Source organism: Homo sapiens, chromosome 7, assembly GCF_000001405.40.
Source record: "Homo sapiens chromosome 7, GRCh38.p14 Primary Assembly".
Lineage (NCBI taxonomy): Eukaryota > Metazoa > Chordata > Mammalia > Primates > Hominidae > Homo > Homo sapiens.
The window spans coordinates 139,006,028-139,214,966 of NC_000007.14; the positions used below are offsets into that span (position 1 = coordinate 139,006,028).

At 41.7% G+C, this 208,939-nt stretch overlaps 3 protein-coding genes, 2 long non-coding RNA genes, 1 other non-coding gene and 3 pseudogenes across 18 annotated transcripts, besides 19 other annotated features; 3 read left to right on the forward strand and 6 right to left on the reverse strand.

Moving 5' to 3' along the window:
* Positions 1–15,470: 15,470 nt before the first annotated feature.
* On the reverse strand, positions 15,471–30,015 carry ZC3HAV1L (ZC3HAV1 like). Of its 3 annotated transcripts, none has more exons than XM_011516688.4 (5): positions 29,626–30,015; positions 28,516–28,651; positions 22,675–22,933; positions 20,681–20,806; positions 15,471–17,140 (listed from the first exon to the last, which is right to left on the reverse strand). In XM_011516688.4, exons 1-5 carry the CDS (start codon positions 29,988–29,990, stop codon positions 17,061–17,063), a joined length of 966 nt encoding a protein of 321 aa, XP_011514990.1. In that variant the 5' UTR covers positions 29,991–30,015; the 3' UTR covers positions 15,471–17,060. The 3 variants fall into 3 exon arrangements, with proteins under 3 accessions (XP_011514990.1, NP_542391.2, XP_006716239.1); NM_080660.4 differs by lacking the exon at positions 15,471–17,140 and adding an exon at positions 19,679–20,533; XM_006716176.4 differs by lacking the exon at positions 15,471–17,140 and having other exon boundaries at positions 20,717–20,806; positions 22,588–22,933.
* Positions 29,328–29,847: a silencer, noted in NCBI's record as "silent region_18691". NCBI's record gives its function as "represses an Ori minimal core promoter by ATAC-STARR-seq in GM12878 lymphoblastoid cells {active_cell/tissue: GM12878}" and the evidence as "EXISTENCE:reporter gene assay evidence [ECO:0000049][PMID:35858748]".
* Positions 29,328–30,341: a biological region, named in NCBI's record as "H3K27ac-H3K4me1 hESC enhancer GRCh37_chr7:138720195-138721114".
* Positions 29,422–30,341: an enhancer, noted in NCBI's record as "H3K27ac-H3K4me1 hESC enhancer chr7:138720195-138721114 (GRCh37/hg19 assembly coordinates)". NCBI's record gives its function as "activates a minimal SCP1, AML or CMV promoter by ChIP-STARR-seq in naive H9 embryonic stem cells {active_cell/tissue: H9 hESC(naive)}" and the evidence as "EXISTENCE:reporter gene assay evidence [ECO:0000049][PMID:30033119]".
* Positions 30,098–30,307: a silencer, noted in NCBI's record as "silent region_18692". NCBI's record gives its function as "represses an Ori minimal core promoter by ATAC-STARR-seq in GM12878 lymphoblastoid cells {active_cell/tissue: GM12878}" and the evidence as "EXISTENCE:reporter gene assay evidence [ECO:0000049][PMID:35858748]".
* Positions 30,156–30,923, forward strand: LOC107986852 (uncharacterized). The gene is made up of 2 exons (XR_007060557.1): positions 30,156–30,344; positions 30,626–30,923. It is a non-coding gene; the product is annotated as an uncharacterized LOC107986852 (long non-coding RNA).
* On the reverse strand, positions 37,488–103,693 carry ZC3HAV1 (zinc finger CCCH-type containing, antiviral 1). 3 transcript variants are annotated; one of them, NM_020119.4, is made up of 13 exons: positions 102,997–103,693; positions 83,597–83,732; positions 77,753–78,005; positions 73,443–74,216; positions 72,525–72,626; positions 70,259–70,382; positions 67,829–68,003; positions 58,852–58,972; positions 55,009–55,111; positions 49,178–49,268; positions 47,938–48,068; positions 47,424–47,554; positions 37,488–41,826 (listed from the first exon to the last, which is right to left on the reverse strand). In NM_020119.4, exons 1-13 carry the CDS (start codon positions 103,302–103,304, stop codon positions 41,567–41,569), a joined length of 2,709 nt encoding a protein of 902 aa, NP_064504.2. In that variant the 5' UTR covers positions 103,305–103,693; the 3' UTR covers positions 37,488–41,566. The 3 variants fall into 3 exon arrangements, with proteins under 3 accessions (NP_064504.2, NP_001350420.1, NP_078901.3); NM_001363491.2 differs by having other exon boundaries at positions 73,077–74,216; NM_024625.4 differs by lacking the exons at positions 37,488–41,826; positions 47,424–47,554; positions 47,938–48,068; positions 49,178–49,268 and having other exon boundaries at positions 54,313–55,111.
* MIR10399 (microRNA 10399) lies at positions 38,073–38,130 on the reverse strand. The gene has a single exon (NR_162108.1). It is a non-coding gene; the product is annotated as a microRNA 10399 (primary transcript).
* Positions 43,429–43,979, reverse strand: RPL17P28 (ribosomal protein L17 pseudogene 28; annotated as a pseudogene).
* Positions 95,748–96,319: an enhancer, noted in NCBI's record as "NANOG-H3K27ac hESC enhancer chr7:138786521-138787092 (GRCh37/hg19 assembly coordinates)". NCBI's record gives its function as "activates a minimal SCP1, AML or CMV promoter by ChIP-STARR-seq in primed H9 embryonic stem cells {active_cell/tissue: H9 hESC(primed)}" and the evidence as "EXISTENCE:reporter gene assay evidence [ECO:0000049][PMID:30033119]".
* Positions 102,592–102,721: an enhancer, noted in NCBI's record as "active region_26746". NCBI's record gives its function as "activates an Ori minimal core promoter by ATAC-STARR-seq in GM12878 lymphoblastoid cells {active_cell/tissue: GM12878}" and the evidence as "EXISTENCE:reporter gene assay evidence [ECO:0000049][PMID:35858748]".
* Positions 103,302–103,401: an enhancer, noted in NCBI's record as "active region_26747". NCBI's record gives its function as "activates an Ori minimal core promoter by ATAC-STARR-seq in GM12878 lymphoblastoid cells {active_cell/tissue: GM12878}" and the evidence as "EXISTENCE:reporter gene assay evidence [ECO:0000049][PMID:35858748]".
* Positions 103,302–103,849: a biological region, named in NCBI's record as "H3K27ac hESC enhancer GRCh37_chr7:138794119-138794622".
* Positions 103,346–103,849: an enhancer, noted in NCBI's record as "H3K27ac hESC enhancer chr7:138794119-138794622 (GRCh37/hg19 assembly coordinates)". NCBI's record gives its function as "activates a minimal SCP1, AML or CMV promoter by ChIP-STARR-seq in naive H9 embryonic stem cells {active_cell/tissue: H9 hESC(naive)}" and the evidence as "EXISTENCE:reporter gene assay evidence [ECO:0000049][PMID:30033119]".
* Positions 103,642–103,801: an enhancer, noted in NCBI's record as "active region_26748". NCBI's record gives its function as "activates an Ori minimal core promoter by ATAC-STARR-seq in GM12878 lymphoblastoid cells {active_cell/tissue: GM12878}" and the evidence as "EXISTENCE:reporter gene assay evidence [ECO:0000049][PMID:35858748]".
* Positions 112,134–112,193: an enhancer, noted in NCBI's record as "active region_26749". NCBI's record gives its function as "activates an Ori minimal core promoter by ATAC-STARR-seq in GM12878 lymphoblastoid cells {active_cell/tissue: GM12878}" and the evidence as "EXISTENCE:reporter gene assay evidence [ECO:0000049][PMID:35858748]".
* Positions 112,264–112,593: an enhancer, noted in NCBI's record as "active region_26750". NCBI's record gives its function as "activates an Ori minimal core promoter by ATAC-STARR-seq in GM12878 lymphoblastoid cells {active_cell/tissue: GM12878}" and the evidence as "EXISTENCE:reporter gene assay evidence [ECO:0000049][PMID:35858748]".
* Positions 112,734–112,823: an enhancer, noted in NCBI's record as "active region_26751". NCBI's record gives its function as "activates an Ori minimal core promoter by ATAC-STARR-seq in GM12878 lymphoblastoid cells {active_cell/tissue: GM12878}" and the evidence as "EXISTENCE:reporter gene assay evidence [ECO:0000049][PMID:35858748]".
* Positions 118,996–119,290: a silencer, noted in NCBI's record as "tiled region #4033; K562 Repressive DNase matched - State 2:TssF". NCBI's record gives its function as "represses a minimal TATA promoter and a strong SV40 promoter by Sharpr-MPRA in K562 cells {active_cell/tissue: K562}" and the evidence as "EXISTENCE:reporter gene assay evidence [ECO:0000049][PMID:27701403]".
* Positions 127,576–127,870: an enhancer, noted in NCBI's record as "tiled region #8039; HepG2 Activating DNase unmatched - State 1:Tss, and K562 Activating DNase unmatched - State 1:Tss". NCBI's record gives its function as "activates a minimal TATA promoter and a strong SV40 promoter by Sharpr-MPRA in HepG2 and K562 cells {active_cell/tissue: HepG2 | K562}" and the evidence as "EXISTENCE:reporter gene assay evidence [ECO:0000049][PMID:27701403]".
* Positions 127,588–127,767: an enhancer, noted in NCBI's record as "active region_26752". NCBI's record gives its function as "activates an Ori minimal core promoter by ATAC-STARR-seq in GM12878 lymphoblastoid cells {active_cell/tissue: GM12878}" and the evidence as "EXISTENCE:reporter gene assay evidence [ECO:0000049][PMID:35858748]".
* IFT56 (intraflagellar transport 56) lies at positions 127,751–185,959 on the forward strand. Of its 9 annotated transcripts, none has more exons than NM_001318333.2 (18): positions 127,751–127,833; positions 128,628–128,765; positions 131,820–131,912; positions 133,863–133,977; positions 136,229–136,278; positions 140,957–141,263; positions 142,179–142,350; positions 154,921–154,995; positions 159,105–159,207; positions 160,813–160,868; positions 162,317–162,370; positions 163,262–163,325; positions 172,187–172,275; positions 172,488–172,571; positions 173,547–173,616; positions 175,065–175,171; positions 181,379–181,512; positions 183,294–185,959. In NM_001318333.2, the coding sequence occupies exons 6-18, from the start codon at positions 141,139–141,141 to the stop codon at positions 183,403–183,405; spliced, it is 1,245 nt and encodes a 414-aa protein (NP_001305262.1). In that variant the 5' UTR covers positions 127,751–127,833; positions 128,628–128,765; positions 131,820–131,912; positions 133,863–133,977; positions 136,229–136,278; positions 140,957–141,138; the 3' UTR covers positions 183,406–185,959. The 9 variants fall into 9 exon arrangements, with proteins under 9 accessions (NP_001305262.1, NP_001308669.1, NP_079202.2 ...); NM_001321740.2 differs by lacking the exon at positions 172,187–172,275 and adding an exon at positions 166,890–166,948 and having other exon boundaries at positions 141,118–141,263; NM_024926.4 differs by having other exon boundaries at positions 141,118–141,263.
* MSL3P2 (MSL3 pseudogene 2) lies at positions 165,789–168,419 on the reverse strand (annotated as a pseudogene).
* Positions 168,622–169,458: an enhancer, noted in NCBI's record as "H3K4me1 hESC enhancer chr7:138859395-138860231 (GRCh37/hg19 assembly coordinates)". NCBI's record gives its function as "activates a minimal SCP1, AML or CMV promoter by ChIP-STARR-seq in naive H9 embryonic stem cells {active_cell/tissue: H9 hESC(naive)}" and the evidence as "EXISTENCE:reporter gene assay evidence [ECO:0000049][PMID:30033119]".
* Positions 176,758–177,357: an enhancer, noted in NCBI's record as "NANOG hESC enhancer chr7:138867531-138868130 (GRCh37/hg19 assembly coordinates)". NCBI's record gives its function as "activates a minimal SCP1, AML or CMV promoter by ChIP-STARR-seq in naive H9 embryonic stem cells {active_cell/tissue: H9 hESC(naive)}" and the evidence as "EXISTENCE:reporter gene assay evidence [ECO:0000049][PMID:30033119]".
* Positions 177,896–178,190: an enhancer, noted in NCBI's record as "tiled region #12471; K562 Activating DNase matched - State 5:Enh". NCBI's record gives its function as "activates a minimal TATA promoter and a strong SV40 promoter by Sharpr-MPRA in K562 cells {active_cell/tissue: K562}" and the evidence as "EXISTENCE:reporter gene assay evidence [ECO:0000049][PMID:27701403]".
* On the reverse strand, positions 192,413–193,153 carry FCF1P11 (FCF1 pseudogene 11; annotated as a pseudogene).
* LOC124901756 (uncharacterized) lies at positions 194,392–195,377 on the forward strand. Its single transcript, XR_007060558.1, has 2 exons — positions 194,392–194,819; positions 195,144–195,377. It is a non-coding gene; the product is annotated as an uncharacterized LOC124901756 (long non-coding RNA).
* Positions 195,378–208,939: the final 13,562 nt, after the last annotated feature.

Consider the following 208,939-nt stretch of genomic DNA (forward strand, 5'->3'; position numbering starts at 1 on the left):
ACAACAACAGAAAGTTACCCTATACGGTCTAAAAAGGGGGAGGCATGAATAATCCACCCCTTGTTTACCATATAATTAAGAAATAACCTTTAAAATGGGAAACCAGCAGCCCTCAGGGGGCTGCTCTCTCTGTGGAGTAGCCATTCTTTTATTCCTCTACTTTCTTAATAAATTGCCTTCACTTTACTCTATGAACTCACCCTGATTTCTTTCTTGCGTGAGATCCAAGAATCCTCTCTTGGGATCTGGATTGGGACCCAGTGGATCTTCATTCCTCTGCAACCCTTAGGATTAAGGGTTCTCTTATAAAAGGGAGGGGAGAAATGTCAGAGGTGTGTGAACCAGAGCAACTCCATCTTTTTTTTTTTTTTGAGACTGAGTCTTGCTCTGTCTCCCAGGCTGGAGTGCAGTGGCGCGATCTCTGCTCACTGCAAACTCCGCCTCCTGGGTTCTTGCCATTCTCCTGCCTCAGCCTCCCGAGTAGCTGGGACTATAGGCACCCGCCACCACGCCCGGCTAATTTTTTTGTATTTTTTTGTAGAGACGGGGTTTCACCGTGTTAGCCAGGATGGTCTCGATCTCCTGACCTCGTGATCCACCCGCCTTGGCCTCCCAAAGTGCTGGGATTACAGGCGTGAGCCACCGCGCCCGGCCTGCAACTCCATCTTGAATAGGAGCTGGGTAAAATGAGGGTGAGACCTACTGGGCTGCATTCCCAGACTGTTAAGGCATTCTAAGTCACAGGATGAGGTAGGAGGTCGGGACAAAATACAGGTCATAAAGACCTTACTGATAAAGCAGGTGGTAGTAAAGAAGCCTGCCAAACCCACCAAAACCAAGATGGCCACAAGAGTGACCTCTGGTCATCCTCACTGCTACACTCCCACCAGGGCCATGACAGTGTACAAATGCCATGGCAATGTCAGGAAGTTCCCCTATATGGTCTAAAAAGGGGAGGCATGAATAATCCACCCCTTGTTTATCATGTAATCAAGAAATAACCATAAAAAAGGGCAACCAGCAGCCCTCGGGGCTGCTCTATGGAGTAGCCATTCTTTTGTTCCTTTACTTTCTTAATAAACTTGCTTTCACTTTACTCTATGGACTCACCCTGAATTCTTTCTTGCATGAGATCCAAGAACCCTCTCTAGGGGTCTGGATCAGGACCCCTTTCCTGTACAATAGTAAAGGATTATAACCATTGAATAAGGAATCCATGAGTCCACACTGATATTTAATAAATAAAAAGGGAAAATTATTCTCTTATAGTAGAAAGCCAACCAATAAAAGTAGAATAAAGTATGGAATTGGAAAATTACCAGTTGGTAGCCATCATCATAATAACTGATTCTGGCAGGAATCATCAATAGATGCTGAAACTAATGGGTGACAGTTTGAAGAGTAACAGAATTTTTATAATGTCTTACTTTAAAACTTAAAGTATTGCACCAGAAGAGACTTTTTAATGTATACTTGAACTATCTGATTCTCTGAAAAAGGAATATGGAAATCTCTAGAAGGTGCTATGGACTGGGTCAGATGGGTAATGATACTAACAGACTTATCTTGGGACTAGGTACTTGGCATAGGGTAGACAGGCAAAGAAATAGGATTAGAGCCTGCTGAGAGTGACTTAGGCCTCATTGGCAATAGGGGAATGGCAGAAAAAGACAGTAGTGAAGAAAGCAGGCACTGAAGTTAGATTTCTGTGTTCAAAGCCCATCTCTATCACACATGAGGTATGTGGCCTTGTATGTACTATAAACATAAAAAAAAAATTTTAAGCACCCCCCTCCACAACCGACTGAATGAACCCCTTCTATCAGCCAAGGGGATTCCAAAGTAAACCTGAAAAATCAGTTCATGCCATGATGGTAAGTAAGGTGAGTGGGGGATCAGACATCCCTCAGTATACCCTCCTCCCTTTGGAACTCAGGCACAACTGACCAGCATTAACTTGAAAACAGAGATTTTAAGACTGACAAAACAGACTCTTTGTAGCAATAAGATACCAAATTCCAACTTGACTCTACTATAATCATATGACAGACAGACAGCAGGCCCTGAAAAGAATTTTTTTACCTCAAAACATTTTACATATATATATATATATATATATATATATATATATATATATATACACACACACACATATATATATTTTGTTTTTTGAGATGGAGTCTCGCTCTGTTGCCCAGTGTGGAGTGTAGTGCCATGATCTCAGCTCACTGCAACCTCCATCTCCCGGGTTCAGGCAATTCTCGTGCAGCCTCCCCAGTAGCTAGGATTACAGGTGTGCACCACCACACCCGGCTAATTTTTGTATTTTTAGTAGAGCGGGGCTTCACCATGTTGGCCAGCTGGTCTTGAACTCCTGACCTCAAGTGATCTGCCCGCTTCAGCTTCCCAAGCTGCTGGGATTACACGTGTGAGCCACTGTGCCCAGCCTCCAAAATATATTTCTTTGATTATTTTGAAATGGCTTTGCACAGCTGTCTCTTCCAGGGGAAATTTACATTCTGTAGAGAATCCCCTTCCCTCTCCAGGTCTTTTCTGATATTGAAGAGATAAGCTGAGAGTCTAGCACTTTTTAAAGATCTGAATAGGAAACATTTGCCATCTATTCATTGCCCTTAAGGGTGACCACCTATGAGACTTTATCTACATAATAAGACCTTGGTCGCCACAGCCCCTTATCTTAACCTAGACATTGCTTTCTACTGACTCCAGTATTTTAAATAATAACTCTATCAACCAATTGCCAATCAGGGCCAGATATGGTGGCTCACATCTGTAATCTCAGCACTTTGGGAGGCCATGGCAGGAGGATCACTTGAGCCCAGGAGTTTGAGACAATCCCGGGCAACATAACGAGATCTCATCTCTACTTAAAAAAGAAAAAGGAAAAGAAAAAAGAAAAATCAGCCAGGCATAGTGGCACACACCTGTAGTCCCAGCTACTCCAGTGGAGGAGGTGGGAGGATCACTCGAGCCCAGGAGTTAGAGGCTGCAGTGAGTTATGATTGCACCACTGCACTCCACCCTAGTCACCAGAGCGAGACCTATCCCCCCCGCGAAAAAACATTGCCAATCTGAAAATCTTTAGAGCCACCTGTGACCCAGAAGCCCCTCCCAACCCTTTGAGTTGTCCCACCTTTCCAGAACAAACCAATGTACACCTTAAGTGTATTAGTTGATGTCTGTCTGTAACTTCTGTCCTCCTAAAATGTATAAAATTAAGCTGAAACACAACCACCTTGGGCACATGTTCCCAGGACCTCCTGAAGCTGTGTCATGAGTCATGATCGTCACATTTGGCTCAGAATAAATCTCTTCAAGTATTTTACAGAGTTTGACTTTTTGTCAACAGTACCCTGTGCCTCAGTGTTCTTATTTGTAAAATGGGGATAATGCTAATAGTACCTATTATACCAGGTGGGTTCTCATGTTTAAATGAGATATATATATAGTATCAGTTAGCTTTTGCTGTGTAACAAACCACCCCAAAACTCAGTGGCTTAAATCAATTAATATTTATCCTTGCTCACAAAGCTACAGGTCAACCGGGCAGTTCTTTTGCTCTTGGATGGGCTTGTTCATGCACAAAATGGTCAATTGCAGGCTGAGTAGGCAACTCTGGTAATTTTGGCTGCTCTCTCTCATGTTAGGGGGACAACAGGCAAGAGGCTGGTATAGGATGGCCTCCCCTGGGACAACTGGACTCTCCTCCATGGGATTGTTACTGGAGCGGGGTCCCAATCCAGAACCCAAGAGAGGGTTCTTGGATCTTGTGCAAGAAAGAATTCAAAGCAAGTCCATAAAGTGAAAGCAAGTTTATTGAGAAAGTAGAGGAATAAAAGAATGGCTACTCCATAGACAGAGCGGCCCCAAGGGCTGTTGGTTGCCCATTTTTATGGCCTCCCCTTTTTAGACCATATAGGGTAACTTCCTGAAGTTGCCATGGCATTTGTGAACTGTCATGATGCTGGTGGGAGTGTAGCAGTGAGGACAACCAGAAGTCACTCTGGTCGCCATCTTGGTTTTGGTGGGTGGGTTTTGGCCGGCTTCTTTACTGCAAGCTGTTTTATCAGCAAGGTCTTTATGACCTGTATCTTGTGCCGACCTCCTATCTCATCCTGTGATTTAGAATGCCTTCACTGTCTGGGAATGCAGCCCCATAGTTCTCAGCCTCATTTTACCCAGCCCCTATTCAAGATGGAGTTGTTCTGGCTCAAATGCTTCTGACAGGATCTCATATCCCACAACAGGCTAGTCTGGGTTTCTTCATATGGGATTCAAGAGAATGACTGGAAGTGTGCAAAGATTTTCAGAGGGGCTGAGAACTGGTATACCTTCACTTCCCCTGCATTTAATTTGTCAAAAGAAGTCACGTGGCCAGCCCAGATTCAACGAGTGAGGAGAGAGACTCTGTCTTTTGATGGGAGGAGCTGCAAAGTCACATTGCAAAGGATGTGGATATGGGGAGAGGTATTGAGCCATTTTTGCAACCAATCTGCTATTATTACAGGTGTCTCATACAAAAGGATGGCCAGGCAGCAAATCCACAGCCAAGCGACCACCAGCATATCACCTGGTACTGGATTTGAGCAGATAGCTAATGCTAAGCCCTGCCCAGGAAGGACTGAGGTATTTAAAACATTGTATTAACTAAGTGTCTTATTGGTTTCTGTGGCCAGGCACGGTAGCTCACACCTGTAATCCCAACACTTTGGGAGGCCAAGGCAGGCGGATACCTGAGGTCAGGAGTTCAAGACCAGCCTGGCCCACATGGTGAAACCCCGTCTCTACTAAAAACACAAAAATTGGCCAGGTGCGGTGGCTCACGCCTGTAATCCCAACACTTTGGGAGGCCAAGGTGGGCGGATCATGAGGTCAGGAGATCAAGACCATCCTGGCTAACACGGTGAAACCCCATCTCTACTTAAAATACAAAAAATTAGCCAGGTGTGGTGGCGGGCGCCTGTAGTCCCAGCTACTTGGGAGGTTGAGGCAGGAGAATGGCGTGAACCCGAGAGGCGGAGCTTGCAGTAAGCAGAGATTGTGCCACTGCACTCCAGCCTGGGTGACAGAGCAAGACTCCGTCTCAAAAAAAAAACAACAAAAAAACACAAAAATTAGTTGGGCGTGGTGGTAGGCACCTATAATCCCAGCTACTCAGGAGGCTAGGGCACAAGAATCGCTTGAACCTGAGAAGTGGAGGTTGCAGTGAGCCAAGATCATACAATTGCACTCCAGCCTGGGCAATAAGAGCGAAACTCCATCTCAAAAAAAAAAAAAAAAAAAAGTTTCTGTACCTAAAGTTTTATCATTGAGGCCGTGTTGACTAGAAAAGGACGGCCCCTCTCAGGGTTATTGGATTCCTAGTGATAGAAAATGACTCCTTCAAAAGCACCTTTCATCAGACTAACCAATCTTTCCAGCCCCCAGCTCCTTCCAGTCACATTATTGGGCTCTTATACTGCAGGACACTATTCCCCTGCCCTAATCATCCCAAAGCAAGCAACAGACAGCTTGAAGCAGATGCTATACCACAGAGCCCACAGTTGTTATTCAAACTAGTGAGGACTAAGCTTTGGTTGTTTCATCTAGTCCAAATTCCTATATAAGGGGTCTGGGGAGTCATGCTCTACAGACCGTAAGTTCTCATCAGATGGGTTTTATTTAACCTGTATTAGTCTGTTTTCACACGGCTGATAAAGACATACCTAAGACTGGGAAGAAAAAGAGGTTTAATTGGACTTACAGTTCCACATGTCTGGGGAGGCCTCAGAATCATGGCAGGAAGTGAAAGGCATTTCTTACATGGTGGTGGCAAGAGAAAAATGAGGAGGAAGCAAAAGCAGAAACTCCTGATAAACCCATCAGATCTCATGAGACTTACACACTATCATGAGAATAGCACGGGAAATACCACCCGCATAATCCAATTACCTCCCCTTGGGTCCCTCCCACAACATGTGGGAATTCTGGGAGATACAATTCAAGTTGAGATTTGGATGGGGACACAGCCAAACCATATCAGATGGGTTTTATTTAACCCTATATATCGTGACTTACTTTCCAATCTGACTCTGGCATAACATTACAAGACAAGGAAGAAAATCAAAATATTTTACCCCAAAACATGTTTCTCTGCCATATCTTGAAATGGCCCTGCAAAGCTGTCCTTTGTGGGGGAAAATTTGCATCTGTAAAGAATCTCTATTAACATAGCTAGATCTTTTTCTTCCAGGCCCTCCCAATTCTAAAGAGATTAACTAAAGTCTAGCACCTTTCTAGCACCTTTCTAGACTTTAGTTAATCTCTTTAGAATTGGGAGGGCCTGGAAGAAAAAGATCTGAATAGGAAACACTTGTCATCTATTGTCTCTAAGGGCAGCCACTATAAGACTTCAAAGGGACCAGGCTCGGTAGCTCATACTTGTAATCCCAGCACTTTGGGAGGCCAAGGCAGGCAGATCACCTGAGGTCAGGAGTTCGTAGACCAGCCTGGCCAAGATGGCAAAACCCCATCTCTACTAAAAAAATACAAAAATTAGCCAGGCGAGGTGGCAGGCGCCTGTAATCCCAACTACTCTGGAGCCTGAGGCAGGAGAATCACTTGAACCTGGGAGGTAGAGCTTGCGGTGACCCAAGATCATGCCCTTGCACTCCAGCCTGGGTGACAAGAGCAAAACTCTGTCTCAAAACAACAACTTCAAAGGAACTTTGGTCTCCACAGTCTTCTATCTTGACCTGAACATTTCCTTTCTATCAATCCCAGGTCTTTAGACAAACTCAACCAATTGTCAACCAGAAAATGTTAAAATTTACTTATAGCCTGGAAGCTGGAAGCCCACTGCCTGCCCCCGCTCTTTGAATTATCCCTCCTTTCTGGACCAAACCAATGCATTTCTTTTTCTTTTTTTTTTTTTTTTTTTTTTTTTTTTGAGACGGAGTCTCGCTGTTGCCCAGGCTGGAGTGCAGTGGCGCAATCTCGGCTCACCGCAAGCTCTGCCTCCTGGGTTCATGCCATTCTCCCACCTCAGCCTCCCCAGTAGCTGGGACTACAGGCGCCCGCCACCATGCCCGGCTAATTTTTTGTATTTTTAGTAGAGACGGGGTTTCACTGTGTTAGCCAGGATGGTCTCGATCTCCTGACCTCGTGATGTGCCTGCCTCGGCCTCCCAAAGTGCTGGGATTACAGGCATGAGCCACCACGCCCGGCCACCAATGTATTTCTTAAATGTATTTGATGGAGGTCTCGTGCCTCCCTATACTGTGCCCCATCCACCTTGGGCACATGTTCTGAGGATCTCCCGAGGGCTGTGCCACTGGCCATGGTCATTCATACTTGGCTCAGAATAAATCTCTTTGAATATTTTAAAGAGTTTGACTCTTTTCGCTAAAACTAGCCAATCCTAAACTTGCCTAGCCTGCTTACCCTGACTCACCCATTTCTTCTCTCTCTCTCTGTCTCTCTCATGCCTGTGACCTTAGTGTTCCCTTGTGTGACCTTGCACAGCATGACATGCTCCCCTCCTCTTGGGAGCTGTAATAAACTATCTTTTCCGTGGCAATCATCTCCTAATCTTTTGGCCTCACCAACTCTGAATAAAAACAAAACCTACATCTACATGTTAAAACAAATACTGCTTGCCTTGTACGCAGGAAGAGTTATAGGGCTGGTTAGGTCTTCAGGTGGGCAGGCCAATGAGTAGACTTCAGTTGTGGATAACGGAAAGAGACGGTCACTTCTGATAGAATAAGGGCTGAGCACAGAAGGCAAACAGGGTCAAGTTTGATCCGCCGGCAGACTCAAGACTGACACAAGGAACCACGGACAGGATTAAACCAGTAGTCACTAGTTTGAATAAAAGTCATCCAAAGCCAAAAGTCAGGAATGAAGCTTAGGCTGGAGAAGCAGAGTACTGTACAGCATCAGGGGGCAGTGACATGGTTTTCGCTGTAGAGTAATTTAACTTATTCTTGTGAGTTGCTTCCTTCTCCCTTGAGGCTTAAAATTGGGTATGGCTATCAGCAACTTGTACTGTGATGCCAAAGCTGTCAGAATTAGAGCAGAATGGCCAACATGGACTGAAGCAAAAAATATAAGGAGGGAGTTCACAGGTAAGCAAAACTGGGGGCAGATATTTTTAGCATATTAGTGGAATCAAGATAATCCAGAGGGGAGACAGGGAGGAAGATGAGCAGCATATATGTGCATCTATACTTCCAACTCCCAAAATAGGTAATTCAGGTTATGACTGCTCCCATTACAGAAAAATTCATAACACGGTTCCACCAATGATGAGAACCTTCAAGGCTCTTATGTATTTATCGATCACTAGCTGCTTGACAGGGAGGCCATGGGACACAGGAAATTAAAACGAATATGTTCAACACACACTAATCCCAAAGATCAGATAAAAATAAAAATAGAACATTTCCGAATAGGGGGAAATGGAGTTTGATTGTCTTAACACCCAGCATATACAAAGTGTATACAGTTATTTTGTAATGTAGAGTTATCATGAGGAAGGTGCAGAGAGGAGGTTCTGAACAATCTCTGATTGCTACATGGGTAAAATACTCAGATGTTTATAAGACATATAATCTCTCTGTTTTGTTTTTTTCCTCACTTGTAGTAGAAGTTTTGGTAGCAAACATAAGCCTTTCATCTGTCAAATGTACAGATTTCTTAGGGCAAACATAAACTTCTGCCTCTTTCCAGAGACAAAAAAAAAAGGGAACACTACGGGTAAATTGATGATTTAGCTCCAACCTCTCCCAGCCATATGTATGGGATGCTCCTGGTGTATCAGCCACCGTGGTTGGAATCCACCCCTCAGGGAGGCTGACCTTGCTTGGTGTAACTCACAGGGCTGGAACAACTATCTTCATCCAAGTTGATAGGAGAGGCAGCAGCAAACATGTTCTCAACGGAAGAAGTGCCAGATTTTGCTATTTACAAACTCCAATGTGGAGCAGTGGGAGATGGACAAAGCAACTCTCTTATGTAGAGATCATGTAGCAGCAGCAGTTCACCTCTAAAATTCAGCTAATATTTTCCTTCTTGCCATAGAACAGTGGGCAGGGCCAGGTGGACCAGCACCATAGTCAGTGACGCGGTGGCTAGGAAGTCCTTGGAAGTGCAAACCTTCTCAAAAAAGTAGACGGCAGTGGCTGGCGCACATGGAGGTTCAGGACAAGATGGAAGAGAATGCTTATCACAAAGCTGGTGACAGAGCAGGGGCTGGGGAGGGGCCGCTGCACAGGTCCATGATGAAGTCTTTTTGATGTTGAACCATTGGCATTCAGCAGTGATGAAGAAGACGGTGTCTCAAGAAGCTCTGGATCTTGACCCGCCATCTGCCAGCGTCCCTGCCCTACTTTCTTACTCAGAAATGGAAACATAAGCCCTATAGTGAGCCATAATATGGGATCAATGCCACCTCTTCCATGTGGGTGGCATTGACCGTCCCTCATATTATGGTTCCTTATAGGACTCTGTTCTTTATAGGACATCCTGCAGTGATTTAAAGGTGGCTCATGCCTGTAATTCCAGCACTTTGGGAGGCCGAGACGGGCAGATCATGAGGTCAGGAGATCAAGACCATCCTGGCTAACACGGTGAAACCTCGTCTCTACTAAAAACACAAAAAATTAGCCGGGTGTGGTGGCGTGCGCCTGTAATCCCAGCTACTCGGGAGGCTGAGGCAGGAGAATTGCTTGAACCTGGGAGGTTTCAACCCGCCACTGCATTCCAACCTAGGCAACAGAGTAAGACTCTATCTCAAAAAAAAAAAAAGCATCTATTTCTTCATTATCTCATTATCCTCATCACATGAATAAGTAATATCCATTCCCACAGGAGGTGGATGGCATCTTTCCTGAGAAGTGGGCACTAGAAAATAGATCAGCCATGCAGTGGACTCTTAGGATGGGATCATCCCCAGCAGGGCATTGGAGGCATTGGAGGCATTGATTTCAACAAGGTAAGGCCAAGTTGGATTGACGCATACCAGGAAAAGGACATGATTTCTGTTTATGTTTTGAGCATCTTCTCTTTTGAATGGTTTTCCTGCTAAAAATAACACATGCTCATTGCAGAAAATCTAGAAGGTTCAGAAGGGTGTGAAGAGACACCCCATCCAGAAATAAACACTGTTAATATTTTTCCTATTCAATTATTATTTGAAGTCATATTGAAGATATGATTTATTTTGGTTTTCTTTGCCCCATTTAAAAATATCCTAAGAGGCTGGGTGCAGTGGCTCATGCCTGTAATCCCAGCACTTTGGGAGGCTGAGGCGGGTGGATCACCTGAGGTCAGGAGTTCAAGACCAGCCTGGCCAACATGGTGAAACCCCGTCTCTACTAAAAATACAAAAATTAGCCAGGCCTGGTGGTGCGTGCTTGTTGTCCCAGCTACTCGGGAGGCTGAGGCGGGAGAATCGCTTGAACCTGAGAGGTGGAGGTTGTGGTGAGCTGAGATCACACCATTGCACTCTAGCCTGGAGAACAAGAGCGAAACTCCATCTCAAAAACAAAAAAAGCATTCTTTTTTTTTTTTTGAGACGGAGTCTTGCTCTATTGCCTGGAGTGCAGCGGCGCAATCTCGGCTCACTGCAACATCCACCTCCCGGGTTCAAGCAATTCCCCTGCCTCAGCCTCCCGAGTAGCTGGGACTACAGGTGCACACCACCACGCTCGGCTAATTCTTTGTATTTTAGTAGAGACGAGGTTTCAGCATCTTGGCCAGGAGATTGGTCTCAATCTCTTGACCTTGGATCTGCCCACCTCAGCCTCCCAAAGTGCTGGGATTACAGGCGTGAGCCATCACGCCTGGCCAAAAACAAAAAAGAAAATCTAAGAGTGTTTAGAAAACCCCTACTTCTTTTTTAAAGTAAGAATGGGAAAAGTGTGTATGAAGATGTTGGCATGCCAAAGCAATGAAACGGCATAGGCATTTGTCATTGTAAATCCTCATGTGTTGAGTAAGTTCACCTCCTCTGAAGTGGAGCCCATCTCCCACTACAGAAGCTGGAAATTCCAGAGACTTTCTCATCTTTCCTCGCAGCTGGGGCAGAGTGACATGATATAGATTCTACCCCTCAATGCTGTACGCCACAATGCTGTACCCCAAACAGCCTCACTTTGAAATCAGAAGCTGATAATCCAGAGAAACAAAGACTGTACAGAATCATTTGGACACTGGGTGGCAGCAGTTCAGCTTTCAGGATGTAACATCCCTGTTGCTGGCAATGCTGCCTGCAGCATCCCGTTGGGTGTCTTAATGGACTGGTTCTTAAGCACAACTTGGTTCCAGCAGCACGGCCTCCGAGCTTTCCTCTACTGCTCTTCAGAGTCTATAAGCCACCCAATATTCTTTTAACAAATTCCTTGACTTGCTTAAACCAGAATTGCTTTCTACAGCCTGCAACTACAACCATTGACCGAGAAAGTATATGATTGGCATGTTTAGCCCTATTTCTGTTACTTTGTTTTGGATGCTCCATTTTGTTGTTGTTGTTGTTTGCTTGCTTATTCTTTTTGTGATTTATTAGACAAATTGTATTTGATTTTCTATAATCATTTAGGCAGTGGCACCCTGTTTTTAATTGTCCTTAAGGTCATCAAGTATATTCTGAAACACATTATTTCTAGTTATCGGAGCTAAATGAACATTTAAAAAATTCTTCTCTGGCTGGGCATGGTAGCTCATGCCTGTAATCCCAGCACTTTGGGAGGCTGAGGCAGACGGATCACTTGAGGTCAGGAGTTCAAGGCCAGCCTGGCCAACATGGAAAAACCCCATCTCTACTAAAAATAAAAAAATTAACTGAGTGTGGTGGCACATGCCTGTAATCCCAGCTACCAGGGAAACGAAGGCACAAGAATCTCTTGAACCCGGGAGGTGGAGGTTGCAGTGAGCCATGATCGTGCCATTGCACTCCAGCCTGGGTGACAGAACGAGACTCTGTCTCAAGAAAAAAAAAAAAAAATTAAACATCAAATCAAATAAAAATTATTCCCTAAATACAATGAAAAAATGAAAATGAAAAATGAGTTTCTCCCTGGGAAGGCAGAGGCTGCAGTGAGCCAAGATCGTGCCACTGCACTCCAGCCTGGGTGACAGAGCGAGACTGCATCTCAAAAAAAAAAAAAAGAGCTTTTCCTTTTCCAACACACCACACACACACACACACACACACACACACACACACACACACACCACTTCCCAGGCTTTGCTAATTCAGTCAGGGATTATAAATGTTTGCCACAGTGCATCAGCTCACCTCTTCAACTCTGCTTCAAAGGAAGTCTGCATTACTGCAGAAACGAGGCAGCACAAAGAATGCCTCAGCTGTGCCCCATACTGTCCCAGGAACCCCCCTCCGTCCTGGGCATACGGGGATAGTTGGTCACCCTGGCCTAAGCCATACCCCAGTCTGAAGGATTGTCGGCTCTGCCCCTCACCCATGCTGTTCTTAAATTAGGAGCTTAGTGCTGGTCTGGGTCCCTCTGGCCAGAAACCAGAACTCTGTGCTGTCTTGGTTGACCTCTGTTGTCAACACATTGGCAATGTTTGCCGCTTTTTGGTTGAGACAATAAAAGTTTACCATCAGAAATTCTACAGCAACCTTAAAGGGAACTCTGCCTCCCCAAGGCAGCAGCACAAGAAAGGCCACCTGCCTGAGCTTCCTCCTTGGTGACTGCATTATGTTGAAAATATTCACTGTCCCTTCCTGAGGACGTATTATTGTCCTTGTCAATTGACATTAAACTTGGTCATGTAACCTGCAGTGCCCCTCCATGTAAGATTACACATCCCCACCCTGTCGAACACAGGGTAGCCATACAACTTTCTTTGGCCAATGCAGTGAGAATAGAAGTTGAAGAGCCAGCTGTAGTCTTCCCCTGGCAGGACACCAGCACTGGTCCCAGTGGGGGATGCTCAACCTGCGTCTTAAGTGAAAATGACATGGAACAAAGCTGAAATTGACTATAATGAACACAAGTAAGAAATAAATCTTTGTTGTTGTAAGCCACGAGACTTGGGAGTTGCTCATTGCTGCAAATAACCTAACCTATCTTGACCTTTACACTCTGTGTGAGCCCTTATTGTCCCTGTATCTTTGACTTAGAAAGGCGTGGACAATCAGGGGACTCTTTTGAGTCTTAAGTGGAGAAGACAGAGAGAATGGCAGGCTATACTGTCAGAGGAGCTGTGATGGGGACTCTCCTCTAGTCTCCATTACCCAAACAAGTAACAGAACAATCCACTCATGTTTTCTGGTTTGTTTTCATGAACCTGTAGAAAAGTTTGAGCCAAAGGAAGGTTTTATCTGAGGCTTTTCCAAGTTTATCTTTTTTTTTTTTTTTTTTTTTTTTTTGAGACGGAGTCTCACTGTCTCCCAGGCTGGAGTGTAGTGGAGCGATCTCGGCTCACTGCAAGCTCCGCCCCCCTGGTTCACGCCATTCTCCTGCCTCAGCCTCCCGAGTAGCTGGGACTACAGGCTCCTGCCACCACGCCAGGCTAATTTTTGTTTGTTGTTATTTTTAGTAGAGACGGGGTTTCACCGTGTTCGCCAGGATGGTCTCGATCTCCTGACCTCATGATCCGCCCGCCTCGGCCTCCCAAAGTGCTGGGATTACAGGCGTGAGCCACCGCGCCCAGTCCCCAAGTTTATCTTCAAAGTAGGTAGAGTCAACTCAAGTTAGCAGACATTCATTCCTTCATTAAACTGAGAGCTTGCTATATATGCCAGACGAGGCAGCATCTCTTCTGAGTAAACTGAAAATGTATCTAGGAGATAAATATCTGGAGTGAGCACCTATGAGGCACCATGAGAATAAAATATTACTTTTAGAAGGCTAATGTGTGATCAGTTCACCAAAAAAAAGTGACAATGCAAACACAAATCCAAAAGGAAATCTCAGTAAAGACAAAACATCAGAAAATGTACATAATTTAATCATGTTATTGTATAATAAACATTAAATTATAGCTGTGGTTGGGTAAGTCAAAATCAATACTAATGTATTTTTCTAAATATCTGTCCAGAAGAACCCCTTAGGAAACAAAATATATTCTGTGCCTTTCCTGGGAATGTGCTTTCTAACACAGGCTATCGAGTGTACTGAGAGAGGCAATTCCTATGCTGACGATGAGTGTAATATGGTGCAGCTATTCTGGAAGAGAGTTTTGAAATTCTTTTTGAGTCTTTATCCTATTCCTATCTTCTGGCACAGTATAATCGCATCTAAAAAATTGTTCTAAAAAATAATCAGAAATTGGCTGGGCGTGGTGGTGCACACCTGTAATCCCAGCACTTTGGGAGGCTAAGGCAGGCGGACCACCTGCGGTCAGGAGTTTGAGACCATCCTGACTAACATGGTGAAACTGTCTCTACTAAATACAAAAAATTAGCTGGGTGTGGTGGTGCATGCCGTAATCCCAGCTACTCGGGAGGCTGAGGCAGGAGAATCGCTTAAACCCGGGAGGTGGAGGTTGCAGTGAGCCAAGATTGCAGCAGTACACTCCAGCCTCGGCGACAAGAGCAAAACTCCAACTCAAAAAAAAAAAAATCAGAAATTCAGACAAAGATTTTTGTACCATTAATGTTACAAACAATAAATATCCAACGATAGAACTATTATTAAATAATACTTTAAAAATATAATGAAACCATCATGTGTAATTGTAAATACTTTCAATTACAAAGGGAAATGCTTACACAATAATATCAATCCCAAATGGCATAAAATTGTCTGTATAGCATACCTTCGATATTTAAGGAAATATGCATAAAAAAGACTGAAAAAAGCCTGGGCCTGGCAGCTCACACCTGCAGCCCCAGCACTTTGGGAAGCCAGGACTCCACCTCGGAGGCAGGTGGATTGCTTAAGTCCTGGAATTTAAGACCAGCCTGGGCAACATGACAAAACCCTGTCTCCCCAAAAAAAAAAAAAAAAAAAAAAAAATTAGCTGGGCGCGATGGCCCATGCATGCATGCAGTCCCAGCTACTCAGGAGGCTGAAGTGAGATGATCACTTGAGCCCAGGACGCAGAGGCTGCAGAGGCTGCAGTGAGCTGTGATTGCACCACTGCACTCCATCCTGGGTGACACAGAGAAACCCTGTCTCAAGAAAAAAAAAAGAAAGAAAGAAAAAAATACAGTATTAAGAGCGATTATACAGTGGTATTATGAGATGATTAATATGACCTCCTTCATACATTCCTGTACTCTCCAAAATTTCCACAATGATATATTTTCAAAAAATAATTTTGGGAAAATATTCCTAAATAATAACAGGGTAATTAAAAATACAATAATACATTATTTTTTAAATAAAAATGGCATTACAAACCAATTTACAAAAGCTCCAGACAGTATTTAGAAAAAGATTTATAGTTTGGCCATATGCCAGTAAAAATAAAAAGGAAATTACTACACACACACATAAAATATAAATGAATTTTATTTATGAATGTATAGATGTACAGCAAATAGGAAAGATAATACATTAAAAGAACATATACTATAACCAGGTAGAGTTTTATCTCAGGAATTTAAGGATGTTTTAATATTACAAAAACCCTTATTATAATCATATTAGGCAATTTAAGTGATAAAAATTTGATTGTATCAAAAGACACCAATTCCTTTTATCAAGCTTTTAGCTTCCAACAAACAAGAATAGAAGATGTTATTTCTGTTATCCTAACAAAGAACATTTGTTTAAAACCAACAATTAACTTCATATGTAATGAAAAAATATCAAAAAAACTTATTACAATTTTATGAAACACAAAAACAAAATAGAAATACCTATGATTTTATATTTAGAAAGAGCAAACAGGCCATCTAAAACTGTTAGAACAAAGAAAATCACCAAAAGATACATATTTTAAAAGTTAATAGCTTTCTAATAATAGAGATTCCCATGCTGACAGCAACATAGATATAAAACAGCCAAGAAAGAATTAATTAAGGTATATATAAAACCTAGACAAAAAGAAGAACCAAGTATAATGAAAAAAATCAAGAAACATGACAATAATGGAGACTAAATCCCTCGATGGAAAGAATTATAATCATAAATGTAAGCCTTAAAGAGTTAACTTTAGATGTAGACAAGTCAAACTGAAGCACTAAAAACATGTTGACCTTATATAACACATTCCTTAGGGGGAAAAAAAGATTTTTTAATATTGGAAAAAATATGGTTAGGCATAGTGGCTCATGCCTGTAATCCCAGCACATTCAGAGGCCAAGGCGGGAGGACTGCTTGAGCTTAGGAGTTCAAGACCAGCCTGGGCAACATAGTGAGACCTTGTCTCTACTAAAAACCTAAAAAGATTAGCTGAGTATGGTGGCATGCACCTATAGTCCCGGCTACTAGGGAAGCTGAGGCAAGAGGATGGCTTGAGCCTGAGAAATCAAGGCTGCAGGGAGCTGTAATTGTGCCCTGCACTCCAGCCTGGGCAACAGAGTGAGACCCTGTCTCAAAAAAACGTCGGAGAAGGAGGAAAAACAATGAAGACCAATATGCTACTGATTCACATGGATTCAAATACAAAGTATAATCCATTATATGGCAAAAAATATGTCTTCACTACCAAGTGTTACAATTACCAAGAATAAATAATGTTTTGCTCAGAGCTAGTGAGTAAAAAAACACAGCATTGCACACAGCATTGCAACATAAAGTAAGTGCTATGTTAGGCCTGTAAGAATGCTACAAGAGTCACCTCTTTTGGAGTCAAGAAAGGCCAACCTGGCGTTTTGAAGAATCCAATTTTGCTAGGTTGTGAGGTAGGAAGAAGGAATGGCACTTATAAAAGAGGGAACATCAGGCTGAGTGCAGTGGCTCACGCCTATAATACTAACACTTTGGGAGGGCGAGGTGGGTGGATCACTTGAGGTGAGGAGTTCAAGACCAGCCTGGCCAACATGGTGAAACCCCATCTCTACTAAAAATACAAAAATTAGCCAGGCATGGTGGTACATGCCTATAATCCCAGCTACTCGGGAGGCTGAGGCAGGAGAATCACTTGAACCTGGGAGACGGAGGTTGCAGTGAGCTGAGATCATGCCACTGTACTCCAGCCTGGGCGACAGAGACTCCATCTCAAAGGAAAAAAGAAAAAAAAAAAAAAAAAAAACAGGGAATATCATTTACAGAGAATCACAAGACAAAATAGCACATTCCAGAAATTCCAAGTAGGTCAAGTACATACAATGTTGGTCTGCATTTTAAAAACTCGACTAAAGTCAATATTCAATCAGAACATTTCTCATAACAATCTGAATTTCTGGCTTCTTTTTAAAAAACTGGGCACTATGACAAAGTGGGCCCACATTCCCACGTGGATACAAGAGGCAGGCGTCCCTTTTAGATGGGACAGTTTGCCACAGCACTTCTCCCTTCTCCCACTGCTCTTGCATCCAGTTCACTTCATCCATTTAACTCACCTTTCTAGTCCCTGCAGGCGTTTTGAGTTTACAAATACCACCCTACATGATGAGGACCAAGGAAGGTTTCAGCAGGAAAAAAGCCATATGATTAGCTTTGTTTTCAAAATGTCAGGCAGCCAGATGGAAGGCAGGAGAAGTGAAGAGTGGTAAGGAGACCAGTGAAATCCACAAACGCTTATTCTATTAAAGATTAAAACAGGGCTACCATCACTGCAGTGGGAACAGGGCACCTTTTACCAAAAACTCCCATAACAGATGACTTGAAAACCACTGAGTTTATGCATCTGTAGGATATATGCAGGAAGATGATGAGGGTTTGAAACAAGGCAGTATGTACAGGGTGGAAAGAAAGGGGCAGAGAAGGATAAATATTTGAAAGGTTTTTGAGGGGAAGAAACTCTCCAACACTGGGTAACCAATTTGACAAAGGGAACAAGGAGAAAAAAAAGTATAGGACAATTTACAGCTTTTTGTCTATGTCATTAGGTAGATAGTGGTGACATTCAAAAATAAGGAAATAAAAGCAGGAACAAGACTAAAGGAAAATTCATAATTCAATTTAGAATACATTGAATTTGTAGAGTCTACAGACATGCGACTTGACATCAAAAACCCCGATAAATTACCAAAGAAAACTCTTTTCCAACTATAATGCGATAACTTTCTAACAGCTTAATCATGAGTGAAAATCAGAGAAAGGCATGGTTATATAAAATATTTTACAGAATGAATACCAACAAAACTAAGATTAAAGTAGACTATTATAGAATTGAATAAAATACTGCAACAAAGATGACAGAGGACCAATAACATCACATATAAAAGCATAATGATAAGATATAAAAACAGAACATAAACAAGTAAAGGTCCAGCAAGTCTCTCAATGTAAAGGAAATGCATTTATACCCTACACTGTTTCCATTAAAGATTTAAGATAGCTTACTACAAAAATATACATAGTAAAATGGTAAGTGTAAATAATAGTAATAATTAAATGTAAAAATTTTTTTAATTATCACCAGGAGAAATCTGGACTAGAAAAAAAGAAACAAAATATGCAGAGCATAAGGGCTTTCAGAAATATCGTTGACAATGAAAGTAAAAAGCTCAACACAAGTGGCATGACTCTTATTATCCATTAGGAGAAAACACAGCCATTTCTCACTTTAAAAAGGACATTTTTGCTTTTTCCCTCAATTGAAAAGATAGCATTTCATGATAAAAATTTCTCTACATTAATTTAGCTTTATGAAAACTTATTACATTGTCTCTGTTTCTCAAATGTTATGTTACTGCAGGACAGTTGAATTTAAAAACAACAACAACACTTTACACAGTGACATTTGAGGATGACTACAATAAACAGAACAAAAAAATTAATTGCATAAAGCTGCTTCTTGTGGTACCCCTTGATGAAAATAAACCACAAAATACTGAAATGTAACTCAATGAACACAGCTGGGTAGGTGGAGAGCAGGGAGGAAGGGAGAAGGGAGAAAGGGGAAAGGGAACATGAAGTGGGTGAGGTATACAGACTTCTGATGGTCCATCCTGAGCCACAGGAAGAATGGATACAATTTAAAGGAGTGGATATACTGCTCATCCTTCAAACTATTGTGACTGGGCTTTGGTAAAAGCTCAGCAAGAAATGAAGAGTAGACAGAGTCTCACACCTGTAATCCCAGCAGTTTGGGAGGCCGAGGCAGGCAGATCACCTGAGGTCAGGAGTTTGAGACCAGCCTGGCCAACATGGTGAAACCCCGTCTCTACTAAAAATACATAATTAACTGGGCGTGGTGGCTCATGCCTGTAACCTCAGCTACTTGGGAGGCTGAGGCAGGAGAACCACTTGAACCCAGGAGGCGGAGGTTATGGTGAGATGAGATCGCGCCATTGCACTCCGGCCTGGGCAACAAGAGTGAAACTCTGTCTCCAAAAAAAAAAAAAAGAGTAGACAGAGTGAGGTAGAAGTCTCTGGAGAGAACCCAAAGGTTATATACTCTGTACTACTGGCTGAGGATGGACCTACAAAAATTGAATATCATCCAAGCACAGTATTGCTGAGGTCCTTTCATGAAAATTTGAGGCCTCGTTAAAGGCTGTCCCACATCAGCATAGATGAGGGCCCCATTAATAAAAGGCCAAATATAAAATGAAAAAATAAGAACAATCAGAAAGCAGACACCAGAAAACTATTCACTCATACATATATTTTTAAAAATGCAAATGACAGTATCCTTTAGCATCTATAAGCTAAGCAAAAGTAAAAAATAGCTGGAAAAATTCAATATTCTGCAGATTTTAAGACAGGAGTTATATTCAAAATTTGTTAAGAGGCTGGGTGCAGTGGCTCATGCCTGTAATCCTAGCACTCTGGGAGGCTGAAGCAGGCAGATCGCTTGAGCCCAGGAGTTCAAGACTAGCCTGGGCAACATGGCAAAATACCCTCTCTACAAAAAAAAAATACAAAAAATTAGCTGGTCGTGGTGCATACCTGTAGTCCCAGCTACTCAGGAGGCTGAGGTGGGATGATCACTTGAGCCCAGGAAGTCAAGGCTGCAGTGAGCCGAGATCACGTCACTGCACTCCAGCCTGGGCAACAGAGCAAGACCATCTCAAAAAAAAAAACTGTTAGAAAAAGCCAAGTAGTTAAACAAACTATGATAATATTAATGTATCTGTGCAAAAACATGATTATGTACGATGTGAACAAATATAGAAAGATGCTTATGAGACAATATTAAGTGAAAAAAAAAAATGAGTGCAAAGTACTCTAGGATTGCCACAATATAAATTGATAGAAAAACAATGGTGGACCACAGAAGTCAGCAGAGCTCCATCTACCCAGCCTGAGGAAAGCACCTAGGAGCTGCAGATAGCAGCTGCCATCTTCAGCACTTGCCCTGGACTAGCCCCATCTGCACTCAATTTTAGCCTCTCTTTGCCTGTTCAATGTCCCACCCCATCCCCAACCACCCATGCCCAAATGTATTCTTCCAAAAGGACATTTTCTCCTTTTCCATCTTCTTTACTTCTCGCAAGACACTGTGAGGTAGATATTATTATGACCATTACAAATCTATCATTAAATGAATGAATGGTTACAAATTAAAGCTAAACAGAAGGCTTGTTTTCAGATCTTCCAAGCTGGACAAGCTTCTTCTTAGTTCACTGACCCCCTTTAAGGTTTACCTGGGCAGGGCTTCTTGGCCGACTGAGCAGGGACAGAAGCCAGAGGACCAGCTTCTGCAGCTCCAGCTGCGTGCACTCCTTGCTTCTCAAGGCCTTGTGAATGCTCAGTCGAAGGTGATGAATTATCTACAAAGAGGAAAGGGATAAGTTTTCCTACGATACCCCAAGTTTCATTTTACGTTGGGAGCAACAGCCCAGCTAACCAGCCATCAGACAAGACTCCCAACACATGGATTTGGAGAGTTCATGTCTTCTGGATTTTAAAAAATTGTATGTGTGTGTGTATAAAAAATAGAGAGAGAGAGAGCAAGCGGAAAGTCACTATGTCACAGGAGAGACTCACCAAACGAAACCAGATGAAGACAATGACAGGCCCTAGACACAGCATAGGGTAGAAGGTACCTGCCACCATTCACAGTTCCCTAAACAGCCCGACACTGGTATATGCAGAGCCCTCCCTGTCTGCACTCACTACGTCTGACACTAACATCCCAACACATGAAAACTCGATGGTGAAAGCTTAGCAACTCCGCCTTTGGTGATTTACCTTTCCCAACAGCAATTCTCCTAAGCCTACCACCCACTGATTTCTAGGTACCAGCAAATGTAACAGAATAAGTAACTGAATGCATTAGAATTAAAAGAACACCAAACCACACTTTGTAGACTAAAAAACTACTAAAGGCCAGGTGCAGTGGCTCACGCCTGTCATCCCAACACTTTGGGAGGCCAGGGCTGGAGGACTGCTTGAGCCCAGGAGTTCAAAACCAGCCTGGTCAACATAGCAAAACCTTGTCCCTACAAAAGAAAAATTTTAAAAAATAGCTGGACATGGTGGCATGTGCCTGCAGTCCCAGCTACCAGGGAGGCTGAGCAGAAAGATCACTTGAGCCCAGGAGTTCGAGGCTGCAGTGAGTCATGACTGTGCCACTGTACTCCAGCCTAGGCAACAGAGCAAGATCCTGTCTTCAAAAACAACAATAAAAATTACTGAAAGACTATGGGAATATATTTATAATGGGAATATGCAATATTCCTAGCAATATGGGAAAATATGATGTTGTATAAAGTAGAAATTTAAGATATTAAATTAACATATACTTTGAGCACAATTGGATTCGTGTTTGTATATAACAGAACTGAAGGGCCTATAATAAAATTGTAACAAGTATAGTAGATTAGAGTGAGCAAAATCATATACAATTTTCATTTCCAGTTGCTATTTTCCAAATTGTTCTGTAATGTCATTAAAATTACTTAAAAATTAACAAAGCCAAAAATTATATTTATGACAAGAAAGCCATCCCTACATTAATCTTACTTTTCCACTCACCGGCCCATCTCCTTCCTCTTTTTCCTAACTATGCCATTAAAACTGTTCTACTAGGCCGGGCGTGTGGCTCATGCCTGAAATCCCAGCACTTTGGGAGGCCAAGGCAGGCAGATCATGAGGTCAAGAGATTGAGACCATCCTGGCCAACATGGTGAAACCCCGCCTCGACTAAGAATACAAAAATTAGCTGGGCATGGTGGCGCATGCCTGTAGTCTCAGCTACTCGGGAGGCTGAGGCAGAAGAATCGCTTGAACCCGGGAGGCAGAGGATGCAGTGAGCCCCGATCGCGCCACTGCACTCTAGCCTGGGCGACAGACTGAGACTCTGTCTCAAAAAAAAAAACAAAAACAAAACCTGTTCTACCTACTTCCTGACATCCAATTTACCAACAAGCTACTGTTCAATCACTTGGGTAGATTCTAGTAGCTAGCAGTGACAGTGCTAAAGATAAACTCCATCCCTTCTCTCCTTTGGTTAGGATCACCGTTCTATACAATACAATGTTGCCTGTTCTAAACTTTCCCAAGAACAAAGATGAAATTAACATAGGAACTGCTTTGCCCCCAGACTCACTTTCATGTCACTGTTCTTACTTCTTCACAGTGAAGCATCGCAAAACCATATCGCTGATACTTCTCTGTCCTTCTTGGATATTCCTACCTGTATTTTCAAGCATCTTGTGCAGCTTCATATGCTTGTAGGTGGAGATTATCTGAAAATTAACAACACTTGGAATATTCAGTCCTTGGTCCTGTAGCAGCTTCAAAGATGCAGCATGGATAAGCTGATGGGACCGTTTGCAGGTCTGAAGTTTGCATTCTCCTTTCACAAAGGATTTGCACACATGAAACTTGTTGCATTTATCCTTGAGGTTGCAGTAGCCATACAGGGCTTCCCCTTTGTTGTAGAGCAAACAGACCTGGTACAGAAATGAGGGAACACCTGAAATATTAGTTTTTCTTTTTTTTTTGGCAGCGGGGAGATGGAGTCTCGCTCTGTCACCCAGGCTGGAGTACAGTGGCACCATCTTGGCTCACTGCAACCTCCATCTCCCGCGTTCAAGCAATTCTCCTGCCTCAGCCTCCCGAGTAGCTGAGAATACAGGCGTTCACCACCACAGCCAGCTAATTTTTGTATTTTTAGAAGAGACGGGGTTTCACCATGTTGGCCAGGCTGGTCTCCAACTCCTCACCTCAGGTGATCTGCCCACCTCAGCCTCTCAAAAGTGCTGGGATTACAGGTGTGAGCCACCACACCCGGCCAATATTAGTTTTCACTCTATCTTTTAAGCCAAAAGACTATAGCTTCTCTAGCTAAACTGAAGACTAAATGACATCTTCTGATCACCAGTGGCTGTTAAAATCTTTGGGGGAAAGCCTGATGATAGTGTAGTGGTGCTAACCATACTCCCGCTGCTGTGGGCACTGGCTGCTTGTGACTCACAGCTGCCCCCTCTTACTTTACACTCTCAGCTGAACTGCCCTCTGTCCCCAAAGCCTGTAGCCAATGAATGACTTAGATAAAGCTAAAAAAATGCTAGAGTGCCTCAAAGCTAGACTCAACGTGATCTTTGTTCCACAGCTCCCCATGAATGAAGTCAAGGCCAGACCTTATGTGCTTGTAGCTTTTCCTTCCTTAGACCCTGCTTCCCTCTCTCCCACACTGGGTTTTCCTGAAAAGCCCGCCCTCAAAAAAATCACACATACCTGGGTCTCTATCTCAGGCTCTGCTTCCAGGGAAACCAGTTTCAACGGGTGGCACAAAGATCTAATTTATGATCCAGACGAGGGCATTTTTAGGCTGCAAGGGAGCACTATTAATAATCACACTGGGACAACTAATATAAACTGGGTCTATCCCAGACACACCAAGACCACATTGATAGGGAACTTTATAATGATGGGATCAGGCTGTTGACCCTGAAACCACGCATCAGTCTTGGCCGCTCACACAAAGATGACATTATATGCCTCCTGATGTGATGCAACAGAAATAGAACTGTCCAGGTTTTACTATGAAAGTCTGACATCCCCGGCAACCCCTCAGTCCCAGGCAAATGGGCTGCTGAGTCACCCTAACAATGCTGCACACGTAAAAAAACTCTTGCTATAAAATAAATCCTGGCTGGGCGCGGTGCCTCACACCTGTAATCCCAGCACTTTGGGAGGCCAAGGCAGAAGGATCACCTGAGGTCAGGAGTTCATAACAGCCTGGCCAACACGGTGAAACCCTGACTCTATTAAAAATACAAAAGTTAGCCAGGCATGATGGCACACGCCTGTAATTCCAGCTACTGGGGAGGCTGAGGCAGAAGAATTACATGAACCGGGGAGGTGGAGGTTGCAGTGAGCCAAGATTGTGCCATTGCACTCCAGCCTGGGCAACACAGCGAGACTCCGTCTTAAAAATAAAATAAAATAGAGGCGGAGGTTGCAGTGAGCTGAGATTGCGCCACTGCACTCCAGCCTGGGCGACAGAGCGAGACTCCATTTCAAAAATAAATAAGGCCCGGTGTGGTGGCTCACACCTGTAATCCTAGCACTTTGGGAGGCCAAGGTGGGTGGATCAAAAGGTCAGGAGTTCAAGACCAGCCTGGCCAATATGGTGAAACCCCGTCTCTACCAAAAATACAAAAATTAGCCAGTCATGGTGGCACCTGTAATCCCAGCTGCTTGGGAGGCTGAGGCAGAATTGCTTAACCTGGGTGGCAGAGGTTGCAGTGAGCCGAGATCACGCCACTGCACTCCAGGCTGGACGACAGAGTGAGTCTCCATCTCAAAAAATAATAATAATTAATTAATTAATTAATTAATTAAATAAAGTGAAATAAATCCTAAATCTGATCAAAATTTGAGGGATACAGGAACATGTTCAATAGTACTACAGGAATGTAATCAGTCAAATCTAAAATATGGGAAATCCTACAAGACACAGATGACCTGGTTTAAAATGAAATAGCATCCTATTTATAATTGTGATGCCAATTTTCTAAAATAAATTCGTAACTTTAATGCAATTTCTACCCTTCTCAAAGAATTCCTTTAAAATAGTTTTAGGAATTTAAGTGATTCTAAAGCTTATCTGGAAAAGGAGACATGAACTGATTAAACAAACAAACAAAATTAGACAGGCACAGTGGCTCATGGCTGTACTCCTAGCACTTTGGGAGACCAAGGATGGCAAATTGCTTGAGCCAAGGAGTTCAAGACCAGCCTAGGCAACACAGCAAGACTCTGTCTCTACAGAAAAATTTAAAAAGTGGACTGGGCACAGTGGCTCATGCCTGTAATCCTAACACTGTGGGAGGCCAAGGCAGGCGGATTGCCTGAGCTCAGGAGTTTGAGATCAGCCTGAGCAACATGGTGAAACCCTGTCTCTACTAAAAACACAACGAATTAACTAGGCATGGTGGCACTTGCTTGCAGTCCCAGCTACTAGGGAGGCTGAGGCACGAGAATTGCTTGAACCTGGGAGGCAGAGGTGGCAATGAGCTAAGATCACGCCACTGCACTCCAGTCTGGGCGACAGAGCAAGACTCTGTCTACAAAACAAACAAACAAAAACAAAAAAAAGTATCTGGGGGCCAGGCGCTATGGCTCACGCCTGTTATCCCAGCACTTTGGGAGGCCAAGGTGGGCGGATCACTTGAGGTCAAGAGTTCAAGGCCAGCCTGGCCAAAATGACAAACCCCATCTCTACTCAAAATACAAAAAACTAGCTGGGTATGGTGGCAAGCGCCTGCAATCCCAGCTACTTGGGAGGCTGAGGCAGGAGAATCGCTTGAACCAGGGAGGTGGAGATTGCAGTGAGCTGAGATCACACCACTGCACTCCAGCCTGGGCGATAGAGCAAGATTCCATCTCAAAAAAACAAAACAAAAAAAAGTAGCTGGGTGCGGTGGTGTACACCTGCAGTCCCAGCTACTCGAGAGGCTGAAGTGCGAGGATTGCTTGAGCCCAGGAGATCGAGGTTGCAGTGAGCTATGACCAGCCTGGGCAACATGGCAAAACCCTGTCTCTGCACTCCAGCCTGGGTGACACAGCGAGACCATGTCTCTAAAAGAGTAAATAAACTTTAAAAATGAAAGATAAACTACTTTAATTAGTATGATAGTGGTTCAAGAATTGGAGATCATGGAAAATAGATCCTACACCTACTCCAAATATAAGGAACAGCCTGTTCCTTATAGATTTGTTAAAATTAAGGAGAATAGGGATATGTAGGTCGAAGGGAACAAAGTTTCAATTAAACAGGATGAATTTCTGGAAATCCACTGTACGGCAAGGTGACTGTAGTTAATAATAACATAATGGCCAGGCACAGTGGCTCACACCTATAATCCCAGCACTCTGGGAGGCTGAGGTGGGCGGATCACGAGGTCAGGAGATCGAGACCATCCTGGCTAACAAGGTGAAACCCCATCTCTACTAAACAAAATACAAAAAATTAGCTGGGCATCATGGTGGGCGCCTGTCGGGAGGCTGAGGCAGAAGAATGGCATGAACCCGGGAGCAGAGCTTGCAGTGAGCCGAGACCTCACCACTGCACTCCAGCCTGGGTGATAGAGTGAGACTCCATCTCAAAAAAAAAGAAATAAATAAAATAAAATAAAAATAAAAATAAAATAAAATAAATAAAAAATAAAATAAAATTTAAAAAAATAACATACTGTATACCTGAAAATTGCTGTCCTTACCACACCCAAAAAATAATAGCCATGTAAAGTAATGGTATGCTAATTAGCTTAATCATTGCAATCAATTCACAATGTAAATATATTAAAACACCACATTGTACACTGTAAATATAAAATTTTTATTTGTCAACTACACTTCAATAAAGACAAAAATTTGATAGAATTCAACTATGAAACTATATAAGCCTGGCCAGGCGCAGTGGCTCACGCCTGTAATCCCAGCACTTTAGGAGGCTGAGGCAGAGGGATCACTTGAGGTCAGGCATATAAGACCAGCCCGGCCAACATGGTGAAACGCTATCTCTACCAAAAAGTACAAAAATTAGCTGGGCATGGTGGCACGTGCCTGTAGTCCCAACTATTCAGGAGACTGAGGTGGGAGAATCACTTGAACTCAGGAGGCAGAGGCTACAGTGAGCCGAGGTACTTCCAGCCTGTGTGAGAGAGTAAGACCCTGTCTCAAAAAAAAAAAAACTATATAAGTCTGATGTTTTCTTGTGCAAGCCTTCTAACTAATGCTTTGAGGTTTGTTTAATGCTTTTATTTTAAAAATTTTTATGACACTATTTTGGCTTTCCGTTTCTTCTTGAATCCATTTTGACAAGCTGTATTTTTCTAGAAATTTGTCCATCAATGCACCAGCATGAAACTTTACCTGTCTATTGTCTTTTTTATTGAGAGAGTGGTAAAAGCAATCATCAGGCATTTCATACAAGAGATGTGAGGCACCATTCTTGCCTCATGCACTGTGTTTTTCCACAGTCCCTGCTGCCCACATGATCACGTTTTGTGCCACATGTCACCTACTTCCAGTCCCAGGTGATGGGGACAAGTGGAGGCACAGGGGAGGCTCCTGTTGTAAGTGCAGCCAACCCATCAGCTGCTCACAAAACACTGAAGTAGTCTAATATGACAAGGTGAGGCTGGGCCCAAGATACATCCTAAAAAAGGGCATACCAAAAAAACATTCGATAGATTTGACAAAATAAAAACACTAAACTTCTATAAATCAAAAAGTACTATAAAATTAAAAGGCAAATAGCAGCGGCACCACGCCTTCTCTCTGAGACAGGAAGGACTGGACCCAGCCTCATAGGTGCAGCCACCCTCCTCTCCCTTCCTGCCAATAACCTGCTTCAGCTACTGCTTGCATCTACTTTGGGCAACATGGTTGGTTGGAATGCCTCTGGCTCACAACCGTGACATACCAGACTTGGCTTCAGTGCTCGAAGAAATGAAACAGGTTATGCATGTCAGGAAGAAACCTGCTTGTTCCTGAGATCAACTCCAGGACTGCCTTCTGGGTACAGATTCTGCTGCCTTGAGAGCAGCCTCTGCCACCTGCACCAAAGGCTCCAGCTCCTACCTCTAGTCTTGTGGCTATCTTCCTTTCTAGACGCTGAAATGCATTAGAGTTAAAATCAGGCCACAATTATGAACTATCCTCTGTTTTCTCAACATCTCCCCTTCTTCCCATCCCTCTTCTGGCCAAGTGGAGGTGTCTATGATAGCATCACTGTGCTAGATTAGAAAATCTTGCTTTTAATTGGTGGTCTTAATTGATGTTCCAATTTTCTCTTGGGATTTGTACTATTTTGTTTTTAAAACTTCTTTGTGTATGGCTAAACTGAAACAAACGTACTATTTCGCCATGATAGCAATTATAAAGGGTACCTTTAAAGCATTTGAAACTGAATCATGTTGCTTCGAAGGCAATTAAAATTAATATGTAAAGCCAAAAGAAAAATAAATGGGGAAAGTACTTGTAGCAAATGTGACATGAGGGTGACTCCTTGGTGACTCACCTCTGGTAAAAGACAGGGGTCATTCTGCAAAAGCAGGATCCGAAGCTGGTTTTCATTGAGACCAAAAAGTCCATGGCTTTTCAGGACCTGCATGTTGACAGGTGTGTGGATATCATGGGAAAGGGTACAGGTAGACCTAAAAGAACAAAGCCCTCGGTCAGATGCCCAGGTGAAGAAGGACCAGTCTGTCCAATTCCTTGCCTTGAGCAGCTTTCAATGTATTTAATACATGTGAAGTTGAGTAATTTTCATGAAACCGGGGATAGTATGGCCTAATAAGCACTGATGGAAAATAAGAAAATTGGGTTGAAGGAACTCCTCTCCCAGGGTCATTTGAATTTTCAGTAGGGATGCTTTGAAGCCAAGGGTCGCCCACCTCGCCTGAGGATGCACATCTGTTCCGTAGGCGACTGCACCTGGCCTTCTCCCCGGCAACAGCTGCCACAGTCCACCAACGTTAAAAAGAAAGCGCCCCTATCCCCAGCACCGCTTTGGCGGGGTGTGTGGCTAGAGACAACCAAGGAAAATTCGGGGCTGTGAAGCACAGCCTGGGGTCAGGAGGCAGCCCCGAACCCCAGCTCTGGCAGTCAGGAACCACAGGGCCTCACCCAAGCCATCCAGCCCTGTTTCCTGGGGTGAGACTGGCTCAGCGCTGTTAAACCTAGAGGGCGCAGACCCGCTTCTGCACAAGTGTGTGGATATGGGGGAGCAGCGATTTCCGGCTAAAGGGTCCAGGGATCTCATGGGATCCTCAGACGCCCCACGCCCCCCACCTCCCGCCAAATATCACCAGAATAAGTGAGCTCCGAAGTCCCAGTCCGGATTTAACCCGGCCGCGTCGCGCAGGATCCGGGGGGGCGGGCGGGGGCAGCAACTTTTCTGGCGTGGGCGGTTGAGACGTCTCCATGGAGAGGACCTTCGCGCCTTTCCGCCCAGCTGCTGGAAGCGCGGGGGAGGACGCCCAGGAAAGGCCTGCGGGAGGGGGTCGTCCAGCCCCGCGTCCCCGGCCCGGGGCAGGACGAAGCCCCCCTTCCCGTCGCTCCCGCTTCCAGCAGGACGGCCAGGCCCGCGGCCAGCGCCCACAGTCCCCGCCCGCCGCCGCCTTCTCACCAGCAGTCCCGGTTGGGGCACTTGCCCAGCATGTGCCGGCGGCAGAAGTGCAGCTGGTCGCAGGCCTGGCACTCGCCGCGCTGGTAGCGGGCGCAGAGGCGCACAGAGGACACGGCCACCACCCTCCAGGCGGAGGTGCCGCCACCGCCCACCGCGCCGGCCGCCGCCTCGGCCTCCGCGTCCCCGAGGCCCTCCTGCGTCTCCACCTCCTGCAGCAGGAAACGCTCGGGCCCGGCGCGCTGCAGCACGTCCCGGAGCCTGGCCTCCGACAGCTCCACGTGGCCGCGCAGGTCCTTCAGGAACATGCGGCCGCCGTGGGCGCACAGCACCTTGGTGAGGAAGGAGCACACTGTGGGCTCCGCCATGGTCGCTGGCGCGGGCCCTGTGCGCGCGGCGCAGCGAGCCGGGGCGGGCAGGCTCCTCCCAGTCACGTCCACGATTTCCAGCGAACAGCCCGGGGATGGGCCTGGGCCTGGCGAGGGGTGGGCCTGCGGGAGGCCGGGCGAGGGGCGGCCCCGGCGCGTGGAAGCAGGGTACGGCGCCTGCGGATCCCCTGGACGTGGACTCAGGCGGGGACAGCGTTGATGGAGCGTCTGCTCCGCCCAGGCACCGTTCAGGGCGAAGCCTGGCCTTGAGGGGCTTGTATAGTGGGAGTCACAAAGGACTCGCCAACAAGACAACTGGTAGTGCTAGGGAGGCCTGCGGAGAAGGAGAAATAGGTAAAAGGTGGTAGGAGGTGAGTGGCCGGGCTGCTTCGCGGGAGGTGGCCACTAGCCACATGTGGCTGCTGAGCACTTCTGGGATTTTTTGTTGTTGTTGTATTTTTATTTTTGGAGACAAGGCCTCACGTTATCGCCCAGGCTGGAGTGCAGTGGCGCTATCGTAGTTCGCTGCAGCCTGGAACTCCTGGGCTCAAGCGATCCTCCCACCTCAGCCTCCTGAGTAGCTGAGACCGAAGGTTCGCATCACTAATTTTTTTGGTTTTTGTTTTGCTTTGTAGAAACGGGGTCTCCTCATGTTGCCCAGGCTGGTCTCGAACTCCTCAAGCGATCCACCTGCCTCAGCCTCCCAGAGCACTGGAATTACAGGCGTGAGCCACCCCGCGGGGCCTGCTGAGCTTTATTGGAAAGTGGCTAGTCCGAATTGAGATGTGATATAAGTGTGAAATACACACACTAGATTTTGAGGACTGAGAATGAGAAAAAGAATGTAAAATATCTCACTAACTTTATATGAATCACATGTTAAACATAATATTTTGGATATATTTGGATAAATAAAATGTTATGACAACTTCATGTGTTGCTTCTACTTTCCTAATGTAGCTATGAGGAAATTTTACATTGCAAATGTGGATTACCTTATTTTTGTTGAGCAGCACCAGTCTAGACCTGCCTTAAGCATCCATGCTTTTTGTCCAACACCTTGCTTGTTTCATGAACGTTTGTTGAGCCAACTACTAACGCAGTGACAGTACAAAGATGAATCAGACCATCAGAGAACTCAGCCAGCCTAGCTGCTATTTTGCAAGGTGCTCGTGAGGATTAAATGCATTAATGTCATGTAATGTAAAGAAGCTAGAGAGGAAGACAACTGGCCAGATGCCAGAAGACCTTCTCTGCCATGCTGTGAAATTTGGACTTATATCCCGAGAACTTTGGGAAGTCACTAAAGGATTTTCATCTGGGAAGTGTGGATGTCTCCTGAGTGCCACTCAAGGTGTGTCATTCAGCTCTGAGCTTTAATGTCTTCTCTTCAGCAAAACCTTTCCTGACCTCTCAAATCTAAAGTAGCTCCCCAGTCTGCATGGAACTTACCACTGATATTTTTCTTCTTTATTGTGTATTTATATATTTAGCTATAGAATTCAGGCTCATGAAAGCAGGAACCTTGTTTTGTTCATTGCTGTATCCCTACCACCTAAAATAGTACCTGGCCATATTGTAGGATAGGTGTTTTAGAAAGACCCCTGGCAGCAATGAGAAGAATGGATTTCTAGAAAAGCAAGACGAGGTGGGGAATAACAGAAAATAAACAGGATTTGAGGGACTATAACCCCAGTGTTATTTATGTTGAGAGTTTGCAGTGGACAACCCAAGGTAAGACGCTCAACAGGCAGGTGTATTCTGTATACAGGTCTAGACCTTGAGGGACATGAGAAGGGAAGGGATGTAGATTTGCGTGACATCAGAGCATTAGGTAACTGAGAGTTGATAAGATCACCTGGCAAAAATGAAGAGTGTGAAAAGGTGGGGGACGGGGGGAAAGAAGCTTGGCGAATACCCACATTAAATAAGCAAGTGGGGGAAGAGAAAAATAGGCAGTAGCCTACGTCCCCTTGGCACTCAGCATTTGTTCCTGAACTCTCTGCCTAAGCTTTTTCCAACAGAAGGAGGAAGCAGCCAGCAGGAAAGGCAGGCTGGAATTACCAAGGAGCCAACACCTCCAGGAAGAGCCTTCATCCAGGGATGTTGGGGAATTGGTGGTTTGAGGATGCACTCTCAACCCTAAAATTGGCATGAGGATTATTTTAAACTAAAGACATGTAAGATTCAATAGAGGCAAAAAGAAGCCTTCTTGAAGCTTCCTTTATTTCAGTAAAAGCAGAATCTTCTGGGAGTGAGGTTGCCATTCATCCCCTCTCCAGGGGTTTATGGACATGAAATAGAAAACCACGTGCACCTGCATAAACAACTTCCCTATGAACACAAACTTCCTTATCTCCTGTTTGTTCCCTAGAAACCCCTTTGTTCTTCCCATAGGAGCCTTTTTGCCCCCCTCTCTCCCCTATTAAGTTAGGTAAATAAATCATCATCACTTCTTTTGTGCAGTGCCATATGCATATATGTTTTTTCTCTTGTCAGTTAAATTTGCAGCCCCTCAGAACTGAACATAAGAGAGTGCAGGAAAAGTTTTTCCTCCCCAACAATGGATCAAACAGCCCAACTCATTCCTCGTGTGGAACCACTTGGAGGTGTACATTCCATGGTCTCCCAATGTTTCCTCAATGGAACTGAACCCCAGTTGCCCACAGCCACACCTGCTCATTAGCACTCCCCATACAGTCTTCCTTCCTTTCCTTGCCCTACCTCCCCATTCCCCTGCCAGTGTTTCTTAGGATCACCTCCCAAGTAAACTGTGTGCATTCAATCCTTGTCAGATTGCTCCTGAGAGAACATAGCCTAACATATAAACTGATAAGGAGAGGTTAGAGAAAAATGAGAGTCATTCATGGACACGCAGAGGAGAGAGTTTCAAGGAGAAAGTGATCAGCATGGTGAGATACTACAGGGAGGAGCTTTCCTACAAGGGAAAGCTTGTAGACAGTGATAACCTAGGCAGGTTTATTTCAGAGGAATAATGAGAAAAGGTAGATTTCTGTAGGTTAAAAAAAGAAGAATAGAAAAACCGAGGACTTTACTTCTAAAAGTAAGTAAGGTAATGATAATAAGAGGAAGACACAAGACTGAGAAAGGTATTTTATTATAGGAGAGACAAGCATAGTTACATGCTGAGTAGAAAGAGCCAGTAAGACCGGGCGCGGTGGCTCACGCCTGTAATCCCAGCACTTTGGGAGGCCGAGGCGGGCAGACCACGAGGTCAGGAGTTCGAGACCATCCTGGCTAACATGGTGAAACCCCATCTCTACTAAAAGTACAAAAAATTAGCCAGGCGTGGTGGCGGGCGCCTGTAGTCCCAGCTACCCGGGAGGCAGAGACAGGAGAATGGAGTGAACCCAGGAGGCGGAGCTTGCAGTGAGCCAAGATCGTGCCACTGTACTCCAGCCTGGAGAACAGAGTGAAACTCCGTCTCAAAAACAAAACAAAGAGAAAAGAAAGAGCTAGTAAGAATGGAAAGTTGAAAATAAAGGAGGCCAGGTGCGGTGACTCATGCCTGCAGTCCCAGCATTTTGGGAGGCTGAGGCAGGAGAATCACTTGAGTCCAGGAGTTTGAGATCAGCCTGGGCAACATGGTAGAACCCTGTCTCTACTAAAAATGCAAAAATTAGCTAGGCATGGTGGCATGTGCCTGTAGTCTCAGCTACTCAGGAGGCTGAGGTGGGAGGATTGCTTGAGTCTAAGAGGTCAGAGGCTGCAGTGAGCCAAGATCGTGCTACTGCACTCCAGCCTGGGCGACAGAAAAAGGTAGGAAGGAAGGGAAAGGAAAGAAAAGGAAGGAGAGAGAGAAGAAAAAAAGAAAGAATATAAAGGAAAGGGGAATTGTAATCAGCGGGGGATGTCCATAGGCAGTGAGATAGAATGGGAGACGTCAGAGGAACTAACCTCCGACAGGAGGGGAGATGCTTCTTCCATTCACACAACAGGAAAGGAGACAAGGATTAGAGCATCTAAAGACAAGTTTGTAGGCTTTGTTTTGTTTTGTTTTTTTAAGTTTAAGGCAAAACCAAGAATGGATGGTGGAGAGTCACTTCAGGAGACCATAAAGGCTTGACAAAGCTGACTTGTGGAGAGGGGAGAAGGCTGACAGGTAGGACCAGTGGGCATGGGCAGGGCCTTACCAAGGCCACAAATTCGTAGTGGCATTGATCCAAACAGTGCTGCAATTCTCCTAAAAGCTCTCAAGGTGTAAGAACAGAATTTGATTGATTCACTTTTAGGTTTTGCCAGTGGGTGAGACTTAAGGTCAAAGGTTCTAGATGATTGAGGTATGAATTGAAAGAGTGATCAGGGGGCTGGGTGCAGTGGCTCATGCCTGTAATCCCGCCACTTTGGGAGGCTGAGGCAGGTGGATCACCTGAGGTCGGGGATTCAAAACCAGCCTTAGCAAAGTGGTGAAACCCTGTCTCTACCCAAAATTACAAAAATTAGCCAGGTGTGGTGGCACACGCCTGTAATCCTAGCACTTTGGAAGGCCGAGGCAGGAGGATCACTTGAGGTCAGGAGTTCGAGACCAGCCTGGCCAACATATTGAAACCCCATCTCTACTAAAAATTAGCCAGGATGGCAGTGGGTACCTGTAATCTCAGCTACTCAGGAGGCTCAGGTGGGAGAATCACTTGAACCTGGGAAGCGGAGGCTGCAGTGAGTTGAGATCACACCACTGCACTCCAGCCTAGGAGACAGAGTGAGGCGCCGTTTCAAAAAAAAAAAAAAGAAGAAAAGAAAGAGTGGTCAGGGGCTGAACAATGGGCTGGAGACTAGGTAAGGGAGGAGTGAAGACAGCAAGGGGCTATATGTGAGCAGAGAAAGACGACGTACGAAATGTAGGAGGGCCAGAGAGCTCAAAAGCAGGCTGGGGTCAGAGGTAGAATATAGAGGTTTGGGATTTCAGAAACAGCAGTTCTAGGCCATTTGCAGTGATTCGTGCCTGTAATCCCAGCACTTTGGGAGGCTGAGGCAGGAGGATCAGTTGAGGTCAGGAATTCAAGACCAGCCTGGCCAACATGTCGAAACCCAATCTCTACTAAAAATTAGCCGAGCGTGGTGGCAGGCGCCTGTAATCTCAGCTACTTGGGTGGCTGAGGCAGGAGAATCGCTCGAACCCTGGAGGCAGAGGTTGCAGTGAGCTGAGATCACGCCATTGCTCTCCAGCCTGGGCGGCAGAGCGAGACTCCATCTCAAAAAAAAAAAAAGCAGTTCTAGAGTAATTCTGACTGATGACAGTGGGGTGATGGATATTGGTACCCCGAATAGTGAGGACAGTGAAGACAGGTGTTAATGACATCTAAGGCTAGGGGTGTTGCATGGGTTGACCACAGTGAACACTGAAGGAAAAGGGAGGATTTTGAGTGGAGAGGAAGACTATGAGGCAGAGTGTGGAGAAGACTCCAAGAGCAAATGCAGGAGTTAATGGGGGAAGGGTGGGGAGGTGAGAGGGAAGAGGTAGAGACTGTTCCTACAGATACACACTTAACCTGCAGACTCTGCACCTGAACTTCCGGGTTTAGAATCTTGGTTCTCTTACTCAGTAGCCGTGACACTGCACAGCTTATCTGACTCCTCAGCAGAGGTATAGATCCTGGATTCAGAGTGTGTGACACTTGGATCTGGGAATAAATAAGACCATTCATGGGGAAGTGCATAGAGGGGTAAAAAGGAAAGATCCCAGAGCAGACTGTTTATTGAAGCATGTGGATTTTTCAGGAAGAAGAGGGTGACATTAGATGCCGGGCAGGTTCACAAGGGAATGAAAAAGAGAAAACAGGAGGTTGAGGTTGGGGGTGGTATTTTAGGATTGGAGCTTTTAAGGCTTAAGCACTTCCTGGAACGTTCTGATGTCTCCTGCCACTCTGATTCTGAAGCTCATTCTCAAGCTTATGGTCACTCAGGCACACATCTGTAGCACGAGCTTTGGAGCAAGTCACTCTGGGGACATGCACTGATATCACTGTTATAAATTCATCCGCTCTGGTCTTAACCTTCTAAATGAAACCTGCCTGTTATCCCCTGAACTCTTTCCAAGACATGTCTCAGAACATGGCCCCATGGCCCCAGACACACATGCTTAGCACTCAACTAAGTATTGCGTTTCATGGCAGTTCTCTTTATAGTAGCTAAGGTATGAGGGTATGAGTGGAAAGTGGTTGTTATTTAGCTTCATTTCTTTTTTCTTTTTTTTTTTCTTTTTGAGACAGAGTCTTGCTCTGTCACCCAGGCTGGAGTGCAGTGGCGCAGTCTTGACTCACTGCAGCCTCCACCTACCCGGTTCAAGCGATTCTCCTGCCTCAGCCTCCCAAGTACCTGGGACTACAGGTGTGTACCACCATGCCCAGCTAATTTTTGTCTTTTTAGTAGAGACGGGGTTTCACCATGTTGGCCAGGATGGTCTCGATCTCTTGACCTCGTGATCCACCCGCCTCAGCCTCCCAAAGTGCTGGGATTACAGGCGTGAGCCACTGCACCCGGCCATAGCTTCATTTCTACCAAATGCTGGACTGAGGAGTCCACCGGAAACTAGCGCACTATGACAACGTAAACAAACTCATAAAAAAAATAAATAAAAAAACTCCAGGATCTGCTCATGCTTGGTTTGATAGCATTTTTGTGTGTTTCAATCCAGGTGCTTTGACAGCAATGACTTTGCTACACCTTGCTTTATTTATATTGAGGTCCAAGTCAAATGGTAGTTTTACCTTCACTTTATCAAATCTCTGCTGCCATAGAACTTGCTCTCCCTCTCCATTTCCCTCCTCCCTGCTCCCTCTCCACTGAAAGCTTTGTGATTAAAAAAGATAATGAGGCCGGGTGAGATGCTCACACCTGTAATCCCAGCACTTTGGGAGGCCAAGGCAGGTGTATCACCTTAGGTCAGGAATTCAAGACCAGCCTGGCCAACATGGTGAAACCCCACCTATACTAAAAATACAAAAACTAGCCGGGTATGGTGGCGGGCGCCTATAATCCCAGCTACTCAGGAGGCTGAGGCAGGAGAATTGCTTGAACTCAGGAGGCAGAGGTTGCATCGAGCTGAGATTGCGCCACTGCACTCCAGCCTGGGTGACAGAGTGAGACTCCATCTCAAAAAAAAAAAAAAAAAAAAGAGAAGAAAATAATGAGTAGAGAAGGGCTTTTGGAGAAGGAATGGCTGATAGGGTAATTCTGCTTATCACCATTTATATTTTTAACTTTTGTGTCTCAGCCTGGCCCTGTTCACACCCCCGAGACTAAAGGAAGAAAGGTGTGTTAGCAGCTTTCAACCCTTCCCTCTCTAAATCCCCAGACAAAAGATGTGGGGGCCATCACCACCACTGTGCCTTGCCCAGGTGACTTGGTCATCGAACCCTGGAATGATAAAGCTGGAAGGGGCAAAACACATCATCTCTCTCCCATTGAATAACTGGTGTCTGCAGTTGATGATGTTTTGGGAGATACCTAGAAATAGATCAAATAAAGGCAGTAGAACCAAATTAATTACTTCTTTTTATTAGACAGTTCAAATTAAGCTTGAAGAACAGGAAGCAATACAACTCAACTATTGAAATACAAATAGTTGAGCTTAATTTATTCAACAAAATTTACCCAATATATCAGTGTACAAAGCATGCTGCTGGGCTGGGCATCAGGCGTGGCACAGCAAACAAGACAGACTGACTCAACCCTCAGGGGGCTTACATTCTAATGCAGAAAGCAGATAATTTCAGTTTGGATACATAATACAAATTATCAAAGCAAGGCGCAAAGTATTTTAAAAATAAGGGGTTTGGGAGGCCAAGATCTGACCTATTCTGTAGAAGGACTCCTTAGGAAAGTAACAGTTGAGCCAATCTAAGGATGCTAGATATTCAGTAGGTCAGTGGAAAAAATCAGTGGTTCTCACTGTGGTCAGTGGGTTATTGGTGGTTTCATAATAACTGGGGACTACTCCCAGCACTGAGTGGATGCAGCCAGGGAGAACGATGTCCTGCAGTGTGTGGGTTAGTGCCACACAACGAAGAATTATTCTGTACCCTGTACGACTGTCTAATGTCCTGCTGGACATTTAGGTAGGACCTACAGCTTGTCCGAGAGAGTAACTCATTTGTTTTCTCTGAGACAATCTGTAATTTGTCTTGTCCTATTATCCTTAAGTAAGGTAATTTCGCTCTTTCTTTTCCCATATACAGATTATGTACATAGTCTGTTTTGTCTTTACCCTAACACTGGTTTTCATTCTAGTGTCCCCCACCCGTCTAGTTTCATTTTCCTGTACTTGTTTACAGGAAGTAGCCTCTAATCGGCTCTTAAATCCAAACCTACTCATTACAAGGAAGAGTAAACATCTGTCTGTTTCAAACAGCGTAGTCATGCCTGAGCGTTTACATAATGAAATTCATCTTCTTTTCATTATAAATTTCTTCTTTTCTATTTCTCCTTAATAAGAGAGTTAGGGCATTAAATTGATTTTTTTAAGAAATTCATGTGTGTAAGTAGATTGTATTATCTATGAGTCATTTCAGGTCAGCAAAGAGAATGTTACAAAATATCTGCTCTGAAAAAGGTGAATAGATCTGATAGGGTTTGTGGTTGTCACCGTGACTGGGCGTGGGGGTGGGGGCGCTACTAGCATTTAGTATGTGAGAGCCAAGTATGCAGAACATCTTGCAATACATTGGACAGTTCCTCACAATAAGAAATTACTCTGCACCCTATACGAATTTTGAATGTCTCACTAGACATTCATGTATGACCTATAGCTCGTCTGCAAGAATATATCCTCATTTTCTCCACTTCGACAACTGTACATTTTCTTGCATAGTATCTTTATTTCAATAAAGGTTATTTCGTTCTTTCTCTTATATACAAATAAGTATTGTCATATGCAAAGAAGTTATTGTATCCCTAGTTTTTATTCTAATGCCCACTGATATCCCTGCTTTTACATTTTCCCACATATGATCTGATCTCCTACCTTCTAAGTTCAAATTGATGCATTATAAATAGTTGTAAGCATCTGACTACTTCATTAGGTCTTCAGTTACAGCTGTGCCCAAGTTAGGTACCTTTTATTTCCTCTTTATGTTCATATTAGTTTTATTTAATTTTTAATTTATTTCTAAAATTGTGTGTAGGTGGAGCATATTACCTCTGAATTGGATTTGGAGGATAATAAAGAAGATGTATTTCTATTTGTCGTTTAGAAAAAAAAAGGCAGAAATGCCCATTGAAAACCACTGAACTAGCTAAAAATGGGAACCACAAAACTGAAAGGAAGCCAGAGTGGCTTGCGCAGAAGAAACTAAATGATAGAGGGGTAGGGGAGGGAGAGATCACATGGGGCCATGACAGCGGTTTTGAACTTTATCCTGAAGACTTGATGTGTGTTTTGAATGTGCATTACTAAGTAAATTTTAAAAAATATAACCTTCTTGCTCTGAAGAAAACACAGCAAACAACTTAGAAGGGAACAGAGATATTTAAGAGGTAAAACTAGACTTAGAAACTGCTTAGATGTTTATCAGGAGGGAGAGGAAGGAGTCAAAGATGACTTCCAGATTTCTGCTTGAGCCAATGGGTAGATGGTGATGCTTTTCACTTACATACAGATCCTGAGAGAGGAACAGGTTCATGTGAGGGAGGTAGATGGAGAGTTCCACTTTGGACATATTGAATCAAAGATGCCTGTGAAATATCCAGCTAGTGGTGTCTAATGGGCTGTTGGAAAGAGTTGGACAAACTGCACCCCTACAATGTGAGGGTCAAGTTCAGAAAATGAACACTCCAAAACGAAAGTTACCATGAAAGAAATAAGTCAATGAGAATAAGCATTTGTAGTAACTCTCCCAGAAAATAACTCTACTCTAAAAAAACTATTTTTTTTTTTTTTTTTTTTTTTTTTTTTTACCGGTGGAGCTGTTTAAGCCAAGGAGTTGTGGAGATCTCTGTGATGATCCAAAATCTGACTAATATAAAATCAACTCTGATGCTAATTAAATCTGACTTATAACTTGTCTGCTAAAAGAAATTATAACAGGAAACTTTGGTGACTGGTAAGGAATGTTGAAAAGGGAAAATCAGAAGGAAAAACCTGGTTCATAAGAAGGAAGGAAATATTGGTCCAAGCACGTCAAGGGCTCTAAGTAAAAACCGATGGCACTACAATTCCACATAATCCATTACATTTGGAAAAAGAAGCTCCTGGTAGACACAGGGCCTCTTTGGGATATTGTTCTTTGTTCTGATTCTGTGCTCACCAGGAAACAAATTTCATCTCCGTAGGGGGCCCGTCCTTCAGTAGGAATGGCCCTGCTCCTAGGTTCTTGGCTCACTTGCCAAGACTACAATAGCACTCGCGTTTATCAGTTATGCTTGTGTGAAGCTGGTTATTGCAATTCATTGTTCTCAAAATACTTTCATGAAAAGCCTGACCTGAGAAAAAGCCTTCTCTGTAATCATATTAATTAGAACATAAATGTCTACTTTGCCATAATTATACAAAGAGCCCAAATGGGCAATTAACTCCAGTTGGTTGCTTCTCTCTGAGCCTTACTTGCCAGCTCTTATTACCGCATTCCAGAGAGAGTCAACCTGGATGGAGTTTGTCCCCTAAATAAATGTAGCGATAAAGAAAAGGGTGCTCCAAATCAGTTTCATCAGAATGATAAGGTACAGTACTGCAGCCATGTCTGCAATAGCACTTCAATTTTACTTTTTTTTCCCCTAGCATGTCCTTAAGCATTTTCTCCCCAGCTTTTCACAATCTTTCTTCTAAGGCTGTAATGTCTTACATCCTTAATAGGCATGATTAGATTTCTCCCAAATTTTCCAAATTAACTTTCTTTCAATGTAACCAAAACAAAACCATGGCATACAGTAAACTAAAAGGGTAGACAGGAGAGAAAGGTTGCTGCAATTACAGAAAATTTAGAAATCAGCCTTTACCAGTTACATCTGAGACAAGGTAAACTTTCCAACACATTGGAATCATCAGAAGGGCTTTAAAAAATACAACTGCCAGCCGGGCATGGTGGCTCATACCTGTAATCCTAGCACTTTGGGAGGCCAAGGCGGGCAGATTGCCTGAGCTCAGGAGTTTGAGACCAGCCTGGGCAACACAGTGAAACCCTGTCTCTACTAAAAAATACAAAAAATTAGCTGGGCGCGGCAGTGTGTGCCTGTAGTTCCAGCTACTCGGGAGGCTGAGGCAGGAGAATTGCTTGAACCCGGGAGGCAGAGGTTGCAGTGAGCCGAGATCGCGCCACTGCACTCCAGCCTGGACGATGGAGTGAGATTCAGTCTCAAAAAAAAAAAAAAAAAAAAAAATACAACTGCCTGGCGCTGACGCCCAGAAATGATTTCATTGGCATGGGGTGCAACCTGGGCATCAGAATTTGTTTAAAACCTCCCAGATGATTCTAATATGTAGCAAAATTTGGGGACCACTGATCTAAGACATTAGATAACTGAGCAGGAAAATATAAAACTTTAACTCCTGTCTGCGGCAATTTAGTTCTGTAAAGGAACAGAATGGTTATGGCATCCTTCTGACGCTGTATTCATCGGTTCTAACTAATCACGCAGGCTTTGTCTTCAGTATATTCAATCACATATTGTGGGTAAACCTGATCTTTCTGAAAGATGACAAAAACGGAGGGATTCGATCTGGTATCCACACAGCTGTCGAACTGTGGAGGAGGGCTCGTGTACGTTATATTTCCTTCAGTAAACTTTCCAACCAGAACTTGGGCTACAAACATAACGACGTTTTTGGCATCATACGGGCAATTTTTGTGGGAATAGATGGCATCTTTTGCAAAGTAAATTCCTAGAAAGAATCAGAAAGAAAAGTTAAGAAATATTATAAAAGAAGGTATACAGTTTATAAGATTTGTTATATACAGTCAGATGGGTGTGGACTAAGCATATGTCAATAATACCTTACTGATATTTATAAACTTTCCTTTGCACTTAAAAACATGTTAATGATGCAGGCGAACTTAAATACAGTATATAACCCTATAGAAATGACTGAGGAATATTTGCTACAGTGCAGAGCTCATGCTGATAGTGTGAGCCATTGGGTGCAATGACCAAATGACAATGTCACAGTGGCCCAATTCATGCAATTCACCCAGTGTGAGCTGAATGAGCAAACTTGGAACTGATGAGTCAGTTGATGCTTCGTCCTCAACTCTAAAACAACCTCAGATAACGATTGCTGCTTCCATACACAGCAGACCAACAATTTCCTGCCAAGTTAAAATTTTTATTTTTATCATTGTCAAGTGCTACTCTGGGCAGGTGCAGTGGCTCATGTCTGTAATCCCAGCATTATGGGAGGTTGAGGCGGGTGGATCACATGAGCCCAGGAATTTGAGACCAGCCTGGGCAACATGGGGAGACTCCATCTCTACAAAAAATTTAAAAATTAGCCGGGCATGGTGGCGTGCACTTGTAATCTCAGCTACTCAGGAAGCTGAGGCAGGATTGATTGAGCCCAGGAAGTTGAGGCTGCAGTAAGCTAGGATCATACCACTGCACTCCAGCCTGGGCAACAGAGTGAGATTCTGTATCAAAAAATACTAATAATATTTTCTAAGAAAGCTACTCTGTCGTTTTAAAGACCATGAGTAGATATTGCAACTCCTATTTCCATGCAAGAATCAATAAGTAAAATGAATTGTTTTACTTGTGGTAACAAATGTTTAATATACTTCCCATCTACTTTGTTTTTGTTCTTTTTATCATTTTATAGTTAGATGTTTGAATTCCAGAAACATTGCTTATCCTGAATAGGTCAGATACTAGATATTCTGTGCAAATGATGTTCTACTATATTTAAAGTAAAATATGGAAGTCTACCTATACTGACCTACGACGTCCAATCCCACTCCCCTTCCCAAAACAGTTTATGGCTGGCGGGAATTCTTTCACACCTGTTTCTATGCATTCACATACATATATGTGCATATGGTGGTTTATGGTGGTTTACTTGTTCATAAATAGGATCATAATATATGAACTGTTCTACAACTTTTTTTTCCACTTTAGTCCTAGAAATCTTGCTATGTCAGTACATCCAACTCTCTCTCTCTCCTTTTTTTTTTTTTTTTTTCGTTGTTGTTGTTGTTGCTGCTGTTTTTGAGACAGGGTCTCTGTCACCCAGGCTGGGGTGCAGTGGTGCAATCTTGGCTCACTGCAGCCTTGATATCCTGGGCTCAAGCAATCTTCCCACCTCAGCCTCCCATTCTAATCGGTGCGAGGCAACAGCTCATTGTGGTTTTAATTTGCGTTTGCTTGATGATTAGCGATGTTGAGCATTTTTTCATGAACTCATTGGCCATTTGTATTTCTTCTTTTGAGAAATGTCTATTCAAGTCTTTTGCCCATTTTTGAAACTTTTATTTGCATGTATTTTACGCTGAATTTATTCCCGTGCTGTAAGTTTTTGCTTCTTCAGTATCTTCTAGGATAGCTTTTTCTTCTGTGCACCTCCTCTTCTGGTTTAGGAACACGGTGTGCTTCTTCAGGAAGATTGTCTCTATGTGGCAGGGGGAGCTTAGGCATGAGTTAATCCAACCATGAGCTCTGGAAGTCTGGTGGCACATCTTGGGTGCTTTGTGCGCCTGAATATCCTCGACGACCAGAGAATCTACAGCTCAACCCTTACGTTCAGCATTACTCTCTGCATTTTTAAGTGTGTACAGCAAGAATTCAATTCTTTTGGGGTCACAAACTGCGTGCCCAGCCCCACTGTTTGGTCTGGGCACTCCTACCAACTCCACCCTCGTAACGTTGGAATGGTACACATTGTTTCCATACAGTGACATCTTTCAGACATTTGCTGGCTTTTCATATAGGCGTACTCTTGATGGCCTGGGCAGTTTCATGGGTGTCCTTAGAGTGAACATGAAGATTTGAACCTCTTTATTTGCATGATTTCATGGAGTTTTCTGGGTCAAGTGAATAGTGAACCATTTTCACAGATCACCGCAGGCCACTTATGGGAACAGCTTGCACATTTTAAAATTGAGTTATTTGTTCTCTTGCTGTTGAATTGTTTAAGTTCCTTACATATTTTGGATATTAATCCCATATCAGATGTATGGCTTGCAAATATTTTCTCCCACTCTGTGGGTTTGTCTGTTCACTTTGTTAATTGTTTCCTTTACTGTGGAGAAGCTTTTTAGTTTGATGCTATCTCATTTGTCCATTTTTGTTTTTGTTGCATCAGTTTTTTTATATCACACTTATATAATCTGGAATCTATATTTTCTTTTTTTAAAATTCCCTTTATTGTGTTAAGAAAGTTCATTTCTATTCCTACATTTCTGAGTGCTTTATTTTTTTCTTTTTTGAGACAGAGTTTTCCTCTGTCACTGAGGCTGGAGTGCAGTGGCAGGATCTCAGCTCACTGCAGCCTCCCCTTCTTGTGATCAATCAACTCTCATGCCTCAGCCTCTCGAGTAGCTAGGACTACAGGCATGTGCCACCACGCCCAGCTAACTTTGTATTTTTATTAGAGATGGGGGGGTTTCACCATGTTGGTCAGGCTGGTCTCAAACTCCTGACCTCAGGTGATTCACTCACCTCGGCCTCCCAAAGTGCTGGGATTACAGGAATGAGCCACAGTGCCTAGCCTAACATTTCATTTTTTAGGATAAATATTTGTTTGAATTCTAACATAGGATAGACCTGTAAGAAACTGATGGGTTTTAATTTCACCTATCATATGTCACTTAAGATGGTTACTACATTTCCCATTTCCTCCAAACACTTCTAGGTAAGTTTCACTGATACATTTAAACTTAATAAACTTATGAAATCTCATCAATAAATTCATTCCCCAGCTTAAAACCTTTCATTAGTTTCCCATGCGCTTACAGTCAAGTTTAGCTCTTTATGGTCATACCTTGTTCCATTTCTCCCTTCTCCGCCATGTGGTGACTCTACAAGGCAGGGGAATCCTACTCTATCTCTATCCTTGGGAACACCTCTCTAGCTGGGTTAGTTGTCCACAGGACCTGTTCCTTTTTTTCTTTTTTCTTTTTTTTTTTTTTGAGACGGAGTCTCGGCTGGTGTGCAATGGCATGATCTCAGCTCACCGCAACCTCTGCCTCCCGGGTTCAAGCGATTATCCTGCCTCAGCCTCCCAAGTAGCTGGGATTACAGGCATGGGCCACTGCACCCAGCTAATTTTTGTATTTTTAGTAGAAACGGGGTTTCACCATGTTGACCAGGCTGGTCTTGAACTCCTGACCTCAAGTGATCTGCCTGTCTCGGTCTCCCAAAGTGCTGGGATTACAGGCGAAGCTGCCGCGCCTGACCTGGATCTGTTATTTTTCTCTATAGCAGCCCAACATTTGCAATCATTTAATTTTTTTTTTTTTTTTTTTGAGACAAAATGTTGCTCTGTCGCCCAGGCTAGAGTACAGTGGCACAATCACAGCTCACTGCAGCCTCAAACTTCTGGGCTCAAGCAATTCTCCCACCTCACCCTGCTGAGTAGATGGGACTACAGGCATGTGCCATCATGCCCAGGTAATTAAAAAAATTTGTTTGTAATTAAAACAAAAAATTAGATAAGGTCTCGCCATGTTGCCCAAGCTGGTCTCCAACTCCTGGGCTCAAGTGATCCTCCCACCTCAGCCTCCCAAAGTACAGGAATTACAGGTCTAAGCTACCATGCCTGGCCACAGTCATTTAATTAATTATGTAAGATAATTATGCAAAATGTGTTTGGGGCCATGTCTAACTTGTTCACCACTGTGTACCCACCATCTAGTGTACAGAAGACACTCAAAAATATTTGCTGACTGGCTGATTGACTTCTTGCCTTTTGGGGCAAGAATTGAATTTAATCCTAGTTGTATGAGTTGAACTCACTTTGAATCTGTGATAAACTATTACTTATTTCCTAAAGATGACTGATTCTTAGTTTTTTTTTTGTTTTTTTAATTTTCTAGTTTTTATTTATGAAGTTAATTCCCTCAAACATTAAGCTAAGTGTGAAGTGCAGTTTTTAGTAAGCTTGCTTATTAGTTAAAAATGGACAATAAACATTTACATTCATAAATATTTCTCTTTTTTTCTTTTTTTTTCATTTTATTGTTATTTTACTTTAAGTTTTAGGGTACATGTGCACAACGTGCAGGTTTGTTACATATGTGTACCTGCGCCATGTTGGTGTGCTGCACCCATTAACTCGTCACGTAGCATTAGGTATATCTCCTAATGCTATCCCTCCCCCCACCCCCCTCCCCTCTGGTTTGTTTGTTTTTAAGAGTTGCATGCAGGCCAGGCGCAGTGGCTCACACCTGTAATCCCAGCACTTTGGGAGGCCAAGGCAGGCAGATCCCCTGAGGTCAGGAGTTCTAGACCAGCCTGACCAACATGGAGAAACCCAGTCTCTACTGAAAATACAAAATTAGCTGGGCGTGGTGGCACATGCCTGTAATCCCAGCTACTTGAGAGGCTGAGGCAGGAGAATCACTTGAACCAAGGAGGTGAAGGTTGCAGTGAACCGAGATCGAGCCATTGCACTCCAGCCTGGGCAATAAAAGCGAAACTCTGTCTCCAAAAAAAAAAAAAAAAAAAAAAAGAGTTGCATGCATCCAGGAGCAGTGGCTCATGCCTGAAATCCCAGCACTTTGGCAGGCCAAGGTAGGCGGATTATTTGAGCTCAGGAGTTGAGACCAGCCTTGGCAACATGGCGAAACCCTGTCTCTATAAAAAATACAACAAAAAAAAATTAGCTGGATGTGGTGGCACACACCTGTTGTCCCAGTTACTTGAGGGGCTGAAGTTGTAGGATCACTTGAGCCCAGGAGGTTGAGGCTGCAGTGAGCCGAGATTGTCACCCAAACTGGGTGACAAAGTGAGACCCTGTCTCAAAAAAAAAAAAAAATTGGATGCAAGAGTTTAGGAGCAAAAAGAAAGAGCTATAAAGATTTTGTGTGTGGGCAGACCTGTGACACTTCAGACCGAGGTGACCCAGTGTGGCCTGAGATGGGGAGAGGCCTCTTCTCCCGCTCTTTAATTAAAACCAATCTGTGACAACTGAAGCCTCATATAGCTTCGCAGGCATGGACATGGGTTCAGGAAGAGCCAAGCCAGAAGTGAGTAGTAATGGTAGACAACAAGACCAACAGATGGAGTAGTTTACAAGCACGTATGAAGACTTTGGTCACTCCCAGAAAGAAAACAGAAGACAGGGACTAAGGTCCAGCAATCAAGCTCCAAGTCAACTGATTCACTCTCATTTGGGCATTTGATATTACCGTGAGCTTACTGTCTCTCCAGGACCACTAGAGCCTGGACACTCTGGTTAATACAAAATAATTACATATACCTCCTAATAGAAGCACATATAAAGCCCGAGTTATGACTCTACTAGTTACGCTTCTCTATCCCGGCACTAACCTTTTCCGTATTTGTTTTCATGAGTTTCATGTAGGAAACTGTCAAAATTATTCGAACAGATAGATTCCACATAGGCACGGCTTGTCGCATAAAATAGGAGTTTTCCTTCTTCCTTCATCTGCGATTTCTTCCTAATATAAGAGATGTGAGACTTAACACGGAGACATCCCCTTCCCACTCCAGTTGATAACATTAATCCCAGCTAAAGTCTAATCATCTAAAAATTTCACTCCATCAGCTTTCACAACGGAGCTACTAACTTTAAGGCAGCAGCTGTACAATAATAAATTTATGAAAACTTTTAAAAGATAGACACATGAAATCATTGAATTGTAAAGCAGTAAGGCTGAGAGAGAGAAGCCAGAGTTGATAGAATGAAAAAAAAAAAAAAAGACTAGCGCCTAAAGGAACTGTTAACTACTAAAATAAATCAGTGAATATAAATCTCAAAGGACGGATATTAACTAATCCTTTCCGGTTTTATGTAAAGAAACACGATAACGTGGCCACCAACCATGTAAATTTATCCAGGAGCTCTGAGTTCTCGATCTTCTTTATCTTTTCAATCTTGAAATTTTTCATGGAAGCTTTAAAATGCTCACTTACTCTGACATATTCTGGATGTAGGTGATGGATCTCTGACAACTAATAAAGTTTAAAAATAGATAAATGTGAAATAGGAAACATTTAAAGCATGATACATCCACATATGTGCCCCCTTATGCCATGAAGTATTGTTACCAGGGTTCTTTCTAACAGCAGATAGGATGAGCTGGCTTAGGGTTCCCACATCTGCCAACTCATTCCCGTAATTAATCAGAGAGGCAGCGGGCCTGTCTGTCCAGGCCAACTGAAAGCTAGCAAAGCACTGTGCCTAAGGGAAAAGGGAAGTCCCCTGCAGTCTGAGTTAGTCCAGTAACCTCTTCCCAATGCAAGGGAAGAGGAATTGAGGTGCCATGCAGTCCAAGCAGACCAGCCTGCACAAAAGCTGAAGCCAGCATGGGGAGGCTAAGCAATCTAGGAATAGTTGTGATCCAACTAGGTTAAGTGACACAGTGAGGCACAGTTTGTTTGACTCCCATAGAAACTTGTTAATTGTAACTAACGGACAAGTCACTTTTACTCTGTGAGTTCTAGTTTTCTTGTCCATAAAATAGAGATGTTAATATCCATTTCACATGGCTGTTGCGAGGATCTGCCCAAATGAGACTGTGTGTGGCTGAACTCTGGAAACAATGAGGTGCCTTGTAGCAGTTAGGTGATCTCTGGGAAAGAGAACCATTAGATGACTGCCTTTCTACCTTGATCTAAGAGTGTTTGTTGTTGTTGTTTGTTTTTTGGAGACAGAGTCTCACTCTGTCGCCCAGGCTGCAGTGCAGTGGGCAGGAGTGCAGTGGCGCGATCTCGGCTCGCTGCAACCTCCGCCTCCCGGGTACAGGCAATTCTCCTGTCTCAGCATCCCAAGTAGCTGGGACTACAGGCTCATGCCGCCATGCCCGGCTAATTTTTTTGTATTTTCGGTAGAGACAGGGTTTCACCGTGTTGTCCAGGCTGGTTTCGAACTCCTGAGCTCAGGCAATCCACTCGCCTCGGCCTCCCAAAATGCTAGGATTACAGGGCTGAGCCACTGCACCCAGCCGATCTAAGAGTTTTGCGGGAGCAATTCATTCATCCAGACAAACACATACACTTGTAGCAAAGTACTTTTTCTAACTTTTAACAGACTCATCCACCAAACATGTAAAACCAAGTACCTTATATTTCTTTGAGGATAGGAAGCAAAAGTCCTCCTGAGGACGAAAGGTCGCAGTTAAAGACACTGACGAGGTCTTTGCTGGCTGATGGCTACAAATAAAGAGAAAGAATTCACTTAACTCTCTGCTCCACAGGCCCAAGTGATGTTTTCTCTTAACTTCCAGCCACTAGGCCAAGGATGCCTAGAGAAATACACAATATTTATTTCTGTATTTTTCTCTGGACTACATCCTCACATATTCCTGGTATAGATGTACCAGTAATCATGTCTTTTAAAAATGCTGCAACTATTCATAATCGGTCAATTAAATGCCATTTTCCTATTGACTTAAAATGTAAAAGTATTGACTCTTTTTTATATTTCTGCTCAACTTTCAAAGGTCCTAATGTGTTAGCATTAAGCAAATGTGTCTTACAGCTTCTTGGTCAAAGGATAAACGATTAAATATATTAGGAATTTAGAGGAAAGAATTCTGCCTTTCCAGTATGAACTGTATTTCAGGGTAACCATACCTGAGAAGTAATTTTCTTTTTCTATCCCATAGAGCTAAAGCTACCAGAAAAATTCTTCTTTATAGATGAATCACACTAATAGTTGCAAAAGAGTTGATAGAATTAGAAAACCACCATTTGGCAATACTTAATGACATCATGGTTCTAAACAATCATTATCATTAGCTACTAAAACCATTAAGTGAAAGATCAGATGAATAGTATAGTGGAATGATCAGACTGGAATGACCTGAACCTACTCTGTGATCTCCATCACTAAAAATAGGACAATCAGACACTGTATATCTCTTCATAAGATGGGACAGAACCACTGGTACGAAGCCATCAATTGTATAGCATACTTGACTCAAAACTGAACCTAAATCTAATCAGTTCCCTAAATCTAATGATCAATTTATAGAAATTACACATCAAATGACCCCATGAGGAAACAATTTGCTAATCTGTTTTGAGACAGAGTTTCACTCTGTCACCCAGGCTGAAGTACAGTGGTGTGATCATGGCTCACTATATCCTCAACCTCCTGAGCCCAAGTGATCCTCCCACCTCAACCTCCCAAAGTGCTAGGATTATAAGCATCAGCCAGCATGCCAGGTTAATTTTCTACATTTTGAATTTGGAAAATTCTATAGGTCAAATCACCTAGTCGTTGTTTTTATTGTTTTTTTTTTTTCCTTTTTCTTTTTCTTTTCTTTTCTTTTTTTTTTTTTTTGAGACAGTCTCACTCTGTTGCCCAGGCTGAGTACAATGGTGCAAAGACAGCTCAACCTCCTGGGCTCAAGTGATCCTCCCACCTCAACCTCTTGAGTAGCTGGGACCACAAGTGTGTACCACCACACCTGTCTAACTTTTTAAAAAGTTTTTGTAGAGATGGGGTCTCAACTCACCATGTTGCCCAGGCTGGTCTTAAACTCCTGGGCTCAAGCAATCCTTCTGCCTTGGCCTCCCAAAGTGCTAGGATTACAGGCATGAGCCACCACACCTGGCCTATCTGATTTCTTAAAAATGAAATTGCATGAAAAAAGTAGAGGAGGGGAAACTGTAGTAGACTAAAAGATATTTATGACACAAATCAACCAAACACAATGTACAGACCCTGCTTAGATACTGATTTGCAATACCTCAACTCTAAATAGTCATTGTTTAAGACAATGGGAAAACATAAAACGTGAACTGGGTATTAGATGATATTAAGGAATTATCATTAACTTTGTTACATAGGTTAATGATATTGTATTATGTTTTTTAAAACCTCTTACCTGTTAGGAAGACACCTAATATATATACAGGGAAATGATAACATGTATTGGATTTACATTAAAATATTCCAGCAAAAGAAAAAAAGTTAGGCCAGGTGTGGTGGCTCATCCCTATAATCCCAGCACTTTGGGAGGCCGAAGCAGGAGGATTGCTTGAGCTCTGGAGTTTAAGACCTGCCTGAGCAACACAGTGGGATCCCCCTCCCCATCTCTAGAAACATTTTTTTTAAATTATCCAGGTGTGGTGGTGCACGGCTGTAGTTGCAGCTACTCAGGAGGCTAAGGCAGGAGAATCACATGAATCCAGGTGTTTGAGGCTGCAGTGAGCCATGATCACACCACTGCACTCTAACCTGCATGCAGAGTGAGACTCTTTCTCAAAGAAAAAAAAAATTTAGAGGTGATGGTAGTAACAATATTGTTACCACTACTACAAATACGTTACAAAGATAGTAAAATATTGACAGTGTTTAAGTTGGATGATAGGTACTCAGGGGTTTATTATCAATTCTTTGTACTTTATGTTTGAAATTTTCCATGATCAAAACAATTACATTTTTTTTTTTTTTTTTTTTTTTTGAGACGGAGTCTCCCTCTGTTGCCCAGGCTGGAGTGCAGTGGCGCGATCTCGGCTCACTGCAAGCTCCGCCTCCCGGGTTCACGCCATTCTCCTGCCTCAGCCTCCCGAGTAGCTGGGACTACAGGCGCCCGCCACCACGCCCGGCTAATTTTTTTGTTATTTTTAGTAGAGATGGGGTTTCACCGTGTTAGCCAGGATGGTCTCGATCTCCTGACCTCGTGATCCGCCCACCTCAGCCTCCCACAGTGCTGGGATTACAGACGTGAGCCACCGCGCCCGGCCAACAATTACATTTTAAAAAATAAATGCTTGAAGGAAAAAACTCTTTAAAGAAGAAGGTGACTCATTAGAATGAGAAAGATTGGCCCCAGTTTATCTCTATTTTAAGGTCAGGTTTCCATTCTGGATTTGTATAACATGGGATAGACTGAATGAATATGTTGTAAGATGCCCATGAACAGTGACGTGTGCCGTAGTTCACTTCTATGTCCCACTGTAGTTCAGGATAGTACCCCAGCCCTTATTCTATCCTACAGCAAGTGTGTCTCCTTGGGCTAGTGAGAGCAGGATTAAATTTGGTTCTCTGCATGACCCACCCCCCACCCTCCCCCACTAACATGTTTTTCTAATTTATTTTTTTTATTCATGTGGCTGTTTATTATCACTATGTGCCATGCATTATACAAACTATTCCAAGACAGCCTGGGCAACCTGGAGAAACCGTGTCTCTATTAAAAAATAAAAAAATTAGTCAGGTGTAGCGGTGTGCACCCATAGTCCTAGTTACTTGGGTGACTGCAGTGGGAGGATCACCCGAGTCCGAGAGGTTGAGGCTGCAGTGAGCTGTGATTGCGCCACTGCACCCCAGCAACCTAACCCCCAACCCCCCCCCCCCCCACAAAAAAACACCAAAATATTTCAAGAGCTCTGAGGAGCTGATAATTGAGGTTGGTGGGGAGGGAGGGGGAAGGGAGGAGGAGGGAAGGTTGTGCTAGAGACATTTACATAAGTAACTGTATTACAAGGTAGAAGTGGGTAAGTACTATAAGGGAATCTCGAGTGTTGGAGAATTGGAGGAGAATCACAAGGAATGTTATAGTATGGGAAAGTGGCATTCCAGCTAAATCGTGAGGGGTGCTGTATTCATGTGAATGACGGGAAGGAGTATTCCTGGAGAGGGGAAGAGCAAATGGAAAAGCACGAAGCAACTCTGACATATGGAAGTTCTTGAGATCGACAATGGCTGACTACAGGAGCTATCTGGAAATGCCACAAAGCAATTTTTTCCCCTAGAAATACATGTGCACAGAAAGAACCATCCAGCTTGGCGTCAAGGTTTACTATGCTTTCCACAGTTCCTGCTGTCTGGAAGGGCCATAAAGCATGGTCTCACTAGTTGAGACTAACTGGGAGTATCTGAATTGTTAAAAAATCAAAATTACCGGAACTTTAAAAAAAAAAATGCAGTTTTGTTGCTTTAAGGAAAGACAGTTCCAACACACTTTTGTGAAGACATCCTGCCAGAACGATTGTAACGATTGTAACGAATGGAAAGCAGCTCTGATGATCTCATTCATTGGCTGAATGTGAACAGCCCCTCCCCATCCTCCTACTCTGCCTTTTTCCCCCACCTAACATTTGTCAGGAACTGAAATAGTTATTGCCTCATCCACCAGAATGTAAGCTCCCGTGAGGGCATGAGATTTACTCCTCTCTTCCCTAAACCCTGAAATATTCTTTTTACTTTATTAATTTGAATATTTAAACTACAGGAAGGGGCCAAGTGCAGTGGCTCATGCCTGTCATCCCAGCACTTTGGGAGGCTGAGGCAGGTGGATCACCTGAGGTCAAGAGTTCGAGACCAGCCTGGCCCTCACGGTGAAACCCTGTCTCTATTAAAAATACAAAAATTAGCTGAGCATAGTGCCATGTGCCTGTAGTCCCAGCTACTCAGGAGGCTGAGGCAGGAGAATCACTTCAACCAGGGAGGCAGAGGTTGCAGTGAGCCGAAATTGTGCCACTACACTCCAACCTGGGTGACAGAGTAAGACTCTGTCAAAAAAAAAAAAAAAATTTACTGAAAGGGACTTTAGATAGCTACACCAATCAGATTCTAATTCTTGGGAAATCAACTTGAGAAATTCAGAGAAAATTAGGCAGTTAGTGGCAGAAGATAAGGCTGAAGAGATATGCAGGTTGGAATTATGAATTAGAATTAAGTCAACTTAATTATATATATAGTTACTAAGTCTATTAATAGCAGGGGAATAAAAATAATAATAACCAGAGCAGTTAACATTTTCTGAACACCTGATCAGTGTTCGGAATGTGTTACCCAAGCAACCGTGAGGAAGGTATTATTATTAAGCCCATTTTACAGATGAGGATATACAGAGTGATTCATTTGTCCAAATCCACACAGCTAATGGGTGGCAAGGTGGAATTTGAACCTAGGTGAGCTAGATCCAGCATCCAGGCTGTTAACCTGGTCCCAAGAAAGAATCTTTGACTCTAGGCTGCTGCAGTTCTAAAGCAGAATAGGAAGCAACTCCCCTTCCTGAGGCCCTGATATAGCTCAGTTTCCATTCTTAGATTCTTGCGAGTTGTTTTCCATATGACTTCATAGTTATTTATCTTTTTAGTAACTTCCTTTTTCATCAAATAGCTTGAATTCTTACAACCAAAAGAACCTAGTTAGAACACCTTGATTTTATACTTCTCTTGAAGCCTGTTTTATGTAATCACACATCACCCAGAAAAAAAATATCCAACTCCAAAAATGTTCATGAACAATGTAGAGTTTACTGAGCAGTTCACAAGGAGAGTTACAATGAATCCCCCACAGCAACATTTCCTTTAAAATCCCTTCAATCAATATTATCTCTCACCAAAACCCTTGCTCTAACAGCTAGCTCATCCCTTTTTTCTATCTCTTTCTCCGCCCCTCATCCTCTATAAATCGTGTAGGAAAACAAAAGACACCCAAAAGAATCCACAGCAAAGCCAGGCACGGTGGCTCATGCCTGTAATCCCAGCACTTTGGGAGACTGAGGTAGGAGGATCACTTGAGCTCAGGAGTTCAAGACCAGCCTGGGCAACAAAGTGAGACCCCCTCTAAAAAAAAAAAAAAAAAAAAGAATCCACAGCAAAACAAAAACCCAGTATATATGATTATTCCTTAGGTGTACTGCATCAATCCAGCTCTTCACAGCTGGAGAAGCTAAAGCCCAGAGTATTTAGGAGACTCGCTCAGACTTCCCTTTCAGAAAGAAAATTCATTTTCCGATCTAGTATCCTTTCAGTCACACCATGCTGCTTAACAAGCATCTTACTCATCGATAATGCAAATGGAAACTGCAGAGTAATGCAAACAGGAACTTTTCAGGAAAACAGGCTCCAGATTCACGAGTGACTTGATGAGCCCAGGGCATGAACATCTCAAGCATCTGTCAGCAAACAGCTGCTTCAGAACACTTACTCTGGCCCTCTCTTCATCTGCTGCACATACCACTGAGGCACAAATGTTGGTCTTCTGATGACATCCTTTTGAGTTTTGGAAGCTATGTTTGTCTGAATCATCCCTTTGGACAGAAAAAAAAATAAAAGCAGTGAGAATCAAGATCAGCCCTAGAAAATGACTTCTTGTTATTTTGCAGAGGCTATTTACACGGCAAATATTCAAGACTGACCTGTATGTATACGAATAGAGAAAATCCTTTGGGATGAGAATTGCTCACAGTAAAAGACTTGTATCCTTCACTGCCATTAGTAGAAGGCTCAAAGCAAAGGAGTGAATGAATATTCAGGAATTAATCTCATCTTTAAATCCAAGTTGGATGGTAAAAGAGGAGAGCTGGGGCAGCCAAATAACAAGACACCATCCTTTCAAGCTTCCCTACACCAGACATCAGTGATTACGGGTTGGAATCTGGTAGCTGTCTTGAAGGGTTCTTTTCTACATCAAGTGTGAAATATCATTTTCAATTCATGCCGTAAACCTCAGTCCAAACTGTAACCAGAGTGAACCCTTCAGAAAGTAAGTCATAATACATTGCTAGTGAGAGTGTAAAATGAAACCACCACGTTGGAAAACAGTTTGGTGGTTTCTTATACAGTTAAATATGCACTCCTATGTGATTTAGCAATCCCATTTCTGGGTATTTACCCAAGAGAAATGAAAACCTGTATCCACACAAAGATGTGCACGTGAATGCTCACAGCAGCGTTATTATGATAACCAAAAAGGAGAAATAACCTAAGTGTCCATCAGCTGGTAAACAAATAAACTATGGAATAGCCTTACAATAACTTATTACTTATTCCTCAGTGATAAAAGAGGAACAACTACTATACATGCAACAACGCGGTTGAGTCTAAAAAACATTATTCCAGAGTGAAAGAAGTCAGCCACATGCAATGTGCCTACTGCAAGCGTTTATTAATATCAAATTCTAGAACAGGTAAAACAGGGACAGAAAGCAAATCAGCAATAGCCTGTGATGGGGATAAAGTGAGGTGTATGTGGTGTTGCTGGGGAAACTGATTGCAAAGAGACATAAGGAAACTTTCGGGATTGATGGAAATGTTCTATATCCTGCTTAGGGTGGTGGTTACACGCATTTGTCAATACTCATCCAACTGCACTCTTAAAATATGAAACAAACATAAACCACACACACACACACACACACACAAAGCAAATCAGATCATGCCACAACACTGCTCAAAATCTTCCCGGGACCTCCGCCTAATAAAATATCCAAGTTTCTATCACTGCTCTCATCTCTTACAGACCATCTACCTGTTCTGTGAAACTTCAAGCTGGTCTGTACCTTCCAGCCTTAGCCTTAGTTCTTCCTCCTCCTGGAGCGCCCTCCTTCCCACAGGCAGAGGCTGGTCTATAAAAGTAAGTGCTGTCCCACTGACTCCTCCATTTTCTGGCTGCTTCCTTGCACTGTTTCATTTTCTCCACCGTTTCATTTTCTCAGTAACTGTTACCACTTTCTGAAATGGCCTGACTTGTTTACTTGACCATTGTCTCTCACCACCCTTTTGAATACAGGCTCGAAGAGCAACTTCATCACTGTATCCCAGCACCCACAACAGGAGCCAGTACACAGCTGGCACTCAGATACTAGCTTAATGCATGACAGAATACACTTGCAGTCTAGTTCAGGAATAGAAAAAGGCGGACGGGTGCAGTGGCTCACGCCTGTAATCCCAACACTTTGGGAGGCTGAGGCAGGTGGATCACGAGGTCAGGAGTTTGAGACCATCCTGGCTAACACAGTGAAACCCCATCTCTACTAAAAATACAAAAAATTAACCAGGTGTGGTAGCACACACCTGTAGTCCCAGCTACTTGGGAGGCTGAGGCAAGATAATTGCTTGAACCTGGGAGGCAGAGGTTGCAGTGAGCCGAGATTGCGCCTTTGCACTCCAGCCTGGTGACAAAGCGAGACTCTGTCTCAAAAAAAAAAAAAAAAAAAAAAAAGAAAGAAAGAAAGAAAAAGAAAAGAAAAGAAAAAGCCATCTGGAACACTAGGAACCCATAAATTGCTCTGAACTGGTTTCTATGAACCAAACAAACAGAAGTAGCTGGACAAATTGCTCTAGATTCAGGAACAAAGTCTATTGGCTCTCATCTCTCCACCACCCTTTTAAACCATAAAAACAATACAATACCACCTAAGAATTTTTTTAATTTAAGTCATTTTTAATTCTACCACCCAATAGAAGAGATTTTAATTTTTCTTTATTATCTTCCAGTCGGCCCACATGCATGCATTGCTGCAATTATCATGCACATTGATTTTTGTGTTTTTTTTAACTTTCCTATTTTAAATATAAACAAAATTTCAGAAACATAAATTTGGGGTTCTGGCTGAGCACTATGGCTCATGCCTGTAATCGAAGCATTTTGGGAGGTTGAGGTGGGAGGATCGCTTGAGCTCAGGAGTTTAAAATCAGCCTGGGCAACAAAGTGAGATCCCCATCTGTACAAAAAAATTTTTAAATTAGCTGGGCATGGTGGCATGAACCTATACTCCCAGTTAGTTGGGAGGCTGAGGTGACAGGATCGCTTGAGCCAGGGAGGTTGAGGCTGCAGTGAGCCGTGATGGCATCACCGCACTCTAGCCTGAGTGATGGCGTGGGACCCTGTCTCAAAAAAAAAAAAAAAAAAAAAAAGTGTTCTGCCTTTTTCATTTAACAACACCAAATTTTGCTCTTCCTATCTAGTTTTCATAATCAAAATCTTTAACAAGTGCCAGATACGCCACTGAAATTTAATACCCTAATTTATTTAGTCACCACTGCACTGGTACAGACTGGTCCTACTTTTAGTACTATAGGTACTGGTTTTGGTCTAGTATTCTTCGGTCACACCATGCTGCTTAACAAGCACCTTACTTTATGCCTATAGCTTTTCTCCCCCCTTCTTCTAGTGAATTATTTCCTAAGAAAGGTTCCTAAGGGAATGAAAAGACAAACATATTAGCATATTTTAATGTCACTTGACATGTACTGCCAGACTGTTTTTCCAAATACTTGGTATAATGGTCCTTGTAAAAGCTACGTCATCTAAGGCCCACTAAGCGGTACAGGATCCAACTGCAGGTACCATCTGCGAATTCAGGGACCTCAGAAAGGCTCCTTTACCTCTTCCAAAGCACCTGCAAGTCCCGAAAGGGCAAGCACTTGATCATGTGCAGGGGGTGCCCAATGGGATGGTACCTTCAGAAGGAGGGCAGTTCCTGCCCTGATATCTAACTAAACACAGCAGGTAGATTGGCGGCAGCTCACCAGAAGACCTTTCTATAGTAGCTCCAATAAACACGGTGGAAGGCAAAGTACTTTAATCAATGTGATGATGGAACTACTGACCTAGATGATAAACCCTAAAAGAAACAGCAAGTTTCTAAAACTCTGAAGGTGCCCAAAAGCCCAAGGCCTCTACCGTAGTCACCAGCACCTGAAATATTGCCTCTCCCTGGGCAGCTGCCCACCCAGAATCAGAAACAGCATGGCAGAGCTGGAAGTACCCCCAAGACTACTTAGTTTGAGCCCCTGATTTTGCAGTTGAGAGAAGTGGGCCTAGATAGGCCAGGTGCCCCTCCTAGGGTGGCAGAGCAAGTGTTCGTCACAGCCAGAGCTCTAGAACACAGGTCTTCTGATGGCCACTAGCTTGCACTCCACCGCCTTGCTAAATCTTGACCTTGACCCTGGCCATAGCAATGCATACCCACTCTGCTCCCACTCCCACGTGTACACTGCAGGCGGATTTCAATGACACACAACACTGCCAAACACAGAAACCCACCTTGGAAACTCAGCTCATAGTTCCGTGAGCCCGCCTGAAATGGCACAACTCCCCTCGGACAGGATTGATAGAGAGACTCCAGGTATGAAGAGTCGACGTTTGAATTTTTCCGTTTGTCTTTCTAATTGGAAAAAAAATAAAAGGTAAAGTCAGGGTAGGCTTTTAGGAAATCTCTACTGTTATATGATTTCGTTTTAGCAATGAGATGTGAACAGGAGTGCATTTTGCTTCCCAAACCAGATTGTAAAAGCTTCCAGCTCAGGGCTATGTCACAGACTTCTGTGGTCTTCTCTATCATGGTACCCTAGAGAGAGAAGTCTATCCTGCAGAAACTCACTACACACTTGGGGGAGGCCTGAGAAGTGTAGCTGTTTGCAATACTCTTTTACAGCCTTCCATAAAATATGAGCCAAATATACAGAGCAACTTGCATCCCCTCTTTTCTGATGCCACGCCGGCATCTGTCATCTAACAGAATCTGACACTGACTCTTACATGAAATAGAACATCGTGGGCTATTCTAGCCACGCACGGTTTACAGTAGTCGTGAAGGGAAGTAAAGAAAGACCATCTGGTCCTCGTCCAAACTCCAATAGTTGCAGTGTTCAAATATAAATAACCTAACCCTCTCCTCTGCCCTGAACCAGAGTAAGTAAACAAAATTGGCCGAGCCTCCTGCTAGCCAACTAACTGAAAATGCACTTGGATTTGCCACTAACTGGAGCTATAATGAAAGGGATGAGGTGGCCGGGTGCAGTGGCTCACACCTGTAATCCTAGCACTTTGGGAGGCTGAGGCAGGTGGATCACGAGGTCAAGAGATCGAGACCATCCTGGCCAACATGGTGAAACCCTGTCTCTACTAAAAATTCAAAAATTAGCTGGACGTGGTGGCATGCACCTGTAGTCCCAGCTACTCGGGAGGCTGAGACAGGAGAATCGCTTAAACTCGGGGGGCGGAGGTTGCAGTGAGCCAAGATCGTGCCACTGCAGAGCCTGGCGACAGAGCAAGACTCTGTCAAAAAAAGAAAGAAAAGGAAAGAAGGGATAAGGCATAACCCCCAAATGTAAAGCTATAATCTCTAGTCTCAAAGCATATAGAAAGCATGCAAACATCAGAATGTGTAGGTAAAAGGGAAATGAGTTGATTTTAGCAAGGGGCAGGCTAGGCTACCGATCCACTGCCCTCATTCCTCATTCCGTGGCCAGGGTGGGCGATCAGGGCACACTAGAAGTACGCCCCTAGCAGCAGGGGTTCCCAGTATTTAATGGTGAGGAGACTCTTGTTTCCTGTGATCTAGAACAAAGGAGTTAATGGCAACAAATTTTTCCAAGCAGCCGTGGTGGAGAGGGGCTCACGGTTCCTTTTGCTAATGACATTCCAGACTTTCAGCTGGACCGACGCCCCTTCCTCTTCCCTAGTGGAAATGCCTGCTGGTTGTAAGCGGAGGGCAACAGAATGTACGTGTCCAAGGAAAACGTCCTGCACAGAGAAAGGCCCGAGCTGGGTCTCTTTATCCTGGAGTGCAGCATGGTGGGAGCAGAAAGCAGTGTTCAAATATTTGTACCCAGGGCAAAGTGGGAATAAACTTGAATGTGTTTCAGGAGGTAGGACCAGTACAAAGGGTGGAAGGGACAAGGACGCTGACTTTAGCAGAACGTTCTAACTTACTGCAGCCAACAATTAAGTCATATCATGAAGATGCTTGTTGCCACAGCTTTGTGGATAGTATCTATCAGAGTGATTGTAAAAGAGCTTGCTGCCGTGATTCAATGGTGCCCGGTAAACCCTATGCCTTCCTCGGGCCAAAGTGGGCAAAACACCTCTGGCATGATGTGGGGCGGGTAGAACAGCTCTAGCACCTTGGTATCCCCTGGTTTGACCACTAGCTGAATCGCTTCCCAATTTCCCATCCCTACAGTTGAAGTCCTGTATGCATCCACTGCCTGCTCAGCTCTGTAAAACCCACTCTGTTCCTGGCTTAAAAGGCCGGAGACTTTCAAACATTGACATACATGTGAGTGCCCCAGAGATCATATTAAAGTGCAGATATGATTCTGGGAAAGTTGGGGATGATTTAGATTCCATACTTCAGCCAGCTCCCGGGTGATGCTGAGGCTGATGCTGCTGGTCTGTGGACCTCACTTTGACTAGCAAGCCTCTAGGGTCTAGACCAGTGCTGTTCACTAGAACATTCTGTGGTGATGAAAATGTTCTCTGCGCTGTCCTATATGATATGTAGGGGAGGCAAAATTTCTTTCTTTCTTTCTTTCTTTCTTTTTTTTTCAGGGTGTCCCTTTCCCTCTGTTGCCCAGGCTGGAATGCAGTGGCACAATCTGGGCTCACTGCAACCTCCGCCTCCTGGGTTCAAGCGAATTCTCCCGCCTCAGCCTCCTGAGTAGCTGGGATTACAGGTGCATGTCACCACACCCCAGCTAATTTTTGTATTTTTAGTAGAGACAGGGTTTCACTGTATTGATCAGGCTGGTTTCGAACTCCTGACCTCAGGTGATCCGCCTGCCTTGGCCTCCCAAAGTGCTGGGATTGCAGGCATGAGCTACTGCACCTGGCCAGGGAAGCAAAATTTCACCTCTACCCTTTTACAGTATTTTGGCTGGACCTGAGCATTAAATTGACATAAGACCACAACAGGAATGACAGACAATGGAGACTCAGAAGGATAGGGCAGGTTGGGAGGGGAGTAGATGATGAAAAATTACTTAATGGGTACAATGTACATTATTCAGGTGACGGACACCCTAAAAACCCTGACTTTACTACTAGGTAATCTATGCATGTAACAAATGTAACAAAATTACATTCGTACTCTATAAATTTATATACAAAAAGACCAACAGGAGAAAAGCATACACGTTCATTTAATACAAGTTTTACGTGGCACAGGAGCCTTCACGAGAAAGTGAAGACCTAAAGCTGCAGTTAGAGATAAACACTTGTATTGAATTAGACGAGTCATAAATTATGAAAATGGGATGAGGCAAAGGGGCTTCAGCTAGGGAAGTTAATTGGGTGGAGAAGTGTCCAGAAGGATGAAGATTTGTCTAATAGGGTTTGTTTGCACAGGTTTCCTGGCTTTGATAAGAATGCTACTTTCATTCTGGTATAGGGAGGACCTCTTTCTTTCTTTATTATTATTATTATTATTATTATTATTATTATTATTATTATTATTTTGAGACTCAGTGAGTCTCTCTCTGTCACCCAGGCTGGAGTGCAATGGTGTGATATCAGCTCACTGCAACCCCCACCTCCTGGGTTCAAGCGATTCTCCTGCCTCAGCCTCCCGAATAGCTGGGATTACAGGCATGAGCCACCACACCCGGCTGATTCTTGTATTTTTAGTAGAGACGGGGTTTCACCATGTTGTCCAGGCTGGTCTCCAATTTCTGACCTCAAGTGATCTGCCCGCCTCAGCCTCCCAAAGTGCTGGGATTACAGGCATGAGCCACTGTGCCCAGCCTAGGAAGAACATCTTCCACATGAGAATTTCATCTCCTGCTTTTAAGTAACAGAAGGTCAGAGTGATCGTCTTGCACCTGCTGTTTTTCAAGTGCGTTTAACTCAAAATAGTCAATATGCCAGAGTGGCATATTTTTAACTCCTTCAGTAGCCAAGCTATGTGTGGCTATACAGCACTGAAAATGTGACTACAGTGACCATGGAACTGATTTCTTAATTTTTTATGTGTTTAATTAAAGTTTAAAATGAAATTGCCGCATGTGGCAAGTGGTTGTCATACTGGACAGCACAGGGCCACTAAGTCAGTGTCTGAGTACCTGCACAGCCTAGCATGGCTCCACACCGACCTTCTCTAGCCTCGCCCTCACACTGCACTTGTCATGTTCATGAACCCCGGTAGGTGGTGAAGTCCTCAAAGGTAACATTTCCCCTTGGTTCAGTCCACATCAGAGACGAGTCTCAGGCACTGCTTGATGTGATGTGTAGGCTGGTTCATTCAACCCTCGCTGTTGTAAGACTAACAGGACAGCGGGAGCATGCCCATGTCATGCGTATGTTATGGTCAAGAGGTCACACAACTGACTGATGGTCCAGAAGCAACTCTCAAAGTCCCTCTCTTGTTCCTGTGTGTTGTCTGGGTCAATTACCAGGTGTTTCTATTGTAAAGGTATTCTAAGCTACTCTTGTAAGGATAAGTCCTTTTTGTGGTATCTGAAAGTCAGTCATATCTGTGCTGAGCTGGCCCCAGTTCTTTGGCAATCCTAAGCTACAGTTGCCCCATACTCTTAAGTGACAGGTAGTGACAGCCTTGCAAGATGTCTCATTAGACCTTTTAGCTACCATTAGTTTAATAGCCATAATGTGTCCTAGAGAACAGTACTGTTACTCCAGGTCTGAGTAAATGAATGAATCACACAGCCGTCAATTATTTATTCCCCACAAGACTTGAATTTATGTTTCAGTTGCAGTAAACAGGTCTTAGCTTTTATCCTGTGTGTCAATGATTGCCTCAACCTTGGCTTTCTAGAGCTGTGGCTTGTCCTTGTTCTGAGAGGGTCTCTCAGGCCATAGCCTCCCGCTGTTTCTCAACACCAGCTTCCACAGCTGCTAAGCTTAGCTACTTTGCTGGTAAACATCTTCGAGGACCTGAATCTGCACTCCCTAACTGGTGCACATTCAACGACTCCCAGGCTCTACCCTCCTGTCAGCCCTGCTATCACTCTACCCTACACCATTGCTGCCCAACTGCCCATCGATTCAATCATCACTTCTCCTAATACCACACCCTCTCCCTGCCCACCATCTATGTAGGTATGAGTCCTGGTTAAGTACATCAATTTCCATAAAAGGATATCTATTTTACCTCCCTGAGAGCTCATAATCAAAGCATATGTGCCTACTCTGTTGGCAGAAGTTTCTACTCCTCACGTTCCTCTTAGGGAGGTTCCAACCCACAACTCTTAGTTGCCTGACTTATTCAAAATTCAGTTACAAGAAATAAAAGCTGTGGGGCACTGGCAGAAGGCTTCACAGTCCACTCCTTTCTCTAAATATTCTAGCCTGTACGCTGGCTCAAGGCAGGTCACCAAAGAGCTGCAAACTTGGACCACAATGCATTGATCCATGAAAGAAACCAGGCTGTTCTTGATATGTGGGGTTCAAATCTCCTGGAAACATTATTTTAATTTTACTTGGACTCCCAGCAAGGAAAACATTAAACCCAGGGCCTGATTTTTCCTTATTTTTTTTTTTAATAACTAGAGCCAATTCAATTTATATAATGATGGGTCTTATTAGTATGAGACAGTAAGAGTTCATTCACATCTTCAGTGAACATCCAACAAACCTGTGTCACATTTAATGAATACAACATTCATGTGTTTGCAGATTGAATGTTACATTCTAAAAACTCCACAGTTTTCATGGGAATCCAGAATATAAAAATAAAAATAAATAAAATAAAAACTCTACAGCTAACACAGACTAAATGTCCCAGCGAGAACTTTGTATTAAAAACCTCAGGAGGCCGGGCGCAGTGGCTCACATCTGTAATCCCAGCACTTTGGGAGGCTGAGGCGGGCAGATCACGAGGTCAGGAGATCGAGACCATCCTGGCTAACATGGTGAAACCCCGTCTCTACTAAAAATATAAAAAATTAGCTGGGCGCGGTGGCGGGCGCCTGTAGTCCCAGCTATTTGGGAGGCTGAGGCAGGAGAATGGCGTGAACACGGGAGGCGGGGCTTGCAGTAAGCCGAGATCGCGCCACTGCACTCCAGCCTGGGCGACAGAGCGAGACTCCGTCTCAAAAAAAAAAAAAAAAAAAACCTCAGGAAGGGCTGGGTTGGGTGCGGTGGCTTACACCTGTAATCCCAGCACTTTGGGAGGCAGAGGCAGGCAGATCACCTGAGGTCAGGAGTTCAAGACCAGCCTGGCCAACATGGTGAAACCCCGTCTCAACTAAAAATACAAAAAATTAGCCAGGCATGGTGGTGGATGCCTGTAATCCCAGCTACTGGGGAAGCTGAGGCAGGAGAATTGCTTGAACCTGGGAGGCAGAGGCTGCAGTGAGCCGAGATCACAACATTGCACTCTAGCCTGGGTAACAAGAGCAAAACTCTGTCTCAAAAAAAAAAAAGCTCAGGAAGTTTCTTGATGTTTTATTAGAGAACATGATTGAACTTGTGTAAATTTAAATTTAAATACAGTATCTTTCCCCCAAATAGTTCCTTTTGGTTTCTGAAACCTTTTTTTTTTTTTTTTGGAGTCTTACTCTGTCACCCAGGCTGGAGCGTAGTGGCACAGTCTCGGGTCACTGCAACCCCTACCTCCTTGGTTCAAGCAATTTTCCTGCCTCAGCCTCCCAAGTGGCTGGAATTACAGGTGCACGCCACCAAGCCCAGCTAATTTTCTGTGTGTATTTTTAATAGAGACACAGTTTCACCATGTTGGCCAGGCTGGTTTTGAACTCCTGACCTCAGGTGATCCACACGCCTTGGCCTCCCAAAGTGCTGGGATTACTGACATGAGCCACCACGCCCGGCCTCCTGGAACCTTGATGTAACTAGAATGCAAATGTTTGTTTGCCAACCCTTCCCCTTTATATCTTACTAAAAATTCCAATTATTTGACATAAAAACCATCAAGACCTATAGCTTATTTTTATTTTAACCAAGGCTAATTAATTTGGGTTTATAATTTTATTTCCACAGGCGCCTGACAGAATCGCTTATTTGACATCATCCTTGGCTTGAGCATACAAAGAATCTGTGCAAAGTTTAATATCATAGGTGTTTTCACACACACGGGAGTTTCAGCAGAACTCTGTTCCACAGAGATGCTACATGGGCCACCACAGGAGAGAGAAGAGCAACAAGGAGGGGTCCAGGAGACAGCTCTGAGCCCATATCCTATTCCACCAGGGCAGCCCTGCTCTACTCTAGTTGGCTCGTTTAGAGTCTTTGAAAGATGGTTTGATAAAATGTATCTGCTGCTAAGACAGTTTGGAAACCAATATGCTGCTGAATTCATGGTAGGGCTGTTTGTGGTTGAGGACCTCACCACAGCACACAGGGTTCCCGCCATGTGGCCCACTATAGGAGGTGTTTTTCTCAGGCCTCACTAACATAACAGAGTAGTGCCTCTCCCAAGTATTTTGTTTGCTTTGGCAGTTAGGCAGCTCAGAGCCAAATGTATAGCCCACTGACTCGTAATTATTAGTTCCGTGCAAAAGTAATCAGTTTTTGCCATTAAAAGTAATTACCACCAACCCAAAAGTAATTTTACACCAACCTAAATATGTAGAACCTTACGCTGCCATTCCTTTGTCCCTGCATTATCTTTTTTTTTTTGGAATCTCACTTTTGTCACCCAGACTGGAGTGCAGTGGTGCAATCTCGGCTCACTGCAACCTCTGCCTGCAGGTTCAAGCGATTCTCCTGCCTCAGACTCCTGAGTAGCTGGGATTACAAGCACGCGCCACCACACCCAGCTAATTTTTTGTATTTTTAGTAGAGACAGGGTTTCACCATGTTGGCCGGGCTGGTCTCGAACTCCTGACTTCAGGTGATCCACCCCACCTCGGCCTCCCAAAGTGCTGGGATTACAGGAGTGAGCCACCGCACCCAGCCCATGCATTATTTTTGGCTTCATTTTAATCTCTTGCTTTCATTTTCTGTTTCTCATCACCCTGATTCCATTACCTGCTTAAGGTCTGTTTTCTCTCTCTCTTTAATCCTATGAGTTAAAGGGAGGAAGGGACACTGAGACAGAAGGACAGAGGCTCTGCTCACCTAAACTTCCCTCCCTATTACTATGCCCCCACTATGGGTCAGCCTAGGATCTTCTAGTTCCAGTCCTTTAAGTCCATCTAAATCCAGACTCTGAATGAATAGTAGTGACTATCTGTACCAGATGTGGTTTCACTGCTTGAGTGAATTAACACATTCCCTGGTCTAATTAACCATGCCATCATCCATACAGTCCTTTAAGTTCTCACTCTCACCCTCTTTTCCAGCTCAAAGCAGTAGTCTCTGTACATTTTATGTGTTTATACATAGAAAGCTATCTCAAGGTTCCACCCTCCCCTCTCATGGTGAGGAAAGAGGGAAGTGCAGCTGACATGTCTCAAGCGGTTCCTTAAAAATAATTAATATATGGCCGGGCGCAGTGGCTCACGTCTGTAATCTCAACACTTTGGGAGGCCGAGGTGGGCGGATAACCTGAGGTCAGGAGTTCACGACTAGCCTGTCCAACATGTTGAAACCCCATGTCTACTAAAAATACAAAAATTAGCTGGGTGTGGTGGTGGTGCATGCCTGTAATCCCAGCTACTCGGGAGGCTGAGGCAGGAAGATCGCTTGAACCCAGGAGATGGAGGTTGCAGTGAGCCAAGATAACGCCATTGCACTCCAGCATGGGTGATAAGAGTGAAACTCCATCTCAAAAATAAATAAATAAATAAAAATAAAAATTAATATATACTTTAATGTATGACTGCAATTGGAGTACATGTTTGCTGAAAAAAAATTGAATATAGCTGTGTACAAAGTAAAAAAATACCACTTCCTCTACCACACTCCACGGGTAACCATGTAGGCTTCAAACATTTTATTAATAGTGTTCTTTTTATTTTATTTATTTATTTATTTTGGAGACAGAGTCTCAATCCATCCCCCAGGCTGGAATGCAGTGGCGAAATCTCAGCTCACTACAACCTCCACCTCCCGGGTTCAAGAGATTCTCCTGCCTCAGCCTCCAGAGTAGCGGGGATTATAGGCGCCTGCCACCACGCCTGGCTAATTTTTGTATTTTTAATAGAGATGGGGTTTCACCATGTTGGCCAGGCTGGTCTCGAACTCCTGATCTCAGGTGATCCACCTGCCTCAGCCTCCCAAAGTGCTGGGCTTACAGGCATGAGCCACCGTGCCCAGCCAACAGTGTTCTTTTTAAGTTGACAAGTTTAAACAAGAGCCCCCTACAAGGAGGAACAGTGCTCACCTCTTCTCCATACTGAATCCATGTGCCAGATTCATTCTTCCAATACCAAATCCATTTGGTGGTGAAGACAGAATTGGCTGGCTTGGTGACAGAAGAAGGAGTGGAGAGGCGTCGGATGGGAAAGGAATCACAACTCATTACCCGAAAATTGATTGTATAACTTCCTACAGAACAGCTGAGAGAGAAAAGTATTAAGTTAACATAATGCTTCATTGACCCCTGTTTTCTACAATCTCGTCTTCCCTAATGAGAGCACAGAATTAAACTTTCAGGGCTAAAATAGATCTTCAAGTTTTCTTTCCATGGCTCCAGGTCCTACACATAAAAGAAAAACGGAAACGCAGAGAGGAAAGTGACTCGCCTGCACCACATAATTAATGGTGTTACATAATGTATTCTTCCCTCAGAAAATATCCCAAAATAAAACTGTGCCCACAAAACTCCTGATTGGCTCAATGTTATAAAGTAAGTTAGAAATTCGCATTTGGTCCATTTTTAAAATTATTTATTATTATTTAAATCGTTATCAAAATGTGGAGACCCTTGCAGAAAATTGGCAAGGTTAAAGTGATTTTCATAATAACATTAAACATTATTTGCTTTTTTCACTTTCATTCTCTCAGGAATACACGATGAAATTTTCCAGAGGCTACACAATATATGATTTCACAGCAGGTTGAATAAAGAAGCGGATATGAGAATCTAGTTATCTTCTATTATGCCAGACATTAATTTGCAAAAATATAAAACTCCTCTCAATAAATTTTTTGTTTTGGAAAACAGTTATTTTATAATTATCCATATAAATATTATATATAAATATGTAAATAAATACACACAGTTATATACCTGGGTATGTATATTAAATGGATATACATGAATATGTATATAGTATTAAATATAGTTACATGAAACATGTTCATTATGTTAACATATAGCAAGCTTATTCTTATTTTTAAGTGAATCAAATATATAATTGTTCTCAGTTTTAATTTTTAATATGGTAAATATTGATAGCTATATTCCACACAAACAGAAATTCTTTGGGATCCTGAATACATTTTAAGTGTTGAGGAGTCCTCTGACCAAAAAGTTTGAGAATTGCTGCTCTAAGAAAGACCTCTTAGATCAGTGGTTCTCAATCAGGAACGATTTTGACCTCAGTGGGTATTTTACAACATCTGAAGACATTTTGGGTTAGGACAACCAGTGGGGCTGGTGGGGGGGTGGTGCTTCCTGTCATCTGTGGATTGAGGCTAGGAATAGTGCTAAACAGAATCTGGCCCAAAACGTCAGTAGTGCTGAGGTTGAGAAACCCGGCTCTCCACTTGCCTGGGAGCGGAAATATAGACCTAGCAACCAGAAAGTAGCTCATGTCGCCCTCTAGTGGTAAAAATCCAGCAACACAGAATCTCCACCCTCAAATCACTAAATTCTCATATGATGAAAAGTAATGTAACTTTTCCCCCTTAAGAATTTCCTTATAAAACTGGGATGTTTCTTATATCCCTGCACACCATAGATAAATACGGTCATATGGGTATCACCCATTTCAGCTCTTCCAGAAGGAGAAATGTTTTTACTTATTTATTTTTGAGACAGGGTCTCACTCTGTCACCCAGGCTGGAGTGTGGTAGCACAATCACGGCTCATTGCAGCCTCAACTTCTTGGGCTCCAGTGATCCTCTCACATCAGCCTCCCGAGTAGCGAGTAGCTGGGACCACAGGTGCGTGCTACCATGCCTGGCTAGTTTTTGTATTGTTGGTAGAGACAGGGTTTCATCATGTTGCCCAGGCTGATCTCGAACTCCTGAGCTCAAGTGATCCTCCTGCCTCAGCCTCCCAAAGTGCTAGGATTACAAGCATGAGCAACCACGCTCGGCCAGAAGCAGAAATGTAAGGTACCCTCTTAGATGCCTTGCTAGAGAAAATAGCAAACATAAGGGAGGTATTAAATGCTAAAGTATACAACAAAATTCTACAGTAAAACTATATGAAATTATTCAAACCGTGTTTTTAAATTATGAAGTTAAGCCAAAGGCTCTTTTGTCCTAAATCATTTAGTACTTTTAATAGTTCTGTGATGAACTGATCAGGATACGAGCCGGACACTGAACTGTGTTTTTTTGCAGGACACAGACAACTGTCAACTAAACAAATAATCATGTCACTGTTTGTTTCATTTGAGTTAGCAAACATTCCCAGGATCTCTGGTATTAGCCAGGCTCAGTGTGACCTCAAACCCACCCAGCTGTGGTTTTCCTTCATTAACTCGGCAGGCATTTGCCATTTTTTATCTCAAGAGGTATTTCACACTCGAATGGGATTCTGATGGAAAAGTGTTTTTTTCTTTTTCCCCTGAGCCTAGCACTAATGCTTCCCTTTGATAATGTTGGACTCTTGAAAGCCAGAGTACAGCCACCAACTTACAGGTGGATTCCGGGGTTACAGTAGCCTTTCTCGATCGTCTCCATGTGCTCAAAGTCCGTCCAGGTTTTACCAATAAGCATCTGCCACCGGTAAGGCAGATGGAAGTGGACTTTGCTGCAGCTACCTACAAAGACAAAGAAGGGGTCTGAGGGACTGTTGAGCAGGGATTCTAACCAATTCAGTCAAGTTCACTGCCAGCTTTCCCCATCCATGCCTGCCCTGCCCCCTGCCAGACAGGTTCCATCTATACCAGCTGACACTGCTGTGTGTCCATTATCCAGGTTCCTTCATTACCTTGGAGACTCATCAGAAAACAAAAATTCAGGCAGAGTGTGGTGGCTCACATCTGTAATCCCACCACTCTGGGAGGCCGAAACAGGCGGATCATTTGAGGCCAGGAGTTCACAACCAGCCTAGCCAACATGGTGAAATCCTGTCTCTACTAAAAATACAAAAATTAGCCAGGCATGGTAGTGGGTGCCTGTAATCCCAGCTTCTCGGGAGACTGAGGCAGGAGAATCACTTGAATCTGGGAGGTGGAGGTTGCGGTGAGCCGAGATCACCCCACTGCACTCCAGCCTGGGTGACAGAGTGAAATTCTGTCTCAAAAAAAAAAAAGAAAAAGAAAAGGAAACAAAAATTCCCCACTGCCCCCAAAGTCACTCCACCCAGATAGAAATTCGAGGTAACCAGAAATTTAGTTACCCTTTCTGCACCCCCCCAAGTGTATGAAGCCAAAATGCTCTCCAGCAGAGGCAACAGCCTTTATTTCCTTGAAGCCCTGGCCTACAGTTCATCTCTTCCAGAAAGATTCTCTTAACGAATCTCACTCCATCCCCATCTGACTTGTATTTTTTGCATTCCTTTAGCCAGTACCCAATAGTCAGTTGGGGGTTAATTTTTTATATGTTTTTACTTACTTCACGCAGTTTTCCCATTTGCAAATTTTTTGTTTGTTTTTGTTTTTGTTTTGAGGCAGAATCTCACTCACTCTGTCGCCCAGGCTGGAGTGCAATGGCGCAGTCTTGGCTCACTGCAACCTCCACCTCCCGGGTTCAAGAAATTCTCCTGCCTCAGTCTCCCTAGTAGCTGGGATTACAGGCATGTGCCACCACGCCCAGCTAATTTTTGTATTTTTAGTAGAGATGGGTTGTCACCATGATGGCCAGACTGGTCTTGAACTCCTGGCCTCAAGTGATCCACCTGCCTCAGCCTCCCAAAGTTCTGGGATTACAGGCGTAAGCCACCATGCCTGGCATTTTATGGATGTTTTCATGCCCTACCTTAATTATAAACTTACTAAAGAGAAGGCTGCACTATGGTTTAGCTTACATCCCCCTTACATATTTGGCACAGGGCTAGGCATACAAAAGACAGCCATTGCAGGAATGCCGGCTGAAGAATGAATTGATGTTATAAGCTACAGTACAGGAAGACAGAAGATAGTTCTGTTTTTCAAAATTTGCCTTATATTATGTTTAAATTGTTTTGAAATATTCAAAATGAAGATGTGTGACAACTTCAAAACAAACAAAAAAGACAGGTTTAGACACTGCAGGGACACCCATAGAGTGGCCCTACTTGAGACTTGGCTGACTGAAAAGTACACAACCACTCATTATAGTCCACACCTCACACTTGTTAGAATGGCTGCTATCAAAGACAAACAGTGGCTGGGCACAGTGGCTCATGCCTGTAATCCCAGCACTTTGGAAGGCCGAGGCGGGTGGATCACTTGAGGTCAGGAGTTCAAGACCAGCCTGGCCAACATGCAAAAACTCCGTCTCTACTAAAAATACAAAAATTAGCCGGACGGGGTGGCACACGCCTGTAACCCCAGCTACCTGGGAGGCTGAGGCAGGAGAATCACTTGAACCCAGGGGGCAGAGGTTGCAGTGAGCTGAGATTACACCACTGCACTCCATCCTGGGTGACAGAGTGAGACTCCGTCTCAAAACAAACAAACAAAAAAGGCAAACAAACACACACAAAAAGAACAAGTGTTGGTGAGGATGTGGAGAAATTTGAACGCTTGTGCATTGCTGGTGGGAAAGAAAAATGGTATAGCCACTATGAATAATAGTTCCTCAAAAAAAAAAATTAAACATAGAAGTACTATATGATCCCCCAACTCCACTTCTGGGTATATATCCAAAAGAATTGAAAGCAGGGTTTTCAGAAGGCATTTGCACACCCATGTTCATAGCAGTGTTATTTACAATGGCCAAAAGGTGGAAGCTTACAGAAAAGTCCTTAGGTTACTCACCATTAAGCGGACAACCCTTACACAGATGGTCAAGACAAATTTCCTCTGAGTCATGATCATCCACCCTAGAAGATGTGGTACTTGTGACATCAGATAAAGAATCTATGAAACAAAAAAGGATGCATGTATGCTGATCTTAATGTTTAAACCAAAAATCAAAGCACTTGGTCTCACAATGGGAAAGAATATCTGAAATGGGGGCCATGTTCAAGAAAATTCCTATGATTTATGTTTTGCCCATGAGCATCTAGACAGCCCCTCCATAAAACAAAAATGTGGACCTCAGAGTCCTGTGAAAGCTATGTTTATTTCTTAAATCATAGTTGAAATATTCCTATTGTCAATAAATGTGGCAGTTTATTCCCTGTGGTTCTACTGGTTGGCCCTTCCCTGTCTTCACTAGTCAATCTCCTCACCAGACCACCCCATAACCAAAACCCTCTAACTCTCTACCCTTTAAGAACTGGGGAACATCCAAGGAAAAACCACCAGCCATAGCCACTCTGCTGCAGACTCAAGACACAGAGGCCCCTTTGTCCTTCAGTGACTTACACTGAGCAGAGCCTGTTGTCTTCCTTGTGAGCTCGCTGGCAGAGGAAACAGGAACCTGGGTGCAGTTCTGCCCTTGGGCCCCCCAGACTGCAGCTCTGTTGCTTGAGGAAAGGGCAGCAGGTGACTGAGGCAGAGTGCTGACTTGTGCAGGGGCAGTGGATTCCCCAGGTGTGGTGGGGACCAGGTTCCTCAGACTCTGACTTCCAGTACGTAACATATCTTTTTCTGCCTTGACTGCCATTGTTAAGCCAAAACCAGTGGCACCAGTTTTTTCTACATCAGTAGTTTTATCCACTACTTGACTAGAGCCATTTGGTATATCATGAACAAATGTACTAGCCCAAAGTGTCTTCCCTTTGTATTTACCGTTAACAAGTGCTACTCTTGGGTCAGCATCATCTGCGATTCTGCCAGTGGCCTGGACATCTCGGGAAGCAGGTCCAGCATCCTGAATCCTAGGTGATGATATTTCTCTGTGACCGCTGCTAGTGCTTTTGTAATTTAAGGATCTGGTAGAAGTTATATCTGTGGCCACTCCATCAGCATTATTATTAAAAAGAGGGCCAGGCTGGATGTCCTGAGTTCCACTTTTGCCATTGATGATCCTGTAGTCTGAGGAAAGCAAGCCTGTGCCCTTTCTGGTGGTCACAGCTTCAGGTGTTTGCAGAGAGCCAAGAGAAGAGCGGGCGGCAGGTAGCGTGGGAGAAAACACAGTCTTTCTCCTGGCGCCTTGGTCATTCGTCCAGGATGTGAGGCTCTTCCAGTTGGGGGCTGATGTTGAATTGGAAGCAAGGTAAGTGCTGCCTGGATTTCCATGCAAGAGGTCCTCTTGACTGCCGTTCTCTAAAAACCTCTGGCTTGTCCCGGCCTGACTTGTTCCTCCAAGATCAGTAGCCTTGGACGAGCCTGAGGGAGGCCGAGCGCGATCCTGACTCCCCAGATACGTGAACTTGCGGGTGAGATCGTCCACAGGCGCGTCCTCCAGGGAAGCCCTGTGGCTGATCTGATCTGGACTAGGTGTGCAGGACCTCTCAGCAGACGCTGAAGCAGACGCAAGAAATTCTTGGCTGCCCTGAAAGAACCGATCTCTACTCTTGCTTCTAGCCCTATATGCCATGTTTCTACGATGTGAAGAAGGAGCTAAGGGGAAAAAAAGCCAAAATGAAACAAAATAATGAACATTGGAGTTAATGTGACTGAGTTCCTACCACCCTTCCTCCTCTTCACTTTTGTAGCTTTGCTATCCAAGTGCTATCAAATTACTTGGCGTAATCTGATGTGTAAAAATCTTGAAGATGGGTGGTTTGACACTGACGGTTTTTTTTGTTTTTGTTTTTGTTTTAAGAGATGGAGTGTTGCTCTGTTGCCCAGGCTGGAATGCAGTGGCCCGACCACAGCTCACTGCAAGCTCGAACTCCTGGGCTCCAGCGATCCTCCCACCTGAGCCTCCTGAGTAGCTGAGACTACAGGTGCTCACCAACTGTGTCAGCTGATGAAAGAATCTTGACATTCTGCCTGCACGGCAGAGCACGTCATTCCATGGCCTAGGATGACAGTGAGGATCAGCTCTAGGATGACAGTCCCCGGCTCTCTTCTGGGACTCAAAGTAGCCCCCAAACCCCAAAACTTTTAGGTGGGGCTGTCCACTATCTCCTGGTCCTGAGTCAACGTTCATCACTGGGGTCAATGGAGAGATAGATTAGGGCAAATCAGAGAAGATTTTCCAGAAAGCATTCGATTTTGCCCATATCGTGATACGGGTGTACCTGGCTATTGACAGATTCACAATGCTCAAAGAAACCAACAGAAAATGAAACCACAGTCTAAAGGCCTGACTTTGTTTAAGCTGGAAATTTTTCCAGTTTTCTTCATCTCACTCCATAAGGCCAAAGTATATCAGAAGTCAACATCGACAAAGCAGTGTGGCCTGCAGGGAATTGGCCTTCCTCTAGAAACTTGATAGGTCACACCCTTCTGGAAGCAGGGAGGAAGGAAGGAGTTAGGGTGTGTTTGTGAGCGCGTGTGGAGTGTGTGTGGCGTGCATGCACGTGATGTTTATGTGGGGTGTGTTTGTGTGCCGGGGGTACATGTGGAAGATGTGCATGTCTGTGTTTGAGGCACATGTGCACGTGTGGTGTGTGAATGTGAGGTGTGCATGTGTGCTCGTGTGTGTGTGTGAATTGTGCTTTTTTGTGTGGGGAAGGGGTAGAAGAGACATTTTTTTTCTCTTCCAAACCCAGGGGGCAGTAGTTATGTAGTAAAAGCAAACACCCTCCTCCTGTCAAGAAAAGGCTTAACTCAGGAGATTAACTGGAAGTGAAAATATATACAGATCTTTCTCATTCACAATAAGTTTACATTGAGAAGCTACCACCAAAACCCATCCCTCCAGACATTCCTCTGTTCAGAGGGAACTGTAGTGAGAGAGAAAAAGCATTAGATATGGGATCAGAACATGCACTCTGCTACTTTCTAGTGATGTGAGGCCTTGAAAATGTTACCTTTTATTTCTTCATTACATTATCCTTCATTCTTCTAAAAATGAGCTGAGGCTGCTTGCAATAAACATTGCTTACTATTTCTGAGCCTCAGTTTCTTTACCCTCTTAAGTAAGGCTAAAAAATGACATATCTACCTTTCTTTGTGGTTTCACTGTGAGGAACAATGATGAAATATTTATTTGGGATGAAAGTCCCTTGTAAATGATAAACCATTTCCCAAATATAAGGAGGTTTAATTGTTCATTAATTTGCACAGAATCCTAGAATCATGTATTCTATCTGCTTCATAAAATTCATCTTTCCTACATCCACTTCATAAAGACATTAAAAATGAATGCCATTATATAATATGAAAATGCTTCAGAAATAGCAGCACTTGGCTGGGCATGGTGGCTTACGCCTGTAATCCCAGCACTTTGGGAGGCTAAGGTGGGTGGATCACTTGAGGTCAGGAGTTCAAGACCAGCCTGGCCAACATGATGAAAACCCGTCTCTACTAAAAATACAAAAATTAGCTGGGAGTGGTGGCAGGCACCTGTAATCCCAGCTACTTGGGAGACTGAAGCAGAAGAATCACTTGAACCCAGGAGGCGGCCGGCCATTGCAGTGAGCCGAGGTCGCACCACTGAACTCCAGCCTGGGTGACAGAGTGAGACTCTGTCTCAAAACAGGAAAGAAAAAAAAAAGTAATAGCACTTCATACTCCTTAGGATGGCTATTATTAAAAAAAAAAATCAGAAAACACAAAATGATAGAGGATGTGAGAAATTTGAACCCATGTGCACTGCTGGCAGAAATGAAAAATGGCACAGCTGCTACAAAAAATGGTATGATCGTTCCTCCAAAAATTAAACATAGAATTACCATATGATCCAGCAATTCTACTTCTGATTATATACCCCCGAGGAACTGAAAACAGGGTCTCAAAGTGGTATCTGTACACCATGTTTACAGCAGCATTATTCACAATAGCCAAACTGGAAATGGCCCAAATATCCATCGACAGATGAATGGATAAAAAATTTATAATTATATACATACAATGAAATATTCATTCTGACATATGCTATAACATGGATGAACCCTGAGGACATCATGCTAAGTGAAATAAGCCAGTCAGAAAAGGATAAATATTGTACGATTCCACTTATATGAAGTACCTAGGGTTGTCAAATTCATACAAACAGAAAGCAGAATGTTAGTTGCCAGGGGCTGGGGAAAGAAGGGAATGGGAGTTATTGTGGCTTTTTTTAGAAATTTTAAAATATTGGTTTTTTTTTAAAGAAATGGCACTGAGGACCATAAATTAAATTATACATAGTTTTGCATCAATAATAAATTTTCTGTATTAATTGTCTTGTGATTATGTAAGAGAATGGCCTTGTTCTGAGGAGATACATGCTGATATATTCAGGTGTGAAATGTCATGATATTTACATATATCAAATGCTTTAAACACCAAAATGTTCTACGTGTGTGTGAGTAGCTGCATGTATACATAGAGAGAAAGAAAGTGCTAAAGCAATTGGGACAAAATGTTAACAGCTGATAAATCTAAACAATTTTATGTTTGTTTCTTTTCCTTAAAAAAAAGCTTTGTTAATTAGTTTTTAGAAAAATGATATACACTTTTTTAAACCTGGGGGGGGGGGCAATAGTGCTAAGCATAAAAATTGAATTGCAAACACTGCATGTATACTACCATTATAATTATGTAAAAATGGTGTATACATATGCATGAAGTTTGGAAGGGAAAATGAAGAGTTTTACACGGCAAGGTAGAGTGATTATGGCAGTTTTTCTTTCCTTGTGATTTCTGCTGATTTGAAAGTTCACACAATTGGCCGGGTGCAGTGGCTCATGCTTGTAATCCCAGCACTTTGAAAGGCTGAGGCAGGGAGATTACCTTAGGTAAGGAGTTCAAGGCCAGCCTGGCCAACATGGCGAAACCCCGTCTCTAATTTATACAAAAATTAGCTGGGTGTGGTGGTGCACACCTGTAATCCCAGCTACTCGGGAGGCTGAGGCAGGAGAATCACTTGAACCTGGGAGGCAGAGGTTGCAGTGAGCTGAGATCACGCCACTGTACTCCAGCTTGGGTGACAGAGAGAGACTCTGTCTCAAAAAAAAAAAAAAAAAAAGAGTTCACACAATTGAAAAAGAAAAGGCCTTTACCTCTGGGCCCTGGGGGATTCTTCTGCATGTGCTTGCTGTTGCAGATGTCCTGGATGTTCTGGACCACGTCGGGGTTCAGCCCGTGCTCCCTCATGATGGCCAGCACCTTTCTGTCCATCAGGTTATGGGACCGGAGGCAGTTGGGAAAACGACAGTTCCCTCGGGTGAAGTGGTCACAGATGTGGAGTCTTGAACACGGTGGCTGCTGGTTACAAATCTGCTGCCGACCCTCTCCCTTATAACTTTTGCATATCTACAGAAGGGAGAAACAACAGCCAGAGTCAAAACACCTTCTTGTATTTGCCAAACATTCATTAAGGCAAGCTCACGTGTGCAAAAATCTCTGAAGCAAGCAGAGATATACCAAAGGGGGAAAAATACATGCATATTCTGCAGTCTTTGATGAGTCACATTCAGTTGGTGATTTACTTGGGGCAGAAGAGGTCCACAGACTAACCAAAAGATACTGATCAATTTGATAACCCTTGGAAGAATCAATGTAAGCTGGTTAGCTACAAACAGGACCCAAAGTGAGCCCTATATCATGAAGGAACCCAGCACAGGAAGGCTCATCTTTGGTTATCAACTCACTTTGCAATGAAAAGGACATGTGGGTCTTACCTGCAACTGTTTGGAAATCCAAAATTTAGACTCTGCTAGGCAGAATGACATTTCTCAAAAGATTGCCTAAAGAAGATAAGTTTTGTATTTCCATCTAAATAGATACATGTACGTGACTAGCTCTGAAGAGATGTAGTCCCTACTGGAAAGAGGGCAGAGAAAATACTGCAGCTGAGGCCACGCCATATGATACAGAACTGGAGGATGCTGGTTTTAAAATCTGAGGCCCTGGAAGCAGCTGTGTGACCTCAAGGGATCCCTTACCTACTCTTAGCCTCCGTTTCCTTTGCTGTAACAGGAGGAAAAGATTTGTTCTGTCTACAAAAACCAAGTTGTTAAGCAGACTAAATAGCAAAATTTGTAAATGCGTTATGCAAAATATAAAGTGTGATGCACGTGTTTGAACCATGAAATGAGGAAACCAATATAATTAGTAAGAAACCTGAATTTCAGACATTTTAATGAGTCACTTCGATAGACTCTGAGCAAACCAGATCAGTATGGTTCACTGTGATCTGTCTAGATGGCAAGCCATGATTCAAACCCCACTAGCAATGATTTTGCCACATGGATAATCGCTAAAACCTGATTCAAATAGATATATGTAACTGCTATCAAGTCTATGATCCAGATTCTAGACTCTAGACCAGCAATTCTCAAAGTGTGGTCCCCGGACCAGCACCATCAGCACTACCTGTAAATTTGTTAGAAATGCAAATCTTCAGGCACTTGCCCATATCTATAGAGTCTGAACCATCAGAGGTGGGGCCCAACAGTCTGTGTTTTAACAAACCTTCTGGATGATTCTGATGTCCGCTAAAGTTTGAGCTGTAGCAAAAAAGCACCATTAGCAACTTCACAAATGATGTTTTGGTAACATTCCTATTCCCACGCCGATATTAAGCAAGAATGCTCCTGCCTTCATTAGACCAGAACAAATGAAAGCATTTCTTCCTTTAAGAAGCACATTTCAATTGTACAAGTTTATATATCAGGCAGTCAGGTTTGCCTGATCTTTTTATGTTCTCACAAGTCAAAGCAAAATGAAAAAGTGTGAATACGTAGTTTTTTAGGGCTGAGTGTGTGGCTTCCCACTGGTTACCTCCAGTATTTTAACATTGTGACTAACACTTGCAGGTGCTTTTAAATGTTAGTTGAATGAATGCAAAGCAATCAATGAAGTGACTGGAAACATTTCACTGTGGTCCCCATCTCACACCCCCTAAACCACAAAGCTGTTTCTCTGCACTGCCTCTTACACTTAACTTCGCCCCTCTCTTCCTCCTCTTTCCTTCTGATAAAATCCAAATCAGCCAGGCACAGTGGTTCAGGCTGGGCATGGTGGCTCACACCTGTAATCCCAGCACTTTGGGAGGCTGAGGCGGGAGGATCACCTGAGGTCAGGAGTTTGAGACCAGCCTGGCCAACATGGTGAAACCCCATCTCTACGAAAAATACAAAAAATTATCCGGGTGTGGTGGTGTATGGCTGTAATCCCAGCTACACGGGAAACTGAGGCAGGAGAATTGCTTGAACCCGAGACGGAGGTTGCAGGACCTGAAATTGCACCACTGCACTCCAGCCTGGGAGACAGAGTGAGACTCCATCTCAAAAAAGAAAAAAAAAAAAATCCAAATTGCCCAAACAACAGCTGCAAATCTGCAGGGATAATTCCTCCATCTTTAGAGAGCCATCCTGGACCAACTCTTCTTGAAATTAGCTGAACTCTGGCTGACTCCTCCTGCCAAAGCCCTATGAAAAAATTCCATCCTACTCCCCTAAGTTAAAACACTCCTTTAGAGCCTTCTCTTGCCCAGCATTCTTGAACAAAAACTTATACCAACAGTACTAACTCATGCTAACTCCAGAAACCAGCTCCTCAGACCTCTAGTTCAGGAAATAATGCAGTCCCCCATTCTGGGATCTTAACTCTGACGAGTGGAAAACAGCAATTAAATTATTAGCTAAAAATAAGCTTCAGGCAAGAACCTCCCCACCCCACCCCACCCTCTAATTGTGGGTACTGAATTCTAACAATGGAAAGGGAGCCTTGGGTGATGCTGACCTCTTGTTTGCACTGTTTGATAAAAGTATGATGACAACATTTTCCTATAGGGACCCTCACAGCACTGTAGTCAATGGGCTCTTCTGGGATCCCTTACACAACAGTGCCTTGTCTTAGGTTCATATCTGCCGACCTCCTCCCTAGAAAAGGGAAGTGATATGGTTTGGCTGTGTCCCCACCCAAATCTCATCTTGAATTGTAGTTCCCATAATCCCCACGTGTCATGGGAGGGACCTGGTAGGAGGCAATTGAATCATGGGGGCAGTTACTCCCATTCTACTGTTCTCATGATAGTGAGTTCTCACAAGATGTGATGGTTTTATAAAGGGCTTCCCCCTTTGCTTAGCACTCACTTCTCTTGCTTGCCACCATGTAAGATGTTCCTGTTTTGCCGTCCACCACGATTGTAAGCTTCATGAGGCCTCCCAGCCATGCAGAACTGTAAGCCAATTAAACCTCTTTTCTTTATAAATTACCCAGTCTCAGGTATGTCTTCATACTGCATGAAAATGGACTAATACAGGAAGACTGTCCTTATTCTCCAGGAACTCAACGTAGATGTGTGGCCCGATGTTAAAAGTACCTGTTACTTTTGAAGAACTGAAGCAGCGATCAGACATGATGAATGGCCTTTCTAAGCCTCCGGGTTAACACTAGACTAAGGATAGACCACAAAACACCTTCTCTCAAGTGCCATGACAAGACTGCATCTTGTCATTCCCTCAATGAAAGAAAAAGGATGATATGTCTCTGATCATCAGCAGGAGCTTTAACGGGAATGATGTGTAAGGCATTTTTCCCGTGCTGGTAGTCATGGAGGACTGGGTTAGTACCTAGGCCAAGGGCCATAGATATCCCAAGACAAGACCTTTAAACCTTGGACTCCTGGAAATGAGACAGAGAGAGACAGAGAAAGAGGGAGAGAGAGAGAGAGACAGAGGGACAGAGACAGAGAGAGAGAGAGAGAGAGGGAGACAGAGACAGAGAGAGAGAGAGAGAGGGAGACAGAGAGAGAGAGAGAAACAAACCCAAGTATCTAGATAGAAGAATGCACGGGGCTGGAGAGCAAATGGGACATATTTTCCTCCCCCAACCCCCAACAAGTCTTTATAATGTGTCTTGCATTCATATCTCTCCTGAGCTCAGTGGCCAACTCAAAATCACTTCTCATGTTATAAGATTTTTAAGTTCTTAGGGAAACACACTGAGTTCAGAGTCAAAAAGTATTTAAGCCTCCAGAAGTCCCCAACAGCTATCTCATTGTGTATAAAAGTGCATCTGAGCTGGGTGCAGTGGCTCGCACCTGTAATCCCAGTACTTTGAGAGGCTGAGGCAGGAGGATCACTTGAGCTCAGGAGTTCGAGACCAGCCTGGTCAACATAGTGAGACCCTGTCCCTACTAAAATTTAAAAAAAAGTTAGCCAGCTATGGTGGTGCATGCCTGTAGTCCCAGATACTTGGGGGGCTTAGGCAGGAGGATAACTTCAGCCCAGGAGGTCAAGGCTGCAGTGAGCCCTGATCATGTCATTGCACTACAGCCCGGGTGACAGAGCAAGATCCTGTCTCAAAAAAAAAAAAAAAAAAAAAAAAGAAAAAAGAAAAAAAAAGTGCAACTGAATTTCAACTTTACTTACATTTTCTCCATCCCTTCCACTCACCCATTATGTTTCTATGCCTCTCTTTAACTGTGAGGCTAACTTCTCTATTCATGGATTTTATCCAGCCAGATACCAGGCTTAAACAGTATTCTCTGATCCTTAAGTCTATATTCCTGAGTGGATGAAACTGTTAATTATCCACCATTGTCCCCGTCTTTCTTCTAGTAATAGAAGCTCCCAAGTTTTAGGTAGACACATGGTTACCCAGACAGAAACTACATTTCCCAGACTCCCTTTCAGCTAAGTGTGACATGTAATAATCTCTGGTCAATGTGATTGAGCAGATGTGCCATATACAATGTCCATGTCACATCTTTTAAAAAAGGAAACTGCTTGCCTTCCATTTACTTCCTCTCTACATTTCCACTGGCTAGAAAATGGTGACAGTGAGTACAGACTCATTGTACACAGAGACGGAAGCCACATTTTGAAGATAACAGAGCTGACCTACTGACCTGAGCCCCTTGATGACATCATTGAGTCTAGCTGCCCAACAACTCAGGCTACCCCCCTGTCCATATGCAGGAAAGACCAAGAGTTGGCAAATCTTTTCCATAAAGGATCAGATAGTAAATATTTTAGGCTTTGTAGGCCATTCTGTTTCTGCTGCAACTACTCAACTCACCCTTGCAGGGTGAAAGCAGCCATAAACGAATAGGTGTGGTTGTGTTCCAACAAAACTTTGTTTATAAAAACAGGCCGGGTATGGTGGCTCACACCTGTAATCCCAGAACTTTGGGAGGCCAAGGTGGGCAGATCACTTGAGGTCGGGAGTTCGAGGCCAGGCTGGCCAACATGGTGAAACCCTGTCTCTACTAAAATATAAAAATTAGCCGGGCATGGTGGCAGGCACCTGTAATCCCTGCTACTTGGGAGGCTGAGGCAGGAGAATTGCTTAAACCTGGGAGGCAGAGGTTGCAGTGAGCTAAGATCGTGCCACTGCACTCCAGCCTGCGCAACACAGCGAGACTCCATCTCAAAAAAAAAAAAAAAAAAAAAAAAAAAAGGGTGGCAGGCCAGATTTGGCCTCTGGGTTATAGATTGCTGACCCCTGACCTAGATTATCAAGAGATAGAGAAACAAAATTACATTTTATTTGAATCACTGTATTTTGAGGGGGTCTCTGTTACAACAGCTTAGCCCATACCCTCATCTTCCCCGCCAACTTCCCAACCTCATTCCAAAGTCCATCTCCTCCAAGAAGCCACCTTGATTTAAAGCATCAAGTAGTCTGACTACTATCAGATCTTCAGCTCATACTTACTCACACAGGGTTCCCTTGCAGCCCAGTGGAAGAGGTATTCCAGACTCAAATTCTTATAAAACCTCAAATAGGAGAGAAATTTCTGGGATCTCTTAGTTCACTCAATAACAGCCTCGACTACCACCTGCAGAACCCTGGCATTAATTTTGAATTTTCTCTGCTCCTACTCCAAAATATCTGTGACACAATACTGCCAGTAATATTCTCCCTCCTTAAACTGAGGAATCACAACTTACCTCGGGCATAAAAAAAGGATCACTTTGGAGGAGGAGCACTGCTAATTCCTCTTTGTTCAGTCCAGAGAGTTCGTGATTTTTCAGGACTTTGAAGTTCTCTTCTGAGAGAACCTCATGAGAATATTTGCATAAATTCCTGGAAGAAAACACGACAATGGTCAGTATTTCTACTACACAGATGCAAAGAAACAGAAATCAGCCATAAAACTTTCAGTCTGCAAAGACCCGTGCCCATATTCTCTGACAACAGACACAGGTTGGTTCTGCTTAAAGAATACACTATATTTATTTATTTTTTTTACTTTTTTTTTCTGAGGCAGAGTTTTGCTCTTGTCACCCAGGCTGGAGTGCAGTGGTGCAACCTCGGCTCACTGCAACCTCCACCTCCTGCGTTCGAGCAATCCTCCTGCCTCAGCCTCCCGAGTAGCTGGAAACACAGGCACGCACCACCACACCCGGCTAATTTTTTGTATTTTTAGTAGAGACGGGGTTTCACCATGTTAGCCAGGCTGGTCTTGAACTCCTGACCTCAGGTGATCCATCCGCCTCAGCCTCCTAAAGTGCTGGGATTACAGGTATGAGCTACCACACCTGGCCCTTTGTTAACATTTTAAATATACTTTAAATATTAACAGTAATTTTTCATATCATTGGCTTACACCTTTTCAAAAAACTCCTTAGTGTGCTTAACTATTCTTTTCTTTGATCCTCCCTCCTTGGCCTCCCAAAGCACTGGGATTACAGATGTGAACCACCACACCCAGCCTATTATTTTCATTATAAACATTTTATTAGGGAATAAAATATGTCAATTTCCATAAAACAGTATATTGGGAATTTAATTTCTATTAACTCCATAAATTAGACTGGATATTAAGTATATCATGTTAATTTCATTAAATCTTCTGATTCTGGAACAGAAAATATCTCTCCATTTATTCTGTTTTTTCCTATCGTGAATTTAAATTTTTCTTTTAATAGTTCTCCTTCATTTCCAAAATATTGAATATTATCGGTTGCACTATTATTTTTTGTTTGTCACTGGTAAATAGAAATGCAAAATGATCTTATTGAAATTGATGAATTTTTGAAAATGTAAACATCTAGGTAAAAGTTATTCTCTAAGAATTAATTTTTAAAAGTCACTTATTCAATGCTATTATTTGTGTGTAAATCATGTCTGCAACTCTCTAGATTGCCTTCAGATCTTACAGTGTAACCTCATATGAAAAAATAGAGAACCAAGGACTCTGTCAACCAGGAGCCGAGACCTTGAAACCCGGCCAGCCATCCGTGTACCTTGCCTCCTGGAGAAGTCAAGGCCAGTCACTCAGGCTCTAGCGACAGCCTCTATCCTAGCCATTCTCCCAGGCGGGCCCTTTCCTTGCTTTCTCCACCCTGTGACCCTGGCTTCCTGGCACTCCTTGATAAGGTCGACCTCAGCTTTTTGGTCCTGCACTGTGGTTTCAGATAACCAGTCCCCGCCAGCCCCCACCCAGAACCCTCAGCAGCTGGGCTAAGACTCCACTTTATCAATCCCGGAGGAAAGACTCCTACAGCAAGAAGGGCCTTTGAAAAGTAATCCCCTCCAGCAGGCCAGGCGCGGTGGCTCATGCCTGTAATCCCAGCACTTCGGGAGGCCGAGGCGGGCGGATCACGAGGTCAGGAGATCGAGACGTCCTGGCTAACACTGTGAAACCACGTGTCTACTAAAAATAGCTGTGGTCCCAGTTACTCGGGAGGCTGAGGCAGGAGAATGGCGTGAACCCGGAAGGCGGAGCTTGCAGTGAGCCGAGATCGCGCCACTGCACTCCAGCCTGGGCGACAGAGCAAGACTCTGTCTCAAAAAAATAAAAAAAGAAAGGTAATGCCCTCCAGCCTCCACCTCAAAGCAGAAGTCCTCTCTATGGTGGATTGACCAGATGACTGTGAGCCTCTTTATCTCACAAGGATCTTACCTCATTGTTCTGACGGCCATTAGCCATTACCATTAATGTTTTCTTTTCTTTTTGAGACAGGGTCTCACTCTGTTGTCCAGGCTGGAGTGCAGTGGCACAATCACGGCTCACTACAGCCTCGAACTCCTGGGCTCAAGCGATCCTCCCACCTAGGCCTAGGTGCTGGGATACACACTTGAGACACCGTGCCACCCTAATATTCTTCTTGATATTGAGCTGAAAATGACCTCACTGAAACTTCCCACCACAAGACAGGTTCTGCCCTCTGGCTCTGATATATTTAGCTGTTGTACTTGAGCGAGTTAGAGAAAACGCCACACTTCGAGACGAATTAGGAGTCCGTTTATTTAGCCGGCGGCCAAGAGACGGCTAACGCTCAAAGTTCTCCCCGCCCCCGAAGAAGGGGCTAGATTTTCTTTTATACTTTGGTTTAGAAAGGGGAGGGGGGGTCTAGTTAAAACAATTTTACTGAAGTAAAGCAGGCAAAAAAGTTAAAAGGATAAATGGTTACAAGAAAGTAAACAGTTCCAGGTGCAGGGGCTTTAAGACTATTACAAGGTGATAGATGCGGGACTTTGGGCGTTATCAATCGGACGAATTCCTGGGAACTGCGGATATAGCTCGCCACCATATCTTATCAGTTAATTGCATTCTTGGATGTGCTGGGAGTCAGCTTGCACAAGTTAAGTCCTTGAAGAAGGGGCTGCCAGTGAAAGAGCCAAGATGGAGTCTGTCTGGCTCTCTTAGCTAAGGGAGAGCCAATTCAGGTGGAAACAAGGCTAGGTGATTAAAGGAAAGGGAGAGTCTAAAGACAGGGTTAGTAAAAACAAGGTTGGGCATTACATAGCAACTTGTTAGTCAGAAGGAATTAAGAATCTTTGCTTCCACTTTAGCTCCAGCCCAGACGTCCTGAACTTAGAGCCAAGCCTACGGCACCTCTGCAGGTCACAGAGAGATGCAGAATTGTTCCTGTCCTGTCCTAGCTGAGGAGTGTGGCACTTCCAGGGTCCCTGAAGTCAGCACTTCCTCTAAATAACTAAAGGAAGCCAGATAGCCTAATGGGGAGCCCTCTGCCTGGAACCTCAGGTGTCCAGGCTTTTCCAAAGGTGCTCATGTCTGAAAGAAAAGTCAAAGCTAGCCCATGCTGCACTGGCTGGGGTCCGTGGTGCTGCCCACCTGGGGGCCTGGTTTTCCTTCTCATTTTTCATCTCCATCCTCAGGCAAACTTCTTATTCCTCTAGATTCTGTGATTCTCACCCTGAACCCAGTCTCAACCTGCAACATCTCTGTCTCGTCTTGGTCTGACCTGCAGCCCCTTCCCTGGCAAATTCTGCTTCGTTTTCCCACATTCCCTAGACTTCTCCCCAGCGGCTTCTTAGGGGCTTTATCTTTGCCCTAATTTCAGGATATTGATCAGCCACGAAGGTGGGGCAGTTTACACTTACCTTCTACTTGGGTTAATTACAGAAATTAACATTTATTATGCATTTACTAAGTGACAGGAACTTTACCTATGTTATTTAATTTAGTAGTCACGATAATCCTACTTTGGGAAACTGATGACTGATAAAATGAGAAATCAAAGGTGACAGATAAGAGGAAGATCCAGGAATGAACACGCATCCCAAAACACAAGCAAAAACCCAAGCCGGAAAAATGAACAAAAACAGATCTGAAACTTTTTCAAACCAAAAAAATTTAAATCGGCATCCTGAATTATTTAAGCCACTGTTCCCCCAACTATTTAAGCAGGGTGCAAGCAGAGATCGTGGACATAAATCACATAAAGGGTGTGGTAGGAACACATTATGTGATAGGCATTATTTGTTGTGATTAGTGTCAGGCCTCTGAGCCCAAGCTAAGCCATCATATCCCCTGTGACCTGCACGTATACATCCAGATGGCCTGAAGTAACTGAAGAATCACAAAAGAAGTGAAAATGGCCTGTTTCTGCCTTAACTGATGACATTACCTTGTGAAATTCCTTCTCCTGGCTCATCCTGGCTCAAAAGCTCCCCCACTGAGCACCTTGTGTCCCCGGCCCCTGCCCGCCAGAGAACAACCCCCTTTGACTATAATTTTCCACTACCTACCCAAATCCTATAAAACGGCCCCACCCTCATCTCCCTTCGCTGACTCTCTTTCCGGACTCAGCCCGCCTGCATCCAGGTGAAATAAACAGCCTTGTTGCTCACACAAAGCCTGTTTGGTGGTCTCTTCACACGGACGCGAGTGAAAATTAGTATTGTACAGACAAGCTCAGCAGCATGGGCCACGATCAGAGCTTGAAGGGGGTCATGTGTAGGTTTCAGGTGGCAGAACCTTCCTTCCGACTTTCTTCTGATCACTCTGTCCCAGCTCCAGGTGCCTAATATTGGCTAGTGGGCTTCAGCCAGGAAATAGTATGAAAGTCTCCCGTGGCCTCTTGGGGTTTGCTAAGCTAGCGATGCTGAAAATTTGGTCCCTAGGCCAACATCATCAGCATCACTTGGGAGGTTTTCAGAAATGCAAATTCTCAGGCCCCATCCCAGACATCCCAGGGTGATTCTCAATCTTTTAGGATGCATCAGCATCACCTAGACAGGAGGTCCATTAGATTCCTGGGCCCCCACCCTGGAGTGTCTGAATCAGTAAATCTAGGGTTGGAGGCCAAGAATTTGCATGTCTAACAATCTGGTTTTACGAACATACTTGGAGTATAGGCAGCTCAGGGCCACCTCCCCAAAAAGGACAACAGGTCCTACAGAAGGTTGGTTAGAAGCTGTGGGAACTCCCCTCTCGCCAGTACAAAAAGAGCTCTCCTACTAATTATTATGAATTTCCCAGGACAAAACAAGCGTTTGCAGAATGCTACCCACACTTGGAGCAGATAAACCTCAAACAAAGAGGGCGAGTTGCAGTAGGAGGTGATAACTTAAAAAAAAAAAAAAAAACAGCAAAGACATCCTTGAAAGGAGCAGAATTGTCTCTCTTTAAGGAGCTCAGGCCAAAAGCCTAAAAACAAACGACCTTTTCACTTTTCTCTTCCAGCCACAGAACAAAATGTTATTTTAGCCCAGGCAATAAGCGCTCTCTCTCACCACGGGTGCAGTCTAAACAACTAGCCTGCACAGTGATTCTCATTCCTGGCTACACATAATGATCAACTGGGCAGTGTTGAAAATAACCTAACCCTGGGCCACACCCTGGAGACTGGCTTCATCTTACTGCGGTGGGAGCCCGGGTGATTCCCACGTGCAGTCTGAGCTGAGAATCACTGGATGCGCTTGTCAGATTTGATTCTGAGTTAGATTCCTGAACTGGATGTTCACCTCGGAGCTCTTGCACTTCACAAATCGGTAAACACAGGACTAGCTCTGAACTCAACAGTCAGACCAAAAAGAGACAGTAACCCGAGTCTTTTTTTTTTTTTTTTGGACAGTAATTATATCGAAGTACTCCTTCCCTTCTCTCCTTCATCCCCTCTGCTCCCTAACACCTAATAGGGTTGGCAAAAACAAAAAGATCGTTGATTTGTATAGAAAACAGGAAATCACTCACCATGATATAAGCCAGGTAAAAAAGGAACCAGGATGTGTGAAAGATAAAATCTAGAGAACATTGAGCTAAAGAATAAAATGTCATCAGTCAAAACCAACCCTAACGCGATATTATTTTAAAGCCACGAGGCTCCTACTCCCCATATTTGTACTTCTGATATTCAAGATTAAATTGCCGTGTTATTAGAGGGTAGGGATGGTTTACTGCCTCTAGAGCCCCTAGTGAGATGGAGGAGAAACAGAATAGACCAGACGAGATCACATGAGCAGGGTAACGAAGGATGTGGGGAGACACAGAGGGTGGAGCCGAAAAAAATGAGCTTCCTTTAACCACAACTGTATTACCCAGAACACAGCAGGCACAAAGAGAGCCCCAGCTCACTGCAGAAAATGGTGAACCTAAGGCTGCAGCCACGGCAAGCCACAGCCTGCACCGAGGAGGAAGAGGAAAGCACCGAGGGCCTTGCAAGACTGGAGAGCAGAGGAGGCTGGGCCCGCTGAGGATAGGGGAGGCCGGAGGCCAAGAATCCGCACATACCCTACAGTTGTACCAAGAGTGGGACAAACAGCACCGGTGCCACCAAAATATCATCTTTCTGTTATTATGGACAGTCTCTCCAGTCTTGACTTCTCTAGTCCCCTAAGTTCATGGTTCACAAGCTTGTTGCCCATTAAAAACCATCTAGGGACTTAAAAAAACAAAATCCCAAAGTCCAATTCAAACCCTAATTAAATCAGAAGGTAGGAGACGGGCATCAGTATTTTTTAAAGATTTCCTAAGTGATCCCAACATGCAGCAAAGTTTGAGAAACATTGCCCTAGGTCCACATCAGGACTGAGAAAAAGGAGAGTAGATGGCCGCAGGTGGTGGCGTTACTGCTACAATGTTTTTTTTTGTTTGTTTGTTTTTTGAGACGGAGTTCCAGTCTTGTTGCTCAGGCTGGAGTGCAATGGCGCAATCTCAGCTCACCGCAACCTCCGCCTCCCGGGTTCAAGTGATTCTCCTGCCTCAGCCTCCCGAGTAGCTGGAATTATAGGCATGCACCACCACTCCCGGCTAATTTTGTATTTTTAGTAGAGACGGGGTTTCTCCATGTTGATCAGGCTGGTCTTGAACTCCTGACCTCAGGTGATCCACCCGTCTCAGCCTCCCAAAGTGCTGGGATTACAGGCGTGAGCCACCGTACCCGACCACCAAAATCTTGATGATCAGAGAAAGTAGTTCACACAAGCCCCCTCTCCTCTCACAGGCTGGCTTCTCCCCACCACCCGCCACAATACTTCCCAGCATAAGTCCCTCTGAAAGTTAACAAATATTAACCAGAGAGAGATTAATTAACTGGTTGACAGTATTTCAGGATCCTGTGAGTGACAAAGGAAGGGGTAGAAGCCTCTAGAATTGTCTATCATTTGTGACACAAAGTTTGTGCTCAATAAATATTTATTGACTTGGTACCTAGGATGCCAAAAGTTTCCTATGTCTTTTGGTCTGTCACATAAAAGTCATAGAACCCCTAATCTCTGAGAAAGATCACTTAAAGAAAAATCTTTCATTTATTCAGAACTAAAAAATTCATTTCTTTTACTCACTCCCTCAAACTCGAAAGCCACATAAAACTCTGCATTTGCAGTCTTCCAGGAAGTGTACCCCCAAGGAATTATATGTTTCTGAAAGTGTGGTTTGACCCCTGCAAATGGATTCTTTAGGGTGGTATTTAAAAATGCAGATCCTGGGGGCGCAGTGGCTTACATCTGTAATCCCAGCAGCTTGGGAGGCTGAGGAGGGTGGATAGCTTGAGCTTAGGAATTCAAGACCAGCCGGGGCAACATGTCTCTATTGAAAATACAAGAAGTTAGCCGGGCATGGTGGCAGAGGCCTGTAATCCCAGCTACTTCAGAGCTGAGGTGGGAGGATTGCTTGGTGGGAGGATTGCTTGAACCCAGGAGGCAGAGGTTGCAGTGAGCAGAGATCGTGCCACTGCACTCCGGCCTGGGTGAGAGAGGGAGGCTCTGTCTAAAAAAATAATAATAATAAAAATAAAAAATAAAAAAAAGAAAATTTTAAAAATAAATGAATAAAAATGCAGATTCTCAGGCCCCAACCCTCCTCTTCGGAACAGAATTTCCAATAGGTGACTTGGGAACCTGCATTTTAGTAGACTCTCCCATGTGATGAAAATGCATGTCAAAGTTTGAGAAGCACTGCTCCAAAGCTAGGTAACTGCATCCCAGAAGCTACTCAAAACAATCCATCATGGATGGAAACAAATATTGGAACTCCATATATATATATATATATATATATATATTTTTTTTTTTTTTTTTTTTCTTTGAGATGGAGTCTCGCTCTGTCGCCCAGGCTGGAGTGCAGTGGCGCGATCTCGGCTTATTGCAAGCTCCACCTCCTGGGTTCACGCCATTCTCCTGCCTCAGCCTCCCGAGTAGCTGGGATTACAGGTGCCCGCCACCACGCTCGGCTAATTTTTTGTATTTTTAGTAGAGACGGGGTTTCACCGTGTTAGCCAGGATGGTCTGGATCTCCTGACCTCGTGATCCGCTCGCCTCGGCCTCCTAAAGTGCTGGGATTACAGGCATAAGCCACCAAGCCCGGCCGGAACTCCTTATATTTCTTAATGTAAAAAAATCTTTTCAGCCCAGAAAAGTATTGCCTGGGCTGAAAGGGCTGGAGGAGTGGGGGGACTCCCTGGTTAACTGAGAAGGGGCACAAGAGAACCTTTAGGGCTGATGAAAATGTTCTGTATCTAGAGTGTTGTGATGGTTACACAGGGGCATCCATTTATCAAAACTCTTTAAACCATACACATTATTTACCTTTTTTTTTAAGATGGAGTCTCACGCTGTCGCCCAGGTTGGAGGGCAATGGTGCAATCTCGACTTACTGCAACCTCCACATCCTGGGTTCAAGAGATTCTCCTGCCTCAGCCTCCTGAGTAGCTGGGATTACAAGTGCACGCCACCATGCCCAGCTAAATTTTTTTTTGTTTTTTTAGTAGAGATGGGGTTCCACCATCTCTGGTGAAATTCCTGACCTCAAGTGAGCCGCCTGCCTTGGCCTCCCAAAGTGCTAGGATTACAGCATGAGCCATGGCGCCCGGCCTCCATACACTTTAAATGGGTACATTTTATTGTATGTAAATCATACCTCAATAAAATTGATTTTAAAAAGTTTTAAAAAGTAGAACAGTAAATAGTATACAAATTAAGAATTTTCCATCATAGAATGTTTAAATAAATGTACACACATTAGGAGTACATGCTCAAAACATTCTCTGCTGATAGGCATGCGGGATCAAAATGTTAGGAAACGATTTCCCTTAGATGACCTCTTTTAGCTTCATTTTCTAAATTGGTCTAAAACATATTAAAATATCTTCCCAGTGCCAGGAGTGGTGGTACACATCTGTAATCCCACCTATTCAGGAGGCTGGGGCAGGAGGGTGGCTTGAGCTCGGGAGTTTTAGATCAGCCTAAGCAAAATATTGAGACCCCCGTCTCTATTTTAATAAATAAATAAGTAAATACAAAATAATACATAAAAAATAATAAAATACTATCTCTTCCCTGTATGGGAAATAGAGAAAAGATCATGAAATAAGTCTCCCCTCTCTCCTCCCAACCTGAGACCAGCTCCCCTGCTGCAATTTGGTTGAAGTGATTTCTCACTGGGCCTGAAATCCTAGGTGCTCCTGAAACCTTTTACCCCTTTTTCACCTCTATGTTACTATGGCTTCTTCTGTTCCAAAGTAGCCGCAGGAAAAGCTCGCAGATACCTGGTTTGGAAGTAAATACAGGCAGAAGCAGTAAGCAAATTAGAACCATTTAATGGATGGAAAAATATATCTACTTATTTTAAATGTGTAATTTTGCCATCTCTGCATTATGTAAAAAGTAGAAAATATTGTGTTATCACATGCTTCATTTGTCACTATTTAAGATTTTATCATGGTTCACAATATTACAATGTCATAATGTTTGTTAGCTTAATTTCTAAAGAAAATTGCAGACACCGAGAGTCAAATTTGATCAAATTAAAAATTTGAGATGTAGTGTTTGTGAAAAGAGAACAAAAATTCCCAAATGATTCTTACAGGGTGCACCCTTTTGTGTCACGATGTTGCAGAAAACAGCATGTCTCTAAGGCCACCAGTCTGACAATAACATGACTCCATGGACAGTGCAGAATTAGTTACAGAAGGAACTTCAGGAAGATTTCTCCTAGATGAATACGCCCACACAAACAACACAGAACATGCAAGAGTAAAATGCAAATCATTTTTCCTTAGTGAAAGAAGCAGACACAAAAGGCCACATATTATTAGATCCCATTTACAGGAAATGTCCAGAATTGGAAAACAAACAAAAAGTAGGTTAGAGATCGCCAGGGGCTGAGGAAAGGGGAGAATGAGGACTGGTTCCTGATGGTTGTGGGGTTTCTCTTTGGGGTGATGAAAATGTTCTGGAATTCCAATAGTGGTAACAGTTGCACAACATCATGAATATACTTATTGCCACTGAACTGTACACTTTAAAATAGTTTTACTTCGGGAGGCCCAGGAGGGCAGATCACCTGAGGTCAGGAGTTCAAGAGCAGCCTGGCCAATGTGGCAAAACCCTGTCTCTACTAAAAATACAAAAATTAGCCAGGCATGGTGGCGCGTGCCTGTAATCCCAGCTACTTGGGAGGCTGAGGCAAGAGAATCGCTTGAACCCAGGAGGCGGAGGTTGCAGTGAGCTGAGATCACACCACTGCACTCTAGCCTGGGTGACAGAACAAAAAATAAATAAATAAATAAATAAATAAACCTCAAAAAAGTAAATAAATAAAATAAATAGTTTTAGCCATTTTTAAAATGGTAAAAAACAAACAAAAAATAAATACTTTATCTCAAAAAATAAATAAAAATAGTTTTAGCCATTTTTAAAATGGTAAAAAACAAACAAACAAAAACTGTTACAAACAAAAATAGAGTGCTATGATGACCAAAAAAGTAAAATGCGAATAAGAAGCAACTACTAAGATGCCAAGTAAGACAAACTTAAAAAAATGAGTAATAAGACTTAAAAGGGCTAGAGATCCAGAATATATAAAGAATTAAAACCACAATGAGGGCTGGGCGCGGTGGCTCACGCCTGTAATCCCAGCACTTTGGGAGGCCAAGGTGGGCAGATCACGAGGTCAGGAGATCGAGACCACCCTAGCGAACATGGTGAAACCCTGTCTCTACCCAAAATACAAAAAAAAAAAATTAGCCAGGGGTGGTGGCATGCACCTCTAGTCCCAGCTACTCAGGAGGCTGAGGCAGAATGGCGTGAACCCAGGAGGCGGAGACTGCACTGAACCGAGATTGCACCACTGCACTCCAGCCTGGGCGACAGACCGAGGCTCTGTCTCAAAAAAAAACAAAAACAAAAACAAAAACAAACAAAAAAAACCACAGTGATACAATTTCACATTCCTTGTATTGGCACAAATTTTTAAAAGCTGACGATACCACTTGGCCACTATGTGAGGCAAGGGAAGGCTCTTATTCTTCTGGTGGGAGTATAACTTGGCAAACACACTTCGGAAAACAATTTGGCATTATCACATAAAACTTTAAGAATCAAAATTCCACTCTCCCTCTCTTTCCACGGTCTCCCTCTCCCTCTCTTTCCACGGTCTCCCTCTCCCTCTCTTTCCACGGTCTCCCTCTCCCTCTCTTTCCACGGTCTCCCTCTCCCTCTCTTTCCACCGTCTCCCTCTGATGCGGAGCCGAGGCTGGACTGTACTGCTGCCATCTCGGCTCACTGCAACCTCCCTGCCTGATTCTCCTGCCTCAGCCTGCCGAGTGCCTGCGATTGCAGGCGCGTGCCGCCACGCCTGACTGGTTTTCGTATTTTTTTGGTGGAGACGGGGTTTCGCTGTGTTGGCCGGGCTGGTCTCCAGCTCCTAACCGCGAGTGATCCGCCAGCCTCGGCCTCCCGAGGTGCCGGGATGGCAGACGGGGTCTTGCTCACTCAGTGCTCAATCTTGCCCAGGCTGGAGTGCAGTGGTGTGATCTCGGCTAGCTACAACCTCCACCTCCCAGCCGCCTGCCTTGGCCTCCCAAAGTGCCGAGATCGCAGCCTCTGCCCTGCCGCCACCCCGTCTGGGAAGTGAGGAGCGTCTCTGCCTGGCCGCCCATCGTCTGGGATGTGAGCAGCCCCTCTGCTCGGCTGCCCAGTCTGGGAAGTGAGGAGCGCCTCTTCCCGGCCGCCATCCCGTCTAGGAAGTGAGGAGCGTCTCTGCCAGGCCGCCCATCGTCTGAGATGCGGGGAGCGCCTCTGCCCTGCCGCCCCGTCTGGGATGTGAGGAGCGCCTCAGCCCGGCCACCACCCCGTCTGGGAGGTGTACCCAACAGCTCATTGAGAACGGGCCATGATGACGATGGCGGTTTTGTGGAATAGAAAAGGGGGAAAGGTGGGGAAATGATAGAGAAATCGGATTGTTACTGTGTCTGTGTAGAAAGTAGACATGGGAGACTTCATTTTGTTCTGTACTAAGAAAAATTCTTCTGCCTTGGGATGCTGTTGATCTATGACCTTACCCCCAACCCTGTGCTCTCTGAAACATGTGCTGTGTCCACTCAGGGTTAAATGGATTAAGGGCGGTGCAAGATGTGCTTTGTTAAACAGATGCTTGAAGGCAGCAGACTCGTTAAGAGTCATCACCACTCCCTAATCTCAAGTACCCAGGGACACAAACACTGCGGAAGGCCGCAGGGTCCTCTGCCTAGGAAAACCAGAGACATTTGTTCACTTGTTTATCTGCTGACCTTCCCTCCACTATTGTCCTATGACCCTGCTAAATCCCCCTCTGTGAGAAACACCCAAGAATGATCAATAAAAAAAAAAAAAAATCAAAATTCCACTACTAGATCTCTAGGGAAACTCATGTACATGTACACAAAGAAGCATATACCAAAATGTTCAAAGCATAATGGTTTAATAGCAAATACTTAAAACAATATCAATTTTACTTTGTTTTTTCAGAGGCAGGGTCTCATTCTATTGCCCAGGCTGGAGGGCAGTGGCGCAACTGCACCTGACCGCAGCCTTGTCCTCCCAGGCTCAAGTGATCCTCCCGCCTCAGCCTCCTGAGTAACTGGGACCACAGGTGTGTGCCACTGTGTCCAACTAATTTTATTTTTTAATGTTTTTGTAGGAGCTATGTTGCCCGGGCTGGTCTCGAACCCCTGACTTCAAGAGATTCTCCCACCTCGGCCTCTTGAAGTACTGGGATTACAGATATTAGCTACTGAGGCCAGTCTCAATTTTAATAATAAGAAGATCAATATATAAATTGTGTACATTCATGCAAAAGAAAACAATGAAGACATTTCAGGGAATCAGAGTAGACCTTCTCTAAAATTGGTGGGGCCCAGAGCAAGGTTATAAATGGAGGCTTGGATACAAATGTCTAAATATTTAACAGTAATAAATCATGCTGAGCTGGGCTTAGTGGCTCATGCCTGTAATCCCAGCAGTTTGGGAGGCTGAGGCAAGAGGAATGCTTGAGCCCAGGCACTCGAGACCAGCCTGGGCAAAATAGTGAGACACTGTCTCTATACACACACACACACACACACACACACACACACACACACACACAAATTAGCCAGGTATGGTGGCACTAGCCTGGTCCCAGCTACTGGGAGGCTGACATGGGAGGATCGTTTGAATCCAGGAGGTGGAGGCTGCAGTGAGCCATATTTGCACCACCACACTCCAGAGTGGTGACAGAACAAGATCCTGTCTCAAAAAAAAAAAAAGTATATATATATGTATATGTATATGTATATGTATATGTATATGTGTGTGTGTGTTTATATATGATATATATAAAATAAAAACTTTAATACAAAAACTTTAAAATTTGTTGTAAAAAAATTTTTTTGGAGACAGAGCCACACTCTGTTGCCCAGGCTGGTGTGCACTGGCATGAACATAGCTCACTGTAACCTCAAAATTCCTGGGATCAAACAATCCTTCTGCCTCAGCCTCCAGCACTGCTAGGACTATGGGCATGCACCACCACGCCCAGCTAATATTTTTTATATAATTATTTTTATTTTTTATTTATTTTACTTGTTTTTTATTTTTTTATTTTTTTATTTTTTTTTTATTTTTTGATGGGGTCTCACTATGTTGTCCAGGCTAGTCTTGAACTCCTGTCCTCAATCCTCTCATCTTGGCCTCCCAAAGCACTGGGAGTACACCCATGAGCCACTGCACCCAGCCCAGGAAAAAAATTTTTTTTGAATTCAAATAATGACTATTTCAAAGCCTTCCGACTGGCATAAGCCAAAAAAGTCTGATAACACCAAGCATTAATTGGCCAGAAAATGAGGAAACTGGGACACTCAGACATATAAGTATAAATTGGCACAGCCACCTTTATACTAATTCGTCAGAATCTGGAAAAGTTGAAGCTATGTAACAATTCAAACCAACAATTCCACTTCCTAATGATCTACCCTGGAAAAGCTCTAACCATGAGCACCAGGAAACACTTGCACGTAAATTCTTGGCAGCACGATTTGGTATAACAAAAACCTGGAAATATACTATATATCCATTACTGGGGGGAATAGGTAACTGAACTGTGGTATAAATCCTATGATGAAATACTTTTCAACTGTTAAAATGAATAAACTAGGTCCTTGTGTAGCAATATGAATAGATCTCCAAAACACAGCATTGAATAAAAATTCTAAAACACATAAAATACTACATTTTGTATATGGATGCAAACATATACAAGAGGAAATTATAAAATCATGGAAGGACAAGATACACACCAAAATCATGATTGAAGCTGCTTCTTAGGAAAGGGAAATGAGACTGGGGATGAGAAAAAAATAACCTTAGGTCTGTTATGATTGTTTAGTATATTTTAAAAGAGGAGCAAAACTGAAAAATGTGAACACTTATTTATCCCAGGAGGTGAGTTATAACTTTTATGGGTTCAGAATAAATATTCTCTGATGCTTGCGTTTTTCAGTATTCTATTCAACTTGCGAAACAGTCAACTAGTCCTCTTCCCATCTACCCACCCCCACCCAAAATGTGAATTAACCGAAAAGGAAAGACATACAAACAGGAAAGAACCCAGAGGAAACACCCACATCGGCAAAAACCGCAAAGCAAGGTAAAGACCCTTAGGCAGCCTGCTTGAAACAGTTAACAGAAATCATGCAGGCAAAATAAATTTTTGAATTAATAACTTCATATAGTTACTGGACAATGTAAGTAGCTAGTTAAGAAGTCAAGGCCGGGCGCGGTGGCTCACGCCTGTAATCCCAGCACTTTGGGAGGCTGAGGTGGGCGGATTGCCTGAGCTCAGGAGTTGGAGACCAGACTGGGCAACATAGTGAAATCCCGTCTCTACTAAAATACAAAAATGAAAAAAAATTAGCCAGGCGTGGTGGCAGGCGCCTGTAGTCCCAGCTACGCGGGAGGCTGAGGCAGGAGAATCGCTTGAACCGGGGAGGCGGAGGTTGCAGCGAGCTGAGATCACGCCACTGCACTCCAGCCTGGCAACAGAGCGAGACTCTGTCACAAAAAAAAAAAAAAAAAAAAAAAAAGTCAAACAAGGCCGGGAGCGGTGGCTCATGCCTGTAATCCTGCACTTTGGGAGGCTGGGAAGATTGCTTAAGCCTAGGAGTTTGAGAGCAGCCCAGGCAAAATGGCAAAATCCCATCTCTACTAAAAAATACAAAAATTAGCTGGGTGTGGTGGCACATGCTTGTAATCCCAGCTACTCGGGAGGCTGAGGCAGGACAATCGCTTGAACCGGGGAGGCGGAGGTTGCAGCGAGCTGAGATCACGCCACTGCACTCCAGCCTGGGTGACAGAGTGAGACTCTGTCTCAAAAAAAAAAAAAAAAAAAAAGAAAAGAAAAGTTAGCCGGACATGGTGGCGCCCACCTGTAGTCCCAGCTACTCAGGAGGCTGAGGGAGGAGGATCATCTGAGCCTAGGAATTCGAAGTGGCAGTGAGCTATGACCGTGCCACTGCACTTCAGTCTGGGTGACAAAGCAAGATCTCATTTCTAAAGAAAAAAAAAAGGAAGTCATGCAGATCTAGGTTCAAATACCAATCCTGCCAGCTTCTAGTTATGTTACTTTCAGTAGATTTCTGAAAGGCTCCATGCCCGAGTTTCCTACAATAAGGATGGGACTTAAAATACTACCTTAGGAGCTATCCTAAAGACTAACCTGGATATCATCTCCAAAGTGCTTATCATAGTGGTTGGCACATAGTTATTTGTTCGATAAATAGTGATTATTTTTGCATCAGAAGTGGGATTAGAACTCCATGTGTGGGCATATATTTCAGCAAAGCAAATAGAAATATCCAAACCGATTCACCAAAACAATTATCCAACATTGAAGCAAGCCCTGTTGTCAACTAAAATGTATCACTAAAAACATTGCAAAAGAAAAGACAGGAACTACAGAATAGACAGGATAAATCCTATCTATAAATAATAGTACCACAGACAAAATTTTATACACCCAGCACAATGCAAATCGTCCCCCTGTAAACAGAGACCAGTTTAGTGAACTGAATAGTAATGTCAAGATGGGTATCAATTAGTTAACAGACCCCATTAACTGGTAATCTACAAAGAAAGTTCTTAAACTCACAAGTGGCAAGTTTTGGAAGACAAGGTTTTATTACTCGCTAAGAGGAGAATATTTTTAAAACATAAGTAGGGAGGAAAAAAACATGTTTTCTAGGACCCGAGGACAAAAAAAAAATTCTCCCAGAGGTCCTTATTACAACACTTTATACATTAATAGATTAAAAGTTTGTAATTCCCAAATTCAAAAGTGATATAAAATGAAATTAAAAATATGGCTCTGCCAATAAATGTTAGGAAATAAGATTTTATCACTCTACTAAAAAAAATAAACTTTATTGACTTCTCTGGAGGGTCCATCCAAATTTAGATAGACCAAATAATCCCTATATTATATATATTCTTATAAAAGTGGAGGTTAACAACCCAATTAACGAGTTTAAAACAGTTTTGCTGTTTCAAACCAGGGAAAAATATACCATAATAAACTTCATAAAACTAAAATTTCTAAGCATATTGCCTACAACAAATTGAAACAAAGTATTTAAATGTTAGATATGTAACATATGAAAACAATTATAGGCCAGGTGAGGCAGTGGCTCAGGCCTGTAATCCCAGCACTTTGGGAGGCCTAGGCCGGCAGATCGCTTGAGCTCAGGAGTTCGAGACCGGCCTGGCCAACATCGCGAAACCCCATCTCTACTAAAAATACAAAAAATTAGCCAAGCATGGTGGCACACACCTATAATCCCAGCTACTTGGGAGTCTGAGGCAGTAGAATTGCTTGAACCTGGGAGGCAGAGTTTGCAGTGAGCTGAGATCGGGTCACTGCACTCCAGCCTTGGGTGACCCTATCTCAAAAAATTTTAAAAAAATCTTTTTTTAAAAGGATTATGTCTATGTATCCTTTTCCCTGAAAATAAAAGTTGGATTTATAAGACAATCAGGGAAATTTGAATACCAACTGGACAATAGATGATATTAAAATTGTAATTTTTTTTACAAAAATGTGATCATTGTACTGTATTATGTTAATAAAACATAGTTCTTATGTTTTAGAGATACTAAAGTACTTAGTAATCAAATGGTTGCTGAGATTTGCTTTAAAATAACACATTGGAGTTGGGGACACATGGGGAATAGGGAGAATAAATGAAACAAAACTGGCCATATTTTCAAAACTGTTGAAATGATGGGTACAAGGGGCTTCATCATTTTTTTCTCTCTACTTTTGAGTATGTTGAAAATATCCATAGTAAGAAATAAAAAAATAAAAAGCATATGTATTTCATACTAAAAATCAACACTAGTTGGTGAAGAATTTGTCATAATAGAAAAGATAAGAACAGAAAAAACATAACAAAGCCTTCCAACCATGTTATTTGGTGTAGTGCTAGAACATGCTAGAATGTTCCTTCCTTTTCTATCCTCCACCCTCTGCTCTCTTCTCCTTCTCAGAGATTTCTTCAGTGACCAGCAATGACTTAGATGATTTCCTCGATACCCATAACTCCCAGCAACTCAGAAACAACCTTCAAATTGTTGCCCCACAACATATTAAAGAAAATTTTAAATAAAGGAACACATTCAAGCACTTTTTAAAAACGTTAGAGTGAGCTGAAAGGGTTTTTGCTCTAAAGAAATTTTTAAAAAAATACATTGCGTCCTCTACCTCATCCATCTAAAACACTTACCTTTGTGTGTTTTATTACACGTATATTGGGGGTGAGTGACTGGAGTTTTTGTTAGGTGCGTGATCAAAAGTTTGCCGACTGGTCGGACTTGGTGGCTTATGCCTGTAATCCCAGCACTTTGGGAGGCTGAGACAAGTGGATCACCTGAGGTCAGGAGTTCGAGACCAGCCTGGCCAACATGGTGAAACCCTGTCTCTACTAAAAATACAAAAATTGGCCGGGTGCGATGGTGCATGCCTGTAATCCCAGCTACTCGGGAGGCTGAGGCAGGAGAATCGCTTGAACCTGGGAGGTGGAGGTTGCAGTGAACCGAGGTGGAGCCACTGCACTCCAGCCTAAAAAGTTTGCTGACAACCATTTTAAACCCTGGGACACAAGTCAAAGTGTTTAAGAATGGGCCAAGTGTAAAAAGTACTGTATCGAGAAAAGTAATTGAGCAGAGCACATAGTGACAGAAAGGGTGGGAGGAAAGACTGGCCATTCATTAATTCAACAAGGCGTTCATTCAGTTCATTCAGAAATTAGATGGGAAGGCAGAATCCGCCAAGAAGGGAAAGAGACTTCACAAAAAGGACTTGGTGATGACAGATTGTGAGGAGGATTAAAACCCTGCCTGGGGGAAAAGATGAGTTTGACTCCATGGACAGGACACACGCGGGAGAGGAAGGGCTTGGGATCAAGGGAAAGGCCTGGGCAGCGAATGTGGACCTGGAAGCCATCTTTTTAGATGTGCAGCTGTCCTCGAGGGAGCAAGCTCTCTTAGGGAGAAACTGGGAAGAAAATCACTCAAGAGTCTTAACCCAAACCTTGCAGCGCATCTGCATTTAGACGAAAAAAAAAAAAGGCAAACGGAAACAACAGAAGCAGTGGCCCGAGACGTGAGCCACACTGCTTCAAAGGGATTTAAGAGAGTTGTCCCAAGGCAGGCGGTCAACTGCGCGCGCCACCGTAGAGAGACCACCCGGAGGGAAGGCCCGCGGCTGCTACAACTTCAGGAACCTGGAAAAGGGCCACCCCTGCTACGCGCCAGGCATCAGAAAAGCGGTGATGAGGGGCATGGGGGTGACCGGGAAGGGAGGGACAAGCAGAGAGACCTGCGGCTCGCTCCGGCGGAGACGGACCGGGGGCCCAGGGCGGCTGGGTTACTGGCTCCGCCACGTCTAGGGAAGGAGGTAGTAGGGAGGGAAAGACTCAAGATACCAAAGACGGGAGGCTCTTTCCTTCCTTCCCAAACCTGCCTACCGCTTCTCTAGGCCCTGGCTGGCTCCAGAGCACTTTATTCTTCTGATTCGTGCGGGCGGGCGGGGAAAGGGGTGGAGGTTGAGCCTGGTCTCCTCCAGGCACTAGCATTTTAGCCATTCTCGAGAAAATGTCTGGAGGTGCCGGAAGGAAGGGAACTGCAAAGGTAGAAGCGCGGGCCCTGCAGAGGCTCCCAGAGGGGAGCAGAGAAGGGAGTGGCTGGAGGCGGAGGCTGTCAGGTGCGGGGTCCCGGCGAAGCCGTGCCCCTCCCAGAACATTGCCCGCCTGGACAGTCCACCCCGACCACGGCTGCGGACAGCGCCCCTCCCTCCGGGTGCACTCACCGCTCGGACTGCGAATAGTTGCACCGGCCCAGCAAGTTGAGTTTGCAGAGATGCAGGTTATCGCAGGGTCTCTGGCAGTACTTGCGACGGCAGACCCGGGCTCGAGTGGTGGCCACCACCGATCGGGTGATCCCGGCCTCGCCGCCGGTCTCCAACACCACAAAGCGGTCGGGCCCGGCCACCTGCAGCACCTCACAGAGCTGCGGCTCAGACAGCGCGATCTCCTGGAGCAGCGCGTCCAGGGCCATGCGGCCCCCGTGGGCGCACAGGATTTTGGTGATGAAGCAGCACACCTCCGGGTCCGCCATGGCGCGCTGGCTGTGCTGGCTCTGCCGCGGCGCGGGACTCGGTTCCGCGGAAATCGGAAATCGAAACTTACAAGTGTCCAGGGGCGGGCGCGGGCGGTGCTACTGCTGGGCGCGCCCGGAGTCAGCGAGGGCGCGCTCTCCGTCGCCGTTAGCCCAGCCCAGCGATCCACTCTCGGCTCTCAGGTCAAGAGGCTAGATCTCACCGACCGGGTCCTAGTGGCAGGTTTACAGCCGGCCGCAAGGGCAACTGGGTGGAAAGAAAGAGAACGCGCGGGCAAATCTGCTGGTGACCGCCTGGGGTGGCCCCCTCTCGGTTCTAGGCTCGGCGAGGGTGAGGTTCTCCAGCCGGGCTCCGCGAGCCTTCTTTAGAAAGAAGAGAAACTAAAAGCGATCTTGGGGCTCTGGCCGGTGTTTTATAAGCCAGCCGACTGAGGCGTGTGACGCAAGTCCTGAGAGCCCTGTTGAGGAGTGCGCACCCCACCCATTCCCGGAAAGAGCAGACCCTAGCGAGCGCTTCCTGCGAGCCGTGCGCTCTGCCTCTGTTGGTAGTGAATCTTCCCAGCAACTCCACATGGTAGATATTATTATCCTCACCCTGAACTTGAGGAAGTAACTTGCACGAACACGCACTGGCATCAAGCGGAGCCCAGATGCCACCGAGTTTCCCCAAATCGCGTCCCCAGGCCCCAGATCGTGGTACCCCAGGCCCCGATGTGCAAGTTTCTCCTCCACCACCGTGCCCTCTTAAAGAACAACGATTGCCACTCTCCCTCGTTTCTGCCTTCTCACGAACTTTTGGACAAACCACTTCTTGACATGGTCTTGCTTACCTAGAATCGCTAACTCGGTGCCCTGAACCACTGCTTGTACCTCAATCACGGTGGACATGCTAAGACATATCCCAAGATTTCAGATCGGTTCCTCCCCGTAGAGATTGGGACAAGAACTTTTCCACCGTGGGGACGTACTTTGACCCCCAGAGTTGACATAAAGATTGTTTTTAAGTGAAAACATTGAGCTACAGAAGATGTAGAAAGAAATCTTAATGAAACTTCCCTTATCTGACTAAAGCAAAACCTCCCGAAAACATGGTGCCATTAAAAGCCTCTCGGAGTATTCAGCTGCCAGGAAGACAGACTGTCCCATTACCATTAGCACCAAAAAACCCAATGGGCTGGGTGCTGTGGCTCAGCCCGTAATCCCAGCGCTTTAGGAAGCCGAGGCAGTGGGAGGATTGCTTGAACCCAGGAGTTCAAGACTAGCCTGGGCAACATAGTGAGCTCTCTTCAATAATAATAATAATAATAATAATAATAATAATAATAATAATAATAAAAACAACCCGGGCATGGTGGTGTGCAGCCGCAGTCCCAGCTACTCGGGAGCCTGAGGTGGGAGGATTGCTTGAGCACGGGAGGAGGCTGCAACGAGCCGGGATTGTGCCACTGCACTCCAGCCTGGGGGATAGCGCTGAGACTTTGTCTCAAAAACACAAAACAACCCAATCAAAACTTCCAAACTCTCCTACTGAAGCCCTAAAACTTTCCTTTTTGTTAAGTTGAGGTATATAAACCTTTACTTTTGAGTTTTCTGTTACTGGAAGCTCCTGCATGCATGTGTAAATAAACTTTGTCTTTTCTCCTATTTATCTGTCTAGTGCCAGTTAATTTTTAGGCCCCCAAAGACAGGACACAAGTTGAAGAGAAAAAAGGTTTTTTTTTCCAACATCTTCAAATAAAATAGATGGGTCATTTGATCAGATAAGAAATACATCTTTTTAAAAAATAATAGATTCTGGTTGCTAACTTAGAAATTCTTCAAAATGATTAATGAGAATTCTCCTCAGTTTTGTCATTCATGGTATATAAACCCTCTTTCAGGAATAGAGTACTTTGTTATGAAAACCAGCCAAACATGGGGGCCACATAGGATCATCTTAGGATGTCTAAGAGGGACATCTTGTTCCCTCTAGTTGCTGCTTCTATAGTTGTCTTTTAATCCACTTGGCCTTATTTGTGGTCTGACAGGTTCCCAGGGACCTTTTATTATCAAATCAACTAAGTTCTAGATGTTTATTGACTATCTTCTATGTGGTATTTACATTAGTTAGTAATGTAAGGACATGCAGAAGTTTAAAAAACAGTCCCTGCACTCAAGGAGCATGTATGCGAAGACATGAAAAAATGCATGGAAATATAAGCAAATTCATGGGTAAATGCCACAATGGGAATATAGAAGATGAGAGACTGAAGAGTCTAGTTTGGCTACAGTGGTTGGGAGTACAGACATAGAATCTCCTCCAATTTGAAGCCATGAAAAATGATTTAAGGGCCAGGTGCAGTGGCTTGTGCCTGTAATCCCAACACTTTGGGAGGCCAAGGCGGGAGGATCATGACCATCCTGGGCAACATACTGTGAGATCCACCTGGGCAACATAGCGAGACCTCATCTCCACTAAAAATAAAAATTAGCCAGACATAGTGGTATGTGCCTGTAGTCCCAACTACTTGGGAGGCTGCGGCGGGAGGATTTCTTGAGCCCGGGAGTTCAAGGTTGCAGTGAGCTACAATTGTGCCACTGCACTCCAGCAAAGGCAACAGAGGAAGATCCTTTTGGAAAGGGAAGAGAGGGAAAGGGAAAGGGAAACGGAAATGGAAAGTGACAGAGAAAGGGAAAGGGAAAGTGAAAATGAAAGAGAAAGGGAAATGGAAAGGGAAAGGGAGGGAAAGGAAAGAAAGGAAGGGAAAGGAAAGGAAGAGAAAGGAAAGGAAGGAAGGGAAAGGAAAGAAGGGAAAGGAAAGGGGAAAAGGAAGGAAAAGGAAAAAAAGGAAGGAAAAGGAAAAGGGGAAAAAAGAAGGGAAAGTGAAAGGAAAAAAGAAAGGGAAAGTGAAAGAGAAAGGTGATTTAAGGAGTTCTGGGAAGGGAAAAGGAGACATTTTGAAAAATTTTGAAATATGTGCCATCAGAGATTGGGTTCTCCAGGAAGGAGATCCTGACATGGAGTTAAGAGTGCAGAACTTTCTCTGCACTTTTTCTGGGGCATAATGCCAGAAAAAGTCAAAGGAAAAAGCATGATTGATCCATGGGGCCTATCAGACTTTTGTGCGGACCTAACAAAGTCTCTGCCAGCCCAATGAGGAGCTCTGGAGTAGGAGTCCAGCTTTGGACAGAAAAGGCTAGGCCCTTGTACTGCCTTGCTCAGTCACCGGTGGGGGCCACCAGAGAAGTGGATGACTTCAGCTCGAATGCTGGGGCAGATCTTGAAAGAGCTAAAGCTGGAGGATATTGGCTAAACATGCTCCTCAAAGCTGGGCTGCAAGCTTGACCTGAGTGCCACCCTGTGTCAGCTGTAGTCCACCCTTTGTACTACATGGCTTTCTTTATCCATTTGTATTTAGGGAACAGGCTTTTCAGGGTCACTCTTCCTACAAGGAAGCTTACCAGAGAGAAATTAGTGGAATGAACTATAGTCCTTGTCACTGCAGTTGGTCTCAAGGCCACAGCTGGTGGTCTGGTCCTCATCATATCCCTCTACCACTATCCATTCCAATCCCTCTCACCCTTGGCCACCACCTCAGCTGCTCTCAGTAGCTTAATCTGGTCGGGTGCCCTATTTGAAAGTGGTCTGAGCACATCTCAGTCCCAGCTGGGCAAAGGATTACCAAGAGACACCAAAATAGGTCACCAGAATTCCATACATATTCCACCTGCCCACATTGTGTAACAACAGCCACACCTCCTGCTGACCAGCAACAGTTACCTCGAATAAGATGGCCATTCCCTTTCTTACTTGCTAGTCTCTGACCATTAGGAGGCCAAAGTACCTGGTGACAGCCATCACAGTAGTCCAGTGGGATCTCTGTGGTATCTCCAGGCAAGAGTGTGCCCCTTTGGGGAACCAAGACCTATAACTCTGCAGAGCCCAGCATTGCTGGGAGAGGAAATTGCAGGGGGTCATTGGAATTATACTAAGTAGGGCCACTCAGGCTTACCCATTCTTTCCAGACTCATGTATGGACACAGTACCATACTAACTTGACCGATTCAAGGCATATACCACGATGTTCTGGAGTCTGTGTCATCATTGTAGGGTATCAGCTCCATTCTGGTGCTTGACTCCATCTTTAACTAGCCATTCCAATACTTCATCCTATAGCTACTGGGTGGTGAAGTGTATGATAGGACCATGGATAGTACCATGTTCATGGGTTCATTCCCTCCACTTTCTGTGCCATGAAAAGATTCACCTGATAAGATGCTATGTTAAGTGTGATTCCATGTCTGTGGATCGGGCAATCTTTAAGTCTCCAGAAAGTGGTGCTACTGGCCGGGCACGGTGGTTCAAGCCTGTAATCTCATCACTTTGGGAGGCTGAGGCAGGGGGATCACTTGAGGTCAGGAGTTCCAGACCAGCCTGACCATCATGGTGAAACCCTGTGTCTACTAATAATACAAAATTAGCCGGGTGTGGTAGCACACGCCTGTAATCCCAGCTATTTGGGAGGCTGAGGCAGGATAATCGCTTGAACCCAGAAGGCAGAGGTTGCAGTGAGCTGAGATCGCACTATTGCACTCCAGCCTGGGCAACAAGAGTGAAATTCCATCTAAAAAAAAAAAAAAAGAGTGCTACTACTGAGGCTCTGCAGGGAGGAAGGGCAACCCCAAATCCAGAATAACTGCCTCTTCTTGTGAGAACCACCGATGGTTCTGCCAGGACAAAAGGGGCCCGATGCAGTCTACTGGTCCCCAAGTAGTCTATTGGTCTCCTTAAGGAATAGAGCTTAGCATTGGTCTTTATGGCTGGCAGATCAGACACTCAGAGGTGGCAGTAGCTGTGTTTATTTTGGCAAATGATAATCTATGCTGTTAGGTTCTTGCATCGCTTCCATCTCCTGGCCACCATGGCCTCTTTGAGCAGCAGTGGGGGAGGGGGCCTGTCACTAAGCCTGGCCAACATTAACTGGCCAAGTTATTTTGTGTAGTTGGCACATCTTTTGTGGGTCTTAATGTGATATGAACTGCCCACTTCCATACATCTATTCATATGCTTCCTTTTACTTTTAGGCTCCCAAACTCCCAGCCAGGCCACCATCACTGCCCATGAGACCATGTATGTTCTAACCCTAGGCCATACTCCTTCCATACGAAGTGATGACTAGGTACACTCTCAAAGCTCCTCCCGCTGGGGAGATTTTCCCTTACCACTGTTTTTCAAGGACTTCCCTGAGTGAGACTGTAATATAGCTGCCATGCATTTTCAGCTTGTACCCACATATTAAGCTAGCCCATCCTTAACGCAAACTTGGTCTTTTTCCCTCCTCCTTTAGCTGGTTATATGGGACCCCCTCACATGACCACAGGTGAGGCTGGGGGAGGGGTGCTGGTGCAACCGTAGTGAATGACATGGAAATCTGGGCTAATTGCTCATGCAGCTTGAGTGTGCGTGTGCCCTCTGGTCCCACTTGTGTTCAGTCCCAGATGTACCAGTTTTATCCTATGATGGCTTTGATACTGACCCGCCCTGACCTTATCACTTGGTGTGTCTAACAGGACGTAGCTGATGGCAGCCAGTTTTGAATCCATGATCACTTGGTGTCTCCACCAGGGCCCAGTAGAAAGTAGGAGCTGTTTTCTGAAAGGAGTGTAATCCTTCACTGCAGTTGGCATGACCTTGTTACACTATCCAAGGAGTCTGCATTGTGATTCCTCTATTGGGACTCACCATAAATGCCATACTACATCTTTTTCCATCACTGACATCTCCAACATGAGAAGCTGTGCCAGATTTTACAGTCCACTCAAAAGGGCTGCTTGTGTCACAGCCTGGAGAGCTCTTTCCTGTTCTGAGCCTCACTCAAAGCTGGCAATCTCTGTGTAACCCAGTATATGCGCAGCAGCAGTATTCTTAGGTGTGAAATGTGTTTTGTCAAGAACCCAAAGATTCCTAACAGACTTTGTGCTTCCTTCTTTCCAATAAATATAAATGATGCAACAATTTTTCTTTTGCCTTGGAAGGAATGTCCCAGCACACTGGTGACCATTGGACCTTTCAAATCGTTAGTGAAGTGGCAGGTCACCGTATCTTTGTAGGATTTATTTCCCACTCTCAGGAGCACATGTGTCATACCAAGGCCTCTACCATGCTCTTCACCTCTTTCTCATCCTGCTAGAGCAGCATGACATCCTCGATGTGATGGATCAATGTGATGTTACGTGAGATGTCCAAATGCTCCAGTTCTCTTTGGACTAGATTACGGCAGAGGACTGAAAAGGAACATAGCCCTGTGGCAAAACTGTAAAGGCTTGTTGCTATGCATTCCATATGAATATGAACTCTTTCTGATCCTCTTTCTTGATTGCAATAGAAAAGAATGCATTCACCAGATCAATGGCCTCAAACCACTTCAAACTGCATAAATCTGCTCTGGCAAAGATGCTATATCCAGTACAGAGCTACTACTTCCTTGCGGTAGTCTGAAGTCATTCTCTAGGAACCATCCCATTGCTGCAGGGTCCACACTGGCAAATTAAACAGAAACATGACAGGGACCATGCTTCTTCATCCTTTAGATATTTAAGAGTGGCACTAATATCTGCCATCCTCCTCACCCTAGACTGCAATGCTATTTTGTAGTTACCACATTGGCTGGGGTGGGGGACAGTTTCAGATACTTCCACTTAGCCTTCCCTACTGTGATAGCTCCCACTCTACAAAACCAGGATGAATGTGAGAGTTAGCCCAATTCCCAAGTGTGGCAATCCTAACCATATATTTGGGGATTAGGAGAAGGACGATTGGTGGGTTCATGGACCCAGAGAACCCACTGTAAGCTGGAACTCAGTCAGGACTCCATTTGCTCCCACTCTAACATGGAAGCGATGAGAATGCTTCAGTTCTCTGGGCATCAGTTGACCTCTGACCTTGTACCCAACAGTCACCAAAATGTCTGCATATTCCCCCATCCCGTGTTCCATCACTGGAATAAATATTGTAGATCTCTTTAGGGGAAGAATCAGAGGAACTGTGACAATACTTTCTTGCCACAGTGTTACAGGTCCTTCATCTTGGTGACTTGGCCACCACTTCACTCAGTGGGTTCTGAGTCTGAACATTGGTTCAGGAATGGAAACCAGGCAAGGAAATGTTTTCCTCATTGTCCTGCTTATTAATTCTTTTATTTTAGATTATACATGTGAAGCACGACAGATGCTCCTTGACTTCCAATGGGGTTATGTCCCAACAAATCCATCATACATTGAATATACTGTAAGTAAACAATGTATTTAGGCCAGGCACGGTGGCTCATGCCTGTAATCCCAGCACTTTGGGAGGCTGAGGCAGGCAGATCACTTGAGGTAAGGAATTTAAGACCAGCCTGGCCAACATGATGAAACCCCACCTCTACTAAAAAAAAATACAAAAATTAGCCAGGCATGGTGGCTCACACCTGTAATCCCAGGTATTTGGGAGGCTGAGGCAGGAGAATTGCTTGAACCCAGGAGGCAGAGGTTGCAGTGAGCCTAGATCACCCCACTGCCCTCCAGCCTGGGAGCAAGACTCTGTCTCAAAAAAAAAAAAAAAAAAAAAAAAAAACACCAAAAATGTATTTAATACACCTAACCTACCAAATATCATAGCTTAGCCTAAGCTACATTAAATGTGCTCAGAACACTTACATTAGCCTACAATTGAGCAAAATCATCAAACACAAAGCCTAGTGCATAACAAAGTGCTGAATATCTCATCATGTAATTTTTGAATTCACTACACTGTATAGTATCCGTTGTTTACTCTTGTCATTAGGTAGCTGACTGGGAGCTGTGGCTTGCTGCCACTGCCCAGCATCAGAAGAGGGTATCATATGGCATATCCCTAGCCTGGGAAGAGATCAAAGTTCAAAATTCAAAGTGCAGTTTCTACTGAATGCACACCATGGTGAGGCAGAAAAATCATATGTTGAGGGCCATTTGGACTTTTTGACTACCCACGCGTCTATGTTCTTCCTAGAGAAACTGTGTGCTATTTACAATCCCTACAACTCCCTAAAAGTCAGGTCCTGTTAGCTGCCACTCTGATTTTGTCATTCCGCCCTTAAGTGCCATCATTCTGGTGTCCAGTGCATCAGGAGCCCATCATCTTCATTGCTATCAGTGAGCCAAGTTCCAGGACAGCCCCTCCTTCCATCAACTATGTTCTACTGGGGAAAGCACCACTGAACTTATTAGCGACGTTGCTGTCCCTCTCACCAATGCGTTCCCTATGGCCTTGATGAATATGGCTCCTTGAGCGATCCTATGGGACATAATCCCCGGGTGGCTGTTCTGGCCTAACCTTACATCTATTTCAGCATGTCCCCTTTTCTGAGTCTTTTAATCCTTTCCTCTACTGCCTGACATAGCAATTTAGGCACTTCAGACTCACTCTTCATGAATCAGCACTTTTCCAGGATTCAGGGAGCCAACCTAGCAGCAATTTTGTACCATCCCCTGGTTCTTATCAGGATGCTCAACCTCGTATCCTGAGATGTGCCCTTATGTCAATAAATTCTCCTGTATACAATCTCATATTATTCCAGCTCACTTGACAGACCAGTTCTCTCAGAATGCTGAAGTTGGAAGTCAAAGTGTATGAAGTAAAGAAATAAAACAATTGAGTATAGAACATTCATTTTAGAGGATTGACAGGGAAGGGAAGGGAATGGGAAGGGAGGAGAAGAGAGGGAAAAGATTGTTCCGGTAATGAGAGGGAGAATTTTTTTTGTTCAACTGATACTTGCCCGTGTTTTTATTTTTTTGTTTTTGTTTATTATTATTATTGTTTGTTGTTATTTTACTAGAAGATCTGGGTATTTTTGAAAGTTTCAATGAAATAGATCTGAGGAGAGTGCAAAGCTGAAGTTGCTAGGGCATGTTAGGGTGACATTGAGCCATATGAACCTGTTGAAGCACCGATCAGAGAGGGAAGCAGAAAACACACAGGCTGCAATGAGTCAGCTATGCTGTAATGAGTCAGCTATGCTAAATCATAGAAATGAAAAGTACATAAACATCAGAGAGTTGAGTCAAATTTGGACATTTGGAATGTCCGAAGTCCCTGCCAAACAGGTGTTCTACAGGAGATATGGGAGTCGAGAGAGGCATTAATCAAATGGTCAGACAAATGGAGGAAGGCTGCAGTCGGGGGCAGGCACCAGGGATTTCCCTACCTCGAACCTGCATCACTGCAAGTGCCTCCGGGAGTACTGTACTGGCAAGGGAAGGAATTGCAGGTATACTTTTAGAATTGGAAAAGGGCCATATTCCTCTCAGAGGACTATTTACAAACTTTGTTTTCGTGGTGTTAAAATGAGGCTGCAACCCCTCTTCCCGTAACATATCTGAGAGCAGAGAAAATGGGGATGTAGAAATCCAGAGGTGGGGTTAACTTGGTGACAATGGCCTGATGTGGTAACCAGCTGGCTCCCAGTGGGTTTTACCCGCAGGTATTTGTAACTTTGTGCACCCTTCCACACTAAACAGCACAGATCTGTGTAATCAATAGGATACTGTCAAAATAACAGTGTGACCTTCAAGACTAGGTCATAAAACCACACTGTGGGTTTCTCCTTGCTCTCTCTTGGATCCCTTGCTTTGGGGAAGCCAACTGTTACGTTGGGTGGACACACAAGCAGCCCTAGAGAGGAGTCCATGTGGCAAGTAACTAAACCCTCCCACCAATGGCCAGCACTAACCTGCCCAGCATGTGGGTGAGCCAGTGGGAAGGGGAGCTTTCAGCCCCACTCAAGGCATCACATGACTGCAGCCCCAATTAACTGTGACCTCACCGAGACTCTGCGCCAGAACCACCCAGCGAAGCCACTCAGCAGGAACTGAAAGAGATAAGAATGTTGATTGCTTACATTATACTGCTTCATGCTTATGTATCTGGTGAGTCTTAAGAAAATCAGTGAGGTAAGTTTAATTACCTCGACTTACAGAGGAGAACACTGAAACTCAGGTTAGCACACATCGGAAGCAGCAGAGGCAGGATTCAAATCTGGGTCTTGCTGACTCCAAGGCATACAACCCTATGTCACCTTCAGTTCTTGCTAGCAGCTGCCTTCAGCACTAGAGGAGGAAGTGAACCATGTAACACAACAGGGTCTGGCACCTCAGCAGCTAGCTGACATAGAGGGGCCCTCCTTACAGGGCTCCCTGCATTGGAACACCTGATATTTTCCCATTAGCATCCTTTTATGTTTATATTGCTTTCTGATTTCTCAATTATCTTTCTGCCAAATAAACGGTTACACTAGCAATTACAAGCTGAAAATTATTTTTATAGCATTCTCACACAAAGCCACTTAGTTTTTTTTGTTTTTGTTTGTTTTTGAGATGGGGTCTCTGTCACCCAGACTGGAGCACAGTGGTGCAATCTCAGCTCACTGCAACCTCTACCTCCCGGGCTCAAGTGATTCTCCTGCCTCAGCCTCCTGAGTAGCTGCGATTACAAGCACACATCACCACGCCCAGCTAATTTTTGTATTTTTAGTAGAGATGGGGTTTCACCATGTTGGCCAGGCTGGTCTCGAACTCCTGGCCTTAAGTGATCTGCCCACCTCAGTGTCCCAAGTGCTGGGATTGCAGGCGTGAGCCACTGTGCCCAGCCCAACAAAGCTACTTCGTTTTAACTGCTATGAAGATAAGTTACCAGGAAGGACATAGTGGCTCAGGCCTGTAATCCCAGCACTCTGAGAGGCTGAGGCAGGAGGATTGTTTGGGCCAGGAGATTGAGCCCAGTCTAGGCAACATAGGGAAACCTCATCTCTACAAAAAAAATTAAAAAATTAGCCAGGCATGCTGGCACATGCCTGTGGTTCTATCTACTAGGGAGGCTGAGGTGGGAGGATCAATTGAGCCCAGGAGGTTGAGGCTACAGTGAGCCATGGTTGCACTATTGCACTCTAGCCTGGGTGACAGAGCAAGACCCTGTCTCAAAAAAAAAAAAAAAAAAAAAAAAAAAAGAAAAAGAAAAAAAGGTAATTTACCTTTTATATTGAAATAAATATTGACTCCCATATCTTTAACTCATTTCAGTTAAACTTCGGCCATAAAGAAGAATTTGGGAGTTCTCAAATTTCTTTTTAATTTTAGATTACAGAAAATTTCTACACAAAAATAGAATAGTACAATAAATGCCCATGTACTCATCATATAGCTTCAACAATTATCACCTGTAGCTGTCTCGGTCTGCCAACGTACTCATAGTTGAGCCACAACATGGTTATCCCTTAGTACTTATTAAATCGTTTTTTAAAAAGCACCAAAATGTTAATAAGTGTTGTTTCTTGGGTATAAATTTTATAGATGATTTACATTTTCTTGATTTTACTTCTCAGTACCTTCCCAAATTTCCACAGTGAATATGAAGTACTTTTGTAATAAGAGAAAATGCTATTTTAAAATGATTGAAAAAATGTCTTTTTTTCGGCCAGGCGCGGTGGCTCACACCTGTAATCTCAGCACTTTGGGAGGCCAAGGCGGGTAGATCACTAGGTAGGGGGTTTGAGACCAGCCTGACTAACATGGTGAAACCCTGTCTCTACTGAAAATACAAAAATTAGCTGAGCATGGTGGCGGGCACCTGTAATCCCAGCTACTTAGGAGGCTGAGGCAGGAGAATGGCATGAACTCAGGAGGCGGAGGTTGCAGTGAGCCAAGATTGCGCCACTGCACTCCAGCCTGGGTGACAGAGTGAGACTCCGTCTCAAAAAAAAAAATGTCTTTTTTTCTTTTTTCTTTTTTTTAGAGAGGGGATCTCACTATGTTGCCCAGACTGGAGTGCAGTCATTGTTCACAGGCATGATTATAGTGTACTATAGCCTCGAACTCCGGGGCTCAAGGGATGCTCCTGCCTCAGCTTCCTGCATAGCTGGGACTACAAGTGCATGCCACCTCACCTGGCTTGAAAAAAATGTATTTCTTTAAGGAGTATATTTTCAAATGCTTGGTCCAGGAGTCATTCTTGTTCTTGCTTGGAACAAGCCATCAGTAATCCTTTCCCCATGATTTCATATAGTTCACTAAGAGGGAGCAAAAAAAAATTTGGGCTTTATTTTTGAGACAGGGGCTTGCTCTGTCATCCAGGCTGGAGTGTAGTGGTGTGATTATAGTTCTCTACTGCCTTGAACAGGGCTCAGGGATTCTCCCACCTCAGCCTCCAGAGTAGCTAGGACTATAGGTGCACACCACCGCACCAAGCTAATTTTTTATTTTTCATAGAGCTGGGGTCTCACTATGTTGCCCAGGCTGGTTCTTGAACTCCTAAGCTCAAGCAATCTTCCCACCTCTGGCCTCTTGAAGTGCTGGGATTATAGGTGTAAGCCACTGTACCCAGCCAAAATATGGTTTTTAAAGCCTTCTCTTTTTTCAGAAGGAACAATCTCTATTAAGAAAAAACAAAACATTCTTTTGTTTTTTTGGCAAGGCAGAATATTTGTAAACCTAGCAAACAAAAAAAGAAAAAACTGATAGCCCTCAAACAGAGCCAATGAATAGATTTACTGTGGCTCTGTAGCAGAGAGTGGAGGATTCTTCTTTTCATGAGATTTTTTTTCCTTAAGGAAAATCAACCCTAGCAGGAAATGCCAAAACTTAGTGCCTTGGCATACCTTCAGCAACTCATGGCCCCGGTCAATGACAGAGACATGATTTCTACAGTGATTTCTAAGGACCTAGGGTCAGCATCACTGTGTATCAAGGCTGAATTGGAGAAACATAGACTCCAGAGCAGCACTCTAAGCTCTGGGCTGGATTATCTTTAAAATAAACAAACAAACAAAACCAGATTTAGCAAGACACAATTTACTTACTGTTAACAAAAAGAGTCAAACTCTGTAAAATAATTGAAGAGATTTATTCTGAGCCATATATGAGTGACCAATGGCCTGTAACACAGCCCTTGGGAGATCCTGAGAACATGAGCCCAAGGTGGTCAGGCTACAGCTTGGTTTTATATATTTTAGGGAGACATAAGGTATCAATCAATACAGGTAAACTATACATCGGTTGGGTCTGGAAAGGCGGGACAATTATAAATAGGGGCTTCCAAGACATAGGCAAATTCAAAGATTTTCTGATTGGCAGCTGGTTCAAAGAGTTATTATCAATAGAAAGGAATGTCTGGTTTACAATAACGGGTTGTAGAGACTGAGGTTTTATCATGCACATGAAACCTCCAGGTAGCAGGCTTCCGAGAGAATAGATAATAAATGTTTCTTATCAGATTTAAAGAGTCTATTCTATCCGTAATTCCAAAAGCAAGGAGGATATAATGAGGAATGTCCAGCTCCCCCGTCCCATCATGGCCTGAACTAGTTTTTCAGATTAACTTTGGAATGCCCTTGGTTGAGAGGAGGCATCCATTCAGATGCTTGTCGGGGTGGGGTGGGGGCTTAGAATTTTATTTTTTGTTTACAGTACTATACAATTCACCTATTCAAAGTGTATAATTCAATGCTTTTTTTTTTTTTTTTTTTGAGACAGAGTCTCACTCTGTTGCCCAGGCTGGAGTGCAGTGGCATGATCTCAGCTCACTGCAACCTCCACCTCCCAGGTTCAAGTGATTTTCCTGCCTCAGCCTCCTGAGTAGCTGGGATTACAGGTGCACACCATCATACCAGGCTAATTTTTGTATTTTTAGTAGAGACGGGGTTTCACTATGTGGGTCAGGCTGGTCTTGAACTCCTGACCTTGTGATCCACCCACCTCGGCCTCCAAAAGTGCTGGGATTACAGGCATGAGCCACTGCGCCTGGCCAATTCAATGCTTTTTAATAAATTTTTATTGTCATACAATCATCAAAACCTGGATTATGTTTTACAGTCCCTCAGAATCCACTGCTCCATTGCAGCTGCAATGAAATTGCAAGTTCCAACTTTGCCTGTTACCTATGCAACCAGGTTTTGTGTGCCTATGTTATATGTTTCATAATACCATTAGAGCCGTAGTTCGGAATAATAACTTCTTCTCAAGTACACTCAGTGTCATATTCTGCCCTTCATAACTACAGCTACAGTTCAAACAGCCTCTACCAGGATTTAGAGATTTAAAGCTATACCTAACTGTTGGAAGTCAGTGGTCATTTCAATTGATTTAGGAAATTCAGCAGGGTTGTTTATAGTATCATCAACCCTTCAGACCCTGGCAAGAGAAGCCCCTGCTCTGGGCTCTGTACTGTGGCCACATCCTAAGCCAGGTATGAAAAGTCCATGGAGTTAAGGGGTCATTGCACCTCTCCTGACCATGCTGTGGTGCCCAGGACTCTGAATCCCCCGCTGATGCAACCCCAAGCCTGTTTCCACACCTGAGCAGGTCTCTTCCTGGGGTCTGTTCTCCCTATAGGTCTATTAGGAAATGACAGATCACAGATGAGTTGGGTGACTACAGCTTGAATTTGTGGGCTGGGTGTCCACACACATGCACAAAGCCCTACATAGTGTGGGTAGAGAGAACCTGGAGTGAGAAGAGATGGGTTGTGGGCTGAGGGTTGTGGCTGGATCTCTTTGCATTGCCACATCCACAACAGAATTTTGAGAAGTCCGAGAATTCTAAATTGGAGCCTGACCTTCTTCATAATAGTATATTTGTCAAGGTAGGAGGATAAAACATTTTATTGAACAGTTTGCTAAGCTGATTTAAAATTTTCCAGCATTTAGCTATATGGTATATGGACCTCCACATGTATGATTTCATTTATATTAAATGTCCAGAATAGACAAATCTATAATGACAATAAAGAGATTAGTAGTTGCCAGAGGCTGGGAGGAGGGGAGAAACAATGAGTGATTGCGGACGGGTGTGGGGTTTCTTTCTGGGGCGATAACAGTGTCCTGGAATTCAATAGTGATAATGGATGCACACTGTGAATATACTAAAAGCCACTCACACTTTAAAAGTGTGGGTTTTATGGTAATTTGAATGATATATCAAGCTATCACCAAAAATACACAATGGGAGTTCAGAAATGCCACCCCAAACTATGATGATTTGACATGCTCATTACTTTGAACTGATGTCACTTGGGGAAAAACAGATGCAGGCAGAGACTTTCTCTGAGATCTGCTTATCTGCCTAAGACAGATCAAGGGATCCTCCAAAAGGAACTCAATTGTCATGAATCCCCTCCCCTGGAACCTTATCAACCAGGGACAATGAACTTAGATCAGAGAGGGGGAGACTGGAGGTTGACATCATGCCTAGACAGCCACCTCTTCTTCTGAGGGCTGCTCCAAGAGAACCTTTATTACTTGAGAGGCTTCTCATTTGCATAACAAGAAACCTTTGTTCACCATACACTTCCTCCCCTCATATTCTCATAACTGGTGTCACCACCACCCACGCAGAAGTCCAAAGCCTCTATTCCCTTCTGTACCTCAGGGTGCTATATAAGCTTCAATCATCTGACCCTTCTTTGAATCTCATATTTTGTGGGCTTGCATGGGTATGTACATAATTAAAAATGGATTTCCTCTTGTTAATCTGTCTTATGTCAGTTTAATTCATAGCCCAGCCAAGGAACTTAGAAGAGTAGAGGGAAGTCATTTTTCACTCCCCTACAAGAACATTCTGCTGTAAAGAGGAGCTAGAAATAATTTTTGTTTTAAATTCAACCAAACATAGGGATAATTCTGAAATTTGGAACCAAAAGAATTATAAGTACACTACTGGTGAATTTGTGCTTATCTGAAATCTACACATGTAGCTGTCTTTATGTATCTCTGTATATCGATGTTTTTCTATATATATAATCAGTGAAGTAAGATATCTAGTCATTCATTTACTCACCAAGTGATTGCAGTGGGGTGACAGGGACAGTGGGGGGTGTGGTGGCGGGTTGCCAGAGCATGAGGAGTATGCAATAGAATCTAAGAAATCATACCTACCTGGCCAGGCACAGTTGCTCATGCCTGTAATCCCAGCACTTTGGGAGGCAGAGGCAGGCGGATCACTTGAGGTCAGGAGTTCCAGACCAGCCTGGCCAACATGGTGAAATCCCATCTCTACTAAAAATACAAAAAATACAAAAAATTAGCTGGGTGTGGTGGCACATGCCTGTAATCCTGGCTACTCTGGAGGCTGAGGCAGGAGAATGGCTTGAACCTGGGAGGCAGAGGCTGCAGTGAGCTGAAATTGTACTACTGCACTCCAGCCTGGGTGACAGAGTGAGACTCCATCTCAAAAAAAAAAAAAAAAAAAAAAAATCAGACCTGCCTTCCATGAGCTCATGGTATACTTGAATCTCCATAGGCTAGTTATTCAGGAGGGTATGTAATGTAACTCAACAATGCACAATTACTTAAATTCGCTCAGGAGAATTACCTCATTTTGCCCAACTTGTTACTGTGAAAAAAAAAAAAGAAAGAAAATTTCAGGACCTTCCAAATTTATTATGCCAAAGGGAAAAGTCAAGCCCTGGAAACCAAGTCATGTAACACGGCTGTTTTTCTTCTCTGGTGCATGACTGTTGCTTCCTGATCTTTTTGTTGATGTTATACATTAACCAGCCTCTCTATTCTTTATTCAAACCTAGACTAAATGACGTTGGAGACGGAGACTCTTGTGATTGTTACCTCTTTACAACAAAATGTTAAACAACCCCCTTAGAGTGTAAACAACAGTAGTGAATTAAATCTTCTGTGTATATTAGCCTTATATAGAAAATGCTGGCCGGGCGCGGTGGCTCACGCCTGTAATCCCAGCACTTTAGGAGGCCGAGGCAGGTGCATCACGAGGTCAGGAGATCGAGACCATCCTGGCTAACACAGTGAAACCCCGTCTCTACTAAACACACACACACACACACACACACACACACACACACACACACACACACACAAATTAGCCAGGCAGGCACCTGTAGTCCCAGCTACTTGGGAAGCTGAGGCAGGAGAATGGCGTGAAACCCGGAGGTGGAGCTTGCAGTGAGCCGAGATGGTGCCACTGCACTCCAGCCTGGGCGACAGAGCCAGACTCCGTCTCAAAAAAAAAAAAAAGAAAGAAAGAAAAGAAAAGAAAATGCTGTAATATGCTGTAATTCTGTGCAACACACTTGTGGTTGCCTACATATACCACCTTCACCTTTCCCTACATCGCGGAGCACTGATCACCATTCTTTCTTTGGTGTCTGTGTTTACCTGATGGCCACTCTCACACTTTGCACTTGAATAAACTCTTTTAACTGGATCCTGAGCTGTTTGATTATATTAGATTGACATTTTGATGATCCAGAGACTCTAAGCGGGCCTCCTGAGATCTGTGCCTCTTTGCTGACATTCGGAGCTTTGGTGTCTACAGGAGCGGCTTTTGCTCATCCCACCTCATTGGAACTGGCAGGGGGCTCTGGCAAGGCTTCCTCTCAGGTTTTGAATCTCCCTGGCTTTGACTGAGATTCACACTTTACACAAGCGATCCAGTTCTATGCTCCACAGAGCTGGAATTGAAGCTGTACTTTAAGATAGAAGTTTTGTTTGCTTATTTTGTCTTTCACAGATTTATGACATTCACTTTTCTTTGAGGTTAAGGTTTGTTTGTTGAACTACTTGCTACACTTTGTATGGCCCTTTCGGTCATTCGAATTTGGTCAGAGGACAAAATAGGTTCTCTCTCTGAAAAGAGAAAGTGAATGTATGTGGCTTTAGGTAAATTTGTGGTTTTAGGCCAGGCCCAGTGGCTCACACCTGTAATCCCAGCACTTGAGAGGCTGAGGCAAGTGGATCACTTGAAGCCAGGAGTTTGAAACCAGCCTGGCCAACATGGCAAAACCCCATCTCTACTAAAAACACAAAAATTAGCCAGGCATGGTGGCATGTGCCTGTAATCTTAGATACTTGGGAGGCTGAGGCAGGAGAATTGCTTAAGCCCAGGAGATGGAGGTTGCAGTGGGCCCAGATCATGCCACTGCGCTCCAGCCTGGGTAACTGAGTGAGACTATGACTCAAAAAAAAAAAAAAATTGATTGGACCCAGGTTGGTGACCCAGGTTTTGGAGCTCAGTAAAAATTGACATTTAAGTTTAATTCTTGAGTGACCAAAAATTTATAAACAGGGTTCATATGAGGACATAAGTCCCAAATACAAAAGACCTTGTTCCTCCCAGAAGAAAAGCACCTTAGGTGATTGAGGTCATGTAAGAATGTCAGAGTCCATAGCTTGGGATGTGTAACTATGCTCTAGGGAAATCTCAAAGAAGAATATGCAGGGAAATCTGCTTAACTCGGTGGGCACACATAAGGGGTTGGGCTCCCAGTACCTAAAACCCCCAGAAATTTCTGGGTTTCATTGGGACACATAAGAGGGGAGAGGTGACTCATGGGTGAAACCTTGAGGAGTAAAAACTATTAAGCAGCACACTAGACCCAAAACGTCTTTCCCTTTCAATCTTTGGTCAATTTAAAAGAGGATACAAATTATGGACAACTGTTCATCTAAAACAAAGTCCTCTTTAAGGGAGGACCCACTTTTAGAAACTCCAGCTAAATTTATGTACAAGACTTACAGTGCCACCTCCTGTATATATATACACACAACCTAACAACCTACATACATAAATATGTGTGTATGTGTGTCTGTATGTTTTATGAGGCAGGGTCTCACTCTGTCATCCAGGATGGAGTGCAGTAGTACGATCTCGGCTTACTGCAACCTCCACCTCCGGGGCTCAAACAATCCTCCCACCTCAGCCTCCCGAGTAGCTGGCACCACAGGCACACCCCCATGCTGGGCTAATTTTTTCAGTTTTTATAGAGACAGTCTCACTACATCATCCAGGCTCATCTCAAACTCCTGAGCTCAAGTGATCCTCCTGCTTCAACCTGCCAAAGTGCTGAGATTACAGGTGTGAGCCATCGCACCTGCTACCTCCTGTCAGTATTGGGAAAAATGGTCTTACTTGACCCAAGAAGACCCTGAATTACAGTGGCCAAAGTAGGGTACTTGTGAAATGCCTAAGTTAGTTTGCTCACATGCACAATTAGAAAAAGCCAGCTCCAGAATTAAACAATATAATTTGGAGAGTTATTTCCAATGCTACCCAGAAGCATGCAAAAGAGGCTGTGACAGAGTTCTTTTCCTATAGAAAGAGAATGAAAAGCCTCTAAAACTTTTATTCAGAAAAGCTGCTGAAACTGCTGCTTCTCCTCCTTCTGCTCCCCCTTCTCTCTATCCCTCCTTATCACAACTACCTTGCCCAGACTGACCTTCTCTTCCCTCTCCTCCCCTTCCACCTGCTCCCACATTTTTGGCTTCATTTAATGAACATCCAGCATCTGGTAGAGGGAAACCTGCTTTAGTTTATCAACCATGGTCTAAGGTAGAACTTAAAGGCATAGTTAAATAATTCCCCGACCTTAACCAGGATCCTATTTGTTTTGCTAGGGAATTTGAATTAAATATCTGAGCTTATGGCCCTGGTTATTCTGATTTATATCAACTAACTCACATGTGACTATCAGAAAGTAAAGCTAAAGATTAGACAGACACAAATTGTCCCTGTTTGCAGATGACATGATTGTATATTTAGAAAACCCCATCATCTCAACCCAAAATCTCCTTAAGCTGATAAGCAACTTCAGAAAAGTCTCAGGACACAAAATCAATGTGCAAAAATCACAAGCATTCTTATACACCAATAGCAGACAGAGAGCCAAATCATGAGTGAACTCCCATTCACAATTGCTTCAAAGAGAATTAAATACCTAGGAATCCAACTTATAATGGATGCGAAGGACCTCTTCAAGGAGAACTACAAACCACTGCTCAACGAAATAAAAGAGGACACAAACAAATGGAAGAACATTCCATGCTCATGGACAGGAAGAATCAATATCGTGAAAATGGCCATACTGCCCAAGGTAATTTATAGATTCAATGCCATTCCCATCAAGCTACCAATGACTTTCTTCACAGAATTGGAAAAAACTATTTTAAAGTTCATATGGAACCAAAAAAGGGCCCGCATTGCCAAGACAATCCTAAGCCAAAAGAACAAAGCTGGAGGCATCATGCTACCTGACTTCAAACTATACCACAAGGCTACAGTAACCAAAACAGGATGGTACTGGTACCAAAACGGAGATATAGACCAATGGAACAGAACAGAGCCCTCAGAAATAATACCACACATCTACAACCATCTGATCTTTGACAAACCTGACAAAAACAAGAAATGGGGAAAGGATTCCCTATTTAATGAATGGTGCTGGGAAAACTGGCTAGCCATATGTAGAAAGCTGAAACTGGATCCCTTCCTTACACCTTATACAAAAATTAATTCAAAATGGATTAAAGACTTAAATGTTAGACCTAAAACCATAAAAACCCTAGAAGAAAACCTAGGCAATACCATTCAGGACACAGGCATGGGCAAGGACTTCATGTCTAAAACACCAAAAGCAATGGCAACAAAAGCCAAAATTGACAAATGGGATCTAATTAAACTAAAGAGCTTCTACACAGCAAAAGAAACTACCATCAGAGTGAACAGGCAACCTATAGAATGGGAGAAAATTTTTGCAATCTACTCATCTGACAAAGGGCTAATATCCAGAATCTACAAAGAACTCAAACAAATTTACAAGAAAAAAACAAACAACCCCATCAAAAAGTGGGCGAACGATATGAACAGACACTTCTCAAAAGAAGACATTTATGCAGCCAACACACACATGAAAAAAATGCTCATCATCACTGGCCATCAGAGAAATGCAAATCAAAACCACAATGAGATACCATCTCACACCAGTTAGAATGGCAATCATTAAAAAGTCAGGAAACAACAGGTGCTGGAGAGGATGTGGAGAAATAGGAACACTTTTACACTGTTGGTGGGACTGTAAACTAGTTCAACCATTGTGGAAGACAGTGTGACGATTCCTCAAGGATCTAGAACTAGAAATACCATTTGACCCAGCCATCTCATTACTGGGTATGTACCCAAAGGATTATAAATCATGCTACTATAAAGACACATGCACACGTATGTTTATTGTGGCACTATTCACAATAGCAAAGACTTGGAACCAACCCAAATGTCCATCAATGATAGACTGGTTTAAGAAAATGTGGCACATATATACCATGGAATACAATGCAGCCATAAAAAAGGATGAGTTCATGTCCTTTGTAGGGACATGGATGAATCTGGAAACCAGCATTATCAGCAAACTATCGCAAGGACAAAAAACCAAACACTGCATGTTCTCACTCATAGGTGGGAACTGAACACTATGACACAGTGAGAACGCTATGACACAATGAGAACACTTGGACACAGGAAGGGGAACATCACACACTGGGGCCTGTCATGGGGTGGGGGGAGGGGGGAGGGATAGCATTAGGAGATATACCTAATGTAAATGATGAGTTAATGGGTGCAGCACACCAACATGGCGCATGTATATATATGTAACAAACCTGCACGTTGTGCACATGTACCCTAGAACTTAAAGTATAAAGAAAAAAAAAAAGATTAGACAGACAAGGCCCATTATAGAAATCTCTTAGAAGACTTTCATAAATGCTCAGGACTGTAGGCAGACACACAAAACTGCAAAGGCATTGCTTCAAGCCACTCCTCACTGTTTCTAAGAGTAGTTGACTGTAGTAAAATACAACAAGGTCAACAAAATCCAGATGAGTCAGTAATATCATATTTTGAGAGGTGTGAGTAAACTTAAACAATATTCGGGTTTATCTGAAGAAAGCTAAGCTAATAATCAAAATGATATTCTTCTCAACTCCAGTTTTATAAATAGGTTAGATGAAGAATTAGCACTAATAATGAAAAGACAAAACCCTCGCTGGGCCACTTCTCAAAATCATAATTTGGTCAGTCTTGCTGCCCAGTTGTCTCATAACTGAAGACAAATCTGAGAAGGAGGCCAAACAAAAGAGCAAGGCTAATAAAATTATGATTTTACAGTCGAAACAAATGTCCACACAATTTGGACCTTCAAGATATCCTTATAAATCCGCAAATAGACTTAACCATACACTTTCAATTAATGCAAAAAGCCTGATCACATTAAAACGAACTGCCAAAAACTAAAAAGGAAAGAACAACAGGTGGAGTCAGATAATAAAGAATGGGGGTGCTCCATGGAACTTAAAGGGGCCTTTCCTTTTCTCCTTACACTCTGAGAGAAAAGAAATTGTTTAAAACTCCCCTTACTGTTTTCATCCCTCATTCTGTGGAAGCATTGCTAAACTTGAACCACACTCAACGTTATTCAATGAGTAGACTAACTTCATAGAAAGTTTCACTTCTTTTAGCTTCTCATGTCACCATCTCTAGATGTAACAAGCTAAATATTGCAACTCTTCTTCCTTCACTTTCAGATGAAACACCACACAATTGCATAACTCTAACTGATAAACTTGTTTTCTCCTAGGACTGATCTGCAAGAGACTTTTCTTACTTAGGCTAATGTTGTTTGGTTTACAGACGCATGTTATTTAAAGGATGAATCTGGAACTTACTGTAAAGGTTTACGCAATAGTGTCTTTAACAGAAGAAATAGAAAGTGCTTACCTTCCAGAAGCCACTTAGATTCACTTCTGTCTTTGTACCACAACTGTGTATTGAAGATGTCATTTGCCATGTACAGGCCCTAACCAATTACACACAAAAGGCCCTAAATAACAGCCACATGAATGTCTCATTATTAAATAATGAAGTTACTGTCATGAGAAGACTGTATTACAAAACTGTATGGTCTTAGACATACTCACTGCAGCCCAAGGAGGAATCTGTGCTATGACAGAAACTGAATGCTGTGTTTATATCCCAGATGAATCAAATAACGTCACCAAATTAATAACTGATTTGAAAAACTCTAATAATTAACCTTTCGGATCCAAAACCCTCTCTAAGCTACTGGTTAAGTAATTGATTTGGATCTTGGGGAACTTGGTGGCAAAAGCTGTTATGTATTTTAGGAATTATCATAGTTTGTGTTTTGTCTTGCCTTTGTCTGCAGAGCTGTTATGGTATTTATCTGCAATTGGGTCAACACACAGCTGAGAAAATGTGTAGAACAAAGACTACTCAGAGAATTGTTTGATTGAAGAGGCAGCCGTGTAGCCTGAATCAGGTTCCAGAACTACTTTCTCTTGTTGCTTTATAATTCGGACTTGGTCCTTTCCAATTTCCCCTCCTCCCTGGGATGTGACTGCCAGGAAGGGGCCTTCCTAGTGACATGAGGTTTGATCAAATACACGGCCTGAGAATATAATTCTTCTATAATGCTTTCTCTGAAAGCTTTTGAAGAAAAGGGGAAAATGTGAAAAGAAAATTTCAGCACTTTCCAAACGTACTATGCCAAGGGGAAAAGTTAAGCCCTGTAAACTAAATCACAGAACATGGCTGTTTTTCTTCTCTGGTGCATGACTGTTGCTTCCTGATCTTTGTGTTGATGTTATATATTAACCAGATTTTTTATTCTTTATTCAGACTAAATGACGTTGGAGATAGAGACCCTTGTGATTGTTACCTCTTTACAATAGAATATTAAACAACCCCCTTACAGTGTAATCAATAGTAGTGAATTGAATCTTCTGTGTACGTTAGCCTCATCTAGAAAATGCTGTAATTACGTACAGCACTCCTGTTTTTGGTGATATAAATGACCCTCACCTTTCCCTGCATCAGGGAGCACTGATCACCATTCTTTGCTGTCAGTGGTTCCCGGGATAGCCGCCCTCACACTTTGCACTTGAATAAACTCTTTCAACTGGATCCCTGAGCTTTTTGGTTATTTTAGGCTGACATTAGTTAACTAACAAGATGTTAGTTCTTCAGTCTGTTAATTCTGAGGGGTTGACCAGAGGTCCTGTAAGGTCCCTTCCAACTCTAACATTCCACGATTTCGTGAATTTAAAGACTGTGGTTGCCCCTGTATTAACTGGGTTCAGGAGTAAGATAGATAAATTAAGTCATCCAATCGACAAATATTTATTACAGTTCTCTATTGTGTGTAGGTGTATCTGTGGAAATAGGAAACTGTATTTTGGTGCACTCCTGCTTCCAAATCACAGAACTACAACTCCTTCAGCAGAAATTTTCTAAGCTTCCCGCACCAGCCAGAGACCAAGATTCTGCGGTGCACATAGTCAAGGGTTGCTATGGAGTCCAACACGGCCCCAAACAGAAGTGGTCCCTGAAAATTTCTTTCCCAGAAAACTTGCATTTGAAAAACAATGCCATTCCAATTCGCCTTTTCCTAAAGTAAACTCATAAATAGAGACAACCAAACTTTCGCTCTCAGCCCAGAGAACGACGCTCTCCTCCCAAGAGGAACCTCGGCTCTTCCGCGGCAGAAGCTGCACGGAACCAAGAAGCCGCGGGCGCTGGTTCTCCAACGAGCTTTTCTCCCGTTCGTACCAGCGTCCAGGCGGGGTTACCGTGGAGACAGAACGTGCTGTGTGGATGCGGCGAAACGCTGAGGCGCGGCCTTCGCTGTGTGGTGGGGACTCACAAGACCGACGTCAAGATGGTTAGTGGCTCTGAATAGTAAGGGAGTACTTTGAGTAGGTCCTGAGGCTGGCGATTAGAGGTTCCCAGCACACTTCTGTGTGAAGTCTAGGTGTGTCCGCAGAGAGTAATCCCCAGCTCTCCCTGTGTTCCCACGGGGGACAGGGATGCAACTGTAAATACCTCGGTGCTTTCTTCCCTCCTGCTTTTCCGTTTACTCACATTTAAACCACTCGTGGGATGGGAAGCAGAGGAAGGGAAAGCTGAGATGACAGAAGCAATGCGAAAGCATCTCTAGCCAGAGAAGATAAAAGTTGGGAGTAGCTGTTTGGTCCTTCCTAAGTATTGGCTGATGGCTCTTCTAGTAGAATACCTGTTACAAAACGAGTTTGAATAGGCTTCCCTGGGGTTCGTTGTTAAGGATTTGACTTATAATTTTTTTTTTTTTTTTGAGATGGAGGCTCGCTTTGTCGCCCAGGTTGGAGTGCAGTGGCGCGATCTTGGCTCACTGCAACCTCTGCCTCTAGGTTCAAGCGTTTCTTCTGCCTCAGCCTCCCGAGTAGCTGGGACTACAGGCGCATGCCACCACGCCCGGCTAATTTTTGTATTTTTAGTAGAGATGCGGTGTCACCATATTGACCAGGCTGGTCTCCAACTCCTGACCTCGTGATCCGCCGCCTTCGCCTCTCAAAGTGCTGGGATTACAGGCATGAGCCACTGTGCCCGGCCTTGACTTATAAATTACAGAGCTGTCACTCTCAGTTTAAATCTGATAATCAGAATTGGACCATACAGCTGTCTTTGTTTCTTTTACAGATGCTTTCAAGGGCCAAACCTGCTGTAGGCAGAGGCGTACAGCACACTGACAAAAGAAAGAAGAAAGGTAGGAAGATTCCAAAACTAGAGGAGCTACTTTCAAAAAGAGATTTCACTGGAGCTATTACCCTGTTGGAGGTAATGCCCAAAGAACGTTGCTTCTTAGTGTATGAATACCAGACTGTAGATGAATGCTTGGGTGAATGCTGTTTGCTATGCTCTTGAAATAGGTGGGTGCATTCTGGGGCTTCCTGTACAAATCCCCTGTAAATCTAGTCAGGCACAGATTCCAGATTCCAAGTTAGCTATAAACCTGATAAAAAACGAACTAAAAAACTAAACTTGGCCGGGCGCGGTGGCTCATGCCTGTAATTCCAGCACTTCGGGAGGCCGAGACGGGCAGATCACAAGGTCAAGAGATCGAGACCATCCTGGCCAACATGGTGAAACCCCGTCTCTATTGAAAATACAAAAATTAGCTGGGCATGGTGGCACGTGTCTGTAGTCCCAGCTACTCGGGAGGCTGAGGCTGGAGAATCGCTTGAACCCGGGAGGCGGAGGTTGCAGTGAGCCAAGATCATGCCACTGCACTCCAGCCTGGCTACAAGGCGAGACTCCGTCTCAAAAAAAAAAAAAAAAAAAAACAAAACAAAACTTATTTCTTGAGGGCCACTTTTGAGTATGTCTAGTTCACCAACAGTGATTACAATCTAAAAATATGAAGGGACCTTTTATACAATGTCATTTCACACATTGCTTATCCCAACCCTTGACCAATGTATGATTTTTTCCTATTATGTGTTCTAAAATTTTGATCAAACTTAAATAATTCTAACATGCTTACGGTTGAAAATATAGCCCCAGAAAATATTTCAAATCTCCATGGCAGTAGTTCTCACCTTTTAATATACATTGGAATTACCTAGGGTACTTAATAAGATATCGATTCCTGGGCTCCTGCTGTAAGTCTGCAGAGGTGCTCAGGAATCTGCATTTTAAGGTGAGTAGTCTAAGTGCTTCTGATGGAGATGGTCCCAGGAGACTGTGCTTTAAAAAACTGCTTTGTGGGAAACACATGTTATAGGAGGGTGAAGGGTTGCACCAAAGAATGAAGAGTTCTGACAGCATGGTCTGGTTGTGTTGTACCACACTCATTTCTCTTAAAATGCTACTCTGTCCATATTACTCTGAATCTACCCTTAATAATTGTTATAATTAGGTTTACATATATTTCTCCATCTTCCACAAATAGTTCACTTTCTTTTTTTTTTCTTTTTTCTTTTTTTGAGTTGGAGTTTCACTCTTGTCACCCAGGCTAGAGTGCAATGGCGCAATCTCAGCTCACTGCAACCTGCACCTCCCTGGTTCAAGCAATTCTCCTGCCTCAGCCTCCTGAGTAGCTGGGATTAGAAGTGCCTGCCACCATACCTGGCTAATATTTTGTATTTTTAGTAGAGATGGGGTTTCACCATGTTGGCCAGGCTGGTCTCCAACTCCTGGCCTCAGGTGATCCACCTGCCTCGGCCTCCCAAAGTGCTGGGATTACAGGTGTGGGCCACCGCGCCCGGCCTAGTTTGCCTTCTTACTAAGTACTCTGGTGTTGAGCGTGTTTTTTAGCTTTTTGGGCATCAGCTTTCTCATCTTTACAGTGGGGGAGTTGGCATGGAAGAACCTTCTAGTTCTGTGAATCAGTGGACTGAGTGCTATGTATATATCTATTTTCATCAGTCTGTTTTCCTCTTTTTTCTCTAAGACAATGACCACATTTTCCTTGTTGCATAACACCAGGTTGCCTTTATTTTATTTTATTTTTGAGACAGGGTCTCATTCTGTCACCCAGCCTGGAATGCAGTGGCGTGATGGTGGCTCACTGCAGCCTCAACCTCCCAGGGCTCACACGAGTCTCCCACCTCAGCCTCCCAAGTAGCTGAGACTACAGGCACGTGCCACTATACCTGGCTAATTTTCGTTTGATTGGCTATTTGTGTGTGTGTGTGGAGACAGGGGTCTCACCATGTTGCCCAGGCTGGTCTTGAACTCCTGGGCTCAAGGGATCCTCCTGCTTCTGGCCTCCCAAAATGCTGGGATTACAGGGCCAGACTGCCTTTAAGTTGGCAGGGAGGCTCTGCTCTTTGCTCACATTCTTAGGTTGTTAGTTGGAGTACCCTGCTGCATGGGAATGGAAACTGCTATGGTTTGGGGAAGGAAGTCTCATGTGCTTTCCTGTAGCTCCAGGGAATTCAGGGAGACCTCACATGAGAATTTCTCTAGAATTAAGGCATGATACTCAAATTCATAGCATTTGGTATGAGGAGGATTTCTAATGTTGTAGAGTTAGCTACAGGAGTAAATTCTTAGCCCAGACAAGAAAATATCAAAGGGATGTCTTCATCTTGTAATGACTGAGGCACCTGAAATTCTATAGTGATGCTCCATAAATATGTGTTGGCTCACTATTTGATTTATCACCCTGTAGAGTGAAAAAAAAAATCTTATCTTACCACGGAAATTCAGAATTCTCTGTCAAGGTCTCAGTCTTTTCCTCCAAAATAAGGCTTTTCTTTTGTTGGCTGAGGAATTCATAAATATTTGTTCACAATGGACATAAGTGAGGCCAAGTCTTCTGAACATCCTTAACTCTTGTAGGCCTGGTAAGCTAGCCTGCTCAAGGGTAATAGAAAGATTCTCAGTGAAAGGTTACAACCTATTAGTAAATATATGCGTGTGTTAATGCAACAGGACTCAAGTGGGAAGTTAAATGCAGTAGAGCACGGAGGGTGACAACACGGGCTTTGGAGTCAGGCATTTCTTTAAGTCCCTGCCAGCACACATACTGGCCGTGTGGCCTTGAGTTCATGGTTCAGCCTCTCTAACCTTCAGTTATTTGGCTCTAAATATTTTACATAATTCTCTTCCTTATATATCACCCAGAATTGTTAGGCAACTCAAATACTTTCTGGAGTATAATATCAGTAAATACAGAAAGCCAAATATGAAATACTTGAAAATATAAATTTCTGTGACAATTAGAAGATACTTGTCCTGTAGGTATAGGTTTAATTAAACCTCATATTGTCATGCTTCTAATACTTAGATTGCCTGTTGTCAGTAACCCAACGTAGCATTTTTTTTTAAACAGAGAGTTTACTATTCAAAATTTTCATGTTTTTTAAATACATTTTTAACCTGAAGTTCAAACGTCATGTTGGGGAAGAAGAAGAGGATACTAATTTGTGGATTGGATATTGTGCCTTTCACCTGGGTGACTACAAGAGAGCTCTGGAGGTTAGTGTAAAAAAAGTTTTTTTCCTAACAGAACTGTGTTTAAAATGTTATTAAACTTTATATTATAATAATACATATTCATGGTAAAATTCAAACAATGCAGAAGGAAACAAAGAGAAGTTACCTATTTGCATTCTTCAATTATACTTGTTAATGAAGGTAACCAGTGACTTTTTAAAAATTTATGGCTTCAGTAATCGTCTAATGTTAATATGTCCCATTACAGTAGTTCCCCCTTGTCTATGATTTTGCTTCCCGAGGTCAATCTGAGTTACCCAAGGTCAATCTCAGTCTAAAAATAGGTGAGTACAGTATAATAAGATATTTTCAGAGAGACAGAGCAAAAGAGACCACATCCTCATAACTTTTATTACCATATAGTGTTATAGTTCTGTTATCCATTATTGGTGTTAATCTCTTATTGTGCCTAACTTATAAATTAAACTTTATCATAGGTGTGTAAGTATAGGAAAAAAACATAATATATATAGGATTCAGTACTATCCAAGATTTCAGGCATCTACTAGGGATCTTTAAACATATCCCCTGTGGATAAAGGAGGGCTACTGTATATGTACATGTATCTTGTGTACGTTTTACTTTTACATGCATACCAATGAGATTGTACAACATATTGGTGTTAGCATTTATTAAGTCAATCTTCAGAACAGGAAAATTAAGCCATTTTGATAAAAACTTTCATGAGTCTTCTCTCAAGAGAATTTCACTTTTCCTTTGCTTGGTTATTTTTAGACAAAGGAACAATTATATTTATATTTTTACAAGTAGAATTGTTTTGGGGAAATTGTTTTTCTTGGTCATTGTAAACCCTACCCATCTACAATAATTAATCAATGGGATTATGGATTTACTTTTTTTTTTTTTTTTTGATACGGAGTCTTGCTCTGTCACCCAGGCTGGAATGCAGTGGCACGATCTCGGCTCACTGCAACCTCCGCCTCCCGGGTTCAAGCAATTCCCCTGCCTCAGCCTCCTGAGTAGCTGGGACTACAGACATGCGCCACCATGCCCGGCTAATTTTTTTGTGTGTTTTAGTAGAGATGGGGTTTCACCATGTTGGCCAGGATGGTCTCGATCTCCTGACCTTGTGATCCGCCCGCCTCGGCCTCCCAAAGTGCTGGGATTACAGGCGTGAGCCACTGCGCCCAGCCACATTTCCTACATATTCTCATTCCCAAGATGTAATCTAAGCAAATTTGAAGAACGTTCATAACTAAAATGAAAATATTCAAGGACAGTTAATGAGGAGGCGAGATGAAGAACAAAGGAACAAAGTTGGTGAAGGAAAAGGGAAGGTGTGAAAAGGACAGAATAGAGGATGCTAGTATTCGTAAAAGGCATAGGAGGATAGAAAGAACAACCCACTTGTAGTAAGAAAATGAAATAAAGACACCTGGGAAAGACTGATAAAAAGTGAGAGTGTATGGAAAATGTCGTTAACAAAGTGAGTCTTAGAAAGTGTCCTTGGCAGGAAAAACAAAACATTTAAAAAATCTGAAGGCTCCCTCAATGCCAAAAAAGCCAGAAAACAATTAGAATGAAATGAAACTTGGAGTGTATTAAAGCCATCAGATTTTAAGTTAACTGAACGTGTGAATTTCTTAAAGGGTATCTTGTATGTCTTTTTAAGTTAGCAGAAATAAAATAGTTCAGTTACTTTTTGTTTCTATTGTTTGTTAGTCCCTATCAGTATTAACTGGGGGACAAAAACCACAAGTATAAGATTATATGGACAATAGTCCTGCAGATGTAGGACTGAGCTTTAGCTTCAGTATTTAACCTTTTCAGAATAGAGTAATTGCAGAGCATGTAGGATTCCCTAAATGTGAAGTTGCTTAATCTCAGTATGAAATCCTATTCCATTGTGGAAGAATGGCCCATCAATTGCTTTGCTGCCAAAATGAGATCACTGCTTACTATATATTTCAGGAATACGAAAATGCTACAAAAGAGGAAAATTGTAATTCTGAAGTCTGGGTGAACCTAGCTTGCACCTACTTCTTTCTTGGGATGTATAAACAAGCTGAAGCAGCTGGATTTAAAGGTAAAGGGGCTCTTATATCTGATATTCTTCATTCATAGTTAAGAGTTGTTTTGAAGATTTTAAAACTTAATTGTATTCCTTTTTCTCTTGAGAAAAAAAAAATTGATATTAGAAAGCTAAAAAAATAGCTTTAGTCCTCAAAGAATATTGGATTTGAGTAACTATGTTTAAAGAGAGAGTTAGTGCTACACCCCACCAGGCTACAGCCAAAAAGCAGAAGGACAAAAGAAGAAAAAGGGCCAGGTGTCTTTCTTAGGCCCTATCACGGGAGGATGGGCATGCTGTTGGTGGTATTTAGGTATAGTTTTATTCAGGCTCTTATGGCTGTGGACTTTATCGCTGCTTTTCCTGTTTCTAAGTGAGAAACCCAGCAATTTCAGTTTGAAGAATCCAGAAATCATCCCTTCTGCTTTCTTACATATGATATTCATCTCAGGGCGATTGTACTCAAATTTAAGAATAAAAGGGAAACATGGTAGAAAAAGTTAAAGATGGCTGGGTGCGGTGGCTCACGCCTGTAATCCCAGCACTTTGGGAGGCCAAGGTGGGCAGATCACCTGAGGTCAGGAGTTCGAGACCTGCCTGACCAACATGGAGAAACCCCATCTCTACTAAAAATACAAAAATACAGAAGGTGGTGCATGCCTGTAATCCCAGCTACTTGGGAGGCTGAGGCAGGAGAATCACTTGAACCCGGGAGGCGGAGGTTGCAGTGAGCCCAGATCGCGCCATTGCACTCCAGCCTGGGCAACAAGAGTGAAACTCCACCTCAAAAAAAAAAAAAAAAAAAAAAAGTTAATTAAAGTATGAACCAAATTAAGTTCAAGGAAATGCAGAGAAAGTGGGCACTGTAATGTTTGATAGGGAAGAATGTATTTGAGGTAAAATTAATTTATACATATAAAGAATTTCAGCCCAAATTCATGGCAAACATGGAACTTGAAGACTTTTTTTTTTTTTTAAAAGACAGGGTCAGCCGGGTGCAGTGGCTCATGCCTGTAATCCCAGCACTTTGGGAGGCCGAGGTGGGCGGATCACGAGGTCAGGAGATCGAGACCATCCTGGCTAACATGGTGAAACCCCGTCTCTACTAAAAATACAAAAAAATTAGCCAGGCGTGGTGGCGGGCGCCTGTAGTCCCAGCTACTCGGGAGGCTGAGGCAGGAGAATGGTGTGAACGCGGGAGGCGGAGCTTGCAGTGAGCCGAGATTGCGCCACTGCACTCCAACCTGGGCGACAGAACAAGACTCTGAAAAAAAAAAAAAAAAGACAGGGTCTCACTGTGTTGTCCAAGCTGGAGTACAGTGGCTATTCATAGGTGTGAGCATCGTATGCTATAGCTTCAAACTCCTGGGTTCAAGCCATCCTCCAGCCCCAGCCTCCTGAGTAGCTGAGGCTACAGCCACGCCCACCACCATGCCCAGCAAAGCCTTTCTTGATTTGTACCCAAATTATTTCATAGGTACTAATGTAGTTTTTCCTAATTTAGTTATAAGGTCCTTTATGTTACTTACTTTATCTCATATTTGTAGGCTTTATCTGTGCTAAGAACAGTGTTAGACACATATAAGGTGATTGTGGTAGCTATCTCTATTTCCATATTTTTTTTCTTATACATTGAAGTATGACTTTTTCTGTAAAAGAGATAGAATTGGGTATCCAGAATCAGAAAGTTTTCCAAGAGTGCAAAGGAGATTTGGAACTTAAAAGCTGTTAACATTTTTGCTGGACTGCCTGTTTCAGGATGGCACATAATTATGCTAGAAAATCTGTGGAATAGAGGCTGGGCTAGTATTTAGGAAAATATGGCAGTATAATTGTGGAAAAGGAGATATCAGAAGGAATTAACAAAGAATACTGGGACTAAGAGGTGAATGAGAGCAGATTCATACACACATTGAGATGACCATGGGTGTCTCTTACCACTGTTTGGTTTGGTATATGAACAACACAGAGGTGGGCTGCTACTACAACCATGTGTGTGGAGTGTTGCATGGTGGATCACCATAATAGGATCAGGTAGAACAAGCAGTGGAGAAGAACAGAATCTTAGCACCTTTCTCTTCTAGTTCTTGATGCTGTTTCTGCTACTGCAGGTGGACACCAGACTCAAACAATATGTATTCTAGCAGAGACATATTAGGATCAGATGAGTAAGGTTTGGGAAGATTCATCCGAGTCTCATTTCATTCCTACAAGGGACTGCTAGACTGTTGAGTTCTTTAATAAGCAGCTTGGATTTTTTTTTCAGCTTCAAAAAGCCGACTCCAAAACCGCCTCCTCTTCCACTTGGCTCACAAGGTATTTATGTTCTCATTTCACATTTTTTTGTTTTAAAAATATTTTTATTTTTCTTCCTTCTTGTTACTAACACTAGTGAGAGATATTTAATTAGAAATTCTTGTTAATGGTTTTCTAGAACAAGTGGAATATAACTGTTAATTGTATAGGATTTTCTCCTCTATCAATGTTCTTTACCTACTGCATTTATTCAGAGATGTTAGGTTTTATTTCTCCTTAAGCAACAGTCATATAAGAAGTTTAGACTGGCATGATAGCTCACGCCTGTAATCCCAGCACTTTGGGAGGCTGAAGCGGGCGGATCATCTGAAGTCAGGAGTTGGAGACCAGCTTGGCCAACATGGTGAAACCATGTGTCTACTAAAATACAAAAAAAATTAGCTGGGCTTGGTGGCACACCCCTTTAATCCCAGCTACTGAGGAGGCTGAGGGAGGAGAATCACTTGAACCCAGGAGGCGGGGGTTGCAGTGAGCCGAGATCGTGCCACTGCACTCCAGCCTGGGCGACAGCACGAGACTGTGTCTCAAAAAAAAAGAAGTTTAGTTTGTGTCAACTATACTATTATCTGTTAGGAAACAGACTCAGAGTCACCTTGTCCTGACTCCTAGAAATAAATATACACTTTTCAGAATTGCTGTATGGTAATAATTTTGATAATGATAAAATTATTTTTTAAATAATTTTTCAAATTTAAAATTTTAAATAATTGTTTAATTTATTTAAAAAATTGTTTTATAGCATTCCACCAAATGCATCATATGTGCCATTATTTATTCAGTGTTTCTTAGTTATTTGACTTCAGATTATTTATAATTTTAAAAATTTATAAAAATGTCATTCTGAACATCCTAGAAATGGACATACCTACTGGGTATGAGCAACTTTAAAGCTTTTAATTGATATTGCTAAGTTGTTTTACAGAAAGTTTAATCATCCACAGGCATTATATGAAAATAATTATTTCTGGTACATTTAGAAATTCCACATCATAATTGTCACTTTGTCTCTTTCTCTTTTTAGTTCTGCTTTACATGTTTTTCAGACTCTGTCATTAAGTGCACACAAACTTAGAATTGCTAGTAGACTGCCTAGCAATAATGTCTTCCTAGTAGACTGAAACATATATTATCATGAAATATCTCTCATCTCTGAAAAATTTCTCTTTGTCATATTTGTGAGCTATACTAGCTCTTTTGGGTAGCATTTGCCTATTATATCTCTCATCTATCCTTTTACTTTCTACCTTTCTATGTCCTTAAATTTAAGGTGACTCTTATAAACAGCATATAAATGAGTTTTGTGGGTTTTAAAATCCAGTTAAAATCTTTATTAAAAAAAAACCTCTAGTATATAATCCATTTACTTAATGTATTTACAAATACAGTTAGCTTCATAACTGCCATCCTGTTATTAGTTCTCTATTTGCCCAGCTGGTCCATGTGGTCTGTGTTCCTTTTTCTCTCCTTTCTTGCCTTTTTTTGGATTGATTTTTAAAACTATATATTTATCCTCGATTTGCTTGCTAGTTATGTACATTGGGAATATTATTTTAGCAGTTACCATATCATGTGTATTTTGCATATTAAAAAGTTTGATATTGATTAGTACTTTTACCAATTTCTAGAAAAATTAAAGGACCTTAGATCATTTAAACTCATTTACTCTCCATCTTATGTGCAAATTTGAAAAATATTTTAAGTGTCTATATGTTTCTAATCCCATAAGACTGTTTTATTACTGTTTTATGCAGTTAATATTCATTTATAATTAGCCATATTTTTCCTTTCCATTGCTCTTCATTTCTTCTTGCATGTTTGTGCTCCTATCTGAAATCATTTTCCATTTGAGGAATTTCCTTTAATATTTCCTTTAGTGGTGATGAATTCTCTCAGTTTTTGTCTAAACATATTTTTATTTGACTATGGTTTTTTAAAGGATTTTTTTCTCAGTGTAGAGTTCTAGGTAGGTAATTATTTTTGCTTAGCATTTTGAAGATGTTGCTTTATTGCTTCCTAGGTCCTTGTCTCTACTGAGATGTTAGCCATCAGTCTAATTGTTGCTCCTATGAAGATTTTTTTTCTGATCATGTTTAAGATTTATACATTGGTTTTTGTTATTAGCACTTTTCCTATAATATTCCCAGATATGGTTTTCTTTGTATTACACTACATCAGGTTCATAGTGCTTGCTCGAGGTCTTTTCTTTTTTTAATTAAAAGAATCCTTGGTCATTGTTACTTCAAATTTTGCTTCTGCTCTATACTCTCTTCTTTCCTTCTAGGCTCCCAGTAATATGTATGTATGTATGTATGTAGACCTTTTGTTTGTATCGCATGTAAACACTTTGTCACATTTTCTGTATATTTCCACAGAAATTTATTTTACTAATCATCATTCTTCAGCTGTGTCTAACCAGCTATTCCATTTATCTATTTCGTTCTTAATTTCAGTTATTGTATTTATTTTTAGAATTTACATTTTATTACTTTTTAAATTTCTAATTTCCAGTTAAAATTTCCTAATTTTTAATTTAATTTCTTAAATATATTGATAATAAGTTATTTTTAAAGTCCATGTCTAGTAATTCCAATAGTGTATCTCTGGACAGCTGTTTCCTGGTTTTCAGTCAAATGTTCTTATCTCCTGGTTTGCTTGGCAATATTGTGTTTAATGCTGGCTATTGTATATTAAAATATAGAGAGATAATTCGAGTCTCTGGATGCTTTTGTCTTCTTCCAGAGAGGATTTAGAATTTACTTTTACTTCTGGCAGGCACATAGAAAAGGGGCAAATCAACTGATACCTGTCAGAGATTGCAACAATTTAAAGCTGGTCTATTTCCATTTTACCTCTGTTTCTAGGGTAGCTTTCCAGGGGTCCCAACTGATAGCTTGGTGGGCCCCAATCTCTATTTTTTTGTCCATTAAGCCCATAAGACTTCTTGAAGCTCGCTTAGTTTTCAGCAACTCAGCCACCAATTGAGAATTGATAGGTACCATTAGAGAAAAAAATGGTACTAAATATCAGAATCACCTCTTTGCACTTCTGTTCTGCTTGGGATCTTGGTATCTCAAGTCTTCACTCACTTGGTAGCTCTCTGAACCCTTCACGTAGATTTTTTTTGTTTGTTTTTTTGAGACAGGATATCACTCCCCGTCACCCAGGCTGGAGTGCAATGGCGCCATCTCAGCTCACTGTAACCTCTGCCTCCCAGGCTTGAGCAATCCTTGTGCCTCAGCCTCCCAAGTAGCTGAGATTACAAGTGTGCACTGCCATGCCCAGCCAATTTTTGTAGAGACAGGGTATTACCATGTTGCCCAGGCTGGTCTCAAACTCCTGAGCTCAAGTGATCTGCTCACCTCAGCCTCTCAAAGTGCTGGGATTATAGGCGTGAGCCACTGCCCCTGCCCCTTTTACACAGATTTTTCAGTAGTTTTTAAGATTTTCTAGATGTTCTTGGTGGGAGCACTGCATACTACAAGCTACTCTAATATTATTAGTAGTGAAAGTCTTTGATTGAATTTAAAGAAATATATTTTATTGTGTTTTTCTTCTGATTACAAAAATAATACATGTTCATCATAGTACTTTTAGAAAATAGCAAATTGCATACACACAAAAATCAAGATTTCCTGTAAGACTGCCACTTAGAGCTAACACTGTAATATTTTACTCTCTTTTCTTCCAGTCTTTAAAAAATTTGTATTTTTATATGTGTATATATGTGTATATTTATATTGCCAAATTTGTATCATAGTATATATTCTGTTTTATAACCAGGCTTTTCACTTAAAAATGTATCATGAACATTTTTCCATGTAACTAGATAGTCTACAGAAGACAATTCTTTACAAAATTTTTAAGCTAATAAGTCATTCTCTGTAACAGGCAGGAGTGAGCAATCTACATATTAAGGGTCACTGTCAAAAATATATCTGTTCTGCCCCATATATAAGCAAAAGGCAGCTAATATTTGCGGCAGCCATCTAACAAAATAAGCATTACAAGGTTGGAATAGAATTCTGACAATCTCAAACAACAACAATATATAGTAACTGAAGAAAGGATGAAAAAATGTAGAGCAGGAAATTAAAAATTGAATACACTAGGTTACATGATGAGAAATACATTTTGATTCCCTATTGTCTACCAAGAAGAACGAGATATGAAAGAACAGATTGGCTGGGCACAGTGGTTCACACCTGTAATCCCAGCACTTTGGGAGGCTGAGGTGGGCGGATCACGACGTCAGGAGTTCAAGACCAGCCTGGCCAACATGGTGAAACCCCATCTCTACCAAAGATACAAAAAATTAGCCGGGCGTGGTGGCATGCGCCTGTAATCCCAGGAACTTGGGAGGCTGAGGCTGGAGAATTGCTTGAACCTGGGAGGCAGAGGTTGCAGTGAGCCGAGATCGTGCCATTGCACTCCAGCCTGGGGGACAGGGCAAGACTCCGTTTCAAAAAAAAAAAAAAAAAAGAAGAAAGAAAGAACAGATTAAAAATGTTACCAGGTAATAGTAAAGAGAGTAGACAGAAAAAGAAAAGGAAAGGGAGAAAATATAAAGAAAAAGAAAAGATAAGGGGAAGGGTCAAATAGTATTAACTGTAACCTAAGGGCTTTCCATTGTCGTTGTCAAGCTATGCCTCCAGAGGCTATTTCCATTGTTTCTTTGCAGGAGAAATGAAGTAGAAGACAAAGAACCTAAGGGAAATAGGAAGAAGAGAGAGACACAATGGCTAAAGAAGGAAGAGTTAAAATCTCTATCACATAGATATTGATTTCTCTAACAACACTAATATGAATCTTTACATGTCTTTTCCACTCTCACAATTTTAGTTTAATGATGAGAAAAAATTGATGAGCTTTCATCAAAATCTTCAGGATGTCACAGAAGATCAACTCAGTTTGGCCTCAATCCACTATATGCGATCTCACTACCAAGAAGCTATAGATATATATAAGCGAATACTGCTAGATAACAGGTCTGTGTCCTTTTATGCCCACTCTCCATTCCTTTCATTTTGTTAGTTTCTTCTTTAACTAGTTTGAGAATCTAGTGTCCTCTGGATCTAGTACCACTATGTGTTCAAATCTGTTTAGTTGATAATTTGGTGAGATTAAGAATTAGATATTGTCTAAATCAGGCTTTCTCTACCTTTTTTTGCATTGTCACCCTTCTAAAAGACTTTTTCCCCCAATTGCCCTCCCATGAAATTTTAATATACTGATAGATGTATATTAATATATATCCATATATGTACTATATGTATAACTGTGCTTTACATATAAAATGATTATGATTTTTTCATCCTCCCATTAAGAACCAATTTTTCCCCTTTGGGGGTAATACTGATATTACCCCAGTTGAAATGTATGGTCTAGATGTATCAAACTTAGTGTTATAGTTACATCGTAGGTAACTTGCTGACAAAATTAGATACAAATCATTCTTAAGAATTTACATTCCAACTTTAAACACTTGGCCTCTCTCTCCCTTCCCAAAAATATCTCATCCCCCTTCTTTCCATCCTCTTTTGCATTACCTTCTTAGTCTCCTACCTGCTTCCATTTCCAGCCATCAAGCCTATGTGTCTTGTCTGTTGGTCTTCTGTGTGGAGTGTGCTTGTGTTTATGTTCAATTATTGCATATATTAGTTTTTCAGTGTGAACAGCGTGAACTTTCCCTTTCTTCTCTAGTCATCTTTCATTCTACTTATATCAAAACACCCAAATATTGCAATGCAAAAAGAAAAAAATTATACTGATCATATCTTGCCCTCTTTCTTCATAAGGCAGGTTCATGAACTGTCCTCTTTGCCTTGTCCATTTGAGCTTTGTAATTTGACATTTCCGTGAAGTAGACTTAAATGGTTAACCCTAATTCTTTCATCTAATAGGGAATACCTTGCCCTTAATGTTTATGTGGCCCTCTGCTACTACAAGTTGGATTACTATGATGTGTCTCAAGAAGTTTTGGCTGTTTACCTTCAGCAAATTCCTGATAGTACCATCGCACTCAATCTTAAAGCCTGTAACCATTTTCGCCTTTACAATGGCAGAGCAGCTGAGGTATTGATGGAAGTGTGTTTTTAATGTACTTCATTCCAATTTGAATTACTTTATACTTTCCAAGTTATTCATGAAACTCTGTTATCTGTAACTCTTGATTAATATCCCTTTATCATTGCCACTGTGATTCTATAAGAACCTAATTATATGTTTATCAGGTATTCTAAAAAGAATGTTGACTTCTGAATTATCTGTGTTATGTCCATTAAATTGTAGATGATTTTACTGAGATGCCCTACATTTAAAACCAAATGCTTATGTTTAAAACCAAATGCTTCTGGCCGGGCGCTGTGGCTCAGCACTTTGGGAGGCCAAGGCGGGCAGATCACTTGAGGCCAGGAGTTTGAGACCAGCCTAGCCAACATGGCCCCATCTCTACTAAAAATACAAAAAATTAGCTGGGTGTGGTGGTGCATGCCTGTAATCCCAGCTACTGGGGGGTTCGGGGGGCGGGTGGAGGTTTCAGTGAGCCGAGATTGAGCCACTGCACTCCAGCCTAGGTGACAGAGCGAGACTCTGTCTCAAAAAAACCCAAAAACCAAAAAACAAATGCTTCAGCTTCTTCCTCTAAAATATGTGTGTGGCTCTGTGATTGAATGCCACCAACATACATCCAGTAAACCACATTAGAAACCTGGCATATCTGGGCCAGGCACGGTGGCTCACGCCTGTAATCCCAGCACTTTGGGAGGCTGAGGCAGGCGGATCACAAGGTCAGGAGATCGAGACCATCCTGGCTAACACAGTGAAACTCCATCTCTACTAAAAACACAAAAAATTAGCTGGGCGTGGTGGCGGGCGCCTGTAGTCCCAGCTACTTGGGAGGCTGAGGCAGGAGAATGGCGTGAACTCGGGAGGCAGAGCTTTCAGTGAGCCGAGATGGTGCCACTGCACTCCAGCCTGGGTGACAGAGCGAGACTCCATCTCAAAAAAAAAAAAAAAAGAACCCTGGCATATCTGTTGACTCTCTTCTTCATCTCCATGTAATCATCAGTTCCTATCAGCTATACATCCTAGATATCTCTTTTATCTATCCCTTCTTCTCCTTGGCTACTATTCTAACCCAGGAGTTTCTCACCTCTTATTTTGGCCCTTTAAATAGTGTTCCTGCCTTTAGTCAGTCTTGTTATCTTCAGTCCAACCACTGAATTTGTTCCACATGCCATGCTCTCTTACCACCATAGCTTTGTGTGCAACATTCTCACTCCTGGAATGACTTCCTTCTTTCTCTGCTTGGTACACGTCAACAAAGGTTAGCCCAAGAGGCAAAAATGGTGGACATTTTATAAATACTTAATTGGCTAACTTGTAGGCACCATGCAGAACACTTTAAATCCATTATTTAGTTTCCCTGACAAGCCTGTGGTTAGAGGCTATTGTAGTTCTCGTTTTATAGGAAACCGAGAAAACACAGGAGGCCATAGATTATTACCTCCTTTTGTTTCATTTAACATGTTTTAAATAACACATAACTTTACTAACATTTTAATAACATAATTTTATTTAACACATACACATATATACATATATAATATATAGATATAGGTAGATACATACATAGATATAGAATAGAAAATATGTTCTACACTATATCTATATACAAATATGTGGGTATAAATAGATCATTTAACATGGTTATTACTTTAGTTGATGTCAGAAGCCACCAAAATTTACATGTAAAATTTCTGCATGTGTCAAACTTTAAAAATCCTACCCTTGCCCTCCAAATTGAATTGCTTAGTATACACTTGAGCACATAGTATATACTTATATATTAAATAAAATGCATTCTTGGGGTAATAGTCATTTCAACTAAGGAGTCCCCCAAGTCTGCCTAATTGGCTTGTTTCCAGCATCAGCAGTTTAGTAAGAGACTCGATTAGCAATTTGGTATCTTTAGAGTTTTCACCCGTTAGTAAGAACAAATAAATGAAATACATTCTTGCCTTTCTACCTAGAGTCAGTCTTGGGGAAATTTACCAATTTTGGTGTGTGGTCCAATTTATTAAATGTTTACATTTTGTCTGTATATGTCTTTTCCATAGTCTAGTATGGTTACTCAATATCCTATCTATAGTATACACCTAGAATTATCCAAGTTAGGACATCAGAGTGTACTTCTAACCTCAAAAGGCAAGCTTTTTCCTTTGAAATTGTGTCAATGTAGTTTATATATTGATTTTATAATGTACTCCAGCAGTAGAAGGCTATGTCAAATGTACCAGAAGAACCTTTTTTTGGTACCAATAAGATAGAGTTTATGTTTAATTATTATAATTTTAATAAACTATTTAAATTCAGGCATTCTTCTAACTTGTATAACAGGGTCTGTATTACATTGTTCAGTGTCTCACAAACACCAATAGCATCCTGCTTTTCTAAAGTAAACAGGAAATAATTTGTAATGATTGACTTAATTCTTAAACTACTTTGAGTAACTTGTTCAGGCTTACACAACTAACATAACAAGTGGCAAATGCAGATCTCAAACTTTTGTCTGACTCCAACATAGACTTAACCACTAAAATGTCCTGCAATACACACACACAAAATGTCTCCATTCTGCTTATTATTTGTCAGTTGCCTAATTATCTTCAATCTAAACAAGCTCATTGATGGTTGAGACTGTGTCTTTTGACATTTGTGTCCCAGGACTGGGCACAATGCTTGCACAAAGTTGATGCCAACTGCTTATTTGTTGAATGAGAAATTAAAAGTATGACTGACAAATTAAGGAGAATCACATTTAAAGAAGGAGGAGATACAAAAGGTCAGTAGAAATGAAGACTGAGAAAAGGCCATTTTAATTAGAGTTTCCTACATTGCCATATCTGATTAGGATATCATTATTATTGGAGCTTGAAGCTAGGTTGCAGGGAGATCAGGAGTGAGTGAGTAACAACTCAGACTGGGAATTCTCATAAAGGGTATGGCAGAAGGGATGGCAAACAGATGATGAAAAAATAGAAACATTGAATGTAAGACAGTGGTTTAAAAAAATAAAATAAAAAAGGAGGAGAAAGCTGCTGGTTTTAGAGACTAAAGAGTTGAAGAACTTTTCCCCCAAAACTGGCACGGCCTCTAGGGTAGTGATTATGAGTTTGGGCTTGGAATCAGATAGACCCAAATTTCAACCCTGGCATAGTTGCTGTGTGACTTTAGGTGAAATACTTAACCTCCTTAAGCATCATCTGTAAAACAGGGAAAAAATGGTACTGACTCATTGTAGGTTCTTGTGAAGATTAAATGGTATGAGGTATGTAAAGTCCTTAACTTGATATACATAGTAAACTCTCAGTAAATATTTGTAATTATTAAAGATTTTGTAGGCTGAAAAATAGTCACATTGATCTGTTTCTTTATGTTTAGTGCTTTCTGTATCTTGTTTAAGAAACCATTTCCGGCTAGGCACAGTGGCTCACGCCTGTAATCCCAGAACTTTGGGAGGCCAAGGTGGGTGGATCACCTGAGGTCAGGAGTTCGAGACCAGCCTGACCAACATGATGGAACCCCATCTCTACTAAAAATACAAAATTAGCTGGGCATGGTGGCACATGCCTGTAATCCCAGCTACTTGGGAGGCTGAGGCAGGAGAATTGCTTGAACCTGGGAGGCAGAGGTTGCAGTGAGCTGAGATTGCGCCACTACATTCCAGCCTGGGCACAAAGAGTGAGACTCCATCTCAAAAAGAAAAAAAGAAACCATTTCCTAGCTCAAGATTATATTTTCTGGTATCCTCTTTTTAAAAAATTTATCTACTTATTTATTTAGAGACAGTGTCTCACTGTGTCACCAAGGCTGTGCAGTAGCACAATCATAGCTCATTGCAGCCTCAAACTCCTGGGCTCAAGTGATCCTTTTGCCTCAGCCTCCCAAGTAGCTGGAACTACAGACATGCGCCACTGTGCCTGGCTAATTTTAAAATTTTCTGTAGAGATGGGGTCTTGCTATGTTGCCCAGGCTGGTCTCAAACTTCTGGCTTCAACTAATCCTTCCACCTTGGGCACCCAAAGCTCTGGAATTACAGGCATGAGCCACTGTGCCCAATCACTTCTGATATTATCTTCTAATAGCCTATTTTTCTTTTTAAGCACAAATTTTCTGTAATTACATTATATTTTAAAGGATTAAGTTCTCCAGTTAAAAGACAAAGATTAGTAAATTAGAAAAGACAAAACCCTAATATATATTTTAAATAGAAAAGAAAATTTGAACATAAAGGATATGTTTCATGTGAAATATGTCTTACATGGTTTCTAACATTGGTGTCATGTTTTTAGAAAGGTCACTTTCATTCTAACGTAGATATGATGACCTACATCTTTAATTTATAGTTTTATTTATATATGGCTTTATTGAGATATAATTAACATATCATACAATTCACCCTTTTAAAGTGTACAGTTGGTTTTTTAGTATAGTCACAGCTTAAGTGCAACCATCACCACAGTCAATCTTAGGACATTTCATTATCTCAAAAAGAAATGTTGGCCAGGCACAGTGTCTCATGCCTGTAATCCTAGCACTTTGGGAGGCGGAGGCGGGCGGATTGCCTGAGCTCAGGAGTTCGAGACCAGCCTGGGCAACACAGTGAAACCCCGACTCTACTAAAATACAAAAAATTAGCAGGGCGTGGCCACGTGCGCCTGTAGTCCCAGCTACTTGGGAGGCTGAGGCAGGAGAATCGCTTGAACCCGGGAGGCGGAGGTTGCAATGAGCCGAGATTGCGCCACTGCACTCCAGCCCGAGCAACGGAGCAAGACTCCGTCTCCGGAAAAAAAAAAAAAAGAAATGGCCGGGCGCAGTGGCTCACACCTGTAATCCCAACATTTTAGAAGTCCGAGGCAGGCGGATCACAAGGTCAGGAGTTAGAGACCAGCCTGGCCAACATGGTGAAACCCTGTCTCTACTAAAAATATAAAAATTAACCGGACGTGATGGCGCATGCCTGTCATCCCAGCTACACAGGAAGTTGAGGCACGAGAATCACTTGAATCTGGGAGGCGGAGGTTGCAGTGAGCTGAGATTGCACCAATGCACTCCAGCCTGGGTGACCGATACTCCGTCTCAAAAAAAAAAAAAAGTCATACTCTTCAGCTATCAACCCCTATTGCCCCATTCCCCCAGCCCTGAGCAACCACTAATGTACTTTGTCATTATATATTTGCCTGCTCTGGATATTTCATATATATATGGAATCATATAATATTTGGTCTTTATGATCGGCATCTTTTACTTAGCATAGTGTTTACAAGGTTCATCATGTTGTAGCATCTATCAGTATTTTATTCATTTTTATGACCAAATAATATTTCGTTTTATGAATATACCTCTTTTAGTTTTTTCCATTCATCAGTTGATAGACACTTGTGTTGTTTCCACCTCTTGCCTGTTACGAATGCTGCTTCTATAAACATTATACTTTTTGTGTAAGTTTTTGTTTGTATGTATGTTTTCAATTCTCTCAGGTTTATACCTAGGAGTGGAATCACAGGGTCATATGGTAACTGTATATGTAATTGTCTGGGGAACTGCCAGACTGTTCCAAAGAAACTGCACTATTTTACATTCCCATCAGCAGTATATAAGCGTTTTGATTTCTTTGCGTTCTTGCCAACAGTTGTTATCATCTGACTTTTTGACTCTAGCCATTCTAGTGGTGTGAAGTGGAATCTTGTGGTTTCTATTTGCATTTCCCTGATGACTAATGATGTTGAGCATTGTTTCATGTGCTTGTTGGCCATTTGCATATCTTTTTTGTAGAAATGTCTATTTAAGTTCTTTGCCCATTTTTTAAATAAGTTATTTGTCTTTTTATTATTGAGTTTCACATGTTCCCATATATTCTAGGTTCAGTCCCTTATCAGATACACAAATTGCAAATGCTTTCTCCTATCCTATAGATTTTTTCATTTTCTTAATAGTATTTTTTTTGAAGCACGAAAGTTTTTAATTTTGATGAAGTCAAAGTTATCCTTTTTTTTTTTTTTGCCTTTTGTTTCTTGTACTTTTGGGGTTATATTTAAGATTCCATTGCCAAGTCCAGAGTCATGAAGATTTTCCCCTGTGTTTTCCACTAAGAGTTTTATAATCTTAGCTTTTAGGTCTTTGATCCATTTTGAATTAACATTTGTAAATGGCATGAGGTAAAAGTCCAACTTTATTCTTTTGCTTGTAAATATCCAGTTATTCCAGCACCATTTGTTGAAGAGACTATTCTTTCACCCTTTGAATGGTCTTGGCACTCTTGTTGAAAATCAGTTTATCATAGACAAATGGATTCATTTCTTCTGGACTCAGTTCTCTTCCATTGGTCTATATGTGTATCCTTACATTAATACCACACTATCTTCCTTACTTAGAGCAAGTTTTGAAATCAGGAAGTATGCGGCCTCCTAATTTGTTGTTTGTTTTCCCAGATTGTTTTGGTTACTCTGATCTGTTGCAATTCAATATGAATTTTAGAATCAGCTTATCAATTCCTACAGAGAACCCAGATTGGATTCTGATAGGGATTGCATTAAAGATCAGTTTTGGGATTAATGCTATCTTAATAACATTAAGTCTTTAAATCCATTCACATGGAATGTTTTTCCATTTATTTAGGTGTTTTTAAATTTCAGCAATATTTGGTGGTTTTTATGGGGCAAGTTTTACATTTCTTTTGATAAATTTATTACTAAGTACTTTATTATTTTTGATGCTATTGTAAATTAACTTGTTCCCTTAATTTCATTTTTGAATTGTTCATTGCAAGAGAATAGAAGTACTACTGATTTTTGTATTGATTGTATCCTGAAACCTTGCTGAACTCATTTATTGGCTTTCTTGCAGATTTTGGGGAGGATTTTCTATATATAAGATTATGTTTGTGAATCAGGATAGTTTTGCTACTACCTTTCCAGTCTGGATACCTCTTCTTCCTTTTTCTTGTCTAACTGCCCTGGCTAGAACCTTCAGTACAATGTTGAATAGAAGTGCTGAGAGCAGATATCCTTGTCTTGTTCCTGATCGTAGGTGGAAAGCATCCAGTATTTCACTGTTAAGAATGATGTTTGTTGTGGGTTTTTTGTAAATGTTCTTTCCAGGTGGGGGAACTTCCAAATGTTTTTTATCATGAAAGGATGTTAATGGAACTGCTTTTTCTATTAGCTATGGAGATGATCATTTAGTTTTTGGGTTTTATTCTATTGATATGGTATATTAATTGATTTTTGAATGTTAAACCACCCTTGTATTCCTGGAATAAATCTCACTTGGTCATCGTGAATAATCTTTTTAATACATTACAGGATTCCATTTGCTAAGAATTTTTTGGAGGATTTTGTGTCCATATTCAAAAAATATATTGGTCATTTTCTTCTCTTGTAATTTTTTTTTGGTTTTGGTATTGGGGTAATACTAGCCACATAGTATAAGGGGAAAAGTTCCGTCTTCTGTGTTTTGAAAGAGTTTATGAAGAGCTGGTATTAACTCTTCTTTAAGTGGTATGATTTTAAGCAGTGAAGCCATCTGGGCCTGGGCTTTTTATTTCATTGTAGTTTTTAAATCATTAATCCAATTTATTTAGGGATTGCATTGACTCTAAAGATCAGTTTGGGGGTTAATGCTATCTTAATGACATTAAGTCTTTCAATCTGTGCACATCCATCCATGTTGTATGTCTATTAATAGTATTTCTTCTTGAGTCAGTTCTGATAGTTTATGTCTTTCTAGGAATTTGTCCCTTTCACTTAAATTATCTAATATATTGGCCTATAATTGTTCACAGTATTCCTCTGTAATCCTTTTTATTTCTCTAAGGTCAGTAGTATTGCCTTCTTTCATTTCTGATTCTAGTAAATTGAGTTTGTTGTTTTTTTCTTGGTCAGTCTAGCTATAAGTTTTCTTAATCTTTTCAAGGAACCGGCTTCTGGTTTCATTGATTTTCTCCATTCTCTTGTCTGTTTAATTGATTTCTGCTCTAATCTTTATTTTTCCCTTCCTCTGTTTGCTTTATGTTTAGTTTTCTCTTTTTTTTTTACAGTTAGGTTATTAATTTGTGGTCTTTCTTATTTTCTTTTTTAAATATAGGCATTTACAACTATAAAATTTCCTCTAAGAAATGTTTTAACTGCATCCCGTAAGTTTTGTTATATTGTATCTTTCATTTATCTCAAAGTATTTTCTAATTTTGTTTTTGGTTTCTTTGGCCCATTTGTTATTTAGGGTATGTTGTTTATTTCCTGATTTTCTTTTATATTTAAGTCCATATTCTACATGGAATTGATTTTTGTGTAGACTGAAGCAGAGGTCAAATTTTATTTTTTTTTCCATGAGAATAACTCATTGTTTCAGACCATTTATTGAAAAGATCAGTCTTTTCCTACTATTCCGCCACCTTTGGAAAATAATTCCAGTGTTTAGATATGTCTGCTTCTGAACTCTGTATTCTGTTGATCCATTTGTGTATCCTTGCCCTCAATGCCATACGGCCTTAATTACTACAGATTTGTAATCAAGTTTCACATGTAGTGGGTCTAGCAAGTTTTGCCATCTTGTTAGTGTTCTTCAAGGGTGTCTTGGCTATTCTTGGCTCTTTATCTTTCAGTATGAATTCTAAAACAAGCCTGCCAAATCCAAACACAAAAACAAACCTGTCAGGATTTTAATTGTATTGCTTTGAATCCATGGATGAGTTGGGAGATAATTGATAGTTTTAAATTAAGTCTTTAAAACCATGAATATGGTATCTTTCTCCATTTATTTAGATCTTTAATTTCTTTTTTTTTTTTTTTTTTTTTTTTGAGACGAAGTTTTGCTCTTGTTGCCCAGGCTGGAGTGCAGTGGCGTGATCTTGCCTCACTGCAACCTCCACCTCTTGGGTTCCAGCGATTCTCCTGCCTCAGCCTCCTGAGTAGCTGGGATTACAGACATCCGCCACCACACCCTGCTAATCTTTGGATTTTTAGTAGAGATGGGGTTTTACCATGTTAGCCAGGCTGGTCTTGAACTCCTGACCTCAGGTGATCCACCTGCCTGGGCCTCCCAAAGTGCTGGGATTACAGGTGTGAGCCACCGTGCCCGGCCAGACCTTTAAGTTCTTTTAGTCAGGTTTTGTGCTTTTTTTTGTATTGGATTTTTTTTTTTTTTTTTTTTTTTAGACAAGCTCTGGCTCTTTCACCCAGCCTAGATGGAGTGCAGTGGCTGGATCATGGCTTACTATAACCTCTGCCTTCCATGTTTGAGTGATCTTTGTGCCTCAGCCTCCCAAGTAGCTGGGACTACAGGTGTATGCCACTGTGTCCAACTAATTTTTTAAACTTTTTAAATAGAGACAGGTCTCACTACATTGCTAAGGTTGGTCTTGAACTCCTGGGCTCAAGCGATCCGCCTGCCTTGGCTTCCCAAAACAGTGAGATTACAGGCATAAGCCACCATGCTTTGCCTTTGTATTGGTCTTTTTATGTGTTTTGTTAGATTTGCTTCTAGCTATCTTAATGTATCTCTGTATATTGATGTTTTTCTATATATATAATCAGTGAAGTAAGATATCTAGTCATTCATTTACTCACCAAGTGATTGCAGTGGGGTGACAGGGACAGTGGGGGGTGTGGTGGTGGGTTGCCAAAGCATGAGGAGTATGCAACAGAATCTAAGAAATCATACCTACCCGGCCAGGCACAGTGGCTCATGCCTGTAATCCCAGCACTTTGGGAAGCAGAGGCAGGCAGATCACTTGAGGTCAGGAGTTCCACACCAGCCTGGCCAACATGGTGAAATCCCATCTCTACTAAAAATACAAAAATTAGCCAGGCATGGTGGCATGCACCTGTAATCCCAGCTACTTGGGAGGCTGAGGCAGGAGAATCGCTTGAACCTGGGAGGCAGAGGTTGCAGTGAGCCAAGATTGCGCCACTGCACTCCAGCCTGGGCGACAGAGCTAGACGCCATCTCAAAAAAAAAAAACCAACAAAGTAAAAAAAGAAATATCCTTGTAAGGTTTTTTATCTCAAAGGAAAAGCTTTTGATGATATTTCATCATTAAGAAATGGCATTTCATCATTAAGTATGATGTTTAATGTAGATTTTTAAAGATATCCTTTATCAGATTAAGGAACTTCCCTTGTAGTGTTAGTTTGCTAAGAGGTTTTATAAGGATCAGATGTTGAAGTATAGCATGTTGTATTCTTCATCTATTAAGACGGTCATATCATTTTCCTTTATTCTTGTGGCAAATTATTTGAAGTATTTTCTATTGTTAAATCAACTTTAGGCTGGACATGGTGGCTCACGTCTGTAATCCCAGCACTTTGGGAGGCTGAGATAGGCGGATCATTTGAGGTCAGGAGTTTGAGACCAGCCCGGACAACACAGTGAAATCCCATCTCTACTAAAAATACAAAAATTACCCTGGTGTGGTGGCGTGTAGTTGTGGTCCCAGATACTTGGGAGGCTGAGGTGGGAGGATCACTTGAGCCTGGGGGACAGGGGTTGCAGTGGGCTAAGATGGCGCCACTGCACTCCAGCCTGAGTGGCAGAGTGAGACCCTGTCTCAAAAAACAAAAAATTTTAAAAATCAACGTTATACCAGAATAAACCCAGCTTCATCATGGTTCATTCTTCTCTTTACATATCACATATTAGATAGCTATTATTTAATTTGTTGCATCAATACATAATGGTTTGACTGTTTTATAATTTGCTTTTTTGGTATAGTTCTTGTCAGGATTTGGTGCAAAGGTTATCTTAAAGGAAAATGAATGAATTGAAGCAGGTACCATATGTTTCTATTTTCTGCAAGAGTTTGTATAAGATTGGCTTTTATATTTCTTAAATGTTTGGTAGAACTTATTGACAAAACTATCTAGGTTTGGAAGATTTTAAATTACCTAATTCAGTTCCTTTAGTGGTTATAGGACTATGCATGTTTTCTATTTCTTCTTGTGTTATTTTTGGTAAGTTGTATTTTTCTAAAAATTTGATAATTTCATTTACATTTTCACAGTTTTTTAGTCTTTTCAAAAACCAACTTTTGTTTTTAATCCTATTATATAACTGTTTTTTTATTTTATTAATTTATGTACAAGGGGTCCCCAAAAAGTTCATAGAAAATTCTGTTTTATCCTTCCTTTGCCAGTGTAGCTCTTTAGCAGTTCCTGCTGATTGTGGGAAGGGTCTTTCACTAGACTTCCCACCTTGTGCTGGTATTGGGCTTTCTTTTTTGTCCTTGTCACCTGGCACAATATGGTCTCAAAATAGATCAAATGCAGATACAGATGTGACAATCCATCTATCCTCTGTTAAGCCAGACATTAAAGAGATTTGCAAAAAATGTAAAACAATAACATTGTTCTCACTAAATTTTTGATTTGATAAATACAGTTTTTTAAAGTAAAAAAATATGTATGTCAATGTGTAGTGGGGTTTATTATTGTTATTTTTAAACTTTAAAAAAATTTAATTGTTTTTATTTTCAGTAATGACAAGTTGCTCTGAAATTGAGACCAAATGTTAATTCCAACATATTTTAAGGCATATTATTACTACCATTTTCAATGAATTGAATACTTAAAATTTTCTGTTTTAATTTCTGATACGATAAGTATTGATGGCTATTTCCCGCATAAACAAAAATTATTTGAGATCATTTATAGAGTATAAAAGGGATCTTGAGACCAAAAAGCTTGAAAACTGCTGATGTAACCTAATATTACCCAAAATTTTGGAATTGTACTGTGGACAAGAGAAGAGTGATAAAAAAAAATTGCTGAGCAGACATGCACTCCCAACTATGAGATCAGGCAGAACAAGTTTGTGGTAGTTAGTGAAGAACAATCAAGAATTTAATGATTTTATCCAGAAAAGCTTAGCAACCCACTAATAGAAATAGAAAAGGGAAGAAAGGAGGATTTATTAACATCTCCTTTCAGATTAAAGAATCAACCTTAGTTGTTTAAGGCTTAGTTCGTTAATCACCTTTGACACTGAAAGAAAAAACTAACTCTAGTAGTCTTCAGACTTGAGTATCCCAGTTTTCAAACTTGCTGCTTAGTATAAGTTTCAAGTCACTTAACTTTTTTTTTTTTTTTTTGAGACAGTCTTGCTCTGTCGCCAGGCTGGAATGCAGTGGCGCAATCTTGGCTCACTGCAACCTCTGCCTCCCAGGTTCAAGTGTTTCTCCTGCCTCAGCCTCCTGAGTTGCTGGGACTACAGGCTCGCGCTACCACGCCCAGCTAATTTTTTTGTACTTTTAGTAGAAACAGGGTTTCACCACGTTGACCAGAGGAAACATGGTCTCGATCTGTTGACTTTGTGATCCGCCCGCCTTGGCCTCCAAAAATGCTGGGATTACAGGCATGAGCCACTGCGCCCGGCCCAAGTCACTTAACTTTTATAAGCCTCATTGTTTTCATTTATTATTGCTCTCATTTGAAAATGTGGGTAATAATAATTACATTGACCTAGAGTCATGAGGATCAAATGAAATAGCATGTTAAATTCTTTGTAAATTATAAACCATTGTGTCAATATGTGGTATAAGAACTATACACTTGTCATTTTCATAAGCCTTTCTTCTTTAAATTTCAGGCAGAACTCAAAAGCTTGATGGACAATGCTTCTTCATCCTTTGAATTTGCTAAAGAACTCATCAGGCACAATCTGGTGAATAACGATTTCCCGTCTTGACTGAGTTCAGTCCTACTCTGCTTTGGTACATCACAGCAATTAGAAAGATTAATAAAAGGAGATGCGCCAGCAAGTAATGCTTTACTCCAAGGGAACCCCTCCTCACTGTGGAGGAGATAAGTTTTAAAGTACTAATCTGTTTCCTTAAGGAAATCCTTGTTGGGAGAACAGGAATATATTTAATATTTGGAAAGAAGCACAAGGCAGTGTAGATCCAGGTGTCTGTTTTTTTGAGAAAGACAAAGGAACGTATCCCTCTGTGGTTTAAAATAAATGGGAAATATTTTTGCATCTTTGAAGGATGGCTGAGATTTGGAGTGTTCATTCTAGTCAAGGACATGGAGCTAGAATGAGGCTGACATATGTAAAAGATTGTGAGCAGATTGATCTTACTAGAACAGTAAATTTGTACTGGGGAATAGCAGACACTCAAGTTGGATGGGTGGTTGGGTTTAGGGCTAGATTATGATTCTATTGACCAATATAGTGAGATGCAGAACAGCTGCTCTCAATTCAGATACCTGGGAGCACTGGGCAAATCATCTAATACTACTGAGATTCTTCATCCAGAAGTGGCAATAATAATAACTATGCTTTTTCCTTCTGATTTCTCTATTCCTTTTTGTAGTACCAATTCTTCCAGTAAACCACAGCTGTTTTAGACTCCCCTTCTCTTTATCTCCAATCTCTATTCAGTTACTAAATCCTATTCTCTTCTTGTTGGCAGTATCTTATATTTACTCCATTTCTTATCTAATTCAGGCTTCCATCACAGATACAGTTTTATTTGGATAGTTACTACTATGAGTTTCTGCATCTAATCTTTTAACTTCAAATTTAGTTTCTAAATTGAAACCCGATTAATTTTTCTGGATAATTATGGGTTACATAATAGTCTGGAATTTAAGCTTGGAGAAAGATAAAGACTTGAGAATAGATTTAGGAGTTATTGTAAGAGTCTTGACAGATTAATATGGAAGGTTTTCAATCGCTGAAGTGAAATAAATATTGTAGAATGGATTAAAAATAGAAAAATATGGTTCCAAAACAGCATCTGTATTTATGGGACAGGAAGAAGGAGTATCAACAAATGAAACAAGAAAGGGCAAACAAGAAGAAGCATCTAGATAATGTAATGTCATTTACAACTGCACATTTTAGTCACCTGGGAGGCTTTTGAAATTAATGATGCATGGGCCCCATCCCCAGGGAATCTTATTTAATGGTTGGTCTGGAGCCCAGCTATCAGTATTTTTTTTAAAGCATCCCAGGTGGATACAATATACAGCTAAGGTAAAGAACCACTATATAAATATATGACTGAAAGGAACATATGAAATAGGGATAATTCTTAGAGAGTGGGATTAGAAAGAGAAGTAACAATATGGAAATTTTTCTTTCATAATACTTTATTTTTTTCCAGTGAACACATATTACTTTTATTTTTTTTTTAAACCTGAAAAATATCAGGGCAATATAAGTGGTTGTTAAAAAACATCAACTTTTGAAGTTAGATTTGAGGTCAAAATCAAGTTCTACCATGTACTAGTTTTATAACTTTGGGTAAGTCACTTAACATTGCTGAGTCTGTGTTCTCATATGTAGAATAGGGAAAATGAAAGTACTTATTTTGGCCGGTCGCGGAGGCTCATGCCTGTAATCCCAGCACTTTGGGAGGCCAAGGCGGGTGGATCACAAGGTCAGGAGTTCAAGACCAGCCTGACCAACATGGTGAAACTCCACCTCTACTAAAAATACAAAAATTAGCAGGGTGTGGTGGCATGCACCTGTAATCCCAGCTACTCGGGAGGCCAGGGCAGGAGAATTGCTTGAATCCAGGAGGTGAAGCTTGCAGTGAGCCAAGATTGCACCACTGCACTCCAGCCTGGGCGACAGAGGGAGACTCCATCTCAAAAAAAAAAAAAAGTACTTATCTTGCTTTTTTGGGGGAGGATTAAATGAGGTAATATGTGTAAGGTGCTTTACACAGTATGCATTTAGAAAATGGCATTGATAGGCCGGGTGCGGTGACTCATGCCTGTAATCCCAGCACTTTGGGAGGCCGAGGTGGGCGGATCACGAGGTCAGGAGATCGAGACCATCCTGATTAACACGGTGAAACCCCGTCTCTACCAAAATACAAAAATTAGCCGGGTGTTATGGCGGGTGCCTTTAGTCCCAGCTACTCAGGAGGCTGAGGCAGGAGAATGGTGTGAACCCGGGAGGCGAAGCTTGCAGTGAGCGAAGATCGCGCCACTGCACTCCAGCCTGGGTGACAGAGCGAGACTCCATCTAAAAAAAAAAAAAAAGAAAAAAAAGAAAGTGGCATTGTTGTTATTATTGTCATCTTGTAGGCATCCGTGTCAAAACTGCAGACACATCATGGAGCAAGAGGACAGAAAAGTCCATTGAATTTGGCTAAAGAGATTAATTTGTGACTCCTAAGAGTGAGTTTATTCGTATGCTGAGAGCAGAAGCCAATGTTTTGAGAGGTTAAGGAGTGAGAGGATGAGAAGAAAGTAGAAGCAGTAAGCCACATACTTTTGAAGTGTGGCATTGAAAGAAGAGAAAAATAGGGCACTATCCAGAGGAAACAGTGGGGCCAAGTGGAAGATTTTTCAAGAGAACAAAAACCCCTTGTGTGTGTTTAAAGTGAGAAGTAGGACCAGGGCTTTGGGAAGATTGAAGGTACAATAATTAATGGAGAAAAGAGGTTCAGATGGAGTTAGAAGTCATGGGATCAAGAAGACAGGTGAATGAATTAATCTCGGCAAAAGAAGGGAATATCTGAAAAAGGAACCAAAAAAGCACTAAATAGATATTTCGGGGTCGAGAGAAGAGATTTTGTAGTTCATGCTGGATGACCTTGCTTTCTGTGCATTTATTTGTGAAACAGTTTGCTACATTCCAGACACTATGCTAGGCTCTAGAAATACAACAGTACACAAAATAAATTGTCCTTTCATGGATTTGTTTGTTTGTTTGTTTTGATTTCTAAGCTTTTCTCTGTAACACTTATTATCACCTGATAACATATTTATTTGTTTGCTTTATGGAGGTCTGTCCCCACTTGAATAGTCTGTGGTGACAGGGGAGTGGCCTGTTCCTGCTATAACCCCTGTGCTTGTTACAGTAGTGGGCATATAGTACATGCTAATGAATGTTTACTAAATTAATTCAATGAAACACTGAAATATGTGCCATTTAGCCCACTTTTGCTCATTTAATCCTCATAATAACCTGAAAGGTAGGCATTACTAATGCCATTTAGAGATGAGGAAACAGGCTCAGAAAGGTTATATAAATTCCTTTATGGAGTTTTTGATGCAGAATGTCTGCCTAGAAAAGAGTTTTGTTAATTATTGGGTACTTTAGGAGTTTTCTGCAGTTCTTATGAAGAGGAAAAGAGAAGTACACAATAAGGGTTATGCTTTTATTCTATTTCTCATAGTTATAATTTTATTTTTAACTCTTTTTAATTTAAATGTTTGTGAGTATACAGTAGGTGTATATTGTTATAATTTAGATCACGGCTTTCTTTCAATGAAGTCAAGGTCATATGCATCAATAGAGCTTCAAAAATATATTTGTCCTTTCAAAAAATAACCAAGTGCTGACTATACTAGTCGCAGTTCTCGGGGCTAGGAATACACAGTAAATGCAAAGTTCCTTGCCATATCGAGCTTATATTCTGGTGGATGTAACAGATAAACAGATAAAGAAATATACAATAAAATAAAGATATAAGGGCTATGAATAAAAAAGAAGGGCAAGGGTATAGAGAGAGTGATAATGGAGGTAGGTTTTACATAGGGTTAAAAATAAAATGTTTAATTATGACAAGGCTGTTAAGAAGGATCAAAAGCAGAGAGGAGAGAAAAGAAGAGAGAAGGTAAGAAGCATAGGGATTAGGTAGGCAATAATAAATTCAGCCAATAGTAAAAGTTCTCAATATATCAACTGATTCCCAGAGCTATTTTAGTTGAATATCATGAACCCAGTTATATATGCCAGCTCCTTAAACATTGTCACCAATAAATATATACATCATTGTTGCCATAATAGCATGATTTCTGTATCTCTAGGTTGTTTTCCGAGGAGGTGAAGGGGCTTTGCAGGTTTTACCTCCCCTAGTTGATGTCATTCCTGAAGCTAGGCTAAACTTGGTGATTTACTACCTTCGTCAAGGTAAGAAAAATTTGTCCTGGTCTTACTTACAATGAGATATTTTAGAATAGTTAAATATGTCTGATGGAACTATTTGCTTCACTTTTTAAATCCATACTTCCAAAAATATATTTGCAACAAGTTCATAGAACAAGTTTATTGGTGGTTATTTGTTGTGCCTTTTTTTATCCTCTTTCCTCTTCTGTCGCTTCCTACCTTCTCCCTCATTCTGTTTTTTCTTTTTTCCTTTTATTTTGCTATCCTTTATTCTCTATCCATTCTTTCTTTTTCATTGTTTTTCCTCCCCTTCCCTTACAGTTCTTTTTTCTTTTTCTAGTTTCCCCCACTGCATTATGTACATTCACATTTTCTTGTGTCTTTTGAAAAAAGTATTAACTGTTTCTTATTTGCTTTGATTGTCTGCCTTTCCGTTTCTTTGTACCCCAGGCTGCTTATGAGAAATACTATGATTCAAAGAGGATGTGATATTTATTGCCCCTAAGTAAGATTGAAATTGTCAGACACACGCCTAAAGCAGCCTTTTCTAACAGCTATGAGTACAGGGTAGCAGCCACCATGCATTTGTGGTGGCATTTGGTCATGGGCCCTGGACTAACAATGTGGGCCTTCTTAGGTGCATGGCAGAAACCAACCAGGACAACATATTCCTCATGGAGGAAAATGTATTTATTAAAATAAGAATATGAACTTGCAAACAGTCCTACTTTATTTTATTTGTTTATTTATTATTATTATTCTTTTGAGACGGAGTCTTACTCTGTCGCCCAGGCTGGAGTGCAGTGGCGTGATCTCCGCTCACCGCAACCTCTGCCTCCAAGTTTCAAGCAATTCTCCTGCCTCAGCCTCCCAAGTAGCTGGGATTACAGGCATGCGCCACCATGCCTGGCTAATTTTTGTATTTCTAATAGAGACGGGGTTTCGCCATGTTGGCCAGGCTGGTCTTGAACTCCTGATCTCAGGTGATCCGCCTGCCTCAGCTTCCCAAAGTGCTGAGATTACAGGTGTGAGCCACCGTGCCCGGCCTCTCTTTTATATAAAAGCAAAAAGAAATATGTTTTGGACAAGAATGAAATAAACAGCTTATATATTTTATAAATTATTTTTATTATGGAAAATTTCAAACATAGACAAAAATAAATGGTACAATAAACACCCAAATACTCACCCTGGATTCAGCACTTTTCAAGATATTTCCAGTCTTCTTTTTTCATCACCTCTTTTTTGTTCCTGAAATGTTTTAAAGCAAATCTCAGACTTCATGTCATTTAATTCCTATATACTTAATATATATATATATGTATCTCTTTTTTAAAGAAATCATTGCTTTTCTTATCTAATACAATGCCATTGGCATAGAATGCCTCATCCATGTTCTTAGCTTCAACAATTTTTAAGGTACTTCATGGCTTAATATGAGTTTTCTAAGGATATTTGGTTATTTTTAGCATAACTACTCAACACCGAACATGGAGAGTTAGAAGACAGATAAAACAGATCATATTTCCCATGAATATTTAAGTACTGAAGGATCTTATCTTTTGGGAGGACTGCTTCAGGAGGGTTTTCTGGAATACAGACTAGTATAATTACTTTGTTGTATTTCAGATGATGTACAAGAAGCTTATAACTTAATTAAGGATCTGGAACCTACTACTCCTCAGGTAACTGAGAATGTTTTATATTTTTACTAACCAAGTTCTGCTAAAAGTGGAACTTCAGAAATTTAGTTGGAAGTCATATTAGAGAAGATTAGGCAGACTCCTGCCTGTAGAATCCCAGGAAAAGACCATATGTATTCATTCAGGAATGTTATATGCGACTTGTGATATGAGAATGAATGTTCTAGGCTTTTTGATGTTTTTAAACTCCCTTATATGTAGTCATTTTGTCAAAAAGGGTAAGGAAATTTGGAAAATTCCTTTAGTATTTGGAAATATGAAAATTTAGAATTCTGATGAAAATAACAACTAGATACATGCAATTATCTCATAAATTGTCTGTAACTTGTCTTTCTTCCCCATTGGATCGTTAACTCCTTGTAGTCAGGGACTGTGTCTATATTGTATCTCTAACACTATGTGCATAAAGTATATAGTAAACATTCCATTTATTGAATGAAAGACTGAATGAAAAATATTTCCAGACCCCATGGAGTTTAAACAAGTATATTTCTCAAGTATATTAAAAGATTGAGCTTCTTTCATGCTGTTCTTTGTGAGCTCTCTTAAATGAAAGATTGATAAAGCTGCTAGCTAGGGAGGGTATCTATTAAAGAATTGATCCAAGTCTGAAAAAAGGGATAGAAGTGAGGCCCCAGGACTCCAAAAGAGAGAATACCTTATAAATGGATATCAGAGGACACTTTTTTTTTATTTAGGAAAAGGATTACTAGCAAAGAAAAGTTACTATAACATTGGAAAGGGGCCAGGAGTGGTGGCTCACACCTGTAGTCCCAGCACTTTGGGAGGCCAAGGCAGGTGGATCACCTGAGGTCCAGAGTTCGAGACCAGCCTGGCCAACATGGTGAAACCCCGTCTCTACTACAAATACAAAAAAATTAGCCGGGTGTGGTGGCTGGGGCCTGTAATCCCAGCTACTCGGGAGGCTGAGGTAGGAGAATTGCTAAAACCCTGGGGGTGGAGGTTGCAGTGGGCTGAGATCACGCCACTGTACTCCAGCCTGGGCGACAGAGCAAGACTCGGTCTCAAAAAAAAAAAAAAATTGGAAAAGAAAAATAATATATATGATATGGTCACAGAGAATGGCAGTGGTTGAGAAGGTAATAAAAATTATTATATCAACATTTTACTTTTTTTTCCATAGAATTGAAATAAAATGAAACTTATCTGCTGGAGCTTCCACTAAATTATTTTTGCTTAAGATTGAGAATTTACAAATATGGTAAATTTTGTTATATAGATACTTGGCTGCTGGAAACTAAATGAGTGTCTCCTAATTCTTTTATTCAAGCCAGGGATAGAACAGAGAAAAGTAACTGTGGGTAATCTTTGATACTTTATATAAAGTATTGAGTTAATGCAAGGAGTTAATTTGAAAATGATCTCATAGCTCCACATTCCTCTTAATCAGTGTTATTCCATGTTTCTAGGAGTATATTCTCAAAGGAGTGGTCAATGCAGCCCTTGGCCAGGAAATGGGTTCAGTGAGTATGAAATCACTGATAATCTATAGGTTGCAAAGTTATAAGTGTATGGAAGAGAACAAAATGACTATCAAAGTGCAAGCAGCAATAGGCTCTCCTGTAGCTCCTTTTATTTCTCCATATCCCCCAATCCAGACTCCACTGAGAAAAGAATGTTATGTTATTTAGAGACAAAAAAAAAAAACAAAAAAAAAACTTGTAACCCTAAAGACTCCTGCTTGTTTAAAAGGGTCCAATTTTTAAATAGCAACTTATTTAATAACTAACTTAAAAATCATTGCGCAACTTCATTCTTATTTGCAGCGACTTTTTTTAAACTTACATATATCTAGCTATAATTTTGGCATCTGTAAAGTAGGGAAAATTGTTTCTCTGGAGAAGTTATTTTTATAAACACCAAAACACTGTCTAAAATTAAGCTCTTATCCATCTTAATACAGCGTTCTTTGTTCTTTTTGGAACAAAATGGGATACAAATAAATCTTTTTATCTCAAGTTCATTCTGCAGTGCCTTGTATAGTAGATAGGCAGCAAATATTTATTAAATAAATGAGTTTAATAAATACTCCTTGTTATATCTACAGCTCCTGTTCCAAGGTCTGATATATGGTAAAAGAGCAATAGGTATTTGTAGAATGATTGAGTTCATTTAATGAAGTTTTAGGATAGAATTTAAGGATTTGATTCTTTTTCTTCTCCTCTGCCTGTCCCTGCACAGGTTTTAATTCAGTTTCGGGTCTAGTTGTTATGTTAATGAGAATTAGTATTGTTTGGGGCAAGATTTAAAACAAAGGTATATTTAAATCCTGACAAATATGTTAGAACCATATAGTATAATAAAATAAAATATTTTTACCTTATTCCTCTATATCAGCTCAGTTTGTTTTTCAGAGGGATCATATGAAAATTGCCCAGCAGTTCTTCCAGTTGGTGGGAGGATCAGCTAGTGAATGTGGTATGTCTGAAATCTGTACTTATGATCTGCTTCATAATTGGAGTGGGGCATATATTGACCGTGAAGTTTGATTCTCTGTCTAGGGATGTATCTATTAGGCTTCACATTATAAAGTGGGAGGTCAGAAATAAGAGAGAATATTGGAATTAGTTCTTCTCAACATCTCAGCGAAAGTGGGATAAGAGAATAAATAGAGTAAATTTCCTGTTTTGTTCCTGAGAGTTTTAAAACTTTGAATCAGTTTTAGATATAAAATGTTATTTTTTACTGAGTTTTCAAGAGCTCTTTTGAGCATTAACTTTTGTCACATTCTGGTAGGTCATTTGCCTTTAAACTTTGCCTATGATATTTTTTTCCATATAAAAATATTAAAACCAGCCAGGCATGCTGGCTTAGGCTTGTAATCCCAGTACTTTGGGAGGCTGAGGCAGGCAGATGGCTTGAGCCCAGGAGTTCAGGACCAGCCTGGGCAACATAGGAAGACCCCATCTCTATAAGTAATAATAAAAAAATCAGCCAGGTATGGTGGCACACACCTATGGCCCCAGCTACTTGAGAGGCTGAGGTGTCAGGACTGCCTGAGCCCAGGAAGTTGAGGCTGCAGTGAGCCATGATTACACCACTGCATTCCAGCCTGGGCAACAGAGTGAGACCGTCATCTCAAATATGTATACACCATACAACCAATACTACAGAAATTCAAAGAATCACCACGGGCTACTATGAGCAATGATATGTCAGTAAATTGGAAAACCTAGAAGAAATGGACAAATTCCTAGACACATACAACCAACCAAGATTGAACCATGAAGAAATCCAAAACCTGAGCAAACCAATAACAAGTAATGAGATCAAAGCCATAATAACAAGATTCCCTGTAAAGAAAAGCCCAGGACCCATTGGCTTCACTGTAGAATTCTACCAAACATTTAAAGAAAAACTAATACCAATCCTACTCAAACTATTCCAAAAAAGAAAGGAGGAGGGAATATTTCCTCTCATTCTTCAAAACCAGTATTGCCCTGATAACAAAACCAAAGGCACATCAAAAAAAGAAAACTAAAGTCCAATATCTCAAATGAAGAGGGATGAAAAAATTGTTAACAAAATATTAGCAAACAGAATTCAACAACACATTAAAAAGATCATTCATCATGACCAACTGAGATTTATCCCAGGAATGCAAGAATGGTCCAACATATGCAAATCAATGGGATACATCATATCAGCAGAATGAAGGGCAAAAACCATATGATCATTTCAATTGATGCTGGAAAAGCATTTGATTAAATTCAACATCCCTTTATGATAAAAATCCCCCCAAAAACTGAGTATAAATGGAACATACCTCAAAACAATGAAATCCATATATGACAGGCCCACAGCTAGTATCATATTGAATGGGGAAAGTGGGAAGCCTTTCCTCTAAGATCTGGAACAAGACAAGGATGCCCACTTTCACCACTGTTATTCAACATAGCACTGGAAGTCCTAGCTAGTAATCAGACAAGAGAAAGAAATAAAGGACATCTGAATTGAAAAGGAAGAAGTTAAATTATCCTTGTTTGCAGATGATATGATCTTATATTTGGAAAAACCTAAAAACTCCACCAAAAAACTATTAGAACTCATAAGCAAATGTGGTAAAATTGCAGGATACAAAACCAGCAAACAAAAATCGTTGGCATTTCTATATGCCAACAGCAAACAATCTGAAAATCAAAAAAGTAATCTCATTTATAATAGCTACCAATAAAATTTAAAAATCTTAGGAATTAACCAAAGTAGTGAAATATTTCTACAATAAAAACTATAAAACATTGATGCAAGAAATTGAAGAGGACACACAAAAAAGGAAAGATATTCCATGTTCATAGATTGGGAGAATCAATGTTGTTAAAATGTTCATACTACCCAAAGCAATCTGCAAATTCAATGCAATCCCTATGAAAATACCAATGATATTCTTCATAAAAATAGAAAAAACAATCCTAAAATTTATACAGAACCACAAAAGACCAGAATAGCCAAAGCTGTTCTGAGCAGAAAGGACAAAACTGGAGGAATCACTGTACCTGACTTCTAATTATACCTCAGAGCTATAGTAACCAAAACAGCATGGTACTGGCATAAACACAGACATATAGACCAATGGAGCACATTAAGAGAACCCAGAAATAATCCATATGTCTACAGTGAACTCATTTTTGACAAAGGTGCCAAGAACCTGTAGAGAAAGGACAGTCTCTTCAATAAATTATGCTGGGAAAACTGGATATCCATATGCAGAAGAATGAAACTAGACTCCCATCTCTTACCCTATACAAAAATCAAATCAAAATGGATTAAAGACTGAAATCTAAGACCTTAAATAAGGAAAATTCTACAAGAAAACATTGGGGAAACTCTCCAGGACATTGGTGTGGGCAAAGACTTCTTTTTATGTTGTTGTTCTTGTTTTTGTTTTCTTTCAAACAAGATAGGCTTTATTTAGATCACCAAAACTAACATTTTACAGAAAGGTAGCCATAACATTACACAGCAAAGTATAGCTGTAAAATCTCAAACAAGAAACACAATGCTTTCTTTAGATCACCAAAAATAATGTTTCATAGAGAGGGAACTGTTAGAAGCAAACGTGTAGCTGCAAATTTTCTTTTGCCGTCAATATCGAGTCCCTCTAAAATACTTTGAGACTACTTTGTGGTTTCCAAGTACAAACTAAACCTTGTTGGACAGAGTTGCTCAGCTTCATCAAAAGAATGAAACCAATTTGCAAAAAAAAAAAAAAAATTACTTAATGCTAACAAATAAAAAAACAATGTGGTTCTAGCTAATTAACTGCAATGTCTATTGAAATAGCCTAACCTATGTATGCTTCCACGAACATTTCACTGTGGACCCAGTTGCTTTTTTCCTGCCATCACAGATGGCCTGCACAGTAGCAAGTGTTGTGTCAGAGCACTATAGGCACCCAGGAAACAATTCCTAACAGAATAACTACAGTATGTGGGCAACTCAGGGCCTACCTCTGTCAGAGCCGCCAGGTGGGCATTGTATTTGTGCTCTGGGTAAAGACCCACTACCTTGATAGTTGTTCATCTGGAACCCAGAGCGCTGAGCTAGATAGAGGAGTTGTTCTTACAGAACCATCAACACTGTAATAAATTGCCCGGAGATTCTTGCTGCTGTAATGCACCTCACAGGCAGCGACACAAGCTGACTCTGGGAAAAAGTAATCACGGTATTCTGCTAAAAACCTCAAATAGAGATCAAAGTGCTTCAACAAAGCCTTCAGATTTTTCTCAGAAAAGGACATCTTTCCAAGGATTTCTGGAAGTTTTACAAACAATCGCAGCAAATGTTATACCCCATAAATGTAAGAGGGTGGAAGCGGCTGGTCACCTGGTGGGTAATTGTCAGGCATAAGCTTCAGGACAGGACCTCGTTCATTTCATTAGTTTTTCTCCCTTCAAAGCCAGCGAACACTGTACTTCCTTCCTTGCTAGGAGTCAGAGGAATAGGTGAAGACAATCTGCTATGCACGGGTGTCTTCTTTTCCAGGTGCAGGAACAGCTTGGTTATACTGGCGGATGTGTCCTGCTGCTGGCGCTTGGGCTGAGGTGAGGTGCTGCTGTCAGAAAGTCTGTCACAGTTGGTGGTGTGGCTCAGGGACCACCTCAGAGACTGCAATGCTTCCAACTCAGCTTTGCGCCTTTTGTGGGTGGCTGGTTCACTAATGGTTGGCTGACTCTCTGTGGACTGTGGCATGGATGGATTCAACAAAGGCAGGCTGGGAGAGAGTTCCTCCTGGATCGTATTAGTGTTTATGGCACTTTCCTTAATTGGAAAAAAAACTTGTACAAAGTCACCTTTTTTTTTTTTTTTTTTTGAGATGGAGTCTCGCTCTTGTTGCCCAGACTGGAGTGCAGTGGTGTGATCTCGGCTCACTGCAACCTCTGCCTCCTGGGTTCAAGCGATTTTCTTGCCTCAGCCTCCCGAGTAGCTGGGGATTACAGGCTCCTGCCACCATGCCCGGCTAATTTTTGTATTTTTACTAGAGACGAGGTTTCGCCATGTTGGCCAGGCTGGTCTCCAACTCCTGACCTCAGGTGATCCACTCACCTCGGCCTCCCAAAGTGCTGAGATTACAGGTGTGAGCCACCGCACCCGGCAAAGTCACCTTTTTATACTGAGTTTGTTCATATGGATAGAGTAAAACCAACAGGAGAGTGTAATCAAAGGTTATTCTTAATCCATCCACCATCTCCTTAAAAAGGTCAACATTCTTTTCTTCTGGGATATAATGCACGTTCATATTGGCATGTGGCATAGCATGATGGTGACGAGGCCTCTCATTGGCTGAAAAGGCTGCATTGAGAGCAAAATGCTTCCAAAATCATTATGATGTTGGTCTGGCATGAAAGTTTCACTAACCATTTCCTCCTGTTAATGTAATAACAATCATCCTTCTGCTGCTTCAGAACTTCAGGTATTTCTATAGTTACTGTTGTTTCTTCCATTTCTCTTTTTGTTTGAAGCTCTGGTTCTTCTTTCACTTCAGTCTTTTCTTCAATATCACTTTCTTCACTTATTCTTCATCCTTTGCTGCTGCCAGAGGAACTGCTTAATGAATTTTCATCATTTTCATCTTTTTCATCAATGAGGAGGCCTTTTAAGACAGAGTCAATCAACACCAGGCAACCTGCAGCACTTCTTTCTTCCTGTGCTGCTCAGGCGAGCTACAGCTTTTCTTGCCAATTGATGCTGTAATCTACGATTTTCATCAGTATCATGAAGCACATGATCTTCAGTTGCCCACTTATCCCAGCTTCTGTTCCAGCCATTAAAATGGATCAGATATTCTGGGATCTTTCTGCCTTTTTTGTCTTTCCCAACAATAACATTAACAATCTGGGTCTGACGGCAGGGCGTCCCACGGGAGCCCACCTGGTGCTGGGCCACACTGGAGGAGAGATTTAACATGAAGACAGAAAGTGTAGTCCAGAGGCCTCCTCCACTGGCGGCCCGCGTTGGCATCAGGGGGTGCAAACAGTAACAACAAAGCACGCGTGAGGTTCCCGACCGTGTGTGAGCAGCCTGGCCCAAAGATTTCTTGAGTAATACCGCACAAACACAGGCAACCAAAGCAAAAATGGACAGATGGGGTCACATCAAGTGAAAAAAGCTTCTGCACAGCAAAGGAAACAATCAACAAAGTGAAATGAGAACCCACAGAATGGAGAAAATGTTTGCCATCTGACAAGGGATTAATAATCAAAATATAGAAGGAGCCCAGACAACTCAATAGGAAAAAAATCTAACAATCCAATTTAAAAATGAGCAAAAGCTCTGAACAGACATTTCTTAAAAGGAGACATACAAGGCCCGGGTGCCGTGGCTCACACCTGTAATCCCAGCACTTTGGGAGGCTGAGGCGGGTGGATCACCTGACGTCAGGAATTCAAGAGTAGCCTGGCCAACATGGTGAAACTCCATCTCTACTAAAAATGCAAAAAATTAGCTGGGCATGGTGGTGGCACCCGTAATCCCAGCTACTCAGGAGACTGAGGCAGGAGAATCGCTTGAATCCAGGAGGCAGAGGTTGCAGTGAGCCGAGGTCACACCATCACACTACAGTCTGGACAACAAGATTGGAACCCCGTCTCAAAAAAGAAAGAAAGAAAGAAAAAAAAAGACATACAAATGACAAATGGGTATATGAAAAGGTGTTTGACATCACTGATCATCAGAGAAATGCAAATCAAAACTACAGTGAGATACCATCTCACTCCAGTTAAAATGGCTTTTATGCAAAAGACAGGCAACAGTGAATGCTGGAGAGGATGTAGAGAAAAGGGACCTTCGTACACTGTAAATTAGCACACCTACTATGTATGTGTGCTAATTTATGTACGTACAAATGTAAATTAGCACACCTACTATGGATAACAGTTTGGAAGTTCCTCAAAACACTAAAAATAGGATGACCATATGATACAGAAATCTCACTGCTAGGTATATACCCAAAAGAAAGGAAATCAGCATATCAAAGAGATATTTGCAAACCAATGTTTATTGCAGCACAGTTCAAAATAGCGAAGAATTGGAAGCACTCTCAGCATCCATCAACGGGTGAAGGAATAAAGAAAGTGTGGTACATATGCACAATGGAATACTTACTGTTCAGCCATAAAAAGGATGAGATGAGATGAATGAGATGAGATCCTGTCATTTCCAATAACATGTATGGAATTGGAGGACATTATGTTAAGTGAAATAAGCCAGGCACAGAAAGACACACTTTTCACTTATTTGTGGGAGCTAAAAAATATTAAAACACTTGAACTCATGGAGATAGGGAGTAGAATGATGGTTAGCAGAGCCTGGGAAGGGTAGTGGAGTGGGAGGGCAGTGAGGATGGCTCCAAAAAAAAAAATTAGAATTAATAAGATCTAGTATTTGGTTTTTGTTTGTTTGTTTGTTTTGTTTTTTGAGATGGAGTCTTGCTCTGTTGCCCAGGCTGGAATGCGGTGGCATGATTTCGGCTCACTGCAACCTCCGCCTCCCGGGTTCAAGCAATTCTCCTGCCTCGGCCTCCCGAGTAGCTGGGACTACAGGCGCCCGCACCACGCCCGGTATTTTTAGTAGAGACAGGGTTTCACCATGTTGGCCAGGCTGGTCTTGAACTCCTGACCTCAAATGATCCACCCACCTCAGCCTCCCAAAGTGCTGGGATTACAGGCATGAGCCACCGCACCCGGCTTAAGATCTAGTATTTGACAGCACAACAGAGTGACTACAGTTAAGAATATAATTTATTATATATTTCAAAATAACTAGAAGAGTATAATTGGATTGTTTGTAACACAAAGAAAGGATAAATGCTTGATGTGATGCATACCCCATTTACCCTGATGTGATTGTTATGCATTGTATGCCTGTATCAAAATATACTGGATATCCATATGCAGTATGGATATATGGACTACATACCCACAAAAATTAAAAAAAATAAAGTAGATTAATAAAAAATATTAAAACCATATTTAATTAAGTTTTTCTTTCCTATAATGATTTCTTGCATGGATATTAAGCTTAGAAAATGCTTTCTTTCTGCCACAGTTATATAATGTTCACCTATATTGCCCACTAGTAGTCTTGAAACTTCATTTTTATGATTAAAGTATTTCATCAGCCAAGATTCAGTGAAAGATTTGAGAAAGGGGTATAAAAAGAGATGCTAGTTAGCCAGCATGAACCAATATGGTGCTGCCTGTACTGGTTGTCTATGCCTGGCATCTATTCTGAGTAACAGTGTTCATGCTGAACTGAAAATTAAATATTTTTATCACTCCTGGACGTTCACAAATGTTTCACCAGCACTGGTTATTTAGTTCAATTTTCCCCATTTCATTCATTCATTCACACAATAAAAATTTATTGAGCTGTTGAGGATACAGCAGTAAACAAACAAAACTCCCAACCATTATGGAACTTAAGTCTAGTAGGGCAGATGGATCAGAAACACTATATAGTGGCCAGGTGCGGTGGTTCACACCTGTAATCCCAGCACTTTGGGAGGCTGAGGTGGGCGTATTACGAGGTCAGGAGATCGAGACCAGTCTGGCCAACATGGTGGAACCCCACCTCTACTAAAAATACAAAAATTAACCAGGTGTGGTGGTGTGTGCCTGTAATCCCATCTACTTGGGAGGCTGAGGTAGGAGAATCACTTGAACCCGGGAGACGAAGGTTGCAGTGAGCCAAGATCGCACCACTGCACTTCACCCTGGGCAACAGAGTAAGACTCCGTCTCAAAAAAAAAAAAAGAAAGAAAAGAAAAAAAGAAATAATATATCATATATATGTATAGTGTGTGTGTGTATATATATATATTTATACTACATATGTATATCTGATATGTATGTTCTGATCCTTACCCAACTTTTTGCCTGATATCAGATTCCTATTTGAGTGGTGGAGGATTAGTATAACTCCCACCCTTGCCACAGGCATTCCTAAGACTCCTTATTCTGTTTAATTTTTTTCCTTTATCAATTATGACAGTCTGATATACTATGTATATCAGATATATATATACTGTATGTATGTACATCTCATCAAATATACCAGAAAATTTTCTGTGGTGGCATTAGTGGCATCAACTAATCCTTAAGATTAGTTTTGTGTTTATCTGGTATAACTGATTGTTTTATATTTTATATGTATATCTGATCGGATATACATATATATATAGTGTGTGTGTGTGTGTGTGTATATATATCTCAAATGTACATAGTATATCAGACTGTGATAAATGCTAAAGGAAAAAAATTAAACAGGATAAGGAGCCTTAGGAATGTCTGTGGCAAGGGTGGGAGTTATACTAATCCTCCACCACTCAAATAGGAATCCAGTATCAGGCAAAAAGTTGAATCAGGATCAGAATCAGATGGTTCCATGGCAAATTATTTTTCCGTTTAAGATTGGAAGTGCTAGGTTGATTTAGAAAAGTGATAATGGAGACCAGGCCACACTAATTGAATGTGCACATGTTGGATGAGAGCATCAAAGCCCTGAAAAATGACCTGGGTAATGTCGTAGTTAATGAACCTGCAGGGCGTGTGTTCATTTTGGACTCTGGGAGTTAATCCCCAGAGAGATTATTGGTCACTCTCAAGAACTATGACCTCCATTATATTGGGGTTTTGTCCACTGAAGAAAATGTATAATGTCAGAATCTAGAAAGATATTTTGGAATATTTTCCTGTCTTTAAATTATTAAATAACTCAAACTTCAGCTAAAGAGGATTTTAGTCTCATGAATATATGTGGGGTTTTTTTCCCCTCCGTTTCAGATACAATACCAGGGAGGCAGTGCATGGCTTCCTGTTTCTTCCTGCTTAAGCAATTTGATGATGTTTTGATTTACCTCAACTCATTTAAGGTCAGTATAGAATTATCTATAAGACTTTATATACAAAATACTATGGAATGTGTCAGAGAAGATAAGATACCCTTAGAGATGGCCCATTTTCTGTGGTGGCATTAGTGGCATCAACTAATCCTTAAGGTTAGTTTTGTGTTTATCTGGTATAACTGATGGTTATATTTTATATGTTAATTCTCAGTGTGACCTGTTCTTGGGATGTTTTTCAGAGTTACTTCTATAATGATGACATCTTTAACTTTAATTATGCCCAAGCCAAAGCTGCAACAGGCAATACCAGTGAGGGCGAAGAGGTGGGTATCTGCTTTTGAGAGCATTTGAATGATTCTATCTAAAAACATCCTTATCTTTTTCTCACTGGAATAAAATGGTCAAGGGTTAAGGATTATTAAAGATTCCTCTGTTCTTAGGATGCATGAATAAGTACACTGTGGAGAAGGTGCAGTGACACACACCTGTAGTCCCAGCTACTTGGGAGGCTGAGGCAGGACAATGGCTTGAGCCTGGAAGTTTTAAGCTGCAGTGCACTATGATCGTGCCTGTGAATAGCCACTACACTCCAGCCTGGGCAACATAGCAAGACCCTGTCTCTTAAAAAAAAAAAATTACAATGTGAATAGACATAGATTTTATAACCATATTAAAATTTTCCCTTTTTAGTAAATTTTATAGAAATATAACGTATGTACAGAAAAGTATACATATCATAAGTATACAGCTTGATGACTATCAGTATGTTTCTTATTTGATTTCTAACTTAATTGTATTTTTGTGGTCATAGAATGTGCTCTGGGCTGGGCGAGCTGGCTCACACCTATAATCCCAACATTTCAGAAGGCTGAAAAGTGGGAGGATCACTTGAGCTCAGGAGTTCGAGACCAACCTAGGCAATATAGTGAGACACCATCTCTACAAAAATTTTTTTAAAATAGCTGAGTATAGTGGCATGTGCCATTTGTTGAGGCTTGCCTTACTGACCTGTGTGTAGCATGGTCATATATGCTTAAAAAGAATGTGTATCATACAGTTGTTAATTACTCTGTTTAAATCTTCTATATCCTTACCAACTTTTTGTCAACTTGTAATATCAATTTCTGGTGAAATACTTTAAATCACCACAATTCTGTCCCTCACTTTTCTTAGCAGCCTGTATAGAATTGGGCTGTCTATAATGCTACAGTGATCATCAATCTAAGGCAAGCCAATAATGGGTATTTTTATTGCAAAAGCATCCTCATGTGTATTCCCTTTCTTTCCTCTTCTTGCAGGCGTTCCTCTTGATCCAAAGTGAGAAGATGAAAAATGATTACATTTACCTCAGCTGGTTAGCTCGGTGCTGTGAGTCTTCTTTTTTTAAATATTACAAGAAGAATCCTCTTTTTCTTTTTGGTTGCATAATCTGTTCGGAAATGACATTGAAAGTTTTCTAATTTTATTTTGCATTTTGTTCTGTAGAATGAGTAAACACTGAAATTAAGCGTTGTTAATGCTACTCAGTAAGAGTTGCCATGTAAATGTGTCATGCAAGTTTACCCTGTGATTAGTTCTACTATATAGCATTGACCTAGTACTTATAGCCTGAAAAATGTCAAGTTCTTCCTAAAGTCTCATTAAAGTTTCCAGAGTCTCAGTTTATAGTGTTGTTTATGAAATGATGCTGTTACACTAATTTTAACTTTTCACTATGGGTCAAGTCTGAAAAGTGGCAAAATGTCAAAAATGTAATTTTTTGGTATATTATAGAACTTTAGGCCGGGCGCGGTGGCTCATGCCTGTAATCCCAGCACTTTGGGAGGCCAAGGCGGGTGGATCACGAGGTCAGGAGATCGAGACCATCCTGGCTAGCACGGTGAAACCCCATCTCTACTAAAAATACAAAAAATTAGCCGGGCGCGGTGGTGGGCGCCTGTAGTCCCAGCTGCTCGGGAGGCTGAGATAGGAAAATGGCGTGAACCCGGGAGGCGGAGCTGCAGTGAGGGGAGATCACGCCACTGCACGCCAGCCTGGGCGACAGAGCGAGACTCCGTCTCAAAAAAAGAAAAAAAAAAGAACTTTACTTTGTCTCTGTCTCTAACTCACTATTGTTTCTTGTTCCTTTTTAAAACTCAAGATTTAAAATGTTGGCCAGGCACAGTTGCTCACACCTGTAATCCCAGCACTTTGGGAGCTTGAGGCAGGCAAATCACTTGAGGCCAGGAGTTAAAGACCAGCCTGGCCAACATGGCAAAACCTCAGCTCTACTAAAAATACTAAAATTAGCTGGGTGTGGTGGCACACACCTATAATTCCAGCTGCTTGGGAGGCTGAGGCACGAGAATCACTTAACCTGGGAGGCAGAGGTTGCAGTGAGCCAAGATCGCACCACTGCACTCCAGCCTGGGTGACAGAGCAAGACTCTGTCTCAAAAAAAAAAAAATTAAATGTTTACTGAATTTTTGTAGTCAGAGGAAAATTTAGCAATCGTATCTTCTAAGTGAGATTGAAACGACGAGTAGGATTGAATGAATGATAGGTATCCTCTTTTAAGCATATGAGCAAAGTAGGAACTACCAGAAGTCAATCCCATCTGAAAGACATAATTATGTGACTCCTAACTTAAATATTTTAAGTATGGTAGAATTCTGGCAGGGAGCCAGCTTAATGCCAACATTGCAAGCTTTCCATGAAAGCTTTCCATTACTTTATTTGGAATATAGAACCAAATCCATAGAATAATAAGGTGCAGAAATTATTTTTGTACAGTAAAAATGACTCATTTGTTTACAAATCTTTGTTTCCTTTTGCAGATATTATGAATAAGAAACCAAGACTAGCCTGGGAACTTTATCTTAAGATGGAAACCTCCGGCGAGTCCTTCAGTCTCTTACAGCTCATTGCTAATGACTGCTACAAGGTGAGTCTGACTGAGACTAAAGGGAACATTAAAGATTCATTATCACATTGCTGCATTGGCTAAATATTAGGGGAAAATGTCCTGCAGACTAAATGGCTAGTAGTGAGAGGATTCACGTAGTGTTATAAGAGATGCCATTCTTTTTATGAATTAACTGAACTCAGAGATAGGCAGTATTTCAGAGATTTACATGTATATGAAATAATTATTTAGACAGGAAGTTTTAGATTTCTAAAGGATATGAATCTTTAGTCAGCGTTGATGTACAGATATTCATCTGGTAGTTGGAAATTTGGTTCTGAAGCTCAAGAAAAATGTCTTCTGACATCTGGAGACATAGATTGCGAGTCATCAACATTTAAGTACAGTCCTGTGTTGCTTTATAATGGGGATAAGTTCTGAGAAATGTGTCATTAGGTGATTTTGTCATTGTACAAACATCAGAGTGTACTTACACAAACCTAGATGGTATAGCCTACTATACACTTGGGCCATATGATATAGCTTATTGCTCCCTAGGCTACAAACCTGTACAGCATATTCCTGTAGTGAATACTGTAGGTAATTATAACACAATGGCTAATATTTGTGTGTTGAAACATATCTAAACATAGAAAAGGCACAGTAAAAATATAATATTATGATCTTATGGAACCACAATCATATATGCTGCCCATCACTGATCAAAATACGGTTATGAAGTACATGACTGGATTAACTGAAGCCCTGAAAAACAGTGAGATTACCCAAGTAAAATGTAAAGTGAGAAGAGGTGCAAACCAAACTTTGAGGTGCAAATGGCAGACAGGAAAGACAAAGGAACCAGAAAAAGAGAATAAAAAAGTAGTCAGATTTAGTAAAGAAATGGCTGTTTTGTGTGCATGCTGGGGTGTGTGTGTGGAGGGGCGGGGGGAGTTGGAAAGGCTGGGAGGAGGTAGTAGTTTGGGGACCTAGCCTCAAAAAAAGATTAAGATTTTTTTAAAATCAGCCTCAAATTCTGGAAGTTCCTATTTTTGGAATATCTCTTCCAAAAATGTCAAAAATCAGGTAAATGTCAGGTAAAGAGAAACTCGTATTAAATTAATCAACAAAAGCTCATTTCAAAGTGAATCGTTACCAAAAAAAGAGGTGAATTACCATCAGTAGAAAATACTTTAAGACATAGGAAACTTAAAAATAACAGTTTAACATGACTTGGTGGGTGGCAATGCTCTTAAATAAGTTAGGGGAGGCAGAGGGAAGGAAAACATTAGAAGACAGGAAATTATTTCAGTTTTAGATGTATTAAATCTGAAGTGTCTTTGAGGCTCCCAGCAGAGATAACAGAAGTAGGAAATTAACAGGCTGTGCTTGGAGCTTTGGTATTCATCAAGATTAGCAATGTAGATTTAGTAGTTAACAATGTAGATTTAGAAGTTAACCGTAGTTAGTGGTGGTAGTAGCAGCAGCAGGAGCAGCAACAGCCAAGTATGAGAGAGAATAAGATTAGCCAGTAAATGGGGTGAGGAACCTTGTGGAAACCAGTGTTTAAGGGCTGGAAAGAGAAGGAAGAGTAAATGAAAGAGAGGATGAACAGAAGAGAAGGAAAACAATGAGGACAGGAAAAAAAATGCTTTTCATTACTTTTTCTTGCTCCCATTTAATCAAAAACCAAGGCAGGAGAGTGTCAAATCTGCAACTGGATAGAAATGCATGAGGACTGAGAAGACAGTAAGAGGTAGAGAATAGAGTCAGATTACAAAGCAGATGCAGCTAGTGTAATGTAGACCACAGTCTTAAAAAATTTGATATTAAAAATAAGAAGGAAAAATGTAGTGCTAACTTAAATGGAAAATCAGGGTTTGGAATTGCGGGGGATGGGGTGGAGAGTTCTTTTAGAATGGGGATAGGGGAGTATATCTGTAGGCAGAAGAAAATGAGCCATTGAACAGTAAGATTAAAGATTCAGGAGGATGGGGCATTTTTGATGGAGTTAGGCCCTGAGGAGATGAGAGGGGAATAGGGTTAACATCAAAGGAAGATAACTACTTGAAAAACAAGTTGGCATTACCTACTGTCTCAGTGGTCCCATGACCACCCACTAGTTTGGTGATTTACTAGAAGGAGTCATACGACTCAACATAAAGTTATACTCATGGCTAAAATTTATTACACTACAGGAACAGCAGGAAAACGATGGGTGTAGGTGAAGGCTAGAGAAGCCAAATACAGGTTTTCTTATCTTCCTTTTGTGGGGATCACACAGTCAAGTCTTTATCAAGCATATGTGTGAGGTCCTTGTCAAAGAAAAACAAAGAGAATAAGGGGGGAAATGGCAGAATTAAGCCCTAACATGTCAATAATTAAATGTAAATGGTCTAAGTATGCCTATTAAAAGACATCTATTGAGAGAGTGGATTAAAAAACATAACCCAATTATGTGTTCTCAACAAGAAATTCACTTTAAATATATTTACATAGGTCAAAAATAAAAGGATAAAAAAAAAAAACCAACCATGAAATACTTTGGCAGTTTCTTTAATAAACATACTTACCATATGACCCAGCAATTGCATTCCTGTGTATTTATCCCAGATAAATGAAAACCTATATCCACAGAAATATATAAATGTTAATAACACAAATTTTAATATTTAAATGTTAATAGCAGCTTTATTTGTAATAGCCTAAAACTGGAGACAAAGTCTTTCAGCAGGTGAATGGTTAAACAGATGGGTTTGGCATGGAATACTACTCAGTAATAAAAAGGAACTATAATGAGAAGTCTGACTCCATTTCTGGATGTTTGACTGCTGACAGCTTTTAAGCCTCACCCCTGCCTCTTCCCGTTGTGCCCCGCATCTGGACAAAATGATAAGAAAACCTACGTGCTCCCTTCTTTGGCACCATAGGGTGATTTAAACCACACAAGCCCCTGCCCATGCACAGGAACCTTCACCACGGCCCCACCTCCTAACCACAGTAAACACCAAGGCCAGTCTCCTTTCCTTGCTTTCTCAGGCCTTTTCAGATCTGCTTAATAGGGCCGTTCTACTCTCCCTAGGCTTCAAGTATGTAAGAAAACGTTTCATATCCTCTTGCTGTGTGTGTGTGGCGTCATCAGTTTCACCATCCAAACCAAACTTTGGTTGGGAGTCCCTGTTGCATTTGCAGGGTGACCAGAACAGGAGCAAGCTATTGGAACACACAGTAACTTGAATTAACAGGGAATAACAAGGACATTATACTGAAGGAAAAAAGCCAGTTTCATAGGGTCCCATACTGTTTGCTTTCATATATGTAACATTCTTGAAATGACAAAATTATTGAGATAGAGAACAAATTAGTGGTTGTTAGATGTTAGGGATGGTGAGCAGGGAGGGCTGTGCATGTGACTGTAAAAGGGTAACAAGGGAAATCTTTGTGGTGATATAATAGTTCTGCATCTTGGTCAGGCACGGTGGCTTATGCCTGTAATCCCAGTACTTTGGGAGGCCAAGGCAGGAGGATTGCTTAAGGCCAGGAGTTCAAGGCCAGCCAGGGCAACATAGTGAGACATCGTCTCTATAAAACATTTTTAAAAAGCAGCTGGGCAGGCCGGGCGTGGTGGCTGATGCCTGTAATCCCAGCACTTTGGGAGGCTGAGGCGGGCGGATCACAAGGTCAGGAGATCGAGACCATCCTGGTTAACACAGTGAAACCCCGTCTCTACTAAAAATACAAAAAATTAGCCAGGCGTGGTGGCGGGCGCCTGTAGTCCCAGCTACTCAGGAGGCTGAGGCAGGAGAATGGCGTGAACCCGGGAGGTGGAGCTTGCAGTGAGCCGAGATCGCGCCACTGCACTCCAGCCTGGGTAACAGGGCGAGACTCCATCTCAAAAAAAAAAAAAAAAGTAGCTGGGCATGGTGGCTACCTCAAGAGGCTGAGGCAGGAGAATCACTTGAGCCCAGAAGTTCAAGGTTGCAGTGAGCTGTGATTGCCTTATTGCATTCCAACCTGGATGACAAAGCAAGACCTTGTGTCCAAAAAAAAAGAGTAATTCGGTATCTTGATAGTTGTATGGCTGTGGTTACGTGAATCTACACATAGGATGAAATAACAGGACCATCATCAACATACACGGTACCAGTGTCAATTTCCTGATTTTTATATTGTGATATTTTACTATCCTTATTTAAGCTGTAACCTTTGGAGGAAACTAGGTGAAAGGTACACATGACCTCTGTCCTATCTTTGTCCATGGATCTATAATTATTAATACTTCAAAATAAAAAAATTTTTTAAATGAATCAACTAGAGCTATATACAGCAATATAGGTGAGTCTTATAATGTTGAATCATAGGTACAAGACATAATAGAATATTTACAGTATTCGTTCATATAAAGTTCTGAGAAGCAGAACTCAATTATATTGTTTAAAGATGTGTATACTTAAGAGAGAACATAAAAGTCAGAAGAGTAGTTACCTCTGGGTATGGAAAGAGAGAGTTATGGTCTGGAAGTGACACACAGAGAGCTTTTGTGTTGCTCTCAGTGTCTTGACCTGGGTAGTGTTTACAGTATTTTCACATTATAATTAGTAAGATGTACATGGATGTTTCATTTACCATCCTGTATGTGTGTTATTTCACAATAAAGACTTTTTTTAAAAAGAGTACATAAATAGAAGGACAAACCTTGAAAATAAAAAAAAATCTTCGCGTGAGATTAGGCAGAAAGGAGGAAAGGAAGAATGAAGGTGTAAATATAATTTGAACTGAAGAGAAGAAAGTTGTGTTTTCCCTATGAAGTACAGAATAAGGCTAAGCTAAGAAGGCTGTCTTAAGGAAATTGTCAAAGATTTAGAAAAACATCTGTCAGGAATAAAGAAGTAACTAAACCATAAAGAGAGTTGCCCAGCAATTTGAAGCCTTAAGTGAAATTGGTAACAGTATGTATTTATGATTGCCAAGTAAGAAAACTCATCTGGCCAGGCGCGGTGGCTCAAGCCTGTAATCCCTGCACTTTAGGAAACCAAAGTGGGAGGATCACTTGAGGCCAGGAGTTTGAGACCCACCTGGGCAACATAGTGAGAGCCTGTCTTGCAAAAAATTAAAAATTAGCTGGGCATGGTGGTGTACACCTGTAGTCCCAGCTGCTTGGAACACTAAGGCAGGAGGATCTCTTGAGCCCAGGAATTTGAGGTCACAGTGAGTCATGTTGGCACCACTGCACTCCAGCCTGGGCAATAGTGCAAGATCCTATCTCTAAAAAAAAAAAAAGAATAAAAATTTTTTTTAAATAAAAGAAAACTAATCTAAGCAAAATTTAATGGCATTCAACATGTTCTATGAGGCCAAGGAAATGTGTAGTACATTTGGGAAAAATGTCTGTCAAAATGCATTAAACATTTAAAAGATTTAGTGTTTAGAATAGTAGTCAGTATACATCTAAGCATTCTGAGAATTTAGGAACAAGACTAGGGAAAGACCATCCTGGAGTTGAACATGATCAAATTAGCATAAAATGAATGATAGTAGTCATCTGAAAAGAATGTACTGAAGAGACTTGAAAAATACTCAGTTCAAATCACAATCCTCAGTTTATCCTCAAGATTAGAAGACAATTAGAAGAAAAGGCAAAAGTGCTGATTGTGGCCGGGCGCGGTGGCTCACGCCTGTAATCCCAGCACTTTGGGAGGCTGAGACGGGTGGATCATGAGGTCAGGAGATCGAGACCATCCTGGCTAACAAGGTGAAACCCCGTCTCTACTAAAAATACAAAAAATTAGCCGGGCGCGGTGGCGGGCGCCTGTAGTCCCAGCTACTCGGGAGGCTGAGGCAGGAGAATGGCGTGAACCCGGGAAGCGGAGCTTGCAGTGAGCCGAGATTGCGCCACTGCAGTCCGCAGTCCGGCCTGGGCGACAGAGCGAGACTCCGTCTCAAAAAAAAAAAAAAAAAAAAAAAGTGCTGATTGTAGCATAATTTGACTCTATGTAGAAAAAATGTTATACTGTTGAAAACTGAGTGAACATAAGGTAGTTTAAACTGAACCCATGTACCCAAACTGTAATTTTCCTTCTTATTGTTTTAATTGGGAATTGAAGTTTTTCTAACTTGCTAACTGAAAATGTTGTCAGCACCCATGCACTTATTTCATACAGTCCCGTTTCATGTTATCTTTATGTTCAGGTTCTTTCTGTGCAATCTCTTTACTGCAAGTATTACCACATACGTTCTCTTATTCAGATGGGCCAGTTTTACTATTCTGCCAAAGCTTTTGATGTCCTTGAGAGGCTGGATCCTAACCCTGAATATTGGGAAGGCAAACGGGGTGCCTGTGTGGGCATTTTCCAGATGATCATAGCTGGGAGAGAACCCAAGTAAGTAAACAGGCAAGAAATACTACCTCTACTCATTTGCTTGTTTGTGAGGGAAAATACTTGTTCTCTTGGATGATATCTTCTGAAAACACATGATTATAATGATGTTTTAGAATGATGAAAAAAAGGTTGATATTAAATATTTCTGTCTGACCATTTTCCTCCAGAAATCTTTCATTTTGTAGAATCAGATAATTCTAAATCATATATAATAGGATCAGATCATTCTAAGTCATATATACATTAAGTACACTAACAGCCTCCAAATATAAGAGCAGGATGTATATTTGGTTCCAAATGAACAGCCATTTTTATAGGCAAAGTGTTTTTTTTTTTTACTCTTCTACTCTTTTGGGTTTTTTGTTTGTTTTTTGTTTTTTGCCTATTGGCTTTTTCTTGTGTGCTTTAGTTTAGGTCTCAAAAAATTAGGAATGGAGTAGATGTGGTTGATAACTCTTTTGTTTTCTTTCACCTTCTCATATTCTAGGAAATACTGAGACATTAGTTTACATAAAATTAATAAAATTCAGTGGTTTATACTTTTTCTTTTTTTTTTTCTTTCTTTCTTTTTTTTTTTTTTAGATAGAGTCTTGCTCTGTTGCCCAGGCTGGAGTGCAATGGTGTGATCTCAGCTCACTGCAACCTCTGCCTCCCGGGTTCAAGTGATTCTCCTGCCTCACTCTCCTGAGTAGCTGGGATTACAGGCACGTGCCACCATGCCTGGCTAATTTTTGTATTTTTAGTAGGGGCAGGGTTTCACCATGTTGGCCAGGCTGGTCTCAAACTCCTGACCTCAGGTGATCCTTCCACCTCAGCCTCCCAAAGTTCTGGGATTACAGGCATGAGCCACCATGCCCAGCCTATAGTTTCATTTGAAACAAACATTAAAACACAACTCGATTCCATTTTCTAAAAATAACTTCATGGAATGTATTTATTACTGATACATGAATAGGAAATGTGTTAATTTTGTAAGAAAATAATCTATCAAAAATTACTTCCTACCTTATAGTACTTCTAGTTCTAAGTAAAAGTTTAAAAACATTTGGTTAGGTGAAAGAGGTTGTTTGTGGGGAAAAAGAAGTAGAAAATATGAGAAGACTCTTAAGCAAATAGGTTCATAGGCAGTCGCCTACAGATTTGCTAGGGCAATAAGGAAATTTTAGCATTCATTACTTAAAATATGTTTTAATTTTAATTAAATTTAAATTACTTCAAATATAAATGCTAGGCTTAGTCCTTAATGTCCATCTCTTCCATTTTATTCATGTATTATTTTTCTTGAAAAAATCCCTTATTCCTTTGGCTTTGTAAAATTTTATGAATTTGACAATGATGCCTAGTTGAAGGTGGTTACCACCTTAAACAAGGGAGAAATCCATGAGTTAGACAAATTAAGTGACTTGCTGGTGTTAGAGCTAGAACTTGAACCCCAACTTCTGGATATACTCTTTCTAGTCATGCAGAATAAGAATAGAAATGGGAATAGTTAGGTCATCTCAGAAAGGACAAAAAGATTATCAGTATGTATATAGGTAGTATGGATAAACAAGGAACACTTGGATTGGCAAGAAAGATTTCACATAATTTCCATTTTACTATGCCACAATAAGAACATAAGGCTAGGCAGTTTGTAATTGCTTTGTGAATACACAGTGAAAGAGTCTATTACCAAAAATGCCCTACAAGACATACAGTATGAAGGACAGTTCAGAGTTTATTTTATTTTTTAATTTTCATTCTTCATTGAAACACTTTGTCTTTTCAAATCTTTTCCTCAGAGAGACCCTTCGAGAAGTGCTCCATTTACTGAGAAGCACAGGTAACACCCAAGTAGAATACATGATCCGGATCATGAAGAAATGGGCCAAAGAAAACAGAGTGTCCATCTAAAATAGCGCCAGCGTCCTAGGAACCAGCTTCTACTTTGACATAAAACTGGAAATCATTTTCACTCCAGTTTAATCTGTGATACAGGGCTCTGTTTTATTGACATTTTCCTTCCTTGCTCTTTAAGCCTCAAGGTCAGAGACTGACTTGCTGAGACTTAGTCTCCTGGCTGAACAGAGTGCCATAGTCTGTGACCCTGTATGATCCTAGTAGCAATAAGATTTTGGACTTATCTGGTGCCTTTCTTCCAAAAATGCTCAGAGTACTTTTATGCAATTTACTGACTTTAAGGAAAACAGTATAACTTTTTTTTGTTAGCATTTTATGGCATTGTCTCCTGGCTGCAATAACAAACATCTTTGATGTTCAAGAATCAGCATCATTGTATCATTTAACTTTAAGGCGTCTCTGTACGTTATCCCATTTTATTGGGGAATTCCATAAAGGGTTTTATAACGTCATCTCTGAATCTTGGGAGAATAACTAGCTATGTGTTTCTAAGAAAGGCAGTAAGCTACTTTATCAAACTGTCCAGTCATTAATAGGATAGATTTATGGGATTACTCTTTCAGTAATTAAATTGTTGATGATAATAACATGTTACAGCGCAGTAAGATGAGTATTGCAATGTTTTAAAAGGTGAGTACTATGAAAAAAATTGTAGTACCTCTAAAGGTATTCAAGAAACAATGTTTATGAATCTCACTAGTCCATTATAGTTTGGTACCATAATTATTTTAGGTAACAAAGCAGGTTAGGTTTTTGTTAATGTATCTTGCTTAACAAACATCAGTTTTTGTTGTTGTTGTTGTTGTTGTTGTTGTTGTTGTTTTTGAGACGGAGTCTCGCTCTGTCGCCCAGGCTGGAGTACAGTGGTGCGATCTCGGCTCACTGCAAGCTCCACCTCCTGGGTTCACGCCAGTCTCCTGCCTCAGCCTTCTGAGTAGCTGGGACTACAGGCACCCGCCACCGCGCCCGGCTAATTTTTTGTATTTTTAGTAGAGACGGGGTTTCACCGTGTTAGCCACAATGCTCTCCATCTCCTGACCTCGTGATCCGCCCGTCTCAGCCTCCCAAAGTGCTGGGATTACAGGCATGAGCCACCGCGCCTGGCCCAAACATCAGTTTTGAAAGTAGGGCTACAGTGATTTATATGTATTGTGGGCACTTATTAATGTAACGATAATAAAACATGAATCGTATAAAGTCCTTTGAGGGAATCTCCTAATGGCTAGGCTCTCTGTCGTAAGTCATATTCCAGCCCCAGGCTTCTGAGCTCTTATAACATACAACTGAGCATTCTTAAGCTCACAACCTATTTCCAGAAAAGAGACCCACATCTTTCTATGTTTTATACTACCTTTGTTTTTACACCATATAGTTTTTTTCTATTAGTTTAAGGTACCTAGTGTTACAGGTCTAGAAAGTGCAGAGCCATCCCTACCTAGAAGAGAATAGATGGGAAGAGAACTGAAAGAAAGAATTCCTCAAGCACTGAAGTCAGGAAAATCCCCGTAGGCACTGTATTAGTTGTTCCATTTATCCCAGCACTCCACTTGTGGATGAAGGAGTTGTATAGAAAGGAGATGAGAAAATGGCAGGAGTGGAAGCAGCCAAGAAGAGATCGATGACTGAAGATCTCCTTCACCTTCAGGACTGTCTCAAGGGGTTATTTCACCTCTACTCATGAGGATGGCCAGTTTTTCTGTCTTTTATCTTTAGACCCATATATAATCAGTTCAGAGCACAAATCAAAATAAACTGGCCTAAATAACTGAATTCTAGGAAGCAAAGCTACATCTTTTTTCATATGCCAAAGCTTCTGTTTCCTCATGTTGTTCCTACTTTTTAAATAATAAATGGCTCTCAGCATCTTAGGAACTAGATGGGTCCCATCTGGGTAGAACCTGCTATAATTTTTAGAATCACTCTTGTAATTCTTACCTCACTTAAAATATTAGGAAACACAGTAATAGAAAAGACAGGGAGAACTCGTCTGCAGGTTTTGGCAGTGAAATTTGTCTTCCAGTGAATTGCTATTATTTTCAAATTGCCTATAGTCAAAAAGCTTTTCCATTGATGGAGACTTACTTTCAAATGAGCTTGTGTTGAATTCAGCACTCTAGATTCTCTCTGACATTTTCCTGTCTTTTGGGAAAAAAAAGCAGATATTCCAAAAATGGCAGAAATCTAATTTTTGTAAACTTTTTCATCTATAGGATTGAGCCAAAAAACATACATACTATTTTAAAGAAAGGTACCATCTAATTCTTTTATTAAAGATAGCTACTTCTGAAATGTCTTAACAGAGTTTCAAGATTGCAAAGTAGTATTGCATAGCTGGTTTTCTTACATGTGATGATGGAGGAGAGAGGAAGACCCAGACTTAGGCATGTAGTGAAATATGTACAGTTTCTGGCATCAGTGTACTATTTATAGTCTATAGCATACATTACTTGCAAATGGGAAAAGTATTTTATAATTATTTTTGTACCTCAAAATAATTATTATATTCTACTGTATTATATTCAAATTAAAGTTTATTATTTGATTCTTAGTATGATATTCTGTTGAGTGTGATGAGGGTGGGACCTAAGTATGTCATGTGCCTTCTACCCTTTCTTTCCTAGCCCTAGAATGAAAGGAGAGAAAGTTTTGGGCCCCATAAGTTACTCTTTAGAAGAGAGAAAAGTACATATTCCCCAAGAAGCCCTTTCCACTAAGAGGCTGGTAGTTCCTGCTGAATCATACTAGGCTTGGCTCTTTGCTGAATTACAGCCCATTCAGAAGTTATATGACCAGTGCATAGTGTAGTACCTCACACATAGAAAGCTCTCACATACTTGTTGACTGAATAATTAAACATACAGTAACTGGTAGGGCAAGTGACTTGTGAAGTCTAACCTCATATATTCAGTTCCCATTGAATTATTATTTTATTGTGTGCTAAGCATATGCCAGGTACTTGGGCTGCAAAGATAAATAATGCACAGGCCTGACTCTCAAGGAACTCTAACAGAAGTATACACAACTAAACACAACAACGTGATTGATATCATCAGTGGGAATAAAGTATTGAGCAATAAAAGAAGGCAATGGAATGTTTGTATCCGTGTAAATGAGATGCCCCCTGCCTCATTTGGGAGAAGCAATCAGAATGGATCCCAAAGCTCAACAGCTAGCAAGATGCCCACAGCTCTGCCATGTGTGCCACACACATCACATGCATCCAAGTAGACGGAAGCCAAGGGACTGCTTTCCTCCTCTGTGGCTTAGTGCACTTTCAGAAAGGTGCTAGCAAACAGGCATGATATCACAATAGTTACATCTACTTTCTAATGGCAAAAATGAAGTAGTGATTTACTAGATCCTGTATTGAGAACATCTGTGTCTTAGATGAATAGTTGTCTTACGACTCTTTTCTTCATCCTATAAAATACTTCTAGGCTGGGCATAGTGGCTTATGCCTGTAATCCCAACACTTTGGGAGGCTGAGGTGGGAGGATCACTTGATGCCAGGAGTTCGAGACCAGCCTGAGCAACATACCAAAACCCTGTCTCTACAAAAAAAAAAAAAAATTTTAATTAGCCAGGTGTAGTGGCACATTCCTGTCATCCCAGTTACTTGGGAGGCTGAGAAGGGAGGATCACCTGAGACCAGGAGTTCAAGGTTATAGTAGGTACTTTATAATAATGTTCAAACAGTACTCCCGACTATTAAGATGGTCTCAGAGCAGCAGAGCTAGGGACTTAGTGACATGCCTGTAAACTACCTTAACACAGAGCTTCTGGAATATGAGAAGAATAAAAGACAGCACACAACAAAATGAATGTCATCAGTCAATGTGTGTGTGTTGAGTGTGGAGTGTGTAGAGAAGTTTGCACAATTTGTTGCCATCAAAACTTTTTCTTTAAATGAAATCTGAATACCAAAAACACCTAGGGGCTGATTTGGTGATTGTGGTGAAGGAGGAAGGAGATGGCCGGTCACGGTGGCTCACGCCTATAATCCCAGCACTTTGGGATGCTGAGGCAGGTGGATCATGAGGTCAGTAGTTCAAGACCAGCCTGGCCAACATGGTGAAACCCTGTCTCTATGAAAAAATACAAAAATTAGCCAGGCGTGGTGGCAGGCACCTGTAATCTCAGCTACTCAGGAAGCTGAGGCACAAGAATCACTTGAACCTGGGAGGCAGAGGTCGCAGTGAGCCGAGATTGCACCATTGCACCCTAGCCTGGGCAAAAGAACGAGACTCCGTCTCAAAAAAAAAAAAGAAAAAAGAAAAAAACTAAGGACATAAATAGACAATTCTCAAAAGAAGACATAGAAATGGCCAACAAACATGAAAAAATGCTCAATATCACTAATGATCAAGGAAATGCAAATCAAAACCACAATGTGATGCCACCTCACTCCTGCAAGAATGGTCATAATTAAAAAACCGAAAAATAATAGATGTTAGTGTGGATGCAGTAAAAAGAGAACACTTCTACACTGCTGATGGGAATGTAAACTAGTACAACCACTATGGAAAACCGGGAGATTCCTTAAAGAACTAAAAGTACAACTACCATTTGATCCAGCAATCCCACTACTGGGTATCTACCCAGAGGAAAAGAAGTCATTGTACGAAAAAGATACTTGCACGCGCATATTTATAGCAGCACAATTCATAATTGCAAAAATGTGGAACCAACCCACATGCCCATCAATCAACAGGTGGATAAAGAAACTGTGATATACATATATATATATATATATATATATATGTGTGTGTATATATATATATATATATGATGGAATACTACTCTGCCATGAAAAGGAATTAATTAGTGGCATTTGGAGCAACCTGGATGGGATTGGAGATGATTATTCTAAGCAAAGTAATTCAGGAATGGAAAACCAAATATTATATGTTCTCACTCATAAGTTGGGGCTAAGCTATGAGGATGCAAAAGGCATAAGAATGACACAATGGACTTTGGGGACTCAGGGGGAAAGGGTGGGAAGGGGGTGAGGGGTAAAAGACCACAAATTGAGTATACACTGCTCAGGAGATGGGTGCACCAAAATCTCACAAATCACCACTAAAGAATTTACTCATGTAACTAAATACCACATGTTCCTCAAAAACCTATGGAAATAAAAAGAAAAGGTGGCATGGGAGTAGTGTATCCTAAGATGAAATTTGAAGTATAAAATTTAACTACCTGTCAGAACTCTTCCCAGGAAAACCTAGAAACAACCCAAATATCCATTCACAGGAGAATGGATAAATAAACTGTAGTAAAGTCACAAAGGAATATTATACAGAATAAATGAACTACAGCCTCTTGCAACAATATATTGCTTAGAGCAATAACCTTTTATAAGTTAAAGACAACTCACATATACACTCAGAAGGAAAGCAGGGGAATGATGAACACCAAGTCAGCATGGTGGTTACCAAGTTGGGGAGGAGGGGCTAAGATGGAGAGGAGGCCACATAGATAATCATCAGGATTCATCATATCGTATTAGGTTATTATCAGGATTCTAGTTTTCATGTAGATGATGAGTCACAGGGGTTTATTCTTTAATAAACTATAAATATACTATTAAAAATAAACTATAAATAGTTAAATAAAAGAGGGCCAATGGTGAGAGAGTGTCATCTTGAGCCAAAGATTATGACCAACCCAATCCTGTGCAACTGAGGTAAAACAAAACAAAGTTGATAAATATATAACTAGAAGGAAATGCTCCTAAATATAAGAACAATGATTATCTTCAAATGATGGAACTGGGTACCGTATATTCTTCTTTCTGTATTCTGTATTTTCTGATTTTTCTAGAATGAGCACATGTTATTTGTATCATCAAAAACATTTTTTTGTTTTGTTTTGTTTTTGAGACAGGGTCTCGTTCTGTTGCCCAGGCTGGAGTGCAGTGCCACAATCTTGGGTCACTGAAATTTCTGTCTCCGGGGCCCAAACGATCCTCCCACCTTCGCCTCCCAAGTAGCTGGGACTATGGGCATGTGCCATCACACCTGGCTAATTTTTTGTTGTTGTTGTTTGTTTGTTTGTTTGAGACAGAGTCTCACTCTGTCGCCCACGCTGGAGTACAGTGACGCGATTTCGGCTCACCGAAAGCTCTGCCTCCCAGGTTCACGCCATTCTCCTGCCTCAGCCTCCCGAGTAGCGGGACTACAGGCGCTCACCACCACACCCGGCTAATTTTTTGTATTTTTAGTAGAGACGGGGTTTCACCGTGGTAGCCAGGATGGTCTCAATCTCCTGAGCTCGCGATCCACCTGCCTCGGCCTCCCGAAGTGCTGGGATTACAGGCGTGAGCCACCGGGCCCGGCCCACACCTGGCTAACTTTTGTAACTTTTTTTGGTAGAGCTATGTTGCCCAGTCTGCAAAACAAACAAACAAACAAACAAAAAAGTGTAAAATAAATCTTTACATCTAGCAAAATAATTTCTTCGTATCATCTAATGCCTAGTCTTTATTCACGTTTTTCCAATTGTCTCCAAAATGGTTTACTATAGGATCCAAACTAAGTACAACACTACATTTCGCTGCTGTATCCCTTACACTTTTTTTTTTTTTTTTTTAAAGTTAGAGATGAGGTCTCGCTATGTTGGCCAGGATGGTCTTAAACTCCTGGCCACAAGTGATCCTCCCCGCCTCAGCCTCCCAATGTGCTGGCATTACAGGTGTGAGCCACTGTACCCGGTCTACACTTTTTTTTTTTTTTTTTTTTTATCAAAACAGATTCTCACACTGTTGCCCAGGCCGGAGGTGCAATGGCGCGATCTTGGCTCACTGCAACCTCCACCTTCTGGGTTCAAGCAATTCTCCTGCCTCAGCCTCCCAAGTAGCTGGGATTACAGGCACCCACCACCACACCCAGCTCATTTTTTGTATTTTTAGTGGGGACGGGGTTTCACCATGTTGGCCAGGCTGGTCTCGAACTCCTGACCTCGTGATTCGCCTGCCTCAGCCTCCTAAAGTGCTGGGATTACAGATGTGAGCCACCAGGCCCAGCCCACTTATTTTTTTAATGGCTATCCTTTCCCCACTGTTTTCCCAAGCCATTGATTTGTTGGAGAAACTGAGTCATTTGTGTTGTGGAATGCCCCATGTTACAAATTTGGTTGGCTGATTCCATGTAGGATTGTTGAACATGTTCCTGTGTAACTCAGATTGCCTTTACACTGGTAATTGGATGTAAAGGCTGATGCCAAGGATCAGTCGGCTCCCTCTGATCCCTCCATTGCAAAGCTCGCCTTCGACCTTTCATTTAACTGTTGGAGCAGCCATGATGATCATGCTGAGAGGCGTTCTTTTATTTAGGGTTGCAAAATAGTGAGTTCCTAATTCTGTCATTCGTTATCTGCTTTTTGACTGAAATTCCGTAAAGAAGAACTTTCTCATTTAACTATTTGATTGCTCTCAAAATCAATTTATACAGGGAAGGTGAGAGGAAGGAAAATTCTTTTATCAGTTTTCAAAAAAATAAATAAGTGCCCTAGCAACCTTCTATAGTAACCAACAAGGTTCTCTTTCCTTTCCTTTTTTTTTTCTTTTCAAGTATCATGAAACCATGGAGATTTTTTACTTTAATTTATTTATTTATTTTTAATTTTTAAATTTTATTTAAAATTTTTTATTTATTTATTTTGAGACTGGGTTATGAAACTGGCTAATTTTTATATTTTTGGTAGAGACAGGGTTTTGCCATGTTGCCTAGGCTGGTCTGCAACTCCTAGGCTCAAACAATCTGCCTGCTTGCTGGGATTAGGAGCCTTGAAACCATGGAGTGTTACATATTATATATGTATCAATTAACTGCAAACATTATTTATTTTGATGTTTGAGCTTTCCAGCAAGAGCTCCTTTAAACTGGCTCCTGTGAACCGTAAAAAAAGTTTTAAATTGTGCTAAAATACACATAACATAAAAGTTACCATCTTAACCATTATTTGCAACCAATTATTGTAAATTGACAATTTATAATTGTATAAGTTTATGGGTCACAAAGTGATGTCATAATTTTTGGGTACAATGTGGTATAACAAAGTCAAGCTAGTTAATGTAACCATGACTTCAAATACTTAACATTTTTGTGATGAGAACATTTGAAATTTACTCTTAGCAATTGTGAAAGGTATAATACTCTATTATTAGCCTGGGCGCCGTGCTCACGCCTGTCATCCCAGCACTTTGGGAGGCCGAGGCGGGCAGATCACCTGAGGTCGGGAGTGCGAGACCAGCCTGACCAACATGGAGAAACCCCGTCTCTACTAAAAAAATACAAAATTAGCCGGGCATGGTGATGCATGCCTGTAATCCCAGCTAGTCGGGAGGCTGAGGCAGGAGAATCGCTTGAACCCGGGAGGCGGAGGTTGCGGTGAGCCAAGATCGCGCCATTGCACTCCAGCCTGGGCAACAAGAGTGAAACTCCTTCTCAAAAAAAAAAAAAAAACAAAAACTCTATTATTAACTATATTCACCATACTGTGCAACAGAACTCAGAGTATAAAAGGTCTTCTTCCTGAGATTTTGTACCTTGGCCATCATTTAAATTTTTTTTTTTTTTTTTTTTTTTTTTTGGAGACAGAGTTTCGCACTTGTTGCCCAGGCTGGAGTGCAATGGTACGATCTCGGCTCACTGCAACCTCTGCCCCCCGGGTTCAAGCGATTCTCCTGCCTCCGTCTCCAGAGTACCTGAGATTACAGGCACCCACCACCACCGCCGGCTAATTTTTTGTACTTTTAGTAGAGATGGGGTTTCACCATGTTGGCCAGGTTGGTCTCAAACTCCCAACCTCAGGTGATCCACCTGCCTTGGCCTCCCAAAGTGCTGGGATTACAGGCGTGAGCCACTGCACCCGGCCTTAAAATTTTTAAATGAGACAAAATATCAATTTCAAAACAGCATTAAAAAAAGTGAGCATAATTATTCATACTCAGCTCATAATAGAGCAAATGGGTGAATAGAATAATAATTCATGCTATTACATGTTTAATGAACTGGCAGCAAGAGAAAACTGGTCAAAGAAAGGCAGAGGAAACTGGCAACAAGAGGAAAATTGGTCAAAGAAAGGCAGGGAAACTTTGTCTTGTAAGAATTAGAACCCAAGGACTCCATAATCATCTGGCATTCATTCGATGTTATATCTATGGTTAGAAATGTACGTGATAGGAACTCCCAGAATCTTACAGATTCTTCTTTTAGGGTCCTGGTCAACCGTGGCCACAATGTACCATTTGTGCTGAGTTTCTCTCTGTACTAAGCAGTCATCTGCATAGGTTCCTTTGTGTGTGCATGGTAATCATTCAAACCTTGGATCCTTGGAGATTCTTAGAGCCACTCAATACTTCTGCCCCAATTTCTCAATTTCAGCCATTACACAATCAGTTATATAAGGGATACACGTGGCCTACAGACAGTCCGTCATTGACTGCACTAAGTCTGGTTTGGCTTTAATGGAAAAGTTGATAAAGTTGGAATCAACAAGAATGTGGTAAGGTGGCCCAGCTGTGTATTATATTGGAAAAATAAGCAGGAAGGGTGTTGAGGAACTTCTCTTTCCTTTAGTATGTTGGAATCTTTCTTTTCTTCCTTTTTAGGTTTTAATCTATCCCTTTCTTCAAGCCTCTGATCTCTGAGACTAAGCATTGGCTTCATGGTCGCATAATTCCTTGATTTCTTTTGCCTCTGCACACTCACATCACACTCTTGTTTCTTCCGGAATCCCATCTTAGCCTTTTTTTTTGTTTGAGACGGAATCTCACTCTGTCACCCAGGCTGGAGTGCAGTGGCATGATCTCATCTCGCTGCAACCTCTGCCTCCCGGGTTCAATTGATTCTTCTGCCGCAGCCTCCCGAGTACCTGGGGCTATAGGCATGCGACACCACGCCCGGCTAATTTTTGTATTTTTAGTAGAGACAGGGTTTCACCATATTGGCCAGGCTGGTCTTGAACTCCTGACCTCAGGTGATCCGCCCACCTCAGACTCCCAAAGTGCTGGGATTACAGGTGTGAGCCCGGCCCATCTTAGCCATTTTAAGTATACAGTTCAGTGGTGTAAAGTACATTCGCATTGGGTTTTTATATATAATATTTTTATCTGCCCTTCATTTGTGTTTAGCACATGTTATAAAACTGCATAAGGCTATCAAGTAACCTGAGGAGTTATAGGCCAGGTGCAGTGGCTCACAACTGTAATTCCCAGCACTTTGGGAAGCCCAGGTAGGAGGACTGCTTGAGCCCAGGAATTTGAGGCTACAGTGAGCTATGATGGCACCACTGCATCCTAGCCTGGGTAACAGAGCAAAACCTCATCTTAAAAAAATAAAGAAGTTAGGCTGGGAGTGGCAGCTCACGCCTGTAATCCCAGCACTTTGGAAGGCCAAGGCAGGTGGATCATCTGAGGTCAGGAGTTGGAGACCTGGTCAACGTGGCGAAACCCCGTCTCTACTAAAAATACAATAATTAGCTGGGGATGGTGGTGGGTGCCTGTAATCTCAGCTACTTGGGAGGCTGAGGCAGGAGAATGGCTTGAAACCAGGAGGCGAAGGTTGCAGTGAGCCGAGATCGCACCGCTGCACTGCAGCCTGGGCAACAAGAGTGAAACTCCATCTCAAAAAAAAAAAAAAAAGTTGTAATAAGAAATAGCTCAGGCCAGGCGCGTTGGCTCATGCCTGTAATCCCAGTACTTTGGGAGTCCGAGGTGGGCGGATCACGAGGTCAGGAGATCGAGACCATCCTGGCTAACACAGTGAAACCCCGTCTCTACTAAAAAAAATACAAAAAAAATTAGCCAGGCGTAGTGGTGGATGCCTGTAGTCCCAGCTACTAGGGAGGCTGAGGCAGGAGAATGGCGTGAACCCAGGAGGCGGAGTTTGCAGTGAGCCGAGATGGCGCCACTGCACTCCAGCCTGGGGGACAGAGCGAGACTCTGTCTCAAAAAAAAAAAAAAAAAAAAAAGAAATAGCTCTTAAAGAAGACTTTTTATAGTTATTAATCTTTCTTTCCCCATATTCTTTTTGTCCCTAGCTTTATGAGGTATAATTGACAAATATGATTGCATAAAACTAAGGTGTACAAAGTGATTATGTGATATATGTCTATATTGTGAAATAATTACCGCAATCAAGTTAGTTAACACATCTATTTCCTTACCTAGTTACCGTGTGTGTGTCTCTGTGATGAGAATACTTGAGATCTAGTATCTTAGCAAATTTCAAGTATACATTGTTATCAAATAATGTCACTATGCTACATTAGATCTCCAGAACTTACTCATCTTATGACAAAGTTTTATCCTTTGACCAACATCTCCCCATATCTCCTACCTCTTAGCCCCTGCAGCCACCATTTTACTCTTTCTGTGAGTTCATCTTTTTAAAATTTGACATGTAAGTAAGATGATATAGTATTTGTCTTTCTCCGTCTGATATATTTCACTTAGCATCATGCCTTAAAGGTTTATACTTGGCGATTATGAATAATGTTGTTGCAAATAGCAGGGTTTTCTTTTTGTGGCTGAGTAATAGTCTATCACGTCTCTGTATGTACATGTGTGCGTGTGTATATGTGTATGTGTATATATATAACAATGTATCCATTCGTCTACCAATGGACACTTAGGTTGTTTCCATGTCTTGGCTATTGTGAATAATGCTGCCAATGAACATGGGAGTGCAGATGCCTCTTTGACATACTGATTTCATTTCTTTCAGATATATACCCAGAAATGGGCTTGCTGGATTATATGGCAGTTCTATTATTAATTTGTGGAGGAATCTCCGTAATGTTTTCCATAATGGCTTCTACCAACAGCGTACAAAGGTTCCCTTTTGCCCATATCCTTGCCAACACGTATTATCTGCTGTCTTTTTGATAATAGCCATCTTAACAGGCATGAAGTTATATCTCCTTGTTGTTTTAATAAAATCACATTGTTGTACAACCAATTTCCAGAACTCTTTTCCTCTTGCCAAACAATATCTACACCCACTCCTGTCCTGCGAACTTTGTTTTTAGAGAATGGAGTCTTGCTGTGTTGCCCAGGCTGGACTCTAACTCCTGGACGCAAAGTTTCCTCCCACGCCAGCCTCCTAAGTAGCTGGGACTACAAGTGCACACCACCATGCCTGCTGGGATCACAGGTGCACACTGCCATGCCTGCTGGGACTACAAGTGCACACCACCATGCCTGCTGGGATCACAGGTGCACACCACCATGCCTGCTGGGACCACAGGTGCACACCACCATGCCTGGCTCCACATTGTTGTTGCTTGTTTGTTTGTATTTTGAGACGGAGTCTCGCTCTGTCACCCAGGCTGGCATGCAGTGGCATGATCTTGGCTCACTGCAACCTCTACCTCCCGGGTTCAAGTGATTTTTCTGCCTCAGCCTCCCTAGTGGCTGGGACTATAGGCATATGCCACCACACCTGGCTAATTTTTGTGTTTAGTAGAGATGGGGTTTCACCATGTTGGCCAGGCTGATCTTGAACTCCTGACCTCAGGTGATCTGCCCACCTTGGCCTCCCAAAGTGCTGGGATTACAGGCATGAGCCACTGTGTCCAGCCTACATTGTACTTTTTAATGTAACCTAAGAACAAAGGAATCTTTAATAATCCTTTACCAGCCAGGCACAGTGGCTCATGCCTCTAACCCAGGGCTTTGAAAGACTGAGGTGGGAGGATCACTTGAACCCAGAAATTCAAGACCATCCTGGGCAGCATATCTAAAAACACCATGTCTAAAAAAAAAAAGAAATTATTACCCTTACATGGTGGCAGATGTGTGTAGTCCTAGCTACTCGGGAGGCTGGGATGGGAGGATCACTTGAGCCCAGGAGTTCGAGGCTACTGCAAGCTATGATCATGCCACTGCACTCCAGCCTGGGTGATGGAGCAGGACTCTGTCTCAAGAAAAATAATAATAGTTCTTTACCCCTGATCATTTTATTTCAGTGAGAAAAAGATAAGGACATGTTTAGATAGAATCATTCAAATGCCTTCTAAAGCAGCCACCGTGCCTGGCTTCCTGTGACTTTTGACATGACTCCATCAGTCTTCGATAATTTCCTTGCTCTCTGACTCAAGGTGTCTCTGATTTATCTTGTTCTTTTTCTACCCTAGACTCAGAATCATTCATTCTTCTGAGGAAAGCTAAGGGTTCATATTGATTTTTAAAGTAATACCTTTCTTTCTTTCTTTCTTTTGTTATTTCTTTCTTTTTTTTTGAGACAAGATCTGGCTCTGTCACTCAGGCTGGAGTGCAGTGGCATGATCATAGCTCACTGCAACCTCTGCCTCCTGGGCTCAAACCATCCCCCCACCTCAGCCTCCTGAGTAGCTGGGACCGCAGGTGTGTGCTACCATGCCTGGCGAATTTTCGTATTTTTTGTAGAGACGGTATTTCACCATGTTGCCCAGGCTAGTCTTGAACTCCTCAAGCAATCCTCCTGCCTCAGCCTCCCAAAGTGCTAAGATTACAGGCGTGAGCCACCACGCCCGGCCTTAAAATGTTTCTTATAGGTGCCTCTTCCTTCCTATATCACTAAGGCGCTTGTACCTAGGAATCCAAGATCCAGATGAGAAATTTATTTAAAATTTTTGATAAACATTATGACAAAATATTCAATCTCCAGGATAATGATATTTTTAAAAGATATTCAGTCTCACTAGAAAGCAAAGATATGCAACTATAAATTTTGTCACTTCTGCGTTGGGTAAATGTTAAAAATTTGAGAATAACCAGCTGGGAAAAGAGTAGAAAAAAATCTCATGCACCAGTTATGAGAAAATAAAGATACTACCTTTGCTTGGCAAGCAGTATGACAAATGTATCAAAATGTAGACTATCCTTTGATCCATCGTTTCCAAATCTAGGAATTTATTCTAAGGAAATAGTTGGAGATATATGCATAAAGATATAGGCACAAACCTGATGATTAAAATATCGTTTATAGTAGTGTAAAAGGGAAACAACATAAATGATTGCTCCCAAATATATCCCTAGCACCTAACATGCAATATGGTAGGTATCCAATGAATATTTCTTAGGTGAACTAATAAGTGAATATCCAGCTACAAGATGTTGGTTACATAAATGCAGGTGCATCATAAAATATAATACTTTGCAATCATAGGCTGGGCACAGTGGCTCATGCCTGTAATCCCAACACTTTGAGAGGTCAAGGCAGGAGGATTGCCTGAGCTCAGGAATTCAAAACCAGCCTGGGCAACATAGTGAGACTCTATTGCTACAAAAACATTAAAAATTAGCTGGGCATGGTGGCCCAGGCCTGTAGTCCCAGTTACTCAGGGGGCTGAGGTTGGAGGACTGCTTGAGCCCAGGAAGTCAAGGCTGCAGTGAGATCTGTGATCACACCACTGCCCTCCAGGCTGGGTGACAGAGTGAGACCCTATTTCAAAAAATAATACTACTTTGCAATCATTGAAAAATGGTGAGGTAGATTTACATCTAATGACTGTGGTAGTCAGAACAATGGTCCCACAAATATGTCCATATGCAAATCCCTGGAACCTGAAAATACATGCAACTACATGGCAAGGGTGAATTAAGGTTTCAGACAGAACTAAAGTTGCTATTAAACTGGCCTTAAAATGGGGCAATTATCCTGGGTTATCCAGGCGGACGTGGTGTAATCACAGAGGTCCTTAAAAGTGGAAGAGGGAGAACCAAAAAGATGGCAGCATGAGAATGACTCAGCTGAAGCTGCTGGCTTTGAAGACGGAGGAAGAAAGGCATGAACCAAGTGATGTAGACTTCCTCTAGAAGCTGGAAAGGGAAAGGAAATGGATTCTCCCCTAGAGTTTCCAGAAAGGAATGCAGTCCTGCCAACAATCTGACTTTAGCCCAGTTAGACCCCTTTTCAGACTTCTGACCTATAGAACTGTAAGATAAATTTGTGTTGTTTTAAGCCACTAAATTTGTGATAACTTGTCACGGCAACAATAGGAAACTAATAACACTACAGAAACATTTATAAGACATACTGATAAATCTTAAAAGTAGGTTACAAAATAACTTTGTGTTGTTGTTATAGTTTGAATGTATCCTCCAAAACTCATATGTTAGAAACTTAATCCTCACTGCAACAGTGTTAAAAGGTAGGATCTTTTGGGAGGTGTGTAGGTCATGAGGGTTCAGCCCCCATGAATGGATTAATGCCACTATGAAAAGGGCTTTTGGGAGTAGGTTTGCTCTCTCTTGCTCTTCTGCCTTCCTTCATGGGAGAACTCAGCCAGAAAGCACTCAGATGCTGGTGCCTTGATTTTGGTCTTCCCAGCCTTCAGAACTATGAGATAATAACTTTCTGTTCATTATAAGTTACCCAGTCACAGGTATTCTGTTATAACAGAACAAAATGGACTAAGACACATGTGATTTTATTTGTGCATATATATTTGTCTGTATATGCATAGAGATGTCAAGAAGGTTATTCATGAAAAGTTAAATTTAGACTTTTATTAATAATCATTATACATCCATCTATGAGTAGCTGAAGAAAAAATATTTTCTTCTGGTATAACCAAAAGACTGGAAGAGGGTTTAGTGGCATAGGTTCAGTGGAAGGAGAAATGACTACCCAATGGTCTTAGGGACCCAGTGAACTCACAGTAAGATGGACTTTGGCCAGGACTGCACTTATTACCTCATCTGCCAACCCCAACAAAGGGGACCAGGATGACATTTTGGGTCTCTGTGTATAAATGCTAACTAAAACCCTGTGTCTCATAATCCTCAAAATAGCTGGGTATTCCCTAGTGTACTATCCCTGAGTAAATGGTGATAGGTCCTTTTGGGAAAGGACTGAGGATATCATTAATGCACATGTATATGGTAGTCATTACATGACTGTATACATTTGCCAACACTTATAGAAATGTACATTTTAAATAGGTGGGGTTTTTTGTATAATAAAGCTATTTTTGAGGGAGTGGAGTGAGGGTTGAGAAATTACTATTGGGTACAATATTCACTATTCAGATGATGGGTACATTAAAAGCTCAGACGTCACCACTATGCAATATATGCAGGTAAGAAACCTGGACTTGAAATTCAAAAGATCACAGAGGCTACTGTGGGCAATAATAAGCCAATAAATTGGAAAACCTAGAAGAAATTGATAAATTCCTAGACACATACAACCTACCAAAACTGAACCATGAAGAAATCCAAAACCTAAACAGACCAATAATAAGTAACAGAATCAAAGCCATAATAAAAAGTCTTCTAGCAAAGAAAAGCCCAGGACCCAATGGCTTCACTGCTGAATTTTACCAAACATTTAAAAAAGAACTAATACCAGTCCTATTCAAACTATTTCAAAAAAGAGAAGAGGAGGAAATATTTCCAAACTCATTCTATGAGGCCAGTATTACCTTGATACCAAAACTAGACAAAGACACATCAAAAAAAGAAAACTACAGGCCAGTATATCTGATGAACATGGATGCAAAAATCCTCAACCAAATACTAGTAAACAAAATTTAACAACACATTAAAAAAATCATTAATCATGACCAAGTGGGATTTATCCCAGGAATGCAAGGATGGTTTAATAGATGCCAATCAATCAGTGGGATACATCATAACAACAGAATGAAGAGCAAAAACCATGTGACTACTTCAACTGATGGTGAAAAGAATTTCATAAAATTCAATATCCCTTCATGATTTAAAAAAAACTCAAAAAACTGAGTATAGAAGGAACACACCTCAACACAATAAAAGCCATATATGACAGACTCACAGCTAGTATCATATTGAATGGGGAAAATGGAAAGCCTTTCCTCTAAGATCTAGAACAAGACAAGGATACCCACTTTCACCAATGTTTTTCGACATAGTACTGGAATTCCTAGCTAGAACAATCAGATAAGGGAAAGAAATAAAGGGTGTCCAAAGTAGAAAAGAATAAGTCAAATTATCCTTGTCTGCAGATGATATGATCTTATATTTGGAAAAACCTAAAGACTCCACCAAAAAAAACTATTAGAACTCATAAATTCAATAAAGGTGCACCAGTACCATTTCTACATGCCAACAGCAAACAATCTGAAAATGAAATCAAAAAAGTAATTCCATTTACAATAGCTACAAATAAAATGAAATACCTAGGAATTAACATAACTAAAGTAGTGAAATATCTCTGCAATAAAAACTATAAAACATTGATGCAAGAAATTGAAGAGGACACACACAAAAATGGAAAGATATGCCATGTTCATGGATTGGAAGAATCAATATTATTAAAATGTCCATACTACTCAAAGCAATCTACAAATTCAATGCAATCCCTATCAAAATACCAATGACATTCTGCACAGAAATAGAAAAAAAAATCCTAAAATTTTTGTGGAATACAAAAGACCTAGAATGGCCAAAGCTATCTCGAGAGAAAAGACCAAAACTGGAGGAATCACAGTACCTGACTTCTAAATATACTCCAGAGCTATAGTAACCAAAACAGCATGGTACTGGCATAAAAACAGACACATAGACCAATGGAGCACAATAGAGAACCCAGAAATAAATCCATACATCTACAGTGAACTCATTTTTGACAAAGGTACCAAGAACATATACTGAGGAAAGGACAGTCTCTTCAATGAATGGTACTGGGAAAACTGGATATCCACATGCAGAAGAATGAAACTAGACTCCCGTCTCTCACCCTATACAAAAATCAAATCAAAATGGATTAAAGACTTAAATCTAAGACCTCAGACAAGGAAACTACTACAAGAAAACATGGGGGAAACTCTCCAGGACATTGGTATGGGCAAAGATTTTTTGAGTAATACCCCACAAACACAGGCAATTAAAGCAAAAATGGAGAAATGGGATCACGTCAAGTGAAAAAAGCTTCTGCATAGCAAAGGAAACAATTAACAAAGTGAAGTGACAACCCACAGAATGGAGAAAATATTTGCCAACTATCCATCTGACAAAGGATTAATAACCAGAATATAGAAGGAGTTCAGGACCAGGCATGGTGGCTCATGCCTGTAATCCCAGCAATTTAGGAGGCCGAGGCGGGTGGATCATGAGGTCAGGAGTTCGAGACCAGCCTGGCCTACATGGTGAAACTCCGTATCTACTAAAAATACAAAAATTAGCCAGGGTTGGTGGCGCGCGCCTGTTGTCCCAGCTACTTGGGAGGCTGAGGCAGAAGAATCGCATGAACCCAGGAGGCAGAGGTTGCAGTGAGCCGAGATCATGCCACTGCACTCCAGCCTGGGTGACAGAGTGAGACTCTGTCTCAAAAAAATAAAAATAAAAATAAAAATAAAAAGAAGGAGCTCAAACAACTCAATAGGGGAAAAAATGTAATAATCCAATTTGAAAATGGGCAAAAGATCTGAATGGACATTTCTTGAAGACATACAAATGACAAATGGGTATAAGAAAAGGTACTCAACATCAGTGATCATCAGAGAAATGCAAATTAAAATTAGTGAGAGATCATCTCACCCCCTTAAAGTGGCTTTTATGCAAAAGACAGGCAACAACGAATGCTGGAGAGGATGTGGAGAAAAGGGACACTTGTACACTGTCAGTGGGAATGTAAATTACCACAACCACTATGGAGAATAGTTTGGAAGTTCCTCAAAAAACTAAAAACAGGATGACCATATGATCTAGCAATCTCACTGCTAGGTATATGCCCAAAAGAAAGGAAATCAGTTTATCAGAGAGACATCTGCACACTCCTGTTTATTGCAGCACTATTTACAATAGCCAAAATTTGAAAGCAGCCTAAGTGTCCATCAACAGACAAATGGATAAAGAAAATGTGATACATATGCACAATAGAGGACAATTTAGCCATGAAAAGAATGAGATCCCGTCACTCGCAACAGCATGGATGGAACTGGAGGTCATTATGTTAAGTGAAATAAGCCAGGCACAGGAGGACAAACTTCACATGTTCTTACTTATTTGTGGGAGCTAGAAGTTAAAGCACTTGAACTCATGGAGATAGAGAGTAGAATGATAGGTTACTAGAGGCTGGAAAGGATATGGGTGGGGCGCACTGTGGGATGGTTAATGGGTACAAAAAAATAGAGAGAATGAATAAGATCTAGTGTTTGATAGCACAACACGTGCTAAAAATAAAAATAGCCAGGCACAGTGTTGTAGGGCTCTAGTTCCAGCTACTCAGGAGACAGACAAGAGGATCCCTTGAGCCCAGGAGTTCAAGGCTGCAGTGAGCTGTGATCGTACCACTGCACTCCAGCCTGGGCAATACAGCAAGACCCTGTCTCAAAAAATAAAATAATAATAATAATAATTTAGTTGTACATTTTAAAATAACAAAAAGAATATAATTGGATTGTTTTTAACACGAAGGATAAATGCTCAAGGTGATGAATACCCCCATTTACCCTGATATGATTATTATACATTGTATCCCTGTGTATGAGATATCAAAGTATCTCATGTGCCCCATAAATATATACACCTACTATGAACCCACAAAAATTAAAAATTATAAAAAAGAAACCTGTATTTATACTCCCTAAATATATAAAAATTAAAAAAACTATAAAGCTATTTTTTAAATCCCAGGTTTAATTTAATTTTTCCAATCTTAGTAGTGTTCACTCTCCATGATCACAACTACTGACCAGAGACTAGAATTAGACCTGGGCATCATTCCAGGGTGTCAGTGAAATTGAAAAAGAAAATTATAGGAACACCAGAGACAAAGAGAATTCAATCATGGGGGGAGGTGGGCACAAGTTGCAAACAATCAAAAATCACATCGACAAATGACATCGGACTTCTTTTTTTTGAGACGAAGTTTTGCTCTTGTTGCCCAGGCTGGAGTGCAATGGCAGGATCTCGGCTCACCGCAACCTCCGCCTCCCAGATTCAAGCGATTCTCCTGCCTCAGCCTCCCGAGTAGCAGGGATTACAGGAACCTGCCACCATGCCTGGCTAATTTTTTGTATTTTTAGTAGAGACAGGGTTTCACCATGTTGGACGGCCTGGTCTTGAACTTCTGACCTCAGGTGATCCACCTGCCTCGGCCTCCCAAAGTTCTGGGATTATAGTAGGTGTGAGCCACCATGCCTGGCCGACATCAGACTTCTCAGTAGCAACTCTGGACACTAAAATAATGATGCGATGCCTTAAGAATTCCGAGGAAAATATATTTCCAACTAAAAACTGTCATTCAAATATGTAGTAGAACAAATATCTTTTCAGACACGTATATAGCATAAAATTATTTCCTGAATAATGTACTCCATCAAAAATAGGGGAACAAATTCAGGGAAAAAGACATGGCGTATAAGAAACAAGGGCTCCAACTTGAGTACAAGAGAGATGAAGGGAATACCCTGACTAATGGTGGGGACATATTTCAAGACAGGTCAGAAGCAGGTCAGAAGGCTCTAAGATAGGCTCAAGCAAGATTAAATACACAAATACCTCATTTATCAACACTTCAATAACACGTTAATTAACATTGTGAGAGTTCAGAGATGAGTTACATAGAAAACTAAGCAAATGAGAAGACAATTAGAAGGTGTACAAGAAACGAAAAGTATTCATAAAACACTTCATGGGTCAGCCATAAAAAGTATTTATTTGGTCCTAAAACTGTAAGCACTGAACACTGATTCAACCAAAAATTGACCCAACTGTATTAGGAGGATGGGGAGATAGGAACTATCCATGTGTGGGGATATGTGTGTGTGAGGGAGAGTGTGTGGACACCAAATCCTCATATTTCATTGCAATATGATAGATGCAATGCATTTAGACTGAAACTCTCATATTTACTTCTGAGAAGCAGAGGAAGCTGAGCAAAGTAAAGAATCACAGAGACAAGCCATATTTGTAGGAAGCACTTTGCCCTGCAGAAGAGAAGACATCATTGTGAAGAGTTCCACAGCTGCTTATCAAAGAAGATGGAGAAGAGTAAATGCAAAATTCAGAGTCAGGTAAATGCCTGCTAAATAGGTGGGCACATGGCTCTGGGGTCCCCCTGCAAGTATATTCATCAAAATAGCTGGTCCAGGAAAACTCTTCCTCAAAGATGAGCAACCACACAGACAACACAGGTGAGAGTCTATAGAAAATTAACAGAAGAGGAAAAAAAAAAAACAGAAGGGAAAGGAACAAAAAAATCAAATGGTGGACAGAGATTATCAATAGAAAATAGATAACTAGAATATTCTTGTATAGGAAAGCTATCACCAAACATTTTACTCTGACAGTGTATTAGTTTGTTCTCACATTGCTATAAAGAAATACCCAAGAATGGGTAATTTATAAAGAAAAGAGGTTTAATTGGCTCATAGTTCTGGAGGCTGTAGACGAAGGGTGGCAGCATCTGCTGGACTTGTGAAGAATCCTCAGGAAACTTACAATTATGGTGGAAGGTGAAGGAGGAAGGGGGAAGCAGGCTCATCTTATATGGCCACAGCAGGAGGAAGAGAAGCAGGGGAGGTGGCACACACATTTAAACAACCAGATCTCGTGAGAACTCACTCGCCACACAGTGCCAAGCAGGGGATTATGCTAAACCATTCATGAGAACTCTGCCCCCATGCACCAGTCACCTCCCTTACCCCCAGCAGTAGGGATGACATTTCAACATGAGATTTGGGTGGGGACACAGATCCAAACCATATTGGACAGAAAGGTAGAAAGTAGTGTTAGTACATTGATATTAGGTCGGTGCGAAAGTAATCGCGGTTTTTGCCATTACTTTCAATGACAAAAAATGCAATTACTTTTGCATCAACTTAATATATTTAAGATATCATTTAAAGGTGATAAATCAAATAGTAGGAGTGAGTGTATTTTGCAATACCAAGTTCAACACAAAATGTAGAAAAAAACCCACTAATTTCATCATTGAATTATAGTATGAAATGATAGATGTGTTTCCAAAAATTAAAGGTTAAAGGCATAGAGTAAGACCCTGTCTCAAAAAAATAAATAATAGTAATTTAATTGTACATTTTAAAATAACAAAAAGAATATAATTGGATTTTTGTAACATGAAAGATAAATGCTAGAACAAAAATATAAGCCTTCCAAATTATTGGAAGTAACATACACAAAATAAAGCAAATGGAGAAGCTCATGGAGGATTTTTTTTTAAGGTTTAAAGGAGAGAGAATGACATGAAATAATGTGATAGGTCTATGCTCAAACATACCTCTGGTGTCAAAAATGCAAATAGGCTGAACTCACCTATTAAAAGAAAAAGACTGGCAGATTGGACCACAAAGCAAAATCTAACTCTGTGCTGTTACTTCTACTTAGAACAAAGTGATGCATAAATGTTGATAATAAAAAGATGGGCACTAGTACAATTAGGCAAATGCAAATAAAAAGAGAGCAGGTGTCACAATCAAACAAGGTTGAATCCGGGTCAAAATCATTAAGCAAGTCAAAGAAACACACATTGAATGATAAAGGATCCATTTCTCAATGAAGATATAACAGTTATGAATATGCAGCAAAGAAAATGGCATCAATATTCAAAAACAAAAACGGTAAGAGTCACAAGGACAGTAGTAACAGAAGATTACAGGTCATGAGAGTTGACATGAAAAAAGGAGTAAAGCTTATAGGCAATCTAAATATCACAAATAATACAGACTAGATTGTAAATATAGCTTATGCCTTGAAAACAAAGGGTAGGATCCATAGCATGTTCAATAAAACTGGCTGTACCTTAGGTCACAAAGAAAATAACACTAAACACTTACACAGGTGCTTACTATGCCCCAGCCATCCTTCTAAGCAATTCATGTATGTTAACTCACTTAATTCCAACAACTTATAAAAGTACATATATTATGATTCCCATTTTGCAGATGGGGAGACTAAGGCACAGAATGGTTATATCTATCACTTTTGCCAAGATTGCAGAGAGCATGCTAGTGAGCAGCAGAGCTGGAGTTTAACCCAGGCGGCCTCACTCCCAATCTGTGCTCTGAACCACTAGGCCAGAGACTTTTTTCCATAAAGTCTCAAAAGTAGAACCGCTGCAGATAGTTTCTAATCACAATGCCCTAAAAGCAGAAGTTAATAGTAAAAACAAAAAAGCTTAAGAACTCTGCCACCTAAAATTTAAAAAGAAAAAAATAAATGAACGAACCAACAAATCAACCAAAGAAACAAACAGTTAACAAACAAAAACTACCCATTAAGTTTTGGGTAAAAGACAATCCAAACTGGACTAGCGTTAAAGCTCAGAAGACAAGGTCTTTAATTTTTATATTAATAAACAAAAAAATAAAAATGAGTGACTTAAGGATCTTATCAAGAGGTTATAAAAACATAATTGAAATAAAAATAAGGAATCCACAAAGAAAAATAAAATGAAATTAATGAATTTACAAACAAAAAATGGTACTACCAATAAATAAGTGAAGGAGCTGGTTCTTTGAAAAAAAGGTAAACCAATAAAACAGAAGAGCCTTTAAACAATCAAAAGAAACGAAAACATACAAAATATTACAGATCTTAGAAAAATTCATGGAAGTGGAAAATCCTGGTTAGAGAGTATGAACATTTATAATTTTGACAGATATTGCTGATTTGCCATATACAGAAGATTTTTCCAGTTTCCATCTCCACCAGCAATGAATGGAACTGATTGTTTCCTCACATGTTCAACAACACAGTATTAGCCATTTTTACAATGTGTCAACCTGAAAGATGAAAAGTAGTGCCTCTGTATAGTATTATAGACAAATGTCTATTTTTTTTGTTTTGTTTTGTGGTTATAGCCTTTGCCAGAATTGGAATCTGTTTTGCTTGAGTCATGATAAGAAGTTGGAAGTTTTTCTTCCATGCTGTATTACTTTAAATAATATTAAACCTATTTTTCTTTATTATTATTATTATTATTATTATTATTATACTTCAAGTTTTAGGGTACATGTGCACAATATGCAGGTTAGTTACATATGTATACATGTGCCATGCTGGTTTGCTGCACCCATTAACTCGTCATTTAGCATTAGGTATATCTCCTAATGCTATCCCTCCCCTCTCCCCCGACCCCACAACAGTCCCCAGAGTGTGATGTTCCCCTTCCTGTGTCCATGTGTTCTCATGGTTCAATTCTCATCTATGAGTGAGAACATGTGGTGTTTAGTTTTTTGTCCTTGTGATAGTTTACTGAGAATGATGATTTCCAATTTCGTCCATGTCCCTACAAAGGACATGAACTCATCATTTTTTATGGCTGCATAGTATTCCATGGTGTATATGTGCCACATTTTCTTAATCCAGTCTATCATTGACGGACATTTGGGTTGGTTCCAAGTCTTTGCTATTGTGAATAGTGCCGCAATAAACATACGCGTGCATGTGTCTTTATAGCAGCATGATTTATAGTCCTTTGGGTATATACCCAGTAATGGGATGGCTGGGTCAAATGGTATTTCTAGTTCTAGATCCCTGAGGAATCGCCACACTGACTTCCACAATGGTTGAACTAGTTTACAGTCCCACCAACAGTGTAAAAGTGTTCCTATTTCTCCACATCCTCTCCAGCACCTGTTGTTTCCTGACTTTTTAATGATTGCCATTCTAACTGGTGTGAGATGGTATCTCATTGTGGTTTTGATTTGCATTTCTCTGATAGCCAGTGACAATGAGCATTTTTTCATGTGTCTTTTGGCTGCATAAATGTCTTCTTTTGAGAAGTGTCTGTTCATATCCTTTGCCCACTTTTTGATGGGGTTGTTTGTTTTTTTCTTGTAAATTTGTTTGAGTTCATTGCAGATTCTGGATATTAGCCCTTTGTCAGATGAGTAGGTTGCGAAAATTTTCTCCCATTTTTTAGGTAGCCTGTTCACTCTGATGGTAGTTTCTTTTGCTGTGTAGAAGCTCTTTAGTTTAATTAGATCCCATTTGTCAATTTTGGCTTTTGTTGCCATTGCTTTTGGTGTTTTAGACATGAAGTCCTTGCCCATGCCTATGTCCTGAATGGTAATGCCTAGGTTTTCTTCTAGGGTTTTTATGGTTTTAGGTCTAACGTTGAAGTCTTCAATCCATCTTGAATTAATTTTTGTATCAGGTGTAAGGAAGGGATCCAGTTTCAGCTTTCTACATATGGCTAGCCAGTTTTCCCAGCACCATTCATTAAATAGGGAATCCTTTCCCCATTGCTTGTTTTTCTCAGGTTTGTCAAAGATCAGATAGTTGTAGATATGCAGCATTATTTCTGAGGGCTCTGTTCTGTTCCATTGATCTATATCTCTGTTTTGGTACCAGTACCATGCTGTTTTGGTTACTGTAGCCTTGTAGTATAGTTTGAAGTCAGGTAGCGTGATGCCTCCAGCTTTGTTCTTTCGGCTTAGGATTGACTTGGCGATGCGGGCTCTTTTTTAGTTCCATATGAACTTTAAAGTAGTTTTTTCCAATTCTGTGAAGAAAGTCATTGGTAGCTTGATGGGGATGGCATTGAATCTATAAATTACCTTGGGCAGTATGGCCATTTTCACGATA

What these genes read in the sequence shown, in the direction of transcription:
- ZC3HAV1 (NM_001363491.2), bottom strand. Translation starts at nt 103,304, where the DNA reads ATGGCGGACCCGGAGGTGTGCTGCTTCATCACCAAAATCCTGTGCGCC. An exon ending in GGATTCAGTATGGAGAAGAG is followed by an intron (nt 58,973 to 67,828) that starts GTGAGCACTGTT and finishes TTTTCCAATTAG; the next exon opens with AAAGACAAACGGAAAAATTC. An exon ending in CTATGAGCTGAGTTTCCAAG is followed by an intron (nt 55,112 to 58,851) that starts GTGGGTTTCTGT and finishes TTCTGTCCAAAG; the next exon opens with GGATGATTCAGACAAACATA.
- IFT56 (NM_024926.4), top strand. An exon ending in AACTCATCAGGCACAATCTG is followed by an intron (nt 154,996 to 159,104) that starts GTGAATAACGAT and finishes CTGTATCTCTAG; the next exon opens with GTTGTTTTCCGAGGAGGTGA. An exon ending in AGGATCAGCTAGTGAATGTG is followed by an intron (nt 163,326 to 172,186) that starts GTATGTCTGAAA and finishes CCTCCGTTTCAG; the next exon opens with ATACAATACCAGGGAGGCAG.
- ZC3HAV1L (XM_011516688.4), bottom strand. Translation starts at nt 29,990, where the DNA reads ATGGCGGAGCCCACAGTGTGCTCCTTCCTCACCAAGGTGCTGTGCGCC. An exon ending in ACCCCTGTCTTTTACCAGAG is followed by an intron (nt 22,934 to 28,515) that starts GTGAGTCACCAA and finishes TTTCTGTACCAG; the next exon opens with GTCTGTTTGCTCTACAACAA. An exon ending in CAAGATGCTTGAAAATACAG is followed by an intron (nt 20,807 to 22,674) that starts GTAGGAATATCC and finishes TCCTCTTTGTAG; the next exon opens with ATAATTCATCACCTTCGACT.